The sequence below is a fragment of the Phocoena sinus genome, chromosome 17 (genome assembly GCF_008692025.1).
Source record: "Phocoena sinus isolate mPhoSin1 chromosome 17, mPhoSin1.pri, whole genome shotgun sequence".
Lineage (NCBI taxonomy): Eukaryota > Metazoa > Chordata > Mammalia > Artiodactyla > Phocoenidae > Phocoena > Phocoena sinus.
The window spans coordinates 7735613-8023279 of NC_045779.1; the positions used below are offsets into that span (position 1 = coordinate 7735613).

Sequence of the window (287667 nt, forward strand, 5' to 3'; positions counted from 1 at the left end):
CACTAAATCAAAACTACCAACCGATTAGGCTGTGCACTCCAAGAGGGCAGAAACATTGTTCTGTTTTGTTCATTACTGTATCTCCAGTACCTAGAACAAGGCCTGGAACTTCTTAGACACTCAATGTTGAATGAATGAATAACTCTCTAAATTTGTTAGTCCCAGCTATGTGTTGGGAGGAAAGCAACCCATTGAACTAATTTACACTCATCTGTGAATGACCAGGAGTCCCTTATCTCTCCCTAAGGAATTTGCATACTCAAAGGGAAAGCTTGTGAATTCAAATTATTCTCAATGGGAAAACTTCAATAGTGAAGCAAATGGAGAGAAAACATTGGAGGCTAAAGGGTAGGGAGGGGGGAGGGGCAGGGGGAGGGGAGTTATGACTCCAGCAGGCCAGAGCCGCCTAGGAGTTTGCCCCTGAGGCCTTCCGCTTTCCAAGGCCCCTCTAGCTCAGCACCGTTACCACTTCTGAAAGCTTAGAGACTCCTCCATCCTGTCGGACCCATGATGGGACGAGGAGGGAGATTAAACCAGGGAGGGGCTGCAGGGCTGTTGGTTTCCACCTTGAGCTTTGGCTGTACTATTTTACCATTTCTCATATGTTTCAAAGGGAGGTGTCCTCACTTTCTAGTTAAACAGACAAGGGCAAAGGGGACCTCCTCAGACTCAATACTATTTGTTAATTAAAGGTTAACTAATATATTTTCAATTTATGTAGATGTCATTTTTTTTTAAGCTCGTAAATTGACTTGAAATATATGCACATCTTACAATGAGCAGGGTATATTGTAAAGGATAGAGATAATCCCTTTTATGCCACTTTTATGGGCTCTAATATGATCTGTTGCTAGTGATTTCTTTGCAGACATGTGTCCTGTCTTTAACCCCTATGCACCCAGCACACCCCAAAGCATCCCCAACATGTTTTCACTGAGAGACATAAACTTAATGGAAATGTAAACCTAACCTCGGAATTCTGATTCTTGGTTTATGAAATGGACTATAAAAAAGGTAGAAGTTGATTTTAGTGTTTCTTGTTTTCTTAACGTCAGAATTTTCTGTAGTGTCAACCTTCTTTCTGCTGTTTATTTGTAAATCCCTTGAATGAAACATTTACCTCTTTCAAAAGACCATTCAAATGTATGATGAAAGAAAGCCCAAACCACGGCATTTCAATCAATGACAGTAAAATGTAACAAATATTTAGAAAATCATTGCTCATGTTAGGAAATAAATGTTTTAGTGATTAAGTCTAGGATAATCAAACTTAGGTATTGAAGAGTTGTAGTAGTAATATAACAAAATAGTTTTGATTAATCTTTGGTTCAAGTAGAAGTATCGTGATAGTCTTAGCACTACAGGCGCTGAATGAGGAGAAATTATATTTTGCATAGTTTTGCAATTTTCTGAGTTTATTTTGGAGTCCAATAAGAGCAATTCGCTTTCCTCTGTATCTATTATAGGTCTATGTTTGGTTGATCGACGTTCCTTCCTTGATTTAAAAATAAACGTAATCTTTTACCTAATAAAATCACCTTAAAGTGTACAACAGTTGACGGTTTAAAAGAATTATAACTGCTTGGTATCTACACATAAAAGGTGCTTGATAAATGTTTGTTAGATCCAGTTCCTAAAAGGAAAATTGGTAAAAGAGAAATTTCTCCAGGTTTCATATTAATTTTGTACCGGGAAGGGAAATAGAATAAGAGGCTTGGGTAATTGAGGCTAGGAGATCATACAAAAGTGCCATTTGGCCAAAGAATGATTAAAACACTCTAGTCGTGACATGTTTTAAAATGGTCACACAACCTATTTCTTTGTTTCATAACCATCGCGCTCCCTCTCCCTTTTTTGGCATGGCAACAAATTCAACAAAATCAACGCCATCTAGTTAAACTTTTTGATTTAGTGGTGGGTCCGGCGGTCCTGTCAACGAGGAGGTTAAGACAAGCAATGTGGAGAGGCAGGAGAAATCTATCTGAAATGGAACGTGCCCATTCTAAATAATTTCAGGTGGGAAAATCGTTCCAAGTTGACGGATAATTGCAGAAAGGACGTCCCAACCCCTCGAGCCGGGGCCGTCCGTCCGCGCAGCCTCGGAAGCCCCTCGCCGCGGCCGGGAGGACCGCCGCCGGCCGGGCCGCCGCTTCCTGCCCGCGGGCGGCGCACCCGGACCCCGGGAAGGTGCCGCTTGGGGAAACGTGGCACCGTCTCCAGCCCGCGTCCCGGGCGCTCCAGCGAGCCGGGTCGGGAAGGCGGCGCGGCGGCCGCGCACCGGCCCGCAGGGAGAGCCGCCCGCAGCGCCGGCGCCCGCCCGGGGACGGGAAGTGGCGCCCCGCCCGCCCTCGCGGCCCGCGGCCCCGCAGCCCCGCGCCGCCCCCTTTCTCTCGGCCTCTCCCTCGGCCTCCACACCCGGGCCGAATTCTTGCATAAATTATGCCAGGCGCGCCTGACGTCAGGTGGCGGCGCGCGGGCGCGGGCGCGGCGAGGAGGGAGCCGGCGGCGGGCGCGCGCGGCCCCGCGGCCTCGGGCGCGCGCAGGCGTGCCGGGCGCGCGCAAGCGCTGGCGTGCTGGGGCCGCGGCGGCGGCGGCGGCGGCGGCGGCGGCGGCGGCGGCGACGGCGGCGGCGGCGGCGGCGGCGGCGGCGACGGCGGCGGCGGCGGCGGCGGCGGCGCGGGGGTTGAGCCGTGGTAGTGCGGACGCGCTCGTGCTCGGGAACTATCGGATTAAACTTGAATCGAGTGCAATTACACAAAGGAGCGCCGCTGAGGAGGCGACCCGGGGACCCGGAGACCCTGAAACTCGCCAGAGCCGCGTTCGACCCCGGCCAACTCCGCGCCCGAGGACTCAACCCCCTGGCCGCGGCCGCCGAGCCAACTCCGGAGCCCGCTCTGCGTTTTGTTTCCCCCTCGGCACAGGGCAGCGGAGGAGCCCTCCCGCCCGCCCGACCCGGTAAGCGCGAGAGTTCGCCGGGCGCCCCCAGGAGGGGCGGCGGCGGCAGGAAATCGCTCCGGGCCGGGGCCGGGGCCGCGCGAGGAGTTGGGAGCGAGGAGTTGGGCGTGTGCGGGGCGAGGGGCTAGGGCGGGCGGGGGCCGGGGCCGGCGCTGGAGCGCAGCGCCGCCCGGGTCGTGTCGCCGGCGTCGCCGCCCGCGGGGCCCGAACCCGCGTCCGGAGCGCCGCCCGGCGACCCAACTTTTGCCTGCGTCCGCTGGGCCGGCGGCGGCGGCGGCGCGCGGTCCGGCCGAGGGTCACTTCCTCGCATGTAAATGGCTTTTTGTTGTGCTGCCGGCGTGGGGGGGGACGGGGGACAGGAGGGAGCGTGTCTGCGCGCGGGGGAGCGCGAGCGCGTTTCCTCCCGCCGGCGCCGAGCACGAGTTGCCGGCTCCATTCGAAAGAAAAAGGAAGGAGGAAAAGTTGGGCTGCAACTCCAGTGCGAGTGGGCGATGGGCGCGCGGGCGCGGGGCGGTTGAGCAGCGGAGGCGGCGGCTCGGGGACGGCGGCGACCCCCGCCTCCAGCCCCCGCCCCCCGCCCCGGACCGACCACGCCGCGCTCGCCGGGAGCGGCGGCCGCACCGGCGCGAACAAAGTGCGTCCCTCCTGGCGCGGCGGCGCCGGCCCGCGCGGGGACGGCCACCGGGCGAGGTGGGTCGGCGGCGAGGAAAGTGCGCGGGGCGCCGCGTGGGGCGGGGGCGGCGCGAACACGCGGCGCGGGGGGCGTCCCGAGCCCGGCCCGTGCTGGCCGCGGGCGCGGAGTTGCGAGCCCGGAGCCGGGGGCTCCCGGGGCTCCCCGGCGGCTCCCAAGTGCGCGAGGAGGAGAAGAAAGGGAGCGGGGTCGGGGCGAGCGCGGGGAGGCGCGGCGCGGAGGGGACCCCACCTTGCCGAGCTGGCCGGGCCAACGGCGGCGGCGGCTGCATAATAGCGACTTTAAGCCCCCGGAGGCAGCTCAGCTCCCCCATTCCCGAGTCCTCTGGGGGTCAACGCCGGGGGGGGGTGTCACCAGGTGGCCCCCGAGGTGGCCCGGGTGCGCTCTGCCCCCGCCGAGATCCGCCGTTCGGGGCGTGAACGGCCGAGGTGGCTGGAGGCCAGGCGGTCAGCGGGCAGAGGAAGGAGGGCGGTGGGGGACGCGTTGTTTGTTTGGTTGGCATCGGGGGTGCGGGGGCGCGGGCACCCGGAGGGCTGCGGTGCGGGGCGGTCGCGTCGGCGCGGGGTGAGCGCGGCCGGGGGGCGGGGGGAGGGCGGCGGATCCCGGGCCGGGGGGGGGGCGGGGGGTCGGGAGGCTCCGGGGAAGGAGCCGCCGGCCCCGAGCAGCCATCATTACCGAGCCGCCTTTCTCCGGATGGCTGTTCCTCGAGGAGCCCCGCGCCGTGGGAGCGCACCCCGAACTCGCGGCCGCCCGCCCGCCCGCCGGCTTTTGTGAGCGCCCCCGTCGAGCGGACGCGCGGGGAGTGCTTCTGCTACCCGGCGGCCGGTTTTCCTGGAGGTCACTTTTAGGGACTGTTCACGCCTCGTTTTTAAACTAGTTTTTTTCCCCCTCTTCCAAACAGACAATGGACAAAAGAAAAGTAGCAACCCACATGGAGAGTTTCCTTTTGAATTGCTAGAATTAGATACACTATCCAGCTCTCCACTTGCTAAGTATACTTTTTAGTTTCCCATTGTATATTATCTAGCCATCGATTTAAAGAACTTATCTTGAAATATGTCCATCCTCTGGGCTTGATTTTTGGGCTGCATTAAATATTTTAACTTATTTCTAAAGGATTATGTGAAGGCCCTGATTTTTATTTTCTGAAAATTCTCATTAAAGCCGTCTTTGCAGTGGGCAGTACCTTTCAAAGAGGTTGAGTGTGTTTTCCCCCCATTTCTCTCCCGATAAGGGGAGGGGGGAGTACTCACTAAAGGTAATAATCAAATAGAAAACAACAACAACAAACCACACAAAACTTATCCTTATTTCCTCACAGATCTAGTCTAACGATGGCCAAAAAAAAAAAATCGTAGTGACTATGATCTTAGCAGCATGGGAACCTGATTTATCCCAGTTATAATTCCGTTTAGATTGTAGCAATGTGTAAGTAGTAGGTAATTTCTTATTTCAGAAATAACTTGAGCAGTGATTCTGCGAAGTTGAATCCGCCTCCCAGCCCCCAGAGTACATCTGTCGCGGAGTGTTTTTGTCTTGCTGTTGCACAACAGAAGCCCTCCAGTCTTTACCCTAAAATGGCAGCTTTCATTTGACTGGGGCCCATTCATTGACAATGATAATAAAGAGGCTGAAAGCTAGATGCTTGGGGCACGGAGCAGGACTGGGTTTGCCTTTCTAGGTGATAGTAAGTGGGAGACATTTTATGTCTTCCAGATTTGCTCACAAAAAGTTTGTTTTCCCTGAAAAATCTGTTCTGTGGAAAAAAGTTACAAGGTAAACAGAATTTGGAAGTGGAAAGCTGACTTGCAGCAAATTTTAGAAACTAAGTTTTCTTGTTTTGCCAAATAGTGAAATTATGACATCCCCCCCCCCCCCCCCCCCCCCCCCCCGCCCTTTTGGTAACCAGCTAAAGGGACATGATGGATTTTTGTGAGGCTTGTAACAGGTGAATTTCATCACCATAACACTCAAGAATTGTTTTCTAGCACTATGGATTTTATTGTTTATAGTCTGTTGATATTTTCTATTTTTTTTCCTCCCTCTGTGCAAGCCAGTAAATTGAAGCTTGACGAATTCTGTTCTAGGTTTTTCAGGATTCAAATGAGTTTCTTGATAAGAAATGAATAATTATAATAAAGGGAGTGGTATGTGAATTCCAAACTCTAATTATATTGGTTTAATCAATGAAATTATTTTTACATCAATTAAAAAAATTGCTTCCTTTTCTATGTCTTAATTTGAAAGTCAGGATAGAGAAATGTAGGTCATTTATAGGTGACGGTGATGGTTAAAAACTCAAACATTATTTTCCTCTTTTGAGGAAAAAAAATAGCACTTTTGTTTTTTTTCCCCAAGTTGAGAATACCTAAGTTGAGTTTAAAATAGCAGGTCTAGTAACTTAATTTTGAAGCAGTACTTTCATAGATTCTCCTGTACTTGGTTTAGTTGTTAATCAGTTCGACTTATAGGACTATTTCCAAAACTTTTTTTCATGAGCGTCTTACTTTTATTGAGTTAAAATGAATACCATGGGGAGTACCTTTATAAAACTGTATCAAAGAAATGTGACAATTTTTTCTTCATACAGATGCAGTCAGTAATGTATTGCCTATTGTATAGTTTTTAGGCAGAAAGGTCAAAAGTAAAAGAATATTTTCGTCTATGAGAAAATACAGTCAGAGTGCTTCTACGTACATGCCGTGTAACCCGTAAGAGCAATTTCAGTGCCAAGTTTAGAGTAGTTATTTCAGACCTAGCCGAAGAGCATTTTATTCCCTGTGCTTAAGAAAGTGTCACCATCCATTTGGTTACTTTTGATTCAGCAATCACTGGCAAGCTTTCGGTGTGTAAAACGACAAATAAGAGGCGGTGCTTTCCCTCACAGAGTTTACCATCTACTAGGAGAGCGCGTTCTATAGGTAACCAAGTACTCATATTTTAACTTTTAAGATCGGCTTTGGACGTGTTGTTATTGTCCATCTTTTATTATCCGGACATGACCTTTCAGGTTTGATAGTAGTCGCCATGGCTGTCCTATAGACATCTGCTATAAATAAGGCATTGCAAGAATAAAAATGCTTAGTCAGGGCTGAGCAAAATGTGTGGCTGCAAAAAAATGACCCTTAAAATTTCAGCTTTGTAATCAAGTGATTTGCTTCCAGTATTCAGATGCTTTCTAGATGTAAACAAACCAGCACTTAGATAGATGTAGGTCACATAGCTAAATTCACTAAGGTAGATGGGGAAGGAACATCTGGGGTGATGATGGTGAGATGATGTCGGGAACGTGATGGAGCTGTGTGACTCTTTAATTGTCTTGTTCATTCACACGGACACTTTTGTATATCTTTAAGAGTATTCTTTTTTTTTTTTTTTTTTTGCAGTATGCGGGCTTCTCACTGTTGTGGCCTCTCCCCTTGCGGAGCAACAGGCTCCGGACGCGCAGGCTCAGCGGCCATGGCTCACGGGCCCAGCCGCTCCCCGGCATGTGGGATCTTCCCGGACCCGGGGCACGAACCCGTGTCCCCTGCATCGGCAGGCGGACTCTCAACCACTGCGCCACCAGGGAAGCCCAAGAGTATTCTTTTTATGCCCTTTTAGAAATTCAGAATTTTGTATTGTTACATCTTACCAGGTTACTAAAGCCATTATAGCTTTATCAGTTTGGGAGATAAAATTTTCCTTTTTCTCTGGAGATCTTTATTATTCTGTCCTAGTTTTTTTTTTTTTTTTTTTAAAGAAAACTTTGACATTCAAAGATGATGGATGATGTAAAAATATGAAAGAAATTGGGAGTAAATGATCACTTTTCTATTTCTATCACTTTTCTGTTTTTCTACAAAAAATATGAAGATGTAATGATTTATTTTAATTTGGGTATTACTCAGTTGCACTTATGGCAAAAGCCCATAGCTGATTATGGTGGTAGTTAAGAGCTGGGATGGTAATTAAAAACATTAGTACCGTTCTTTTTTATTTTACTTTTATCAAGATATTAAAATTCTTAAATGAAACCACACCTGTGTGATAAAAATAATAAATAGAAACAGGAAATCATAATGATATTGTCAAGTAGAAATTCATCTTACAGTCATTAGTAAATCTTTGGATATTTAGAGCATGAGGACCTTGGAGAGCTAGTTGAACTTTCTCATTTTACAGATTGAGGAGCTAAAGCCCAGAGGATTAATTAAAGGAGCCGTCTCTGGCTGCCCACCCAGTTACTGCTGGCAGAGCTGCCTTGGTCATGGTTGTCTTCCTGGTGCCTAGCTGGGTGCTCATGCAGGGGAGTGCCGGGTTGGTCTTTGTTGGATGACTGAGCTGCTTCGGGAAGAGACTAGCTCTTCCTCTTATGTTCTGACTCAAAAGTACCTTTTGGCTTAAGCATCCTATAGCCTATGCTCACATAGCTCCTAAGGGTGTTCTTAAGCCAACGGCATTGTATTTGCCTCTGTGTGGTGGTTTGGAGGTTTTTTTGGGGAGGCGGGGAGCGGGGAGGTATGATTATCCATCTAGAGAAATGAAGAGAAAATTATTCTGAGACTTGATTATTGTTTTCATTATAGAAGCACGTATTCATTATCGTAACTAGGTTCCAGTACCTTTAACTAATGTTAGGTGACTGCAAACATAATTGTTTTCTCAGGGCAATATTTTTGGAGGTTTTTGTTTTGTTTTTATTTTGAAAAGTAAAAACTATCTCTTTAAAAATAAAAATAAGGTAGAATAGTAATGAAAAGCATTACTTGGCAGTAAGAGGCCGATTGGTCCCTGAGCTTGCTTGTTTGTGGCCCTGTGGCATCAAAGACACTTTCTTCAGTGGTCCGTTTGACCTTACACCACTGCTGTAGGTGCCAGGCTTGGCTCTAGTGGCTAGTGACTGGGCTGTGATCAGTTTTCCTGTTTCACCTGTTTTCTTGTTCATTGGCTCTAGTGTCTGTTGGGTACCTGCTACCTCAGAGGCGCTGCGCTATGCCTGAGTTAGGAGTACAGTGGTGCCAGGAGAAGACATAAAAGACCCACGCGAAAAATAGAGCCACCGCAACGTCATAGGTGCTGGGCGGCGGACTGGGAGGAAGGGCGGTCACCTGTTAGGAGTGGCTTCAACGCTGTCGTCCAAGCGATGGTAGGAGAAAGAGGCAGTGCTAGCCCACCTGGAGGGAGGCAGCGTGTCTGAGGCCCACGGAGAGCAGCTAGATGACACGCAAGAGGCGGGCACAGGCCAGCTTGGGCGGGGCTTACAGGATATGGAATTTGGGATTTAAAAAAAAAGCAGCAGAGCCACCGGTGAGTGTTAAGCCGGGCTTGACATGAGCAGGCTTGTGTTTTGAAGACTGAATTGGTGGGTGGGGCAGAGGAGAGAGAATAGGCTGGGATCCTCGTCCTGCCCGCTATTGCTGTGGTCCCCGGGGTGGGGAAGGACCAGTGGTTTGGGCTAGACTGGTGGTCGTGGAGATGGAGAAGTGGACAGGTTGGAGAAATATTTAGGAGGCTCAATGAATTGTACTTGAAGACAGATTTGTTCTCAGGGAGAGGAAGGTGTCAGGGAGCGTAGGTTTCTAGTGTATTCGCTGCATGGCCGGCTGGCTGGGGATGCTGCTCTCCGAGGTAGGGAGCACCTGATCAGGACTTGGTCTGAGGAGGAAGTTCATGAGCTCTTGAAGCATGTGACTGAGGTGGCCGATAGCGGACCGTGAAACTGTTGCTTCAGCCTTCTTTCCATTGCTAGCGGCATTCTAAAACTTCCCAAAATAGTCTGCCAGCTTCCCCCCAAAGATGTCGGTGTATGGCAAGCCCACCAAGGATTGCTGGTGGTGTCAGTGGAAGGGGAGAAGAGGGAAGCTTTGTTGTCTACCTTGATATGTGGCACTTGCTTACTTGCTTAAGAGGAGTTTGCTTGCTCATACAAGGAAGAGGACCCTCCGGTGAGCAGACTTTGCCACATTTTGTTCTTGTGTCCCTCCACGTCCTGGAGGCCGCTTTCTGTTGCTAGTTATGTATTGGGACAAGGTCCTTGGACTCCCGGAAGATAGCTGGTGGGTCCCACTGTGCTCCCCATGGAGGAAACTGGTCGCATTTTAGGAGCCGGTTGTGGCCAAACATGGGTGTGGTAGAAATGAATACATTACTTAGGTAATTGTGGAGGGAAATACTGTCCTCGGTCAGAACACTTACCTGTTCTGGGAGGGGGAAGTATGTATAAACTAGCTTAATATATCTTAACAGTCACTTTGTTCAATTATTATAAAAAGTAGACGATAGAGCGTGACTGGTCGCAAGTGAGAGATGCTAATTGATAAATCCAGAAAAGCTTCCAAGTAGCTGACTTCAATATTATATGAGAAAAAGTATGGAAACCCTGAACATTTATCTTTTCCTGTTTGTTTTTTTGTTGTATTTTTAAGAATAAACGGTCAGTTTTATTGGGCTCAGACTAAGAACCCACGGGTCTTGAGGACCTCTGTGAATTTGTCAGATTTCTTCTCTATGTTCTTTTCGGCCTGCTTCCGTAGCCTCGTGAGCTGCTTCTTTTTCCGGTAGTGGATCTTGGCCTTCTCCTTTCTCTTCTCCTCCAGTGTAGCCGTTACTGCCTGGTACTTCCGCTAACCTCGTGAGCCAGGCGCCCTACGTAGGCAGACTGGGGGGGTGGGGGTAGAGGGAGAAACGAAGCTGTAAGAAAACGAGGCCAGGGTGACTAGGGGAGGGGCATTGACATCCCGTCCTAGAGGATCCCAGTCCAGCCATACAACTTTTCAGCAAGCCTGCACTCGAGAGATGCAGCCACCCCTGGCAGGGCTCTCTGCTCCTCCTGGCATCAGCTGAGCCATTGGGTTTATCGGCACTGCCCACAGTGGCATCTGCAGACCATCGTGAGAAAAAGCCATCATTTGCTGAACATTTATCTTGAAACAGTTTTTTTGTTTGTCTATTTTGTTTTTTGTATCTTTGTTTCTGCCAGTTTGTATAGTAACGGTGTTACCTGTTTATTTAATTTTAAATTTTTAAAAAAGTTTTATTTATTTTTGGCTGCGTTGGGTCTTCGTTGCTGCACGCGGGCTTTCTCTAGCTGCGGCGAGTGGGGGCTACTCTTCGTTGTGGTGCGCGGGCTTCTTGTTGTGGTGGCTTCTCTTGTTGCGGAGCACGGGCTCTAGGTGTGCGGGCTTCAGTAGTTGTGGTTCGCGGGCTCAGTAGTCGTGGCTCGGGGGCTCTAGAGCACGGGCTCAGTAGTTGTGGCGCGTGGGCTTAGTTGCTCCACAGCCTGTGGGATCTTCTCGGACCAGGGCTTGAACCCGTGTCCCCTGCATTGGCAGGCAGATTCTTAATCACTGCGCCACCAGGGAAGCCCTACCCGTTTATTTTTGTAGGTCAGACATTGATCTTCGTGTGCAGGGAGAACCTTCCTGGGACTCTCTGTCTTTGGTTGGGGCTCTATTTCAAAGGTGCTCTGTTTGACATTGGTCCTCATAGGCCTTTTTGGTGTCATTGTGACTTGATCAAGTGCACCAGGGCCCTCCCTGACTTCCTCAGGGTGGGCACGATTGTGTGGCTTTGCAGATTTTTCCGGAGCTTATGTTAGCTGTGGGGGCATGCTACATCTGAAAGTTTTACTCTCACTTATAGTGGTTTTGAGGGATTATTTGGATACGTCTAAAATTTAAGGGTAGTAATGTTCCCATGTGGTGACATAGTAGAAAAGCTGGGCTTTTCTGTCCACACTTTCTCTTTTTGTGCCTACTGTACTCATGGGGGGGGGCATACATCTTGGGATATCTTGACCCCTAAGACAATTGGGTTCCATGCCTTTCACCCCTAATGCCCTTCCTCTCCCACGGAGATGAGGAGAGCAGTTGTTCTTGTGGAGGTTTTATTCCGTGGTGGCCGAGAGCTTGAGTTGTGGCGTCAGAAGGATCAGCTAGTGAATCAGAAAAATAGGAACAATAATATTCTCAACCAGCCAGGGTTACTAACCGCAGAAGATTGCATGAGGTATTCCACCTAAAGCACTTGGTATAGCGTATGGCATATTTATTGATAGTTACTAGCTAACTGGTAGTCATTGAACTTATCAAACCATGTGTCTTGGTTTTAATTTAAAAAGTCTCCGGATCCTAAATCATGACTGGCCAAGCACGAGAGGCCTGCAGTGGATCCTGGCTGCACCGTTTTCACCTTTCCTCAGAAGTCGACATCAGAATTAACATGGGTGTGTGCCTGTATCCAGGCACAGAACTAGATGTTATTCACCTAGTCCTGTCATTGGCTACGCAGAGGTGGCTCAGATACTCCAGACACTAGAAATGGCACATCTGAAGGAGCAGTTGCTTTCTGGCTACAGAGCTACTCGTCTGCTGGCTGAGCTGTGGCTGTCTTACCAGGGAACCCGTCAGTCCTGTTTTCCCCAAACCTGCAGTTCTCCGAAGTCGGTGGGAGATGTTAGCCTGGGTAAACAGTGGTGGGCATATTCCATCCGTTCTGGAGCGTTAGAACCTTCCAGTATAGACTGGAGAGGTACACGGTGTTCTCAAAATCTGTAACTCTAGGTCCTCAAGTCTCTGAACGTTGGGGCCGGTCCTTTTCCCCCAAATTCTGTGCCTTGCTTAAGGAACAGACAAGAAGCTATCTAAAATGGGTAGATTTGGGGTGGGGTCTGGGATAGGAGTAGCAAGGAGAAAGCGAAAAGGTTCCCTGCCTCTGCAAAGGTGAGGCTGTGGGGCAGCTTCCTTGGAATCCCGCTGCTCTCCAGATTGGCATGACAGTGGGAGAGATGGAACGTAGACAGCTTTTGTTTTGTTTTATCCTATTTTATTTTCACTGAAAAGAGACTCTAAAGGGAAAATGAAATGGGGCAGAGTAGAAACCGTTGACAGACCTGAGCCTGTGGAAGTTCCCCGTATTCTTCCGTCCTTACTGCAAGGTTGAAAAATTGGAGAAGCTGCTGCTGCCTTTTTTTTTTTTTAAATAAATTTATTTATTTAATTTTACTTTTGGCCGCGTTGGGTCTTCGTTGCTGCGTGGGCTTTCTCTAGTTGCGGCGAGCGGGGGCTACTCATTATTGTGGTGCGTGGGCTTCTGTAGTTGTAGCACGCGGGCTCAGTAGTTGTGGCTTGTGGGTCCGCGGCATGTGGGATCTTCCCGGAACAGGGCTCGAACCCATTTCTTTTTTTTTTCTTTTTTTTTTTTTTTTTGCGGTACGCGGGCCTCTCACTGTTGTGCCTCTCCCGTTGCGGAGCACAGGCTCCGGAAGCGCAGGCTCAGCGGCCATGGCTCACGGGCCCAGCCGCTCCGCGGCATGTGGGATCTTCCCGAACCGGGGCACAAACCCGCGTCCCCTGCATCGGCAGGCGGACTCGCAACCACTGCGCCGCCAGGGAAGCCCTCGAACCCATTTCTTGAATAACAGTGACTCTAAGGGCTTGATCTCAGTAGCTGCCATGTGCGGAGCGTAGGCTTTATTTGAGTTTGCATTTTGCTAACCTGTTTACTTACGTGAACTGTTGGTCACTGACTACCAAAGTAGGATTAATCAAATCGCTGAGGTAGGAGCAACAATTGCCATTTTGTAGGTGAGGAAATGGAGTTTTAGAGATTGTTTAATAAATTTGCCCAAGAATACGGCTATTAATGGTGGAGTTGGGACTCAAATCAGGACAGGCTTACTTAAGACCATGTAGCATTAACCTCTCTGCAGAAATTGCCTTGGAGGCTCCCATCAGAATGACCTTGGCCTTAGAAGCATCTGTCAAGACTTACACACCTGTGCTTTCAAGGCCCACCTCTGGGAGTGACATTGAATGGCCCAGAGCTGCCCATGAATGCATTAGCGTCAGGGAGGCTTCTTTTCCTCACAAGTCATACCTTATCGATTGCAAACACTTTCTACCTAAAAGACACTCACTTATTATAAGACTTACTAGTATTCTACCCTGTTTTTGTTTATCAGTCGAAGATGTGGCCAACATCAGGGTATTCAGCTTGCTACAGAATTGGCTGTCCTCAAAGTTTCTTCCCAGTGTTTATCCAAGATGTATTAATTCATGGAGCATCTTTTTCTCACTGCAGAGGACTCGAGTTGCTCAGGAAAGAAGACAGGATGTTCCCTAAGCTCCCAGCCGTAGTACTCGCTCTTGGTAAATACTTAACCTAGTCAACAGCCAGCCTCAAGGAAGTACTTGCACACCGCTTCTGCTCACATGCAGGACGACGGGCCGTCCCCTGCAGCTGCACGCTGCCTGGTGTCAGTAGGTCTCAGATTCAGATGTATAAAGCAGTAGGTAGGCTCGTATGTTATGGGGTGGATGTGTGTTCCTTTTTCAGGGGATTTAAAAACAAAAAAACGATAGTATCCCAAATCCTAATACTCCTTTGCATCTTAGAACTATTCTGTGGTGACGTATCTAGATTCTGTATATGTTTATGGGTTTTATTCCTTCACAACTGAACAAATAGTTGTCCAGCTTAAGTACAGTAAATCTCTTGTTAAAACTTGAAGTTTTGCTATTTTTGGTGCACTTGAAATTTTAACTTTTTTCTGGTTGTGTTAAGTTTCAGAGAGCTAGGTTTATCACCAGAATTGGCATTTTAAGTTTTCCATTTTCCCCTCTCATTAAAAAACAAAAAATAAAAATCCAGGCTGGCGTTTGAAGCAGAGTTCAAGTTCATAGGGAACTTTGTGGCTGCTGTGGGCTGTTGAGAGCCGTTTCGTTCAGCTGCTGGGGTCGAGCAAGATAAGGAGAACCCTGTCTCATGTGCTCTCACATACTTGGTAGGGATGCAATAAAATGACGCAATCAGGTAATTTCCCACGTGGTTCAGCCCATGGGTGGTGACCCGGCTGTACCTGAATTGCGGGCAGGCAGGCGGTGTCACCGCGGAGTACCTGGGAAACGTGGTGTTTGTCTTGGTGTGAACGAAAGGTGATGTACTGCCCGAGGACCTGCACGGAAGCCCAGCTTTTGCTGGTGGATTGGTGACATAGGGGACCGACTGTCAGTCGCTTGTTGTAGCTCAGGCTCTTCAGAACTTGAAGAAATGCCCACATAGGGACTTGCCTGGTGGCGCAGTGGTTAAGAATCCACCTGTCAGTGCGGGGGACACAGGTTAAAGCCCTGGTCCTGGAAGATCCCACGTGCCGCGGAGCAACTAAGCCTGTGCACTACAACTACCGAGTCTGCGCTCTAGAGCCCGTGAGCCACAACTACTGAGCCCATGTGCCACAACTACTGAAGCCCACGTGCCTAGAGCCGTGCTCTGCAACAAGAGAAGCCACCGCAATGAGAAGCCCGTGCATCGCAAAGAATAGTAGCCCCTGCTTGCCGCAACTAGAGAAAGCCCGCACACAGCAACGAAGACCCAATGCAGCCAAAAATAAATAAATTTTTAAAAAAAAGAAAAAGAAAAAGAAATGCCCACATCATCAGCATGATCCTTTATGGATCACCACCACCATAATAACAACATTCGGAATAGTAATATCTTCACTTGGCAAACATGAAAATGACTCGACTACCTGTACCTCTTCTAAAAAAGACTGCTTGAGCCAGCTGTTGAATCTAGTAAGTGATCTGATTTGCTTTACCTGCCAGCTCCAGGCTAGAGGTAAGAAAATGGGTCTTTTTATTCAAAGCATTACAGCATTAATTTATATCCTTATGAAATTTTCTTGTGTTTATCTCTTACTTCCAATATTCTGTTTTGTGAAAGGAACCCCAGCTTTCTTTCCCTTTTCGCGCTGTTTTGAGATAGTTGCATAGAAAATGCTGGTCCTTCATTCCTGGGCAGAAAAGCTAACAGTATGTAGTGGTTTCTGGGGGAGGAGGGAGCAGCTGCTGCAAGCCTGGCCTCTGCCTCTGTCCTGTAGCTTTTCAGCAATTGTCTCCGCTCCCCGCCCTTCCACCCAACCAGGATTCAGAGGTACAAGGTGGTTTTGCAGAAATAATGCATCGATTGGTCTTTAAGGAAGAGTAGAATGGTGAGCTGGATGATGTAGCTTTTTCATCTGTTTTCTCCAAGGGACCTGTAAAACGGGTCTGTTTACGTGACTTTGAGGATCTTATATAATTATTTAAAAAGTCCATCTGGTAAAATTAGAATAACTAATAAATCAGATATTTATTGGGGCCTTAGAATGAACACCGTCACCTGAGGTGCTTGTTAAAAATGCATATTCTGGGATTTCCCTGGGGATCCAGTGATTAGAACTTGGTGCTCTCACTGCCAAGGCCACAGCTTCAATCCCCGGTCGGGGAACCGAGATCCCACAAGCCTCGCAGCACGGCCAAACAAATGCAGATTCCCTATGCCAGTTTTTTTCCTGAATTAAAATCTCTTTGATAAGAACCTGCTGTATAAAAAAATAAATAGAATAAAATTCAAAAGAAAAAAATCTCTGTGGGCCATCTAGAGTCTGAATTTTTATCTAGGTGCTTCTGATACATTCTAAAAGGCCATACGTTTAGACCAGTATGTTAGTTATACAGTGAACGTACCATGGAAATACAAAACAGTTCAGAAAAACGGTAACATATAATTTTACAATATGTTTTGGAATTTCGCAAGTAATGTTATTCTCTTACACGTAAATGAGTGAAATGTAGTTGCTATTTGAGATACCAGTTATATAAAAGGTAAAGATGGACACATGGTTGAGCTTGGAAGTATAGTCCACTTTAAAGGTGGGGGTGAACAGGTCAGAGAGCAGCATGGGTTGTATTTGTTAAATTTTATTTTCATTTCTGCCACAGAATAATGAAAAACTTGTCTTATGTGTGGTTCTAGTCTACGTGGTATGAAAAGTGAGTGGATTTAGGGGACTTCCCTGGCGATCCCGTGGTTAAGACTCCAGGCTTCCAGTGCAGGGCATGCGGGTTCGATTCCTGGCCGGGGAACTAAGACTCCCGGATGCTGCATGATGCGGCCAAAAAAAAATTAAATTAAAAAAAAATAATAAAAAAGAAGTGTTAGTGGATTTAATAGGCAGCAGTAACTGTTTAGGGGCACCCGTTCCAAGCGGCGTTGTCTCCAAGGGCGGGTCAGACACGTAAAGCGAGAGTGGCAGGGAGTTTGGTGGGTGGACTCGGCGGCGTCCTTCTCCCTGAGAGCCGGGTGTTCTGCGGAAGGTGATGGGAAGCGGCATCCGGGCTCTTTCCTCAGGTCTCCGTCTCCCTTCCTTTCCGATTCGTTCCTCACTGACTGTGCCGGCCTCTTGCCCCGTCGTCTCCCCGGCCTGGACCGTGGCTGGGAGGTGCTGTCCGCGTCCTGGGCCTGCTCCCCGGGGTCCTCATTCCTCTGCTGCCCCCTGAATACAGCCTGCGTCCTGCACCCAGAGTGCCCGTCTCTGCTTCTCTAGGGCCCAGTTCAGACTCACAGCTCCAGCTCCTGTTTCCAGGTGGTTAACTCCTAAGACTGTATTTTTATTTCCAGTATCGCCCCCAGACGTCTGTTCTTAATGTTCCCCACCTGTCTGAAACGGAAGTCTTTTCAACACCCCCCGGCCCCCCTTTTCCTGCCTGAAGCCCAGCCCCGCATCTGAGCATCTGAGTCCGAACGGCGTGCTCCGTGCCGCCCCGCGTCCTGGCCTTTGCTGGCCCACTGCAGGCTCCTCTGAGTTCAGGGGGGCACCTTCCACTGCGCTGCACCCTTGAGACCCCCGCCCACCCGTTAGAACACAGTCCCTGGCCTGCTGAGCCCTGGCTGTCGTCACCGTCGCCTGCCTGCGCTGGTCGGAGGAGACCCCCGCCCTCCCTCGCCGCTCCCGGCGTCCTCCTTGGGCGCCCTGCCGCCCTGACTGCGGGTCTGGAAGCACCCAGGCTCCCGCAGAGGCGTCCTGCTCCACGCCTCCGGGTGTAGCCGGGCTGACGGGTTTAAAGCGGAGGCTCCGTCTCAGTCGGGGCAGGGTTGCCCTGTGCCTGCGGCCTGGCCCCTCCCTGGCCTCCCCAGTGACAGGCTCCAGCCCTGCCTGGCTGTCCCCCAGCTGGTTCAGAATGTGTGTGGGGAGAGGAGGTGAGAGTCCCTCCTCAGGCCTCAGCCTGTGTCGTGTCCCCGACGTCCGGTCGGAAGGCCTTTCTTTATTCCTGGTCGAGGTGTCCTGATTAGGTGCTTAAGATGCCCTGTGGGTCGTCGGTCCAGGGGTATGCAGGCTAGCACAGTAATGTCCGTGTAATAATCTGGTGTCGGAGGGAAAGCTGTTCAACTAGCAGCTGAAGTCCTCTTGGGGGAAGTCGCTTGCTGCGGCGAGCGTGGCCTGAGGGACCGTGCCGGAGCAGGTGCCCTTTGCACCAGGGAACCATGTGGTGGCAGTGGCATCAGGGCAGACGGCTGCCTTCCGCAGTGGCTGCTCAGGAGGGGGCCTCAGAAACGGGCCTCCAAGGTCACGTCGGAGTGAGCTCTTACATAAGGGCCACACCCAAGTCAGCCGTAGGAAGGACTTCATGAATGCAAAGGCGGGGCCAGTAACGAGCAGGGAAAATTCAACAGTGTTTTCAGATTTCCGCCTCTAAAGGGTAAATGGTGATTTCTGGGTGAGGTTTACCGTGAAGTCTTTTTGGGTTTTGGAAACATGGATGTGTCTGGTGAAAGCTGTTCTCGTATTGACTCTTTTCGGAGATAGGTAAGAATTATGAGTGTGCAGATCTTAAGAATATTCTTGTGACTTTAACGTCTGTGAAGGGGTGCTTGAGTTCTGTGGGAGATACTAAACATGCTCACCGTGGCCGGGAACTGCAGGGTAGCACACTTGTGACGAGGTGGAACCGGACAGCGCAGCATGTAGTCAGGTGCCGAAGAGGGGTGGCGCTACGGGCAGGGACTTGGTAGTGGAGGAGGGAATCAGCAGGTGTGACCTGTGCCCTTTGATAGGTTGGAGGGACTGAGAAATGACATGAGCAGAAAACACAGAGATACTGTGAGGCCAGGGTCCCCAGACCAAGCCGCAGGGGCGGGGCCAGTGGCCCCAGGGAAAGGGGCGCCCTGCCATACACCTGCCCTCCTCCCGGCCTCCCGGGACTGCAGGGAGCCCCGTTCCTGGGCCCAGGAGGGTCAGAGGTGGCTGGGGGCAGAGGGGCAGGGGCTGGACAGACAGGGTTGGGGATAGGCCGTGGCGAAGTTGGAAGTTCAGACCCGGTGAGATCCTGACTTGGCATTAAGTGATGGAAATGGAGTTGAAAGGTTAGCCTGGCAACGCGTGGGGGATTGCGCTTGAAGAGGGACTAGAGGCAAAAAGTCAGAGGCTGTTGAAATAGCGTAGGCAGCTGCCGTGGGGCTGTACCAGGGCCAGGGGAATTGAGGAGCAGGGGAGACCTGGGAAGAGGGGGAGATCCAGGGGGGGACGGGGGGAGCGGGGTGAGTCCCGGTCCTTCCAGGGGCCGGCTCGGAGCTGAGAATGGCTTCACAGCCTCTTTTCAGGAGAACCAAGGTTTGATGATTTGAACTTAGATTAGATCCCCAAATAGGAAACGTTTGAGGAGGGTGAGATGTGTGAAAAGATAAAAGGTCACTTTAGAAAGCTTCCAGAATAAAGCTACATCACTCACGAAGCTGTGCGACCTGCAAGCCAAAAAATAGCGAAATAGTAAATCTTTTTTTTTTTTTAAGTAAAGTCAGTGTCTTATAAAAATGATTTTGGAACTGTTTTCACATGTAGTTTGACTTTATTTTTTTAAATGTCCTTACCACATGGGCATAGAATAACACGAACGAATTCTGCAGGATTGTTCCTATTGCTCTTTCAGAATCAAAACAGCACGATGGTAGTTTGGGAGTTTGTTAAGAGGCTATGCAGTTATTACACATGGAAGTTATTCCGTTCACCGTAGTTGAGCTTCCTTCTGAGCGTGTGTTCTGACGTTAGGACGAACCGTCTCGCCTTTTATGCTTCACCTGCTCCAATGTGTGCGTGTGGATCTATTAAAAAGACACATCAACAAATACAGTAGAGAAACAGCTGCAGCCCAGTAGAAGAGCAGTAGAGGATATAAGCAGGTCATGCATAGGAAGAAAATTTAATTGCCAAAAAACATGAAAATTTCCAAATTATGGAGTAATAACAAAATGCAAATTAAAGCGAGATACTTTTCCTCCTAATCACATTAGGAAAGATTTAAAAAACAGTTTTGATGCTGACGGAACATGGTGAGACTTGCATGATCACTGCCGTCTGAGGTTCAGACTAAGGTTCAGCAAGTACAAACATTTTGGAAAGTAATTGGAGATTATATGTGTCCAGGCCTTTATGAATGGCCATCCCAGTCATATCAGTCATCCATCCTAAGGAAGAATCTGAAATCCAATCAGCTGTTATGAATAAGAGGTCACAGCATTTTTTTCTGACAGTGAGAAACTGAGAATGGTTGAACGTGTGCTGTGCTCGTATGTTAAGAGTATGATGCAGGCGTTACACATCACGCTTTTGAACAACATAAAGCCTCAACGAGTAGAGCACAAAAGAATATATTAACTGTGGTCCCAATTTTATACAAATTAAATCACAAGCCTAGGAAAAGACTAGGGAAAATACATCAATTTTAAAAATGAGTAGTTTCGGGGATTGACAGTTTCACTTAGTTAAAAGCTCTGATTCCGGAGTTACACAGGTCTGGTTTGAATCCCTGCCCAACTACTTACTGGCTGTGTGACTTTGGACAACTGACTTAGTAGCTCTATGACCACAGGCAAGTTTGTTTTTTTTTTTTTTAATTTATTTTTGGCTGCGTTGGATCTTCGTTGCTGCGCATGGGCTTTCTCTAGTTGCGGCGAGCGGGCTTCTCATTGCGGTCTCTTCTCTTGTTGCGGAGCACGGGCTCTAGGTGCCTGGGCTTCAGTCGTTGTGGCACGTGGGCTCAGTAGCTGTGGCTTGCGGGCTCCAGAGCGCAGGCTCAGCAGTTGTGGCGCACGGGCTTAGCTGCCCTGCGGCATGTGGGATCTTCCTGGAACAGGGATTGAACCTGTGTCCCCTGCATTGGCAGGCGGACTCACAGCCAATGCGCCACCAGGGAACTCCCACAGGCAAATTTTTAAACTTATCTGAAACTCAGTTTCTTCAGCTGTGTGGCGGGGGGATGGTAACAGTGCTTAGCTCCTAGGCCTGTTGGGATTAATGCAGCGATGCTTCTGAAATACCTCACACGGTGCTTGCTGCATCGTTAGCCCTCCATAAATGTTAGTTATTTGGATTGTGGGTTATTTTTATCTTAATCTTTATATCCTTAAGTATTTTCTAAATTTTATACTGAAAGATACTTTTATAATCAAGAAAAACAACCATCACCACCCCAAGAAGCTATCTTATACCAGATATGGAAAAAAGAACTCCTGACAGGTTTTCAGTGTTTTGTGGTATAGACAGAGAAATCTTTTTTTTTTTTTTTTGCGGTACGCGGGCCTCTCACTGTTGTGGCCTCTCCCGTCGCGGAGCACAGGCTCCGGACGCGCAGGCTCAGCGGCCATGGCTCACGGGCCCAGCCTCTCCGCGGCATGTGGGATCTTCCCGGACCCGGGCACGAACCTGTGTCCCCTGCATCGGCAGGCGGACTCTCAACCACTGCGCCACCAGGGAAGCCCAACAGGGAAATCTTTATAATCTCAACTAGCTACATTTCTGAAATGAATACCCCAATGTTTGCCTTTTAGGGTTTTCCCTTTTTCTAGATCACTGAGCAGTATTTGGCTTATTTTTTCTATCTCACAGAAATTTTGTTCTGCAGTAAGTTGAATTTAGGAGACCCCTGCCTTCTTTTTTTATCTTAAGTTTTCTGAAATCAAAGAAAACAAGAATCGTCTTTTTAAAAACTTGTATAGATGAGATCTGAATTTGGTTAGTATTTACTAAACATTTAGCACTCAGATTTCAGTGCTAGTACATCTCACCTAATTGTTTAAATATGGGAGCATGATTTTGATACTGGGGAGGTGGAGCAGAAACCAACCCTTTGAGAGTTTTGAGCTTGAGTTTAAAGGCTTATTGTGTCTTGGAGCGAGTCGACTTAACGCTGGTGGGAAGACTTGAGCATCTGGAGCCCTTCCACCTTGGAATTGTGTCTTTCTCACAGAAGAAACCATTTGGGTCGCATGCAGCCTGGAGAAGCTTTCAGGCTCAATGTTCTTCATAGGAGGGTAACAGCTTTGCACTTAAAATAAAATAGCTTCAAAGCTTTTGTCTCCTTGAAGTTATGTGACCTTTCATATATCTCAAACATCCTTTATTGTATCTTCTATGGCAAACAGAGGAGGATAAGAAAAGGAAAAATAGAGACAAATCTTAACATCGTCTCCTAAATTAATTATGAATACATGGGTTGATGGTAATATAAAACTTAAACCATAGAATCCAGAATACATGCAACTTCATTTTATTGATGTATTTCATACACATCTAAGATGGTGTCAGTTGTAAGATAGATCCTATTTCTGACCTATGGGAATGTGAAAAAAAAAGCATGTCTTAGATTCAGTGAAATACAGTAACGAGTGAAAAATTAGAAAACCTTCAGTTGGCAGTCACTCGTGTTTTTCGGTTTCGTTTACTGAACAAAAAGGAAAATCACCTGACTGCATCTGAAATTGGAACTTAAGCCTCTAATCTTTAGCAAAAAGCTTTCACAGCTGCCTGTCACTTTAATCACACCTGGTGCCATCCCGTGCACACCTTGCTATCTCCATTGTGAACGGCGCGTAGAGCACAGCCTGGATGGGCTTATGAATCAGGCATTTCAGCATGAACCTGCTTGGCTACTGGACCTAATGTAAGCAGACAGTGGGCCACTCTTTATAGCGTTGATCTGCCAGACTGCTGTCAACACATTGGGTACCATAAAATGGTGTCACCAAGACTATTCCACAAGGGTGATGCCAAAATCTTTTAAAACCCACAATAAAACAAGAAACGTACTGCTAACCCTTAAAAGCCTGACTTGACAATAGAGTATTTGGGTATAGATTCTGAGCTTAGTGCTAGGCTGGTGCCCACGTTGTACAAATGCAGAATGAATGTTTTTTGTTTATAAGTTTAAAAATCTAATTATTCAGTGATACAAAGCAAGGAAAGGGCCCTTTTCTTTCTTTCTTTGTTTTTCGTGTTTTGTTTTTGTATCTAGGATAGTTTGAGAGGATTTTGCAGCAGATAGTGTGAAGCCAGGATGGAAAGAATACAGACCCAACTGTGGACCTAACGTAATGATGTCAGAGATCTCCTCCTCCGCCAGCCGTAAGGAAGAAAAATTTCCAATGAAATGATAGCAATGTAAAGATTCTCTGTATGTCTAGTTGGAGATCAGGTAGGTAGCATGGTGGAAGGCTTAACGCCAGCAAACAGCTCTGGAGTCAGATGGCCTGGGTTTAAAGCTAAATTCCAACACTTAACTACCTTTGGCACCTTGGGCAAGTTAATTAATCCCCCGCCTCAGTTTCCTCATTTACGAAGTGGGGTTAATAATAGTACCTTCTAAAAAAAAAAAAAAAATAATAATAGTACCTTCTTCAGTGTCTGTCATGTACCAGCCATTCATTAGAACGAGCAGCTATTCACGGTGTCACGGCTTGCTTTGTTTCTCAGTAAAGAGAATGTGAAAGTGAGAGATGTAAAGATCGGAGAGCCTTGGTGTCTATTAGTGTGACTGTAGAGGTTTCAGAGGAAGATGGTAGATAACGCCTTTCTTGGCACTGCAGTGCGCACCAGGCAACTTGAGAGCAATTAGTTATTAAGAAAAGACTGAGAGTATGATTGTGGTGACTCCCTGTAGAGCATTTTGCTGTGATACCTTGGTTAGGGTTTTCTGGATTTCCCCCGTGTCTTGTGGTTGAGTAAGGAGTGGTTTTAATGTGGCAGTGTGCACACGGGTTATCGTGAGGTGTGGGAGCTCTGCTTTGTGCAACAGGACAGGGGCGTCTCTGTCTTATCCCATAGCTTCTTCTATCTTAGGTGATATGAACTGATACTGTAATGTCACCGAAGAATTATATGACCAAGAAGAACTGAGATGATTTCAAAGTGGCCAAATGTTGATATTTAACTGTTCTGTTGCTAGTCACCCAGAGTGAGCCAGGGCTATGTGTGATAGGTCCTGTTTTATGTTTTATCACGTTATTTATTTCATTTTTTTTTTGCGGTACGCGGGCCTCTCACTGTTGTGGCCTCTCCCGTTGCGGAGCACAGGCTCCGGACGCGCAGGCTCAGAGGCCATGGCTCACGGGCCCAGTAGCTCCGCGGCATGTGGGATCCTCCCGGACCGGGGCACGAACCCGCATCCCCTGCATCGGCAGGCGGACTCTCAACCACTGCGCCACCAGGGAAGACCCTTCTTTCTCTTTTTTTTATTTAAAGCCTACGATAACCTGTTCTGCTGGAGCTGGCCCTGCGTATCCCCCATTGCTGTGAAGTATGGCCCAGTTTCTCTGCTTCCTTGCTGAGCGCCCTCCCTCTACTGTTGGATGGGGTGGAGGCAGGGGGGCATAGAAAGCTAGAATAAGCAGAGGGCAGGACTTGAAGGAGCTTATAGTTGAATTAACTTTTCACCTCCTCTTCAACCCCACGTGCCACCGACTTCTAGGGTCGCCCCTCATATTCTGCTCTCAGCCGCGTCATGGGTTAGATGAACTGGTTCCCCCCCCCCCGCCCCCGTTTATTGTTGTTATTGTTTCATAGCCAGAGGTTGTTTCTATGGAAATATTTTAGATTCCAAACAGCCAAGTTCAGAATATCATTAGGAGTAAAACTAAAGACTGAATTGATATTTGGTGATTGCTGGCCTTGGGCTCTTTCCAACCACACTGGAGCTTTCACCTTCACAACTGTGTCTAGGACGTTTCTAGAAGCTTACCACCTTACAGCAGTTACTGCAGCCCCTGGCCATGCTGTAGGAGGTCCATGGACCCTTTCATTGGATGCTCCCCTGAGACAGGGTCCTGACCTGACAGAAACCAGTGATCGTGTGTATCTCAGCCCATATGGACGAAGACAAGATGAAACCCAAGGGAATCGGGACCACAGAGTTAGGGGGTTACTGTGCGTGACCTAACGTGATGAGATGATGCCACGTCGGGTGGCGGAATAGTTGTAGAGACGTAAACACGTGCTGGCTCCGGGGCTAGTGACGAGGTCCTGCTTAGCCCAACCTGACGGTCTACAAACAAGGGGCGGTGCAGCCTCCAGCCCTGCTGCTGGTGACCATCACAGGTGGCGTCACCTCAGTCAGGAGTGTGGGTGGGTCCTGGCGTCAGAACCTGGTTCTCATTTAGAGGCCTCGCTGTGCCACGTGGCCCTGGGAAGGTGCCTTGACCTCTGCAAGCTCGGGTCCGCAGGGGGCCAGCACGCAGCGCCAAGCAGGTCCCGGGGCGGCAGGCCTGTCAGTGCCTCCTGGGAGGCAGGACCTTCCAGAAGCCGTGGGCTGAGCTCATGGGTTGGAACAGTGTGTCCATGTGAATTTGGAGCTGGGTGAGGTTTGTGAATAATGTCTCTTCGGGCCGGAAAATAACCGGATGGGAAGAGCACACACACGCACGCAGACGTCACCCCAAAGTGGTTCAGGGTGTCCCGCGTGATGGGACAGGAAGGCGGCTGCAGCTCGGCTGGGTCAGCAGACCTCGGGCCAGATGCAGAGTCGTGGTGCACACGTGTATATAAGCAGCAGCGGCAGCGGTGAGTCCCTGTCTTGTTGTGAGACAGCCCTTGTAAAGTGTCTGGTCCTGAGTGCTCTGTGGTAAAGGGTCATCGTGATGGACAAGATCACGGCCACATCTGCAGAAGGTCTTACGTTCCATTCTCAGCATCTTTATTTCCCCAAAGAAGTGTAAGTCCCTTAAGGTGAAGTAGGTTCTTTTTCCTTCCTCCCCATTTCTATGTGAACTTGGCCGTGTGTTTGGGAGTGGTTGGGGTTTACTAGTTGTAAAGGAGGGGGTGTTTCTCACCCAAAGGTGATATTGTGGCTTCTCCATATAGCTTGGACGGTCCGATTGTATGATGGTTCTTTCTTGCATAGATGTCTATACTATATAACGGGAGTGTTTCTTAACATGATGCTCTCTTGGAACAACTTTTTATCAGGTAATTACAATTTTTTTTTTTTTTTTGTCTGCGTTCGGTCTTTGTTGCTGCGCGCGGGCTTTCTCTGGTTGCGGCGAGTGGGGGCTACTCTTCATTGCGGTGGCTTCTCTTGTAGCGGAGCGTGGGCTCTAGGTGCGCGGGCTTCAGTAGTTGTGGCTCACGGGCTCTGTGGTTGTGGCTCGCAGGCTCTAGAGCACAGGCTCAGTAGTTGTGGCCCACAGGCTTAGTTGCTCCGCGGCATGTGGGATCTTCCCGGACCAGGGCTCGAACCCGTGTTCCCTGCATTGACCAGGCGGATTGTTAACCACTCTGCCACCAGGACAGTCCCAAGTAATTACAGTTTTTAAAGAGAGAATTTTATTAGGAAAGGTGGGTTTGGTGAGGGAAAAAAAACAAACTCTGCCCATTTGAAAGGTATTTTGTTAGGTAACAGCTGTATGTGAACTTAGAAGATATTTTTAACCTTCCTGGGGATTTTTACATGCTTCTCCGCCACTCTTTTTCGGGTGGGGGCACCCATCACCACTGTGGCTTGTTTGATTTCTCTGTAGAGGACGTTTACCCTGCTGCATAGCTGTTTCTGCCTCTTGTGCAAATCCTTCAGCCCCTGGTATCGGGCTCTGTGTAGGGTCGGTGGGGCAGGAGGCCTGTGCTTTCTCCTTTGCAATGTTGGGTTTTGGAGGCTGGACAAAATAAAGGGAAAAACAGCTCCCCCACTTACCAGTTTTGTGGTTTGGAGAGTTACTTGATTGCTTTAATACCACTTCCCTCATCTACAAGATATGGGCAGGTACTACTTCAGGGGTAGTTGTGGGGATTGTGTGTGTGTGTGTGTGTGTGTGTGTGTGTGTGTGTGTGTGTGTAAAGCACCAAGCCCAGCGCTCGGGCCGCAGTGCGCACTTACTAAAATGTCAGTTACTGCCCCCAGCCTGTTTCACTGTTAATTTTTTGTCTTTCTCTTTCTGACTTACCTCACTTAGTATGATCATCTCTAGTTGCATCCATGTTGCTGTAAATGGCATTATTTCTTTTTGTGGCTGAGTAATATTCCATTGTATATATGTACCACATTTTCTTTATCTGTTCATCTGTCGATGGACATTTAGGTTGTTTCCATGTCTTGGCTATTGTGAATAGTGCTGCTATGAACATAGGGGTGCGTGTATGTATGTTTTTGAATTAGAGTTTTGTCTAGATATATGCCCAGGAGTGGGATTGTTGGATCACGTGGTAATTCTATTTTCAGTTTCTGAGGAACCTCCATACTGTTTTCCACAGTGGCTGCACCACTTTACATTCCCACCAACAATATAGGTCTCCTGTGCTTTTTTTTTTTTTTTTTTTGCAGTACGCGGGCCTCTCACTGTTGTGGCCTCTCCCGTTGCGGAGCACAGGCTCCGGACGCGCAGGCTCAGCGGCCATGGCTCACGGGCCCAGCCGCTCCGCGGCATGTGGGATCTTCCCGGACCGGGGCACGAACCCGCGTCCCCTGCATCGGCAGGCGGACTCTCAACCACTGCGCCGCCAGGGAAGCCCCCACTGTGCTTTTTAAAACTTACTAAACCACTCACAGGAAAGTTTCTCCCTTGGTTGAGTTTCCTCAGTGTTCATGTGCTTGATCCATATATCTTATCTCACCCTCCCTAAGGTATTGGCCATAGAATTAGTTGTTTCACGTTTTATTTCCTGATCCAAAAGAGTAGTTATGCTGTTTGTGGGTTGGGCTCTGTGCTGAGTGTTGGGGATGCAGAGGTGGGCAAAACTGTACCAGGTGCCCGCAGCCAGTGGGATGGATGGATATTAAGCAGTCACACAAACATGTAAAAGTGCAAATGTAACAATTGTTAAAAAAAAAAAAAAAAAAAAAGAAGGAGCAGCATGTGCTATGGAGTGGGTGATAGGCTTTCGGCTCAGATGCAGGAAGACTGGCTTACCTGAAGAAGGTAAGCTTGAGCTGGGGTCCTCCTGCCTGAAGGCTGAGCGGCTGCACTCAGGAGAGCTTGGTCTGAACCCCAGGAATGAGGGGAACAGTTACTCTGTGTTGTGTGTATAGTTGGAGGGGGCTGGAGGTGGTGGAGAGAGCGCTGCCTAGTCAGTGAGAGGAAGTGGTGATTCCACGTAGTGTGGTGGACGTGGGTGTGGACAGAAGGTGGACGGGGCTGAGGATGGTTTCACAGGTACGGTTTGATGGTAGATCAGGTATGAGAGCCATCAGGGGAAGGTGTCCTGAGTGACTCCTGGGCTTCTGGTTCGCCTGCATGGCCAGCTGGGTGACTGATGTCCGTGGGGCCACCCAGGCACACAGGCTGCCTGTGAGGCTAACGAGATGCCCTTTCTCAAGGGCACGAGGCAGGGCTGGTGGAGTCCCGGCTGGATCTTCACACCCACTTGCTTCCCGCAGCCCTGGGGTAGTGAAATGTCGGACCGTCACACACCTGACCGTAGCAGGCCCTGCCAGACACCCAGCTGCAGGCTCCCCAGCTCTTCCTCCCCTCCCCTCCCCTCCCCTCTAAACCAGGTGAGGTTTGTCTCTCTCTCTCTCTCTCTCTCTCTCTTTTTTTAATCAGATGGCAGAGACTAACAGGTGGGAAAGATCCAATTGAGAAACGGATTATATAGGACTCTCCATGGGAGAGCAAAGGGCAACTGATGGAGTAAGATTCCTGAGAGTGGGGGAAGGGACTCAGCCCAGATCTGGAAGACCAGCCCGACCTCGGGTGGGCACATCTGTGCTGTGAGGACAGGAGGGCAGGAGCAGTGGATGGAGGTGGGGGTGTGTGTGTGAGGAGAGGTGCCTGTTCTCCCTGCAAAGTAGGAAGTGAGGTTACCTATTTATGCCTTGCCCATCCAACCAGAGCAAGAATTCACTGGGGACAAAGAGGTATTTATGTATCAACATGTTTATTTGTTTCCTTCATAGCACTAGACTGATAGTGACTGAGTTGTTGGGCTTCATTGAAAAATTGGACTCATTGAAAATTTAGACTTGTTACTTGGGCTTATGCATGAAATTATACGTGAAAGACAGCTCACTATTTTATCAAGTTTGCAAAAATATGAAATGCTGTCAACGTGAGCCATACTGCATTATTCCTGAGTTCCTGAGTGTTACCAACTTAATTTACGCCGAGGTATCTGTAAATAAACCTCATGGAGTGAAGATGGCAGGATTCTTGCTAATGGTTTGGTCCATGGGCTTTAGAGAAATATACCCCACCCACTCTTGGAGATTTAGATATGAAGTACAAAGATAATGGTGACATATGTAGAGGAGAAAACAGATGGAGAAAAGCCACGTGGTTCTTTACATCAACCCCTGTGCGTTGATCGACATTACGTAATGAAGTGAATTACATCGCACCGTGTTTTATTGCGTACTGGGCACCTTAACACACATTGGCACTGTAATCCTTGTGACCTTTTATAGATGAAGAAACTTAGGATTCACCCAGAGACACACACATAGTATAGGTGGATGCCACATACTTGATTTCAGTCCTCATGACTCCGAAACAGTCAAGTGCCTCACCACCATGGGCATTCTGAAAGGATGTATTACATTTTTTTAGTGGACCCCAGCTCTGCAGTTCCAAACAGCACGGGAGTATCTGATACAAACGCACAGACTTCTTTATACTGCGGTGATTATTATGCTCATTCCATCTGATGGCTGTTGGGTGATGTAGCAAGTTTTCTGATTAATATTTTATTTGTTTTCTAATTACATCTGTGCAGAATTATTTACAATGATTAAAATTTGAATTTGGATTAGGTAGTTGAGCCATTATGAATTGCTTAAGTTGGTGACATTAATGAGGTAGTGAGGCATAGTTTAGTATGGCACTTATCTTATAGTACGTTATATTTTTAAACACTTGATAAAATAGTGAATTTTATGAGACCAGGGAATATTTTTGTGCTTGACTAGAATTTCGCATGTAGTTAAATAGAAATAATTTAAACAATATGCTGAAACCTTGTCTGTGATCCTGGACCACTTGTTAGGTAATCACATGTTAACTGGCCTTGTTAATGGAGGATCTTGCTCTCATTGTTGAAGAACCATAATAAAAAGGAAGAATTAGAGTTGTAACATATAAAAAGATAAATTAGAGAGTAACACATTTATCTTCCAATTATGAGGACAGAAGTAGAGTAATTTAGCTATGATTTGCTGATTTAAGATGTCTTAAATCTGTCAGTTAAGATACTTTGTCATTAAAAGAAGTGAACATGCTGAAAGTTAATTTTCATACATTAAGAAGAGGGAAGTTCTTTTTGACATTGTTTACCATTAAAATCTTAAACGGCTGCAGTATTTGGCCAGTTAAGGTGTCGGGGAGAGTCCTGGAGGCATTAGCTTTCGTGCAGGATTTGAAGAGTGGCCGAGGGGAGGGGGGCAGGCAAAACAAAGCTTCGTATTTAGGAAACAGGAAGACCGTGGTGTGGGTGAGTTAGAGGAGGTATGAAGATTAGCTTCAGGGGGGCTTTTTGGAGGAGCCTGGGTTTATTTCATAGTTGGTGTGGAGGCCCTCGGAGGCTTCCACATGAGGGTGGAGACATCAGAGTCGTGCTTGGGGGCGTTAGGTGTTCCAAGTCACATGCAGCCTCCGTGCCACCCCCCAGCCCTTCTCCACATCCCCAGGGGATGCCGTCTCCACTTCATGCTCTTCCACTCACACTTTCCCTCTCCTTGTAACCCTCCACACTCAGAACATCGTCAAAGTTTGTACTTTTGTCGATGGTACCTCCCCGACATAGCCTCTCAGGTCCTGCCCACATTTCTGTGTGTGCTGGACTGTTGCAGAGACTTCTGGCTTGAATGCTCTGCTTGTGCATGTTCCAGAAGTGTCTAGAATGCCCTTGCCTGCCCATCTCACACTTGTGCACCCCCCTTCTTTGTGTTTTCCCCTTGAAAACCAAACTGACCGCCGCCTACTGGCCCTCAGGTCATTGATTCTTAATGCCAGCCTAACTTTGTAGCCATAGTATCTACTTCTTTAAACATCTCCCGTAATCAGGCTGACCTGGATCACTCATGGTCCCTGAGCACACAGCAGTTCCTGCCCTCCATGCCTCTGCTCTCGCTTGCGCTGCGTCCATTCAGACCCACCCTCGCCTGTCAAAATCCTATTTGTCTTCAGATTCTGTCTCAAATGCTACATCTCCGGTAAAGCCATTTCTAATTCTCAGCAGCGGAGTACAACTTCCTTACCTCATACTGTTTTCAGTTGTGTGGCGCGCATGTCGCCTTGTAGACGATTCAGTCGGTAAGCACACAGGTGAGATGCGGCACCATCTCGTCCTACTGTCGCTCGCATGTCCCCATGGTCCCCGTGGAGTCCTCGCTGCCTGGTCCTTCCCCAGGAGGATCACTGCTTCTCCTTGGTGCTGGGCTGTGCCTGCAGCACGCTGCTTTTGCAGAATTTCTAAGATGACATTGCCCTGAAGTATCTACACTCCTGTTTTCTTCTTTTACATGATAAGTTCTTTGAAGGCAGTCTGGGGCTATTTTAATATTTTTTTTAATTAGTATTTTCCTGATTATGCCTATTTAAGGGTTAGATCTGATTTCTAAAATAGGTAGTTACATTGTACATTCCCTAAGATGTAACCAAGGCGCTTTTGTATAGCTTGCGATATTTTGTTGAACTTGATGAAATGGTGGATTCCCTTGGGTGGGTGGGGGGTGGAATCCTGTGTCTGCTTGACTAGAAATCAGTGTGAAGTTAGAGAAAGGTGAGGAAGGTAAATACAGTGTAAAAATCTCGGGCACTCATTCATCTTATTTTTGTATCTGCATAGCAGCCAGCAATCAGCCTACAGGAGTAGGTTTACAGGTTTTGAATTTAATTGAAAAATAAATAAAAACTCTTCGGTAAAAGTTACTTTGTAACTAAGTTCTTAGAGTTCCAGATCACACTGCGTCCTGTTAGGGTTCCGCAGGAATTTCTTGTTTACTTTTTATTCCCAGGACCACAGTGTCTCTCACACCCATACATGGTTTCGTTTCTAAATGGAAATTGAAACTATATTTAAGGGTGAAAGGAAACTTTAGTTACAATTCTTACCTCTAATAACAAGGATAATAAAAATTGACATTTAAAGACAGGGATTCTCTTACAGAGGAGTTTAAAAGTGTCTTGTAATAATTTGTATAAATTCAAATACTTTAAATTTGTTATTAGCAGTGGGGTATTTAAGACTGGAGATTTCACACATAGGGAGGTTGGTAGGAATAGTTTTGGAGATTCTTTTCAAATCTCAGGTTTGAATTCCCTTAGTAGTGTTCATGCAAGTTGTTCTTGAAGTGATTACAAAAATTCACTCTTAGTTTTGGGGAAAGAATTCTCCAAATACCAGTTTCTTCTTTACATCTTGTTTACATGAAAAGTTCTCTTCTTCTTACTATTTTTTGGCCATGCTGCGTGGCATGTGGGATCTTAGTTCCCCAGCCAGGGTTCGAACCTGTGCCCCTTGCATTGGAAGTGCGGAGTCGTAACCACTGGACTGCCAGGGAAGTCCCTGAAAGGTTCTCTTATGGTCTCTCAAAATATGAAAGAAATTTTAGATATCAAAATACATAGGTTCTTAATTCATTATGATTCTTACGTAGGCTTTTTAGTCTAAAAACTTTTTGTCTTTATCTCACTGATGATGTTACTCCCAGGAGCAGTATTCTTTTCAGTAACAAAACAGTACTCACCCTGGAAGCAGTGCCCCGATGGAGAACAGATGCCACGACTGCTGTGTGGATGGTCCAGGGGTGAGTCCCTGGTACTGGGTACGCGCCGTTCAGCTTTCTCTCTGCCTTGTGGGAGATGACATCTTGTCTTTCTTTACTGGACCGACTGTGCTAACGTTGGTAAATTACCGTTCTAACCTACAGTCGATTTTGTCAAATTTAAAATCGAATTCTAATCAAGATTCAGAAATTCGGTGTCTTCTTTGGCTGAGAACACAGATACGTTTTTATCTGTCCTCTCCTCCTCTTGACATTGTTTTAGGAATCATATAATGCCATACCTGAGTCCTTAATCTTCAGGTATTTTAGATGTGAATATTTGTGTCATGGATCATTAACCTGACACTTTAAGGATTTAAAAACGGTGCATTTTTCTGAGACTAGAATGAAATGTGTACCCAAAGAGCAGCCTGGTTGGAAGGGGCGGCACCAGAACTTCACTCAGGAGTGGCTGCAGCTGGGATGTTGACAATGGCTCGGATGTTTACCTCCTAGATTCCTGCCTAAGAAAAGGTTGGAAAAATATGTGGTGTGTGCAGACACATCTCCGTGCTCTCACATAGGCAGGAAAGGATACATAAGAAACCGTTAAGATGATTACCTTTGGAGAATGAGATCAGGGTCGGCAGTGGGAGAGAGAAATAAAACTCATTTTTCCGTTTTTATTCTCTCTCGTTGGATTCTTTTCCTTGTTGTATCAGGTTATTTTCACACAAAATCAAGTAGAGCCAGTTAACATCTGGGGGAAATGATCGGTGTGATATCGCAGTGTTCCTTTCAGTTCTCCTCCACTTACTAGACCCCAAAGTCTTTTCCACGTGGAGCTGTGAGAAGGCACCGCTGCCCAGCTTTATGGAAAAGTGTAAAAGCGAATGCCATTTACTTGCATTTAGGACTTTTACTCATAGACTGGCATGCAGTCCCACATCCCAGTTCTAACGGAAAAAGTGGTAACCCCTGGGGAGAGCATCTCTGAAGGTTGCTGAATTACATTCAAATTCCTTTTTTTTTTTTTTTGCGGTACGGGGGCCTCTCACTGTTGTGGCCTCTCCCGTTGCGGAGCACAGGCTCCGGACGCGCAGGCTCAGCGGCCATGGCTCACGGGCCCAGCCGCTCCGCGGCATGTGGGATCTTCCCGGACCGGGGCACGAACCCGCGTCCCCTGCATCGGCAGGCGGACTCTGAACCACTGCGCCACCAGGGAAGCCCTCAAATTCCATTTTGAGATGAGAAGGTAATAATGGAGTCCAAAGCAGTTTCAAGGCAAAGTGTGGCAGCCTCATCAGATACAGCTTTGCGGCCTGGTGACCTATAATGAGGGTGGCATGTAATTAGAAATTGTCCCTGTCTTTTCTGAGTACTGATGAAAACCATGGCTCAGAGGTTAATTCAAATAATAATTAATATTGGTCTCTGTCAGTACAGGGTGGTAATGAAATCTTTCGTTATTTGATGACTTTGACTTTAAATGTTGAGCGAACTGCGGGGAAGCGCCGGCGACTCAGTGCACAATGGTGAAGTTTGCTTTTCGGAAAGCGTCGCACGTAAAATTTCGTTGCAGCCTGTGATTGTCTACGATAGAAGCTCCGACATGACATGGAGATATTAGTGTTATTTACTAAAGTGACAGTTATTTAGGGTGATATTAGGTAGGGCCTTCCCATTTCCTACTGTATGTAGTGCAACGTAGCACGCAGCGTCAGATTACCCACGAAATCCTGACAGGTTACGTATGCACGTCAATCTGGAGACAAAAACATCAAATGGCTGGCCGACTAGAGGACCTTCAGTGTCCTTCGCAACCTTGAAAGTCAACGATTCTGTAAGTTGGCGCGTCCCATTTCCTGAACGTGTTTCATATATGGGGTTGGGAGTTAACAGATGAAGTAGAACGTATATTGTGAATGTCAGGAGGTTGTTTGGAGATGCAGAAATACCTGTTAATACATATCGACTCCAGTTTTACTAGTCTGTCAGTGCTAAGTAGAATTGTTTGACTAAACTAGTCTTGGTGGAAGGAAGATGTTCAGGCAGGACTGTTTTTAGAAAGTAATTTCAAACGCATCCTTGAGCAACTTGCTCTAAAATCACAGTTTTCTTTTTTGAAACGTTTGTTGCTGCATCACTACAGTTTAACCTCTGAGGGTTGTGTTCAGTGTCAGTCTAAGCAGCCTCATCTTTTTTTTGTTTGTTTTGTTTTTTGGGGTTTTTTTTTTTTCGTGGTACGCGGGCCTCTCACTGTTGTGGCCTCTCCCGCCGCGGAGCACAGGCTCCAGATGCGCAGGCTCAGCGGCCATGGCTCACGGGCCCAGCCGCTCCGCGGCATGTGGGATCCTCCCGGACCGGGGCACGAACCCGTGTCCCCTGCACCGGCAGGCGGACTCTCAACCACTGCGCCACCAGGGAAGCCCACAGCCTCATCTTTTATAGGGAAAAGTAAAAGAACAAAAGAAGAGGAATTTTTATGAAGTCTGAGTACTTTGAGATGCTTCAGATACCCAAAGAGTAAAACCTTTCTAGCATAGGAGAGTAGACAGAAGACCAACGTCGGTCGTCACGGACCTTTTACCAGGTTCATTAACTCATGGCCAGTCTTATTTCATTCACACTCACCAGCTTCCCACGTGCTCTGTATTATTTAGAAGCAGGTACCAGGCAGCATATTTATTTTATTTTAAAATATTTCTCAATATGTATCACCAAAAGGAAAGACTTCTTTCTGAATTAAATTGCTGTAGGTGCTTGTGTGAACGTTTTAAGGAAGTCTTTCCCATTTTAATTTAAAGGCAGTGCTTCATTTGAGGAGCAGTTTGCAAGCACTTTTTTTTTTCTTTTGCTAGAATGTAGTGGGTGACGGGCATTTGTGCCACCGTTAGGATCAGTAGGTTTCGTCTGATTTCAGAAGTGATCGCAGTTCTGAAGTGAGAGCGACAGGAGCAAAACATTGTTTTATTTAGAAAGGTGACGTTCTCTATGTGGTGTGGCTGTCAAGACCGTTTGGAAGCCAGGGGCTTTGGGGGAGGTGGGCACAGCTGGTGAGGACCTTTTCTGGAGCGGTTGCTGTATGGGTTAAACCAGCAGAGATTCTAGGAGAAGAAATCAGGAGGAAGCCTCACACTGCGCTCGAAGTGACCTTTCCCCGAAAAGCCCGGTCTTGTCACTTCTCTGCTTAATACCCTCTGTTGGCTTCTCACTGCCTTCACACAGGCCAGGGGTTCTGGTGTGATTTATTCTTTTATTTTTATTTTTTTTGCGGTACGCGGGCCTCTCCCGTTGCGGAGCACAGGCTCCGGACGCGCAGGCTCAGCGGCCATGGCTCACGGGCCCAGCCGCTCCGCGGCATGTGGGATCTTCCCTGACCGGGGCACGAACCCGCGTCCCCTGCATCGGCAGGCGGACTCTCAACCACTGCACCACCAGGGCGATTTTTAAGGTTTTCTCGCCCCTAGCCCCTCTGGGACTCTCTGCCTCCACGCCCTCTGCGGGCCCTGCCCACCCGTCCTCCCTCACCTACCAGTTCTGCCCCTCCTTCGCTTCCGGTCATGGTCATCGCTCTGGGAGACCCTCTCCGGCTGTAGCCCTGCTTAGGGCCTCTTTCCTAGCCTCCATCCCGCTGTAATTACCTGCGGGGAGATGAAAATACCAGGGCCTAGAACGCCTTAATTCTCATCAGAGATGTGCTCACCGAGTGGATGAGCGAATGGACAGATGGACTTGACAGGCTGGCAAGGGCCGTGGTGGGGTGTCGAGGGTGCAGGTGACACAGGGAAGAGGAAGGACATTCTTCTGGCAGCCACAAGAGAGTCAGAAGGAGAAATATTCTGTCTAAAACATGTGTTTTTTGAGTTTACAGGATAGCTGAACGCATGTCTCCTGGGATCAGTGAGAAATGTGACTGGGGAAGGACATGAGGGTTTTACCGGTGACGTTACGAAACAGCAACATGGACACTATCTGCCTCTTAAGGGAGAGCAGGGAGAGCAGCGGACAGCCCAAGGCTCCGCTCTGGACCTCTGGGGCCGGATGGGCCCTTGCTCTCCTTCTAGCTGTGCGGATCCCTTGTAGAATCGCTCAGGCTCCCCTGAGTGAGGGACTCTGCAGCATACAGATGGCCTGCGTGTATCGGGCTTCTGCTTGGTAAAGGGAGCTTCCCGACCTCCAGCTGCAGGTGAGTTCAGGTGAGGCAGCTCGTGGGTCGAAGCCAGCTTTGGAAACACCTTAGAACAAGGCGTCTCCATTTTCTGTAGTACTCTGCCTTGAGAAAATAAACGGAAAACCAAAAAAAGCCACACGAGATAGTGGAAAAAAACCCTACACTTGGGAAGGAGATCCAGGCTCCTGTTTAGTTTTGTTTCCAACACTACTGTAGACAGACAAAACACTTGCTGGTTCAGGCTCCTTCCCTGCATTTGTAAAGGGTGGGAACCCCACCTTCACAGCCTGCTTCACGGGACTGTGCGTGCCGCGGCGTGAGATGGGATGCTCTAGGATGCAGTGCTTCCCGACATCCGCCTGGCCTCCGGAGCCTCCATCACGCGGCCGTCTGACGTGGAAGCTTGGGATGCTCTTTGACTTGCCCTGCCCACCAACTCACGCTGCATCACATTTGTCCTCGGAGGCTGTTGGCCCCACCTTCAGACTATGGGCAGGGTCCGACACCTGTCTCTACCTGTGCCGTCCGCCCACGTGGCCATTTTTCCTGCTGGAGCTCCTGCAGCGGCTCCCTGACTGGTCTCTGCATCCGCCCGCTGCCTTCAGACTGTTTCCTCGGTCCTGCGCCCTCTGCCCAGCGCCCCCCAGACCCTTGGTCCCAGACTTCCAGAGTCCTCTTCCTGAGAAGCTTCCCCACCTCCACTTTGAAATCTTACCCCTCCCTCCAAATTGCCTGTCTTCCTTCCGTGCTGTGGTTTTTCTCTCATTTTACCTTTTACTTATTGTACTGATAATTTACGTCCTGACTCTGTCCTCTCTAGACGGCAGTTTAGCTCCACGAAGGAGGGAGTTGCTGCCTGTGACGTTTACTGCCGCCTCCCCGGTGCCTGGAGCAGCCTTCCACCTGTGGCAGGTGCTCTGGAAACAGTTCTGCATCAGAGTCCACGGAAGTTCATCACCGGAGGGAAAGAGATCGTCAGTGTGCTTCTCTGTGGTACATGTTTTTGGCCTGCACAGCAGGTGGAACTTCATGGAAGGTAGCAGCTATCGTTATACTGTGGTGGCGTTCAGAAATTAGGCACCTCCTCTCCTTGTAGTGGTCCGCCTAGCAACCTAATGAGCAAATCAGACTTTCCCCCTCCTGTTTAGACTTAGGTTAAGCCTGTTTCGGTCAGAGTAGCACACGGGCGATGGTGTGTCTGTCTTCAGGGCATTGCGTCGGGAGACATGGTGTCTCTCCGTCCCGTTTACTGCTGATGTCTGGTTTGATCATTTGGTGAAGGGGGTATATTCCGTCTTGAAAAGGAGGTCATTAGAATTCCATGCATAACCTTAATTTATTGCCAATTAGAATTACAGTGACTGGTCTGCTGGAAAATGAAGGAAAGTGGGTCACTGTGGTGTTTCCATTTAGTTGTTACTTGTTGGTTGTAATAGAAACACTTTGGTTAGTTACTGGACTTGGCAATTGAAGCCTTCGTGTAGAACAGCTTCTCCAGGAGCTCCAAATAATTTTGCATTTGTTATTTCACCGTACATTTTGTTTATCTAGAGAGAGAGTGACTGAGGTCTTGACATGGATGAGGCCTTGGTAGTCGTACAGCAAGTGGCCGCAGTGTCTGCACTTGGCTCCTGGTCGCGCTGCCACTCGACTGGCTACACAGTTAAACCTTAGCCGCACAGGGGATGGGTGGGCGGGCCTGAAAAGTGTAAATGAACTAGCTGGAAGGGTTGACTCATGAAAGTCTGATCATAGGTTCATGGATAACGTCTCACGTTCTGGACCATCACTTGAGAAATGCACTCTTTGTATTTGGGAAAGAATTTGTCACCCAAGGGGTAAGAAGCTTTGGAGATGACAGACTTCCTTTTTTTTTTTTTTTTTTTTTTTTTTTGGGGTACGCGGGCCTCTCACTGTTGTGGCCTCTCCTGTTGCAGAGCACAGGCTCCGGATGCGCAGGCTCAGCGGCCACGGGCCCAGCTGCTCTGTGGCATGTGGGATCTTCCCGGACCGGGGCACGAACCTGCGTCCCCGGCATTGGTAGGCGGACTCTCAACCACTGCGCCACCAGGGAAGCTCCGACAGACTTCCTTTTTGATTCAAATACATCTGAGTTATGATTTCAGATGAGTACCCTGAAAATATTTTATTTATTTTTTTATTTATGGCTGTGTTGGGTCCTCGTTTCTGTGCGAGGGCTTTCTCCAGTTGTGGCAAGCGGGGGCCACCCTTCATCACAGTGCGCGGGCCTCTCACTATCGCGGCCTCCCCTGTTGCTGAGCACAGGCTCCAGACGTGCAGTCTCGGTAGTTGTGGCTCACGGGCCCCGTTCCTCCGCAGCACGTGGGATCCCCCCAGACCAGGGCTCGAACCCATGTCCCCTGCACTGGCAGGCAGACTCAACCACTGCGCCACCGGGGAAGCCCTGAAAATATTTTTTAAGCTTCCAACAGGAATGTGCAAAAATTTGGACATCTTTCATTTTGAACTTCCACAATTGTTAAGACATTTAGATAGGTGAGTCAGTTTTATACCTTTAGAATGTTTGGAGTGTGTGTGGCATTTCAAAGATTCATAAACCCTTTTTTCCAAGATTCCCTTTTGAGAGTGAAATGTATTTCAGCCTTGGACTGACACATTCTTCTATGGTTAGCATTGATTTCAGTATGCTAGCTCTAGGTCATCTTGTTCACGAATTATCATTTGGTCAACTTTTTGTACTAGGCAGTCAGGGGGCCCTGGCATAACAGGTGAACAGGGCACACAGGCCCGCTGTCTGGGGGCTCCCAGCCCACAGACCCTCGCCACCACGCCCAAGGTGTGAGCGCAATGAAGGGAAGCAGGGGGTACATTGAGAGCGGACCACAGGCGCCCCGTGTCCCCCAGCACTGTTCCTGCTGACTGGTGAGGAAGCCGGGGCTTTGTGAGATTTAATAACGCAGCCAGGGTTACCAGTTAGCGCAACTTGGATGGAAGCTAGATCAGCATGACATAGGAAAAAATAAATTGTAATAAATTATTTTTCTAACATCTGCCTAATTGTAAGTATGCTCATTCCCAAAGGTTCACCCCATAAAACATGTATAAAGTAGAAGGTGAAAGCCCCCATCCCCATAAACTCTGGTATATGAATTATTCCTCTAGGTTTTTAGCGGGAGAAAGGTTGTCACAGTGCAAACATACTGTACATATTGCAACTCCCTTTTTTCGTAGTACTGTGGCTGATTTTTCATATCTATACCCGGCGCCGTACTTCATCTTTTCCAATAGCTCAGACAGTAACATCCTATGCTGTGTCGCTTCATTTGCCCATCCTCCTTTAACGGGCATTTAGGTCATTTCCCGCGTTTCCCTGTTGAAATCAGTGAATCAGTGCTGCTGTGAAGATTCGCCCTTCTTGTCCATCTGCATGCACCTTTAGAGCACGTTCCTAGGAAGGGGTGTCCTGGGGTCCCAGGCTGTGTCCATCTTGTAGGGTGCCTGTCCTCTGAGTTCACCGTCCTTTCCGTGGTGTGGGCTTGCCCATTTGTTCTGCACTTGCCAACTTGGGACGTTATTGTCCTTTGCCAATTTGGTAGGTGCCCTTCTTTCATTGTCCGTGAAGTCGGGTGTTTTCCATGTGTGTTACGGTCTTCTGTGTTTCCTTAGCTTCCGTCCCCTGTGTCACGTGCTTTGTGGCCTCTGGCACCTGGAAGCGCTCTCTGGTTGAAGATCCCACGTGAGCCTGTGCCCTTTTCTCCCTTCTCGGAGAGAGTAGAGGTTAGGACCGCTGGCTCTGAGAGCAGCCTTGGGAATCTTCCTCTCACTGCTGGTGCGTCCAGCAGCGGCTCGTTGGCGGGCTGCTTAACCTTTAAATCCTCCATTTCCATTCCTGTAACAGGGGTGACAAGGATTACATGAGTGAGGGTATCTGGAGCCTGGCAGCTGAGTGAATGCCACCGCCAGCATGAGGCACCAGTGTGGGAGGTGGCTTTCCCTCCCTCGTCCCCTCCTGTGGGAGCCCCTGAGTTGCTCAGCTGCTCTGGGCCCTCGTCAGGGCTGGAATTCCCTTGACAGGTGCTGCTCTTCCAAGTGAACCCCTTTCTCCTTGTCCCGGCATCTCTCGGGCTCTGCAGGTGAGCTCCTGGACCAGCAGTGCCAGCCTTGGCATGGGGCCCAAGCATTCCTTCTGACGTTGGTTACGGACTGGACCGTGTCCCCCCAAATCCATGCGCTGAAGTCCCAATCCCAACGTGACTGTTTGGAGATAGGCCTTTACGGAGGCAGTTCAGGTTAGATGAGGTCACATGGGTGGGGCCTTCACCGAGTAGGATCGATGGCCTTATAAGAGGAAGAGAAAGAATCCTCTCCCATCTTTGGCACAAAGAGGTCATGTGGGACACAATGCAGTGATGCCATGTACACACCAAGGGCAGAGGCCCCAGGATGAAACCTACCTTGCCAGTTCCTTGAGCTTGGACTTCTAGCCTCCAGAGCTGTGAGACATGAAGTCCCGTAGTTTAAGCCCCCCAGCCTGTGGAAGCTCCAGCAACTGAGATAGTTGTCCTGACAGATGGGTGTCTGCCTAGGGTGTCATTGTTTGTAGGCCATCGCTCCAAACATCAAAAGCACCTGGAGGGCTTGTGAAACACAGATTGCTGGGCTCACCCCAAGAATTTCGAATTTAATAGGCTTGGATTGGTCTGAGAAGTCAAGTTGCTAACAAGTTCCCAGTGGCGTTGATGCTTCTCGTGCAGGACCACACTTGAGAACCACTAAGTAGTGTGTGGAAGGGCTTCAAACAGGAGCCCAGGAGACTTGGGGTCGGGATGTTGGTGCACCCACCCAGCTATGGAAGTCTTTTTAAACCCAGTTCCATCATTTGTGACATGGGGATAATGTTTATATTGTTCATCTCATAGGGTTATGGAAGCTACGATACATACATAAAATAAAAGCTTTGGGTCTTCCTACCCTTCAGACGAAGTGGCGGGAGCGGATGTGTCACATCCTTGAGGAAGAGAAGAACGAAGGGATGGAGGCCGGAGAGTTTTGCTAGTAAACTCAAAGCAAAGGGAACGCGCTCTGTTGCTTTTCCGCCCTGGACACTTCCCGGATATTTGACTTGCTGGCTGCAGGGACATTCTCTTTACCTTCTTCTCTTGTCTGCATCCCTCACCCAGCTTCTCTTGAAAGCCGGGCATCTTAGCCAGGCGGCCTGGGGAGTGTCAACTTCTCCCCTGTCAAGGGTGGCTGTGGCTCTTTTGGTGATTGTGGCGTCGGAAATTACCAAGTTTCTAGTTCTCCACGGGTAAGACTTGCTTTTCATGGCCAGGTATTGTGTTTGAAAGGTCTTTTTTTTGGTTTCGTTTTTTGTTTTGCCACGTTTAAAATGTTTTACGGTATACACGTTTTAAGTGTGTGTATAATTAATGGTAGGTGTGTTGCATTTTCAGCAATGTTGTTGACCAGTGATGAGCCTCTGAATCATTTGGAGCTGTGGTTCTCAAACTTTGTGGTCTCACGGCCACCTTATACTCTTATCGAGAACCCCAAAGAGCCGTTGCTGATGTGGGTTATATCTATTGAGATTTACTGTATTTGAAGTGTAAACTGTTTAATCATCTTATTTAGTTAATTTCAAATAACATTAAGTCCATTACATACTAATATAAACAACATAATTTTTATGAAAGATAATTATTTTCCCAAACAAAAGTTTAGTGAGAATGAAGGACGTTACTTTATATTTATTTAAAAATTTTTTAAATTGCAGTACGATATTGTATGTTACAGATGTATAATATAGTGATTCACAGTTTTTACAGGTTATATTCCATTTATAGTTATTATAAAATACTGGCTCTATTCCCTATGTTGTACAATGTATCCTTTTATAAAAAATATCCTTTATTTTATTTATTTTTAATTGAAATGTAATGATTTACAGTATTGTGTTAGGATGTTAGTTTCAGGTGTACAGCACGGTGATTCAGTTATATATATATATACACACACACACACACACACTTCTTCAGATTCTCTTCCTTTATAGGTTATTACAAAATATTGAGTATAGTTCCCTGTGCTATACAGTAGGTCCTTGTTGTTTATTTCATATGTAATACTGTGTATATGTTAATTGCATGCAACCTCCTAATTTATCCCTTCCCCCACCCCCTTCTCCCCCTTGGTAACCATAAGTTTGTTTCTCTGTTTTCTGTTTTTTTTTTTTTTTTTCGATTCCACTTTTAAGCAATACCATGTGATATTTATCTTTCTCTGTCTGGCTTACTTCACTTAGTGTGATAATCTCTAGGTCCATCCATGTTTCTGCAAGTGGCATTATTTCATTCTTTTTTATGGCTAAGTGTACAATATATCCTTGTAGCTTATTTTATACCTAATAGTTTGTACCTCTTAATCCCCTACCCGTATATTGCCCCTCCCCCCATTACTTTATATTTTTGTAAACCTCTTCAGTGTCTGGTTCAAGAGAAGACAGATTCTGATAGCTGCTGTACATTCCATCTGTTGTAATATGTTGTTTTGGTTGAAGAACATGAAGAAAATCTGGCATGCAGATTTGTAATTGAAAAGGGAGGAGTATTTGAAGAGCCTTTTCAGATAATTTGATATTACACTAAAACCATAAGGGGTAGTTTCCTAAAGGTTAGTTGCAATGTGGACTCTGAAATCCTATGAGTGAAATTTTTGTATTTGGTTTCATTAAAATTCGTTGGTGTGTTTTGCACTTTGAATGGGTCTTTTATCTGTGCATGGTTTTGTAACATCATGTGTTGGTAATTTGGAAAATATTGCTTCAGTGAATTACAGAAATGTTGACACATTTCATTATACAATATTAAAAAAAATCACATTTGTTAATATCACCACCCATATAATCAGAAAAGTCTTTAGGTATTGGGAAGCTGTCAAGTTCGTGATGATGGATAGAGATTTTCCAAAATTCTGATTTTTGCTTTGAAAACTCAAATTCTGTCATTGGCAACAAAACTGTCAATTGTTTTCCTTGAAGTGACAGACTTATTTTGTTCACTTTTGAGGAAAATGCCTGCCAAGTGCTCATGTCTGAATAACTATAGTTTTTCAGTTTTCTTCTCCCCCCCGCCCAAGTCGAAGTGGTGCTCTTTGAAAAAAGGTTGCAACTCAGTTGTACAACCTATTTCTGTATCTGCCTTGAATTGGATGGTTTCTGACATGCACCATCATCTAGAAGGATGCAGAGGTACAGGAATGGTGGTGTAGAGAGCAGATGTCTGTGTGTATAAAGGCTTCTCAGAGACATTTTGGGGAAGCAAGTATACTCTGCTGGTTAAAAGAAAAAATTCCTCATAACACAGTTGACTTAATACACCAGACATTATGCAAATGAATGTTGCTTCCTTCAGCGTAGTGACCTTGGAGACAGAATACCACGTTAGGACGTTTTAGAATGCTGCCTTATTTAGAACGGCTTCAAGTTATGACTAGAGCTCACTCCATAGATCGTGTTTGGATGTCCTGTTTTAAAACCGTATTGCCTCCACTGTCTGTTAACATTTTCCCGTTGATGCATAAATACAGTTGTCTAGTCTGAGAACAGGGGGCACGCTCTTCCGCAGTGTAGGGTGTTTATTACAGTAGCACTGGCCCTAGTCTTGGGGACCGAGCATGAGTCTTGGCTCTGTCCCTGACTAGCTGGGTGACCTTGAACAAAGCACGTGTCTCCTCAGCGCCTCTGTGTAAGGTCAAGTGATCGGATTAGAGCTTTGGTCTTTTAGTGCTCCCATTCTGGGGTTCCCAGGTTCCCGAGGCATGAAAGTAGGATTCCCCTGTAATCTGGGAGGGTGCCCTGCAGGGGACTTGTCTGCAGCCATCCTGTCCCTTCCTGCCAGCCCTGCGTCTGCCTCAAAAGGTGGCAGGTTAAGGTCGGTGCAGATGTGGGGAGGGCAGCTAGTGTTACTGTCTGCCTGCCGGGTGTGGTTTGTGAATAGCCACTTGCGACAGTGAAATGAGATCATGTCTAAGTATCCCTTTGGGGGAGGTGATGGAACACTTACTTTCATATTTTCGTGGTTGAGGAAGCTGAGGTCCACAGACCTGCTTTAATTTGCCTGAGGTAGAGAGAGTGTCAGAGCCAGATCCAGATCGAGCTGGTTTTCCCCAAATTTCTCCGTGCTGCTCTTCTGCCTCCCTCCCTGGCCCTGATGTTTCTTCTTCATTTCTGTCTCCAAGACGGTTACAGCCTTTTCTGAAGTGTTGAAGAGATGTCACGATTGGGCATCATTCATCTTTGATGAGAGGCGGTGATTTTATAAACTGTTTTTTTTTTTTTTTTTTTTTTTTTTTTGCTGTACGCGGGCCTCTCACTGCTGTGGCCTCTCCCGTTGCGGAGCACAGGCTCCGGACGCGCAGGCTCAGCGGCCATGGCTCACGGGTCCAGCCGCTCCGCGGCATGTGGGATCTTCCCGGACCGGGGCACGAACCCGTGTCCCCTGCATCGGCAGGCAGACTCTCAACCGCTCCGCCACCAGGGAAGCCCCTTATAAACTTTTAACATTTGTAAACTTAATGACAGCGGCCGCTAAAAGTTAAAGGATGATAAAATGCTGATCTGAACCCTTAAGCTTGTGTTGAACTGGGGTCTGCCCAGGGTGGTTAGACACAGAAAACCAAAGGGCAGGTAAGCCTGGGGGTGAGTACAGAAACTGGTGGCCGGATCCGCAAATAGAACATTTGGGTGTTTGCAGTGTGCCTTCCCGTATCAAGAACTAGAAAGTCCAGTCTTTGTGGATTACTTGTTGAGAAGAGCTCTTAGTTTTCTTACTCTTCCCACCAGCACGTCTGTACACCTGCTTATCCTGGCCACAGTGAGATGTGCACCATGACAAGAGCCTGGGGCTCTGGGGGCCGTGGTCGGGGTCCCCCAGCTCCTCGGGGTGAGGGGTCCAGGCAGGGACCCGTCTGGCAGAGGTGCCCTGCTCTGGACTCCAGACGCGGGGAAACACCCTGATCCTGGGTTGTTAGGGAAGACGATGTTCTAAAGAAATAGTGGAAGCCGAGGTCAAGGATGGTTTGAAGGTGAAATCTCTTGTGGCTTCTTGATGAGAGAGTCTTTCCATGTGCATTGTCAGGGCATCTCAGGGAAGAAGTGTCCCAACCTAGACCTTCGAGACTAATCGAAGTGGAGAATAAACATTTTTATATATTTTCTATCTTACTAAGCATATTTTCGGTAGGAATTTGAAGTAGTTAAGTCATACTCACAGCATCCCTGAAGATGACAGTTGACAGTAACCCGCTTTGTTAGTGGAAAAGGAAGTTAAAGAAGTTACTTCGTACTTAAGTTTGTTCAGCAAATAAATGGGAAATGGAAAGAATATATCCAGCACCCAGCTCTTAACTTCAGAGCTTTCTAGGGTGCCTTGTATATAGCTGTGTTCTGAACACTAATGTTGTTAATTTAATGGAGGAATCGCAGTTGTGTGGCCAAGGGCGTCCACTGTTGGTGCTCGGCGGGGAGGGTGTGCTGCCGGTTCTGCTGCGGAAAGGAAGCGTGAGGTTCCCCTCTTCTGGGAAATTCACTTCAGGTGGCTGCCTGGGCTCCAGACGTTCAGGAAAGGACCTGGGAGATGTCCGAGGCCTTTGTCCTAGAGGTGGTGCCAGCAGGTACCCTATGGCCCTGACCTCTCTTTCTCCAGGTGGGCTGAGGCCGAGGGATTTCCTATGACAGGTGAACGTGTTCTGAGAAGTGATGGCTTCATAGTCTTGCTGTGTAAACCAGGTGCTAATTTATGTGTAGGGAGCAACAGTTGCTTTAGAAATACTAGTGGGTCCGAGCAATTTTACATTTAAAACTGAAGCTTCACTGAATTATTTACATGATACGTATATGTGTGTGTAATTTATCTTTATAATCACTTTTCATCAATTATCTGTGCTTCTTGAAATTTTGATTATTTTCCTACCATTAAAAGTGTGAGTTTCAGGGCTTCCCTGGTGGTGCAGTGGTTGAGAGTCCACCTGCCGATGCAGGGGACGCAGGTTCGTGCCCCGGTCCGGGAGGATCCCACATGCCGCGGAGCGGCTGGGCCCGTGAGCCATGGCCGCTGAGCCTGCGCGTCCGGAGCCTGTGCTCCGCAACAGGAGAGGCCACAGCAGTGAGAGGCCCGCGTACCGCCAAAAAAAAAAAAAAAAAAAAAAGTGTGAGTTTCGGAAGATGACAGCTATACTTTGCATAAGTCTAATTGCACAGCTACTTAGGTTAGGGTCTTCTAGTGGAGGGATGTTTGCCATTTTGTTCAGCTACCTTTCCAGCTCCGCACCCTACAGGTGAGAAACCAGGAACTGAGAGGCTAAGTAACTGGGTCAAGACCACACAGCCTGGTCGACATACTTTGTGTATCTAAATTTCTCATGTTGAAGGGGAAAGGGATCATCTGCATTGTGTACTAAGTGTGTGCCAAGTGCTGTGTCAGGCGCTTTATGTATACACTCTCGTCTTCATGAATTAGAGGTTGGTGGTATTATTTGTACTTTACAGATGAGAAAAGGAAGTTCTAGGACAGGACGTCATTCACAGTTGGTCTCAGACCTTGGGTTCATAGTGCCCTTTGACTCTGCCACTTGGTTCAGTCGATTTCTTGGAGTCTTCTGTGGTTCCATACAAATTTTAGGATTGCTTGTTTCTTTGAAAAATGCCATTGGCATTTTGATAAGGATTGTAGATTTGTAGATTGCTTTGGGTAGGATGGACATTTTTTTTTTTTTTTTCGGTACGCGGGCCTCTCACTGTTGCGGCCTCTCCCGTCGCGGAGCACAGGCTCCGGACGCGCAGGCTCAGCAGCCATGGCTCATGGGCCCAGCCGCTCTGCGGCATGTGGGATCCTCCCGGACCGGGGCACGAACCCGCATCCCCTGCATCGGCAGGCAGACTGGATGGACATTTTAAGAATATTAATTCTTCCAACCCACGAGCATGGAATATCTTCCCATTTATTTGTGTCTTCTTCCATTTCTTTCTTTAAAATTCACACCTCACAACCAGCGCCTCCCTCTGAGTTCAAGCCAGTTGAAGCCATGGGGATGAGACCACGTTCTCTTGATTACTTCTTTGCCTCTGCACCCGCCCCCCCTTACTGTCCCAGTGCAAGAGGCGGGTCTCGTGTCCTGTGCTGTGGCTCTCACTCATCTCCCCTCTTCAGAGATGCGTGCGCTGGTTCTTCCCCTTCTTTGCGCCACTTCTCAGACTCTTGCCCTCCGTGCTCTCCTTCTGTTAGTGTTTGTATGTTTTACTAAGTGGCAGGCACTGTTCTAAGTGCTTTACGAATATGAATGCACTTAATTCTAATAACCCCATGAAATACATGCTCTTACCATCCCCATATTATATTGAAGCACACAGAGGCTAAGGAACCTGCCCAGGGTTACCCGGCCTGTGCGGGAACACAACCCAGTTTCTCTCACGCTGGGGAGAACAATACTAGTCCTTGATCTGTCCACGCCCATGACTCCCGGCCCTTCCCCTTCTCGGTCCACAGTCGGGAGCCTTCTGTACTGTTTCTCCCCACCCATCATCACCATAACTGAGCACTTCAGCTTCTGCCACCACTACTTTATAGAAACCCCTCTGAACAGTTACTAATCTCCTACTGGTGGAGTCTGATGGACACTTCTTTCTCTCTAGCATTTGAACTTTTTTTTTTAGCATTTGAACTTTTTGATCGCTTCTTCCTCACAGCCTCTTTGTGGTGTTTGTTTCTGTCTTACTGGCTGACTCTGCTGTTTGCTCTGTACGTGTTGGTATTCTGCAGGATTCTGTCCTTGTTTTCTTCTCTTGTCCCTTTAGGATATGTCTGACCGTGCTCTCTGGGTGATCTCATCTGCTCCTAGACTTTGCCCTGCTTCTGCCTGTTGTGACTTGAATAGTTGCGTCTTCAGCTCTGCTCTCTCCCTGGAGTGCTCTTCCCTCTTACATTGTGCTGCTAACTGGGTAGCTCCTCGCGGACTTTCTCTGCACCTCCCCCCTCCCCCCGTGTGAATTCTCCTCCTCTTCTGTTCCCTATGTTTCAGTGCACGGTATTGCCATCTGCTCAGTTACCCAAGCCAGAGTGCTGTCCTCCTAGACGCTTCTTCACCCTCCAGCATCCAATCAGAAACCGAGTCAGATGGCTGGTGTCCTGTCTCCAGTATCTCCATCCCCTTCTTTTCTGCACCATCATCTCTTACCTGAATTCCTGTAAGAGCCTTCAAACTGGTCTTCCTGGCCCTAGTCTTGTAATATTCCCCCCTCTCCCAATCTGTGATCCATATTTTAGTAAGGGAGATTTTGTCTAAAATGTACATCTTTCTGAATGGATAAAGAAGATGTGGTGTGTACACACCACACACACACACACACACACACACACACCAATGGAAAATTACTCAACCATAAAAAAGAATGAAACAATGCCATTTGCAGTAACATGGGTGGACCTAGAAATTATCATACTAAGTGAAGTCAGAGAAAGAGATATTAATATGATATCATTTATATGTGGAATCCAAAAAATAATACAGATGAATCTATTTAAGAAACAGACTCACAGACACAGGAAACAAACTTATAGTTACCAAAGGGGAAAGGGGGTGGGGGAGGGATAAGTTAGGAGTATGAGATTAATATAGATACACACTACTACATGTAAAATAGGTAAACAATAAGGGCCTACTATATAACACAGGGAACTATACTCAGTATCTTGTAATAACCTATAAGGGAAAAGAATCTGGAAAAGAACATATGTCTATTCATATAACTGAATCACTTTGCTGTACACCTGAAGCTAACACAATATTATAAATCATACTTCAGTTTAAAAAAAGATGTACGTCTTTCTAAACAGCATCGCTGAAAAACTTTAGACTGACTTCTCCATGAATTCAGAATGAATTATGAGGCCCTTCACGATCTGGCCTCTGCTTAAGATCCCTACACCTCGGAAATGGACTTTTCAGGCCCCTCTACCTCCCTCTTGCCCAGACCCTCTACTTGCCAATCTCCTGTTTGCCCTTGAGGTCTCAGCTTAGGCAGAGTCTTCTAGACCAGCGCTGCCTGTGAATTTCTTGTCATGATGACAAGTCAGCTGAGCTGTGTGTTTGCTGTGTCCCGTTCCGTAGCCACCCGAGTGGCTGTTGAGCGCTTGAACGTGGCTGGTGTGACAGAGGAACTGGATTTCAAATGTTTTGTAGTTGTAGTTAATTTAAATTTAAATAGCCACACGGGGCTCCTGGATCCTGTACTGGACAACACAGGGATTGTTGGGAGGGGCGCCTGTGTGCTGCTTGGCTTTCCGTGCTTATCTCCACCGAAACACTTCCCCAAGGGCAACACAATAGCTGATAGTGTTGGAGGGGTCAGAAAAAATTCACAGAAAACAAACTCAAGAACTCAAAGCATTTGTATGAACATGCAACCAATATTATAATGCAGAAAAATGATTTTACTAAAAATGATTTATCAAGAAGCAGGTATTTTCAGCATGTTCACGTGGTTACTTTTTAAATTTTTATCATTATTATTATTTATTTATTATTTATTTTTGGCTGCGTCGGGTCGTCGTTGCTGTGCGCGGGCTTCTCATTGCGGTGGCTTCTCGTTGTGAAGCACGGGCTCTAGGTGTGCGGGCTTCAGTAGTTGTGGCTCGTGGGCTCAGTAGTTGTGGCTCGCGGGCTCAGTAGTTGTGGCTCATGGGCTCTAGAGCTCAGGTTCAGTAGTTGTGGCGCACGGGCTTAGTTGCTCCGCGGCATGTGGGATCTTCCTGGACCAGGGATCGAACCCGTGTCCCCTGCATTGTCAGGCAGGTTCTTAACCACTGTGCCACGAGGGGAGCCCCACGTGGTTACTTTTTAAATACTAGATTTACATCTGAAATTTTAAAATAGAAGCTGCGGACCAAAGGGGCCAGGTGAAATTTATAGTCAAAATTTATTTCAAATGTTTTCTTTTTGAGTGCCAGATAACATTATAGTTTTTAATGGTACTTGAAATTGGATGGTTAGCAATTATTGATGGAACTTAAAATAGGTGAGAAAGCAGTGTATAGGGAACTTTGGACTTTTTGGAGGAAAGGTGTACAGCTGCAATAAGCAATAAATAGCATTTAATGCATTCCTTTCTTGGGTACACCAGAGGATAGGTAGAACATAAAGTGGGGAGAAGAGAGTGCCGGGTCCTTTGGACCCTGTTGATGGGATGTGCACCAGGTCACGTTGCTCTGGAAGGTTTAGTCTGAAGGCTGGAGCAGGTCATTACACAAACAAGGAGTTGTAAAGCTAGAAGATTGTCACCAGCATGCAGTTCTCCTTTTAAACGGCACAGCAGGACTTCCCTAGTGGCGCAGTGGTTAAGAATCCGCCTGCCAGTGCAGGGGGACATGGGTTCAAGCCCTGGTCCGGGAAGATCCCACATGCCACGGAGCAACTAAGCCCGTGCGCCTGGAGCCCGTGCTCCGCAACGGGAGAGGCCACCGTGGTGAGAAGCCCGCGCACCACAAAGAAGAGCAGTCCCCACTCTCCTCAACTAGAGAAAGCCCGCACGCAGCGGGGAAGACCCAACGCAGCCATAAATAAATAAAACTTTAAAAGTGGTACAGCAACTGTGGAGAGATGGAAGATGGCTAGTCGAGTAATTTTTAGGGGAAGTATGTGAGGCAGGTCATTACAGGAGGCTTTCAGTGATGCAGAAGAGTTTGGTGATACAGTCAGATATGTTACATATATGTACGTATGTTACATAAAAGAATGTGTTACAGACTGTACTGTAGCTTTTTGGGAAGCAGATTTAGGTTATGAATTAGTTTCCTTAGAAAAATGTAAAAGATATTTCATGAAGTTACTTTTCCCCACGGCACACAGCGCATTGGGGGAAAGGCTCAGAAGATTTCAGGGCAACGAGGAAAGGGGCCAGGTTAGGGTTGAGCCTTTGCTATGGATGCAGAAAAATATACACATAGTTTATGGATAAATCTTTTGTCTTTTGTTATATGCAAATATGAATGAAGACATTTAATTTAGCTAAGAGAGATCAGGCTTATTTAGTTGCATGAATTGGATAGTTTTAATACTAGTTATTTTATCGTAATAGTTTTTGATAATGGTTTTGATTGTCAGATAGTTTTGATTATGGTGGCGTTGTAGAACCAGCTTGCATTCATAAGTGTACGTATGGAAAAAAGTTTCCAACTTTGTTATATGTCAGGATGATTATGACATAATGAATGCAAACTGTTTACTGTATATTCCAGCCTTAATTCCATTTCCTTTCTCAAATATAACTTCTTGAAAGAGTAATATAATACTGTAGTCACAGAGTAAGTGAAATTTGTTTTCTTCCATTTTTTTGTCTATAGATTGAGCTTTTTGAGACCATGGTCAGTTTTCCAAAATAGTTTCTCTAATACTCTTCCAAAGGTGTCCTCGACCCTCCTTAACAGTTCTGTTTCCCTTTTTTCTTTCTTCTGGCCGCGCTGTGCAGATCTTAGTTTCCTCACCAGGGATGGAACCTGCGTCCCCTGCATTGGAAGCACGGAGTCCTAACCACTGGACCGCCAGGGAAGTCCCCTGTTTGACTTTTATATTGCTCACTTCCCTGATGGAAGTTTGGATTTATATAATTCCTGTGTATTTCTCTTTTGCATGAGATGTGGCATCTTAGAACACCCTCCAGGTTGCCGTGTGACTTCTGCCTTCGGTGTCCTGTGACACTGGCCTGGCTCTGAGCTCGGGTTTATTCGTGATGGATAAGGCTCCCTTGTCATCACATGCGCTCTGCTCTCGCAGGGAAAATAGATTATTTTCAGCTGTGGTGTTGCTGAAGGGGTTCCCACCCCGCCCCCCGAAGGAAAAGAACATTGGAGGTGTGTGTATCAGAGGAGACTGTTTAACCACACTCTCTCTCCCTTCATTTCAACCAAGCAGAATTGGGGTACAGTTTTAAACTCTTCCCAGACTATGAGGCGAGATCCCCCTTTCAGCTTTCCAGAACCTTTCAAAATGCAAAAGAATGCAGCCAGTTGCCAGGTCAGTTAGTTAACCAGTGACAACCGCAGTGAGTGTACAGAGAGCTTGGTCCTTACAGGAGCAGTTGGCTGCTCGCGGTGTTTGCATCCCCTCAGCATGTCGCCCTTGGCGTCCTCCAGTGACTCAGGGTCGCTGCCTAGGAGCTCAGGATCACCCAGGGCATCTCAGGATGGGGGTGGTCCCGGGCTGCACCTCCCGTCCCTCCTCCTGTCGTACGCTCACGCCTTGTAGGCTTGGCCTCACCCAGATGTTTGGCGTGCATGTGTGTGTCAAATCAGTAGCTTGAAATAGATCTAGAATGAGTGGGAAAGTATATTTTCAAATGACTTTTTTTTTTAGTGGCTTAGTAAACATGTGGTGTCATTTACCTTTATAGACCAGCCAGGTTTTGTCTAAACTATCGCAGGATGTTTTACAATGTTAAGCAAGATACACGAGTGATCACCACACTGTGTAAAATTTGTATTACTCTCCCCTTAGTCTGCACTATACACCCCCTGTCAAGTGGGTTGAAGTACATTTCCAAAGTTGAATTCTTCCCAGTCCCAAACAAATTACACACAGAATTTCCATTTTTTAATTTCTGGACCTGTCTCTCTTCATTTGCTTTCCCCTTCACCTACAATAAAATTAATTAGGGTAGCATTAAAAAGATAAGGGAGAGATACACATATGGATATGGTATGTGTGGCTCTGAATACAGATGATTTTCCTCATCCCTCTTCTGCCATATACTGTTGCTTATTTTAAGTGTTCCTGGAATGTGTACTGGTCTCCTGCTGGGCCACGCTGAGCTGCATATGGAAGGAAGATTGCCCCGGATCTTCTCCTGGTGTCTGTGGTGGGATGAGCAGGTCAGCTGTCTTCTCACTGGGCTTAGTCTTAGAAGGAGTTAATTTCAAAGAGTGATATTTCAGTGTTGAATTGCAGGGTGTAAAGGTTGTTCTCTGAAGGACATTGATCCTGGTGCTTTAGTGGCACAGCTTATGTATAGGACAGTATACGCCTTTCGACCAATTTAGGAAAAAAAAAAAAGTGCGGAGGCAGTGCGCTTGGAATAAACTGTTAGCTGAGTCCCATTTCATTAGTTGCCTTGAAAGAAAACATATTAGCCCCAGGACTCTTACGTAGGGAAAAAACCCATCTTTATCTGAAAGGCAGCTCAGAATATCCAGACTCCTCAAAGTTGTGTAGAAATAACTGAAGTATTTCTGCAAGAGACCTGTGAAATAGGGGGTTATGTAACGTAGCATTAGATATTAATATTAACTGCATTTTTTTTTTGTCTTGCAAAAATGATAGTCAAGCAGAGGGACAGATGAATCTTTGAAATTAAACCACTTTCAGATGTCCTCTCTTTGACGAGTTAAAACTTGTCACTAAGGGTTATTCCTAATTCTTTGGATGAGGTCAGTATTGTTTCTTTGTGGGTCAGGAATAACAAGACTCCCTTTCCTTAAATGTAAGATGACATACCTTTGTTTTACTTGCTTTGTAATTCTTTGGGACCTGTTGTTGATTATTTCTTCTCACGTTAATTGAGGGGAATCCCAGCTGTAGCTCCGGAGAAGCTCAGAGTCTGCCAGCAGGACTTGCTACACTTGCAGGTGTCCGGGCATCACCGGGGCGCCTTGTTAATAACACGCAGACTCCGGGGCGGGAGGTTGGGTTGGGCCCAGGACCCTGCATCTCTCACCAGCTCCCGGGGGGTGCCAGTGCTTCCAGGACCCTCCTTCAAATGGCAAGGCTGCGGTCTGCAGGGAGAGAGGCAGGGAAAGAAACAAGAACAAGGTGTGCTTGGTGCTTGTGTAGCTCCTGCCCCCAGCGTGGTTGGAATAACGGGGAGGGCTGAGGGTCAGGCTGCTTCCCGGGATGAGTGGTAACAAAGGAACCGAGCTCACGAGTGGGAGGTCAGACCACACAGCTCGGTGTGGGGGTGAGGAAGGTGTGAGGAGGTGAGTGGATGATGCGCAGGAAACTTCCCGTGCCTTGACGGACCCAGCCTGGGTGCTGGTGAAGGCTTCAGGGGCAGAGGGAAGGGAACTGGGGCGTAGAGAATGGAGTGGCTGACGGGTCTCTGAATACAAAGTGCCTTGCGACCTGCTGGAGCTTTGGGGCTCCATCCTGGGAGCTAGGGAACTGCTTTAAGGATGTTAATCAGGGTGGAGAGAGGACACATTTTGTGTCTTACAAAATCATTCAGTCAGCTGTGCGAGCGTATTGAGACCGGATTCAGGAGAACCAGTCAGCCTTTAAAGTTCTGTCCTTCACGAAACCATGACGCCTGATTACATCAGAGACTATGAACTGGAGGAGGACGAAGACTTGTGACATACTTGGGAGGAGAATCCACAGGTTGGTCAGTGGACTGAATATGCAGGATATCCTCACGTCTTTATTAGAACAGCAAGCTGCATGGAACAGGGGCCACGTCTGTTCGTTCAACTCTGTATACCCAGTGTCTATTAAATGCTTTATGCAGGGTTGGCCCTCATTAAATATTTTTTAAGTGAATGAATGCTGAGAAAGATTGAGGGTGGTTTTCCATCATCTGGCTGGGTGGAAGGGGTGGGTGGAGGGAGCTTAACTGCCATGGGGAATGCTGGCGGAAAGCACAGCATTGCTTTACACAACGAAAGATATATCTGTTCAACTAACACCAGCAAAACTGGAGGCTACCTAGTGGTATAAATCGAAGCTAACTGTAAATGCAATTCTTATTTCCTTTTTTTGGTTTTATTTTTCATGTGCTTGGGACTAACATAGACCTTCTGAAGGACTTCACATCCTTTTCTTCCAGTAAAACAGAGAATGAAAATAATGCACAAAGCCACTAAAAAAAGTAATGGCCTCACTATTGCTATGTAGATTTTTTTTGTGTTAAAATTAAGCTTGCAAATACTTCATTAAAGAGCAATGGTAATATGGCAACTATAAGTGAAAAGGATTCTGAAATTATTCCTAAGTGTCTGAATTTTGTGTAGTTGAGAATCATTCCTAACATAATAAAAATTATTTATTAAGAAATAGAGGGCTTCCCAGGTGGCGCAGTGGTTGAGAGTCCGCCCGCCGATGCAGGGGACACGGGTTCGTGCCCCGGTCCGGGAAGATCCCACATGCTGCGGAGCCTGCGCGTCCGGAGCCTGTCCTCCGCAACGGGAGAGGCCACAACAGTGAGAGGCCCGCGTACCGCAAAAAAAAAAAAAAAAAAAGAAATAGAGCCTTTTCAGCAACTGTGAAGCTGGGGAGGTCCCGGCTGGGAGAAGGACGTCGAATCTCATTGTCCTCCCGGCCTTTCGACCCTCCCCCGAAGCCCGTCAATAAAATGGCTTGATTCCAAAAAAACAAAACAAAACGAAACAAAAAGAAAAAAGAAATAGAAATATATGCTGGGAGACATTACAGAAAGGAGAAATTTTATAGGTTGAAAATATAGTTAATAACATAAAATATGATGTATGGAAAGAATACTATAAATTTCATCACAAGGGCTAGGTATGGACCTTTGAAAGAACACTAATCCCTGAGCAGGAGAAAAAATTTTTCATCAGAGAATTGCTACTATTTAATATGGTCTTCACCTAAGAATGTTACCTCTAGGAAGAAACCTGTAGCAGTGCTGTCCATAGAATTTTCCGCCCTGATGGAAGGGTTCCACGGGTGCACTGTCCACATGTGCACCACAGCCACCAGCTACACGGGTGTGCTGAGCACTTGAAATGCAGCTTGTTCAACTGAGCAACCGAAGTTAAAATTTTATTTAGTTTTAGTTAATTTAAACAGCAACACGTGGCCAGAGGCTGCCGTGTGGGACAGCACAGCCATAGCCCCGACACATGAGCGAGGAAGAAAATGTAGTCTAGCCCGGGCTGGGGGGGTCCGGGAGGGGCATCATTTGGTCCATGTGGCAAACCTGGAACTGACTGGTGATGAACTGATGCTGGTAACTTGGAGACGCTTCCTGCCTCTCTCTCTGGGTCGCTGTCCGTGGGATCAATGTCTGGGCAGACCCCCCGCCCCCTTCGGCGGCTGCTAGGGCCCATGGGTGGGGAGTACCGTCCATAGGCCTCGTGATCGAGCTGGAAGGACTCTCAGGGTGAGGAGAAGCCCAGCCATGCGGAGCCGTTTCTCTTCTGTCCATTCCCCTCTCAGCCGTGGGTCCTTCCCCCTCGCGATGTGATTTGTAGCCTTGAGGGTCTAGAGGCATCTCCCGGGCTGCTCTGAGGGTGGGAGGCGTGCTTTCCCGCTGCTCCACACTCCCTTGGAAATGCTGGCACAGGCTCCACCCGGTCCCGAGAACCCTGATCAAGTAATGTCACAAACCTTAGGCTCTTGGGAGGTGGAGGGGAGACGAGTAAAGAGAACAATGCAGGTCGAGCTACGGAACACTAAGGTGGTCTTAGCGTCTACAGGGCAGCTCCCTTTTACTTGCCCCATGTGTTGGATACTTTTGAAAAAATGGACAGCACCTGGATGGCGTTCTACTTCCACAACCGAATACAAAGTGGTTGAGCTGTAGGAAGTATTTTGCCCACGAAATGAAAGGTGTCCTGTGTTCACCCATCTCCTTTCTAGCTTTTCAGGTCACTGTGATACCAAATTAAAACTGGGCTACACAAATGCCGTCCTACTTTAAGCAGAGCACAGTAGTTAAGCATTGTTTATGTAACCTTTGGGAAGTCAGAACTTCACTTCAAAATCTTAATATGTATTTTTGCACGACTTATTTCTTTCACCTTGGTTTGTTGTACACCCCCTGCTTCTGTCCCCAGTTTTCTGGGTGCTGTTTACTTTTTGGGGCTGCCTACTTCGCATCCTGCTTACTTCCCAAAATATTAACCAGTAGCCTCAATGTGGTGCTAATATGTGCTTGCTTCCTTAAAGTTATCGATAGTATAAGTAAAAATTTTCTTAAAAGTTTCAGCAATTGTTCTAGTGACTTACCTCTGAATAAATAGGACCCCGTGTAGGCCTTTCATAGGACCCCGTCTAGGCTTCACTGGTGAGTTGCCATTTCATCTATACATTTCTCTTTCATCTCTGGGAGTTGTTCGTCATTAAAATATTTTGTTGGAGATGTTTACTGCTCTCAGTATATAAAAGGGTTTCTTCATCTGTACAATGAAGAGGGGCTTGAATTAGGAGGTCTTCAAAGTGTTAGCCGGCTCTAAATTTTCATCATTGGTTTCACAGTGAGTCTCCATGGTGTCCACGATGCTGTGAGTTAGGGTGTCTCATGGTGCCTCTCTTCACCCCTAAACACGCCCCCAAGCACCTTCTGAACTCAGAAGAGACTTGCCAGTAGGGTGCTGAGCAGAAGCACGTATTATGTCCTCGTTACAGGTGTCTATACTGTTTAGTATATAATATCACACACACAGCACTTGTCATCATGAATTACCAAGAAATATTTTGTAAAATGGTATCGTAAACTTGTATACCATAACCCATGAATCTTAATTTTTAATTAAAAGTTTCATCATTTACAGATGACTGTAACCTCCATGAGGAAGAAAGGGAACTTTGTTTTTATTCACCGATATATCTCTGGCAGCTGTGATCAGTGCCTGGCTCATAGTAGAGGCTCAGTAAATATATTTTGAATACATAAATGCTATTTGAGATTTAACGTGATTTTCATTTAAAGCCAAATCAAATGTAAATACAACTTGAATATTTATCTCCCAAGTGATAATGATGAGAATTATTTGGTAACACTGATAACTTGCATTTCTGCCTCTTCTTTTTAATAATCTATACCTGTGCCGTCCAGTATAGTAGCCATTGCCCCCATGTGCACCTTTTTGACTTGAAATGTGGCCAGTTGGAATTGATGTACTGTAAGTGTGAACTACCGGGTTTCAAAGACTCAGTACCAAAAAATGTAAACTGTCTCATCTCTATTGATTACATGTTGAAGTAATATGTAATTACTTACATATATTGGTTTTATTTAAATAAATAAAACCAATAAATAAATTGGTTTTATTGGTTAAATAAAATTTAACCAATAAATTGGTTTTATTCGTTAAATAAAAATGATGAAAATTAATTTCTCTCTTTTTGGGGCTACTTTTTAAACGTGGCTACTAGAAAATTTTAGACAAATATGGCTTTGATTTGATGGCTCATTGGACTGCTGATTTAGACACAGAAAATGTAGATAGTGAATGTAGACAAGGGGGCAAACTCCAAAAAGGAATTTTAAATGAATATCTTTGATAGGAACAAAATTAAATGTTGCAGCTGTGACTTGGGAAAGTGGGCATTCATATGGTCTTGATCAAATTAAAAAAGACAAAAATAAATTAATTAGATTAGCTCAGATCAGAAATATGAAATCCAGCTACCAGATGGATTCCTAGCATAGTCGCCAGCCAGAGTCTTGAGGTCAGAAAAGGGGCAGGAAGGCCGTGATGGCTGCCCCAGCAAGCGTAAGTGGTGACCGGTGACACACTAAAGCCATAGTTTTTGGACTTCTCTGCCCGAACTTCACGTGACTGGGGTCGCAGCTGTGGTGGGTGACACGTTTGCTGTACCAGGTAATGCTGCCATTTTTCCTGCTGCTGGGAAATGGCCTCTTGGTGGAAGGAGCCGGGAACTGGAGACCCAAGTGTCGGGTAGGATTACTCGCAGTGAGTGCTCTGTTTTGTCCCTCCCCTGGGCCTGTAGTCAAGTTCTTTTTCCCTTTCTGCTCAGCCTTATAAAGTGAGTGCCAACTCCATGCTGCCCCTCCAGGCAGTGGACCGAGCCATCTCCTCCCCCTGGGCTCCTTTCCCTCTGGAGCTGGCTGGGAACACATCCAGTCCGTAGCAGTTCCTCCCGTGACACATGCTGGGCCCTGGAGGATGAAGCCACCATTATCCTGTAAAGGCCACCCAGGACAGGCAACTAGACGTTACCTTCCTTCAGCTAATTTGAAAGGTTATTTTGGTAAGTGGTTAGTCTGCACGGCTGGTTTTAAGTTCTTATCAAGTCCATTCCCGTATTTATTTCCTTGAAAGCTAGAATGAGCCTTGAATAAATGAGGACTGACCGCGTAGGCTTTTTAGGATTAAATTCAATTTATAAATATTTGTTTCATTTGGCACTGGAGATCTCGACTTCTCTTTGGTTTGGGTTTTAAAGCAGCATGTCTGTAAATAAAATGGTTTTCGTGCTCACCTTACTTCCACCCGCCTGACCTCTGTTTCTGGAGAAAGTAGATCAGAAAATTCACGGCACTTAGCGGCAGAGTGAGGAGACCTTTGGCTTCGGCTGACAGCTGTCGCCTGAGTACTGCCGACCTGGAGACCCTCTCAGGTGTGCTGTCTGTGGTTCTGACAGCGAGCAGGAATGTTGTTTACATACATTTCCTGTAGGCGAAGTTCTCCCCTTGCTGGGTGCGTGGGTTCTTGGTGGGGCTGGCTGCCTCCACCCCACTCCTACCCCAGCCGTCCCCAGTCCCGCCCCAGCCGTCCCCAGTCCCGCCCCAGCCGTCCCCATTCCCGCCCCAGCCGTCCCCAGTCCCGCCCCAGCCGTCCCCATTCCAGTGCTCCTGTGGACGCGTGTCAGTAGGATTTATGGCGGGGCCTGTTTGTAATATCCCTTTTGAAATTCTTCAACGAGATACTGTTTTTTTCAAGTTGGGCAGTATCACACAATGCTTCATGTGCTTATGAAAGAGGGAAAAAAATGAGTTAAATTCCAGAGATGTTTAAGATTTTGGACATTTTTCCTATGTGAATTAGTTCTTTATTAGGTCGTTGATTTAATTAGCATTCAACAAAAACACTTTCCTGTCTTGATTGTGGAAACATTCTTTAAGTTGGTTATTTTCATCTGACACGGAAGCCGTTAGCAAGTGTTTGCATGAAGCGCAGAGCAGGAGTAGTTAGTCTACAAGGTGTGCTGTAAACGGGATGCTTACGGGCAGGCCTGCCCACCTTTCCGCCTACCTGCTCCGGTCTGCCTTGTCCCAGAAGAGGTCAAGGCGAGGGTGAGGGCTGCATGGACATTTTGAACTTCATTCTGTTAAAAGTTTCAGTTTTGACCAGTTTGGGGGAAAGGTTTCTGTCTCTGCTGATGAGAATGGTCATCGTCTAGAAACTGTCCGTCCAGCTAGAGTTTGTCCGCGTGGTCGCATGGCTCCTGGTCCATCCCCAGAGCCTGGGGCCCTCGGGTGGATGAGGGACCCGTGATGGGACTTGCTCTGGCAGGGGGGAGGGGGGGCGGGCGTGTGTTGCTGGAGAACGAAAGCCTGGCGTGTTCCTGCCGTCAGACGGACGTAAGGAAATGATGAGTTACCGCTCCGCTCGCCAGCGTGCCTGCCAGCATCCTTGCCTCGGCCGCTTTCTCCTTCGACGCCTCTGTTTGCCGTTCTGTAGTTGGTTGTATGTGGGCCGTAAATATCCAATTTGTACGAAATGACTGATTTTGGTATTTGTATAATCCTCTAGTCAATTTAACTAAGTTGAGCTTTTCACAGCCCTCGGTGCTGTGGCTGCTCATCTGATTACACCGCTCAGGGGAATAAGGTGAAGGGCGGGCTGTTGGTAACCAGAGCATTTCCAGGGCTTTCGTGCAGCAGATGGGCTGCTTGGCGACATTCGTACATCTGCTGGCCTGCTGTGGCAGCTGCTGCCGCTTCATGTTGTGTTCTTTTGTTCTGTTCCATCCAAGAATGGAACGTGAGGAAGTGGAGTGAATGGATTAATTTAAGGTTAAGGTTAGTGTTTTGCTTGCTTTCTAAGTAACCGATCATAATAACGCTTCTGGTAGAAGCTAATGAGTTTCTCTTAAAGTGAACTAGATTTATAAAATACAGCTCAGTGAGGGGGCTAGACCAGTATTGTCGATGGAGACCAAATTCAAATGCGTGCGATGCCGGCAGTTTTTATCATTGGTTCCTAATTCTTTGTTTTCTTCCTCCCTCTTCCCCACCTCCCGCTCCCCTCCTAGGACCTCTATCCAGATTTGCCTGACACTGCAGGGTCCAAGAGAATTAGAGAAATATGGAGTGACATGAAGAAGATTAGTCAAGGATTATAGGCTCTGAGGACAAACCCTCAGTGAAGTGAAGCACAGACAAGCTCCTGAGCGCTGGTCTGGAGGAGCCGTGTGTTGGGAGAAGATGGCGGATCCAGGAATGATGAGTCTTTTCGGCGAGGACGGGAATATTTTCAGCGAAGGCCTCGAAAGCCTGGGAGAATGTGGTTACCCTGAAAATCCCGTGAATCCCATGGGTCAGCAGATGCCGATAGACCAAGGCTTTGCCTCCTTACAGCCGTCCCTCCACCATCCCTCCGCGAATCAGAATCAAACCAAGTTGACCCACTTCGATCACTATAATCAGTACGAGCAGCAAAAGATGCATCTGATGGACCAGCCGAACAGAATGATGAGCAATGCCCCTGGGAACGGACTGGCGTCTCCCCACTCGCAGTACCACACCCCGCCCGTCCCCCAGGTCCCCCACGGGGCGGGCGGCGGCGGCGGCGGTGGCGGCGGCGGCGGCGGCGGCAGCGGCGGCGGCGGCGGCGGCGGCCAGATGGGTGTCTACCCCGGCCTGCCGAACGAGCGGCACGGGGGGCAGTCTTTCGTGGACGGAGGCTCCATGTGGGCTCCCCGGGCCGTGCAGGTGCCGGACCAGATCCGAGCCCCCTACCAGCCGCCACCGCCACAGCCCCAGGCGGCCCCGTCGGGGCCCCCCGCGCAGGGTCACCCCCCGCACCTGCAGCAGCTGGGCGGCTACCTGGCGCGCGGGGACTTCTCCATGCAGCAGCACGGGCCACCGCAGCCGAGGATGGGCCAGTTTCCCCCGGGCCAGGAGGGCCTCGGTCAGGGAAGCCCCTTCATCGCCGGCCCCGGCCACCTGTCGCACGTGCCCCCGCAGAGCCCCGGGGTGGCGCCGAGCCTGCGCCACGCGGTGCAGCCCTTCCACCACCATCCCCCCGCCGCTCTCCACGGGGAGCCCGTAGCCCACAGCCCCCGGTTCTCCCCCAACCCTCCCCCGCAAGGGGCCGTGAGGCCGCAGACCCTCACCTTTAGTTCTCGGAGCCAGACCGTCCCCTCACCTACTATAAACAACTCAGGGCAGTATTCTCGCTATCCTTACAGTAACCTAAATCAGGGATTAGTTAACAATACAGGGATGAATCAGAATCTAGGCCTTACAAATAATACTCCAATGAACCAGTCCGTCCCAAGATACCCCAACGCTGTAGGATTCCCATCGAACAGTGGCCAAGGACTCATGCACCAGCAGCCTATCCACCCTAGCGGCTCCCTTAACCAAATGAACACGCAAACTATGCACCCTTCGCAGCCTCAGGGAACTTACGCCTCTCCGCCTCCCATGTCACCCATGAAAGCAATGAGTAACCCGGCGGGCACCCCTCCTCCGCAAGTCCGGCCCGGAAGTGCCGGGATCCCGATGGAAGTCGGCAGTTACCCAAATATGCCTCACCCGCAGCCGTCTCACCAGCCCCCTGGCGCCATGGGGATCGGACAGAGGAACATGGGCCCCAGGAACATGCAACCGTCCCGTCCGTTTATGGGCATGTCCCCGGCGCCGAGGGAGCTGGCCGGGCACCTGAGAGCCAACGGTTGTCCCGGCGTCGGCCTCACAGACCCGCAGGCGATCCAGGACCGGCTGCTCCCTGGCCAGCAGCACCCCGGGCAGCCGCCGGCCTTCCAGCAGTTGCCAAGCTGCCCTCCGCTGCAGCCCCATCCGGGCCTGCACCACCAGGCTTCGCCCCCGCCCTCGCATCACCAGCCTTGGGCACAGCTCCACCCCTCGCCCCAGAGCGCCCCGCAGAAAGTGCCTGTGCCGCAGGTAAGGGGGCGTGGCCCTGCCCGCCCTGCCGCGTGGGGCGCAGGCGCGAGGAGCCTGACGCGCAGGGCTCCCTCTCAGCCTCGCCAGACGTTGCTTCGTCCCGAGGTCCTTGAGTTCTGCCGTGTAAGCTGCTCCAGCACCTCTCTTGTTTTCTGTTTCTCTCTCTCTCTCTCTCTCTTATTTTATTTATTTTTTTTACTCCCTCACTGTTGGCTTGTGTATTTATTCACTTTTTCAAAAAGTCGTGACTCCTCCCGTCCCGGGGTTGTGCTGGAGCTGAGGGTGCGTAGAAAACTAAGCCTGGGTCCTGCCTGCAAGGAGCTCTGTTCTCACTGCCAGCAGTGAGACGGACATTGGATCTAAACTGTTTTTTCCTTCCCTTTATTCTTCTATGCTGTGCTCTCTCTCTCTCCCTCCCTCTCGCTCTTTTTCTCTCTCTCTGATTTAGAAACACACAGAAACTTGGTTTCCAGCAACGTTTTATATTTTTGTGATGGTCCCTCCCACCTCTTTTAGAAAATTATTATTATTTTTCCCTTGGGAAGCTACAAAATACGTTCTTCTGTAATACTTATCGGACCAGTTGTTAAATGTTAGCGTTAACTTGCACACTTAGAAAATCACAGTGAATGATAGGCCACACGAAGCGGTCTCTGAGAGATCTGGATGCCTAGTACTAAAAGCAGAAGTCTTCCTTTTCGTTTGCTGGGATTGTATCCGACAGAATTTATAAGCAGACAGATTTAGGTTTTAAGCTCTAGTACTCCCGTACACATCTTTCCATTATAAATGTTGGCGTTTGTGCTCTAGCTCTAGGAAAAATAATGTCTGTATGTCTAGATTATTCAGAGTGCTATTCAGAAATGTGCACTGATCTTCCACTGCGATGGCAGCCCTGAATGTGGATGGTACAGTGTGATCTTTAGAGCTGTAAGGCGCAATGCTTGTTCTTAATGAACCTGTAATCAGTTTGGGGAAACGTGACCAATCCGTGAAAGTATAAAGTATAGTAAAAGACCACGCATGGTTACGTGACAGGTGTTCAGAGAGAGGCAGCACCTGTGGTGCTTGGAATCTGGCTAGGACGTAGCCAGGGATGTGAACCGAGGATGGTATTTCAGGTTGGGGGATGGTTCCTTAGAGGGGGCATGGCACGCTGAATTCGCTGCAGGGCAGGGCCAGGTGGTAGAGGTCTGATCTTCTGTTGTAAAGGATTTGGACTTCACTGGGGAGCCAGTGATATCAAACTAGACAGTGCACGGGGATAGCCGGGGAACCAGAAGATGAACTGTGAGCCTGTGGTCCAGCCCTGTGAGGACAGTTTGGTCCAGGGACCAGGGATTGGGGAATGGGAACAGAAGGGAATGAAGCTACGTGCAAGTAAAAGGGTTGGGTCAGGAAACAAAGCCCTCCGGGGCATCCCGGGTGGAGAGGCATTTAGGTTGGAGATCAGAAGCTTCAGCCTTGGTGGGACTGGGGAAGTGGAGGCCAGGAAGGTCTCCTGGGGAACCTCAGGACACAGGACTCGTTGGGGTCTCGGGAAGGCTGCCCTCACAGGTCCAGCGGACTTGGAGATTCTCAGGAGGAGCCCCGAGGTCAGCGGGGACCACATGGGCCTCAGCCACCGGACCTGCGCTGCCCAGGAGAGAGCCGCTTCCCTCCTGGGGAGCCTCATCTGCAGTGATGGGAGCGGGCTCCTGAGACCGTGGACAGCGTGGAGGGGGGTGAGAAAGGGCGTCTACCAGCTGCTGGGGCCTCAGCCCACCTGGATGGCTCCTAGGGCAGAAATGAACATGACTTAGTTTCCAGGGATTATTCTTTTCTTGCTCCTTGGGAGTTTCTTACTAAACATGGGATCTTTTCAGAGCAGTGGTCCTCAGACTTCTCCTGGTCCCAGCATCTTCAATTCTCCCTGGAGGACAAAGCACAGTTTGAAGGAGACCCCCTGTGACTATAATCCCATCCCTGGTTGGGAATCGTTGGTCTCCTCCAGCGTTTCTTAGTTTTAAGAGCACAGATTTCTCAAGGGGTGTTTCAGAGGACGAGTGTGAGTAGGTGGACTCTGGGTCCCTGAGCGCTGGGGGACACCAAGTGTATTTCCCTTTTTCTCCAGCTCCATTTTCTCGAGCGTGCCATCATAGACACACTTGGAACGGTTTAAGGGGTGCAAACAAGTACACTTGAGGTATCTTTATTATATAAGTTCAGTTGCATGTTTTAAACATTTCGCACGGTATTTGCTTTCTTATTTCTGCTCACCTTTGCATCCACTTCAGCTTTTGAAGCACTCAGTTCTGCACGTCATGCTAGGGAGGTATAAAGTCTTGAGAAGAGCACAGACTTTGAAATCAGCAAAGTGTTTGAAGTCCAGGTCTGCTGCTTACTAGCTTGGTGGCTTCAGGCAGCTTGACCCCTCTGAACTTCAGATTCGTCATCAGTACAACAGGAAAAATAGTACCCATCTCAAAAGGTGTTGAGATTAATTAGGGTAATACACTCACATCAAGTGAGTGTGATCTCTAGCCAGTGGTGCATACTTAAGTGTGAATTCTCCTCTAGGTTTTAGTTTCTGATCTCCTGCAATGCGAACCTTACTTTATAATTCATGTCATTTCAGATGTACTAAATACAATGTAAAATTACTTTTATTTTTAAGGAACAGGTTACATATTATGAAATGTAGCCTTAGTTGTGACACATGAAATTTGACTTTTGGAAATATTACCCGCCTTTGTGCCTGTGTTGCTGGGTGTGGTGAGGATAATGAGGTAGGTTCAAAATGCTGTTACAGAATCCGAAACACCTCGCTCTCCCTGGGACTGACTCACATTCTACTCTAGCAAATAATCTATTATTATTGTTTTGCTTTAGAACTACTAAAATTATTTTGCATTTCGTGTATGACCGGATGGTGGTTTGAAACCATGCTGTGTAGCAGGGAAATCACCAGATTAAGTTGAAATATTGATGTAATTTGCTGAATTATCACATTCAGAGAGGCTTATTGACTCTTTTGTTTTTTGTTTTTTGGTTTTTTTTTTGCGGTACGCGGGCCTCTCACTGTTGTGGCCTCTCCCGTTGTGGAGCACAGGCTCCGGACGCGCAGGCTCAGCGGCCATGGCTCACGGGCCCAGCTGCTCCGCGGCATGTGGGATCTTCCCGGACCGGGGCACGAACCCGTGTCCCCTGCATCGGCAGGCGGACTCTCAACCACTGCGCCACCAGGGAAGCCCGCTTGTTGACTTTTCTATCTTGAGATTTTACTTTGAAAAAAATAGAAGTTACGCTTTTTAGATGTTTCATGGGTAGTGAACAGATATTTTCTAAATTCTATCACATGTTAAAGTATCTTTGAAGATAAGTCTAACTTTATATTAAAGAGTCAGCAAAGAAAAATATTAGAACTGAGGCCAGAGTTCCTCATGCCATATGTTCATTGTCTGGACACAGTCTTTAATGGAAGCTCCAGACTAGCCTGATGATTTGATAAAAATGTACAAGGAAGGAGAAAACCTAGCTTCCGTTTCAACAGCTGATTAGGAGAGTGGTTTTCCTTCTCATTCTCAGACCTGTTTTTCTATCCATCCATCCATCCATCCATCATTAAATAATTTATTATATTTTAAGTTTTTCTTCCAGTTTTACTGAGATATCGTCGATCTGTAGCCCCGTATAGAGTGTATAAGGGCCACAGCATGATTTGATTTACATACGTCATGAAGTGATTGTCACAGTAACTTCAGTGAGCACCCATCATCTAAGCACACAATGAAAGAAATAGAAAAAAACATTTCTTGTGATGAGAACTTTTAGGATCTCCTCTCGTAACAGCTTCTGTATGTAACATACAGCAGTGTTCGTTATCCTTCCGATGCTGTACGCTCCACCCCTGGTACTTACTTATCTTACAACTGGAAGTCTGTACCTTTGGACCACCTTCCTCCAGTTCGCCCTCGGCCAGCCCCTGCCTCTGGTAATCACAGATCTCATCTCTTTTTCTGTGAATTTTTGGTTTGTACTTGAAGTATAGTTGACCTACAACACTGTGTTAGTTCCTGTTACACAACACAGTGCTTCGATATTTCTTTACCTTTCAAACTGGTCACCACACTGAGTCTAGTTACGATATGTCACCATACAAAGATATTACGTAATTGTGGACGCTATTCCCCACGCTGTACATTTCACACCTGTGACTCATTTGTCTTGTAACTGAAAGTTTGTACCTCTTAACCTCCCTCACCTATTTCTCTTCCCCTCAACCCCCTCCCCTCCAGCAGACACCTGTTTGTTCTCTGTATCTGTGACCATGTTTCTGTTTAGTTATGTTTGTTCACTTGTTTTGCTTTTCCAGGTCCCACATGTAAGTGGAGTCATACACTGTTTGTCTTTCTCTGCATCTCAGACCCTTTTATGCTCCTAAAAATTACTGGTGACTCCAAAGATCCTTTGTTTATGTGGACTTTATGTGTTGGTATTTGTTGTCTTAGAAATTTAGACTGAGGACAGTTTGAAATATTCGTTATTCATTTTTAAAATCAGTAAAAATAATAAACCATTATGCGTTAACATACATCACATTTTTAACTGAAAAGCAGCTGTTTTCTAAGACAACAGAACATTAACGGCATTGTTTTACGTTTTCCGAAGTGTTGGATTCTAATAGCCGCTTCTGCGTGCAGTCTGCGGGAGCCTCTGGCCAAGCCCGTGCATGCCTGGAGAGAAGGCGAGTGAGAGGCGGAGAACATCTCAGGGTCCTTACGAAAAACGGTCCTGACCTCGCAGGCCCCGCACCCTGAGAGCCACCGGTGTGGGGGCAGGAGCGTAGGTCTCGGAGCCTGCAGTTCCTGAGCCGGAGAATCAGCAGCTGATTTCTCACCCCACGACCTCGGGCAGGTTCCTTAACCTCAGGGCCCTGGCTGCATTCTCTCCAAAATGAGGGACGATACACCTTCCTGGTTAGAGCCATAGAGAGATTAGCAGTAACGTCTCTCAGAATTTAACATGGTGTCAGACACGCGGTGGGCACTCACAAATGATCCGTTATCATCGGGCAGATGTTTACAGTTGCTTGTCGCGGAGTTTAGGAAGTAATCTCAAGCACTTGTTCCAGTGTTAAGTACGGTCAGAGTTGTTGCACTTCCTTCCCTTGGCTTCTGGGAGCAGTTAGCAGACCTTGAGGCTTCACCTCCTGCTCCCTGGGAGAGAGGAAGGGCCGGTCGGGGCAGAGGTGGTGCAGGAAGCCCCTGGAAGGCGCAACACGGAGGCGAGCTCGCGTGCTTGGGGGCAGCGCCTGGTCCAGCGTGGGCGGGCGTGCCGGGGCAGGCGACAGCTCTGCTGAGCTGTGGAGCATCAGTTGAGTTGAGAGGAGGACACACAAGCGTGGAGGAGGAGAGAGTTTAAGGCTTGGCAACCGTGAGGGTGAAGAGAGTGCGCCTGTGTCCCTGGCATGTGGGGCCGGGGCCTGGGGGTCCCCTCTGCAGGACGCTCCTACCAGGCCCCGGGTCCACGGGTGCACTGGGAGGACGTGGCGGGAGCCGGCACCGTCCTCGGCAGCAGGAAGCGAGCAGAGAACGGAGCCAGGTGGACGCCAGCGAGGACTGCGTGGAAGGAGAGCTCAGCACGTCGTTTTGTTTGTTTGAAGAGCTTGTCTAAGGAAGACTTAGTTACGTGGGTTGTCCTTCGAGGTTCCAGGGGAGTTTCTGAATCACTCATCCTGCTTTAGGCCTACACAGGTGTAGGTAGAGTCACAGATTACGCTCACAGGCGGGCAGATCCTGGTGGGATTTTTAGGATCTGCAATATTGTGTCCTTGGATTAAGTGTATGTTGGGTGTATTTATGTGTGCTCCCCTCATTAATTGGGTCCTGAAATACAGTCATGGTGAAGCAGGACGGAAGCAGAAAGCATTTTCAAAGGACCACTAAGATTGAGGTGGTGGGTAGTAATTTCTGTGTCCTGATTTTCCCCTGGAGATTAAAATAAAACAGATCCAGAAGAATCAGTGGTGTAGCTTCTCCAGTCCTCTGTCTTTCCGTGATGTGTTACGAATATCGTTAAAAAATAGCCTTTCTGGGAAAACCTTTTCCTGGTAAATCTCAAGTAGAGAAATCCTCTCGGTTCACCCGGTAAATACAGAATTGCAGACACGAGCAGAGTAACTGCAACTACTAAATACATTTTTATGGAAAAAATAGGCACGCATCTTACGCCTCATTTATGCAAACTGTGCTCAGAAGTAGAGGAAAGGGCCTTTTGAATCGTGTCTCTCTGAATACTACTCCGGACAGACTTATACTTTCACACCCCTAAAGACGTCTGGTGGAGATGGGGAAACGGACCATCTCTGAAGAAAACCCAGTTTGGACCTAAGTGGCTCCCAGGGGCTGTGGTGAGTGTGCCCACGTTCCGGGACAGGCACCCGTGGTTAGACCTGCTTGGAGCAGCTGCCCTGCAGCACTGTTAGGGGGAGCCCTGCTCTCCCACATGCCGGCCTTCAGGACATCGTGGGTTAAGGCCGCCTGCCCCTCCCCGATTGCTCTCGACTTCCCTGGTCCATGAGGCGCTCCCAGAGCCTCCTGTTGTTCACGAAGACTGAAGATGTCTCTTCTGACCACCTCTGTTCGTATATGTTACCGCTCAGTGAGCACTGCCCGGCATTTCCCTCGAGCATAGCTGGTTTATCCAGAGGGCAGCGTTTTGGTGGGTTAAAATGGAAAACGCCAAGTGTAGACTTAGAGCAAAGAAAAGCAGTCTACTCCATCTGTCCTTTCACCCCACAGTCTGAAAGCATGAAATGAGCCGAATACTAAATGTTAGCCTTGCGTATTTAGTGGCTTTTATTTTGTAAAAGGGTATTGCTTCCTGTGACTGTCAAAAAATGTTGTAGGTAATAAGAAGTTCGTTTTTAAATTACTTTCTAAGCCTGCATGTTAACCATCTGCTAGGTGTCCCAAGTAGCCAGTGGGTTTTCTTAACTTTTAAGAAGCCACTTTTAGATACTGCTTTTTAATCTTGTAACTTGGTTGCCTTCATTCAGCTCCATTAAAGAAACATTTATCGAGTGCCTGTTGTGTGCTGTGCACTGTGTTAAGGACAGAGATTGGCGGTGTGCTGGAAGCTGGGGAGGAGGTCAAGGCCTTCACTGAGACGGACAGGGAATTTTGTTATTTAGGTAGGACCTGACCTTCATTTCTTTGTGTACCTACTATGTTGTAGACCAGTGCTGTCCAACTGAAATATGATGGGAGCAGTGAATGCAAGGCACATGTGTTACTTTAAATTTTCTAGTAGCCACATTAAAAAAAAAGAAACCACGCGTTAGTATTGTATATTTAATTAACCAAATATATCCAGGATATTCCACCACATAATCAGAATAAAAAGACATTTTACACAGCTGTTTGAGATCCGATGTGTACTTACAGGCAGAGCCCTTCTGCATTTGTATCTGCATAAGGCAAGCCAGTAGCCCCATGTGGCTGGTGGCTGCCATATTGGACAGTGCAGAGCTACACTCTTTCCATAGCCGTTGCTTCTAATTCTTTTGGAAAACAAGTCAGAGTGTAAGCAAGGCTAATGCACATATAAATAAATTTAAAATTGTTTAATGGCAACAGTCAACCTCCAGCACAGGTGTTAGCACCCTCATTGTAAGGTTGGAAACTTAGTAGCATTGTTTAATATATGAACAATGCAGGTATTGTTGGAGGGGTGTGTGTGTGTGTGTGTGTGTGTGTGTGTGTGTGTGTGTGTGTATAGTATCAGTATCAGTTCCTGAAAAGATAGATTTTCAAAGTGAAATTTCATTTGTTTAGATTTCAAAGAAGGCTGTCTTTCTATTTTCTTGTGGGGAAAAAAATAACATTTTTCTCAGAAAGGTGGATTACAGCCATTTAGTTTCAAGTGGTTTTTGGATACTTTTAGTAGTTATTCACACACACACACACACACACACACACACACACACACACACACACACACACACACACCCCAGCTCAACCTTTCTTTGCCCCTCTGTCTCTGATGCTTGTTTCTTTATGAGACTGGTCCTCCAAGGATGAGGGAGAAAGCCTTCATTTTCACTCTTACACATGCACTGCCACGTGCCCCTGCCGGCCCCCTCCACTCTTTTTCCTTTCACCTGTTTATTCTCTGCTGCTTTTTCTTCTTCGTTTTATCAGTTGTTCAGAAAGGCAGTCTCTGGCACTGCAGAGCGATAATTGGCTGGGAGAGGAGAATTGGGAAAAGGCTCAGGGGGACAGTTAAGGGAAAAGCATCGCTGGACCTAACTTGGAGAATTTATCTTAATCTTGCTATCTAATAGTAGTCTCCGTTCTCTGTAGTTACAGCTGTCAGTCTGTAGATAATCTCTAAGTAACCACGGGGAGATGGCCTTCATTCTTCCTTTGTTACTGAATACAGCTCTTTATCAGCGAAGGAAGTCAGTAGCAAACTTTTACTTGTGTTTTTTTTTTTTTTTTTTTTTTTGCAGTGCGCAGGCCTCTCACTGTTGTGGCCTCTCCCGTTGTGGAGCACAGGCTCCGGACGTGCAGCCTCAGCGGCCATGGCTGACGGGCCCAGCTGCTCCGCGGCATGTGGGATCTTCCCAGACCGGGGCACGAACCCGTGTCCCCTGCATCGGCAGGCGGACTCTCAATCACTGTGCCACCAGGGAAGCCCTACTTGTGCTTTTGCCTTGCAAAACCTTAGTAGGTGATGATGTGTCACCACGAGTGAGGTTTCGATTTTTCTTCACTTAGTGTAAAAAACATAGACCTTCTAGGGGCTGGGCCATGGCACTGGGTCAGGGTACTAGTGGAGAACTTAAACGAAGTTGGCAAAAGGCCAAGAGATTGGCACCATTTTAAAAAGTCAACATAGATACAGAGGCGCTTGTGATTCTGCTTGCTTGTGTCTTGGTCTGGATTGAATGATGAGAGAGATGGTCTGGGAAGACTGGGTGGGATTTCCTTAATTCTTCATTTAATGATTGAATCAAAATCAGCACCCAGGAAGTTATTTGAAGGAAACACGCCATTTTGATGCCCATTCGTGAAGAGCATGGTATTTCTCATCTGCTTTATATAGCGTTTCTGGTCTGTTCTCTGCTGCCTTCTGTGTTTAGTTTAACTCCAGATAATTCTGTACCACAGATCTCAGGAGAATTCTTAGACTTGAACGCTAACTGGGTGAAAGTAAAAACAGTTGTTTTAAGTTGTAAGTAAAGAGGTCTTAATCTCAAGAGCATTTTTGCTTTGTTTGTTTGCTTTGGCTGTGGGCGTAAAGAGTTGGAGAATGTCGAAGGCAGTGCAAGTGGTGACGTTGGAAAAACCTGGTTAAGAGTTTCTCCAATGATGTTAACTTGTGCTCTCCTGCCTTGTCATGGGCTGGCTGGACAGGTGTGCAGCCTTAGCATAAGAATCCCACCCTCGCCCTTTGGTGGGCTGTGAAGTCCCTGCCTCTTGTTTATCGTAGGGGGTCAGGAGCATCTCAGGGTGGATTTCCCTGAGATGCTAGTGAATAGGCAAGGACTTTCAGATCATCCTTTTTCCAAAACTTTAATTAAGTTATATTTCTGGATGTACTTTTAAATGAAGGGACATGGGAACCCTCTTGCACTGTTGGTGGGAATGTAAATTGATACAGCCACTATGGAGAACAGTATGGAGGTTACTTAAAAAACGAAAAATAGAATTACCATCTGACCCAGCAGTCCCACTACTGGGCATATACCCAGAGAAAACCATAATTCAGAAAGACACATGCACCCCAATGTTCATTGCAGCACTATTTACAATAGCCAGGTCATGGAAGCAACCTAAATGCCCATCGACAGACGAATGGGTAAAGAAGATGTGGTACATATATACAATGGAATATTACTCAGCCATAAAAAGGAACAAAATTGGGTCATTTGTAGAGATGTGGTTGGATCTAAAGACTGTTGTACAGAGTGAAGTAACTCAGAAAGAGAAAAACAAATACCGTATATTAACGCATATATGTGGAATCCAGAAAAATGGTACAGATAACTGGTTTGCAGGGCAGAAATAGAGACACAGACGTAGAGAACAAACATATGGACACTAAGGCGGGAGAGCCGGGGGGGCAGGGTGGTGGTGGGATGAATTGGGAGATTGGGATTGACATATGTACACTAATATGTATAAAGTAGATGACTAATAAGAACCTGCTACATAAATAAATAAAATAAAATAAATGAAGGGGCAGTATATCGACTTAAAGTTCTCTTTTTTTAAATATTTATTTTATTTTACTTATATATTTGGTTGCAACGGATCTTAATTGCGGCAGGTGGGCTCCTTAGTTGTGGCACGTGAACTCTTAGTTGCGGCATGCATGTGAGACCTAGTTCCCTGACCAGGGATTGAACCCAGGCCCCCTGCATTGGGAGTGTGGAGTCTTAGCCACTGTGCCACCAGGGAAGTCCTAGACTTAGAGTTCTTACTGAATATGGTAATACTTGAAATTAGGGTTCAATTTTTAGGTTACGCCTCTAGATAGACTCTTATAGTCTGAACATTCTCTTTAACTTAGAAAAACATCATATACAATTGTGGGATTATTCAGAGTTGTGATGTGTTTGTTTTTACTGTTAATGTTGGAAACACTTCAAAATGTCAGCATGAAGCGATGGTCAAACTTTAATACCACCATGGAGGTGGCTAGAAATAGACAGTGGGGACTTATGGAGAATTTACCTTAACCTTGACATTTCGCTGTTACTCTCCCTTCTCTGGAGTTGCAGCTGTAAATCTCCAGGTGATCTGTGAGTAGCCATGGAACGCCGTGGCACTGGGGCAGTGACCTAGCGTGATGCGCTAGCATTGCTTTAACTCGGCCCACTCACTACTAAGCTAACTCCGCTTCTGGCGGCTCTAACACTGCAAGGACATTTTCACAAAGGAAAGCTGATGAAACACATGGAGGCACACCATGGATTAAAGGAGATAAGTGAGAGTTCTTCAGGGAAGAAGTTGATGATTTGGTGAAAAGTTAGGTAGTATTTTATTTTTACAGTTCTCTGAATATCTGATATCCTTTTCACTTTAACCGTTGTCCCCCAAACTCTGGGGATGTTAACGGAGCATCCCCATCCTTCACGCTGGGGTCAGAGGCCACAGTGGCTCGTGTGCTCAGTGCCTTCAATCACTCAACTTCTGACTCACAGGCGTCCCTCTTACTTTGAAACTTAGCTTAAGGCAGGAAATATTCCAGGGTCTGATTTTGGAAAAGGTCTAGTCCTTAGAGCCGAGTTTAAAGCTCACAGCTTTAGTTTTTGCAAGGAAGTTAAAAAATCAATATTTTCATATAAGGTCTCTAAGCTAGGGTGTCATTGGTGAAGGGAAAAAAAAAGGAAGAAACTAGTCACTTATAGAGTAAAAATGAGCCAGATTATAAGATCGGTTTTAACGTTTCCCTCGTTGCAGACTTGAGTGGAAATCCTTTCAATGCTGTGCTGCGTTAGATGCTAGCATAATAATTCATATTAAATATAAATATAGTTCCAAGAATAAGGTAATGGGAAGAGGTGTCCATTTACTTGTTTTATTTAGAGTTTCTCTCCTCATAGTTTAGACGCCTCACGCCTGCTCTTGGGTCCAGTGGCCTCACTGGGCTCTGTGTGTCCCTGCTGGCAGGAGGTAGCTGAGGGGACACGGGCGCATGCAGAGCCGTGGAGACCATGGGTTTTAGGGCACAGGAACTGCATTGGAGTCTCGCTCTTCCAGTGTTTTGCTTGGCAAAAATTTTGACTTGGTAAAAAAACTGGATACGTCCCTAAACCTTAGTTTGCTGAGGATAATAGTTGTACCAATTGCACAAGACTCTTGCAAGGATTAAAGGAGGTGAAGTTTGGCTGTGAAGTTTTAGCACAGTGCAGGACACTCAGTGAGTCCTCAGGGAGTCTTAACTGTTTTATTATAACTTTTGTAAATGTGGTTGTTGAAATGAGCTCTTGGAATTTTTCTCCCCTTTTCTACTCTTCATCATAAAATAGAAAAAGTTTCCCTTGTTGTGTAAAATAGAACATCATTATCTCAGCGCCCTAAAAACCGATGTGTCAGATTCTCCATTGGGCAAACACAAATTCATAATAGTTTTAAGGGGGGAGGGCAAAAATTGCTATCATGCTGCTGTATTTCTTTTTAATTGAATCTCTAGGAAATGGGATACTATAGATAAAATACTAATTTCTTTCTCGGTGTTTAATTTCTTCCCAATTTTGACCAAGGCGAAAACCATCTCTTCAGCGTTCAGCAACTTGAGGCTGCAGGGGTGAAGCCAGCATCCTGTTTTGTATTGCGAGGGAAGTTGGCTGGCGTTCCCCCCAGCATCCAAGAGGTTAACCCGCGAACTCCGGTTAACCCGCGAACTCCGTTTACACCTATATATAGTCAGTCTTGACTTGGTTAAATATAAATCTAAAGTTACAGCTGGTAACCACAAATGCAGCGATCCACTTCATCCGGTCGTCCTGGCTGGCATCTTGCTGTGTCTTCACCGTGGGTTCTCACACACCTTGAGCTGAAATTGCAATGTTGGATTTGTTTGGTGAGCGGGTTCCTGGGAAGTAGCACTGCCCGCAGTTCTGAACTCACTTGGTTTGTGAGGGTCGTACCACTTTATTGTTTCCTTTCCTAATCTTTTTTTTTTTTTTCTTTAAAAAGTGACTTCATGTTTTAAAGTGAGACAGTCAAAAAAGAAAATAGTTTGTTGTAGTTTGATTCAGTAGCTAAATTTTAAAACCATTGCCAAAGAAAAGGTGATTGACATTTTTGAGTATGTGAGGTCTACAGCTTTGGAAACGATTTTTATGCAACTCATAGCACTGTTGCCCCTCTTTGAAGTTTGCTGCTTGGAGCTCTGGCGCTTTAGAGCTGGCAGAGGCTGGAGCCCGAGTGTTGTTCTGTAGGAAAGGTCACGGTTGCGTCTTTGCTCCTGTTTGCAGATGAGGGACGGGGCCTGTTGGCTTATCATCTTCAAACTTTATGTACCGTGGGTTTTTGCGTTTTATAACAATATTGGTTGAAAAGCAAGATCAGAAAAAAGTAAGTGGAAAACCTCTTATTTGTTGTCTAATGTCCAGATATAAAGTGTTTCTCAAATACCATGTGTGGGGTTTGTACATACTACTTTTTTGAACCGCAGTCTACAATCTGTGTGTAAAATGAAGCGCTCCTTTCACATTATGGAAATACTAGAGAGTGGCTGCAATCCAGGCCTGTCATATACTTTCATTTAATTCAGTGTTTAGGGGGAAAAAAACGCCTCTAAATATACTTAGCTGTGTACTGAAGTTTGTCAGAAAGTATCTAGTGTTTTCCAAATTATTTTTTTAAAGAAAGTTTGCCATGTTTTTGGATGTCACACGGTAATGTGCTTGTAGGAAATGTATAGCCTAGTGCTGTCTGTGAACTTGCTGTGATGGTGAGAATGGCCCTTGTTTGCTCTGTCTGGTATGGAAGCCACCAGCCACATGGGGCTCCTGAGCATCTGAAATGAGGCGAGTGAAACTGAGGAATTGAAATTTTAATTTAATTTAATTGTAGTTAATTTAAGTTTAAATAGCCATATGTGGCTAGTGACATACATGTTGGACAGCTCAGTGTGTATAACCAAATAAGACAAATTATTTAAATCACAGGAATATAAGATGTAACGAGTAGACCTAGAAAAAGACAGTGTTTTGTTGAGTGCGTAGCCAGTGTAAGCTTTGTATTTCTACCGTTATTCGCTCACCTCTTAACCGCATGGGCCCTGCTAGATAGTGAGAGGATATAGTGAATGATCCACACGTGGTAATGCCGACACAGTTCACCTCATTATTTCTGGAGTAAATCTTTGCTGGGTACCAGCCAGTTGTCGCTTAACACAGCGCACTCTCTTTAGTAATGTGAAGAGAGTGTCTTGTTTGAAAATATAAGTGATCTTTCAGAAAGTCGTTGTTTAAATTTCTTTCCCAAAGTCATCCCGGTCACACATACTTCATATAAAATGTTTGATAGTACTTGGTTTTGTAAGTTGGAAAGCTGTTATTACAGGTGGTAAAAATCGATTTTTTTCTCCTCGAAAAAGATTTTTCACAATTTGATATTAAATTCGGTCTCCTCATTCCTGGAAGAAAAAATTTCAAAACGCTTTCTCCAGTGGGTGCCAGCCGTGTCCTGCCCAATGGCCTCCCAGGCTGTACTTTGCACGTCTCCAGGTCGGCGTGGGAACCTGTGTGGATCTCTCGATCAGAAGGTGCTTGGCCTTCATTTGGCATTAAAGACAAGCAGAGAAACTTCAGTTGTTGTAAGATGTTATTTTAGGGTGAATTAGTCCTGTATTAAGATTGATGTTGTTCCCAAATTTTCTAATGTATGATTAGTGGCAGAGGGTAAATGGAATTAATAGAAATTTAGGTTATAGTCCTTAGCCGATATTTGTCCAAAAAGGATTTGAGACATTTTGACAAAAGTGTGTGCGTGCGTGTGTGTGTGTGTGTGTGTGTGTGTGTGTGTGTGTGTGAGTGAAATAGAAACAGGAAATCAGGTTCTGAAATGGAGAGCGAGGAAATATGCTAATTGCGGCCCTGGCTGCTGGGCTGAGTGCCCTGGTGAGTTTGCAGAGGGAAGCAGGGAGGATATATCTTTCTCTTCATCAGAAAGAAGGAAACTTTTTTTCTCCCCCTCAGAGATATTTTTTTTTCCCTGGCATGAAATCCTAAGAGAAATCGTGCTTGGTGTATTTTATACGTAGGAGGTGTCGACAGGCATCACAAATTCTTTTCTTGACAAGAGTAGTTTTACAGCACATGTAGAAGTAGTTCTGGGTTTTTTGTTTGTTTTTCATCTGCTAGTTCCTTCCTTGACCCTGGATGATACTGTCCGAGGGAGTGTAGCACTCAGGGCTACGAGGCGAAAGCTGTCCTGTGAGGGCTGCCTTGACCTGGCCCAAGTGATGTATCCCAGAGAGCCTGCTCGGTGAAGTCTGTGGGCTGAGGACGTCCGAGGTGACGGGTTGCACGTCGTAGGCAATCTCCCCGAGACTTCTGGTCTATTAATTAGGTCATGGATAGGCTCTTGACAGAAGATAATTTGACAGTTCTTTAGGTCATCAAGAGTCTAAATTATTGTGAGTATATTTAATGCCACTGAATTATTCACTTTAAAATGGTTAATTTTATATCTGTGAATCTCAACTCAATTAAAAAAAAAAGAGTCTAAAATACTAATTTTGTATATTACTGGTGGAGAGCCAGAGCCCTGTTCTTTGGCAACTAGATTATCGGGTTATCGGGTGAACATTCCGTTTTGAAAGTTGGGTTCCCAGTAGGCATGGTCACGTGGATGGCAATCTCTCACCTGCTGTTGGCATTTGGGGCCGTAAAAATGCTTGTGGGTAAAATCCAGGATTTCCTCTAGAAACAAAGTCAGTCCTTTATTAAGCAGTTGATCAAGACCCCAGAGCCGGCCCTGCCTTGTGAATTTTCTGGAGGATGAAAGTGTCTTCTGCACTGTCCATTCCGGTAGCCTGTAGCCACGTGTGGTTATGAACATTTGAACTGTGGCTGGTGAGACTGAGCAACTAAATTTTAAATTTTATTGAATTTTAAGCAATTTAAATGCCACATGTGGCTGGTGACTCCTGTATCCAACAGCACAATTCTAGAGTCATAATTGATAGAGCAGAGGTATTCAATGTTTTTTGGTCCCCTAAAAGCATTTTGAAACAAAAAAACTTTAAAAATTTTATTTTTCAGTTCAAACAAATACGTTAACTTGTGTCGGGTCTGCATGACCGTCACCACTAAACAGGCATTTGCCCCCTGGCGCTGCCCCCTTTTGATGTTTCTTACTTAAACTCTTTGCTGCTGAGGAGACGTCTCCTTGGGAGCTGACACTGAGCAGAAAACCTGAATAAAGTGAAGGGAGCAAGTCTTGTGAACATCTGGCGGAAGAGGGTATAGCCTGTGCAAAGGCCCTGAGGCAAGAATGTGCTTGGGATGTTTGAGGGGCACAAAGAGACCAGTGTGTTTGGAGTGGAGGGAGGGAGAGAGTGAGGGAGTGATAGGCGCTTCGGTTAGGAGCGTGAAAGGGGGTCAGATCAGGTAGGGTGTTGTGGGCTCTGGTAAGGAGTTTGAATTTTACTGTGAGTGAGATGGAAAGCTGTCGCAGGGTTTTGAGCATGCGAGTGGCGCCATGTGTTGTGTATTTTAGCAGGCTCACTCTGCTCTATGAGGACTAGATAGGAGGGCATGTGTGGTCCCACAAGGGGACTGTTGATCAGGCAGGATGCAGTGGTGGCCTGGACTAGGGGCTGGTAGTAGAAAGTGACAGTTTTGCTGACAGATTGGAAATGGGGTTTGAGAGAGAGAGAGCCCTCGAGGTTTTGACTCGAGCAGTCGGGAGATATGGAGATGGCTTTGGTTTGGACATGTTAATGTGGAGATGCTTCTAGACTCCAGTGGAGGTTTCAGATAGGTAGTCGGATATGGAAATCTGGGGAGGAGTTTAAGAGTTACCATTGCATAGGTGGTATATGCTGCCATAGGCCTCGACGAGGTCATTTAGAGCAGATGGTTAGAAGAGAAGAGTGAGGCTAGGTCTCTTGTGCAGCCCATTGTTAATACTCTAGACTAGAGCAGAGGATCCGGGAAGGTACAATGAGGAGGAGAGACCACCGCCAGGTGCACGTCCTGGATTCCAGGCGGGGAGAGGGTTGCCAGGAGGGAGCCATGCGTGGTGTCAAATGCGCTTCACTGTGAGGTCCAGTGAGACGAGGACTGAATCTTACCAGTTTTCAGTCTTAAAGGTCAACCCTTTTCATTACCCTTATATGCTTCTCGCCAACATCACTCTTTTTTTGGTTGTTAAATTTTAGCAGAATTCTGAATTTGAGGTAGCAGTTCACCTAGAGATGGTTGTAAGAACACTTGGCAGCTACCATGTACCAGCTTGCGTTGGCTCCTGAGGTGCAAAGGTGAATAAGAGAGGCCCTTGTAAACTTCCCAGACTTGTAATCTTAAGAGAGAAGGTATGTAAAAATTTTAGTTCAACGCTTGCCATGATAAATAGGTGGAGATCGATTGAGCGCCGCAGAGGAGCTAATGATAGATGACTCGCAGGGAGGTGGTGCTGAGAGCAGCATCAGAACCAGGACTCACCTGACATTCAGTCGCTACTCACCTTCCTCCAGCCGGTGCCATCTTTACACCGTAAAAAATAACCAGTCTTAAAGTTCATGAAGATGTTTACGGGAGGATGTCCACTTGAAAAACAAAATCACTGTACTTCCCAGGTGCCAGTAGAAATCTTTGCGTGTTGTTTGTCCCACTTTCCTACCATGTGCTGTCACTAAAATAAAAGAAAGAATGAACCTGTGTGTGTGTGTGTGTGTGTGTGTGTGTGTGTGTGTGTGTGTTGGGGGCTAGGGGGTGTCCTGTGGTGTTGCTTGAATTGACTGACAAGATAAGCATTTCTTCTAAATCTCACGTTTCATCTTTACAATGAAAGTGAAGTTTGCAGTCCACTCAGATGTGTCATGTTTGCTTAGCTATTTGATCATTTAACTCCCCCTTCACCCCAAGGCCTTAAGCAAAAATTCTGATGCTTAAGGAAGATGTGCTTTGGGGGTTACTTTGAATCCCTGTTGGCTGCTTTGGGGGAAATGCTTAAGCTGGTGGTTTTGTCACATTTCTACTCCGTAACCTTGTGATCAGAAATTTCGGTAACGTCTAGGTGTATGTCTCCGTTGGATAAAATTAGTACAATCTTCAGAAGCCCTTAGGCAGGGCCACTAGAATTCCTCACGAGGACTGGGTTTCCCACTGGTCAAGACGGGAAGTTCTGGCTCGCGCATCGGACAGGGAGTGAGCGCTGCAGGGCCCCCTCCTCTTATATCAGGGAGCCATGCGAGGGGCCCATCTCCCCGGTTTTTGGTTTGTCCTTCGCCAGGCTTCTGGGTCGGCCTGTCTCATGGCTTCACAGACCCTGCAGGCTCTTTAGAAAAGCTCCTTCTGCAACCACAGATGAGCAAAGCCCTGTCTTCCTCTACCTGCTGCCCTTTCTCTCCCCCTCAGACACAGTGAACTGATTCTAGTTCCTCCAGACCTTGTCACCCCAGGACTTCTGGTTCAGAACATTCACCTGTAGTGTAGAGATCGCTTGCTCTGTAATGTCTTTTCTCACCCCACCTATTGTGGGGTCCGGGCTGCCCCTCTGTGTCCATAGCAGCTGTGTGATCACTCATCTTGGGAGTGGGCGCAGCGTGGAAGAGCAGTGTCCCGGTTCCATCACTTACGAGCTGTGTGACCTCGGGCGAACTGCGTAGCTTCTCTGGGCCTCTGTTTTCTCACCTCTACAGTAGGAATCATACGAGTACCTGTCTGATACTGTCGTTAGGAGGATTAAGTGAGACCATACACGTGGTTTGCTTAGAATTGTGCCCGGCGCATGGTCTGGTGTCTGTAAGTGACTACTGCTGTTAATGCCTCATTATTATGTCATAACTACTCCTGTGACTCTATTTTTGCTAGAGTATTTGACAGGGTATTTTCTCTGTCGCCCCCGCTGTGTTCTAAGTTAGGTGAGGGCTCCTGTCCATCACCTTCTGTGTCGTATTCCCAGTGCAGGGCATGTCCAATGTGCGACACCGCACGGCAGAGCCTGGGAGAGAGGAGGCCCTGTAGGGGGGGAAGGGGGTGTGGGGAGAATGGTATTGAGGGACCCCCCTGCTGGAGGAGGTGCCTTCTGGGCTGAGTTGCCCCTGCTGGTGGAAGGCAGGCAGATCGGAGGGTCACGGGGCAGCCGCCTGGAGGACTCTGGGGAGGGTGGGCGGGGAAGACAGACGACAGGGGGAGGCCGGCAAAGAAACTGAGGGCTGCCCTGGGCAGCGCTGTCCCCTGGGAACCAGATGTGAGCCCCAGGTGTGGAGTAAAATCGCCTCATTGTCACATTAAAAAAGCAAAAAGAAGCAGTGGAGTTCATTTAGATATATTTAATGTAATGTACTATATCCAAAGTATGGTTTCAGCATATAATAATTGAATATCCTTTCAACAAACAGTATCTAATACAAAAACATTAACGGGGTAGTTCACACGTTTTCCCCTAATTCTTTGAGCTCTAGTGTGATTTACACTTGGAGCCCCTCTTAGGTCAGGCCTGCCACATTTCCAGTGCCCTGAGGCCACACGTGTCTGGTGGCCGCCGCCTTGGACGTCACAGGCCTTGGGAAAAGGTGGGCGGGAGGTATCGGGTCTGGAAGAAGGCAGCGGCGGTGTGTGTAGGGGTCGGGGAGGGAGAATCGGGCCACCACGTTGCTCGCTTGCTTAACCAGGTGAGTGGTGGCCTCACAGGTAGGTGGAAGACATCAGCAAAAAGAGCACAAGGTCTTCGGGTGTTTGTTTCAGCAGTAGAGGGGCAGGAGGTAAGACGGTGAGTGAGGTTCTGGAGTTTGAGGTCCACGTAGGTCATCGGGCTTCATGGTGATGGAGCCTAGTCTAGGGTCTTTATGACCTTGGGGCCTAGGAACTGGGACTAGAGCTCCTTAAACCCAGCGCAGACCCCTGGGCCATCCATCCCTCCAGCAGGCTCCAGGCCTCTCTTCTTGGGCTTCAGCAGAAGACAGGTGATCTTCCCCCCACCCTCTCGAGAGATGGGCTGTGGTCAGAGCCAAAAAGAGAAGCAAGCGGGGCTTCCCTGGCGGCACAGTGGTTGAGAGTCCGCCTGCCGATGCAGGGGACACGGGTTCGTGCCCCAGTCTGGGAAGATCCCATATGCCGCGGAGCGGCTGGGCCCATGAGCCATGGCCTCTGAGCCTGCGCGTCCAGAGCCTGTGCTCCGCAACTGGAGAGGCCACAGCAGTGAGAGGCCCGCGTACCGCAAAAAAAAAAAAAAAAAAAAAAAAAAGAAGCAAGCGTGTGGCAGAATTCGCAAACGTGCCTTAACCTTCCATCTAAAGCAGCTGAAATATTTCACAGTTCAAAGTCATTCGAATTTTAATAATTTACATACAGAGAAATTAAAAGCCATCTTAGATAAAAATATATGATCACTGTAGTTTGGCAACTACAGGAAAATGTCTGTACCTTTTTATTTTTGGAGGTCAAATTCTGAGAACTCTTTCTAGATGTCTTCCCCAGGAGCGCTTTTGTTGGGAATGAGATATGGGATGGTAATCAGTTCATAGCAGAGGGACAACGTTTGGTGCCTGTCAGGCCTTATTTAAGGATATTTAAAGATGAGGTGAGAACCTCACCCATCTGTCCACCCATCCGTTCATTCTCCATTTATTCATCCGTCGGCAGTTTTGAGCATTTATAACGTGCCAGTCGCTATGTGAGGTCGTGGAGATATATAAAAGAAGCTATTCTCCCCTTTAAAAAATTCCAGTTAAACAGTGATGTAACTGCAATGAAAAGAGAGAAGTGCAGACTTGTATGGGAGTAGATACACAACTTAGCTATTTGCAGGGCCAGGAAGAAAGGTGATACTTGAGTCAGGGAAAGAGGAATAATGAAGACGTTTGTGCAGACAAAAGGCGCAGAATATGGTTCTTTCAATGGACAGCGAATGTTTCAACATTGCCTTGGACCGGTCAGTAAAATGTGTGCCCACTTATGTATGCATTTATTAGTTCCACAACGGCTTAAGGCACCCTTCTGGGCACCTTGGGGGTACAGCTGCTGCAAGGATGCAAGGAGCTCCCAAAGGGTGTGCACGTGATCAGGACAGAGGCTGGAGGTGTGACATCTGTTTTAACGTTTGAAGGAGACTTGGGGAGGGTTTGATATTCAGTCGGTAAACACTAGGCCTACGGTATGTATCAGCTCTTGCTTTAGGTGTTGGAGAGATAAGACAGACAGACACATATTCTTGTGTCTATATGCTCCCGTATACAGTTGACCCTTGAACAACTCGGGGGTTTGGGGCACCGACCTTCTGCAGGTCAAAAATCGGAGTATGAGTTGCAGTTGGTCCTCCGTGTGTCCATGGTTCCTCTGTATCCACAGTCCTGCATCTGTAGGCTCAGCCAGCCTCGACTGTGTAGTATCATCGCATTTGCTGTTGGAAAAAAGTCCTTGTTCAAGGGTCACCTGTACATACGAAAACAGTCTCTCAGAGGCTTACAAGTCCCGGGGTCTAGAAGGATCTAATGGTAAAGAGCCAAGTGATGTGGTGTTACTAGCCTGGTGAGACTGTTTGACTCTACCTGGAGGGATCAGGGAAGGCCTCAGGAAGAGGTTACGTTTGGGTTGAGTTTTGAGGATGGAGTAGGATTTAACTGGGAGGAGAGAGTAGCAACAGGCATTCCAGGCGGGGGAGTGACTTGTCCACAGGCCCAAGTTGGGAAAGAGCAAAGTACATGGGTGTGACCGCAGCTGTTGGCCTGGGGGGGCGGTGTGTGTGGTGGGGAGAGGTGGACCCAGGGCCGGGAGGGGGTGGGGGGAGGGCCCTGACCAGCTATCCCCAGCGGCTCCGTTTTAGATGTAATTGATGGGGAATTGCCGACAAATGGTACAAAGAAAAGCAGCAGAGGCGCTTTGCGTTTTAGAATGGTCTCCACTATGATTCAGGTAGTCCAGTGAAGAAGGCGAGCCCAGCGGGAGAAGGATGGGCACGGAGAGGAGAATGGGGCCGGAGGAGAGGCAGGTCTTATCCACCGGTGGGCTGGGGCCAGTGAGTGTGAGGGGGAAACAAGAGTGGGTGACCGGGAATCATGGCGACTTTAACCAAGGTGGGGGAGCAAGGCTGTTGGCAGGGGAGAGTGATTCTGGTTTCGGCTGACCCTGTGGTGCTGGGGCAACATCCAGGCTCAGCGCACTGAGCAGCCGGGCCTGCTGGACTGTGTCACTTGGAGACTGGAGTCCTGGGGACGCCCAGACCTGGGGGAAACCACAGAGGAAGGAGGAGGGTCAGGAAAGGGCAGATGAGGGAAGAATGGTCAGAAACAAGGTACAAGAGGGAGTAATTATGTGGAAGCAAGGAGGTTTTCCCCCTCCAAGTTTGAGTTTTGAAAATTTTTGAATCTACAGAAAACTTCAAGGATTAATGCAATGAATACTTGTTTATCCTTTACCTGAAATCACCAGTTAACATTTTGTTATATTTGTGTTAATCTGTTGCTGCCTCAGCCCTTTTGACGGAAGCAAGGGAGGTAGCCATGGAGAAGCTTGGGTGAAGAGCTCTGAGGACAGAGACAGCCTGTGCAAATGTCCTGAGGTGGAAGGGCTTTTGGCCTTTGTTGTTTGACAATAAGCAAGTGGTCAAAACAGTTGGAGTGGAAGGCCTCAATTTTTTTTTTTTGGTAGGATAATGCTGTTTATTAAAAATATATTCAGGGAGAAGGAAGTCAGTGCATTTATGCAATTTTACATACACATCTGTAGTTTGAGGCCAGGGTGGGGCTGGGGGAGGATTGTAGGAGATGAGGTTAGGGAGGTGGCCAGAGTCCATGCCATTTGAGGCCTTGTAGGCCATGCTGAGGACTTTTTTTTTTTTTTTTTGCAGTACGCGGGCCTCTCACTGTTGTGGCCTCTCCCGTTGCGGAGCACAGGCTCCGGACGCGCAGGCTCAGGACTTGATTTTACCGTGAATGAAATGAGAAGGTACTAGAGGTTTCGAATAGAGGTGTGACATGGTCTGATTTGCCTGTTTGAAGGATCACTCGGCCTGTGTAGCACACAGACTGGGGCCGAGGGCAGACCTGGGAACCAGGGGTCAGCTATCGAGGCTGTGGCAGAGGTCCAGGCAGGCCTCCTGGTGTGTGGAGAGGGCATCAGAGGCCATTTCCTGTCTGCTGAAGGCGGAGCCAACAGGACTCCCATAGTGGATAGAAAGCGTTAGGTGAGACCAAGTGGAGAGTTGGGGTGACTCCATGCATCTGGCTTCTGCTGCTGGCGGAGTGACAGTTCATGGGGCTGGAGTTTGGTAGAGAAATCAAGAGTTTGGTTTGGAATTCATTAAGTGTGAGATGCCTCTTGGGGCGTGCAGGTTGCCATGTCAGGTAGACAGTCGCATAGGGAAGCATGGAGCTCAGGGGAGGGGTCTGGGCTCCGGGAGGGACCCTGGGAGCCATCATCCGTGGGTGGGCGGTATTTAGAGCAGTGGCACCCCCGGAGGGAGGAAGCGTAGATCTGAGATCCAAACGTGAAGGCGCAGGGCACCTCGGGGGATGTAGTGGAGAGGTTGAGGTCGGAGCGGGCAGGGCTGTGTCAGCTCCTGCGGACAGAGGGGCCAGGAGCAGCGAGGGAGGGAGGGGCCTGGGGTCCCCGCAAGGGGGAGGGCCGGCCGCCCGGGTGGAGTGTGAGTGTGAACTCTGTCTACCGGGAGGAGGGCAGCAAACGCTCACTCTCTGGAGGATTCTGTTCTAAAGGAGTGCAGAGACAGGTGACCGGCTGCAGGAGGATGTGGGCTCAGGAAAGGCCCCGTTGGTCGCTGAGAATCCGAGCGAGGGGCGGAGGGGGTTGAAGGTGGAGAGAAATGAGGTACCTTTGGAGGCTGTCGCTATTTACATCATCCCGAGGCCGACTTCTGTAAATGACCGTTCTTAAAGCCTGTTGCTACCAGGCTGTCCCGTGGGGAGCCCGCGCACGGCTGCGGGACTGGTGTTGCGTGGCCCCCGGGTGATGGGCATCTGTGCTGCTGCGGCCCACACTGAGCTGTGTCGTGAGGAATTTGGGGCCCCCAGGAATTCCCTGTGCCTGCCTGCCTGCCTGAAGTCAACCGTGCCTCGCTCCAAAGGTCTCAGCACACCTTTCAGGGCTGGGAGACGGCCGCTGTGCAGTGGCCCTCGTGTGCGCCTTCTCTCTGCTTCCTGTCCCTCCTGCCCCACCTTTGTCCTTCCCCTTCCGTGTCACCTCCCCATGGTTTATGTGGTGTGGATCCAGGACTTCAGGGGTTCACAGACATGAGTGGATTTTTATACCTTAGTAGTATTTGGCGTGTACTGCGATGTTTGATAAATATTGTGACACATTATATTGAGCAGAGACTAAACTTACTGGGAGAAAACCTTGTAGAGGTTAGGTATCGATGAAATGAGATTATGAATTATTGCAATGCAGTTATAAAAGTTCTCCTTTTTATAAATGGGAAAAGTAAATTGTATATTTTAAGATTTCATTTATATTTCTAATTCTGGTGTATCTCATTTAATTTGGGCTTTCTTTTGTAGATTTTCAAATCAGTTTTATTTATTTTCTTGTGTTTAAGAAACTTCCTTCATAGTTCCCTCTGAAATTATCTTCACTTCCCATTTCACTTTACAAATGCTCATTTCTTTTTGGACGTGTGGGCGAGTTATTTAAGCAGGGCTGAAGCCAGATCTATCCATCTATCTATCTATCTATCTATTTTTGGCTGTGTTGGGTCTTCGTTGCTGCGCGCGGGCTTTCTCTAGTTGCGGCGAGCGGGGGGCTACTCTTCGTTGCGGTGCGCGGGCTTCTCATTGCAGTGGCTTCTCTTGTTGCGGAGCACGGGGTCTAGGCGTGCGGGCTTCAGTAGTTGAGGCTCGTGGGCTCAGTAGTTGTGGCTCGCAGGCTCTAGAGCACAGGCTCAGTAGTTTTGGCGCACGGGCTTAGTTGCTCCGCGGCATGTGGGATCTTCCCAGACCAGGGCTCGAACCCGTGTCCCCTGCATCGGCAGACGGATTCTTAACCACTGCGCCACCAGGGAAGCCCTGAAGCCAGATCTTAGCAGTAGAGAATATCCAACTGTAGAGTCTTAGAGTTAGAAGGCTTTACAGATCAGCTCATCCACTTCTTCATCTTTCAGACAGGAAGTTGAGGCATCCTCAGAAGAGTGTCTTCACACTTGATTGTTAAAGCCCCCCAGAGAAAATCCCCAAAGCCAGACCTAATAGCGAATCCTCTAGTCCATCCTCCTGTTCTTCCTTCAGCTGACTTACATCGCAAGAGCTGCCAGGGGCTTCCCTGGTGGCGCGGTGCTTGAGAGTCCGCCTGCCGATGCAGGGGACACGGGTTCGTGCCCCGGTCTGGGAAGATCCCACATGCCGCGGAGCAGCTGGGCCCGTGAGCCATGGCCACTGAGCCTGTGCGTCCGGAGCCTGTGCTCCACAACGGGAGAGGCTGCAACAGTGAGAGGCCCGCATATAGCAAAAAAAAAAAAAGAGCTGCCAGCACACAGAGGAACGTGCCCAGGTGAGTGCCCGGCTGGTGCTGGGTGTGGGTGCAGACCCACTGCAGCCGCGAGAGACCTCGACTGCCGTCAGGCGCCCTGGGCCAGGGCCGCTCCGTGGTGGCCTCATCCCTGTTGGCTGGGTCCTTCCTGGTTGGAGGTAAATCCTTTCTGCATGTTGTTTCCTGTTTGTCAGCTCTTCCTGGGGTCGGGATGGTAACAGATAGAAACAGTTGTGAGATTGTCCCCAAGATAATTTCTGTTTCTAGTTCTGATTTGCTGTAATAGAAGCAAAGGAGAAAACCTTTAGGGTTCCTGAATTAGAGAAGTGTTTAATGTTGGACTGGATGTTAGATGATTATTAAATTTTGCAACTGGAGAGTTGATCATCCTAATACTTTTGAATAACTATGTTAAACGGCCATTGAAAACCTCCTCCGCTCCTTTGTTTGCTGATGTCCATAGGTAAATATTGCTCAAACACACCATCTCATTGTGAATAAATACATTCTTATTCATCCCCCTAAATTACATTTTAAAAGGGAATATCAAAATACAAATATTTGGGCTTCCCTGGTGGCGCAGTGGTTGAGAGTCCGGCTGCCGATGCAGGGGACGCGGGTTCGTGCTCCAGTCCGGGAAGATCCCACATGCCGCGGAGCGGCTGGGCCCCTGAGCCATGGCCGCTGAGCCTGCGCGTCGGGAGCCTGTGCTCCGCAACGGGAGAGGCCACAACAGTGAGAGGCCCGCGTGCCGCAAAAAACAAAAACAAACAAAAAATACAAATATTATTTTAGGCATAAGTGATATTGTCAGGAGTCATCTGAAGTTACACATTTTCAAGAAAGTGATGAATTTTTAAATATAAATAAGTTAAAATAGAAACAGATTACTCAAAATATACATCATTACATAACAGCGTCTTCAAATTGTTCCAGTAGTTTCAGATAGACACAGGTATCTGAGGACCATGAAGAAGGCTGCTTGAACGGAGGGTGACATTAGGCGCGGGGTAAGTCACGCAGCGGTTTAAACTAAAACAGCTTAGTTCAGAGGGCACTGCTGTTTTATCACCATATTTAAAAATCTGTTCCTCCTTTACTCCCTCAAACTGAGCTCAGGGATATAATGGATCCCATTATAGGTAAAAGGTCTGTGACTCAGCCATCGAGCTACTCAAACTCTTGGCTGTTTTAATTGCCGCCATTAAAGCTTTAGTACTTTTATCTCATAAAAATAGATATCATTGATGTAAAATGTGTGCCTGTCGAAGATACATTGGTACTTCTGCCCTGATGGTTAGCTAATCATCCTTTCGTGTTTGAAGTTAGGTTTTAGGCAGACGGGAACTTGACATGGATCACAAATTTGTTCGGATTTAGTCACTTAATTAAGAAGAGAATTCATGGAGTCATAAGGATAATATCCAGCTAGAATATCATATGAAAAGAAACTTGTTTTGGTTTGTATTTTAACTACATTTAATTGACGGAAGGACGGTGGATTTTTACCAAGCTCGTTCGTGAGCCCCAGAGAATAACGATGTCTCTCTGATTCTAATGCCACAACTTCAGCAGTTCAAGGGAAATATACTAGTCACTCTTCCGTCCCTGTCAGGCACATCTGTGTAAACTTACATGTGGTAATTGGCGGTGTTTCTCTGCCTATCTTCTGCAAAGGGGAAAATACCAAGGTGGGAAGGAAACTCCAAGAACACAGTGGGAGCTGAATGTTAAAATGTGAAAAGCAACTTTGTTCTGGGCTCTCCCTCCAGTATGTGCCCCAGTCATGGTCATTCATTATTCATATCACCGTGCACAAACAAGATAAAATGTCTCTGGAAGAGATCTGAAATGAGTGCATCGCAAGGAAGTTTCACCTCCTCACCGCTCTGTACACACTTATTCTTCCGTAGTACAAATGACAGCAAATAATTGGTGGGGCAGTTCATTAAGTTTTCTCTTCTGCAGTTGTAATTGTGGAATTGTATTCGGTTGAGAGAAAAAAAATCTGACTGTTAAAGGGTCTCAAATCTGAACCAGTGCTAAAACGAAAACCTACCCACACAAAGCATTTGTGAGCTGATAGACATAACCAGGCTTCTATTCTTGCCCAGCTGTGTAGATTCAATTATAATAATTTTCTCAGTTGCATAACATTGCTGTTTGTTTATTACTGCATTATTAGTCAGTGAATGAACCTCCCTCTTTTTGACCCCTCAGCAGTGTTTATACAATACTTAATTGCTTTGGTATCTTCTGTTTCATGTGTAATTCCAGCTGGAAGGAGTCATGGGGACACAGTCCCCTTTAAGTGTTAAACTGACTGTTTCAAAGGTGCAGTACATTTTCTGTTAAAGTACATTATCAGGGACCTTTGATGTCGCTTGTAGCGCAGTTTCTTTTCCTTTTCTTCTTTGTCCCTTCCTTCCTTCCTCCCTTCCTTCCTTTACTGGAAGGAAGCGATTTTCTTTTAAAATCTTCTGCCTGTGATGGTTTCAATGTTAGTTAACTGTCTCACGGTGTCAGGCTCCAGCCTGCCTGTAACAGCTACACACCCTTTATGTCATCCGGGTTCTTCCTGTCAGAGAGGGTCCCACCTCTGTCCAGCTGTTACCTCGCACCCAGCTCTCGGTGTCAGCACGTCTTCCTCCTCTTTGAAGACACGGCGGCAGGAATGGGTGAGCTGTGTAACAGCTGAGATGTGGGCTCTGCAGACAGGTGGCCTGGGTTGAGTCCTGACTCTTACAACCAGCTTTTTGTGACTTTGGACAGATGCGTAACCTCTTTGTGAGCCTGGAACAGTGCCTGGCACAGAAGGGCTCAGTGTGACCCTCAGCAGAGCAGCGTCGCAAAGGGATAAGGAAGTCCTGCTGTGCTGTCCGTCCTCCTGCGGACAGAGACATGTCTAGCATGGAAGGGGGATCCTGGATGGGAAAAAAAGACTGAAAAAAATTCCTTTTTGAGTGGCAGAGGATTTTAAGGTATGCATTGTTTATCGCTGCATAACGAATTGCCACAGATTTCGTGGCTTGAAACAACATTGCCTTCTTATCCCTCACCTCCGGCAGTCAGGATTTGAGCGCAGCTTAGCTGGCCCCTCCGCTTGGGGTCTCTCCAGGCTACAGTCAGGTGTCAGGACTGCGTTCACATCTGGAGCCTTGGCTGGGCAACGATCAGCTTCCGGGTCCACTGAGGTTGTGGGCAGAATTCATCCCGGGCAGCTGTGAGACTTGGGACCTCAGCTTGCACTGCCTGTTGCCTGGGGCTGCCCTTGACCCCTGGAGGCTGCCCTTGACCCTTGGAGGCTGCCCTTGGCTCCTGACCGTGGGGGCTGCCTCCTAGCAGGCAACAGGGAGTGTCTGGCCCTCAAGGGGGGCCCACACCCTCTTCACAAGCCCCCTGATTAAGTCAGGCCCGCCGACGGTAATCTCCCCTTTGAGTAACTCAGAACCAACTGACTTGGGCCCCTTGATCACAACCTGCGAGACCCTCTCAGCTTTGCCATGTTCCGCTGGCTTGCAGCACAGGTGCCTCCACAGCCAGGATGCGGAGGTCATGGGGTCACCTTAGAATTCGGCCTCCTACAAGATGTGAACGAGTTTTTTTTTTTATAGGACCAAAGTAGTCCATCATTAAGCATTTATTGCCAACTAGATTTGCTGTACTCAAAGGCTCTGAATCCCAGAGAACTTGCCGAGTGTAAATTAGCTTTATCGCCAAGCTCTTTATAAATGGATTTTTTTTTCCCCTGAAAGATTGTTCTATTCCCATTTCTACACAAACCCTTGGGATTGTTCAATGCTAGGTAAAAAGGCACATTTTCCTTCCAGTCTATTGAGGTTTGACTTTCTAAATTCATAGGAATAGCATCGTAAGTTACCTTTATTTTTATTTATTTATTTATTTTTAACATCTTTATTGGCGTATAATTGCTTTACAATGGTGTGTTAGTTTCTGCTTTATAGTAAGTTACCTTTAACATTGACCTTTTTTTTTTTTTTTTGCGGTACGCGGGCTTCTCACTGTTGTGCCCTCTCCTGTTGCGAGGACGCGCAGGCTCAGCGGCCATGGCTCACGGGCCCAGCCGCTCCGCGGTATGTGGGATCTTCCCGGACTGGGGCACGAACCCGTGTCCCCTGCATTGGCAGGCGGACTCTCAACCACTGCGCCACCAGGGAAGCCCAACATTGACCTTTTTTAGGCCAGTGCAAACTTGGAATAAATTGCTTCTCCAGAGCCAAACTCCATACAGTTCACCTTTCTGTCTTGAGGATCAAACTTACAATTTAGGTACACCAGTGATAGCTAAAAACAATGGAAGTGTACGGTTAAAAAAAAAAAAAGAAAAGATTGAATTGAACGAAATGATTTTTAGTACGTAAATTTGGTCTTTGTCCTTAGTGCCTTGAATAGGATTTATTTATGTTAAAACATGTCGACCAGCCCAGAAGCCCTGCTGTCTTGTGTTTTTGCCGAGTTTTATCCCTGGTAAGCTGGGTGGCTTCACTTCTGGGTATCTGCTGCCAAAGTCCAGCCTCCAGACACTCCTTTGAGAACATTATGGACCTTAGAGATAACTTGAAATAAGGAAGAGACACGCCCGCGAACTGGGATTGGTTCTCTAGACCCTCATTCCCTGCTGTTTGTGGAGTGGAGCCTATTAAGGGTAGGGCACCATATGCACCGTGGTGAAGGAAGAAAAAATGAGGGACGGGAGAGACAATACCGATGACTCTGCTAAGGACCCTGAGCACATACGTTATCTTTTCTGTTTTTACTTCTAGCGGGCAATGTCTGGTAAAAGACAGCACTTGATGATTTACCGCCTTTAGGAACCAAGACGTGCAGAGCAAGAGGGTGAAAGTATGACTGTGTCTCGGATTCCCCGAGTGGGCTCAGAGTTTGGTTTGCTTATTGTAAGTCAGAGGCACCATGATGCCACAGTTGCAGGCCCTGTTTCTTCTTGGGGGGCTGCTGTTGGAGGAGAATGGGTGTCATCTTTATGGGTGGGTGGCCCTGCTGCGTGCAGGGCCTGCTCCCCTGTGTGCGGTCCAGGAGGCCTAGGAAGTTATTCATCGTTCCAGCGCGTGGCTTTGAATTGTGTCGAGTTTGTGCTGGTGTTTGTTTCTCCCCTGCCCAGAGGAGTGATGCTCCTCTCGGCCCCTCTGCGTTTCCCTTCCTTCTATTAAAAGTGCTGGGATGGGAGATTCTCAAGGTCAGGGGCTTGGTCTGATGACTCGCGTACGCTTTCTGGAAAACTAACACATGTTAAAACGACATTCAACTCTTGTCCAGACGATTAAGCTACTTTTCCCAGGCCCTTGTGGAGAAACATCAAAAAAACAAAAACAAAAAAACAAATTTCAGAACTTTAACATCACTTCAATTCTATGCCCTTGGGGTGTGTGTGTGTCTGTGTGTGTGTGTGTGTGGCAGACAAACGTTATTTCACTGCATGGTTTTTAAGTGCAAGCCTGTTACTTGGCCTGGTGCTTTTTCTGAGAAGTAGAATTGACCTGTTACCCAACTGGAATGGTGGCCACAGAGCCGCACCCTTGGGCCAGCACCTCCTGAGCCTGGTGTCACAGACACAGTGGGCGGTGGCGAGAGTGAGGGGCGGCGGCCAGACGCCCTCTTCTCCTCCACTGAGAGGGAGTCCGCACCACTTAGAGCTTCTCAGACACTCAGGAAGGAGGTTTGCATTGCTGGAGCCTCACCGCTGGGCTGTTCTGGTCCAGCTGACCATAGAAACACCTCAGCACAGTGTGTCACACGTTACAGAGGCCATGGGACCCTTCCTGTGGCGTCGTTCCACCCTGAAGACTGGAAGGTGGTCAGTATTCAATATGGGATGGGAAGCTATTTAACATTAAATTTAACATGGCCAGTTGGTTCAGTATTTCTCATTATTTTGGACTCTAGTGATTCAAAATGCATTTATAATGTAGGTGCTGTCACAGTGGCTCACGTTAATTTGTAGCTGTTCAAGATTCTGTGCATATATGGCAGATCTATTCTAAGGACAAAATGTAAGCAGAAAACCAAAGGTTCAAAAATGCCTTCAGATGATTTTTAGACGAGATACTTCACAGTAATTAAAAAATTTTTTTTTCAATTCTAAAATTTAATGATTCTTCTGAGGGACCCACTAAGATAAGTTATTAAATTTCGAAGTTCATTTTATTTAACTTAGTAATTATCTTCACTGCATATATATTATAATGGAAATTGTACAAGTCAGAAGATTATATGATTATCCTAATATTCCTGTTTTATTCCTACATCTGTGCATAATTGAGTAAGCTGTTTCAGTGCGTTTATATAAAATTGTATTTATTCGTAGAGTCATATACTATCTTTTGAAACATTTGATAACCACTGCTTTGAGACTGGCGCGTGCCGTCTCTCTTGTTCTCTCTCACACTCTCATATCCCTGCCACAGAGGTGATGGATTAACTGTATCAGTGTAATCCAGAGTGTATTTTGAAGAGCATTTTTATTCAGGATATTCTTGGAAGAAGAATATCTTTTTCCTGTATGGCACACTGTGTCCTGTTCCCCCTCAGAGCGTAGTAAGGGCTTGGAGAGCTTTACCGTAAAGAAAAATGCTTAACTTTGTTTAACCCAGAATTCTCAAAACTCCCGTGACCCGAGTCTTCTTTTCTTGGAACACGTCTTAAAATCCTAAACTTAGAAAATGTTCTCTACTTTCTGCCTTCTCAAGTCACATGACCAACAAGCGTGATGATGTTCCATCTTTGTGTTTGTGTCCGTAAAAGTATTCACTCGATATTTTTTTCCCTAGAAATTGTCTTTAAAAATGAGCTGAATAAAACTAACTGACAGATGAAAGGCTTGAACTTGAGGCCGTGACTCTGATACCAAATTTAGTCAAGCAGAAAATATTCTAATCCTTGATTCTTTTCTTAAGATTATTTCTGTACGTATTATTTTGTATCAAAGAACCAAAGGTAAAAGTTATTTCAGTTGACCCTTCAAACTAATATCTGTTCTTCTTGATCTCCTCCCCACAAAGAAGGTTTTAAAAGCCGCTTGTGATGCATTTTTGTGCCTTCTGTCACCCCATCCTGGACGTGGTCTGTTGCTTGGGCTGGTCCATTGGGGAAGGAGCCCCTGGCCAGCACGTGTCTCCCCTTCAGTCCCAGCCTGGCTGCCTTTTTTCCAAGAACCCTCCTTGGCATCAGCCTGGGTTAGGCGCTCTGTTCTGCCCCGGCAGGTACCAGGGCTGCTTGGTTTACTGTTACGTCCTCAGCTGTCTGTTGGATGAATAAATGAATTGGGCACCGAGTATTACCGAGTGCTCTTCTTTTTATCAGTGTCACTGACGAGAAAAAGATGTGAAAATCTCAGTGGGACTTGCTGAACATTGGCTGAATGATCTTTTGAACCCTGCGTTCACTCCTTTGGCTGGAGATTGAGCTTCAGGGCTCATATTGGAATTCCTTTTGAGAAGAGTGCGGAGGGACTGAGAACCTGTGGGATCCTGGAAGAGTAAACAGAAGTGAAGAAGGCCGGTAGTAGGAATGTGTCTCCAAAGCGATTAAAAAAAAAAAAATACCCCAAAACTGAATTGTACTTTTCAGTCTTAAATGACTACTTAATATTTGTATTTTTACAAGCCACTTAAATCCTAGTGTAGCGTTTTAAGATTGTATTTGTTGTCACGTGGGTTGTAGTTGGCCTGCCGCTTCTCCCCCAGAACCTGCGTTTCTCTGAGCTCGCAAGTGCCTGTCTCCCTTCGGCCTGATTTGTGGGGCGGGGCGTGCGTGTCTCCTGGAAGTGCCAGGTTACTCTCATCCGGTTGGTAGTATCTTCTCCTTATTATAAAAGTAGTGTTTTGATTTTAGATGTGTTCGTGTCACCCAGTAAGTAGAATGTTTGCCCAGAGACGTCCTGTATTACAGAATGGTGCGGCTTTGCAGGGATTGTCCATACTGGAGACATTGCACACTGCTTGCTCATTCATGGTGCTTGACGCTGAAAGCACGTTGAGGCTTCAAGACTATAATTAAGACAAAATATGGTTAAATAAGATAGCCTTTAAAGTCAGAAAATGCTGGGTGAGGTTGGAGGGAAAACACAGTGGAGATGGATGAAAAGTGTCTTCTTACACATTGTATTTATGTTGTTCTGACGAAGGCTCCCGAGCGTTTTGGGTCATGTTTGCTTAAAGGTAACGGAGGGGTAGGCCCCGCCTCCCCGGCCCCTCTCCTTTGGTTAAATTTACATCCTGCCTACTCTGCTGTTTTATGTGAGGCAACTTGTTTATGTGTTTGTCTAATTTATATGTGACGAAAAGTGAAGTTAAGGCTAAAAACGACTATCTTTAGTTTATGGTAATTTTTTGGACAACACGCACCTTGGATCGTTTTAATTTATTGTTCAACTGTCCGTCATTCTGTTTCAGTTTCAGAAGTCCACGCGTAGTCCTTATATATTCCATAATGCTCCAAAAGGCATATGGAATTATGATAGCAAATATGTCAAGCAGGAAGTCCTAAAGGGTGTATTTAAAAATACCTTTGGTATCTAACATTCTCTGCTTTTGCCCTAGTAAATGAGAGGTTTGAGGAATGCCCTATATGGTGATATCAGATGTTAATGGCATTGATTACCTGTCAGGCAGTGGGAATTGATGGGAAAATGTCCGCTGTAAAATTAAATAGCATTAGAGAAGACTGTACCATGCGCGGGGGTGTTGGGAGGGAAACGGCGGGCCTGGGAGACTTTGTCAGGGTATTACTGTGAGCTCCAGGTTTTTTCCCCACATGATTAAGGCAGGCCATCTGTTCTTTGTTAAATGTTTACAAAAACAGCTTTTCTCTAAAAGATTTAAGGAGATGTGGGCCTGGTAAACACTATAATATTTCCGAGCACCTTTCCACCCTATTTCAAACAGTACCAAAACATAATTCTGCCGCGTATCAAACAGGACTACTATCTTTTTTGTGTTTGGTCTTTACATTTTTTTCCTTCTTATGGAAGATTAAATTTTTAAGGGATACTAATTTATGGCTTCATGTATTACTGAAAGGAGCATCCAGAATGATTTGTGTGCTCAAGTGCAGATAAATTTTCAGTCGTCTGGTATCACGTGTTACACGCCTTTTCTGATTCACAAATGTGGACCAGGTATCTCTCATCAGAGGCTGGCATTTGGTAACCGGAGTTAATACCATGCAGATTAAAGAAAGGTACACATGCAGAAAAATGGTACAGATGAACTGGTTTGCAGGGCAGAAGTAGAGACACAGATGTAGAGAACAAACGTATGGACACCAAGGGGGGAAAATGGCAGGTGGTGGTGGTGGTGGTGGTGGTGGTGGTGGGATGAATTGGGAGATTGGGATTGACATGTATACACTGATGTATATAAAATAGATAACTAGTGAGAACCTGCTGTATAAAAAAATAAATAAAATAAAATTCAAAAATTAAAACAAAAAAAAGAAAGGTACACATACCTGGAATTAATTCACCGTTCTAAGCTGTAAGCATTGTTTACTGGTAGACTTTCCTCTTTCCTTCCCTTTCCAGGAAATGTTTTTTCTTCCATCTCCTGAGAAATAGCTTGTCCCAAATAAGTTTGACCTCTGTGTCTCTTATGAAAAGAATTGGCTTTTTCCTTTTTCCTTACATTAGGAAATAATATGTAACAATTAATTCTACTTCAGTAACTTAGGTATAGTAAAACCATTAAATCAGATCCCTTTATTTCTCAGCGAATATAATTTGGAGAGCTCCTTGGTTGATGTTTGTTAAGCGTGTTTGTGAGGGAAAAACCGGGGGCAGGTGAGTGGCTTTTCTCAGGATCTGGTCGGTTGTGTTACCCCTGGATGGACACTGCATCCATGTTGTGTTCATTCTCACTCCTCTGCCCTGGCTTCTCTCCCCTCCTGTCTGTCCTTACTCTCCTTCAGCATCTTTCTCTCTCAGCTCTGACCAAGAAAGGGCAATGTGTATTTTAAGATTTTCTCATACCGTAGGATTTTGGAAGAGACTTTGGAAATCGGCTGAACCAAACGCTTCATTTTGCAGATGAAGAAGAAGTGAAATGATTTTCCCCAGATCACAAAGCTCATGGCAGGGCCCGGGCTAGAATTTTCTCTCTCAGCTCACGGTTCTGGGCTCATTCCCTCACGCTAGTGCAGGTGGAGAACTGAATGTAGGTTTTTTTCAGTGACCGTAGTAGGTTGTACTGGGAACAGGAAAACCAGTTTCTTTTCTGGCAGTGATTTCGTTTTTTAAACGTTTCTTTGGGTCACTGAGCACTTTGGAAATAAAGTGAATCCTGTGGCACCTTTCCTAGGAGGACGCCCGTGTGTGAGGTTTTAGGAGCCGGACAGAGTCAGAAGAGCACTGGATTTAGGAAACCTAGATTCAGATGTCACCTCTGTCCCCCATGGTGTGGCCTTGGGTAGCCACGTGGCCTCCTCAAATTTTACTTCTTTTCTGAAAAATGGGGGTAAATTATCACATTTTGGTGTGAGGTTCGGGTGCACAAACTCCTGCAAGCACCTTGCTTAGTGTATAACATGAAGTAGATGCTCAGTGGATGTGAGTCGTACCGGAATCTGATTTGTAGCCCTTTGTGGGTGGTGAGTAGCAACTCCTGGGCGCCTCAGCGGACCTGGGCCTGGGCTTCCCTGTGGCTCCTCTTTTGAGGGTCATGTGTGAGGGGCCCAGTTCTCAGTTCTGTCACTTGCATCCCTAACTCCTTGGGTGCGTTCTTCATCTTAGCAAGTCTGTGTCTCCATGGAGCTCTCCGGGCTGGCGTGGGGATCGGATGGTGTCCGGGCGTAAAGTGCTCACTGAGCACATGCCCAGCACGTGGTAAGACTGTCGCGTACACGCTTGTGGCTGTTGCTGTTTATATTACAGTTACTATTTCGTGTCTGGAGAAGCATATGAAAAAGGCAGATACAGCATTTTCAAGTCTTGCGTTCAAATGTAAAGGCTCATTAGATGTCATAGTTTACAGTGGAGACAGATGGTCCCCTACCTCTGCCCTGATTTGTATCATGACCACTCAGCGTCCCATCCCAGGTGTTGGTATTCTCCACCATGTTTAAGACCATTTCTGGGTATGGTCTTAGTGGATGCTGAAAATCTCCTGCAAGGCATGTCAAATTGACTATGTGGGGGCGCTTTCCCTCTCTCTCTCTCTCTCTCTCTCTCGCTCTCTCTCTCGCTCTCTCTCTCGCTCTCTCTCTCGCTCTCTTGCTCTCTCTCGCTCTCTCTCGCTCTCTCTCACTCGCTCTCTCAGTGAGATTTGGAAATGTAAAGCTTTAATAACTTAAGAAAAACATTGTCTGCGTTTTCTATCAGTATGAGAAATCTAACCAACCCAGAGTCGTTAAGCTTGTATATGTGCTTTTAATTTGACATTTGAATGTCATTTAAATCAGAAATGACCTGTACTGTGTAAGATTTATGTGTTTACACTCGGATTTCAAACTTTCATGGTATCTGATTCTTACAATGCTCAGTACGCTTGTTCTTTTTAAAAGTGACTTGATTATGTATCTTTAATTGGAGCTCCCGTTCCTGCATGGGGAAAATTCCACTTGAATTCCATCTGTGTGTCTTAGCTTTTGCTGCTGTTTTGTTCTTCCCCATTTCCTACATGGGTGCTAAGGACATGGAAAGTGTCTTCAGCTGAATGAGAAATTTTCTTCCACCCGAACAGAAGTTTTTCCTGTATTACTAAATTGCCCTCTTTATTTATTTAAAAGCTTTCCTGTTGAAGAAACCTGTTTTTTTTTCTGGATGAGAGAAAATGATAGGTTTCACAAATGCGTAGTTGGTTAAGTTTACTACCTTGAGTGTAGTGTAAGTTTCAGAAGCATCAGCCACTTAACTTTCAGTTCCTTTCTTCACTATGAAGAACAATAAACTAACTTCAATTCCTATTTGTGTCTCTTAGCATTCTCCATCGGAGCCCTTTCTAGAGAAACCAGTGCCGGATATGACTCAGGTTAGTGGACCGAACGCTCAGCTAGTGAACAGTGATGATTACCTGCTGTCCGTAGAACAGCAGCCGCAGCAGAAGAAGAAGAAAAAGAAAAACAACCACATTGTTGCAGAGGATCCCAGTAAAAGTTTCGGTAAAGATGACTTCCCTGGTGGGGTTGATAACCAAGAACTAAACAGGAACTCGCTAGATGGGTCCCAAGAAGAGAAAAAGAAAAAGAAAAGGCCGAAGGCAAAAAAAGATCCCAAGGAACCGAAAGAACCCAAGGAGAAGAAAGAGCCCAAGGAACCCAAGACCCCGAAAGCCCCTAAGATTCCCAAAGAGCCAAAGGAAAAGAAAGCAAAAACTGCCACGCCAAAACCCAAATCCAGCAAAAAGTCAAGGTAGGCTGTGGGCAGAAACAACCACCACCAAACACAGTAGAGACAAGCACAACAGTCACAGCCTGTGGAATGGGGGTGGGGACACGGGGTGGGCGCGGGACGCTCTGACACTTGTCCTCATTGCTGAGCTGCCTTTTCTCATACCTGAACTGAAAAGTTAAGGTGTTTATGCGTTCTAAGTAAGATTTAGGACTCAATTATTATGAACTGTTGATTCGGTTGGTAGATTCTTTAGAAACGTTACTGGATAAAAATTGTTTATTATTTTAAAATCACTTTCTTGTATTTTTGTGAAAGCCTGTCATTTTAACAAATACAACCAAGTTACCAGCAGAATCATTTGTGAGCTTAGACCACCAACCTCATTTTCAGCGACAGTGCCAAACTGGGTAAGAAGGATTCTAGAAGGCAAGGCGAGTCACTGCATTTCACTAGGCTTTTTCAGTCCTGCTTCCCAGAAGTTGAAACGGGAGAATGCATTCTCTCCACTTGGCAGGTGGAGTAAGCCTTCCAGGGGCAGCGTTGGAATCCTAGTGGGCAACGTGGGAGAAATCAAATAGCAGTTACCCATTAGATATGCACTGGAGAGTAGCATGCATTTTAGGTCCTAGGAAATAGCCGCCTCCACATCGTGCTTCCCCTCTGGTACTTCCCCACCAACTCTCTGACCCCCCAGGAGGCATATTTATTCAGTAAGAAAAGCTGAGAGGAGAAGACATTGAAGACTAATTTTTTTCATTTGTACCGAACATTTCTTACAACTGTTCTGAACCAGTTCCAAACATCTGAATCTGTTTTTCAGAATGTGGCTCATGTTAGAAAATATAGTTTCCAGATGGAAGTACGGTCAGACTTGGTTACTCTGAACCTGTTTGCGGACGCAGGAGAAAACACGCTCCACCGCTTCCCGCCACGAGCGAATGCCCGCTTGTGCAGGGCGCGTGGCATTCCACCCCGAGATTGACATGCTCCACGCGGGCTTTGCGAGCTCGCCGGCCTGGCAGCCCTGGGCTTGTGAGCTTGCTTGTGTGTCAGGAGCAGGTACACAAAGAAGGGTGGTTTCTGTAACTAGAAAGATGCCGCAAAGTGAGAGAACAAACTTGGATTTTCAGCTTCCTGCTAAAAATATCTAAACAACCCAATACATTATTCTGTAGTGTTTTGAAAGTTTGAATCATAGACATTAACAAAACTTTTGTCACCAGTACTTTTTATGGTACCCAGATAACTGAATTACAGTTGGCCCTCCACAAAGGGCTTGAGCATCTGCAGATTTGGGTATCCGCCGGGGTCCTAAAACCGATTCCTTGCAGATACTGAGGGACCACCGTATATTCAGTAACTCAGTCTTATAGGTAACTTAATATTTGCATTCACTTATAGTGTCCTTTGATGCCTCAGTATGTGGTCTCTTAATTGAAAGCCATTAGGTTTTTCTCCCTGTGAACACTCCTCTGACCTCAGAATTTATTATAAATTCTGTTTTCATTTACTTAAGCAATACTTTATTAAGGACTTATTGTTTGTAGGTACTGTGTAGGTACTGTCTTAGGGATGTGAGGCCAGAGGACAGTTATACTTTCAGTCTGATTTATGAGGGGGTTTTAAAAAATACATAGTTGCTTAAGTCTGAGTATTGCGCTTTTAGTAGGAGGAAGCATGTGCTTTATTTCTCCTAAGGAGAAAGAAATGAAAGCAAAATCTTAAAAGAATGTATTTTTTTAAAACAAACTTACAATGTAAGAGTGTGTGTTCTAAAGAAGTTTTCTGGAACTCAGAACATATATCACCAAAACTAACTGTAGCCTCAAAATACATCTGTCTTAAGTTTTTATCTTAAGTTTTTGAATTTATTACCAAATGGTAAAAATTGATATAAAAAACCCCACTGTATCTTGGATACTTGTCGTAAATTTCCAAATATATTCTTTCAAGCTCTCAGTCTACCTCAGACTGACCCTATCTTTATTTTTTTTCTTTTCTTTTTTTATAAATTTATTTACTTTTTTATTTTTGGCTGCGTTGGGTCTTCGTTGCTGCGCATGGGCTTTTCTCTAGTTGCGGCGAGCGGGGGCTACTCTTCGTTGTGGTGCGCCGGCCTCTCATTGCGGTGGCTTCTCTCGCTGCAGAGCACGGGCTCTAGGCGCGCGGGCTTCAGTAGTTGTGGCTCATGGGCTCTGGAGCACAGGCTCAGTAGTTGTGGCGTACGGGCTCAGTTGCTCCGCGGCATGTGGGATCTTCCCGGACTGGGGCTTGAACCCGTGTCCCCTGCGTCGGCAGGCGGACTCGCAACCACTGCACCACCAGGGAAGCCCGTCTAGTACTTTTTTTTTTTCTCTTTATTTTTGCTTTTGACTAGTAGTCTCAGTTGATGGCTGCTGTAGGTGACAGTCATTTTTCTCCGAGTGGTGTGAAAGTAATTGAGGGGAACCCTTCTTTAGAGCTTGGAGAAGTGCAAGTGGGAAGGGGTTGCGTCCAGGAGGGTCACTGAGGGCATTTGCAGCACCTCTGCTGGCCCTGGCGACTTGCCCTTGGAGGGCCACTTGCTGATTTAGGATGAAGTGGGGTGAGGACAATGCCTGAGAGGTTTTCCTGTCGTTGATGTTCAAGTGGGGGTGGCTGTCCAAGAATTTGGTAACTGAATAGAGATTGTCATTGAATTAACCAGCCAACGCATTATTGTGTTGAGCTACAGTGTTTCAGGTGGTCAGGGGAGTGGAGTATCTCAAGTTGTGGTCTCGTTGTTCCTCTAAGTCTGGGAAGGAAAAAGCATCCCTGAAGCAAGGATAAGTAGATTGCACACAGCTACCTGTAAATTCTGAATAGCATAGCAGAATAATTATGTAAATTGAATATGCAGTCATGAAGGTAATAGGAGGTTTGGGTTATGTCAGTGCTGGGGCTGAATTGCTGGAGCAGGTTGCTTTAGGCGCTGGAATACTGCAGTGGCAATTTTGTTTTGCAGAACGTTATGTGATACCAGTTATTTCCATCCTTGAATAAGTTAACTTGATGAATTTGTTTATACAGAAAATAATTCTCCTACAGAGGGCTGAAGCAGAGGGGATAAACAGAAATGGAAGGAAACATTACTGTAGAACTACTCACATCTTTCTTGTTTGGCCCTCTATGCCTTATCGCTGGTGAGATTCTCCTAACAGACGAGCGGCCCTTTGAGCGGCTGGTGACGGCATTGACCTGCTGGGGGTCTGCATTATGTCCACACAGGAGAGAGCTGGTTTCGCGTCATTCACATACTGTCATAAATGACGTGAGAAAGGTGGCTGTCATTGGTGGGGCTGAGTTTCTCTGTGTGCCTTCACCGTGTCCTTCTCACTGCCTGTCATCCCTGAAAGCCACCGAGGCTTGAATCTGTGGCCATTCCCAGCACACTCGCCCTTTTGGCAACCGAGATATAATTGGGTCTGTCTTGCCTCTGCAGGAGAACCTAAAAGAATCTGCCCAGAAGCTGTTATATAGAATGGTAGTGAAACAGAAAAAGGTGTCAGCATTTCAGAAAGAGACATTTATTTATTTATTTGTTTGTTTGTTTATTTTTGGCTGCCTTGGGTCTGCGCGCGGGCTTTCTCTAGTTATGGCAAGCAGGGGCTACTCTTCGTTGCGGTGCGCAGGCTTCTCATTGTGGTGGCTTCTCTTGTTGCGGAGCACGGGCTCTAGGCTCATGGGCTTCAGTAGTTGCGGTGCATGGGCTCAGTAGTTGTGGCTCGTGGGCTTCCGTAGTTGTGGCACGTGGGCTCTAGAGTGCAGGCTCAGTAGTTGTGGCATGCGGGCTCAGTAGTTGTGGCTCGCGGGCTCTAGAGCGCAGGCTCAGTAGTTGTGGCGCACAGGTTTAGCTGCTCCGTGGCCGTGTGGGGTCTTCCTGGACCAGGGCTCGAACCCGTGTCCCTTGCGTTGGCAGGTGGATTCTTAACCACTGCACCACCAGGGAAGTCCCCAAAAAGAGACATTTAAAATCTTGGTGGAAAAAATGGACCACATGCCTCTTTTCTAATTAGGACCATATCTTTCTTCCCCTCTTCCCATTTTACATTAAATATATATTTTTCTACCTGTCTAGTGCTTTCCCCAGGTGTCTTTATAGCCTTTAAATATTGACGGTTAGTATTGAAAATAAAGGCTAAGACAGTTGTGTCCTGGAGAGGATGCCATTTTGCATATGGAAGGATTCACAGAGCTGAAATATGAGGATTCGTGGTCTTCTCTTCAATGCGTTTTCTGTTGTGTATGCTTGGGTCTTGTGAAATGAGAGAGAATTTGGAGGAAGTGCTTCCTTTGAATGACTCTTGGAGGATTTAGTGGTCCATTTAGCTATATAAAGATTCTTTGAATGTACATAAAGAAGGGAACTTAGCCAAAGGTTGTGACTTGATTACTGAAGCTTCATTTAAATGAAGCTGTGGAGATTTGCTTCTAATGCAGTTTCTAGGAACTCATCTGGTCCTTGCCCCCCCTCTCCATCCACCCCCAGTATTAAAGTTAATAGGAAGCTAAAATGCTGCTTCTCAATTAAGAGTGAAGAGATATATTTTTTAAACTGTGAAAAGTAAACATACCACTCTTACTTCAAAAGACATATAAAGTACCCAAAACACGTTAAGTGTATTTTTTGCATACCACACTGTCCTTAATATTTATGTTGCTACTTTCTTCTGAGGAACTTGGTTAACTTTTCAGATATTGTTTTCTCAATCATGATCTAAAAGAGTAGCAGCATTTACCTGAGAAATATTTTTATTCAGCCAGCAAGCCCAATAGTGGTGTATTTTGAGTAACTAATACATATTTTCTAATGTGCTCTTATATATGTAAAATTTCTCGGACACAAAAGCAAACCGTTAAACTTGTTTTGCTAATGAGTGCAGAAAACCTAGATAGTCAGGTATCTCCCCATCAGGTAATAAAGTAAATGAAACCAGCAGCTTTTCTTCTTCTATTTTCTTGTTCTTTCTTTTATTCACGTGCCGTGACTTAGCTTTGACCCAAGACATTGGATAGTTGAACAGACTGAACTAGGTATTTTGGATACTGTACCAGCAGAAGAGAGTGTAGGTTTCTTTGGCATGTGGTTACAAAGGACTTTTGAGCCCTTTAGGTGTTGGCGAGGAACAAGGAAGACGTGTCCGTGAGCATCAGGCGTCTGCCCACCGGCCTGCCCTGTCCGCTCCTGGTCACTACGTCCAAGCTCCGGGCCAGGGGTGCAACCAGGTGCCCCCTTCCCCTTCCGAAGATTGCCTTCTCTTTGACAAAGGCGCCGGGCCGTGAGGTCTTCTTAATCCCCGTGGGGATTCCTTTCCTTCGAGAAAGGAAGGATAACCATCTCAGAGCCTTCCTTGTACGTGTAAAAGGCCAGTGACAGGCCACCTTGTGACCCTGCCTCTATCTGATTTGTCTTAAATCAGGATGAGCGGTGAGGGAGCTGTCAGCCGCCTTCAGTTCAGACCCTGCCGTCTCTGATAGCCCGTGGTTCCCTTTACGCTCCCTGGCGGGGACGGATGCCCAACGTCACTGACCCTAAACAGCAAGTTCAGCTGATTCATGCTCTGTGCCGGATGCAGGAATGGGCCGCAGTGGGCCTGGTGGGAATTTGTTCCTGCCCGTCCAGGGAGCTGCAGTAGACTTCAGAGCGGTGGCCTGCTGGCCTTGTGGTTGTGTGGCAGAGGTGAGGTAGGTCCCACTGCACCCGTCGGAGGAGAGGTGAGGAGGCCCTGGGCAGCAGGAGGATGTTAAAGAGGCATTTTTCTGGAGACACCTTCCTTTGAAGTCTTCTTAAGTGGAATTTTAGGGTGTCGCACGTGTTGCCGTAGGAGATGTGTTGGGGATGTCAGAGTCGGAAGATAAAGAGCAGGAGGCGTCACAGGCTGATTTTTTAAATTATCGTTAAAAATGTCTATGGATATGAATGTGCTTTTGAAAAGTATGAAGTTCTGTGCAGATGCAAAACTTGTCACGTGGCACATAAAGATCTTTTTGCTAGTTGTCTTCTGCCCAGCCAGAGCCCCCGCTGTGGGGTGTTGGATGCAAAGCCACTGTGAGAGCATCAGTCACGTGAGAGGCCGGCCTCTGCTTCAGCCACCTTTCCGTGGAAGTCCGTGTGACTGAGCTCTAAAATGTTAAACAGGGAGCTGGAGCGTTTGAATTAAGAAAAACGACACTGTGGGACGTCCCCGGCGGTCCAGCGGTTAAGACTCCGCGCTTCCACTGCAGGGGGCGCGGGTTCGATCCCTAGTCGGGGAACTAAGATCCCACAAGCCGAGCGCTGTGGCGAAAGAAAGAAAGAAGACACTGTTCTCTCTCTCTCTCTCTCTCTCTCTCTCTCTCTCTCTCTCTCTCTTAATTTTAGAAAGGCAACACCCTTGAACTTCCATTAGATTACTAATTTTATGTGTAGCCCAATTCCTGTAGGAATGATGTAACTTCATGCTTCTTCTGTTGGGGTAGGTGGTGAGGTTTTCTCCTCGTAGGCCTTGCCATTTGCTCTGCCTGATTCTCCACCTGCATACCTCATACCTCACCTGATTAAACCGAGGGTGGGCTGCACGTCTCACCGGTTGTCATAGCCACCTTGGCGGATCAGAGAAGATACTTATGAATCCAGGAAGTGGGCTTCTGGCTGCTAACGCCGTCCTCACTCTCCGCGTCCTGGGTCATGGGAACGCTGGGCGTGAGTAAGGCTGGCGTCTTAGGACTTGGCACAGACAGCCAAGTATTGGCCCTTGGAAGAATGTCCCATAGTAAAAGGGCACTGAAAGGCATGCTTTCTGCACAGGTCGTGTGATGTCTGGCTTGCCCGATCCTTTCTGCCGTGTTGCAGTGCCAGGTGGTGCTGCAGAGCTGGGGGGCTGATGTTCATGTTTGTTGAGCTTCTGGGATCGGACAACACATCAGCTCACCAGACTTTGCTTCCATCTTACTTCTGGTGGATCTTAATCCATTCCATAAAACTCAATAACCTTTAGATTTTCAATGATAATTCGTGGCTTGGTGATTTTTTTTTTTTCCCCCATCTACAGTATATTCAACATTAAAAATGGGTTTAGCTCTTTCAGGAGAACTATCTACTGTACTTTCTCTTTCATTTTTAAAAAACATTCTTCTTTATAAAATGGTCAACTGGAGCTTTCCTCAGGACAGGGTTCTGATGTTATTGGAAGGCCACCCAGGGATGAGCCGGAGTAACAGAGGCGTTCACCAGGGAAGGTTTCCAAGGCCTGGAGGGTCCCGCAAAAGGCCAGGCCAGTGCTGGACGCATAGTACGTCTCCACGAGGAGGTGAGACCTTCAGGCCGGTCCCAGGACGGAGACGGGGGCTCTGGAGCCGGGCAGGTTCTGGCCCAGTCCTGGGACGGCTGCTTCCTGGGCCGAGCGTGTAACCTCTTCGACCCTGTTTCCTTATCCTTGCACAGTTTGATTGTAAGATGGGAAGGCGAGGCCTGTTGAGTTTGAAATATACATTTTAAATGAAAGCAAGTTGGGTTTCTGTGTCTTTCCTAACTGTGCTATTCCCTTCCTAGAAATTTAGCACAGTTAATGTACCTCAGGAGTACTTGATCGTGTAAGAGCTACCTAAGGTAACAATTTAAATTATTCGTCTTTGAGGCAGAGAACTTAAAAACTGGATTGATAATTTGTCTTTGCAATTTGTTGTTCAGAAATAAAATAGAGCCCCCTCCCCCAACCCCCTCTCTCTTCCACTTCTCAGCTCTCCTTTCTCTTTCTCAAGCAGAAGCATAGGGTGAAGAATTTGTGGGTGGCATTTAGGAGTCGGGGGCCGGCTCAGCACCCGAGGGCTGACTGCCTTGGCGGACGGGGGCTCCTGTCCCCCGATCCTGCCCAGATGCTCTCTGCCCTGCGCTGCCTTGTAGGGAGTCTCAAGCATTCGGACCGTCTGCTGACCGCTCCTGGGCCCTTGGCCTAGGGAGCTCCAAGGGCCTTCGTGTGAAGGTGGTGTTGACTTCTGCGTTTCTTGTCTGTCGTGCAGAATTTGTCTTGACTCTTATTTCATTAGTTTATTCTGTCACCTGCATTTTATCACATCCCAGTTTAGCTGTTAAATAAAACTTTGGTCTTGGGACTTTTAACATTTTATTTTGTTGGGTTATTTTACTTTATGATGTATCACATTTTATATTGCCTTCATTGATCCTTTTAGTCCTTGATCTTGTCGCTTTTTTAGTTTGCCTCTTTATCTTTTAATTTTCTTTTTCATTGTTTAAAAACTTAGAGGAAAATCTGAAGTTGAGAGGCCAGACGCTTTTCTCCTACCAGCCTTGAGACCTCGACCCTAGCGACTCATGTATTTTATCATACGTGATCTTTCTGAATCACGACAAGCCATACACTTCCTGTGCCACAGACATCCCTCACTTCTCATCCATGACATTCAGTTTTTTATTAAAAGGGCTTTATGTATGTAAAATATAAGGATATGTTTCAATACTCTCTACTCTCCTAAAAGATGGTAGTGTGACACTTCGGCTTGATTTCCTGAAAACGGACCTGTTTGATCTTCACGAGCCTCCAGGTTGATTTTCCCCGGTGTGAGGGGGCCCATCACTGACGTGTCCTGTCTCGAGGGTCTGTGTGGTGGAGAATCCGCTGCCCCCGCTCCGCCCAACCCCGCCACTGTCCGCACAGCTTCACCCGCTGACTCGACTCCTCTCGTTATGTTTGGCTCCACGATACGGTTCCTTTTCAAACTGTCTCTCCTTCGAGGACTTAGACCCTTAGGCTGGTGCTATCCATGTTTCACGGCACTCTGTAATAAATCAGGGCAGCTAGCTGACTTTCCAGTAAGTTCTAGCCCTTTGCATAAAGTCGTGTATAAAAAACCTGTACTCGTTTCTCACCGAAAAGACTTCATTATTTACATGCTCTATCTTAGCTTGGATTTATGTGTCCAGCCCCACTTCAGGTACTGTCACTGGGCCCATCGTTGTGGACTCTTACAGCCATACACTGAATATGTCCTTCCAGAGGGATGACTCCCTCCATGTGGATTCCTCCTCTCTGAACCCAGCATTTGTTTCTTGGAGTTTTCATCAGGATGGTGTAGATTTTGATCACTTGGGGTTGGGGGAGGCAACCACAGAACTTCAGAGCTCGGTCTGGCAGGGTGACCTAAGTGTTACTTAGCCATGGACCCTGAGAATATCCCGCTGCCCGCCACTGGGACCTCCCTCTCATGGTGAAATGTGACATGTAAGTAAAGCTGGTGGAGGGATGGTGGCCCTACGGTGGTCAGCAGCATCCCCAGAAAGATATAACCCTTTCCAAGAGTACAACGGCCTGCCTAGCTTCACGAGGGGGTGGCCCTGCATCTTGGCCTCACCAGTAATGGTGGGCAATAAGGGTCAGGAAATGAAAGAACTCTGTGAGTCCGGAGGAGAGGTATACAGATGTATGGGGTTTGAAAACTTGCTAGGTTTCACTCTACTTTGATAGTAGTTTAGCCCCATTTTACTGAGCTTCGTAAAGATAGAATCTACGTGGGGTTTTCGTAAATGAATTAAGGAGAAGGGCGCTTTAGCTGCACGTAGTCAGGGCTGTGTATGTGTTTGTTGATTTCACGGTTACTTGTACTGTTTAATTGGTCAGCTAAAGTTTATAAGTAGCCCACCTGACCAGGTACAAGGAATACAGAGATAAATAAGACACATTTCCTTCTTGAGCTAACAGGATAGTTGGAGAAAGACATATACACACACACACCTGGCGCTTTGGTTTTACTGCATTGCAGTAATGTTACCACCCAGTACTGTGTGTTTTAAACATCCCTTGTGTGGGGGTACATCACGTGGCATGCAGCGTGTGTGAGATCTTACTAATCCAGACTTTGGTGGCCAGAAAATGGTTCTCTGACTGAGTGATGTCCAGCTGAGCCTTGCAGAGGAGTGCGCAAGGGGCAGTGGAGGGAGGAGAGATGCGCGTACGCTTCTGGGAGCGGTCCTGTATATCTGCAGGGTGGAGGGTGGAGAGTTTGGGGTGTGGGAAAGGTAGAAAAATAAAGTTCATGTTGCCGATGATAAAAACCGCGCACTGAGAATCTCAGACGTCAGTACACGTGGGGCTGCGGATTTGGGCGGAATGATTCGGTCGGGTCTGTGTGTGAGCGGGGCCGCTCTGCTGGTGCCTGGAGCTGGGTTCGCAGGGCATGTTCGGGCGTCAGGACTGAGCCACAGAGCTTGGGGACGCGGCGGGCAGGGACGGTCCAGGGGGCGTGTGGAGGCAGCCGGGGCTTCTCCGGGCCACGGCCAGTCGGGGCTGGACCCCGCACAGCTGGCTCTTCTGGCCGTCCTGGCTGGCGGGGCGTCGGGCCGGGGCCAGCCCTGCAGCTGTTGGCGGCGCCCTGAGGGTCTGGATTTGCGCCAGGCAGCCCGTGGCTTCGTCCCGGGCCTCGTAGTGTCGGGTTGAGGGGTTGTCCATGTGAATAAGTACCGCTTCCTTCTCCCCAACCGGAAGAGCTGCCCTCTTCGTGCGTTCAGGCTTCCCAGATTCTAGCCGGGGAGAGGAATGTGTACGGCCGTGTTTTGGCTCAGACATTACGAAAGACCAGCCTTGAACCTTACAGATTTGGGTCGCGGCTGTGGCCGTGGGATACGTGTCCTCTCGCCAGCAGTCTGATGGCGGGTGGCCCTGCCCCTGGCTGGTGACGGGGACGAGGCGGGGAGGCCGTTGTGACGGTCGGGGTGGGACATGATACGCGTCTGAACTAAAGCAGGGGCCAGGGGTATAGAGGCGAGTGGCCTCTGGGCGGGTGTTGAGACTGTTGATAAAGGCCGTTCCTTCTCTTCACGTGGCCTAGGTGATGTGGTCACGACGCAGAGGGTCCCGTCCCTAAGTCTCCGCAGTTGATTCCGCCCGTGGGTCTGAGCCGCAGTCAGAGAACAGCTCCCAGTCGAGTGTGCCAGGTGCTTGGAAAGGTCGAAGCTTGGAGCAAAACGTAATTACTCACCTCATTTTATGGATGAGAAAACTGAGACTCAGGGAAAAGAAATGACGTATCCAGAGTCACAGACAGGCAGGTTATAAATGACAGAGTTGGAACTTGAACTGAGGGCTGTCTGAAATCAGTGCTCCTCGTTGGCTAAAAAAAAAAAAAAAAATTCTGGCTTTAGCTCTTTTGGGGCAAAGCAGTTTTAATATAACAGTTGAAAATCCAAATGAGCTTATTGCAAAATAGTGGCAAAGGCAATCTGATGTAAATAACTTCATCTTGTCTTTGATTGTAATGTCTTGGGGTGAACATTGAAGACTTTGTAGCTTTTTTGACTGCTTGGTGTGTTTTTGATTTGTACGTTGATGTCACGAGAAGATGTTAGCAAGGAAATGCTTCGATGTCTCGGGGCAGCATGAATAGCTCAAGGTCCACTGAGTTTAGAAATCCTCCAGTCATCAGAACTGGGGTGGTTGCTTCCCTTGGCTACAGGCATTTTGTCCGGGCATTTGGAGAGGTCCTGTCTGACTTTGCACGTTCTTGGAGGTTCCACAGAGTGCATCCTTGGGACAGACGGAACATCATTAGCACTTCTCTCCTCCAGCAGATTGACGTCTCCTCAGACCTGGGCTCTGGCGGGCTCCGAGGCAGTAAGCCTTTTTCTCCCGTAGGACAGTTTACCCCTGGTGCAGGAACCCCACTAAATCAAATTGTGTCCTTCACTGTGGCGTGGAGAGGGCACTGGGGAAGGACCTGCTGCCAGCTTTCTTTACCTGGCAGTGGTTCAGCTCCGTGACAGGCCTACCTCTGATTTAAACAAATTTGAGAAATATGTAAAGTTTTGGAAGCAGTTTTGCACTGATTTGATAAAAGAAACCACAAAACACTGCAGCGCAGGTGTTGAGAATGTTTGAAAGCTGATTGAGGGAAGCAGATGGCTTTAGTCAGTGGCATCCAGCCAAAAGAGCAGGTGCTGGTCATGTGACCGCTGGTTACCAGGGTAATCTGATTGCTCTTGGCGTGCAGATGAAAGGAAAGGGGCCCAGCGTTCAGCTGTAGTATTGTATAATTTGTGGCAGTTAGAGCGGAAATAAATGCTGGAAATGGAGCCTCATAGTAGGGGAGACTTCTGTCCATGTGTAGCGTAAACACTAGGACAGTTGGATGAAGAACTGTTGTATGGATTTTTTTTTTTAATTTAAAAAATATGCTTTCTGTGGATCTTTTGGGGGCTTAAAGTTTTTAGGACACTCCTTTTATTTATTTATTTGTAAATTAAAAAGAACTCTTTAAACCTAACTGCTGCTTGCTGTAATCTGAATTGTCGTAAGTTTTTTCCTTATGTGGCCATTTACTAGGCTCAGATATTAACAGAACAAAATAAAAACAAGCTCTGAGTATTTGAAAATGACTAGTTTATCAAATATTGTATTTATTCATTACAAAAATGCCTTTTAGGTGTGTAATTATACTAAGTACTTTTGAAACATTTTACATGACATGCTTTACTTAAATAAAAGCATATCGGTATCTTGGCCTCTTTTCCTTTTGTAGTTGTTGGGATTGAAAAAAAATACTGTTTAATGCATTCTGACAGCATACTTTTCTAGGAATTTACAAACTTAAATAAACTTTTCAAAGCTTTTCGAAATGTATCTTTTGTTTTCAAAATTTATTAGAATTTTAGGCTTTCTTGAAATAGTAAAAATAATTATTACTGAGGTTGGATTATTTGAAATGTTGGATAGTAAATGGTAATAATCAATATTAGAAAACCCTTGGGGCTGGGTTTTGGAAATTGGTATGGAAGGCAGCACCAAGTGTGCATTCTAAAAGAATGGCAAATAAAGGTTCTAAAGGTGATAGTAAACTTAAATTAAAAAAATTTTTTCTTACAGTTCACTTGTCTTTTGACTTACGTAACATTCAAATCCTGTTAACGTTTGATGGAAACATACTGTGGAACGCGCACTTGAATTGCTGGGGTCACTTTGCTATATTTCTGTATTTTGGAGACCCAGCTTTTGAAAAAAAGACCATCGTGACTACCTAAAAAAAAAAAAATTTCTAGCACCAAAATAAAGCTGATTTTTACTTAAGGATACAGCGTTAAATAAATTTATGTAGAAGAGGAATTGCTATATATCTTCTTATGTTTTGAAAGGTTATAAATTGGATAAAAATGTATCAGTGTTATAAAAGAGGACACCTGGTAGTGGTGTCAAGAAAAGGACTTAAACAGGAGTATTTAAAACTATCTGCAAGAGACAGAAGAAATGATCATTGTGTTCTAGTTTTCCTTGACAGTTTTAAAAACCATCTTCTGGTACCTTAAAAAGTTGATAGCAAAATGATTTCTTAATTCAATTTTTCATTATGGCTTGGTGTATTGGCAGGGATCGTGCGTTGTCTAGATGAACAGATGTATTCTGTGTGGTATTAGGAGTTTTTGCATGCAGTTTTTCATTAGGTCAGATATCTGCTGAAGGTCATCAGTATGGGGTTTTGCTGTAAAAACTTAATTGAGAGTACTATTTAACTCTCGATGGCCCACATGCATTGATTTATCAATTGTTATCGATACTTTAGGGATATTGACGTGGGAAATATAAGGCGTGGGGCGTACGAGAAACCTTGTTAAAAAGTGAACACTAAGTGATCCACTTTGAATTCTAGTAATAAGAAACCTGATTCAGAAGCAAGTGCTTTGAAGAAAAAGGCCAACAAGGGAAAAACAGAAGGTTCTGAGAATTCAGACTTAGACAAAACACCCCCATCATCTCCTCCTCCTGAAGAAGACGAGGACCCAGGTGTTCAGGTAATACCATTATTCTGATCCCGAGCTGTGGTTGTTTAGCGTGGGTAACTTTAGCTGCATATCGAGTGCACTGGACCTCCCTGGCTTTGTTATAGAGCTGCCGTAGAGATGGCTTTATTGTCGCCTGGAACATTATATCCATAGTGATGAGAGCTGGGGGGCCAACCCAGAATTAAATAAACTCCTGACTTCTTGGTTTTGCCATCTTTGACTCTGTGATAAATAAAACTGAGACTCTTCATTTATTTCTGTACATGTATCTTTTGATGTTTATGTTAGTGTTAACATAGCCTTAATATGTTGGTCCATTTAAAGCTTCACCCACATTTCTGATTTTCTGCTAAGTTTGGTTCCTTGTCAATTCTTTTATTTTGCAGAACAGAAAGTCCCAGTGTAATCTGTAGCTCGTCTTCAGGTTTCTGACATCTGACGGTCAGAGTCGAGATGTATTTGTGTAACACTAAAGTTTCTGAACAAGTTAGTGACTTTCTGGACAGCAGCCCCGCACAAATTTCCAGTGTTAGAGTCTCCTGGCTTTCGGAGACTTTTATAGGAATCAGTCAAAAAAACTGGCCCTGAAATAAACATCAGGAATTTAGGTTCTTGTGCGTAAAGCACACTGCCTTCGCTGATTGGACAGTAAGTAAGGGACCCCTACACGTGACCGTTAAACATTATTTCCTTGTTACGTTCCCTGGAAGCATGCCAGCTTGGTCCTCTGGGATGGCTGGGAATGTGGCTTCTGTGAATGACATCTAAGTTATCAAGGAGCAGTTACTGAGGATCCTGCTAGAAAAGCAAGCAGCCCCTGGAAGCGGGCTTGACCTTTTCTAATAGTTTGGTGCACTCTCAGTACTTCTCCCTGTACCTACTGATTTGCTTAAAAGTTAGAAACAGAGTACTTGCAATATACAGCTCTGTGCTAAAGAATTTCAGATAGATTTTGTGTGTGTGCGTGCGTGTGTGTGTGTGTGTGTGTGTGTGTGTGTGTGTGTTTAACTAGAACTCCCTGATATCTATAACTTCACAGAACGACGTAACCTTAGAGGACCTGAAAGGGCGGGGGGAGAGAGAGAGAGAGAGAGAGAGAGAGAGAGAGAGAGAGAGAGAGAGAGAGTGTGTGTGTGTGTGTGTGTGTGTGTGTGTGTGTGTATGTGTGTGTAAATGAATGTGTTTCAGTTTGGTTTGGTTCTATAACTAACATAGTGATAAACTCTGGCAGTTAGAGTTAATCTTGTAATTTCCTCTAACTTTCCATATCAGTGAAAAGATATTGGGAAGGTAAGTAGCTATCTTTTAAAAAATTGTTCAGGGGGTTTTAAACTGAAGTATTTTTAATTATTTTGAATTTATTCCTTATGCCCACAGGTGTTTTTTTTTTCCCCTGAATTGCTTTTGCTTAAACTAAGACCTTTGTGCAGTAGTATTTGGACAATACTAAGAAGACTGTCACACAAGTCAAGAAAATTCTGTTGTTCTTTCACAAACACTGCTGTTTTTTACAAGTCTGTTTGCATTAACACAGACTCAAATGGACTTTATGAAATACTAGTGGTGTTTTTTTTTCCTTCTGCATCTCAGTTATAGAAAAATGCTAATCAATGCAAATGAACATCCGTGCATCCTTTCTAATTGGCTGGTGCCGAACTGTCACGGGTCAGACAGCTAATATCAGTAAACACACAGGTCCATGTTTCTCAGTGTCTCTTCTGTATCACAGCAACACAGGAAGTGACGCTGACTGCTTGTTTGTTGTATTTCTTCCTGTAGCACACGCGTAAAGGGCTTAAAGTTCTTGAGTTTTATGATCAACTTGTTTAAACTTTAGTAAATGCCATGTCTTTTTTTTTTTTCTTTTTTCTTTTAACAAACTGAAAAGTTTGTGTCACAAAGTACTACAACAGTGAGATTGTGGTAACGCATTTAAATTTGTTCTTCAGCCTACCTGTTTTAACTATATGAAACTTTTCGAAAACAATCCAAGTTTAACAAGTTGACCTGTTATTGTAGTGTTAATTCAAAAGTTTTGAGCTTTCAATGCAGTTGGTTTCAGTACAGTTCTTATATTTCATTTTGATTCCCCCAAATGTTTCAAATAACAATAGTTTTAACAGACCATAAAGAAGCCTATTATGTGATAAATAATTTTATCTTATGTTGGGAAATTGGGAAAGGAACCTTGATATCCAAAATAAATGAACTTAAGATCAATTATTATTTAGAAGGCAGAAAAGCCATATAACATTTAAAACTTTCAGCAAGTTGAGTTCTAATTGTATTTTGGGGTTTCTTTTACTCTTATGAAGTGACCTTGTGTCCACTATTACTAACCCTATCACTGTTGCATAGATTTATAACACAAAGTTGATATGAGGGGAAACTTCCGTTATAAACATTATATTCACCAATATGCACATTTCTATTAGAAAAATAAACAGAAGTCTCTGCTTTTATTGTACTGGAACATTTCTTTAATATCAGAGTGGGATTTAGTGTAAAGTAGATTTGTCTTAGACTCTGTCCAAGCTTAGACTCTGTCCAAGGATGTTTAGTTACTTGTGCTGGAAGAATACTAGGGCAGTGTGGCCCCAACCATGGAAACCTGATGAAACATCACAGATGTGTCATTAGTAGCACATTTTCCTTAAAGTAATGACAGAAAGGTGAAACTGTAGATTCATCCATTTCCATTTAGCTAAATTGATATATCAAAAGAAATACAGATACGATACTACATTTCACCAAATTAAAATGTTGTTCCTGATAATAGGCTTTTATATCTTAAAGAAACTGACAGCCAGAAGCAGGCGATGCTGAAGTAAGCAGAAGAGGCGGAGCTATTCCAGATCAGCTTTGGGAAAAGAGGAGGGAAGCCGTATGACGTAGCCCGGCTTCAGAGCCTCATTGCTTTCTGATTTTCCCTTGGAAAGGTGGAGCTAATTACTGATGACTGTAATCCTACTAATTGCATTTGGCATTAACATGTCCCTTTAAGTGCGCTGTTTTAAGTGCTTTCAATGAATTCTCATAGATCTTCACAGTATACAGATGAGGCAGCTACTATCATTACCCCTAGTCTACAGACCAGGAAGCTGAGGTCCCTAAAGGAACTCGTCCAGGGTCACGCAGTGAGAGCCTGGCCTCATTCTAACGTGGGCACTCAGCTCCTGGACCCCCGAGGTCAAACTGCCCCTGGTGACGTGGGGCAAGATGGACGGTGGTAGGACCCCCGCAGGCCTGGGTGTCACCTCCACGTGGAACTGGTTATTCTGTGCGGGGCTGGAGAAGAGAGAAGGGTCAGAGGTGGAGCCTTTGGCCCACATCACCGCTCCCTCTCGTCTGAGCCGCTAGGAATTCTGTTAATAAGATGTTACCCGCCCCCCACACACACCAGATACCTCCCGGCAGAGGGGTACATCGCGCCTCTGCAGCCCTGGCTGTAGGGCTGAGTTCACAGCCTCGAATGACCCATCTGACGGTCCTATTATACACAGTCGTAACGTGAGCTGTCTCACATCCCCTTTGAGAGCAGGGCGAGCACAAACTTAATACAGTAAAATTGAGTGGTTCCCATTCTTTGAGACATGGTACGGGGGCTTGTTGGTCCTGACTTGTGCCCCGTAGGTCCCATGCCCGTCCCTCCTGAGGTCTGCACGGCAGGGTGATTTGCCTCTCTCTGCCCTACTATCCCAACTTTAAAATTCGAAAGGCTCTTCAGAAGGGTTTATTTCATAATTCTTAGAGAACAGTTAGTATCAGTGTTACTTTTCTCAGTATTCTTTTTATTTCTTCCATGTGCTTTGCCAACTCACCCGTGAGTTGTAATTGAACAGGGTTTTAAAATTTACACGTGTCATTTTAGAGTTATCTGAGATGTCATCACATACACATATTAATGAGAAGGTTATTTCTGTCTGTTTTTAATTAACTGACAAAACTATTTCTATATCAAAAAGGTCAAGCCATCTAGAATTGTTTTGAACAAAAAGTACAAAATCCTTTTTTCTGCTCCATTCATTTCACTCTCCAGAATTAATAGCTATTAACAGTTTGTTGTGTCTTTTCAGATTTTTTTTCTGTTATTGAAAACATTCATTTTTTCGCAAGTATTCACTGCGTGTAGGGAAGTAAACAGGATTTACAGTATGTTTCTCTGGAGTTTATATATTTATCGCCCACGCATACAAATAGATACACAAGGTATTTTTGTAATCTTAGAATTATAAGCTAGCTATTGTCACTTGACTTGCTTTTCTTTTTACTTAACCATTTATCTGCTAGATGTTATCCAGATGCGTCATGTAGCTTACTAGACGTGTGCTTGCTGGGAAGGGGGATGGGCGTGTTTTACGTTTTGACCACACTGTCCTGCAAAGGTGTACTGCGTTCTATTTTGACCACTGGGTGGGAGAGGGCCCATTTTGCCAATAATCCTATTAATACTAGCTAGTAACAGTCCTTCACATTTTCATCAGTGCAGTAAAAAAAATTGTTTTAATTCCTTTTCCTAGTCACTCATTATAAATTCTGCCGTTCAATCCTTCAGCTCTTTAAAAATGTTCAGACTCTTTCTTTCAGGACCAAGATGAAAATACAAACTTTCTATTTAACTGGGTCTCTGAGATAGTTTTAGAACCTTGGATACTACTGTAACAATAGTTATCTAGAACTTTATTATTCACAAATTATCTTCTCATGCCTTCACTTTTTTTGACTTTTTCTTGTGGGGAAAATTTTTAAAACCTACAGAACTAGAATAGTATAACGAACCCCTACATATCCATCACCCGGCTTCAGTATTGCCTTCACGTTTGAGCAACTCACCGGCTGAACGAGGAGGAAGATGTATCGTTACTTCCATGTCCCAGTTAAAGGTCACGTACCTGGGAGTGGCAGGGCCATCGCTGGCCGAGGCGCCTGGCTTCAGATTGCCCCCATTTCCATTATATTTGTTGCCACTGTGATATCTTCTGTGATTTGCAGGGTTAAAGTCACCAGCTTTTCTTTACGATTATTATTATTTTATAAATGTACCGTGCCATTCTGAGAAGGGGGAGAGCAGCAGCTTTCTAAACCCAGGCTGTGGGTTTTCGTTTTAGAAGAGACGGTCCAGCAGGCAGGTGAAGAGAAAGCGGTACACCGAGGACTTGGAGTTCAAGATCTCCGACGAGGAGGCCGATGACGCAGACGCTGCTGGGAGAGACTCGCCCTCCACAACCTCGCAGTCGGAGCCGCAGGTGAGTGGCCTGTGCAGTTCTCGTGTGCATTTCAAAAGATGGGCTGGAGGGCTTCCCTGGTGGCGCAGTGGTTGAGAGTCCGCCTGCCGATACGGGGGACGCGGGTTCGTGCCCCGGTCCGGGAGGATCCCACATGCCGCGGAGCGGCTGGGCCCGTGAGCCATGGCCGCTGAGCCTGCGCGTCCGGAGCCTGTGCTCCACAACGGGAGAGGCCACCACAGTGAGAGGCCCACGTACCGCAAAAAAAAAATAAAAATTAAAAAAAAAATCAAAAGATGGGCTGGAAATTTTATAGCTGGAATCTGAGAAGTTCAGTAGAAGCGTCGGACTTTGAGCTGGGAACATTCATCTCGTGTTGGTGAACACACTATGGGAAATTAGTCCTTTAGGAGTGTCTTTTAAAAAGCCCCGTTCACTGGGATTTATTTTTGTACAAGCCTGTGATATGTAATTTGACACAATTTTGGAGAATTAATGGTCTTCGTTGAGGATGAGGCAGACCTAGGATGCAAGGAGGCTGAATTTACCTCCGAGAGTTCAGTGCTGTAGCTTCTGGGACTTTAATAAACCACTCAAGCTTGTCTCCTGCTGCTTGGCACTGTAAGAGCCCCTTTATGAAATTATTGCCTTGTAGTACCCAGCAGGGCCTACTTTATTCTCTGTGCCATGTAAGTGATGGATAAAAGAGTTTGTATAAAGTATGGGTAGTAATGGAGGATTGATTATTGTGAAGATCTTCCCCGCCCCCCAACAAAAGCCCTCTTCTTACTGTTGCTGTGCTTTAGTTAACAAACTGGTAACCCATTGAAAGATATATTAAACACAGTTTTGTATTTTATTTGGTAATTTGCGCTCTGTTGTTATATAGCGTTTTATGTGACCTCCATAGATAAAAAGTTGCCTACAATAACAGAATGGTGAGTATATTAACCCCATGGGTCCAGACGAGGAAAAGTTAGGTTTTTGCTGTCACGCAGAGATCATTTTCTCTTGGCGGCTGGAATTTCTGAACACTCCTTGGCTTTAGGGACCCGTGCTAGTCCACGCAATTAAACCACATAATCAGGAAGTAATAAACACAGCTCTTCCTTTTGCCTTTCTGCAAGGGAGATTTTTGTTCTTTTCAGTCATATTCCCCACTGGTGATCGTACCCAGTGATTTAAAGGGTATGAATTTAAAGGGTATGGAAGGAGGTGCAAAAGGGAATGATTTCTTGCTTTTACAGCTTAGAATGAAATACTTTCTGTTTGGATTCATTCATTCCACTTTATGTTTTAGGAATCTGTTGATGCAGACGGTCCAGTGGTAGAAAAAATTATGAGTAGTCGTTCAGTAAAAAAACAGGTAAGCACCGTGTAGAGCTATCAAAACCTGTGGTGTGTGTGTGACTCTTAAATTATTTTTTTGCTTTATAATTTCCTTTAAAAATGTCACTGTTGGGCTTCCCTGGTGGCGCAGTGGTTGAGAGTCCGCCTGCCGGTGCAGGGGACCCGGGTTCGTGCCCCGGTCTGGGAAGATCCCACATGCTGTGGAGCAGCTGGGCCCGTGAGCCATGGCCGCTGAGCCTGCACGTCCGGAGCCTGTGCTCTGCAACGGGAGAGGCCACAATAGTGAGAGGCCCGCGTACCGCAAAAAAAAAAAAAAAAAAAAAAAAAAATTTCACTGTTGAAAATGAAACTTCTGGTGATGTTTCTAATCCTGTCTGATTTATTAGTCCAATATCAATCTTTGGGATGTTCAGCCCAAAATGAAATTAAAATGTAGCAAACAATCAGTGCTTTATTACCCCGTTTAGAGTAGGCAAGAACTCAAACGTCTCAAAAGAAATACATTAGGACTCCTAGAGTTGTAGGCTGCCTTTTTCATAAATATTATTTCCGAAAAATCATGACCATGAATCTATCTCTCATCTCTCTTAGGGAGGTCCCTACCCCAGCCCCCCACCCCCCGGAAGATCTCTTTATCATGTTAGCAAGTAGGTGTTTTCTCATACTTTTCATATGCATTTGAAATATTAGTATTCTTTTGTTAGTGCAGAAGTGAAATACAGAACTATTTTCAGTGTAATTTTTGAAGATAATGTGACTTATCCTTCCAAATTATTTGGAATTCATGTTGATCCGCGAAGGTAAGCCCTAAGTACCTGTCACTAGCCTGGTGCCCATGTCACTGAGGGGCACATACACTCTGTGACGACAAATTCCAGGAACACTGCATCTTCTTTTACTGATGGAGACTCCCCATTTCATCCCCCCCATTTCCCTTCTTGCCCAGTTTGAGAAAACACTTGAAGAAGCACATAGGCATCCAGATGCATTCACGTATTCCAGCAAACCGTGTTTGGTGTCTCTAGAAAATGGTCTCCTTTAGACATAGGTGTCTGTCTTCTAGCTTGAATCATTGTCAAAGGCAGAGTTGTTACTTTTTATTGCTTTCAAGGTGTGTGGAAGACAACCTCATTGTTTTGACATGTAAAATAAGCTTTTTTTTTAAAAGATGTAAAGTGTATACGAAGTGTAATTTCCAGGGAGAGAGATGAGGAATGTAGGAATTATGAGATTTAAAGTGAGCTTCTGGGTTTATCAAACAGGAAATGTTTACTATTCAGATACTATCTAGAGATCCTTGAAAATGGTATTGCACCAGCCGTAAACTTCTCTTTACCTTTGCTCCAATACTCTCTGCTTTTTGTGTTGTGTTATTCAAAGTATAGATTTTTATCAGAAGATAAAACTCTGGTTCAAACAAAAATAATCAAGAACAACATGTCAAGGTATTTTCATAATGAGTGGAGGTAGTGGGAGTGTATGGGGTGTCTATCTGGTAGCTCTTTGAACCTGAGGATTTCCTCTCTGATGAACATAAAATCTCAACCAAATTTCCCACCCGTTCAAGCAGAAATGAGCACTATTTAACTAATTGGAAAGGTTGCATTTGTGTCCTTCTAATGACTCTAGAACTGTTCACTTGTGAATTGTAGATATATGGCAGAATTTGAAGGCTTGATGTCCTTTAAAGAATAATCCCCTTCAGCGGATTGAAGTGGCTTGTTTGAATAAATCGCACGTGGTTCGGATGGGATATAATAATTTTCATTCAAGCGATACTGCTTCAGCAGGCATACCCAGCAGGTTTGGGGGTTGCAGATTATAATTAGCTCTGTTATTCAGAGCTGCTTAGGCTATGCATGATGTAGGGCATCACTTTTTCTTTCTGTTTTGCCCACCGGAGGGCATTTTTTTGTTTTTTCTTTCCAGCCCTTTAAAGATAGGTACCCGCAGTTGAGGAGTAGGTATTGCTGCCATTTACAGACGACCAGGCTTCTCTTAACACAGGAGATTAAAAATCACGGTAACTGTACTTGAGGGTAGAGTATTTGTTGAGTAGGTGAATTTTAGGATGGAGAAAATTACTGGGAAATTTCCTCTGGAAGGAGAGCTATGCCTTGAGGTATGATTTGAAACAAGAAAGAGGTTATGGAGCCCATTGAATTGCTTGTAGATTAGTGGCATTTCATAAAGGGCCAAAGAAAACCATTAGAAGGTTGTAAACGTTAGCAGGTGCTAACTTTTTAAACTGCTCATGTTCTCCAAATAGTTACTTTAGTTATCAGCTTCAGTAATATTGGAGGAAAGTGTAGCAGATAGAAGCAAAAGGAAATTTGAGATTTTTTCCCCCGGATTCTAGCTATGCCTGCTGGTCTGTTTCCTATTACCATGAATAATGGAAGACATGGCTGTGAGACGGTGCCTTTGTCTCCCCCTGGCAGCACTGTGGAAACCGGTTAAGGGCTCAGAGCCTCCCCAGCATGGTGCCGACACGTAGTGGGGACAGTTAACGGGTTTTGCAATCAGCTGACCTCATCACTGTAGCCTGAGAAGCATCAGCCATTATGGTGGAGTCGTGCAAACTCACAGAACTCATCCGGCAGAACCTCCCTAACTCCGCACCTCGTGTTATATAGGGATGGCTCAGGCACTTATGTTGTTCTAAACCCAAATCAATGTGCGTGAGACCCAGTGCAAGGGACATAGGTGGTACTTGTATTTGAATTTCGAGGTAGATTTAAGAATGGACTTTTGGGTTGTATAAAGGTTAATTTTCTTCTTTTCCACATTTGGTCATCATGTAGCCCCTTCTGCTTTGAGCCATCTGTCTTTGGGGGAAAACAGTTCAAATCCTTTTTGTACCAGAAGGTCAAAAATAGTTTTGAAAGTGGATTCTGTATTATTATGTCCTATTTTCTTTCTAAATGAACTATGATTTGGCATCTCTGGTAGAATATACAGCAGGTTGGGCCAGAAGTAGGAATGGATTCATACCTTTGCTTTATTGTTACCTTTCTCAAGGTGCTTTCTCATTCTTTTGTGCATTGTTTAACAAAATTTCTGCCTTTTCACACTACGGTTTAGCTTCGTTTCCCCAGTGTGACTGCTTAATTTAGTAGTAGGATGCTTGGGAAAGGTCACTCGTTCTTTCAGGTATGATAGGATTATCATTTGCTGAACGGCTGTTTTAGAATCCAGGTGACCAGAAGAGTTGATTTAGTGCCCGGTCAAGGTTTCTGTTTCATGTGAACAGTGGAACAAGTATGGCTCAATGTGTTTGGAACTTTCTATTTCATGTGAATAGTAAGGATTTTGACAGACTGCTTTAGGAGTCTAATGAATGAAACGATATACACATTTCTCAAAACTAGTCTATCGAGCACATAAAATTACTTTAGAGGACTCTCAAATTTAACGGTAACTGTCCTAGAAATAAATCTGAGTGGTGTGTGTGTGTGTGTGTGTGTGTGTGTGCGCACGCACGCACGCACACACACACCTGCAGAAATAGTGCCTTGACTCAGTTATGCATCGGACATGCCCGTTATGGAAAGGCTTCGGAACACTGGGGCATGGGCGGTAGAGGCTGGGGCTGTTTTCAACTGTCAAGAGAGTCTGGTCAAACCGACTGCCGTTCAGTGTGTAATTAAAATGATGCTCCTGAGAGCTTATGAATGCACACACTTTTGTTAATTGTTTTGCCCTAAGTAAAGCAGAAGAGGCCAGCATGATAATATTTATATGAAATGAAGGGCAAAACGGCTCTATTACAGCTCTCTACTTACAGCTCTGGGAGCAAGAAGCTGATCCAGTATGTGTGGTCAGTTAAACAAAGCACAGGGTTCTAATTTGGGACATCCAAGAGAAATAGGTCCTGGGACAGTTCCCTACAAGCTCCAGGTGCTACTAAATGAGGTCTCAGAACCTGATCACCTCCTCCCAGACAGCCTGAGACTCTCTTGTTGAGATCTCCACAGCACACCCCCAGAGGCATAGCTGATCGTGATGAGAAAATGGGTGTTCACGAGAGTCAGGGACAGGCAGCTGATGGCGTTAAGAGTCGGAACTTTCTGGAGCAGAATCGAGACAGAATGAAAACTGCCCCTTTGTTCAAGAGTTGATCTGTGTGCTTTGAGGCCCACTTAGAAGTTACAGACAGTGAGGCCACTTGGAACGAGATGGAAAGGGGACAGTACGGGAGGAAAGATCCGGAAGAAGGAAATCAGGAGATAACAGAACATAGAAAGGATAAAGCGTGTCTTTTTACTACCTCAAAGATAAGTAATTTTGAAAAACTCTTTCAGAACTGAAAGAAATATAGTTAACATCAAAAAAGCAAAAACAGTAGACCAGACGTTTGAATTCCACTCGAGGTTTGAATTTCACGATACGCTATGAGAAGCATCACAAGATCTAGCCTCACCCTGGTTCCCCATTCTCCTTGGCTGACCACAGTCTTATCTTTGCCTTTCTACTGTGATCTCCAGTTCTGTGCAAAGATACTGTGTCTTGAAATGGTTGCTGAAATGTGGGAGTGGAACGGAGTAATGTTAAGGGCTAGAAAAATGTAAGGCGAGTTCGGGATGGATTGTTACTTGAATCGACCAGAATTTACCTATACAGTAATTGCAGGCTTATATCCCTGCTCTTGAGGGCACCCAGCAAACATTTCTTTTCATTTTGGACACCTGAAAGTCTGGGACATGCCACAACACTGTAAATCAACTATACTCTAATAAAAATTAATTTAAAAAAAGAAAATCTGGGGATACAGATGGTTTTCTGAACACGTTGATTTAAGAAGCTGCTTTAGGGTGATGACCGTTTATAGATCCATTAGGGCAGGATCAGATATTAATGGGTCTCGACCCCTCTCCTGAATATCCTGTCTTCTTACTGGTGATCTCTAGGCAGATGGAAAAACTGCTTAGAATTTAGGTTTAACTGATAACGTGGGATAGTTTTGAAGACAAGTTTTAAGTTCACAGTCTTTGACAGTAGTTCGAAGATTGGGGATTGAGGCTGATCCTAGGCTCTTTGAGCAGATCTGGTGCCAGTCTGTCACCCAGTGAGAAGTCTCTGCTCCTTTGTTCGCCCTCTGCTGCGTTCTGACTTGCCTTAATTTTCTTTGCGGCACCTCTGAGGCAGTTTAGCAGCCAAATGTGACCCTCAAGGCAGGTACTCTTGTAAGAGTGTAAAAGCAATCTCTAGACATCTGTAAGTGGTGTTGATTTTTTTACATCCCTGATTTATCTGATCAAATGTTCCAAAAGAACATTACCTATTACAACTTGTTTAACAGCCTACAACCAAGAGGAAAAAAAATATTGAAAGAGATGCTTAAAATATTATATGTGCAGTGTCTTCTGCAGACATTACAATAGGCAGGATCAGGGGAGACGTTCGAGATAATCCCGCCACTGCACCCTTGACTTGGCTGATGGGTCACGATTTTAACCTCACCTCGGTGTCGTATTTGGAGTGTTAATTTTATTTGGCTGCTGTGCGTATGTGACATCTTGTCTGAGAGATTTTAATTGTACCATTGAGTCAAACTGAAACTGTGAATAGTGATGCACTGAAATTACAGCCTCGGAACAAGGTTTAGTTTTAGATGGTTTCTTGTTTAGCGTTATTAACTATATGGAGGAATAAATGTCTTTTAAATATTTTAAAACATTACAAAACCCACCATGTAAAGTTGCCATGAGGCGGCCAAAAATAATCCATATGGCATTCAGGAGAGCAGTGGCTAATTGGCTGCTGCCTGAGAAAATGGTACACTTGGCGTCTACTTAGCACTGTGGGTTTGGCAGAAAGCCACATTTGGGGTCAGGCTGTTGTGAATGAAGCTGCATGTGGTTAGGGACGAGCTAAAGCCATGCACGTCTGAGAAGCCGGAGCCCATCGGGTAGCGCGCGTGGTCCGCCCTCATCCCTCTGGCCTCCCAGCAGCTCACCAGATGCTCATCCTTCCAGGAGCGAGCGCCCTGTGCCGCTTCCGCGATGCCTGTTTGTGCCCACACGGGAGTAAATCATGCCTTTGGAACATTCTAGTAGATGGTTTCAAGTGCATGCCTGAAATTTTCCTCTGTTGCAGAAGGAATCTGGAGAAGAGGTAGAAGTTGAGGAGTTCTACGTGAAATACAAAAACTTGTAAGTACATTGTGATTTCTTTTTTTTTTTCCATGGAGGAATATATTTTCAATGTACCAAATTTTAAAAGGTAATCAGGAAGTTTTTTTTAAAAAATTGGCAACGGGGAAATTCTGGTGTGGTTTATTCAGTGCCATCTAGGCCGTTGCCTACTAACTTTTCTATCTTTGATAGTTTACGAACTTTATTTTTCTGCAAAATGTGTAATTGGTGTACAGGCTGACTAGCTTTTGTGTATAACCAAGACGTTCTTTTTAGAGGGGATGAAAGCTCATGCAGTAACAGAAAAGTGAGGAAAGTATTATAATACCTGCCTGACTCTGAGAATGAATTTTGCTCTGCGGGGCTCCCTGCCTTCGTATTTCATCGGGATGCTTGGCACCCGAGATGAGAACTCTGCTCTCAGGCAGAGGCTCTGGGAAATCGTGACATCACTCGTGTTCTGAAATGCAGTGAGCGATGATTTTGTTGCTCCGTTTTCATTTCTAATTTTTGTCTAGTGAATTTGAATTGCATAACTCTTAAGAAAACTGCATGAAAAACCACCGTGAGTTGTTCTGATTGTAGATGGAAGCTGGATACTAGGGCCAGGCACACTCTGACGAGGCAACCTCGTTGGAAGCATCAATAGTCACCCTGCTGAGGAGGTCAAATAACAATCACAGAACAAGGACAAAAGTATTTATTGATAACATACAAGTGAAATGTGCTGTAAACTTTTTAAATGTACTTTAAGCTTTTTGAGGCAAGGAACTCAAGTACCATATTAATAAATTCTAGGGTTAAAGAGAGGCTTTGGGGAGCTGTCAGAACAGCTTAAGAAAATTTACCCTACCCTCGAAAATAAAAGCATCAGGCCTCGTGGTTTCCGTCATTCCCCCCTGTTGCAGTTGGCACTGGGTTAATTAGCGGATGCATTTCTGACGTTTGCGGGCAAAACCTTTTACCAGGTAAAAAGATGGTAAGAGAAGGAGTCTCTTACCAGTGTTATTGTAAGAATTCAGTGAAATGAAAAATGCTCAGTAAACATTAGACGCTGTCATCGTTCTATATACTCAGAGCACGATGAGTTTACACACGTGCAAGTTATGCACATGGCGTGGTTTCAGATAGTCTTATAAGGAGAGTGGAAAGACCAGATAAGGAGGAGAAAACGAAGTAAGCTGGAGAGACGGAGAGGTCTCTGGCCGGTTGATCAAATCACACTCAAAGCACAGGAGTTTTAAGTATCGATTGCCAGGAAGTGGCACCGCGAGACAGGCACCCGTCCCGGTCAGCGTGTGGCTGTGGGAGGTGAGGCGCTCGGTCTGTGGGAACCATCTCAAGTCGCCTGCGCACAGCCCCAGAGCTGGGCCCGGGCTCCCTGCCCGGGTGCCACTGCCGCCAGCCAGGGGAGGCGAGCCACCTGTCTGCCATCGGTCACGTGAGATGAGGCAAAGCAGTGCTCAGAAGTAGCTTTCCTCTCTGATGTTATCGAGATCTAAGGGAAGTTAACGTTTCCATAAAATTAAAAGTTTTTCTTAACCTTTCATTTTGACATGATCTGAGATTTACAGAAAAATTGCAAAACCAGTGCAAAGAATTCCTGGTTTTCTTCTTATAATTAAAGAGTATCCTGTGGAAAGATGCTTTGAGACTATTACACACGACAGTCGCTAAGTGGTGATTTAACAATTCCATTGTTCCTGCTGAATTTACGGGTCGGGCGTCTGCTGTTAGGAAGAGCTTTACCTTCTTACCTATCTGCTTATTTATAGCTGTGTGGACTTGCGGAGTCTTCTTTCATGCAGTGCGTCATAGTTCCTTACCGTCCTACCGTTACTTACTTTGCTCACATTATCCCAGATCTGGCCGGTGGGAGCCCCTGCAGGCTGTCTCCTCCCTTCCTTTTGTCTTGTCCCCATCCTTCTTCGAGCTCTTCCTTACTTTCTGGCACCAGAGGATGTTCCTAACCCATTTGCAGCTTCCCTATTTAAGTCCTGGAACCGATCGTTTCTCTAAGGAGCCTTGGTTGTTTTTTACTGGAGAAGGGCATTTAGAAACCAAGATTTGGGTACTAGATGTGCTCATTGCTGCTGGGGGGTCATTGCTTCCAGACCTCTCAGTGGATGGGGCTTGGAAGGGCATGCACGTGCATGTGTATATTTGATATGTATGTATGTATGTATGACATGTATACCTACATATGTTCCACAGACATATATGTTTGTTATATATACACACATGCACGTCTCTCTACCTACCTCCCTACCAACAAGGAGAACCAGTGCCTTTATAGTGATACTTCCAATTTTATTTCAATACCACAGGGTTCATTCTATTCTTTCCCCTTCCAATATTAATAACTCCATTTTTTCGACTATGAGAAACCTGGCTCCTATTTTCCATAATATATTTTCTTATTTGTTAATCCTAGGGTATATCAGAAGTGCTTTCAGAATTACTAGACCATATTTCTGTGAAAAAGAAGCCTGCTAACTAGCGTTCATTCTGTATTGGTTTAGAGTTCTTCTGTCTTTAGCCTGATGCTGTAGAGGCTAAATGCTTTTTCCAGTATTTCCTCAGGTTAGTTCTCCTCCCCGACCCCCTTCAGTGCAATGTTATTTGCTACTCAGTTTGGTTCATTAGCTTCTGTGTTTGTATTCCATTGTAGGCCGCCCCCACCCCCATCCTTGTTGATTTTCTTTTTTTCTTTTTGCTTTTTTCCAAGTTCGTGAAATATTAACACGGCTCAGTAGTCATAACTGTACACAAAATGATGCCCAAAGAAGAGGCGCCATCCTCCCTTCCTTCCCACCTCATTCCTACTTACCTTTTCATTAATCCCAGATTTATCCTTCCTATAAGTTTTGGCATGAATGTGCGGATAGATAACTATTATTTCCTCTTCTTCCTTAAACACAGAGGAATAGCATCAGTACACACTTGCACTTTGCTGTTTTCACAATACTGTGTATACTAAGTTACTCAACAGCAGTTCAGAGCATCTTCCTCATTCTTTGTTACGACTGCCTAGTACTCCTTTGCATGGCTGTGTCGTTAACTTATCCAGCCAGTCTCCTGGGTATGCCGGCATGTAAGTGGCTTCTCATATTTCACAGTTACAGATAATGCTGCAATATATATTCTCATGCCTGTGTATTTGCGAATTGTTGGAGGCATAGCTTCAGGGTGAATTTTTAGAATAGGGATTGCTAGATCGAAAGGCATAACATAAATGTAGTTCTGTTAGACATTGCAAAATTCCCTTCCAGAAGTGTTGTGTCAGTTTGCATTCCTACCAGCAATGTAGGAGAGCACCTATTTCCCCACAACCTTTCTCCCGTGTAGTGTGGTGTGTTTTTTGTTGTTCTGTTTTTTGTTATTTTTACTTTTTGTGGGAAGTCGTATTTCAGTGTGGTTTTAATTAGCATTTTCTTTCATTGTGAGTGATTTAGAACATCTTTTCATAAATGTAACGGCCACTTTTGTATCTTGTTCTGTCAATTACGTGTTCCTGTCTCTTGCCCATTTTTCTGTTGTGCTTCCCTCAGTTTTTAACGGTTCTCTGTATATGTGGGACATTAGTCCTTAATCTGCGTTATATGTTGCAGCTATCTTTTCCCAGTTTCCGTGGTCATTTGGCTTTATTTATTGTTGGTTATAGCATTGTAAGTGTTAAAAAGTGTTTTGTATATTGAGATTTATTAATCTTTCCTTTTATAGGATCTAACATTTGAAGCATAGTTAGAAAGCCTTTTCCTACCCCCTGGTTAAAGGGGAATTTGCCATGTTTTCCTCTAGTACTTGAATGGTTTCATTTTCTCTGTTTATTAGGTGCTTGATCCACTGGTGTTTACTCTTGTAAATGGGGTAAAGCGTGACTCTAATTTTTTATTGTTTTCCAAATATTGTTGTCCCAGCACCATTATTAAAAAGCCCATCTTTGCCCGGGTGATTTGAGATGCAATCTTTATCCTGAACTGAAGATACATATTTATGGTATCCATATCTGTTATTTATTCTAATCCTTCGCTCTGTCTCTTCACGAGTCAGTAGCACACTGTTTTTACTTGTAGAGGATTTATAGTGTATTTTAATATCTGATTTATCTAGTTTCTCCTAAGACATTTCCTTTTTAGTGTTTTCCTGGATGTTTTGCGTGTCTGTTTTTATATATAAATCTAGCATTCACTTGTCTAACTCCATTGAAATGGTTGTTTATATTTTTATTTACATTGTGTTAAATCACAAATTTATGATTTATGATGTTGAGTCATGCTATCTAAAAACAAGGATGTCTTTCCAGTTGGTTCAACTTGATTTTCTTATCTTTTAGGAGGGTTTTAAATGCTTCCTCATGCAAGTTTCACACACTTCTTGTTAAATATATTACTAAGGATTTTATCTTTGTTGATACCGTAAAAGAGGTTTTCCCTGATGCTATTTTCTCTAAGTGGCTATTATTTGTGTGAATGGAGACATTTGACTTCTGTCTGTTAATTTTATATCCTGCTGCATAACGGAATTATTTTATTTTATTATTTGAATTACCTTCCTAATTGATTCTCTAGGGTTTTCCAGTTATACAGTCATGGCATCTGCAAATAAAGATAGTTTTACTTCTTATTTTCCAATTATCACTCCTCTTGTTGTCTTCTCTCATGTAATAGCATTGGCTAATGCCTGGAATATGATATTGAATAGTAGTGGAGATATGGGCGCCCTTGCCTTGTTTCTGATCCTAGAGCAAAAGCCTGTGGTTTTTCTCCATTGAGTTAAAGCAGAGTCACTGCCAGAAAGTTTCAGCCCAGTTTACAAGAGGGAGAGCAGAGCTGGACCCACCTGCTCAAGTGCCTGTGTCTCCCTTGTGGTCACCCTGGCAGTGCTTTATGGCAGGTTCACCTCAGCCGAGACAAGGGTGCTGACTGCACACATGCCTTTTTCTGTCCAATAATTAGGAGACTAGACTAGGTGATTTTTATAATATTTGGTTTCGGTTGTAGCAGTATTGCAAATAATTTATTGAAAATTTGGAAATTACAAGTTGAAAGTAGAAGATAGAATATTTACCATCTTACCACCCACAATGATCATTACTAACATTTTGATGCATTTTCGTCTAGTCTGTTTTCTCTCTCTCTCTCTCTCTCCCTCTGTGCGCAGGGTTTCTATCAATTCATATCTGTACAAGGTATATGTATTTAAAGTCCTTATCTCCCTTGGTCAATTGCAGAAGGACTAAATCAGTCCTACCTATGAAAATGCATATTAGACGTTACATAAATACAAATGATGTGATATTTAATGTCAGAAGCTTTTTCCATATCGTTCATTATTTTTTGAGAGATTTTATAGTGGCTGCATAATTTCTAAGAGTAGTAGTACCTTGATTGTGAAAGCACCTCATTTCTTTTTAATGTCATCACCAGAAAGAGAAACAAGAGACAGTCGAGGCCATGGAGGGGGGTGGGGGGGTGGCAGAGAGAGGATGATAGTACAGAAGAATATTGAAATACCAAACGAAAGAATGTCAGAGGTACCATAAAACAGTAACTATATACCAGTGAGTCTTGGGGATGGACAAGGAAAGGTGGGGAGTATTCAAGTTCAGGTCAGAGAAGACACAGCAAATGCTCAGCACAGGCCTGTGGCAGGTCTGAACGGGAGGAGACTAGCCAGTGCAAGGAGAGGGTAGACAGTAGGGAGTGAAAGATTCACAAGGGACCCCAAGGGGCATCAGTCCTCTCAGAGCTGGGAGACGGGAACTGACCAGGAGCTGGTTGGGGACAAGGGAGTTCCAGAGCTGGTGGTGGCCCTTTGCTGCCCAGCAGCTGTAGAAGGAGGGAGTTAGGTTTACCTTCGCTCTTTTAAATTTGAATTCTTTTACCTTGACAGAAACCTTTTATTTCTCAATTAATGATAAAAGGCTCAAAACGAATTCATAATTAAGGCCACCCTGTAGTGCTAATTGTTTTGTATTGAAGTGTAATCCATTCACTTATGAAAACAGCTTGTTACTAGGTCATTTCCTTTTCTTTCTTTCTTTTTTTTTTTTTAAATGGGAGGTGGGTAAGAGAACTGCAGGCCCAGGACAGAAGGCAAATTTTAGGCATTATTATTGATTTTCTTTTCTTATTCTCAAACATTAGTAGTTATATTGAACGTGGCTTGGCAACCTCTGTGAGTAATTAAACAGGTTATTATGTTAATTATCTGTTTAGTTCATTTTGGGGGGGAATGATAATGAACATGTATAATAAAATAGATTAATTATCTTCTACCTGTTTCAAGGATATTATTTTGTTCTTTTAGCTCTTATCTTCATTGTCAATGGGCATCTGTAGAAGATCTGGAAAAAGATAAGAGAATTCAGCAAAAGATTAAACGATTTAAGGCAAAGCAGGGCCAGAACAAATTCCTTTCAGAGGTATGGAAAACCTGGTTAATTTTCTAAAGTGTTTACATTTTTAAAATGTTCTGAATTTTGAATTTTAGGTCAGTATATTGTTAAGAAAAACTAGTTTGCCTCATTTGGTGCTGTTACTTGCATATCGGTAACTGGTTATTGCTAAAATAATTTGTAAACAGGAAATTTCTCATTCTTCCTGTTGCTTAGTTCTAGAAGATACTGGTCCTTATGATATTATGTGGAAATATGATGGTGTGATTAAATCTTGTAATGAAAATACAGTTAGTAGACAGTGAAAAAAGTAAGTAGACAAAAGTCCTGTTAAGATTTTAGCAGGGTAAAAACGCTACAGTGAGTATTAAGTATAAGTTCTAGGATATAAAAGTTTCTTTCTGTTGGGGGAGGTGTGTGACAAATTTCTTCTGTTCAAGTCAGTGCCTAATTACAGAGAGTTTTCACTGAACTCCTTTTCACAGATTATGCGCTGTGGTACAGGAGTTGATATAATATTCTAATACCTTTGCCTGCCCCCCTTTATCCTAGGTTATCAATTATGATGAGAAGGTACCCATACCTAGGGCAGGGAAGAAGTCCTGGCGTATTTTACGAAGTGCCAGGTTCCCCTCCAGTGTAGTCAATTACATTGACAAAATGCTCTCACAGAGTGCTTCCTGGGGTCCCTGGGCTTGTGACCACCAATTTGCTTTCACTTTACAGCCTAAAGCAGATAAAAGAGAAACCTTCACATTGAAAGGCTAAATTGGCTGACTTATTAGTTTTTCCTCTCCATAAGGGAATTAACAGAATGCAAACTGTAAAGAAGTGTGAAATTTGATGGAAAATAATACCTGCTTCACGACCAACTTCACACACACCGACCCCTTGTTGGAGACGGGGGAACGGGGGACCGAAGAAAGTTCCGTAGTTTTATGTCCTAGAGTCAATCCTTATACCCTCAGGTGACAGGTCTGGGTTCTCCTGGAATCTGATTTCCACGCCCCCAAAGGCATATTGTAAAATCTGCACTGGATGGGAAATGAGGTGGAGGGGATTCCGCTAGACAGATGTGTCCATGTCACCGAGCCCCAGCCTCCTTGCCTGCAGTGGTCAGCACCAAGGGGTGCAGGTGCTTGGATGGGACTCACTCCCTCATGTCCTGGGGAATATGTAGGTGATTCTTTCTTTGAAAGGACAGGTTCTGAGAAAATACTAGGAAGTTCTGTTTTTCATGCCCCTTAATGAAACTAAAGTTTAAAATGTTTGTGATATTGGGCAAGTTGAAATCCTTAGCTTCCTCCTAGAAAGAGACACTGTACGTTCTACTGATGTTTTTGTGCATCCGTGTTAGGAAAAGGAAAGAGTACTGTGGTTACCCCCACCCTGCTCCTTAAATCATGGTTCTGCTCATTAAGTTTATTTGTGCTTCTTGGAGTCAGATGCCCTTCAGGGACGTGGGCCCGGCCCGAGGTGTGTAGTCTACCTTTTTGAGTCTATCTCTGGGAATCACCTGTACCAAGGCTGAAATACATTATCTTGCTGGTAACTTGGCAGCTAGAGATCTCAAGTTTTGTCCTGAATGGAAGTAGCATAAACTTGAGTCTGAAAAGGTGATCTGAAGGTTAACAGAGAAGGATACCAATTCTCTGCCCCTCTTTCTTTCTTACATACACACACGCACCCCCCGACCCCCACCCCCCGCTCACCACACACACTGTTTGTCATGTCCCGTAGATGGTCCTGGCTTCAGGTGCCCGAGGGTTCTGCTTCTTTGGGAGTTTTAGTTATGACCACCTTTGCATTCTCTGTTTCACCTTAGGCTTCCTTTTAAGTCACTGCAACTCAAATCTCTACTCAAAAGGATTATCAGAACTGGACATTATGTCACACGCGTGGTGGCATAGATTGCCCGCTTGAAGGATAAACGTGTTTAGGAGTCAGGTTAAGGATTTTACTTCAGTAATGAAAGATTCTGTTTAAGAACAAGTTGTCTTAGAGCTTTTATCAGAAGAGCCTAGTTTATGGACAGCTCTAGTGCTTATGCTTTATCTTGTGTGCCTAAGTCTAGAAGCTTTGACAAAGCCAATGCATTTAATATATGAACATTTTAAATTAACGGAACGTTTCAAGGGTTTCTTTGCCTTCGTCGTGAACTCTGTGTAAAGGCCTGAGGCAGTTGAAACACATTCTGGTATTTCTGGCTTTTGTTTTATAATTCACAGTTCAAAGCATCCAGACTGGGTGCTGTAAGTGGGCCCAGGGGCCCAGGGAGTGTTTGTTATCCTCAAGCCAACTGTGACCAAACGGCCCTTCAACCTGCAACTCAGGGGATACAAAGAGTATCTAAGCGGCTTGTAATATGTCTTTGCCAAGCATTTGAATGAAGTTACATTACTGATGAATTAATCTCTAGAAACACGTAATAATGTGTCTTTTCTAACTTGTCTGACTCTGACTTCTTTAAAGTATGGCCGCATTCAGTTCTTTTACATGAGATAATTTTGCAGGCACGCAGCCTTACTTTAGTTTTGTAAAGATTGTTAATATATTGGCTAAAGAACCCAAATTTTTAAGCCTCATTTCTTTATCCTTAAGAGTTTTAGCCAAATGCTCTGTGTTCAGTACAAATAAATCATTAGAACACTTAGATGAACGCCAAGACTGTGTTCAAATGAGGTACTAATACTGATTGGCAAAGACGACCAACCATCACAAGCTCTGTTCACACCAAAATATGGAATTCACTGGTCTCAGCGTTTTTAGCTTTTGAATAACATTCTGCAAATGATGCTGTGAGGCATCAGACAACTCCAATAGTTGTGAGACTCCAACAGCACTTACTGTGCATGGCTCTGAGTCTTCATTGCAAGCTGTGGCTTCAAGAATGTCAAACGCATTGTGTGCCGTAAGCCTTTTGGATTGCTCATTAGTGAATTATAATTTCACACTTCATTTAAAATATTCTTAAACATTTTCTCACAGTAAAAAGGTTTCACACAGTAATTAAAAGACCCAGTTAACAAAGTCTGAGAAGTCTGATTTCCTCATGGGGAGTGATTTTGCTAAATTGTAGCATTTCACTTAATATAGTAGAACTTGCCAAATATAAATTTTGTATTGCTGTGACCCAAAATATTATTGCCTGATGAAGAGTGAAATACTGTCTACTCTGAGGAGTTAAATAAACATTTTAACTTTTTTTCCTTTGGTGTAGATTGAAGATGAGCTTTTTAATCCAGATTACGTGGAGGTTGACCGGATAATGGACTTTGCACGTAGCACAGATGACCGGGGAGAGGTAACAGAAGATCATTTGTATTAGAAGCCAGTGACTCAGAGAGCTTACGTGTGCTTATGGAGGATGATTGTGGACTCCTAGATCTGGTTCTGGTCGGGGCCTTGGGTTATGACACACTTGCTCTAAACTTAACTGAAATTTATTGACTTACTATTATTAGTTTTAGGACTTAATAATCACTGTAAATGTGTTGTTTTGTTTAGTCTGAGAGCTTTTTAAAAGAAATCAGTTTTCAGTGTGAAGCAAATAGACTTTTTGCACGGTTCCAGATACGATCAATAAAGGATTCAATATATTTTGGTATAAATCTATTACGTAGCATGAATTTCCCTTATAAACTAAGAGTGCTCTTAGAGCAGAATGCAGTGCAACGATATTTAACATTGGACGTCCTTAGTGAAGCTGACGGACCTCATTTAATGTGGTGCACAGAAAATACTATAAAATCTTTCTCTTTATGAGATCCCAGTCTAGGCATGCCCAGGTTGCTTTGCAGAACCCTACGAGGCTGTTAAGGACAGTCGGTAGGGCACAAGAGTAAAGACCAAGTCTAGTGACTTCTGAGCATTGTGTCTTAGTAAGTCTATGCCCGCCCGCCATGAGGTATGTCATTCCTAGCTTCTTCTTGTAAATTAAACTTTGTAAAGGTTTGTATCTTGCTTGTCTAGTGAGTCTGCAGTGAACTCCCATTTTACTCCAAACTCTGTATCACGAGGTCCACGATGTTTCAGAGATCGTGTCTGTGACATGATGTTTACCTTTCTAGTTTTGCTAAGTTGCACTTAAAAAAAAATTTTTTTTTCCCCATCGTATATTTACCTAGTACAGCAAATGTTTGTAACATCACAACCAGGTCAGTGTACCTTGGTCCTGAGATGAAGATCAACAAACCAAAATATTTTCAAGAAGAAAGACAAAGGAAGTCCTATTGATCTGCGTTATCCAAACTGTTTTGCTCTGCAGTCTTTCTAGAGCTCAAGCACATTATTTTAAAGTGATAGCATGCAAATAGTATCTCTTTAAGAAGAAGGCAGAAATCCTCATAAATTGAAGTCTGTTTCTCATTCCTTAAGAAAGTAGCCAGTTAGGCAAATATGTGAACACACCAAGATGGGTTACCGCGTAAGTCTGAATCAGACGCCTGATGATTTGCACAGATCAGAATAAGGCTCAGATTCGGCTTTGTTATTTGCTAGCTATGTCTGTGTACTTTTTTGGCTTTTGAACATGACTTACCGGTGGCTTAGATAAAAGTCAGTTTGTTCTGATAATATTCAGTAATATTACTTCCAGTTTAGACTTGAGACTCTGTAACTAAGGACTCCTCGTTCAGTGGTCATAGTTCTAAAACTTCTCCCAGCTCCATCTCACTGTGTCTGGGGTAGTGTCTGTCGGTAAGTGCAGTAGAGCATGAACCCAACTGTGCTGTGTTTAAACCCGGCCCAGCCTGTGACTCACTACCTGGTGAAGTGGTGCTCACTGCCTTATGAAGACAGCACGTGGGAGCTGAGGCAGGACATAGACCAAGCCAAGATCGAAGAGTTTGAGAAGCTGCTGTCCCGGGAGCCGGAAACAGAGCGCGTGGTAAGGAGGGCGAGTGGCGGTGGCTTTAATGTATGTGGTCTCTGAGAAACCACTAATGGGACTTTTACTATATTTGAAACAGGAGCGACCTCCTGCTGATGACTGGAAGAAATCGGAGAGTTCCAGGGAGTATAAAAACAATAACAAACTCAGGGAATACCAGTTGGAGGGAGTAAACTGGCTACTTTTCAATTGGTACAACATGTACGTAAAATGTGGGGGTTTTCACTTAAAAAAAAAAAAAGCCTACAGTAGCTCTTTTGTCGTTATCTAAAGTATTGATCAAATATAACTTAACATTTTAACTCGCTAATAGAAATTATTTTGAAAAAAAGCAGACACTGGAAGTATGTATGCTTAATATTTGTTTACTTAACACATATTAATATAGAGATTGCTAGAAGTGTGTAGCAATAATTTTTATGTCTTAGAGCATTTTGTTTGAAACTGTTATTTTGTTGCATGTAAGGGAACGTCTAAGGCATGCATTTATGAGTATGAAAGCACTGTCTTGTGTGTATACTTACTAAAGTTTCCTTGTTTTATTTCCCTCCCAAAGGCGAAACTGCATTTTAGCAGATGAAATGGGTTTGGGAAAAACTATCCAGTCCATTACATTTCTCTATGAGATATATTTGAAAGGAATCCATGGCCCTTTTTTAGTAATTGCCCCATTGTCCACAATCCCCAACTGGGAAAGGGAATTCCGGACCTGGACAGAGTTGAACGTGGTTGTGTATCATGGGAGTCAAGCTAGTCGTCGGACCATTCAGTTGTATGAAATGTACTTCAAAGATCCCCAGGTAAAGCATCACAGGCGGGCGGTCCTTAGGCTTATAGACGTTTTAAGGCGTTGGCTGTTAAAATGGTCTTAGACCTTTGGCACGGGAGGTCTAGATTTTGCAGATAGAGAATTTTGCTTTAGATTTCTTACCCAATTTGTGTTTGTCTTATAATTCCACATCTTTTGCTTGCAGCTCTTTATTTTTATAGCCTTGGTCATTCTAATTATTAGCATGAATGAAATTTCGTTTTACCTTGGATGACTGCTAAAAATCATTTCATGCGTTGATATGCTCATTTGGTTTATTTTGCAAGCCCTAGAAGAAAGCGAGACAGAAAATGGAGTTTTTTAATGTGAATGGAAAGAATATTGTGTTATTTATTGTTGCTAGAAGTGAAAAATATTAGGTATGTGGTATTAACTGGTACATTGAATGAAGTATACCCAAAGGGGAGAGTTTATACTTTGGGTCTTAGTAGCAGCTGCTATGATTTTTAACTAATTTTAGTTACCTGTCTGCAATTATCCTATGATATTGACAGTGAAGCATTATAAATGACAAAGAAAGAAGAATAAATAGTATATGCGAAAATAGTTTTAAGCAATAGGTGGTAAATGGAAGTCCTAGAGCTGGAAATGGGACAGAGTTTTGTTGTCTGTGTTTGTTTAGCTTGAGTGTAAAATCTGCCCTACAATTAAATACTTAAAGGAGAAAAAACCTAAAATCTATTTTGGTGTTGATCTTTAGATTTGGGAAATTGTTATAAGTCCTGTCCTGAGTTGAATGTTCTTTTCGTGTTAGCACGTTAAAAGTAAAAAGCAAGTTTTACAAAAGTTTAGATACATAAATAAAAAGTTTTAAAAAGTAAAAGTGGTTTTAAAAAGTTGTCTTAGTACATAATCTCTTTGGCCTTTCACCTTTTGGAGTCTGTAGGATGTAACTAGAATGGGCCCACTTAGTGACTCTTTACTGCGTGTGATCTGTAAGGAAATTGGGTTGGAAATTTTACTAACAATTTTCGGACTTCCTTGAAAAAGGTAAGGTTTTAAAACTCTGTGGTACCATAAGAGCTTAAAACCTCCAAAACACCTGGAAAACAAAGTATAAGTGTTATGTAGAATAAAGATGTCCCCAAGGGGATCAGTACGTATATTTGACTGCCGTTTATTCATCCTTAAAGTTATGAACGTAACCTTTAATGCTAAGTAATAATCCAGAGTTGTTCTTGTAGGGTCGAGTGATAAAGGGGTCCTATAAGTTTCATGCCATCATCACTACGTTTGAGATGATTCTGACCGATTGTCCTGAGCTGCGGAATATTCCCTGGCGCTGCGTGGTCATTGATGAAGCCCACAGGCTGAAGAATCGGAACTGCAAGCTGTTGGAGGGACTCAAGCTGATGGACTTGGTCAGTGGTCATGTTGGCGATTCCCTTGACCCCGGATAGAGTTGTCACTGTCTCAGTATTCCCGTTGCTCTGAATCTGAATGGTACCTTTGAAGGGTGTTTGCAAAACCAGTCAAACGCTGTGAGGTACGCTCCTGCGCTTCCAGTGACTTAGAAGTCGCTGCTGTCTTCCTCATTCTCACGCTGTTGGCTGGTGTCTTTGCACGGTTGTATCACAGCAGAGGATAGTCATGGTATTTTTCACTGAAATGAGTTTCCAGTATTTGCTTTTCCCTTTTGTATGTAAATACTGCCATTTCGTAAGCTGTTGGGCCAAATGTTAGCTCCGTGACGACCATCCAGTTATATTCCAGGGCTCGTAGGTTTTGGCGTCCAGGGGCCAGGAGGACTTGACTTGTAGGTGCAAGTTCTCAGTAAGTTGAACGGATATCTGGAATTGGTTCAGTTCATGCAGACACTTAGAAGTTTGGGGCATTGCAAGACCTTGCGTTTGATCTGGAATTTTAGACATGTCTATCCCATACTCTTCCAGCTTCCTAAGGGCTAGTCAGGGCTTCCTGATTTTCTAGATTTTTTTTCAGTAGGAGTATCATAGGAAAACATACTGTAGAAGTGGTGGAATTTGACTGATTTTCCTTTCCACACTGTTGTATGATTTTCTAGCAGAAATTACTACATGACTCAGTCATCCTCAGGTTTCTTTTCACTCTATAGTTTACAAGGTGGGTTTTGATCACTTGTTTTTATTTTTAATGTACATTTAAGAAGCAAAGCTATTGTTATTTAGCATGTCTTGGATGTTTTGATGAGCTTTTCAAAAATACAGAAAGATTTTTTAAATCCCTTTAGTGTTGACTTCTATAGATTAATTTGACCTCCTGTTAATCGAGAGTCTGAGATGGGAAGGAATATGCTGTATGTTCACGGCTTGTAAATTTCTTACTGAAGACTGGTACCACCGAAAAGAACACTTAAAAGCTTTCTGTTGCAGCTGGTTCTTTGAAGCAGCTTCTTTTATTCCTAAATTATGGGGATTGGATTAGCCAGCTATTCTTTTAATTAACAACAAACAAAAATCTAGTTTTGTTTAAAGGAAAAGGTCTGACTGAATTATCCTATTTAGGATGGGATTTCCCATCCTTAAGACCTTTCTCAGAGCAGTTTTGTATTATTTGGTGTTCAGTCCACAGAACGAATTAGAACACTTGTAAATGGTGAACAGTCTTGAAGACATGAGTAAGCATGTGGAAAAGAGAAGCTCTGTGGCTGTATTTGGTCTCTCTAGGTGATATTTTCGTCTTACATTGAAGTAAGCCTGTTAATGGTTAGGTGAACATTAATTCTCGTGAAATATCTAACTACGTCTTCTGAGTAGGGACCCATCTTCACAGTGGTCCATATAAGACACGGTTACGGCACCATTTCCTGAAGGCTTAGATAGTCATCTCAGTTTATTTCAGTTGTTTTCTGTTATTAGTGTCTGTGCTCCCAGGTAGTAGATTCTTAACGGCAAAACAGCCCTTCATTGGTGAGCACAGTTCGTTTAACTGTCAACATCAAACAACCTTATTGTCGCTGGGAGATTTCAAAGGATTTTCTGTTGTTTATAGTAACACTTCATTGGTGGATTAGAATTTGCTACCCAGACAATTTTTCTGTTACACATTGCAGTGTTCCCAAACCACTTTCACATAATGGCACACATAGAAAATGATATTTGTATATCATACCGGGGTAAGCTGAGAAGGGCTGGCCACTACTGCAGGTGACCGGCCCTGGGGTCCTGACTGTCACAGCCGTGCCGGCTGCCCCAAGGACTTGGCGTACCTGTAACTCATTCATGTCTCACCATGGGAAGCTCTGATTAACAAATGAACAAAATCATTCTTTTTTCTGATGATCAAGAATCTTTACTTTCACAAGAATTGTTTTCTAGATGGAGCACATTATTATTGTTCAGAGTTAGAATATAATTATATTTGTCCAATTCTGAACGGCTCATTGCCTGGTCTTTAAGTCCTTCCTTAAAATATCCATCATGAGAACTTATACACTGGCCACTTTTTGTTCATCGTTTCTAGAATAAGGCACGGCGCAAATAATAACTATATCCAGCTGTGGAGCAGGTCACAGGGAACTGCTGTTACCTGCCCTAGACGCAGTTACGATGGAGGTGATTCGGGTTGTCTTTAAGTGCGTTCTGAGAAAGGGAGGACCAGTGAATGTTTTCAGCTCTCCCATCGCAAAGGAAATTCTTGTGAAGATGCTGGGATGAGGGACATTTACGGTCCCCACTGTCCTCCACGGGAGCCTTGGAAGCAGGGCCATCTCCTTGTCCCTTCTTGACAAGGAGGGGACTCTCTGGAGGTGGCAGTAGTTCTTCGTGGATTCTGTTACCTCATCTTTCATTGTCAGGAGGCCTCACACAAATTAAAGACTGCTGAAATGAAGTCAAATGGACGCCACTCCATCAGAGCTAAAAAGAATGGTAACGTTTTCAAGCCAAAAGCCCAGCTGCTGACATGGTTGAGCTTGGAGATGATAAGCTTGGTAGCCCGTCTCTCACGTGACATTCTGTGACACCTGTATATTAATTGTATGTTACATAATAGTTACTTTCAAAGGGAAACCTGGTTTTTTTTTTTGCTACCCATGCAGCCTTACCAAAGGGTCATATGTGTAATCATTCAGTGAAACTGGTTTTAAACAGCCCTTGAGGGGAAGCAGCATAAAAAAGAAGTTCTTTTTTTTCCCCCCCCAAATAAGTTAATTTTGAAATTAATAACTTACAAGGCTTTTTCTGAAGTACTGATATTTGGTTAGCGGCTCAGCATTTCACTTGGTCACAAAGGATATAAAAAAAACCAGGAGACAATCTTTAGTACCCACACAGCTCTCCCACAGCAATAACTCTTTTCCTGAATCTATGGCAATATTTTAAACAATTCTTGGATGAAGTAATTTTGGACTTGAATATGTCAGGGACCGTGGCCCAGGTTACTCACCAGTATGGTTATACGTTAGAAAATCCTGAATTGATTTGCAAGCTTCTTACTCTTTATGAATATAATGAGTTGGAAGATGATGATGGTCTGTGTATCTTCCTGAATCAGAGACCTCTTATTCAAAAGGGAGCAAAGGAAGAATAAAAGCAAATTGAACTGCTTCACCTCGCTTTCAAAGTACTCCATTGACAGATAAGACACGGTAGGTACTGAGAAAAAGAGCATGCCCTTAGGTGTATCAGCATCCAGGGTTTACTGAGCACATACTCTCTGCTCGGCAACCAAGCCTTATCGGACTTCCAGTTGAGTCAGAATATTGCTTTTGAACCTCCTAGAAGGTGTAGCCACTTTTTGAAATAGCTTTAGTAACTGGACTGTGTACCAGATGGCCAAAGTAGAAAATAATAAGGCCCTTCAGATTAATAAATTCACCGTCGTTAAGACTGGTCACCATGTCGGATACGTGGAAGTGTGAGGACAAGGGTACAAACGCATAAGGAAAGCTGGAGAAAGAGCTCGTAAACAGGAAGAATTGCCTTAAAGAAATACGTACCTTGGTTCAAGGAGACAAAGTTAGAAGTAGCATCTATTTACAAAAAAAAACAAAAAAGTGATTGTGGTATTTAAGACCAAGCTGACCTCTTTGCTAGTTTGAAATGTTTGCAGAAAAAAATAGCTTTTCATGTGCTGTTGCCTGTGGAAGACCTTCTTTTGTCTCTGAAGTGAGTCATGCAGGAAGTAGACGGGGAGGGGAGAGCCCTGTCGGTGTGGAGAGCAGAGAGAAGCATGCGAGCTTTGTCTGAGCCTAGGGATTTGAGGGAAAAGCTTAAACTTTGGTGGGGAGAGAAGCCTCAAGATGTAGGGGACCTGCGAAGCCACAGCACCAGAATGTTTCCTGGGACCTAAAAATCCCAGGAAAAAACAAAATGGCAAGACACGTTTACGGGGTCCGGGAGTCTGTCTGAAGCAGAGACCACATTTCTCGCATCTCCGCCTTCGGATCTAACTCCTGTATTTTATGCAGGGTGGGTGCTGAATTTCAGCGTTCCTGAGTGGAAGTCGGAAAATGCCTGTGTCGAGAGAGGCTTTGGTGTTAAGAGATGCGCTTTGTTATGATCTGCTCAGTTGCTCTCCTCGCACCCCTGTAGGAACACAAAGTGCTGCTGACAGGGACCCCGCTCCAGAACACCGTGGAAGAGCTCTTCAGCTTGCTTCACTTCTTGGAACCAGGTCGATTCCCTTCGGAAACCACCTTTATGCAAGAATTCGGTGATCTGAAAACCGAAGAACAGGTACTGACCAAGCCTCCTTTGTATTTCAGTCACGTAATTGAAGATGAACCCCCCGAAAGGGCAGAGCGTTAAGATTCAACCATTTAAAAATGTAAATTATATCCATTCCCCGCCCCCAGCCAACCTCAGTAGACCGGTGAGCTTTACACCCCCTTTCCTTGGACATTCTGAGTCTTCGTTAAGGTGGTGTTCTGATTGGTTTGTTTGTCCCTTTGCCCTCCGGAAGGGCTGTCGAGACTCATAGAGAGGTTCCATAACTGTTCATGTACTTTTCAGCCGCTGTGCTTTTGAGTTTGGTGGTTTTGCCATGTATGCTTTTGGGTGTAGTGTCAGAAGCTGCTGAAATTTGTCGAGCCGTTTCCCTCCTGGAGTTCTGAGGTTCTAGTCTTATTTCTTACTTGGTCACATTGCTTACTTTTCTTGAGTCTACATATGTTCATTTAGAAACGTGGGTCCTAACTACCTTGCAGGATTTCTGTGAGAAATAAATATGGTATTGCATATGAAAAGTGGTCGGTTATTTCATACATCGTGAGAGTTATGTTGGTGTTGGTTATTAGGCTGTATTTGAGATAAACATGGAGATACGCTTGAAATCTTGGTCTTCATGTGCCCCCTTCCCTAACTTACTGTCTAAAACCTCTTAGCTTAGTTCAAAGTGGAGTCTGTTTTGTTTTGTTTTGCTTTTCTTTAAGTAAGAGCTGTCGGGTGTGCAGTATCCTATTGCCAGTCAACAGAAAAGAACAGAGGGGGACGTCCCTGCATGCTCATTGGTGCAGGGACCGGACAGCTCCTTGGCTTCCTCACGCTTTCTATCAGCTCTCTCTAGAAAGGAAGAGAATTGAAGTGTGGCACTCCCATGGCATTGTCTCTTCCTTCCTCATCATCACAAAGGCTTAAGACAAACAGAAGGGAAAACTAACAGAATAAGTGGGGTTCTTTTCTGCTGTGTTGTACCGTTCAAGCCTCCTGGCTGTTCAGGACTCCTGGGCAAGCGAAGTAGCCCATCGGAAATTGGCCACGCAGCCTTTATGCACTTCTGTTATGACATCTGTAATGTAAGATCAGTGCTTCCATACCCTTCCTGGGCTTCGACAAATGAAAATGAATGGTAAATAAATAGGAGAATTGTGGTTTTTCATGTTAGTATATGTTATACCATGCAAGCAAGTCATGATACCGGTATTTACTTGAGGTCCTTTTTTAGGTGCAAAAACTCCAGGCTATTCTAAAGCCAATGATGTTGAGACGTCTCAAAGAGGACGTGGAAAAGAACTTGGCCCCCAAGGAAGAAACGATCATCGAAGTCGAGCTAACAAACATTCAGAAGAAATATTACCGAGCCATCCTTGAGAAGAATTTTACGTTTCTTTCCAAAGGTGGTGGTCAAGCTAACGTACCCAACCTTTTAAACACTATGATGGAATTACGGAAGTGCTGCAATCATCCCTACCTTATTAACGGTAAGCTGCCCGCCTGGCACCTTGTTTCAGTAGTTGTCCAAACCCCAGAAATCCTTTTCTCCCTCCAGACTGATGATTTTACGGTTCGTGATCATCCCAGTGTGGGTTTCATCACCTTCCTATTCTTCACAAAGCCTCCTTCTCTGTAGCCGAGGGTGCAGAACTGTTGTCCCCGCCGATCCCTGAAGCAGGACCTCCACGCACCTTTCCTGTGTCTGCATCTCACCCCTTGAAGGGAGGTGTTGCTGCTTGGTGGCTAGAAGTCATCAAACATGGTAACAGTTAAAGAGAAATTAGCCCCTGATTGAGGTTTCCCTGCTCTGTATGTGTGTGTGTTTAGGTCAGAGAAGTTAAAGAGCAGCTTTGGAGTGAGAGGCAGCTGTCAGCTGTCTCAAGACTTTGATGGGAGAAAAGTTCTTGCAGTCTTGAGGCCTCTAGCATCCTTTCTCTAAGAGTGAGAGGTTATCTCGAGTGTTGATAATAGTTGGTTCCTGGTGCTGACGGATGGTTTTCCTGTTTTCTTAACTAAACTGATAGTGTTATGAACTGATATGAGTAAAAACCTGTATCGTACCCTTCCAAAAATCATTAGAGGAATAAAGCTTTCGTGCCTATGATGTGTAAGATACTCTGGGGAATACAAGAACCTTCAGTTTGTGAGGGATTGAGATTAGGAAAGCTGCTAGAAAGCGATGGCATTGAGACAAGGATTTTGCCAGTCAGGGTTAGAAAAAGAAAGCGCATTTAGGCTGATGTAATCACATGAACAAAGAGAAAGAGGCAAGAGAACAAAGGGGGGAACCTGCCTGCCCAAAGTATAAAGGACGCGTAAGAAACGGTGGGACAGTGAACCTTAGACACAGTGGGACCTTGTGGGAAGCCCAGATGCTGGCTCGTGGAATTCGGGTGAAGCTTGGAAATGATGAGAGATGTGATTCAGGATGATTGATCTGGCAACATGGTATAAAATGGACGGGAGTAGGGAAAGACATACAAGCAGAAAGCCCCGCTAGGAGGCGACTGCTGTAGTCCAGGCCGGAGTTAATATGGGTTAAAGAAAAGTGATGGCCGGCTAAATCAGGGTGCTGTGTGCAATTATAATTGGCCAGCAATTCAGTTAGCTTCCTTTCCAGGCGAGAAGGAACAAAGCCAGGTTTGTCATTACCACACTCCATGAGGTTCAAGCACAGCTAAATTAAAGAGTTCCTCATCTCTCCCCGTTGCGTAACTACACACGTACCGACCACCTCACATCCAGAAGCTGCAGTTACTAAACCACAGAGTAGTCCCCACCTGGGACTGTCTCCACGTAGCACACGAGGTCGTGGCTGTGGTGTGACATCAGTGGATGTCTTGTTCAAACTTTGCGCTTGTAGCTTGGTCTTTAAAGAGAGTATCACGTGTGATCATTGCCTCTTTAATGCTGCCAGCCTGCTAATTGCCATGTGTTTAAGAGCCTGTGAGGCCACTGTGGCGAGTGTCACCAGCCTGGTCCTGAGCTGGGGAGATGGAGTTGGGGCTGAAGGTGGTTGATGGTATGAATAAAACTCTGGTGCATGGACACACGCACGTGAGAGAGACACACACACACGTTTTCATTTAATGTCTGTAAAAATAAAAAATAAAAAAACGAGGCACGGTAGCTTCCAAGGGGAAAGAAAAGGCACTAACAAAAGCTGAAATGCTGTAGCAGGACGTGTGGGAAAGGAATGTCTCCCCAGTGGTTGGTAGAAATCCACCCTAGTCCCATCAGTTTACCTTGTCGGTTTACACGCTAATCACGTGCCTTGAGCACTCTGAAGGGGGCAGCCCACCCCAAACCACCGCCCGGAGGTCTCCTCCCTGGCTGACAGCTCTCCAGGGTCATCCTGTGTCATTCCCTGTTGGCAGAGGTTCTGAGGACTTCCCAGGTGTGGATCCGTGGCTGTTGTTCTGAGTGGTCACACCTCGAGGTCAGCTTTTCTGTCCTGACAGCAAGTTACAAGGTGTCTCTTAAGCAGGCATCCTTACATGCCTTCACGTTGGGAAATTATAGTAAAAAAAAAATACACACATGGACGCACCGGGTGTTACAGCTGCCCAGATGACCTATGTAAAGGTTGTGTTTCAGAGGTTGACCCAGGGCCAGGACTGTCTGTTCTCATCCACGACCTGGAGAAGGAAGGACAGAAGTACTGACCCAATGCCAGCTCCACGCTCATTTATCGAGCGGTTACAGGAGGCTTTCAGTTTTGAAAATTAAACTGACATTTGGGTTGGTTGTGAAAGAGCAAAGCATCCCCAGTCAAACGAAAGTTCAGTTCAACAAAGCACAACATTTCTGTGATCGTGGACAAGAGAAGCAACTGTTTGTGTAGGTTGAGAGCGATAACATCAGCAAAGCGGAAAAAACATTAGAAGTGATTGTAGAACACAAACTGTACATACATGAGAAATGTTTCTAATATGTACTGAGACTTTTAAGAGCATCGAACAGTGTTAGGCAACCATAACAAACGTTTGGTAAGTGTTGCTAGTTGTTTTTCTTGCTAAAAGTTGAGCAGGTAACTGTATGTTACCGTATGTGAGAGTGAAAATGATGTTGAAGACTTGGTAGGGGCCCCGATGTTTCAGGGCGACTTACGCATCCTCTGTTGGTGGTGGGGCGAGGGCGGTGGAGAGCCGTGGGCAGAAAGAAGACAAGACTGAGCTCACGTGATGGAATGAATTTCAGAGAGAAAATGGTAATCTGCAAAAGAAAATAGTTTCTTGGGCTTCCCTGGTGGCTCAGTGGTTAAGAATCCGCCTGCCAATGCAGGGGACACGGGTTCGAGCCCTGGTTCGGGAAGATCCCACATGCCATGGAGCAACTAAGCCCGTGCGCCACAACTACTGAGCCCGCGAGCCACAACTACTGAAGCCCGCGCGCCTAGAGCCCGTGCTCCGCAACAAGAGAAGCCACCGCAATGAGAAGCCCGCGCACCGCAACGAGAGTAGCCCCTGCTTGCTGCTGCTAGAGAAAGCCAGCACGCAGCAATGAAGACCCATAAATAAGTAAAATTTAAAAAGAAAAGAATTTCTTGTTTGTTTGCGGCTAATATAGCCAGGTGACATTGCAGCTCCTGCCCTCACAGTGACCATCTGTTTAAGGGAACAGACTTCCACACTTCTTCAAGTTATCTCTGACACACACACACACACACACACACACACACACACACACACTTTTAAATGTAAATGCAGGACTTTAGGGCAGTGCCAATGGTGTATTTGGGCTTACCATAACCTATTTCCAGTTCATTTTCTGATTTGATATTTACAAATCTAGCGTCAAGGTAGATCTTTAACTGGTGAACTTGAAAATTCGGCCTTGTAATGACTTAGAAGGTAGGTGCTGCTTCCCTGCCCTCTTGTCTTCAGCTCTTCTGGGCATAATACGGTGCTACAGGAAGCACATAGGAACTATGTTCGCTGATAGCTCTAAGTGAAGTGTTCTTGGTGTCAACTGGCTGCCACTCTAAGAACCTGAATTCACGGCAAAGAGCGGAATTGATCAATTCAGGAGGAACTTCTGTCAGATAAGAAAGAGTGTATTTTAATTCTGGCTACTTTTGATGACATGAGAAATCATTGGTAGTATTGAAAAAGCAGGCAAGTTATTTTTGTCATATAAATAAATTTAAAATGAAAAGATTAAATTTCTCTACTAATTAGACTGAACTTATATTTTCAAATTTTTTACTAAAATAACTCAAACATGTTTATTTTGTCAAAACGATTATTTCATTTTTAAAAGCTGATTCACCGACCGTTAGCTTAAGCTAAAATGCTGTATTTTGATTATGGACTGTAATCCTAATATGAGCAAAAAGTAACTGCCCAGATATTATGAGTAAAATCTGTTTCTGACTTGCAGAGCTTGTAGTATATTATCCAACAAGAACAAACTTTTTGAAAAGACCTAATGTAATATATGGATGTAAACCTGTTTTTCCTGTCTCCTGAGGGCCTTCTTGTCCTGAATCCGGAACCTAGATTTCTAAATTTCTTGCCTTGAAAAACATTATTCAACTTTACGCAAGAGTATTTATTCAAGAATATTCTTTATTCAAGAATATTCCTGCCGATTCTCTGCAACAGCATTTTGGTTTTTACCTTTTCCTAGTAAAACCTTTGCCATTTGTTTCACTTAGATTAACATCCTGAACGTTAGCGTTTTATCATGTGGAAGGGGGAGGGAGAGACAGCAGTTTGGACCCAGCCGGCATTTTCTGCCAGGCCCTTCCTGAGAAGCAGCGATGCACTTTGCGTGGACCTCAGTGCCCGGTCCAGGCATTAGTGACTTTAATCTGGTCTCAGGAAGATCCTTTGTTGATTAATAATGAACAAGCTGTGTTTCAGTGTGTGACCGTGTCATGACTTAACTTGCCCGAGTGCCCTGAAAACGGGAATGGAGGGCACTTCTGTCCCACCCACTGCTGTGTGCCACCGTTCTGTCCTCACGGCTCTGGTGGCCCAGCTCACGTGACCTTTACACCCTGTGAGGGTCCCGTATCCCCATCCTGTGCATAGTTCGTTCACGTTTAAAACCAGTGGTAAGAAGAGTAGTTTAAAGTTCCTGGTACGGTTTAAGGCTGAGGACAAATCCCATTAGATGGTTTTGTTTGTATTTTCCAAAGGATAGGTGACCATCCCTCTGTGCCCAGGGGAGAGGGGCTGGCTGAGCACAGCTGCCGGCCCTGATCGACCCCCCCGCCCCTGGCCAGCGCGGCCGAGCCCCTGCTGCCTAATTCTAGTTAAGCCACCTAAGCGACTGCAGGAAGCTCAGCCTGCTGCTCCCTGAGCCAGCACGTCTGGGGTCAGGGGAGGAGGTGGAAGGGCTTCCATCCCTGGGAAGGTCCCTCTCTCTCCAGGCTTCTCTCTGATGCACCCAGGTCCTGGAGCAAAGCAGAGGTCTCTTGTGGGGCGATGAGAAAAAGAGGGTTAGGTATAGAAGTCTTTCATGAAACAGAGGTCAGGTTTTGTTTTTTTAAAGCTTTGGATAATTCAGGGTAGAATTTTTGTAACTCACCAGTTGAGAATGACCGTGGAGGGAGCTGCAGAGACCGCAGTAAAGATATGCTCGGGCACCCTGAGAAATCCCTAAAATGACCCTGGAAAATGGGCTTCCTGTTGTCGCAGCCCTTTTGGCTGTACTGATGTGCGGTTGGATACACAGACGTCTGCCCTTGCACCGTAACTGTTAGAACCCTGTTCCCTCGTCTCTTCGTTTCAGAACAGATTCTGTCATTTGTGTTTATATTCAGCTAGTAAACAGTTCTTCCTTTCTTTAGCATTTTAGGTTCCAGGTTTTCTGTAGGTATCTGGCCCTTGGCTTGTTTCTGCCACTTCTGGCGTGACAGTCTGTTGTTGAAATTCAGTTTCTACAGACAGCAAACGTTTGTTTGTTGGAAAATGTGGGGTTTTTTTTTCCCCCCACAAACGCCTAAATGTGCTGCGCTTAAAACTTTGATCCCTTCTGTACTTCCACGGTTCTGTGTAGACCCTCCTTGGAGCCAGTGGACGGATGTGTGTTCATAAACACGAGTGCGGCCTCCCGGCCCTTACAGTTTGCAGTGGGTTTCGAAAGCAGGTTCACTGTTCTTACTCCTAAAAACAGTATTCCGTACCGCAAGAGAATATTCCAGTGTTCCCGTTACGCCCTCCAATCTCTGCAGGTGCTGAAGAGAAGATTTTGGAAGAGTTTAAGGAAACACACAATGCCGACTCTCCAGATTTCCAGCTCCAGGCGATGATCCAGGCTGCTGGGAAGCTCGTGCTGATTGACAAGCTGCTGCCGAAGCTGAAGGCCGGCGGCCACAGGGTGCTCATCTTCTCCCAGATGGTGCGCTGCCTGGACATCCTGGAAGACTACCTCATTCAGAGACGGTGAGGGCCGCGCACCGGGGTGGCGAGCTGGGGTCAGAAGACGGGGCTCCACGCGCTTCACCTCCAAGTGGCGTGGTGGGGTGGGGGTTGGTTTTTTTTTTTTTTTTTTATAATTTTTTTGGCTCTATGGCACGGCGTGCGGGATCTTAGCCCCCTGACTAGGGATTGAACCCGTGCCCCCCTGCAGTGGAAGCTCAGAGTCTTAACCACCGGACCGCCAGGGAAGTCCCTTGAAGTGGCGTTTATAGTAAAGGGGACGGAGTAGGGGACATGTCACACCTCTTTTTAAAAGCTCTAGATGGGCATGACGGCTATTCCATGCGACACGTGCTTTTGGGCAGTTCTGCTTTCCAGTTCTTTCCTTCGGCTAGGCGAGAACAGTTCTTACCGAAAATTGAAATTGATTGTTGTTTCACTGTTGGAGGTGTCAGCCCTTTTCAGACACTGGAGAGGAAGTAGCAGGAACTTTAATCTTTGGGGCATTCGACCAGTTGTATGAAAAACTACAACAACACCTATTTGCTCTGAAATTATTTTGATAAATAATACCATCCTGTTAATACATATCCCATATCCATTTGGTTCTTTAAAACACCAAAAAAGGAAGAATGTAGTCTGGCCGTTCGTCAGGCCTCCTTGTTAACACTGACATTTTCTAGGTACCCGTACGAAAGGATCGACGGCCGGGTCAGAGGGAACCTCCGCCAGGCAGCTATCGACAGGTTCTCCAAACCTGACTCTGATAGGTTTGTTTTCCTCCTGTGTACAAGGGCAGGAGGTTTAGGCATTAATCTTACTGCTGCTGATACCTGCATCATCTTTGATTCCGACTGGAATCCCCAAAATGATCTCCAGGTAAACATGCAAGAAAATCTCCCCGATGCCTCCCTCTCCCACTTTTGAAAGTCGTTCTGCTATGTCAGACCAACAAATTAAAATCGTGTAGTCGCTCAGGCAGCGTCCCGTGATTGGGGCAAATGAACCAACTAGTAATCGATTTATTAATAATGTGACAGTAATTTCTTAGTGTGTCAACCCTCTTCTGTTAAACTGCACCCCTGTTTATTGGAACAGATGCTCTTATAACTTGACAGTCGAGTCTTTTCTTTCTTTGGTAGCCATTCATTTCCTTTTTCTTCCAGGCTCAGGCTAGATGTCACAGAATAGGACAGAGCAAATCTGTGAAAATCTACAGGCTGATTACAAGGAATTCTTACGAGAGGGAGATGTTTGACAAAGCTAGCTTGAAGCTCGGTCTGGATAAAGCTGTCCTGCAGTCCATGAGCGGAAGAGAAAACGCTCCCAACGGGGTAAAGCGCGCCGCCCACACCGTGCATTCACTCTCGCTCCGTCATTTAGCTTACACTGAGAAATTTTCCGGCATCTGATTATCTTTTGGCCTCGATATCTTAAGCATATCTTGTCACACTTTCCTTTCTTGTCATTAGGGTTTACCCTCTTTGAGAAAGATGAATCATTTGTTCAGTCTACAGACAATTCTAAAAATATTTCTCTAAAACAGGTACAGCAGCTTTCCAAGAAAGAAATAGAGGATCTTCTCCGGAAAGGGGCCTATGGTGCCCTCATGGATGAGGAGGACGAAGGGTCTAAATTCTGCGAAGAAGATATCGACCAGATTCTCCTCCGGCGAACCCACACCATCACCATCGAGTCTGAGGGAAAGGGCTCCACGTTTGCTAAGGTGCGGATCGATCCCAAGCGGCGGGTGTTCTGTGGCAGCGGAACAGAGTTTGTGTCACGCGCTCCCGGGAAGCACACGTAATGTCTGCTTTATGTTGCACGTTACGAGATGCGTGATTAACTCCCGCTCGGTGGACTCCCCCGATGCACGAAGCACTCGTTGTGTTTTGGGTTCTCTTCTCTGTACCGGGCCTCGGGGTCACCCTCGCCTTGTCCCGGCCACGCTTCCCGCCTCGCCAGGCTCGTCCTTTACCTGTGTTCTGGCCCCGCCCTCTCTGCTTCTTGAGCCTCTGCTCCGTCACCCTCTCCCCCGTTTCCTGTGATCCTGACCCCTGACAGCCTTCAGACCAGTCAGCTCACCCCTATCTGAAGAAGACCCCATCTGTTTTCCGCTCTGGCTATAAGCCCGCAGCTCTTCTTTCGCAGCGAAGAGCCACGCAAGTGTTATCTACGCAGCTCTCTCCCCTGCCTCCCTTTCTGCTAATTTCCCACCTGCCAGCTTCCACCCCTCCCTCACCTCTCCACTCCATCCCCTCCGCCCAGGACCCCTTCTGAGGCTTCCCCCATCCACACCCAGGCCCAGTGCCACGCTTTCATTTTTAACAACTCTATTGAAATGGAATTTACTTACCGCAGAATTCCCCTACTTTAAGTGTACCGTTGAGTGCATTTCCCGTATTCACAGACTTGTACAAGTATCCCCACATCTAAGTTTAGAACGTCTCCATCACCCCAGTAACAATCCCCCCACCCCGCCTCCCGTCCCCTCCCCCTCTGAGTCCTGGCAACCCTTCAACTGCTTTCTGTCTCTCGAGGTTTGCCTACTCCGGACATTTCATATAAGTGGAATCATACAACGTGTGGTCTTCTGTGCCTGGCCTCGCTCACTCAGCATGTTTTTGAGGTTCATCCACGTTGTAGCACGCATCAGACATTCCTTTTTATTGCTGACCAATATCCCATTCTATGGTTATACCTCACTTACCACTTGATAATGGACATTGATTGTTGATCCGTTCACTAGCTGATAATGAAATTTGGATTGTTTCCATTCTTTGGTTATTATGGATACTGTTGTTACAGACATCTGTGAACAAGTTTTTTTGTGGACATATGTTTTCATTTCTCTTGCATATATACCGGGAGTGGCATTACTGGGTCGTATGTTAACTCTGTGTTTAATCGTTTGAGGAACTGCCAGACTGTTCTCTAAAGTGACTATGCCATTTTCCCTTCCTACTAGCAGTGTTTAGGGTTCTAATCTCTCTGCATCCTCACCAACGCTTTTCGTTGTCTGACTTTTTGATTATCGTCCTGTTACTGGGTGTGAAGTGGTAGCCCACTCTGGTCTGGTCTGCGTTTCTCTGCTGCTGTTTAGCATCTATTCATGTTCTTATTGGCTATATATATATATATCACATCTTTGGAGAAATGTCTATTCAAATCTTTTGAACAACTCTGAACTCTTTTGAGTGAGTTGTCTTTTTTAATTGAACTTTAAGAATTCCAGATAAAAGTTTCTCATCAGATAATACAATTTGCAAATATTTCCCCTAGTCTTTTCCTAATGGTGTTTAATTTTAAGAAGCCCACCCATTTTCTCTTTTATTGTTTGTGCTTTTGGTTCATTGTTTAACCTTAGGTCACAGAGATTTGCTCCTGTGTTTTCTTCTAAGAGCTTTATAGTTTTCACTCTTAACTTTATGTCTCTGATCCCTGTTGAGTGAATTTTTGTGTGTGATGTGAGACAGAGGTCCAGCTCCCTCCTTTTGCCTGTAGATTTCCAGTTACTTCAGCTACTTCAGTTGTCCCAGCTACTCTACTTGTCCCAGCTACTCCACTTGTCCCAGCTACTCCAGTCTTGAAAGGCTCTCCTCCTCTGGGCTCTGTGACCCAACACCTTCTCGCTCACATCTTTCAGCCTCTTTTCAGGTTCTTTCCTCCATCCTCACAGGCACCTCAGATTCAGTAGGTACCAAAGCAGATTAATCATCCCTGTCCCTCCACCCTCTGTTTGCACGCGTGTGCGTGTGTGTGTACACACACACACGCACACGCCCCTGTTTTTACACCTGAGCCACACCTTTCAGATGCCAGAGTTGGGTGCTGAGGTTTTCCTGGCTTACTCGTCCTTCAGGCTTCACATCCACTCAGATTCCAACGCCTTTAATTTTACCTCTTAAAGACTGCCTTCTAGGCTGTATCCTTTTCTTCATTTCTGCCGGTCTTCACTATTCCTCCCTAAACTATGGCCGCAGCCTGTCCTCTTTGTTCTGCCCTCCCTGCTCCAGGACACCGCTGTGGTCCCTCTGGCAGGTGACTTTGGATATGGTCGCATACCTCTTGAGATTATTCCCATCTTCAAAGAGTTCCCCACTACCTCAGGATGGAGTTCAGACTCTGTTAACAGGACATGCAAGGCCCTGCTTGACCCGGCTTCTGCCTCCTCACCAGCTTGACCTTGGGCTACACTCCCCTGACCACCCAAATCCCCAGCCGTACGACGTGATCACCTTTCTTCTCGGTGCCTTGGCACATGCCCCGCACTGAGCGTTTCCACATGCTTTGCTGTTCTGTGGGCTTTTAACACTCTGGTCCAGGCAGACGTATTCTGGAGGGCCTGTTCTCTCCGCCCAGCAGTGCCCTCCCTGTACCCGCACCCAACCTGAGCCTGGTTAGGTCTCCTCTCTGTATATCGGCTATACCTGTAAGTACCTTTGTTGCCTGTCATTTACTATGCTGTGCTGTCATCTTTTATTTTATCATCTTTTATCAACCCCTGGACAGTGAGCTGCCTGAGGGACAGTCCTTCATCCCAGTCCCATGGGCCACAGCCTCTGGCTCACGGTAGAAGGATGGGTCCATGTTCGAGTGAATGAATATGTGAAAACTGCTTTGCATTTTGCCACAGAGAAAAGCATCTCAAAGTAATGCGTGCGTTTTTCCCTTTCAGGCCAGTTTTGTTGCATCTGGAAACAGGACAGATATTTCCTTGGATGATCCAAATTTCTGGCAAAAGTGGGCTAAGAAGGCGGAATTGGATATTGATGCCTTAAATGGGAGGGTGAGTGAGAGGCCCCTTCACAGTCTGCCTGATCTCCCCCAGGGGTTGCTTTTTCAGAAGTTTCCAATGTATCTGCTGTCTTTCAGAACAACCTGGTTATTGACACTCCAAGAGTGAGGAAGCAAACCAGGCTGTACAGTGCAGTGAAGGAGGACGAGCTGATGGAATTTTCAGACCTGGAGAGCGATTCTGAAGAGAAGCCCTGCACGAAGCCACGGCGGCCGCAGGACAGGTCCCAGGGCTATGCCAGGAGCGAGTGCTTCAGAGTAGAGAAGAACCTGCTTGTCTATGGGTGAGTCAGGCTCATGTGAGAGATGGACTTTTATTCGAAAAATGGTTAGAATTCCAAGTGGCGGAGGAAAACCCTATTTGTGTTTGGATTTCTGTGACTCCCCGTAGCAAATGCCTTTGACGCAACCCGGGCAGGCCTGGGGCCTCTTGGTTAAAGAGCTAAAAGCGGTGCAGATCGTCACGGATTCGAAGGGGGATTTTGCCCCTTAAGGAATTATGTCAGATCCAAATTGACTTGCTAATCATTAATAACCCAGAACAAAGTCTCAGAATAACAACCTCTTTTCCTAGTGTACCTTCACATAAAGTTTACCACTATGGTAATCTTTCATTATTTTTCCATTACAAAAACTTGTTAAAGGCAATCATCTCAACTTGTATAGCTCTTCCAAGTCATCTGAAACATAAATGGCGGTCATTTCAACTCTCTGAATGGGTCGTGTTTCTCCTTCTGGACCACAAGATCCACATCTGACCCATGTCTGACCCTCCGGCACCCACACAGGGCTCCGAAAGGCAGGTGCTCGGTGCGCATCTGGATCCGTAAATACGCCTGCTCTGGCACATGGCGGGACTGCAGGCGAATGCCGCTCAAGTGAAAAAACTGCCGCCGAAACGATATTTCTATAGATCTGGCGACATCTGCTCTGTGATTTTTTTTCTTCCGGTGGATCAGCATTAGTTTCAGAAGAAACACAAACATTCTGCCAACGTGGCAGACAGGGCTCCTACCTGGCCCTTGTCTGTCTCGTGGGTCCTTTCCGCGGGCACCCCGGGCTGCTGTTGGGACAGAGGCTTCTTCTCCTGCGGTGTGCGCTGCTCCCTCTGTTTCCACACGCAGCCCTGCCCGCCCACCATCTCCTGCCCTTGACCTCTGAGCAGGCATCACCTCAGCACCTGCCCCAGAGGGTCTCCCTGCACTTGCTGTCACACTCGGCATGTCAGGTGATAGCCTCTCCTGCTGGAGCCCTGGTGAAGGGCTCCGTGAGGACCAGGGCTCCCTCTTCGTGTCCTCGGGGCAGAGTGCGGGGCCCGTGGGCACGGTGAGTGCTGGGTCAGTGGCTGCTTATGCAGTAAAGGAGGTTCCGCTGCAGCCGGTCCTGTGTCTCGGCAGCTGTGTCACCTCTCATCATCATCTCTGCAAGCCGGGCGTTCTTTCCTGGCCACCCCTAGCCACCGAGCCCTTTGCTGCTTCCCCTACTTCCATGTTTCACCCTAATGATCAAAGTTGAGAACGTTGCTGCTGCCTTTAGAAGCGGAACGTTAGTAACTGCTGAAGCTAAGCAGTATGCTTCCAGTGACGCCCTTCCCGCCTCCCACGGGCCTCAGGTGTGTTGGACACCTACCACCTGCAGGGCACGGTGCTAGGACAGGGCTGTGAGCAGGTTACCCGGGGGGCAGGTGGGCAGGCAGGTGAACCAGCAGAAAGGGCAGTAAACTGGTAAAGCTGCACAGGTGCTCACATGCCAGTGGGGCAGAGGCACGTCCTCTCTAAGATGCAGCTCGGGGCTGTCTGCCCACTGTGGGGGGGGGGGCGGGAATCAAAGGAGGCGCGTGAATGGATATCATGAATTAGCTGGGGTAAGAGGGAGGGTGGGACGTCGTCGGGCAGGGAGGAGGAGACAGTTCCCAGCAGAAGGAGCCGTGTGTCCGAAGGCGATTTGAGGAACTGGGGAAACTTCTCTGAAGCTGGGAGGACCAGGCGGGGCCGCGGGGCGAACTGTGCCCCTCGCGTGGAGGCTGGTTCCTGCCCTGAGCGCCTGGAACCCGGGGAGGGCACGCTCACGCAGCGTCTGCCTGTGCACTGCACGCGTAGGTCTGTCCACGGTCCTCTCTCCCCCCGTTTCACACAAGGACTTAGGAGCACTCTTATACTTGGCACCTAGCACCCCTGTCTCAAAGGGAGACCTTTCATGGCCTCTCACTAATTATCAGGGCGTCCCTTGGAGGTGAATAGGTGCAGCTGCACCTTTACCCGCGTGCACCCCTGACTGGGGGGAGTCATTCCCGTCACTTTCCATCTCAAACGGTGGGTCAGCTGCGGAAGGTACGAACCATGCCCACGTGAAGGGGAGCAGGGGGTTTCCAGGTCTCAGCTGGGAAGGCCTGTGTCAGCCCCTGCCCGACAGCGCAGTGAACAGGCGGCCGGGTGCTAACAGCGCCCTGGATTGCCTCACGATAACCTGATGTCACATGTCGCTAGTTTTGACCCAGGCTCTCCTAACACTGCCACCTGACCATGAAACCAAAGCCGCACGTCTAAACCCAGAGGCACCGTCTGCATGTGAATGTTTGCTTTGCAGCTGGGGGCGCTGGACAGACATCCTTTCCCATGGCCGCTACAAGCGTCCGCTCAGCGAGCAGGACGTGGAAACCATCTGCAGGACTATCCTCGTGTACTGCCTCAACCACTACCGGGGGGACGAGAACATCAAGAGCTTCATCTGGGATCTGATCACACCCACGGCCGACGGCCAGACGCGAGCCCTGGTCAACCATTCCGGTGGGTCGGCGTCGCGCCTCGTGCGGTGGGGTCCCAGGGAGCTGTCGGGGACGCTCGGGACGTGTCCCAGACCCCGTGTGTCCCTGCCTTGCACGGAGATTCCTGACCCTGACGCCGTAACCGGGGTCGTGGAGAGCTTCTGTTGCTATGGTTATCGTGACTACTCTGCTTGTAGGTTTATCAGCCCCGGTGCCCAGGGGGCGGAAGGGCAAAAAGGTGAAAGCCCAGAGCTCGCATCCAGTGGTGCAGGACGCTGACTGGCTGGCCGGCTGCAACCCAGATGCCCTGTTCCAGGAGGACAGCTACAAGAAGCACCTGAAGCACCACTGCAACAAGTACGTCAGGGAGGGCGGTCGTGGGGAGCTGGCGACCCTTCTTTTCCTTAGACATGTGTGTGTTTAAGTAGATGCATATACTAGATGTGTATCAGTAAGGCTATTATACCATATTTACTGTGTTGGTACAACCTTGCTGTTTTTCTTGAAACATGATGCCAAGTCACGTGGCAGCCTGCCTTTAGGCAACTGATTTTTTTTGGGGGGGGTGGGGGTGGTGGTAAAAGATGCGTGACACAGTTTTACTATCTTAACTATTTGTAAGTGAACAACTCACTGGGAATGATTATACTCAGATTGCTGCGTCCTCATCACCACTGTCTATACCCAAAATCTTTTTGTTGACCTTCATATGAACTCTGTACCCATTAAATGATCTCCCCCCTGAAGCCCCCGGCAACCACGCCATTCTACCTTCTGTCTCTCTGAATTTGCCTATTCTAGGCACCTCATAAGTGGACTCATATAATACTTGCCTTGCTGTATCTGGTTTATTTTACTTAGCCCAGTTTCCAAGGTTCATCCGTGTTGTAGCTTGTGCCAGATTTTCGTTCCTTTTTATGGCTGAGCCATATTCCATTGTACGTGTAGACCACATTTGTTTATCCATCCATCCATCGGTGGGCACTTGGGTTGGCTGATACCTTTTGACGGTTGTGAAGGATGCTGCTGTGGACGTCGTGGATAACTGAGTTTTCACCGACGTGTATTAGAGGATTATGGTTAACTTTATGTGATCCCGCCTTCAACTGACTGCTTTCAGTCGAGCAACGGCGGAGTTCACATGGTGTTTTTTGCTTCATAATGCCTCAGTTACTGGGTCCTTTCTTCTTACCTCTGAGCTTAGAATCATATGCCTTATCTTTACTTCCAGAACCTGATTATATATAATTGAAGGATACTAGGTCTGAATTCCTTTCATCGCTTGGAGCTCTGTGAGCTGCCGACACATTACACCAGCATCCACATGTGTTGATTCCTTCCGTCCTCTGAGCGTGCATGTTCGGTATCCGGGCTCAGGCAGCACTACCGCTGCACAGCGCTCCCCTTCCTGGCTTTGGGCGACCTGGGGCAAGCTCCTTGACCTCTCAAAGACCCACTTTCTGTATTCGTCAAATAGAGCTTAAATAAATGTCTATCTCTCTAAGAAATCGTAGCAGCAAAAGTCTGAGCACCTAATACTGGCAGCACGCCAAGCGCTTCCTATGGATTATGTGTTTTGAGTTGTCTAAGATAAGTCGTGCTCTTTCATCCCCATTTACCTGGCAAGGAGACCAAGTCTCGGGTGCTTAAGGTCCCTCAGCTAGTTAAGGGGCAGCGAGCACCTTTGCTTCCGAGCAGCCCTGCCCATCTCGGAACCCTGCCTCCCCTCAGGGTTGTCGAAAACCTCAGTGAAATAATTCCTGGAGAACATCTGCTACTCCTGGGTCGCACTGACTTGTGGTTCTCGTCCCTTTTTAAATGCAGTGGTGCCTTCAGGGACTTGCTTTGATCATCATTGCTGGATTTTGACCGACAAAATTTTTCCCTTTTGAGTCTTCAAAACCTATTACCTCAAACCCTTTTGGCACCTCAGAAACTGCTGTTACTGCCATAGCATAATGGTTCTCCCTAAAGTCCTGCCCTGCCTAGAGCTATTAGAAAACTTCTGTTTCTTTGTGGTTTATGTGAACTTGGGGTCCATAACCTTCCGAACTCTGGATTCAGACAAACTGTAAGTGAAGGGGTTTAGTGTGGGAACAACGGCTCCTCTTCCTGGACCCCAGTGTCATGGTAGCGGTTTTTAATTCCCCACTCTGATGTCAGTAACAGACTTCTGCAGGGTACGCGGCCCAGTTAGTACGTGAGATGTAACTAGTGTTCTTCACATCTTCCCCTGGGTCTCAGGAGAAGAACTGGCAGTGCCTCTTCCATCTCCTCTCTGGGATGAGCAGTCAGAGAGAAAATGAGACCCAAATTGAGGGACCTCCTGGAAAATAGCTGGCCAGTCCTCTTCAAAAGTTTCAAGAGACAGGGCTTCCCTGCTGGCGCAGTGGTTGAGAGTCCGCCTGCCGATGCAGGGGACGCGGGTTCGTGCCCCGGTCCGGGAAGATCCCACATGCCGCGGAGCGGCTGGGCCCGTGAACCATGGCCGCTGAGCCTGTGCATCTGGAGCCTGTGCTCCGCAGCGGGAGAGGCCGCACAGTGAGAGGCCTGCGTACCGCAAAAAAAAAAAAAAAAAAAAAAAAGTTGCAAGAGACAAAGACAGGAACTGTCTCAAGTTGAAGGAGACGAAAAGGGGGTAGGACAGTTCGGTGCACACGTGCTCCCGGTCCGGATGCTGGTCCAGAAAACGGGCACCAGTGGGATAGCCGCTGAAATGAGAGTGAGGTCTGGAGACTTGTTAGGAGTCCTGTCTCTCTGACTCACCACGTGCAAGCTCCTTAGGGTCAGAGGCCACCTCCCATCACCCCGTTATCCTGCCACTCCACTCAGCTTGCCAGTGCATTGGTTTGAATTTTTTCCTCTAGAAGAAAGGTGACATTCACAGTTCGTTCGTAAAAGTCTCCACAAAACTAAAATTCCTCATGAGGTAGAAAACTTTGTCTTCTACCGAAGGGAGGGAAACCGTCAGGATCACTGCTGCCGCACTGAGTTTTGGTGAATAAAAGAGGATCCAGCTAAAGGTGGAGGGCATCCCCTTGCCAAGCATCCTCTGTAAGGAGATCTGGTGTGCAGGTTCTTCTTGTGCCAGCCATGGGGGCCTGCACTGTCACTTTTCTTCTGCTGGTTCAGTGTGGCACAGCCAATTTTTAATCTTATCAAAAGAAAGAAATCTTAAAAAATAAAAACGAAATATCCAGAAAGGTCGCTTACTTTGGAGTGCATTCAGGTATTTACAGCCTCACGCTTTGCCCGCTAAGAACCCAGGTTGGCCAGGAGCAGCCTGTTGGTGGAGAAGAAGGCGGGTCACGGGGTATCTGTGTATGATTGGGAGTGGCCTGTCGTGGTGAAGCTGCCCCTAGTTGTCATTTTGATATTTTCAATGACAAGTGCCACGTCCCTAGAGACATTAAGAAGTGATGGAGTCAGAAGGCCTAATTCTGAGTGGTCCATGCTCAAGGTGACCCTGTGACCTTGGATATGTCATTTGCCCTCTGTTGGCCTCAGTTTTCACGTTTGTGAAAATGGAAATTGTAACTTGCTCCACTTTGTCATAGAGTTATTGTAAAGATCAAATGAGCTAGTGTTAGTCAGTGTGATACATGGGTTGTAAAGTGTTCTGCAAGTGTATGATGGGATTATCTAGCTGGGGGAGTAGCACTTGGTGTTATCTACTCATGGCCAAGGAGGTAGTCTTCAGATTATGAGTCCTGAATGCACAGTGGGGGCTGTCCAGCAGGAGATGCTAGGCTTGGAGTAGACAGGCCTTGGGGATTTACCAGGTGGGCATTATTGAAAGAATTAGGTGTACGCCATTGAGGAAATCCAAGTGAGATCAAAAGTCTGGTTCCTAGAATTCCATGAGTTTTTAAAAACTGATTCCTTGAAAATGACTAGGAACTTCAGTGAACTGGACACATTTTAATCTCCTTTGTGATGTTTTATTATTACTTGTTAAGCTATAACTTAGGCTTCCAGGTAATATAAGCTAGAAGGAATAAAAAACGGTTACTGTTCCTTAAGGGGGAAACGTAAGGATCCACTGCCACCACCATCTTCCTTTCTCGGAAGCAAAGTTGTATAATCTGAAAAACCTGACATTCCATATTGAGGGTTTATTGTAAGGTAGTAAAACCAGATTTTGTATCTCGTTTATTCCTACAACTTCTGATGTGCTTCCAAAAATGGTATTAAGGCAGCAGCTGAGGAAGTTTTATGAGATAATGAAGCAGAACAGTTACTGAAAGCCATCTGCTCCGTTGTTTACAAACTCGCTTCGATACTTCAGAGGCAGCGGTGGACTACGTGTCTAAACTTCACAAGCTGCGCTAGGTAGACTCCACGAAGTGTGCCCGGGCCGGGCTGAGCTCCGGCCCTCTCTGTGCAGGGGGAAGCGGTTGCCAGGCAGGCCTGCTGGAAGCTAGCAGAAAGCACCACGCAGAGGTGATTATGTGCCACCATCTGTCACGCTTCAAGCCTACCATACAGCATGGCTAATCAGCCTTGGCAGGATGATGGATGAACACCAGCAGCTGCCAGGAGCCGCTGTTGGCAAACAGTCCAGAAGTTGAGAACTTCTCCCCCCGCCCCCGTCTTCCTCTCCAGGGTCCTGCTGCGTGTCCGCATGCTGTACTACCTGAGACAAGAAGTGATAGGAGACCAGGCGGAGAAGATCCTAGAGGGCGCCGACTCAAGGTTGGTGTGAGCCCACGTTCACCCCGTTCCTCTCGGCGATGATCCGGGCGGTCAGAACAGAGCACGGAGCGCGCCCCGAACCTCCGTCAGCCGTCAGTGGCGCCTCTCCCTTTTTGCATCTCAAGAGCAGTTGTTTGCCCTACCAGCCTGGGGACGTGATGAGAATCGGGAAAAGCCTGTTCGTATGTATGTGTGGATGTACGAAAAGGTGTGCACTAAACGACCGGTGTTCCGAGCTGACCTTTAAAAAATGGGGCCCTGCGTGGTAAAGTTCACCTCTGGTCCTGCTAGGACGTGGCCGACTTCTGCCCTTTCTTTTAACCTTTGCTTACGCCGCCCCCAGCCCCACCTCACGATGCTCAGGTGCTTGTGGGAAGGGGGCGCGGGTTGCGTTCGTCCCTTGGCGTTCCTTTTTAATACTGGGATTTGTTTTAAATATCATGTAAACGGTTGTCTTTGTAGTGAAGCTGATGTGTGGATACCTGAGCCTTTCCACGCGGAAGTCCCCACAGATTGGTGGGATAAGGAAGCTGATAAGTCCCTCCTGATTGGAGTGTTCAAGCACGGTAAGGGGCGTCTCTGTTGGACCACATCTTGACCGTGTGGCTTTGTCTTTATTTAGAGCTCTGTGCATTCTCTTTCCAAAGTCATAATATTAATGAGGATAGTTCCAGAGGACTCTTGGCGTCTACCATTTCCTGTACTAAAAATCTAATATGAACTGTAAATATCAGATGCTGTTTTTGAATGTTTGTTGAGTATTTGAGAAGAAAACATTTCTTTCTTGGCTGTAAATAAAACCCAAGCCATATTTGTTTTAATAATAGCCAAGTTGTCCTATAGCTCTCCCTAAACTTTGCTTCCAGCATGGCTCCCCTTGCGAGCTCTGCCAGCCCGTGTCAAAGTGGACGGTGGGCTTAACCTCTGCTATTAATCTGTACAAGTGCCTCCTGGGCTTTGTTCCAAGCAATATTTCACAAATGTCAGTGCCGAGAACTCGTGGCTCCCCTGAGTGGGATGCAGCCTTGTTAACTTTGAAAGGCTGGGGATGCAGAACTGGCATGATATATACAGTGAACGATTCCTGATTATAATCCCGAGTCTCTGGAGGTCGTGGAGGTATTCTCAGCAGCCCGGCCTGACTAAAGGGGAGAATGATGGCTTATAAAACCTTTCATGATCACAGTTTGGCTTGCGGCTCTAGAGCAGTTAGGAGCGGGGTGTGGTAGTACACGTCCTAATTGAATTGTGCTGTTCTGCCTCTGTACCACAGCCGTGTTTTGTGAGCTCAGCCTAAAAATCATCTTCCCGCAGCGCACTGTTGGGATCTGCCATCTTCCATCTAGTCAACGTGGGCAGTCAAAAAGCAAATTGCAGTCTGAAAACCATAGAGGGAACAGTGTCATCTTACTGACACGCATCACCCTAAACCTAATAAGACAGGTTCGCTGGCCTGACGTAGACAGGGATGTTTCAGCCGGCGGTGCACGTTCCTGCAGGACTGAAGCCGTTCCCGGGGAAGGTGGGGTGGACCACTGCAGAGGTCACAGAAGAACATTACGAAGCCTTTTAATGCCAAGCAAAATTAGATCCTGGGGACAGTCGGGTCAGACACCTTCCCAGGCATCTTGCAGTTATTCTGAACCCGTTTTTCCGTTAGTATTTGCAGTCATTCTGATAACATCCCTGAAATGTAACCTGGCCCCCTCCTCCCCCTCCAAATCTGCCTGGGGATAGGTGTTCCGTAGAATAGGCTACTGCAGCCTGGTTCGTTTAAAGCCAACATAAAATGATCATCTCAGTCGAGAGCCACGGGTGAGGTGGCCCTGCTCGTGATTCTGTGAGTGACGGGCCTTCGTTGTTTCCGTGTGTGTCCTCCGTGGGCCGGTGGGACGGCACAGGGTACGAGAAGTACAATTCCATGCGAGCTGACCCCGCGCTGTGCTTCCTGGAACGAGTTGGTATGCCCGATGCCAAGGCCATCGCTGCCGAGCAGAGAGGAACAGACATGCTAGCAGATGGCGGTGATGGGTAAGAAGGACAGTTTAAAATTTTAATAAACTTTATGTCAGTGTCACATCTACTGGCAGGGTTCAGTTCTTACACGGCACTGTGCATTACATTGCATCTGATTTGGACTTAAGTGATGTTTACCAGTGTAGTCTGTTTATATATCATAATGACTATTTAAACACAATATATGATCTAGATAATCTGCAACTTGTCTGTCTTTTCCAAATGATGACAACCCCCCGCCCCCCAATGCGCGCGCACACACACACACACACACACACACACACACACACACACACACACCCTACCCCTCATGGCTGCACGCTTTGAATACCGACAGAGTCGCTTTGGATGTCAGACTCAGAATTCAAAGTAGCATCAGGCGGGGTGTTACTCTTTCCCAGGCTCCCTTCAGTCTCTTGCTAATCAGTGTGATTTAAACATTTTTTAAAATTTTATATAGGGGAGAGTTTGATAGAGAAGATGAAGACCCAGAATATAAACCAACCAGAACACCGTTCAAGGATGAAATAGATGTAAGAACTTGAGTACATTGACTTTTACGGCACCAGTAAAATATTGTATGCTCATATAAGACTTGTTAAACTTTATAGATAACGGCCTTTTCTTTAAAAGATAAAAGCAAAATAAAACCACAACTTAAAATAATTTCTCTTTCTCGCTTTGCTTTTGAGGAATTTGCAAATTCTCCTCCAGAAGATAAGGAAGAACCCATGGAAATACGCGGCCCAGGTATGACTCCCTGAAAGCCAGGGGGAGCAGGGCTGAAGAGTGGGGTGCAGGCCTTGCCTTGCAGCTGGACTGCTGCCGCTTCACCACGGCGGTGTCTTCAAGTGCCGCTTCATCTACGCTGACTCACCTCTTTTGTGAAGAATTCTAATGCCTGTTTATTCTCGGTTTTTCATTCTGTTGAATTTCTTTGATAAAGTAGCTATTTTTTGGATTAAGATAATTTACATATTTATGTTTCAAATCAGGTGGTGAAAACTTTTAAGCATCTTTAGAAATACAGCTCTTACAAACAGGGCATTTGTTAAGCATCTGCCAGTTTATTGAGACACTACTACCCTTTTTTCCTAATGTAAGATCATTAGCTAACAATCATGTGATTGTTTTTTACGTTCAAGATTATCACATTACAGGAGAGCACCCTTATCACGTAGTCTGTGGCACAAAGTATGTTTCTTTATGTAGGATTGACGTACGACCTTGGTTTTTTCCCCCTAAGGAGCTGAGAAAGAAACGGTTTACAAGTTCCACACTAACATCACTCCTTATTTATATTTTAAAAACGAGAGCACTGCGATGCCCTTTCCCATGCTGCCATTTGAATGTTGGCGAGTCATCTCGTTTTGCTGGGAAACCCTGTGTATGGCGAGGTTATGGCTACGCATTCAGAAATCTTCTCTTCGATTCCCCAGGCAAGCACAGCGAGGGCAGCGCTGAGTTAGGCCAGCTGTACTGGCCCAATACCTCGACCCTGACCACCCGTCTGCGCAGGCTCATTACCGCCTATCAGCGCAGCTATAAAAGGCAGCAGATGAGGCAGGAGGCCCTGATGAAGACCGACCGGCGGAGACGTCGGCCCCGGGAGGAAGTGCGGGCCCTGGAAGCTGAAAGGGAGGCTATAATATCGGAGAAACGGCAGAAGTGAGTTTCCGAGGGTCTACCAGCGCCTGATACCTTGCCCTCTCCTCTGTTCTTCTGCACCCGCGGGAGGCAGACATCGCAGGCAAGATAACCGCCGTCAGAGGGCCCCGCCGCGCCCCCCCCCCCCCCCCAGAAAGAGACAAGCCCTGTGAATTAAGTTCAGGGCAAACGAGGAAAAGCAGTAATAAACGTGAAGCCTTTTTACGCAGCCCAAGTCCGGCTAACGTCTCCTTTCTGACAGGTGGACGAGACGGGAAGAGGCGGACTTTTACCGCGTGGTGTCCACGTTTGGGGTTATTTTTGACCCAGCGAAACAGCAGTTCGACTGGAACCAATTCCGAGCCTTTGCCAGGCTTGACAAGAAGTCCGATGAGAGTCTGGAGAAGTACTTCAGCTGCTTCGTGGCCATGTGCCGGCGGGTGTGTCGCGTGCCCGCCAAGCCAGATGGCGGTAGGTTCGCCGGGCACGGAACAGTGGGGCGGGGGAGGGGCGGGCGCCCTCGGGTGACACGCGCTCCCCCTGCCGCAGAGCCGCCCGACCTGCCCTCGGCGATCGAGCCCATCACGGAGGAGCGCGCCTCGCGCACCCTGTACCGCATCGAGCTGCTGCGGAAGATCCGCGAGCAGGTGCTGCGCCACCCGCAGCTGGCCGAGCGGCTCCGGCTCTGCCAGCCCAGCCTGGACCTGCCCGAGTGGTGGGAGTGCGGCAGGCACGACCGGGACCTGCTGGTGGGCGCCGCCAAGCACGGGGTCAGTCGCACGGACTACCACATCCTCAACGACCCCGAGCTCTCCTTCCTGGACGCGCACAAAACCTTCGCCCAGACCCGAGGGGCGGCCGGCGCCCCGGCCCTGAGCGCTCTGGCCCTGGGCTTTGGCCAGACGCCCGCCGCCGCCGCCGCCGTCGCCGCCGCCGCCGCCGCCACCGCCGCCCCGGGCCAGGAGGAGAAGGCGGGAGGGGCGGAGGCCAAGGCCGGGGAGGCGGGGGAGGCCGAGGCAGAGGAGGAGGAGGTCGAGGGCGGCGGGAAGGACCGGAAGCAGGACCGCGAGGCCGAGGCCGAGCCCGGCGCTGGGAAGAGCGATCCGAGAGGGGCGGAGGTCGGTGCGGACATGGGGCCCAAGTCCATTTCAGAAAAGGGTTCCGAGGAGGATGAAGAGGAAAAGCTGGAGGACGATGACAAGTCGGAAGAGTCTTCCCAGCCCGAAGGTAACTCCTGGCCCTTCAGGCCTCTCCTAACCCCATCCACGCAGGTGTCTTCCTGTCATGTGACCGGTGCTCTTTTTTTTCTAACCCCCCCCCCCCCCCCCCGGTCGTTTTAAAGGTAATGAGCGTACATTTCTTTCTGTGAAGGAATAGTGTCAGGTTATGCCTAGATGTACGTTTTGCTCTGATATGATGTGTAAGCATGCTATTTCGAACGACTTAACTTCCCAGAAGGAGGGTTTTACAGACACTAACAATTTTAAAACAAATGATGCTTTATTTTTCATTCCGAAGTAACGGGTGGGAGTAGAATCTGGGAAGAACCAGTTCTCTTCCTAAGTCCCAGGTGGGTTGCCGTACCTGCCACGAAGGAAAAGTGAAGCGCCGCGTTGTACTTTTCCTGGTGGAGGAACAGAGGCTCTGCTGGGTCAGAGGTTTGGCTGTCGATTCAGCCGCCTGTGAGACTTGTTCGCAGGATGCCTGACGACTAGTGAGACGTAAGGTCCCTAAGCCTCTACTTCCTCATCTGTAAAACAGGAATGACACCATCTACGTGAAAGGGCCCTTGCAAGCTTTAAGCGACAAGACTTGTAACATGCCTAATACCATTGTAGCCACAGTAGGTACTCGATAAAATGGAGCTCATCAGCATTCAGATATTAAATCATGTCTTTTCTACACTCCCTTTCCAGCGATATGCTGGTCGTGAGCGATGCACATTAACTCATTTCTCAGCAGGAACTGTCTCGAGAGGGAAGAATTTTGATGAAGAGAGCAATGCTTCCATGAGCACTGCTAGGGATGAGACCCGAGACGGATTCTACATGGAGGATGGAGATCCGTCCGTAGCTCAGCTCCTTCATGAAAGAACGTTTGCCTTCTCATTTTGGCCTAAGGTCGGTGGGGTTTTGTTGTTGTTTTGGTGACCAAAAAAGAATAGGGTGGAGGAGATCATTCTAGCTTGATTTTTCAACTAATTTTAAGGTAAACTCTGACACAGTGTATGAAGATTGTAGATTTTTCTTGTGTTTTTAAAAGAATGATCTGGGAAAGCCCAAAGAAAAAATTCTGTGGAATAACTTTTTTAATAGGATAGGAAAGGTGCCAGGAAGCAAAGCGAGTAAGAAAAAAGAACTGTTCGTAAGGATCTTTGCTTCCTCGCGGTGTTTTAGATTATTTGTCTAGTACCGTCTACGGATTATTGTTTCAAAAGACTCACCCCTCTGACAAAATAAAATGTGTGAATCTTTTTTAAAAAGAATTTTTTATTGTGGTAAAAAACACATACCATGAAATTTACAATCTTGACTCTTTTTAAGTGTGTAGTTGGGTAGAGTTAAATATTTTCAGGTTGTTGTAAAAGAGACCCCCAGGACTTTTTTTTATCTTGCAGGACTGAAACTCCTTCCCGGTAGATCAACTCCCCTGCCCCACTGCCCCTAGACAGCTACTATTCTACTTTCTGTTTCTGTGAACTTGACTGCTTTAGCTTAGATGTGCCTCATACAAGTGGAACCATACAATACTAGTTCTTTTATGACTGGTTTACTTCGCTTAGTGTAATGTCCTCAAGGTCCATCTGTGTCAAAGCATGTACCAGGGTTTCCTTCTGTTTTAAGGCTGAATAATATTCTATCGTGTGTATATACCACATTTTCTTTATCCGTTCATCCATCATTGGGACCTTTGGGTACCTTCCTCCTCTTGGCTTATTATGGTGCTACAGTAAATGTGAATGGACTAATGTCTCTTTGAGACCCTGCTTTCATTTCTTTGGGAAACATACCCATAAGTGGTATTGCTGGATCATGTGATGGTTCTATTTTTAATTTGGGGGGGAACCTCTATACTGTTTTCCATAGCCATTGTACCATTTTGTAATCCCAACAACAATGCCCGATGGAACCTGTGTGTACTTTAAAAACTGTGTGTTTTGGGTTTCTTTTAAATCCTGAAGCAGAACTTTCAGATTTAAGACAACTTCATACATTTGGAACCCTGTAATCTTCTGAACTGGGGAGAGGGTGGGCGTTGGCCCATTTGCTCGCATACATTATGAGATAATTCCAAATGTAGTTACCTATAACCCAAGAACAAAGTAGAAATTACTTTTTTGGCTAACTGGCATAATTTGATAATAAATCCCTGTGTAATTTGGGTCTGTTTCTCAGGGTGGAGAGAGAATCATCCTAATCACCATGACAGGGCTGTCTGGTTTAAAACAAACACAGAAAAGGCTTCCTTCGACTCATCCCCAGGCTGCTCTCCCATAGTATTAATTGTGAAGGAAACAATGTGAAATTTTTAACTGAAGAGTGTACTATCGGAGACATTTTTTTTTTCCTCTGTATGCTCCCTTATTTCCCCTGTTTTGCTAGTCTGCCTTATTGAGTTGAGAAGGCAGCTTCCCAGGTAAGCCGAAAGGTCTATAGTAGCAGGCTTTTAATCTATGGAAACTGGGTCTAAGAGCTGTAATTAGACATTTTTAAAGGACACGCTTCAATGAAACTTGAAGTGATAATAGGTGGGAGATGCAAATTGACGCTCATTAGGTGTTCCTAGGTTGGTGCCCATTCGTAATGCTGAACTTTATTAATAGTGACGCTAATGATGTCCCACTTCCTGGGACAGGCTGCAGTCCAGCCTGGGGACTGAAGCGCCAGAGCGTCGAGAAGCTGACTGCAGGCTTCCACTGTCACCTGCTGACGTGCACCAACAATCTTTAGCCTACACAACAGTTACTTGTAAAACATGGGGACATTTTAGAGGTGGTGGTTAGGTAACGTTCTCTCGTTTGTGTGATTCATTGTTCATAATTGAAAAATGCTGTCTTATGTGTTGCGGTCACCTTCAGGCCTCGCACCAGAGTAAAGTGGTTCTGGTGGGTTTGGTTTATTTCCATGCTTGTTTGCTTTTTGTTTACTTTTGCTTTTCGCTCGCCCGTCTGCTTTTAAGCCTTTTCTGCTCTTCAGCGTCTCAGTGGATGTATTCATCCCGTAATTTTCACCAGGTCTTTGTTACAGTTTCGTGTGGCTTTTCTTCTCCCTCCAGGATCGAGTAATGATAAACCGATTAGACAACATCTGTGAAGCAGTGTTGAAAGGCAAATGGCCGGTAAATAGGCGCCAGATGTTTGATTTCCAGGGCCTCATCCCCGGCTACACGCCCCCCACTGCCGACAGCCCCCTGCAGAAGAGGAGCCTGGCCGAGCTCTCCATGGTGGGCCAGGCGAGCATCAGCGGCAGCGAGGACCTCACCGCTTCCCCTCAGTTGTCCAAGGTCAGTTAGAGCGCTTTGCTGGTGCCGCTTAAACATAAGCTCCCTTGACTCGGTTTGGAAGCTCGTGTTCGCTGGTCCTGCTGAGAACTAAGGAGGTGGCTGTTTCCTCAGCTCCATTCAGCAGCCTCGGATGTTTAATTCCTTAAGCTTCTCGTTCCCGCTTTCCGCGAGCCGGCCCGTGCAGCAGGTGCAGTTTTGGCTCACTCTTGTGTTGGGATTTCTCAACAGGAAGACGCCCTCAACCTCTCCGTCCCTCGCCAGAGGAGGAGGAGGAGGAGAAAGATCGAAATCGAGGCCGAAAGAGCTGCCAAGCGGCGAAACCTCATGGAGATGGTTGCCCAGCTGCGGGAGAATCAGGTGGTCTCGGAAAACGGACAAGAGAAAGTTGTCGATTTATCAAAGGCCTCGAGAGAGGCAGCAAGCTCTACCTCAAATTTTTCATCTCTTACTTCAAAGTTTATCTTGCCTAATGTCTCGGCGCCCATGTCTGATGCCTTTAAGACTCAAATGGAGCTGCTCCAGGCAGGCCTGTCCCGCACGCCCGCCAGGCATCTGCTCAACGGCTCCCTTGTGGACGGAGAGCCTCCCATGAAGAGGAGGCGGGGAAGGAGGAAAAACGTGGAGGGCCTCGACCTGCTGTTCATGAGCCACAAACGGACGTCATTGAGTGCAGTAAGTCCAGGGGCTGGCTCCTCCCCGCGTGCCCGCGCCGGCGGCCCGGGTCCCGGCTCTGCTGCCCACTCCGGGGCACGCGCCCCTCGGTGACGCGGCGCGAAAGCCGGCCCCTTCCGCTAAAGAAGCAGTCGCGATGGACAGAGTCGTGGTTCTGAGCCGGAAAACTGTGTTGAGCGTTGACGCAGATCACTCGGCCTGAACCGTGGGTAGCTTGAGGATTTATTCTGCCCAAGATCCTAATGTATTGATCACTCTCGGAAGAGTAGCCCAAAACAAAAACATGTTCTTCTGAGCCTGTAATCGTTAGCTCTGAACCCTCGAGGTGGAAAAAGCTTCTGCTCTTAAAAGTATCCATCTGTTTGGGGCCTGGCGTTTATTAGATTCGTTCCGTTTCAGACTTAAGATTTTTGTTCGCATGCAAAGCTAGGGATTGCAAATTCTCTTGCCTCCAGAAGCAGATATTTAAAAAATCTCAACTGAATTGAGACCTGTGCTAGTTTAGGTTTGCAAGAAATATGTCGTTTTCTTCTTCAATTCAAAGGAAATGAGTGCAGTGTAGTCAAAATAACTGTCTTCCTTAACCCGCTTCAACCACTCGCCTCAAAAGTGCCGCCCAGCTAACGATGAGGTTTCACCCCAGAGAACCTGATTACACGAGGTCTTTTTAAAGCGCTGAAACTGGTACAAGGTACTGTAAGCCTTTGGATTTGAAACCCGAATCAGCACAGAGGTGCTGGAGCTCCTGCCCGAGGAGATGGGATGCCGGCGGCCGGCCCATCCCCTGGGCGGCGGGACACAGTTTGGGAAACGCCGAGGGGAGACGTTTGTTTCAATATGTTTTTCCTTATTTCATTCCTATTATTATTTCCCCAGTTTTTTTTTTTTTTTTTTTGCGGTACACGGGCCTCTCACTGCTGCGGCCTCTCCCGTTGCGGAGCACAGGCCCCGGACGCGCAGGCTCAGCGGCCATGGCTCACGGGCCCAGCCGCTCCGCGGCATGTGGGATCTTCCCGGACCGGGGCACGAACCCGTGTCCCCTGCCTCGGCAGGCGGATGCTCAACCACTGCGCCACCAGGGAAGCCCTTTCCCCAGTTTTTATTTCTTGAATTTAGAGGAAACTTAATAAAAGAGTAGGGAAGGCGTGGTCAAGTTAGAGTCTCGAAGTGACAAAATAGCCTTCACTGAAACTTGCCCCCTAGCGGGGTCTGATTAAACCAGAAGCATCCGGGTGGTTAAAAGGTAATTTTCAAAACTCATTACAAATGTACCAGTGGTAGTAATGGTCATTTTTGTCGATCATCTGACTACTTCTAGAATCTTGAAAAATACACCTCACAGTGGATCAGCTGTGATTGTTTTTTCCCTAAGTTAAAACGCCATTTCTAGGTGTGTGGTCCCCAAAGTGGCATCGCCAGCCATTAGCTTCCTGCTGGGAACCACGCTGATGCTTTGATAGGTTTTGTTCACTGAACAAACATCAACAAATCGGGGAGTTCCTGCAGCTCACACACGGCTTCATTTACTGTCTTTCAATTTGAATGTCACGTTTGTCTGTGGACCCAGCGTCAGGGATTAACAGTCAGCGCGACCAAGTGCTTCTTCCTATTGTAGTTACACACCCTATGTTAAATAGTCACGGCTGACTTCATTCATTCACGTATTTTAAGCTGTCCCTAGGAATTTGTTTTTTTCCCTGAAGGCATATTTAGCAACCTGGCTCAAATCTCCTAACAGATGTTAAGAGAATGTATTTTTATATATATATATATTTTTTTAACTCTTAACTGTTGGAATTTGGGGATTCCTCATTTGGTGTTATAGAGGGTTATGTACATGCACATTAAATACTAGGAGAATGCTGATTGGTCTGTAAATACACTGAGTAGTGAAGAGGTATAGAGGTCGGCAAGGTTACTTGTGTGGAACAAGACAGATCCCAAAATCTTGTGTTAGCATTCAAACTGGAGCCCACTGAGCAGCCGTGAAAAGTAAGTAAGTTGTGAGAGCCAACCCCGCCCTGTGCCAGGCACGGGGGACGCGAAGAATAAAGGCCCGACGGGTGCTTGCACCAGAGAACTCAGTGTATAAGATGGGTGACAGATAAATAACAACATACCACTGTTGTGAGAAGTCCCTGGGGTACTTTGAAAACCCAAAGGAAGGATGGGACTGGAGGAGGTGGATATGGGGAGAAACAGGTGGGGCAGTTTCCCTGGAGTTGGTCATACCTTGGTGAAAGTTTGAAGGTTGTATGGGGGTAAGTCATTTGAAAAGAGGGGGCGGGGAGAGCGTGTGCAAAGGGACTGAGGCCAGAGAGAGCCTGTCGTGTCTGGTGAACTGAAAGTTACTGGCCAGGGAATTTGGTGAGGAGGCAGCTTCGGCAGAGATGACCTTGCCGACGCGGTAGGCTGCAAATCACGGAGGGCTGTGATTCTTATGCTAAAGAACTTGGATTTTATCCTGAAGGTGATGTGGGTTCACTTATCAAAAAGGCTTAAACAGGGGAATGATGTAACATGATTTTGGAGCAGAGTGGAGGTTGGATTAAAGAAGGGTGGAACTAGAATCAGGTGGACCGTTCAGGAGTAATGCAGTGATACAGGTGGTCAGTGACGGAGACCTGAACCAAAGCGGGAACGGTAGGGATGGACAGATGGGCCTCACTGAAGATGTCTGCAGGTTGAAATAACAGAGTTTGAGGACCAGTGGCTGGGCGATGGTAGAGTCTCAGCTCTAACTCAACTCCAGTTAGCATTGATCTTTCCATGTTGCCACACACGCCTCACATGAGCTATTGTACTACTGACAAAAGTGTGCTGACCACAGAGTGCCACAGAGCTAGGTATAAACTGGCTTTGGGAACATTCCTTTAATTATAATTTCTTTAATGATGCTATCCAGGGATCCCCAAAGGAGATTGAGAGGCTACCTTTCATACGTATCGGGCTCAGGCTCCACTGCCTGTGTCATGCTCCTAGCGGCTTGCTTAAGATCTCAAGCATGGAGCGGCGATGGACTGTGAATTTTCTACCCCATTACTAATTCTACAGTGTGAAGAAGGATACACGTTCCATCTTCTCATTTCATAGCTGTTCCCAAACCGCCGTTGTTTCAAGTAACTTTCTTCCCTTTATGATCAGAGATCCATTATGCTAGGCTGGCGTCTCCTGGGGCTAGGATGTTGTCAGGATCTCTCTCTTCATGTGAGAATTCCGACCATTGTCAACTTTCTGCAGGAGGATGCTGAGGTGACCAAAGCTTTTGAAGAAGATATAGAGACCCCACCTACAAGAAACATTCCTTCTCCTGGACAGCTGGACCCAGACACGCGGATCCCTGTTATAAATCTCGAAGATGGGACTAGGCTGGTGGGGGAAGAAGCTCCTAAAAATAAGGACTTAGTCGAATGGCTGAAGCTGCATCCCGCTTACACTGTTGATATGCCAAGTTACGTACCAGTGAGTATCACAGAGTGTAGAGTTGGGAGGATCCTTGCTCAGTCAGTCCATTTCCTTCTCCCGTGCGACGGAGCAATCCCTGGTCCCTCTGCCTTTCACTTGACTGTCTCGTCATCTCGGACGTTTCCCAGCTTTTGTCATTGTATATTCTACATTAGAGAAACTAGCTTCAGGTCTGTCGTACGTGAAGGGCAGCCTTGTACTTCTTTGAAGACGCCTAGTATGCATTTCCTTGCTTTTTCCTTCTCCCACCAAATAGATGTGGGTTTTCTTCTGTTACTCTTCACATGGCGTGGTTTCCAGGGGGGTCTCGTTATTGGGAAGACACTCCCCAACGTGCTCTAATTGGTCTCTGGACTGGGTCTGCCTAGCACAGAATATTAGGAAGCTGTTACTGCAGAGATCTGAGCCGCTAACACAGCCCAAGACTTTTTAGCTTCTTTCTTAAACAGCTAACACTCAATGCCGTTTATTAAACATGAGACAGGATCTCCAGATGATTTGTCACTTAAACTGCTTGCGAGCTAGTTCTGCACATGTCTTATGTCCTATAACTTATGTGTTTGAATTTCTTTTTTTTTTTTGCGGTACACGGGCCTCTCACTGCTGTGGTCTCTCCCGTTGCGGAGCACAGGCTCAGCGGCCATGGCTCACGGGCCCAGCCGCTCCGCGGCATGTGGGATCTTCCCGGACCGGGGCACGAGCCCGTGTCCCCTGCATCGGCAGGCGGACTCTCAGCCACTGCGCCACCAGGGAAGCCCTGAATTTTTGAAAACTTAAGTGTAGGAGTTTACATTTTATCTTGTTGAGTTCCTGCCACTCAGAATGCACCCTCCTGCAAAGGCTCTTTTATCCCTTGGGTTGTTTCTCCTCATGTACAGTCGCATGTCGTAGATGTGAGATCACCTCTGTATCCACTCAAGTCTCTCTGAGTAGAGATCAGCAAAGGTACCAGAGAAAGTTTCCTTTTCAAATACCATGACTTGGTTAAACATGTGAAGAAAAGATTTTAAGCAAGTTATTGAGAGATAAAAGGAAAAGCATGCTCTCCGCTTCTAAGTTTGTTCCTTAAGTAAAGGAAAAAGAGAATAGTCTTTCCTTTCAAAGGAAACTACGGTTTCTAATAATTAAAATGATTCTTGAAACTTCCATAGTAATTGAAAATGGCTTGACTGTTCTGTTTGTCATTTATATAGGAAAGAATAAGTACCAAGTACAATTTTACTAAATATGTTTTTTGTTTTTTTTGCAGAAGAATGCAGATGTGCTGTTTTCCTCATTTCAGAAACCGAAACAGAAACGACACAGGTGTCGAAACCCTAATAAATTGGATATAAACACTTTGACAGGAGAAGAAAGGGTGCCTGTTGTCAATAAACGAAATGGGAAGAAGGTAAACATTGGGAAAGGGAATTGATCTCTATGTGATTTCTTTTCCCAGAAAGAAGTGTTTTATTCTGACATCTTTTATAGGGGAAAAGAATCCTGTTTCTTCCAGAATACATGTATATTTATATGGTCTGTGTATGTATATGTGTAGATATACAGACGGGAGGGGGAGAGGGAAGAATTTGTCTGTTTTCTAAATCATTTTCCGAACGCCTCTCCCTAGATGGGTGGAGCTATGGCGCCTCCGATGAAGGATCTACCCCGGTGGCTGGAAGAAAACCCCGAGTTTGCAGTTGCCCCAGACTGGACCGATATAGTCAAGCAGTCTGTAAGTACAGACTCTGCCTTTCTGTCCAGAAAAGTATCTGTACAAAACTGTTTTCCTGAATTTTTCTTTATTTTCTGTGGGCCATTAATTATTCAATGATAACTTATTCTTGGCTTAAAGGAGTTGACATAATGCATCATTTTCATACATCATTAATACATCATCATTCCTTGTATCAATATGTCATTAATCCACCAAGGTGGATTAATTTGACAGCTCTGATTTAAAGGGATTGTATAGAAATATACATTCACAGTCTTAGAGGCAGACTTGCTCCAGGGAGGAATGCCCCGGGTAAACGTGGCTAACAGCATCTGTGGAACGGAATTTATGGTGGTTGAGATCCTTAAGATTAACTGTGATTTCTGATTTTAAAATAAACAAATGAAAAAATACAGCCGTTCCACCTAAGCATTAATTTCACTGTTTCTTTTTTAAACTAATGTGTTTAAACGTCTTGGTTTCTTTTTGTCTGTCTGTTTAAAGTATACAGTAAAAGTGCTTATTTTTCTTTTGGTATACAGTTCTATCAGTCTTCACACACGGATGGTTTCTTGACTGGCCACCATAATCAGAATACAGACAGTTCTGTGCCTCCCCCGAATTCCTTTGTGTTATCCTCTGTCCCCACCCCTAGCCCAGGGCAACCACTCCCTGATCTGTTCTCCATCCCTAGAGGTTTTGTCTCTTTGAGGATGTCACCTAAACAGAAGCATAAATTACGTACCCTTTTTGAGACGGGCGTCCTTCACTCATCACACTGAGATTCATCCAAGTGGTTACCTGTGTCACAGGTTTCGCTGCTGCTCAGGCTCCTGTGTGTGGATGTACCCCTGGGTGTGGTTACCCATCACCCATGGAAGGACATCTGGGCTATTTTCAGACTTTGACAATTATGAGTAGAACTGCTATAAACATTCATGTACAGGTTTTTGTGTGAACATGAGTTTTTGTTTCTCCAGGGTAGATACTAAAATATAACTTTAAATTTTCCATAGTTTTCCACTTCCTTCTGATGTGCCATTTCTCGAGTTAGCTATGGATGCAGATATCTTGACATTCACCTCACCGATAGAGCAGCCTTTAACATTTTTTTCTGCAATTCAGCGTAATTCGGTGAGCTGTGTAATGCTAAAAAAGAGAAGTTTTGCTTTCTGAGGTCTGCTCCTTGAGCTTCTAGAATGGAAATAATTGCTTGTGTATTTCCATTACGAATGTCAGTGTTCAGTCCATCACAGAGGCCCGCGTGGAAATGAGGTTTTCTTCCGAAGCTTCTGATAGCCCCTGTTTGCCTCTCCCTTCACTTTCAGGGTTTCGTTCCTGAGTCGATGTTTGACCGTCTTCTCACCGGACCCGTGGTGCGGGGAGAAGGGGCGAGCCGGCGGGGACGGAGGCCCAAAAGTGAAATCGCCCGCGCCGCCGCCGCCGCCGCCGCCGCCGCCGTGGCCTCCACGTCGGGCATCAACCCCCTGCTGGTGAACAGCCTGTTCGCTGGGATGGACCTGACGAGCCTGCAGAGCCTCCAGAACCTCCAGTCTCTGCAGCTGGCCGGCCTCATGGGCTTCCCTCCGGGACTGGCCACGGCCACAGCCGCTGCCGCCGCCGCCGGAGGCGACACCAAGAACCCGGCCGCCGTGCTGCCCCTGGTGCTGCCGGGCGTGGCCGGCCTGCCCAGCATGTTCGGGCTGGGCGGGCTGCTCAACACCCCGCTGTCCGCCGCCGCCGCCGCAGCTGCAGCCGCCGCCGCCGGCAACACCGCGGCCGCGGCCGGCCCCGCGGAGCCGGAAGATGGCGCGTGCAAAGCGGAGGAGAAGGGCAACGAGAACGAGGACGAGAACAAGGACTCGGAGAAAAGCACAGACGCCGTTCCGGGCCCGGACTCTGCGAATGGATCTGTTGGTGCTGCTACTGCCCCGGCCGGCCTGCCCTCCAACCCGCTCGCCTTCAACCCCTTCCTCCTGTCCACCATGGCCCCGGGCCTCTTCTACCCGTCCATGTTTCTACCTCCGGGACTGGGGGGATTGACGCTGCCGGGCTTCCCCGCCTTGGCGGGACTGCAGAACGCCGTGGGCTCCGGCGACGACAAGGCTCCCGACAAGGCCGAGGGGGGCGCCTTTCAGGAAGAGGAGACCCTCGAGGGCAGCGACGCCGAGGAGAGCCTGGACAAGACGGCGGAGTCCTCAGTCTTAGAAGACGAGATAGCACAGGGCGAAGAGCTAGACTCACTCGACGGGGGGGACGAAATAGAAAACAATGAAAATGATGGATAACCAGTACCAGTTTTCAGTTAAAGTGTTTAAAACTTTTGACAAGTGGTAGTCCTACTGTTTACACTCACAGTTAATGTTCATACCTAGTTTTATAAGCTGTTCTGTAACATAGTGTAGCAAAAGAAAAAAAAAGTCCAAGTCATGTTATACAGGTGTGTCAAAAGGTATCTTGGTCATTAAGTATTGTGCAGTGCATTATTTATTATCCCTAGGAGAGATGAAATTTGAGAGATGATCGTGTCTTTTTAAGGAAACTTACATAATGCTCTGCTTTTTTTTTTTTTTTTTTTTTTTCTTTTCCTTTTCTTTTGGTACCATTGGTATTATAATAAAGAGCAATTTGTAACCAAGTGGCACGAATGGAAGGAAGTGCTGCTCAAAGGAAGTATGAAGTTATATATTTAATTTTTTAATTTTAATTTTTTTGCTGTGAAGGTCAAGATGAAATTTACCATACATATCATCCTTGCTCATTTGTTTCCCTTTTTGACTACACGGGGGTTCCCGCACTTGCGCATCACACATATCCACACACTCTGACAATCTCCACCTTAGTGTGAACGTCTCTGTCCCGAGGCGCAGCAATAATAAGGCAGCTGTTGAATGTGAAGGGTCCCTTTGGAAATTAACCTACTGGGAGGGTTCTTGCCAGACAGAACTGCAGTTCCATTGTCTCGTGGTCTTGTAATGCACTGGTATAAACAAAATAAATAGATGAATAAATAAAGAGTGAGAGAAGAGAGAATCAGGTACCTTTTTTAAATTAAAGGACTTCGTTACTTTAGCCACAAGCTAAAACAGCATTACCTCAGCTCTAAACTAGCCTTGAAGTTTACAGACATGACTTTGTAAATGTCTTGTTTTTCTTTGTTGTGATGTCCTTTTATTTTTTTTTCCTTTGAAAACTGCTATCATGTAAGATAAAATGTAAATTGCTGCCAACTGTAGTAATGATGCTTTTAATAAAAGTGACCCATGATATGCAGAGATGTCATCATAGAATGTAGTAGGGGAGGGGAACTGGTTTCACTCTTATTTTTTGTATTCGCAATAGATGCAAATACAGCATTCTGGCCTTTGTACCGTTTCTTGATATATCCTCCTATACCAGATTAGCTGTTGGTAATACGCTCAGCTGATTGTCTTCCGCCTAGACTGGAAGAAAAACCTCACATTACCTTGACATAATTCCACTCCAGATATCTCAACAGAACCACACGCAGAAACCTCCCATTACTCCCTCAAAAGGTCACCCGAGGCCGAGACTACTTAAAAAACGTGTGCAGCGTCTGATAATGTGGTACACCGAGGAACAAAGGGTCAAAAGAAAAATGAGGCTTTAATAGGCACAATATCTGGGTCATTTATCCTCGGTTAATGGGTAGAAAAACACAATGCCGTGGTGTCAGCAAGGGACGCGAAGGCACTCTGGTGTCCTGAGGACCCGGGCTCGGTGCCAGCGTCACGGAGCCCCGCGTAGAACAAGCAAGGGACCCGCTGCAGCAAGCGCAGGCGAGCGCGAGGACGCACGCACGCACGCAATGCAGGTACGCGCACGCACACGCACACGTGCAGGTACGCGCACGCACGGGCTGGGAGCCGCTGGTTCGTGCACTCCTTCATGACCTCTGATGTTCAAGGTAAGCTAGAGTTTGAGCTGCTCTGTTTTCACCTTGTAATGTCACCTGACCAAACATAAAGCCCCGTGTCCCTGCAGTTAAAAAGGAGGGGAAGAGAGGGTGAGGGTGGTCTGTGGTGGCTCCCTGCACGCCGCCCCCGGGACGCCCCCCGCCCGACGTGGCACGAGACGGGCTGTCCGAGTCCCTTTTAGATAACGAGGTTCCGTGAATTAGCATCGCAAGATGAAAATATACCCGTGATGATTCTGGAAAAAGAGCTCCGTGAAGCCTCCACCTTAGACGCCCCGTGGTGGCTTCACCTGTCACGTCACCGTGACTCTTCTTTCTTGAAGAGCGCCTGGGTAGTGCGCGGGCAGGAGAGTGCCTTTTGTAAATCAACTATACTTCAATAAAAACAATAATAAAATTAAATTTAAAAAGAATTTTTTTAAAAGAATAGCTTCGGGAACAGAATTCTTCAAACGTGGAAAATAAGACTAGACTTCCACAAAGTATAAAGAACTTAAATATTTAAATAACTGAAAGACTTTTTAAGCCTTAAAATAGGACCTTAGGTAGGGGGAATATGTTTCACAAAGTGAGTCTTAAAGGGGCTTCTTCTGAAATTCTTTATAGCGTTGGAAGTTTTCCTATGACCTTCTGTAAATAGGGCACACGATGTGACTCTGTCCCGGTTAAAGGAAGATGCTGAGAACAATGACGATCTTCAAAGCAGAGGCATCAATTGCTTGTGGCCAGAAGGAACCCTGATGTGATAGGTAGGTCAGCAGCTGGCCCTGAGTCGTCTGGGATTTACCTGTGAAGGTGGCCTTGAAGTCATGCAAGTTCCCAAACGCAAAAAATGCATTTGTTTGTGGTTTTTTTTCCTAATGGAATTAATTCTCGACGTGAGATCTCGAATTTGCCTAAGTAAGAAATATTTTAAATTCAGTCTGATTCTTCATAACCGGTGTTGGTCACGTGCTTGTATAAATTAAGCACTGAGGTGCTCAGTGCTTTCCATGGCGTTTCTGTTTCACCGTCACTTCTCTTCTGTGAGGGAAGTGCTGCTTTCCAGGGGGAAGCAGAGACTTGGAGACTTTAAGTAACTGGCTAGCAGTAAGTACAGGAGCTGGATCTGAACCCAGGCTGTCTAACAGTAGAGCTTCCTTACAGTTTCTTGAAATACTGCACTCTGGTCTCTGAAATAAAATAGTTATTTAGTGATGTTTTGAAGTGTCTAGGGCTTTTGTATTTTTACGTTTCCCCCACACACACACACACCTTACCCCTCCATAAGGGACCTTAAATCTCAGATTGGGGATTAAGAGGCAGTCTATATGAAGCAGAACCTGGAAGAAGAGTGTGATCTCTGACCAGGCAAACTTGAGTCCCAGTTACCTCATTTAAATTTGGATTCATCTTGCCCCATGAATGTTTCTATTTTATGAAGAAGTCAAGTCTTTGGAAAAGATTAACTTCAGCCTCAGAGCTAGCAAATAGCAAACCTGGTATTTCAACTCAGATTGATCTAACTTCTGGGGTATTTCAACCCTAGGCACTTAATCACTGCGCTGGGGTGATTAGCATTCATCAACAAACATTTACGGGGTGCTATGTGCTAGGTACTGTTTTAGTGGCAAGAATATAGCGAAAACCAAGGGCCCTGCTGTCATTGGGCTTATATGCTAATAGGAAGAGACAGGTGATACACAGATACAAATACAATTTTTGTAGATGGAGGAATACTATTAAATAAGGTGATGGGGTGCTCAGGTCTGTGGAGGGGACAACTCTGCTTACACCTGAGTGATGAGAAGCAGTGGCCAGACAGAGCTGGTTGGAGAATGTTCCAGGCAAATGGAAGAGCCAGTGCAAACGTCCTGTGTTGACAGTGAGCTTGGAGGAAGCAGGGGCAGGGAGCCTGTTTGCCTAGAAGATTTGGGGTCTAGGGACCAAACCGGTACTGGTGGAGGATTTGGATTTCTTTTCTAAGTGCCATAGAAAGTTCCTTGGAAGGTTTTACGCAGAGAAGTGATATCATATTCATGTTTCTAAAAAAATAATCACTACGGCTGCAATGTGAAAAAAATGACTTGTGAAGAGGAATCAGGAGCCCCATTTAGGAGACTGTTGCAGCAGCCTTGGATCAAGGCAGTAGGTAGCAATGGAGACGGAAAGCAGTAAATGGACTTGGGCTATGTTTTAAAGAAATAGAGCCTCCAATTTACATTAAGTGAATAACTTGAATTAACTTTTCAGGATTAGCCCGAAGGTAAAACCAACAGATGAAGAACATACACTTTTTTTTTTTTTAATTCCATGATTAGTGTTCATAGAAAAGGTGCTAGGAACAGAAATCTTTCCATCCATGCCCTGTTACAAAGTTATCTTTTCAGTTCAATGAAAATTCTTTGTTAATTATCTCTGGGAAGAGTTTTCCGCGATTGTCTCCAGCAGGTAGCGGAGGTAAGAAGGCGTGTGCATCGTTGAAGTGATGCGTGTGCAGTGAGCATCAGTGCGCCTCCAGAGCCAGCAATAATTTAAATTAGGAAGCAAAGCAATGTAAATGACCTCTACTAACAAGCACTTAAAAGTTAGAATATACCTTATTCATTCAACTTGGCTCTCTAATGAGCAATTTTATGTATTTTCTTAGCACAGGTAAGATTTACCATCGTTTTATAGACATTTTATAGTAAAGTAAACTACATTTGGCAAAATAGATGTATAAATTACCATCCGGAATATTTAATCTAACGTAAGACTCCTTCAGTGAAAGTATTTCATCATTGAATTTTTTGTTGGGAGACTCACCTAATTTGGAGATTTTTTTTCTTGTAGGAGTTAGAATGGTGATTTTCAAAGTAGTTTGAGCTGTATAAATCATTTCTATGTCTAAGGTTTTTGCTGAACTTTCCTAATGCTGTAGACCAAAACTAAAAAACTCCCTGTGTATATGTGTTGGCAGTGTAGGTCCAGCGTCCTAATGGGCCTGTTGGTCTGTAGATCTTATTTTGGATCTACCAATGTAGAGTCGATTTTTAATTTGCATCTCCTTGATGAATGTTTACCATGTAATTTAAATGAAATTGAAGAAAAGGGTAATGACAATTAAAATTTCAAATATTTTTTCATCTGACATCTTTAGCTCCAGAACGGTTGACTCTTATCATTTGTGTAGCTCCTAAACTGGTTGAAATTTTCATCAACTGAACAAGATGGCAGAACCCATCTCCAAACGCAATACAGACATGTTATTTAAGTGTAGTGCCGTCTCCCAGTATGTTTCTTCCTGTGAACCTTTCTCACTCGTGAGGTCTTTACTGGGCTCCAAGATAAATCTGTCATGGTGAATCTGAGTTACAGCTGAAGGACAGCATAATACGATTTATTTCTAAGGTATAATAAAGAGAAACACTAAGTCAAAATATTGTTTAGGAATCACTTAAGACTCTACTCTTGGTGGTTTCCTCCATCGTCCCTTGCCTGCCTCTGCATTTTGATCTGAAAATTACAGGAATTTTGATTGATTTCAAAATTACAAATGAGAGGAACCCGATTCTTTTCCGTGACTCAAGCCAGGTACTGCAGTAGCTTCACATCCTTTGCAGCCCCAAACCATCTCCTAATTGTCAGCTGCAGTTAACGCGACTTCAACTTGAATGTAGGCTGGGTGACTGAAACCTAAGCGGGCTGTAAATTTAATAGTTTGGGGAGCACGCATCACGTCTTGGAACGGAAAATTCATCGTGTTCAACATGTTTCACCATGTTTCCTTGGGAGTCGGGAAGCTCTTAACATTTTAGAATTCAGCATTTGTGTTTGGTAATAGGCACTTGTGAGTTAACCCACAGCACAGCCTGGCGAGTTAGCTCAGAGTTCTTGCCACCAGCCGTTTACCTGGTGAGGCAGGATCTCTTGCCCAAGTCTGAGTGCTGAGACAGGTGTGGTGGCGAAAACTAGTATTTAGACTCCTCCAGTGTAAGCCGTGTCCAGCAGTGGGCTGTCTGTGTGAAGTATAAACCTGCCGTTCTTGTTAATTCAAGTCCGTGAGCTTAAATAAAAACTCCCAACCTAAAATAGAATAAGCTACACACTCTATTAATAACAGCTGATGTTGTGATCTGGAGAACAAGCCAGAAGGTTGCAGTCTCTCATGTTGCAAGACCAAAGTACGCCAGGACGGGATGACTGAAAGATGTCCAAGTTAAAAAAAAAAAGTGTATACAATTACGAGCTTGCTTTATTTACATCCATGCTGATTTTATGATAGAACCTGCGCAACTGATAGTCTAAATGTCTTTGCACGTTCTTGAAGCTTATTCCTTAGAATTTTTGGATAGTGAATCGCGTATCTGAAAGGCCCTAGCAGGCAGCCCCAGCTAAGTCTGGGACTTGAAGTCCCTGCAGGGATGGGACGCGGCCTTGGCAGCCTCCACCCCTACAGGGCTTTTCTGGGCAGTTGTGGCTCTCAGGACGGATTTGCATATCTGTAGCTGCAGAGCTCCTGTTCTCTCACGAGGCTGGAAGCCCTGCGAGGCGCCTCTGGGATCCTTTCCATCTGATTGTAAGTGTCCCTGGAAAATGAGAGCAGCCACCGTGTCTGACTGCGGAGGCATTGTTCTTGCTGGACGAAGCTGGCCTGCTTCTCAGCCGCTGGGTTTCTGCTGCCTCAGCCTGGCCTGCTCTGGGGAGCCGCTGGACTGACTCAGTGGCCTGAAGGGTTACATGAAACCGTTTAAAATTCTCCCTTTCCCCCTCACTCCCCAAAACGTAAAGTTACAAACAAACCCCGAACCCCCTTTTCTTTCGAGCCTCATCTTGTGCAGAGCCTGTGTGTTCTGAGAGGAAACAGAGAGAGTAACACAGCAATGGCAACTCAAGGACAAGGGGCTCAGCTCTGCCCCTCAGCCTCCAGACGGCTCTTGAGAAAAAAAACACCATTGGCCATCAGGACAGCCTGCGGGGGGGGGAGGACAGGATGCAATTAAAGCTGAAAGTGTCCCTTTACGTTTCAACCAGAAAGCTGTCCATTGCTAGGAGATTCTCGGGTATCAAATGTTTATTACCATTAAAATCCTCCCGTGGGGGACAGTCACCGCGAAAACCTAAATACCGTTTGTAATGTCAGAGAAACAAAAGCTTTTGTGTTTATGTTGTTGTTGTTGTTGTTTTATTTTTGGCTGTGTTGGGTCTTCGTTTCTGTGCGAGGGCTTTCTCCAGCTGTGGCGAGCGGGGGCCACTCTTCATCGCGGTGCCCGGGCCTCTCACTATCGCGACCTCTCTTGTTGCGGAGCACAGGCTCCAGACGTGCAGGCTCAGTAGTTGTGTCTCACAGGCTCAGTAGTTGTGGCTCTTGGGCTCTAGAGCGCAGGCTCAGTAGTTGTGGCTCACAGGCCTAGTTGCTCCGCGGCATGTGGGATCTTCCTGGACCAGCGCTCGAACCCGTGCCCCCTGCATTGGCAGGCAGATTCTCAACCACTGCACCACCAGGGAAGCCCCTGTTGTTCTTTTTAATGTGGTTTGGGAGCACTACAGCTCTGACCTGTGAAAGGTGAGAGGGGACTGGGCGACCAAGGTGGAAAATAGACGCAGGAAGAAAAGCAGTTTTGCAAATCATCTGGCGTTCCTCCTTGTATTTGGAGCTCAAATGACTAAATGGCCAAAAACTCATCTCCAGTCCACACGTTCCCAACATGCTTGAACTTATTTCTCTGTGTACGTCCGTGTGCACCAGACAGCTCATGATTTTACCTTGCAGGTGGTGTATAGCATTAAGGCACAGGGAAAAGGGAGAACTGGTCGCAGCGCTCCCGTTGTCTGAAGTGCTGCTGACGCGGCACATGTATCCTCATGGGTGACGGGAGTCTGGTGCCTCTCCCTGCCCTCAAGGAAACACAGAAATCCACCGTAACTGGAGGGTTTAGACAGACTTACGGTTTTAATAGCCGTTCCAGGTACACAATATCCTGGCCAGTTGATTGTCAGCTGTGTGTAAATGTATTGAATACTTCAGGAGGGCCTGAGCCCACAGATCCTGGAGGAGGGGGGGGACAACGATGGGTTGTCCTCGGCTCCAGGTAATTTTAGCTCCCTGCACCTGACAGCCTCATTTCCAGAGCACCAGCAGCTTGAATTGATCTCGATTAACTCGAAGGCGAGGCCATCTGGGCTTCTGAATCATTGCCACCACCACCACCCCCCCAAAAAAAGTTTAGAAATGTCAGCTGCACGGCTCACACGTCAGCCCCTCCTGCGTGAACGTGGTAGTGATGCCTCTTTTCTTGTTGGTGCACCAGCGGTGATCTGAAAATGGCGGCGGCGGGGCCGAGGACAGGATCCCCGCGGCCCGTGCCCACGGCCGATTTCCTCCTGGACCTGGACACCCTTGCTTGGTGGATTCAGGCAGCCATTCTGTGCTCCGGGCTTCCTACAAGAAGCCTCCTCTTCTCTCAAGGACAAACGTCATGGAGTCTTTTTGTGTACGAAGGACACTTTTGTTCAAGCTCGCTAGGGAGAGGGAATACTAGGCATCATTCTTGTTCTTAAGCAGCCACCATCAGTTGGCAAATACTTAATGTGCAGCTAGAGGGTGTGCCGGGGTGGGGGCGACGCGGGACAAAGGGTGTAGTCGGGCTCCTTGCTCTCTGGGCCCTTCGCGTGTTGCTGACGCAGTGCGTGTAAATAGTATATACCTGCCTGCGATTTCGAGATTTCAGAGCACGAATGCAGGCGTTATCTCAGCTGATAGAACTTTGAAACCGCAAGTTAGTCGTGAGTTTAGAGATGGAAGATATTAAGGCTCAGCCATCCCAGAGTAGCATGCAGGCAGGTGTTTGGACTGTAAACCCAGAGGACTTTCTACCATGTTATGACAGCCGGCAGGCAACGCCACTATGCACAGCGGGGCAGCCCTGCACGGCCAGAGTTCCGTTCTCCTCTGAGTCTCACCGCTGTCGTTTGTAAACTTGGAATAAAAATAAAAATAACACCAAACATGCCTTCCTTGTAGTGCTGTGGGAAGATTAGAAATTGTGACTGTGCAAAGTCCTTAGCGCCTGGCACTGAATTGACACGCAGTAAAGGATGACTTTAAAATCATCCTGAAACTAACACAGCATTGTAAAGCGGTTGTACTCCAATAAAAAAAAGTCTTAACAAAAGTAAATGAAACCATCCTCATCTATCGAGTTAGCCAAGCAGAACAGGAGGTGCAGTTGAAAAGCACTGAGGGAAGGGCTGGGGTGACGGCTCTGCAAGGAACGTCCCACAGAAATGAGACTGATGCCCGTCCTGAAAACGCTGGTGGGTAAGAGCACTGCAGAGCCTGGAGGAGGGAGTCTGGGTGGCGGCGAGGCTTCCAGGGCGCTGGCCCTCAAACACCAGAGAGAAATACGAGTGGCACTGGGACCTGGTACATATTCACATTTGGATATGAATTTTTTTCAAAACTTCATACAGTATAACATATCCTAACTTCCTCTAACGCACTCTTCTCTGTTGTATCCTATTCCATTAAAAAAAAACAAATGTTCACGCCCCTCTAAATTGATTTTAGGATACAATAATGGATGGTTATTGGAAAATTATTTGAGTAAATTGATAAATTGAAATCTATAATTGCCTGCTTTGGGGAAAATTGTGCTTTAAAACAAGGAGTTTTGGGCTTCCCTGGTGGCGCAGTGGTTGAGAGTCCGCCTGCCGATGCAGGGGACGCGGGTTCGTGCCCCGGCCCGGGAAGATCCCACATGCCGCAAAGTGGCTGGGCCCGTGAGCCATGGCTGCTGAGCCTGCGCGTCCGGAGCCTGTGCTCCGCAACGGGAGAGGCCACAACAGTGAGAGGCCCGCGTACCACCAAAAAAAAAAAAAAACAAAAAACAAAAAAAAAAAACAAGGACTTTTAACTTGGGCCTGTGGGTGGGCTTTGTGGGAGGGACGTGAAGGTGGCCTCAGATATCCTGGAGTTGGACGCACAATTGTGTGTGTGCGTTTTTCTGGAAAGAGTGTCCCTAAGTTTCATCTGGTTTTCAAAGCATCTGACTCCCTCTTTGAGAGGGTGGTGAGAAAGAGAACCAGAAAATTAAGTTTGCGTTGACTGGGAATTGCTTTTAATGCCACTTAGAAATGGAGAACCGATGAAAGACCAGTCCCTGAAGAGGAAAACCCAGTTCACAGTTAAACTGAGCGTCCTCCACGCGTCTCCTGGATAGAGGATGCCTCTCTCCATTGTGTAACAGCCAGCGATCATGACTGCCCCCCTTTTCAACTGCAACAAGTCGGGATGGAAAGAGCACCCACCGTATAGGCCTGTTTTGAAGACTGGATGAGATAACGCGTATAGAACAATGAGCAGGATGGGCACAAGATAAACACGTTCACAATGTCAACCATTGTGCACACGGACCCTGCGTGACGGTGGTACCACAGGGAAGGTTGTCCCATTGTATCTGCTCCATTCTTGTATGAGTGTGTGTGTTTGTTTTTAGTAGAATGAATTATTTCCCTCATTCATCAGGATGGAGGCTGATAGATAGAAATTCAGGGCAATCAAGTATATGTCTGGGCCTGGCCGCACGGTCCTCGTACAAAGCTAGAGGATAGAAACAAGTCCTTTCCTCCCTCTCTGGCTTCTGGAAGCCGGCCCCAGGGCCGGAATGGCATGCCTGCCAGGCTACCCCGGGTTCCTGGGCGCCCGTGTGCCTTGCTTTCCAGATGGCAGACAACACCCAGGACCTGTACTCGGGCGCCTACTCACCCTTCCGTATAAAAATCAAATCAGAAGGAAACAAAACAGGCCCGAGAGAGTTGCCCTCCACTTTCCATCCTTATGAAGGAGAATGTGAGTTGAGAAGGAAGATGCCTCTGTGTGTGCGTTGCTTGCCTTTGGGGGAGGCTGGATTTCTGCCTTCTTATCTGCGAAGCCCACCACATTGTCTGCTGTCAGGCGGCTCAGTCGTGACGCCTGGCTCCACACAGCAGCGGCTCTGCTGGACACAGCGGTAGGCAGTGCGGCAGCTCAGGCTGTGCTGGACACAGATGGACCGTGAGGTCAGGTCCTGCTCCCAGGAGGGGCTGAAATGCAAGCAAACAAGTCCTCTGCCAGAACCAGCTCTTCTTTTCTGGAGCTTGGCTTAAAAGGACACAGAGAAAAGGTTTCTCTGGTTTTAACAGCTCGTACCTGGTAACGAATGAAGATGTATATACCTACAAGAATTAGGCCTATTTGTTTTATTTATTTTTTTATAAATTTGTTTATTTTTGGCTGTGTTGCGTCTTCGTTACTGCGCGCAGGCTTTCTCTAGTTGTGGCGAGCGGGGGCCACTCTGTTGCGGTGCGCAGGCTTCTCATTGCGCTGGCTTATCTTGTTGTGGAGCACGGGCTCTAGGCACACGGGCTTCAGTAGTTGTGGCACGTGGGCTCAGTAGTTGTGGCTCGTGGGCTCTAGAGGGCAGGCTCAATAGTTGTGGCACGCGGGCTCAGTAGTTGTGGCACATGGGCTTAGTTGCTTCGCGGCATGTGGGATCTTCCTGGACCAGGACTCAAACCCGTGTTCCCTGCATTGGCAGGCGGACTCTTAACCACTGCGCCACCAGGGAAGCCCTAGGCCTATTTGTTTTAAATCAGGTGTTTTCCACTGGGAAAAGGCATGCTGTGCTATAGGCTGACTTGAGTTCCCACCACACAGTTGATACGCTGAAGCCCTGACTGACCCCGCTCCCCCCGCCAGTGATTCAGCATGTGACTGTATTTGGAGACAGGGTCTTTCAAGAGGTAATTAAGATAAAATAAGGTCCTATCAGTTGGCCCTAATCCAGTGTGGCTGGTATCCTTATAGAAAGGGGAGATCAGGACACAGACCAAGGGAAGGCCATGTGAAGACACGGAGAGAAGACGACCGTCCACAAGCCAGGGAGAGAGGCCTCAGAAGGAACCAACACTGCGGACGTCTTGATCTTAGTCTTCTGGCCTCTAGAACAGTGAGAGAATAAATTTGTTGTTTCGGCCACCCCATTCGTGGTACTTTGTTACAGCGGCTCCAGCAAACTAACACCCTGTGTGCTTTATGAATTCATATAGTAACAGGTTACAAGTCTGGCCAGCCACATGAGAAAAGGAAAAAATAAGAAACCATCACAGAGAAGTAAAAAACAGTGGCGAGGAATATGGACTTGGGTTGGAGTGAGTCTGCTTGAGTCTTACCCAGCCAATTACAAGTCCATGCCCAGAGCAAGCTGCTCTATCTCTCTGGGGCTGTTTGCTTAAATGTGATGGTGATGGTGGTGGTGGTGGTGGTGGTAGTGCCCACTTCACAAGCCTGCCGGAAGGATTCAGCCGTTTACCATGTGTCCAGCACTTAGCTCTGAACCTGTACCTAGACGTACTATCGGAGTGATTATTTTGTTACTATTGCAAACCTGACACTCGGCTCCAAGTCTGGAACCTCCTCCTTCCCAGATGTGTGACCTTGAGGAGGTCACCGCCCCCTGGGGATACTTCATCTACACAGTGAAGGCCCGGGCGACACTTGAGGACTCTTTCAGCACTAACGTTTTATTATTCTAATAAATGTTGATATGAACCGTTCTGCAGGAGCAGTGAAAAAGCTTAGCGAGTTGAGTTGAGAGAAGCGTAACAATTTGGGGGGTTTCTATACTCTGTGTGTTCATGGTTGAGAAACCGAAGTAAATGTGGTGCCTTTAAGGAATGACCTTCCAAATGATTCCCTTAAAAAATAACTGTACCCTTGGATTCTGTAGGCATTAACACAGAAAGGAGGGGAAAAAAAAACTTCTACTTTGAAGCAGTGCAAAGTGACTGCAGTAAATCTGTTTCGGTATCATCGTGTTTGACTTTAAGAAAATGGCTGAGCTATGGACAAGGTAATTCAAGAAGATATAAATGGCTGCGTTATAATAAGCAGACACCTATTTTAAGCATGATCTATGTTTTTGAGAAAATTCATTACAATGAGTCTTACAATACCAACCTCTTCAATGAATTTTTCATGTCTGCATACCAAGACGTATATAAAACGATCGTAATCATGTACCTTTGGGGCAATGCTGAGCGCCAGCTGTTTCGGGGATGATTTATAGGTTGCCACGCTCAAGGTTAATAATAAGGCGAAACAGGTTACAGTGTGCAGTGTATTTATGTCAGGTTAGAAGTTCAGTTAGTGGAGATAGCGTGTTCTAAGGAAGCACACACTTTTAATTATTTTCTAACCACCCTCCCCCTACCTCATTTCTCTGCAATAAACTAAAAATAAATGATGTTTTACATAGGGAACCCTTTCTGCCAAGTGTATCTTCTGGTTACTGTTGGCCTTATTTAAAGGGAAACGACTGCTAGGAGTTATTAGCTGTACATATGAAAACACAGCTTGAAGGTACTTGAACATCTGTGCAATGGGCCCACGTAAAGGGTATGATGGAGTTTTGTAAACATCAAGGTAATTACGCCCTTTGGAATGGCAGCATTTTGCTGCTGGCAGGATTTCTAGCAGGATTTTCAGAGATGTGACACATACCAGCCACAAGTCCATATCCAGAAGCACTAAAATGTGACTTGTCTCCCTTTGGAGACAAAATTATTGCATCAGTTTCATAAAAATCTCAAAAATATTCCCATTTTGAATTGAGACAAAAATTTTTATCTTATCCTAGGAAGCTTTTTTTTTATAATAAATAATGAGAAAAAAATTTTTTCTGCAGAGAGTTGAGTTCACTGTGTTCCTCATTAGTCATCTTTGGTCTATAAAAGTCTCTCTCTTCTTTCATTTCTTTTTTTATTCTCTTTTACCCCAGTTCTGGTCTCTCAGCTCCCACTCACCTAGGAGACACTTTCTAATGTGTTTATCACAGATATATGCTTTAGTTTTGCTTATATTTTTTTCGAAATGTGTGTTGTTTTGTGTGCACACATATTTAATTATGTAAATGGCAGTTTGTGTATCTCATTCTACTTTTTAATCTTGTGAGTTTATCTTATTTTTAACAGCTTTATTGAGATATCATTGGCAGACGTTATACTGAACATGTTGAGATAAGTTTGGACACCTGTGAAACCATCACCAAAATCCAGATAACGACAGGTCCAGCATCCCTCAGGTTCCCTCTTGTTTCTTTGTAACCCCTCTATTCCTGCCCCTTCCCACCCGTCATCTCCAGGCAACCACTGATCTGCTTTCTATCACTATAGATTAGCTTGCATTTTCTAGAATTTTCTATAAATGGGATTCTATGGTGTGTACTCTTCTTTTTTTTTTTGTCTGCCCTCTTTTGCAAAGCATGACTGTTTTTTTGTGTTTTTGCGGTATGCGGGCCTCTCACTGTTGTGGCCTCTCCCGTTGTGGAGCACAGGCTCCGGACGCGCAGGCTCAGTGGCCGTGGCTCACGGGCCCAGCCGCTCCGCGGCATGTGGGATCTTCCCGGACCGGGGCACAAACCCATGTCCCCTGCATCGGCAGGCGGACTCTCAACCACTGCGCCACCAGGGAATCCCAGCATGACTGTTTTTGAGATTCATTCGTGTTGTGTGTATCAATAGTTCATTTCTTCCTGTGGTAGCGTAAGTAGTATTCCATTATATGGATATATCAATCTATGTACCTAGTCACCTGCTGATGGACATTTTGGTTTTTTCCAATTTCTGGCTGTTACAAGTAAAGCTGCTATGAGTTTTTTAATAGAGAGACACTTCTGTTACTTTTGGATAAATGCATAGAAATGGAACACCTGTATTATGTGGTAGGTATAAGTTTAACTTTTTATAACTGCCAAACTTCTTTCCAAAGCAGTTGCAGTGTTTCATTTTCCAGCCAGAAGTGTTCCAGTTCCTCCACACACTTTGCCAACACTTGGTGTAGACAGTCCTCTTAATTTTAGACATTCTAATAGGTGCATAGACATTCTAATAGGTGCATAGTAGTGTATCATGATGGTTTTAATTTGCATTTCCCTAGTGACTAATGATATTAAGGACCATTTATGTGCTTATGTGCCATCTGGGTATTTCCTTTGCAGCGGTGTCTGTTCACATCTTCTGCCCGTTTGTGGAGGAGGTTGTTTTCTTATTATTGAGTTTTGAAAGTTATTTTTATAATCTGGATACACTTGTATAATTTGTGAATATGTTCTCCTGGTCTGTGGCTTTTTTTTCATTCTCTTAATAGAGCCTTTGGAAGAGCAGAAATGTTTAGTTTGGACGAAGTTCAGTGTATCAGTTTGTTTCCCTCCTGGGTCATGCTTTTGGGGTTGTATGTGGACTCTATATTCTGTCCCAGTAATCTGTTTGTCTATCTTGATGCCAAAACCACACTGTCTTGATTACTGTAGCTCTTTAATAATTCTTGAAGTCAAGTAATCTAAGTCCTCCAACTTGATTCTTCTTTTTCTAAGTTGTTTTAGCTATTCTAGTTCCCTTGTATTTCCATAACAATTTTAGTATTCACTTGTCAATTTTTAGGAAAAAACCCCACAAAAACCTGCTGGGAATTTGATTAGGGTTGCATTGAGTCTACCTACCAATCTGAGCAAAAACATCTTAACGGTATTGAATTTTCCAATCCATGAACATGATATTTTTTAAAAACCCTTTTCTCTTAACATTGAAAATTTAAGCTTAATTTATGTTCCTATGTGTATAGTTACTGCATTGCTTCTAACTCTTGCTTAATTTCAGCAAGAGTATTAGTTTGCTTTGACAGCTGTAACAAGTTACACACACCTAAAGGCTTATAACATCCCCAAAGTATTCTCTTACAGTGCTGGGGGTCAGAAGTCTGAAGTCAGTTTCACTGGGCTAAGGTCAAGGCGCTGGCCACACTGGTCCCTTCTGGAGCCTATTTCGCTGCCTCTTCTTCAGATTCTAATGGCTGCTTGTATCCTTTGGCTGTGGTCCTTCCTCTGTCTTCAGAGTGCATCACTCCAGCCTCTGCTTTGTCCTCGCGTCTCTTTCTCTCATTCTGACCCTCCTGCCTTCCTCTTACAAGGATGTTGTGATCACATCAGGCCCACCCAGATAATCCAGGATAATCTCCTCACCTCGAGATCCTTAACTTTATCACATCTGCAAAGTAATAGTCACAGGTTCCAGGGGTTGGGACAGGGACACCTTTGGGAGCATCATCCAGCCTCCACGTGCCACGTGCATCCACCACATTGTAGGTACACACTCTCCCAGTGCCAGACACCAGGTTGGCCCCTACTCTCCATCACTCCAGAGAATGCTGCAGAGAGCATCTGCATTCATGTCTTGTATGGACTTCCATGCAAACTTCCTTACGATGTGCACTCAGAAATGAGGTTGCAGGGTCACCGATGCGTGCCTGCACTCGCTGTCCTGAGCAGTGATGGGCTGCTCGCCAGAAGTGCTGCACCAGTCTGCCCTCCACCAGCCCAGAACCAAGGTTGCCCTACCTCCACATCCACCCTAGCCTGTGCCATTGTCTATCTTTCTGTTGCCAGATGTAAATTTATGTCCTGTGGTTTTATTTTCATTTCTCTATTTACGAATGAGTTTGAGCAACTCTTCATGTTTATTAGCGTTTTTGGTTTCATTTTGTAAATTGCCTGTTTAGCTTCTTTGCCTATTTTTCTATTGGGATTGCTTTTTTTTCTGGTGAATTTAATTTTACTTAGAAAGTCAGTCTCCAAACCTATATCAGAAAGATCTTATCCTAGGCTTTCTTGACTTGGTAGTTTTACATTTCACACTGAGAATTTTATCTATCCGGATGTCATCTTTGTAAGTGCTGTTATGTAAGGGTGCAGTGGTACGTTTCTCCTTAGAGTGAACCAGTTTCCCCATTACCAGCTACTAAAAATTCTGTACTCTCTCCATTGGTTTATAGTGCCACCATGATCATATATTAACTTCGTGTGTTTGTGTGTGTGTATGTGTGTAATATTCCATTAGCCTCTTTGTTCTTGTACCAATATCACATTTTCCCCCCCGTGGCTTTATAATATACTTTATTATCTAGTGTGGAAAATCCTGGATTTAGATGTTTTATTCTTCCATATACATGTTAATATAAGTTTAAGTTCCTCAAAAATTCAATTTCTAGTCATGATCATGATTGCATTGCAATCACGGGTTAATTTTAGAGACACTGACACAAACTATTAAATCATCCAAGAGCGTGGACCATTTCCCTGTTGTTTTTCAGGTCATCTTCTGGGTTCCTCCTCAAATTTAGTTTTCTCCGCAGAAGACTTCAGGATTCTTAGACACTTCATAGATTTTGTTGCTATTATGAATGAAGGATTTTGTTTTATTTTTCATTAAAATTTCTGGTTGGTTGGTTTCCGCTATTTAGTAGGTTGATCACACTGACTAACCTGGCGAAGCTCTTGGTTAGCTCTAACGGTCGGTTGTTGATGCGTTCAGCACCGGCGCCCCAGGTGGGTGACCCTATTATCTGCAAACAATGCCAACTTATCACTCTAGAAAACATTTCCCTCCAGAATCCTATGAAAGCTTCCTTGCCTAAATCAGGGAGTCCTCTTGCACGACATCTGTCCTTTTCTTACTTAGTCTAATAACATTTGAAGTATACTTAACGACCACTCTCCTACTGTCATTTCAGTGTACCTGTGAGCAACACAAGAATGGAAGAGTTGTCGTTTACAAACACGTAATTACTCAACATTATTAAATATACGCTGCCTGCTGGCCTTTCTCTTTAGGATTCTTTCTTTAGTCAACACTTTGAAATTTAGTTAAGAAATAAAATGAGAAGACTAAAATTCAGAAAACTTTCAGAACTAAAGATGAAACACCGTAATGACATCACATCCCCATGAATTATCCCTCTTTCAACCTTCTGGGGATTACTAAATCTTTTCCTTGCTTTTCAAGTTTTTTGTTTAATATAGTCAGTAGACTACTCAAATCTAACCTGTTCTACAAAGGTTGGGTCCGTTTTTCTGAGTCAATTTCACATTATATTTTTTACAGGGAACAAATAACTTGGAACATTTTTTACACTCCACACATCTAGGAAGTGTGTGGTATCGTGGTTTATACTTGCATGGTTGTCCCAAAGTTATTCTAAGTATTTGTTATGTCTTAGCTCATTTGAAAGTTCTGATTCCTTTGACTGAAATATTTGAGGGGAACTTGTCATTAGGTCCGGTGCTGGGAAAAATTGGAACGAGAATGAATTTCTATTTTATGCAACACCTATCTAACACTCCATTGCGAGACATACCCCAGAGACAGGAGTTCCAGGAGAAGTGTAGCCTGTGGCCCTTCCCCTAACATCCTGAGCTTGTCCGAGCTGGATCCAACTGGAGGAAATCAAGCCCAAGCCTCTCAAGTTACAGATGAGGAAACCGTCTCCAGCCCCCACAGCGAGAGGCGGGTATCAACACTCAGGTGCACGAACTCTCACCCCAGGACTCCTTCCAGCAGCGCCCAAAATGCTCCGCCTTATACCTTATACAAGTGGTTACCGCGGACGACACAGAGGGAGAAGGAAAGGGCAGATATATCCTAAATAATAACTAACACTCTATAATTTTAGGTAATTTTCTTTAAGAGTCATATCAATAATAGATAATGATAGTTAACATCATGACTCCTTGCTATATGCATTTTATGCAAATTATCTCATTGAATCCCTACAAAAGCCCTAAGATACAGGTGCTTCAATTGTCATTTCTTTTTTTTTTTTTTTGGCAGTACGCGGGCCTCTCAGTGTTGTGGCCTCTCCCGTTGTGGAGCACAGGCTCCGGACACGCAGGCTCAGCGGCCATGGCTCACGGGCCCAGCCGCCCCGAGGCATGTGGGATCTTCCCGGACCGGGGCACGAACCCGCGTCCCCTGCATCGGCAGGCGGACTCTCAACCACTGCGCCACCAGGGAAGCCCATCATTTCTACTTTATAGATGAGAAAACAGGACAGTAACGTCATGTAACTTGCCTAAGAGGCCACAACTGGAAAGTGGCAGAGCAAGGACTTGAATTAAGGGATCATAAGTCTGTGTGCTTAACCATTACCCGACAGTGAGCAGTTTTCTTACCTCCACTTTACAGCTATGGACCTGAGGTCCAGCCCAGTGTGGCAGAGTTCTTGGTTACAGCTCACAGTAACCGATTTTGGCTCATTTAAGTAGGAAGAGAAAACTTATCAAAACGCATGACTCCAGGTTCCAAGAACACTGCATCCAGAGGCTCTCCAGGGAGCTTCCTGGAGCCTATCCATTGCCCCCTCTGTCCCACTGTGGAGCAGCAACTCCATTTCCTCTTTATAAGCAGATTAATTACTTCAGCCCCAATCCCTAACACCCCCATCACCACACACACACACACACACACTTTTTTTTTTTTTCTCTCTTCATCCAATGGAGGAGGGTCATAAAATGTCCAGGTGTGAGTCTCAGCTTCAAGTACAGTGGAACCAGTGCCACCCCACCTGGAGGAAGCATGCTCTCCTTGTTTATTAAGACCTCTAAACAAAGCCCAGTGCTGTGAGATCAGAAAACAGAAGGGTTCCAAGTGATCGTGAGGTCATACCATTCCCACAATCCACCGTATTCACAGGTGGAGGCACCACGTGTTGATTGCTGGCTCAACACATTCTGTGTACCCTAAATCATTAGGTTGAATGGCCTAAACGCACCATTTTTGTAGGTCAAAAATGGTCGTGTAATGGCAAGATCATTTGGTTCAATTTAAGGGCAAGATTTCTTTTTTCTACTTTTCCTGTCACTAGAACCAAGTCTTCAGTAGGTTATTCTGCTGTTCTATAAGGGCATCTGCTTCTGAGAAATGGGCTACAGGGTAAAATCAGTGAGTCCCATGGACACCAGCCCATTGTCTGTCTTCTCTCCCTCAGAAGTAAGTGCTTTGGCGAGACGTAATTGTGTGTGAATGTGAGATACCATCAGTAATCATTAATAAGATACCATCATTAATAAGACATCCAGGGCTTCCCTGGTGGTGCAGTGGTTGAGAGTCCGCCTGCCGATTCAGGGGACGCGGGTTTGTGCCCCAGCCCGGGAAGATCCCACATGCCGCAGAGCGGCTGGGCCCGTGAGCCATGGCCGCTGAGCCTGCGCGTCCGGAGCCTGTGCTCCGTGGCGGGAGAGGCCACAACAGTGAGAGGCCCACGTACTGCAAAAAAAAAAAAAAAAAAAAGACATCCATAAGACTGTGCAGGTCATGGAGGAAGAAGCATGGTAGGAAGAAAGGCAGATGCACTCCAAATCCAGAATAAGTGTTTATCCCAGTAAGGATGAATCGCTACCTCTTTAATTATGGAAAAGATCCAGTGTAATTAACTAGCCACCAGGAAGCTGGCTGCTCCTCCTGGGGATGGCACCGTATTGACACTTAGGGTTAATCACTGCTGCTGACAAGCTGGATACTCAGCCAGGTGAGGACATGCCCATGTTTTTGAGCCCTTGCTTAGCTTCGCTGGCACCCTGCATGGCCACTTACTTCATGAACCTATTGAGTGAGCCCAGATGTTGACTGATAAAATAGGTCATCACATCCACCTTAGTAAAGAAAGCCTCCTCCATCACAAGGGACTTTTGGTGAGTGTTTATTACATGGCATTCTCTGTGCCTGTTCTTAGAGGCCAGTCCATATTCTTTCCCTAACCTGGTCACCAGCTCTTAAATTTTACTCTTTCCCATTCCCTTACCGTATGGCTAAACAATTAACCACTGCCTGTATAGACTGATCAGCTCCAATCTCCTTCCAGGTGAGATAGAGGATGAAAAAAAGTCAAAGTTATAGTGACTGGGAAGATTTCTTAGCCATCCTTCAAGGCCACCTCTGAGTCAGGTGTAACTCTTCAGCACTGTGTCTCTGGCTGACAGCAGCATATAGTGAGGAGAATTCTCCAGGAGGCCCAGGTGTAGGTTGAGGGAAGGGTCATAATACAGGAGGAGGGTTCAGACCGGGAGCGTGAGTCATCTGCTCATACAATTTCCTTGTGCCTTTGGGATCTGTTCAGCTTGAATAATGGGTGCGTCTGGGAATGCCTGAATTTATGGCCAGGAGGATGAGATAAAACCCACTTCGTGATGTGCCTTTCAGGTTTACCTGGTGTTCTAGGCTGAGATTTTTCAACACCCTTCAGAGTCCAGTAGCAATGCCTGTTTCTCAGAATAAGAATCATTCCTGCCAAACGATTGTGGCTCTGCTTCTCAAACCTGGAGGCTCTGCCGTGAGACAAGGTGGAGCCTGGCTGAGTAGACCAGTGTGATGCCTTCTGGGAAAGAGAGATGATCAGTGGCCCTTTGGCACAGAGCCTTGGAGCCAGGTGATGAAGTGTTCTGTTGGCCGACCAGGCAAAACAAAACTTCTGATGTTCTCTACTTATTGAAGTAGAGAAAAAAGCATTGTGTTTTTTTGTTTTTGTTTTTAGATTATTACCCGCGGCTCTGTTGACTTATTTCAGTAGAGAGAGACCACTTCTGGAAGAGTCGTGGCAATTAGAACAACCACTTTATTAACCTTATGATAACCCACTGTCATTCATTCTCCAAAACCTGCCTATCTTCAGCATCGCCCTGAGGTCTGTAACCACTTCTGGTTCCATTTCCTTTACCCATGATCATCCTCAGTCAGAAGCAACAGAAACTGACTCTGGCTGATGTATGTACTTTACAACCCCCTACATCTTTGGTGAAAGAACTTATCTCTGCAATTCTCCCAGAGGTAAAGCATAGTTTGGGATTTACTGTTTACCAGGGGCAGTCAGTATGCTTCAGGGATTTCCATCCAATTCATTGACCATCGTAGCCTTTGCTCCTTTTCTAAGAGAGAGCCAAAGTGAGGATTCTATGAATTGTTGAGATGACACACTTAGTAAAGGGTGGGGTGGGGGAGGGGGACGGGGGCGGGGAGCGGGGGTGGGGGGGGTAGGAAAAACTTTTACTGAATCTCCTGGGAGAGGACTTTGGTCAAAGGTCAAAACACTATTTCTTACCTCACTCTCCCAAATCTCCCTCTCTGACTGGAGGACTAGAGTGGTGTTGTGGGTCTCCAGAAGTGGGTGTTTTCTAAGACCACCAGCAGCCCAGCCTAAAGAAAATGGCAACCCTAGTGCCATACAGATACAGTGGCCTTCACTTAACCCATGCGTTTCTCATTGCTTTGACAAAGGGAGTGTTTTCTTGGGGCCTACTTTGGAGACACGGTACATTTGGCGGAATATATTCCACTTATTCACTTACGATAAATCTGCTTGTAACAGTCCTGTCCCTCCAAACTTGAAGTCTTTGGATTGATTTTTTCAACTACATCAACTAATTTTGGGTATCGCCGTCTCATTCAGCAGGGACTCTCGATGAGTCAGACTTCAGTTGACTAAACAAATAAATAACTGAAACTGTTCCCAGCCGCCTGAGCTAACTCAGTGAACCCAGACTCTCCTCTATCAACTGAATTCAGTTTGATCTACAAATATGTACGTATCTCCTTGGTGTGGATCTTTGTGGAAGGTTCACAGGGGGCCAGAGGATTCTAGTGGATCCTCCCCAGATCCCCATTTCAACTCCCAGGCTTTTACTCTTTCCTGATCAATGCCCTAAATTTTGCATAAAATACCTACTAAGGCTGTGAATTCAACTGGCAACGGAGTTCTTCGGCCTTCAGGACCCAGCTTTGAGTCTCGCTGTTGTCTCCCTCAGGCCTATCTGCAAGAAATGAGTTCATCCTAACTGTCATACAAGTCCCATGTTTTTCTGACTATGGTTTGCGCCAAGAGTTTACATATTTGAGCTCCACCCTTAGATCTTTAGTTCCTTGTGGCCTTTGTACCATTGTTGGCAGGAGTCACCTGTCCCCCTGAAGCCTGCCCTGAATGGGCACTTAATTCGGAGGACCACAGCTCACGAATAACCATTTTGCCACCATGCACTGGACCTTAAAGAATCAGATTCTTACCTGAACTTTTTTTCTGCTATCTGCCCCAACTCGGTCTGATAACCAATCCCAGATTTCCCTCATTACCTCGAGGTCTGTTTCCTATAACCACCTCTGGTTCCAATTTCTCCATCCGTGAGCATTCTTAGAGGTAAGCAGCAGAAACTTATTGGGAAAAGAAACTCATTAAAAAAGATATTGGGAATCCCAGAGAATCTAGCGGGGTGAGAGAAGGAATAACACCACCAGATTACATCACAGGATCTATCGAATGAAGACCCTGTGGTTCTCATCTCCTAGTACCATCTGTCATGGCTCCCGCCCCTGACACCACTGGGCACAGTCATGAGACAGAAGAACCAGCACTGCTGGATCTGCTTTCTCCAAGTGTAGGAACTTCACTCACTACAATTGTCCCCGTGCCAGAGAGCAGTCTGTACCTCCTGATACGAGGCACCACGGAGGACACGTTACCTCTGAAGATTCCTTCCCAGTGATGCGGGACCTCAGTCTAGTCATGAGGAAACATCAGGCAGAGCCAGATTGAGGACCATTCTACAAAATAACTGACCAGCACTCTTCAAAAATGTCAAGGTCATGGAGGACAAGAAAAGACTGAGGAACTGCCACCAATCGGAGGAGGTGAGGAGATGTGACAACTAAATGCAGCGTGGGGTGCTGGACTGGGTCGCTGAACAGAAAAAGGACATCAGTGAAAAAACTGGTGGAATCCGAATAAAATCTGCTACCTGGAAACGAGTTCCTCCATTACATGAGCCACATTTCAAGTGTTCCATGGCCACACGTGGCTAGTGGCAACAGTATAGGACAGCACAGATACAGAACATTAGCTGTATTAGCTAGTAGAATTAGCTAGTAGAATTATACTGACATTGGTTTCTCAGTTTTGATCATTGTATTATGATTATGTAAGGTGTTAACATGAGGAAGCTGTATGAGGAGCATACAGGAGCTCTCTATTATTTTGACAACTCACCTGTAGGCCATCTAAAATCATCTCAACATCAAAAGTTAAAACCCAGAAACAAACAGTATTATGCCCTGTAATCAATGGCATGTTTGAATGGAGGGAAAATGCTCTGTTTTCTCCTCTTTAGCTGCTGTTTCCCTGGGTTATTACATCAGGGTTACTAGACACCAGGGATCAGCAGAGAGAGGAGGAAGTTGGCAGGGGTGGGAGGGAGGGAGAAGTGGGCAAGAGTGGGTGGGGAAACCCCACGACAAACTCGTGGGGAAGGTTTTTTTTTTTTTTTTTTGTGGTACGCGGGCCTCCCACTGTCGTGGCCTCTCCCGCTGCGGAGCACAGGCTCTGGATGCACAGGCTCAGCGGCCATGGCTCACGGGCCCAGCTGTTCCACAGCATGCGGGATCCTCCCGGACCGGGGCACGAACCCGTGTCCCCTGCATCGGCAGGCGGACTCCCAACCACTGCACCACCAGGGAAGCCCGGGGAAGGTATTTTTAAGCAGACATTTGAGATGCCTTAAATTCTGCCAAAAAATGACTATTGGTTTATGGGACTGGCATTGGAGGTCATGATTTATCAATCTGGGATTAGGAGGAAGAATACGCCTTGGAAGATAGTAACCAGTCTTGGGCACCCAAGCTAGTGTCTTATTATTATTTTTTTAATACATTTATTAATTTGTTTTTGGCTGCACTGGGTCCTTGTTGCTGCGCGCCGGCTTTCTCTAGTTGCGGCGAGCGGGGGCTACTCTTCATTGCGGTGCGCGGGCTTCTCAGTGCGGTGGCTTCTCTTGTTGCGGAGCACAGGCTCTAGGTGCACGGGCTTCAGTAGTTGTGGCACGCGGGCTCAGTAGTTGTGGCTCGCGGGCTCTAGAACGCAGGCTCAGTAGTTGTGGCACACAGGCTTAGTTGCTCCGCGGCATGTGGGATCTTCCTGGACCAGGGCTCGAACCTATGTCCCCTGCATGGTCAGGCGGATTCTTAATCACTGCGCCACCAGGGAAGTCCCTAGTCTCTTATTTAGAAACAATTTTCCTTCTAATGACAGCTCTGGTCCAATAGAAATTTCAGTGATGGTGGAAATGTTCTGTATCTGTGCTGTCCTATACTGTTGCCACTAGCCACGTGTGGCCATGGAACACTTGAAATGTGGCTCATGTAATGGAGGAACTCGTTTCCAGGTAGACAGCCACGGCGACTAATGGCTCCCGTGTTGGATGGGGCAGCTCTAGTAACGAACTAGCTTAAGTCTTTTTTTTCGGTTGATCATGATATGGCTCAATACAGGCAAAGAGATATAATTTTAAAGATGTGTTTGTATGTGTGTAATCAACTACCGGAACCCTGAAATAAGGACTAGCTGAATGCACAGTTTTACAATTGGTAAGTTGCTAAATCATGGAATTTCATAGCTAGAAGAGACCTTAGAGCTTGTCTGTTCCAACAGCCTCATCTTACTGCTGACAAAAGTGGAGACCACAGGGATCTATGTGACTTTTCTAGGATCAAGGGTGAGATAAGGGCAAAGGCAGGATCAGAACCAGGTCCCCCCAGACCCGTTCTGGGGCTGTGCACGCTCGCAGGCGGCCTCACGCACCTAGAACTAAAGATGACATTTGCCACCGATTCACGCTAAAGCTGCATCCACACCAGTGAGCTATGGGTGCCCCACTCCACTCCACTCCTCCCTTCCCACCTTGCCCCTCCCCAGCCCCTACTGTTGAGCCTCATCAAAATATCCCAAATGGGATGTTTGAAGAATAATTTATTGTTACAAAAAGTGTCAAAGCCACTGTCTTTCAGCCACATGGGCTGTCTTCTGGCCCCCAGGGAGGAGGAGAACTAACTAATAAATCCTCCAGAGGATCCAGAATCAAGGACACCAGAGAGCTCTCTCATAAATTGCTTCTCCATTACAGTTTGAATATCTACACAATGGAGGACTCTAAATAAGATGAGGGAGAGCCTAATTCATTTTATAAACATCGCTTTAAATCTCTTCGTGTACCTGAGCCACAAAATTAATTTTGACTATGATGAAATGGAAAAAAAAAAAAAGAGTCATTTAAAACTGCAATGAATATTACCAGAGCTACTTTCATAACCAGTTTACTTTCCAAAGATGAGTAGAGGATTTCTCGAATCTCAAGCCTTACGAAAAGGCAGAAGATGGCAAACCACAATAAATTGGGTAATTCAGCAGAAAGTGCAGAAAATGTATGTGAGAGTCTCATTGTCAAGGATGTCTCTTTGTCCTAAAATGACCAACACAGTTTAAGTCCCCTGTTGGGGCAAACATTGGGAAAACCACCCTCAAGTGGAAACATGAAATTGCAAAGATAAGTAACGTCTTCTCAACAAGTTTGTGTGTGGCGGAGTCTGGTACGGAGATATTCCAGATTTTTTTTTTTTTTTTTTCTGGTGTGAATTTGGGGGTTTTGAGAGGCCCGTTTCTTACAACTTTGCTTTTGGAATGTAAAGACCAAAGCTTCCACCTGATTATCAAGGGAGACCATTCTGAGAACTTTCACGCTTTATGTGACTTCATTTGAGTAAGAGCCCGCTTTGGTGAAGTTCCAAATTCCCTTACTGACATTGAATGTTTCTTTCTTTTGTCCAAGGTCTTTCCTAAGTGGGACCTGAAGCCTATGGCAACTGACAAATCTAGTGTGTGGATTAGTTTCTGCTGACTGTAAACGCACACGAGATCAAAGTGACATCCCCAGCGTCCTCTCCGGCCTCGGGATGCCCAGAGGAGGATGGCACTTCGTCAATAATCTATACACACATCAGTTATCACAGGCGCTGCATAAGTAGTGAAGGATGGGGGAGAAGATGCTATAGTAGCAACTAATATTTACGGAACATTTTCTATGTGCTGGGCACCTTTCAACCATCATCTCTTACAGTCCTTTGAGATAGATAGTATTATTATCATCTTCATTGATGAGGGAATTGAGGTAAAAAGAAGTAACTTGCTCCAGGGCAGAAAGCAACCAAGTGATGGTCAACGTATGAATCTATCAATAGATTTATCTGGCTCAGACCCTGGACTCTTTTTTTTTTTTTTTTTTTTTTGCGGTACGCGGGCCTCTCACTGCCGTGGCCTCTCCTGCCGCGGAGCACAGGCTCCGGACGCGCAGGCCCAGCAGCCATGGCTCACGGGCCCAGCTGCTCCGCGGCACGTGGGATCTTCCCGGAACCGGGCACGAACCCGTGTCCCCTGCATCGGCAGGCGGACTCTCAACCACTGCGCCACCAGGGAAGCCCCAGACCCTGGACTCTTAACCCTTCTATTAGTCTGCTCTCTTTTGAAGGAAAGACGAGTAGAGAGAGACCCAGAACCAATAGTTAATGGGGTCCCCTGCCTTGTGACAGATTGTTTCTGATCTTGGTTCCACTCACCACCGCACCCCCTAATCTCTCAGGTGGCGGGGGTGGTGGTGGAAAGTTGATGGAATATTTGCCTTCCGTGACTCTCACTCCTTAGTCCATGCTCCTTCCTTCCACCCCCATCCCCTGCCCCTACTCTCTGGTCTCAGTGTTTCTAGGTCCTTCTGTGTCCTCTCAAATTGCATCAAGTCTCCGTTCCATCTCTGTCCAGTGTATAAAGTGAGTGCTAACTGAATCAAGTTTCCTCCTTTAAGGTTATTGTAGCCCTCTGAGGACAGGAGACCTTTACTTCCCCCCGCGTGTCTTGGTGGTGGGCATTGTGGCTGCACTGCTTTCCCCCGGGGAAGGGCTCCCACAGAAGCGCTCACTCTGTGAGATCAGTGTCAGGGAGGAAATGGGGCTTGTGCTGCTCTGAGCATCCATGATTACAGCTTTCTTGGGAAAGCCAAACCTTTGCGTTGCTAACCTCTGACCCTGGGAAGTATCCGAGAACGATTTTGTTTTAGTTTTCTTCCAGTTTTATCGAGATATAATTGACATGCAGCCCTGTGTAAGTTTAAGGTGTACAGTGTAATGATTTAACTTACATACATCATGAAAGATTGACCACAGTAGGTTTAGGGAACATCCATCATGTCAGATAGATACAACATGGAAGAAATAGGAAAACACATATTTTTCTCCCTTGTGATGAGAGCTCTTGGGATCGACTGTCTTAGCAACTTTCATCTGTAACCTACAGCGTGCCGTTATCTTCATCATGTTGTACCTTCCATCGCTAGAACTTACCTTGTGACTGGGAGTCTGTACCTTTTGACAGGCTTCATCCAGTGTTCCCTCCCCCACCTCTGCTAACCACGAATCTGATCTCTTTTCCTATGAGTTTGTTTCTTTGTTGTTGTTTTTTTTTGCGGTACGCGGGCCTCTCACTGCTGTGGCCTCTCCCGTTGCGGAGCTCGGACGCGCAGGCTCAGCGGCCATGGCTCACGGGCCCGGCCGCTCCGCGGCACGCGGGATCCTCCCGGACCGGGGCACGAACCCGCGTCCCCTGCATCGGCAGGCGGACTCTCAACCACCGCGCCACCACGGAAGCCCCTCTTTGTTTGTTTCTGAAGTGTACTTGACCTGCAACACGTTACTTCCTGGTGCACAACATAGTGATCCAATATTTCTCTGCATTTCAAAACGAGCCCCATGATAAGTCCAGCTGTTATGTCACCATACAAAGATATTATATAATTACTGACTAATTCCCCATACTGTACATTTCATACCCATACTCATTTATTTTGTAACTGAACGTTTGTACCTCTTAATATCCCTTACCTTCTTCTCTCCTACACTCACCTCCCCGCCTCCCGCCCCTGGCAATCACCTGTTTGTTGTCTGTATCTATAACTCTGTTTCTGTTTAGCTATGTTTTTTTTCATTTGCTTTTTTTTTTTGAGATTCCACATATAAGTGAAATCATACAGTATTTGTCTTTCTCTGTCTGACTTATTTCACTTAGCATAATACCCTCTAGGTCCATCCATGTTGTGCACAAATGACAAGATTTCATTCTTTTTTATGGCTGAGTAATATTCCATTTTATATACGTATATATATATATATAGACACATATACGTACACACATATATGTATACCACATCGTCTATCGATGGGCACTTAGGCTGTATCCATATCTTGGCTCTTGTAAATAAGGCTGCAATGAAAATAGGGTTGCAGATATCTTTTCCAATTAGTGTTTTCTTTTTCTTTGGATAAATACCCAGGAGTGAAATTACTGGATCATATGATAGTTCTGTTTTTAATCTTTTGAGGAATCTCCGTACTGTTTTCCAAGGACTATTTTAGAATTACCACAAAGTTTGCTTTCCAGAAATGCCCCCTTCAGCTCTGGGCGCATGCTGGGGAAAAGAGAATCTACACGTCAAAGTGTTTTCCAGGTAGACTGACCTGGCAGCTGATATTTGGGTGCTGATCTACATAGTATGATTGGATGGTGATAACTTAGCCGGGAACAGGCCATAATATTAGAGCATAATTGCCACATGCGTATTTGCCTTTAGTGGATTTGGCAGTAAAGGTCAAAAAGAAGAAAACGAAGGTGGTGTGGGGAGTGCAGAGTAACAGTACGACAGTGCGGGCCTCAGTGAGCTAAACCCCTCGCAGGCTGAGGTGGGCGTCAGAAGCCTGTCCTTCATCTAGGGGGCCTCAGCTGCCACACGCCTTTGTGGCCTGATCTCTGTCACTCTGGCATTTAAAAAGATGGATTCTCCACAAGTGCTCACATGTAAACGCTGAGGAAGCAATGATCTGTCCTGAAGTGAGGAGAATCTGGACGTATTGGACCTTGGAGAAATTCTCTCCAATGTGGCAGCTTCGTAAGGGACTTTCAAGGGTCCTTTTGAAAATTTGTGACTTTGCCCTGAGAGTCAGAGACGGGATCCCACTGGCTGATAAGCGTGTGTCATGTCCTGGTAATGATAACTATCACCGGCTAAGAAGCCATTGTGTTCTGAGCTTCTTTCTTTCAGCAAGTATGGTGTTAGGTTTATATGGTACATACTAGAGAGAATGAGGGCCGGTCCTTCCAAGCTGGCCCAGCTATGCCACTGTCCCCTGAAGCAAGCACCTGGCCCCATCACGGTGCCTCCTTCTGTGTCAGAGAGAGGTAGGCCTCACCTTCATGGCCCAGGCTTTCCCCCTCAACCCCTTGGGTCTGCCTTTCTCTGGGCTGACTTCACATTGGGGCCGACATCCTCCATGTGGTGGCTCGGGGCGAGATTAGCTTCACAACCGCAGCAAAAAGAACTTCTCTTTGCAGCTTCAGTAATACTGCTGGAAGCCAGTTCCGTTGGCTTCGCTCGCCTGGTTTGGGTCACAGGCCCATCCTCACACCAGTCCCTGCAGCCAGGTGAATGGGATGCTCTGACTGGCCAGTCCTGGAGCTGGAGCTGGAGCTGGGGTGCGTCTGCGCCCTGAAAACAAAGCCCTGGAACGGGGGTTGGGGAGGTGCCCCAGGGATGGTCATGCCCCTGCCGCGTGAAGAAAGGACAAGGGATGCTCGCCGCAAGCATAGCCCAGGCCAGCGTCTCTCCTGTGTGCCTCTGCTGTCACTACCGCTGGCCTCCCTCCCCCTCCTCCCCTCTGCCTCCCGGACTCCCATGACTCATGGCCTTGCGGCCTTCCAGCTTTCCCGCCTTCATGCCTCCTGCTTACGTCCTTCTCTGATTCCTTTTCCATCCCTTCTCACTCCACTGTAGCTGCGTCTCCTTTAACAACTCACACTGCAGTTCCCTGAAAGGTACCTGCTTGGGTTTGTTAGCATCTGGTCCAGAGCGTCTGTATGAAGCAGTGTGGTCATGTCAGGACACCTCACAGCCACCAACCAGCCTATAGCTCGTTTCCTTCGGGTCAGACCCCTTTCCCTGGAATAATCAGCCAGGATGATAGAGCTGTGCTGTGTTGTAGATCAAGGGACCTATGGAGAAGCTACAGTCTGGCTTTTTTTTTTTTTTTAATGTGGGATCCTCCCGGTCCGTGGCACGAACCCGTGTCCCCTGCATCGGCAGGCAGACTCTCAACCACTGCGCCACCAGGGAAGCCCCAGTCTGGCTTTTTTGCTCGGCACGGCGATCAGCAATCTTTGTGGCCTAGAGATTACGTTCAGTATTTTCTCCCACCATTATTTCTAGTATACGCTGTACAAACCTAAAACGACATTGGCTGAAAGAAAGATCTTTGTAGAGAGTGTGTTTTTTTTTTGGAAACCCTAGGTGGTACCACTAGAGTATATGTGACTAAATGGAAACTGGAAACCTAGCACCTCAATGACTAAAGGAAAATGGGTTTGATAAGAAAAGGTGAAAGGGGTTGAGAGGGGCTAAAAGGTGATGTTTTTAAGAAAATAAAGGTTAAAAAAGACATTGCTCAGCTCTTCCACATGTACAGGGAGCGCAGAGCTTGGTGGACAGGTTTCAATAGCAGCAAGAAACAACCTTATTAAACCAGAGTGCCGTCCTGAGAAAAGCTTCTAAAAGCATGTTCTTAGATGAGGTGATGGAGTCAGGGGGATTATAGTTTAGAGTTTTGTAGTTTGAGTTCTATAATATAATAGAAATGGGAAGCCCAGTACTTCTCTGATTTTATTTTAGTAAAAGAGGCTTCATGCTTTCTACCGTTCTCTCTTCCTTCCACCCCACTGTAATTCCTAGTGGGCCAGAGCCAGAGGGAGGCACAAGCCCCCAGTTTAAGGAGGCCCTCCCTCTCCCTCTCAGGTGCCAGCCCTGCACTTGCATGCACTTGCCGGACAGTAAGTGCCTTCTTAAATTTTGTGCCCTGGGCTCCTGCCTGTCTTATAAGAGTCCCGGCCCTCTTCAAGGAAGTATGGTGGTTTCATTTTCCTAAAAGCAATTTTTTTTGGTGGTTGAGATGAGATTAATCACTTTATCCTGCTCTTTCTGACCCAGGTTAGCATCCTCAAACTAAAAAATGAAGAATTTTGTTTGTAAGTGTGTGAGATAAAGAAAGTAAAAATGCAGATTCTACTACGTGTAGAAAAAGAATCTTGATTTTATGTTGGCTCACTTTTTTTTTTTAAATCCCTGTGGACGATCAAAACACCTCCTCTCCTGGCTGGATCCATCCGCAGGGCTGCTAGGTGACCGCTCCGAGCATGTTCACACCGGTAATCTGTTTCCTGTGGTCCAAGCACATCCCCAGACAGCTCATGTTCACCTGTCTTATTAATAATTGGCTGCAACCTTTTCAATTTTCCCCTCTAATAGGCTCGCAGAATTGTGTTACTTATCACGTTATGAGCTCAATTCTTCTAGATTTTTACATTATTCCTCTAATGCCTTCAAGTAAATTGAAGGACCACCTGAGTAACCTGAGGCTGATGAGGAAGGCTTTGAGGCCAGCACAGACCCACCTACATACGGGGCCAGGATGTTCTCTGGAAACCTGGCTTAATTGTCTCTAGGCTGCTCCCCAGAAACACATCATGTGTGGCTTTCCTCCAGCAGTTAAAAAAAAAAAAAAAAGCCCTGTGAACAAGTAAGTGTTTCCCCCAGAAAACAGTGAGACTGCATTACCCCTCATTTTCTCACTGAGTGGTACCATATTCATTCATTTATTCATTCATTCACTCTTCTACTTCCTGAGAGGCCTTACTTTCTGAGTTGAGCGTACCTCATAATTGTAAGCATGATTCCTTCTCATTTTCTAGGGAAAATCCCTAGAAACTCTGACTTTGGGGTGTCTATTTTCAAGATTGTTGACAAATAACTGCTTTTTGATTAATAGTTGTGAATCGTGTGAAAAGTATCAAATGTCGGGATTGCAGCTGCGGGCTGAGGTGTTGTGAAGAGATGGGGCACTTTCCCTCTCAGGGTTTCTCCAGGCCCTGGGGTTTTGCCACAGTTAGGGAGTTGCTGGATGCGCCACCAGGGGGCTAGCTGGCTGGGAGGCTGGGTTCCCAGAGGGCACTGCCTGGCGAAGTCCCCAGTCTGGTCCCAGGCTTCTCAGGTCAAGAAATGATTAGTTAGGTCACCTGGAGTGGTTGGCTTGGAACTGCTTCTTGCTTAACCAAAACCCACAGGAAACTGACATGTCAGCCCTAAGTCCAGCTAATTCATATGTAATGCAAAATCTACCAACCACATGGTCAAGAATACCTACAACACGAGGCCGCCGACGTCTGTCCTTCTTGCCTCCATCTCTGGGGTCAGGAGTCTGTCCCAGAGTGCATAATATTACTCATCGGTCAAGTCATCCTCTTCCCCCTTCCCCCCGACAATTCTGGGGAGACAGTGACAATTTCTGGATCTAAAAATCCCCGTGCTGATCATTTCAAGTTGAGACTGGGTCCCTTCACTCCCTCACTGTGATGGGCCCAAGGTCTTCTTTGGTGACACGATGTTACCTTCCTGAGAATGTGGGTTCGTCCCTCCGTGACACCAGGCCTCTTAATTTTCTGCAAGCCGCACATTCCCTGGCTACCCCTGAGAGCCTGTCATTTCTACAGACAGCTGATCATACCTCATACACCAAGGTTCCCCATGTCACAGAAGGCCTTCCTGAAGGGCTGAATGAGCCCCGATGTTGCTTTCACGAAAAGACAATTTTCACATCCAACACACAAGAGAAATCACTGATGAAACCAGAGCAAACTGAAGGTTCCCTTTGCCTGCCTCAGCTGAACTTCAGCGTCATTTAAGTATAACAGCAAATGCACGTTATACAGAAGCTCAAGATTCGAAAACTCCCCCCTCAACACACACACACACACGCACGCACGCACGCACACACAAAGTGAACCGGTGAAACCAAAATTGTGTACTAAAAGACACAAAAAGAGTGCATATAATCTCTCTCGCCTATGTTTTCACGATCAAGTTTGGATGTTACAAAATGCTCCTAAAAATCTCAATTTGGTCTGAATATTTATATTTTAAAAACCCATCTGATAGAAAGTTAGATGATGTCTCACTTATGCTCTAAGTAACATGCCGAAATACACATCAGTGCCGGTCTGTGTGGGTAGGTTTTTCTTGTTCAAACTCTGACAACAGGCAGAGATGATTGATAATAAGACCAACTCTAGGTTGTTTCTCTGCATCCCACCTTCTCATCCCCTCCCCCTGCAAGTACAGGTCGGCTTTCTTTCACAAACATGAAGACTCAAAGTTAAAAAAAAAACAGCACTGGTTAGTCAGAACGCTCTCCTCACTGGAAAACCACCATTGGAGGGGCCAGGAAATGACAATTTTCAGCCTCCTGTGGTACGTGAATTATAAACCATACACAGTGTCACGTGAAACCAGGGAAATTCATATATTTCAGGAAAATCTCTCCCTCCCCCTGGGCTTGTGTTTTGTTCCATGTGAATCGAATTCCTGTATTTTCCTGTGGAGCATCTATGGTTCCTGCCGGAAGGAAACAGAAAACTTCAGTTCTCTGAAGGGAAGCTACACCTACAGGGCTTTGCTGGAACCCGGCCGCGCTTCCTCAGTAGGACTTGCACAAGGTTTATCTCAGCTGTGAAAGCAACAAAAAGGCTAAGGACATTTTCCTCATTACAGAAAAGCTGTTTGCTTACTGTCTGGAGAAACAGCAAATCCTTAATTTTAAAGGCACTCCAGCAATTTAGGGATAAATCAGCCCCTCCTCTTTTTGAATTTTGCCTTTCTCTTGGGTGAGGGCTTCTTCTGATTTATTCAAAGATTTAGAAGTACAGTTGTCCCTCGGTATCCAAGGGGGATTGGTCACAGGGTATCTGCAGATCTTCAAGTCCTTTATATAAAATGGCACATCCTCCTTTAAACTTTAAATCATCTCTAGATTAGTTATAATATCTAATACAATGTAAATGCTATGTAAATAGTTCCCTGCCTGGAACAAATTCAAGTTTTGCTTTTGGGGACTTTCTGGAATTCTTTTTTTCCCCTAATATTTTTGATTTGAGGTTGGTTGAATCTGAGGACGCAGAACCCGTACATAGGGAGGGCCAACTGTACTAGAAGAATAGGTCACCGGGTTTGTGGCTACATCTGGCTCCTACTGTAGTGAAATAAAACCATGTTCTGCTGGTTTCCTTAGGTAAGAGCAGAAATGACTGGATGGTACGCCCATCAGCCCGTGCTATTTGAAGAGACATAGTCTGAATCCTCAAATACTTTGAAACCTTAAAAAAAAAGTCAGAAATAGTAGGAAACATTGCATCTGAAGCCACAGAATACTTAATGTTAACCTGTATGGCTGGAATAAGTGTGCAAGATGATGTATTCATCTTTGATGATGTATTTGGAAATAGCACCCTTCTGAAAATTCAAATTGTTCAGAGTCCCTTTTCTATAGAATCCAGTTGGGTCTTAACATTTCTTCATGATCACGTGTGTTTGTCATTTTGTTTTTGGCTTCAGTCAAAGCTAGCGACCTGAAACAGTCATTGCCCCATTTCAGCTGTAGGACTTCTGGCAAGTTATTCAGCACCCCTGCGCCTCAGTTTCTTCATTTATAAAGTGAGGGTAATAATAGTATCCTCCTGTGAGAGTGCTTCTCTGTTGATTAACAGATACCACTGCGTGTCCCCAAAACACCAGGTGTGGAGGACGCATCAGAGAGCAACACTGAATGTGTGTTCCTGTCCTTCTGGCTTTTGTTGCTCAGGGAGGGAAATGAACAAGTAAACAAACAAAAAATAAGCAATTTTACATGATGTTAAGTGTTATGAAGGAAAACAGCGTGATTTGATTGGTTTGAAGGAAGATCTCCATGAGGTGGAGACATTTAAATTGAAGAATGAACAAAATTAGCCAGGCAAAGGCTGGATATTTCAGGCAGAAGGAGAAGCATGTGCAAAGGCCCTGAGGTGCAAGAGTCTTTGAAGGCTGAAGAAACGGAACACTGGACTCTTGGTTGGAGAACAGTGCTGTGGGCTGCGAGGGGAAATAGGCAACAGGCGGGTCCAGGTGGTGCCGGCTTGTGGGCCAAGGGAAGCAGTTGGAGCTCAGTTCCTGAGCACTTTGGGGGGCCGTTGGAAGACTTCACTCAAGAGCAGCGCTTGACCTCATTTACATTTTACAAAGCGCTCTCTCGCTACTGCTGTGTGGAGTGGAGACTGGGAAGGGAGTGGAAGTCAGGGTTTTCTTTGTAAGGATTAAACGAGATAATGAATGTTTAGCAGTTGGTGCAATACTTGACACACAACAACTGCCCAGTTTACATGATTGCTGTTATTCATTACTATCAGTATTAATAGTAATAATGCTTCAGTTTGGCATCATAATCTGATGCTATAAACTCAACATGTGCGCCTGAAATTAAATGTCTTCTCTGATTTCAAGTCACCACAACGTCAAAAAAAGTTAGGTCAGGAGTTGGGCGGCGAGTTTACTAGCCTAGCTGGGTCTCGAACGTAAAGCCGATTTTGATCCCTAAACAGTTTACTGTTGTCCATATAATGAGTTGCATGTGTTGAGGGCAAACTTTTTTTTTAAAATAATTTATTTATATTTTATTTTTGGCTGCATTGGGTCTTCGCCGCTGCGTGCAGGCTTCCTCTAGTTGTGGCGAGCAGGAGCTACTTTTTTTTTTTTTTTTTAATTAATTAATTTATTTATTTATATTTTATTTTTGGCTGCGTTGGGTCTTTGTTTCTGTGCGAGGGCTTTCTCCAGTTGCGGCGAGCGGGGGCCACTCTTCATCGCGGTGCGCGGGCCTCTCACTATCGTGGCCTCTCTTGTTGCGGAGCACAGGCTCCAGACGCGCAGGCTCAGTACTTGTGGCTCACGGGCCTAGTTGCTCCGCGGCATGTGGGATCTTCCCAGACCAGGGCTCGAACCCGCGTCCCCCGCATTGGCAGGCAGATTCTCAACCACTGCGCCACCAGGGAAGCCCGAAGGCAGACTTTTTAAGAAGGAAGTTTGTAAAACATGTTTCACTAATTAAATTACTATACCAACCTATAAAAGAAGACACTCCTTGAAAACAGTTGGTTTTCCAGAAACCCTAACATTAACTTCTGTGAGGTTTACTTCTGACCCGAACCAGGACATGTTTGGAGAGAATGTCTTTGGAGAATGAGCGTTTCTGTGCTAGATCTCAAGCTTTGAGAAAGGGTCTTTGATGGCTACAGAAAATCAGAATATACGTTCTCATTCCGCCTGCTGTCTGGTGGGCTTTTAGCTCCTACTGCCATCTCACCTTCCCGGCAGTGTGACAGGACTGCTGGGCGCTGAGTAACTCCGTGTACCCCCCAGGGCTTCACTAAGCCTCAGTCTTCTCATCTGTCAAATGGTGGTGATAAGTGCTTCCAGAGTGTCTGACACAGGAAAAGAGCTCAGCAATTAGCTGTCGAGGTGATTCTTGTTATTTGAAGACCAAAGTACCCACTCCCCCTTATTTGACCTATTTAATTCCAGATAAAAAGGATAGTGCTGGTATTCCAGGTAGAACTGCTTTGGTTATTAGCAAATTTTAGAGTGATGACCTTTGACATTTTATCTCTGACCCTAATTTGACCTTTGAGCTAGGAGGAGAGCTGGAAAGAAGCCCCCGGGGAACTGGTTCCAGCTGTCGAATCTAGAGTCACAGACTGGCAGCTTTGCGAGAGGTGGTGGCCTCCAAACCCTGCTGGAAATTACACGTGTAAACTGGGAGTTTCATAAGCCAAGGGGTCTGGGGTTTCAAGTCCCCCGTCCTCCTTTTTTCTAACTGTGAGTAATTATCTTTGCAGTGCTCTAATGCTCAATAATGATGCTGCTAATGCACGCGGCATTCTCGGGCACAGGTGCCAGCTGGTACCTCGCCGGGCAGCTGACCGCCTGGGCGCTCTCAGGCGAGTTCCCCGGGGCCCAGACCCTGCCGGCCCGAGCCAAACAAAGGCAGCCCGACCTCCCCCCCGTCCACCCCGCCCTCCTCGCGCGGCCTTAAGGAGGCCCGGTCCCTCCTCGCAGCCCTCTCCCCTCCCCGCCCCTCTTTCGCCCTTCCCCTCGCTGCCCTCCCTCCCACTGGTGGTTTCTTCCTGCAGCAGAAATCCAGGAAGCCGTCCCCCACGTTTCCTCTCCGCACAATTTTCTCCAGGGCCTAACTCACACCCGACTCAGCTTGATTTGGAGTTCCCTTTTCTCTGCCCCAGGAGAACCCCCAACTCTGCCATTCATTTCTGGGAGTAGGGGCTTGCTAGAGAAGGTTGCTTATTTTTGAGTCTCATAGTTGACCTTTCATCATCATCATCAAAAAAAAAAACTTACTGAAGACAAATTACCGAAGAACAAATGTGAGGCTTCTCCCTCCCTCCCTCCTTGTCTCCCTCTCTCTCTCTCTCCCCCCCCCCTCTCTCTCCCCCCCCCTCTCTCTCTCCTCTCTCACACACACACACACACACACACACACACACACACACACACACACACACAAAGCCCCTTTACACATTCGTCAATAGAGCAGCCTTCCGCAGGCAACATCTGCAGGATGAGTCGTTTTTCGGTGACTTTAATCTCCTCATTCACTGTGTCTGCGGTGCGGGTTGCAGTGCTGAAAGGCTGTAACAGCAGGCCGATTTGGCACACAAACAAATTTAAATATGAACCGGGGGGTGGGCTTGCCCACCTTATGAAGAGTGGTTGAAATGCTGCCAAAAAACAAAACAATAGGTGGGGTTGGTGAGGGTTGGGGGACCCGGCTTGCAGTTCCTACGCAGGGCGGAGGCTCCTTTAATCCCGCCAGCCCGGAGGCTGCCGGGGTCACGGCACAGCTGCCCCGCAGGAAGGCCGAAGGGCGAGCAGGGGCGCACGCGGCCTGGCGGCGGGGCGCTGGGCGCGGCGCGGGCCCAGGGGCCGGGGCTCTGCGCCCACCGAGGCCCCGCCGCCGCCGCCGCCGCCGCTGACCTTGACTTCTCCCCTCGCCGCCGCGGGCGCTGGAGGAAGGCCGGGCCAGATGGGCGTCCGGCGCGTGACGCCGCCCTCCCGGCCCCGCACCTGCCCCGTGCGCCCCTGCGGTCCCCCGGCCCGGCCAGCGCTCCGGGGGTCCCGGCGAACAAAGGCGAGCCTGGCCTCGGCCGGCTCGGGGGGCTCCTTCCCCCCAGGGCCCCGCGGGGCATCGCAGGCCCCGGCGACCCGCGCGCCCGGACCACGGTGTCGCCCGCGCCCGGCGGGTCCCTGGAGACGGACCGCGCGGTGACAGGCCGGAGGCGGCTCGAGGGATCCATAATTTATGATGTTGCTCTTACCAATCCGGTTTGGGGTTTCACAAGCGTTGCCTGTTTTCTTTCCCATTTGTTGCTTCCGTCCGTCCTTTCCGAGAAAATGCCTCCCCCCTCCCCTCCCCAAGACTAGTTACCTTACAGACTTAATGTGATAAGAAAGCAAAAAGTGAGTGTCTCCCTGAGGGATTGCTCAGAGGGGGTGAGAGGAACGCAGGTAAGGGGGCGGGGCTGAAGGAGACGGCTGAGTCCACCGCGGACCTTCGACTACTTTTACCCCAACTATGTAGGAAAAAACTTTATTTCCAGAGAGGTGGGGTGAGGCGTTTGTGCTGAGAGGCAGTGAGAACAGATGCTTTCCCTCCCCTACCACCAATCATTTTCCTCATTTATAACTATACCTTTTCGCCCTGATTTTTTTTTTTTTTTTTTTTTTTTAGCACTGCAGGCCTGCAAAAAATGATGTGGGGTGGCAGGAAGGGAAGTGGTTAATTGTTCCCTCCCTGCACCCGGACCAGACTGATCCCTGACCCTGCCGGGGGCCAGCATTACAGCAAAGCAACCTCAGGTGCTCCTAACTTAGGATACATTGGGGGACCCTTTGGCAAAGGATGCTTCTGTCCTGAAAATTCCTTAAATTGCTGTAGTGATTGGGGAAAGATGTATGGATTTTATCACATTTTAAGTGCAACAAATGAGTAAAGATAGGGACAACAAAGGACCCCAAACTAAGTTGGGAGAAGTCTTTTTTCTTTCTTGAAAAGAAATTTATTCTGGGTCCCTTCTTTTCCTCATTTGGACTCGGTGTGGCTAAGTGGACTTGGGACCAGAGAGCAGCTGTTGCCAATGCTTTTGCTGAGGCTGGAGCCTGCAAAGACTTGAGTGAGAGGAAGTCTGAGCAGGTCAGATCCACCCGTCTGGATTGCTGCACATGCCCAGAGGCCCCAAGCCCAGGGCCACTCCCATCCCTTACGCGGCTGAGGAAGGAACGGGCCTAGGAAGAGCTGTAAGCTCCAGAGCCTGCAGATGGCTGGGTCATTTTGCGGTTTACAAACAACCAAGTCAGGTTGAAGCCACAGTCACTGTGGTTCCAGGCAACCACGATTAGTCACACACAGTGAGTGACCCAGTTACGGCACACCCTCTTTTAAAAGGACATCAGTCCATGTCTTGCTAGCTTGATGGCAGAAACGGTCCATGGATACAAGGAGGATGAAGACTGCAAGGGATGGGGAATTGAAACCTAGGGTGTAGGTTCCTCCTACAGGCCAGGAGTTGGGTTTTCTAAAAAGCAGCAGATCTGGGGTGTGACTTTTAGGGCAAGTAGAATTTCACTGAACTTTGACGACAGAGTGCTTTCCAGGTCAGGTATGGCCTTCTGTGAAGGGAGGCAGGGAGAGAAAAGTGCCTCTGAGTTAGCTCCTGAGTGCTGACTTGCCTTATAGGTTCCTGACCACCTGTCAGATGAAGGTGGGGAGACAGGAAGAGGAAGAAAAGCCCTGCATATGGAGGCTTGTGTGGGGTTTTGCTTTTTAAAAATAGCATTTCTTTTTACCGCAACGGCATAGGAACTTGTAAACACAAATCCCCGACAACAGTAAACAAATTAGTCTAGGTTCTTCCATCTGAAAAGTAAATAGAGCAAGTGTCTCTCTGTCTCTGTCTCTCCTCTCTCTCTCTCTCTCTCTCTTTTTTTTTTTTACAAAGGGAAAATGCAAAACAAAAATTCCCCCTCCTCCTAAAGGCTTGGTGAGTGTCCAGGAACAAACAGTCTTTTATTCGAATGGTCTCCAAAAGTTCATAAGCAAAAAACAGTGTCCGATGTCTGGTTACCCACAATACAGTCTCTGGCTGCATAGTGAAGCTTTTCTGTCCTGAATTTGTGATCTGCTATCAGAGTCCTTTAATTTCTCTGAACAGAAGGCTCTTTGGGAGAAGAAAGCTTGGGGCTGGGGAGCAACGTTGGAATCAGTCTTTTTTTTTCCGTTTGCTCTTTTCTTGCAGTCAGCGAGTAGTGCTCGAATTCTTTTGATCTTCCCCAGCATCTTAGTGAGCTGAGGGCCAGGGAAGGGTTAAACCAGGCCACAGGCAGGTTTCCCTGCTGCCCTATTTTACCGGGGTGGAGCAGCTGGCCCTGCACCACCTAGGAACTCTTCATAAAAAGGCGCCGCCCTACTCCTGACGCCCTTTATCTCCTTGGGAGATTTTCCTTTTACAGCGTGTTTCATACCAACTTCAGTGATGACTGTCTTTTTAAAGTCATAGGTTCCCTTTAACCAAGGGGAGTTTATAGATGTTCCCAACATTCCGAATGTAGTATCTGATGAGATGAAAGAGGCAAAGGAGGAGGGAGAAGATGGACCATCCTTTTGAGGGATGGGCAAAAATAATTATTTGTAGCTAAAGTGTAATTGCTTAGAAACAAATCATGTGTAACATTTGGCCACTTGTTGTGGGTGGAAGCTTCAGTTCAATGAATTCAGTTTGATATCCTTTTACTGAGCAGCCTTGATCCCAGCCACGTGCTTTCCTAGGTGCTGAGGGTACGGAAGGGCAAGGCAGGCCAAGGCCACGCTCTCACGGAACTTACATGCTACGGGGGAGCGAGAGCTAACAGGTAAATTTTTAAATGACTTTTGGATGGGGATGAGAGCTTTGAAAATGATACCACCGGACAGAGAGACGGCCTCTCTGAGGAGCTGATATTTGAGCCGAGATCAAGAAACAAAAGGGAGGCAGCCATGGTGCCACTTGGGAGAAACAGTCCAGGCAGAGAGATGCAGGAAGTCTGGGAGGAGCTGCTTCAGTCGCAGACAGGGAAGGCGCAGGTCACAGGGCTGGGGAGAAGCAGGAGGGCGGCGGGCGGGGGCGCGGAGGCCCAGGGTTCCTTCACTTGCCGCGTACACAACTCCAGGGGGCGCTGTCCTGACCTGCAGCCTGCCTGTAACCGGCGTCTGCCCTGAGTCACTTCCACACGCAAACCAGCAGGCCTGCTGAGCTCAGACGATGCCTCTTTACCTGTGAATCTTCTTTGCTTTGCCTTGAAAGCCGGCAATATTGATTGAAAGCAGAAGACACAGCTATTGCAGAGCAAAAATCCATTGTCTGCAGTGGGGGGGGGGGGGGCGGGGAGGTGTCAGAGGGTACATCTTGGCCAACTGGTGGGGACGGGCTTGGGTTACGCAGTTCTGAGGGGAGAGACCCGTGACGCGTGTACCAGGACCAGTGTTTCCCCTTGGGAGAGACTCGTGCCCCCAGAAGCAGCCCCCTCAGACCTGGGTGTGGGCCTCCTATCTCAGGCGCCTGCCATCCAGCCCCCCAGGTCTGCTTCCCACTTCTTCCAGAGGCCTGGGGTGTCCCTCATCACTCACAGGTCTGTCCCAGCAGCCAAGGGCAGATTTGGTTCTTTTCTCCCATGAAAGCATCAAGTCACCTCTGAGTTCCCTGGAAAAAGGGCCCATCTCTTTCCTTCCTTTCCTGCTTTTCTCATTCCTAAATTTAGATTTCTGAATGGTGAGCAAGGCTTTTCCAGTTCTTGGGTGGAATGTGGAGGAGAGGGAAAGATAAAAGAATATTAAGTGAGGCAGCAGGAAGCACCCGGCTGAGGAATGAGGCAGGACAGCCCCTCTGCCTCACCCCTAGGGCTCTCAATTCACTTGTAAGCAAGCTCGGAGGCTCCTACAATTGACATTTCCTTTTTTTATGGTCACCTCCCTCCCTCACCCCCAGCCGCTGGCCTCAGGCGAGTCCCTCTCAGGGCCTCCACCTCGCTCCTGGGTTGTAGGGCCTTTTGCCACCAGGGCTCTGGCAAGTGGATGAGCTGTTCCCCGTCTCTGCCCTCACTGGCTCTGTGGCCATTGGAAAGCACCCATCCTGGCGACCCTGGGGCTGCATTTCCAGTAGGGGAGGGGGAGGGAAGGAGGCTCCAGAGAAGCCTCCAGGCAGAGGCAGCAGCCAGCCCAGCAGACGCCGGCCACTGTCTCAGGCCTGTGGCCCTTTCTCAAACCTCTCTGGTTCCCTCCCTGTCCTAGCCTCACTTAATCAGAAGAGTGTCTAGACTTCTGTCTCTTTCAGCTTCAATGCCCACGCAGAATAGAGACTTCTGTTTTGTTCTGTCAAGTGACTTAGCATCACAGAACACTGGCATGTCCTCTGTTCCATATTTCCCTTCCTCTTTCAAGATCCAGCTCTGGGTTCCATGGCGATGGGTTTGAATCTTACCACCTGACCTTGATGCGTTGTGCGATTGCTGGGCGTCTCAGCTCACTTGTGAAATGAGGATAATGATTGCACCCCTCCCAGAGAGCTGTTGCAAGAATTCAACGAGCCCATGGGTGAAGACCTCCTGGGAAAGGCCTAGCCCGTGGCCGGGCTCAGATACGCGGACCGGCTCCTTAAAGCCTCTCCTCCCTTGGCTTTGTAACCTCGCACTACGTTTGGGACGCCTCTGATCTTGGCCTGCTCTGTCTCCTTGAAGTCCTTCTCCCAGTCTCCCCGGTTGTCTTGATGTCACCTGGGGAGGACCTGCTGGCCCTGTATTTGTCTCACACTGTTGAATCTCCCGCATCCATCCTGCAACTACCGACTCTACACTGGTCACCTCCGAACTGGCATCCCCAGCCCTCTCTGCAGATGACTTCCCGTGACTCCAAGTTCCACTTGGACTGCTTGTGGCATCACAGACCCAATCTGCCTAAAACCCAAGTGATCACCTTCCCTCTCCAACAGAAATCCTCTCCCAGCCTCGGGATGTATGACTCCACCCTTGGAACCATGCTGGTTCCACCTTCTCCTGAACACCCTTCCTCCCGGCTGCTGTCTACTTCTCTGAGGTTCTGAGTCTGAGGCATCTTCATCCACAGTGACTCCGCCTGATAAGCTCTCTTGTTTCCTTTCCAAGACCACCACACATATCTAGTTCCTGAGCCCTTCGTGTCTGTGATGTTTTGGTTGCTACCTCCCTGCCCCCAGCCTCCAAGCTCTACTGTCTCATCTATCCTTCCACAGACTGTTTGGTCCCCAAGGCAGCCTGTGGGAGAGAAAGAACAGTCTGATCTGTTACATCAGCCGTCTCTGTGCGAGGACTCAGTTTCCTCATCTAAATGATACGCTCCTGCATACGTGTAGTGGAGATGTCTTGGTTTATGTCCACCGTAAGTGTGATATTAGGAGGAGAGACTTCTGGAAAGGGCTGTGAGGTTGATTTGCATGAAGATCCAAGAGGGTCCTGGGTAAGGACTCACCATAAGGGCAAAGAGAGTCAAAGTGTGATCAGAGGAATGAGACTATAATCTACAGCCTAGTGCAAAAAGGGAGGAGAAATTTCAGGTGCGTTAATACTCGTAACAGTAATCATTATTATTAATGTTCTTCTCTGGCCTCATCTTGCACCTTCCCTTTCAGGACTTGTATCAGATCCTTAAAAGGTGTAAGCTATAACAAAAATGAGTAGAAGGGCTGGTTCACTAAAATATCTAACAATATGTTGTTACGAACCTAATCCATTCATTCCTCCAGTCCTTCCTAAGCACGCACTGTGGGTTCAGCATTCGGGATACACCTGCATGGAGCTTACGGTCAAGCAGGGGAGACAGGTAATACAAATGAGGAACAACCAAGAAGGTTGCTAAGTGGTCAGAAGGTCTCAGGACCACATGTTGGGGTTCCTTCGCCTTGAGTTTAGAGTCAAATGAGGCTTTGCGGAGGACACGGAGTCTAAGCTGAGATGCCACGGGAGAGTCGGAGGCAGCCAGGTAGAGGAAGAGTTCTGTGCAAAGGGGAACGGGGTGCACGAAAGTCCCTCGGGCAGAGAAGCACAGCATTTTTGAGGAACTGAAAGAGGTTCAGCCTGGGCAGAGCGTGGGCGGGATGCTGAGAGGCCCGACAGGAGAGGGTGCACGGCCAGGGCATCGTAGGCTGAGCTCGGGAGTATTGATTTTACCCTACAAGGGAAAGGAAAGCCACGAGAGTGTTTTAAATGCTCGTGTGTGTGTGTGTGTGTGCGTGCGCGCGTGCCCGCGCCCGTGCGCAGCAATCAGGCTTCAGCATTAGACGTATGGGTATAGGAGGTTGCTGCAGATACCAGCAGGCGATGGAGCCTGGACTAGGGCAGGGCAGTGGAGGGGCAGAGAAATGGGTGGATCTGAGCGATATTTGAGAGGACTGGTAGTAGGGTGAATACGGGAGGCGAAGGAGAGGGGAAGGTCGAGCTAACGCCTAGGTTTCTGCTTGAACAACTGGGAGGGTCTGGGAACACATGGGGAAATGCAGGCAGGAAGTGGATGTGTTTGCTTGTGTACATGCTGGGTTTGAGATTCCTGAGAGACATCCACAGGGATCTGAGACTGGGTACACTGGTCATCGTTGGCAAATTGAGACAATCATTTGGATAATTTGTGTGTTTATTTCTGTTGTAGTCTGAGACCTTTTGGTTGTAAGGAAAGAAATTTAGTCAAGCTAGCTCAAATAAAACGTGGAACTGTTAGCATACAACAAGCTTCCTGGGACACGTTGCTCACGGGACAGCTGTGAGGATGGGCATAGCTCTGCTGGGCAGCACAGGGCGGCGTGGCCACTGGTGCCTTCGTTTCTGCCTCGCTTCCCACTGGCGGACCAGCCTGTCCCACTCATCTGAGAGGCCTCCGTCCTCCACATCTGTGCTCTCGATGGAGCTGACGCCTGTTCTTGCCTCACAGGCCAGCATCTGAACTGAAAAGCTTATTATCGTGACGCTTTACCGTAATTTATACATCTCTTCTATTCAGATTCTTGAGAAGAGAGGATCTGATTGGCACTAAGAAGTTAATGGCGTGGTGGCTTTGGGTCAGGTGACCATCCTTGGTGCAGGCAGTGACAGCAACGTGAGTGTGTGTGAATCCTGATTGGCGTCTCATCCTGATTTCCTCTGTTTGGCCCAGAACAGGTCGCAGATGGGGCAGTGTTTAGTTAGAACCATATTTATTTGTACCAAGTTACAAATATACTCCAGGCAAGAGCTATGTCCATTCAACTGTACTCTGAGATGCTAATGAGGCCAAGCCACAGGTTTCATCCTCACAAGAGCCAATTAGCCTTACTAACTACTGTGGCCACAAATTTCACCCCACTCTTGGTTTCCCACCTTGAAAATGAATGGCAGGGGTCACCAGGGAGAATCCATTACTAGACAGCCAACCTAAAGGATTCTTTTTTGAACCATTAGATGAACTTGGCAGGGGGTAATGCTTAATAGGCACAATTAGAGTATTTCATGTTGGACAGTTGTTGGATTCTAGAATGAAAGTTCCAGATCCAGCTAGAATAAAACCAGTCCAGATCCATCTCTTTTCAAGGACGGTACGTGAAAAAAATCTCTGTAGTTTCAAATGAAATGGCAGTCAGCAGCTTCAAACAATGACGGAAACCAGAGAATTCCTTCAGCAGGTTCTTCTTCTTTAGTACCACCCCACTGGTTATTAGAGTCAGTAATTTTGAGAAAAGAAAAGTGTAGTTACTGGTTGGAGAAATTTGAAAATATGCCCATCAACCTGTTTACCTGAGGTCATCTGAGAGCAGACACACAAATTTCAAAAATTCCATTTGAGAATACCGCCTCATGCAATTGGGGAATGTTCTACAGTGACGCTAAGTATACGTCACTGAGCGTCTGCATGGAGTTTTACCAGCCTTACCTCTACCACGATGCACTCTCTGTGCACTGCCTGTGCTTTCTTTTCAAGATGACTTGTACCCACACCCGCATTCCCTGCAACTCCATGGAGGAGAAGCAGGCTGTCGAGAAATTCATGCGTGGGCTCTGGTGACCTCTTCCCCCCGGGTGACAGGAGTTTGTGCCATGTTGATATGACACCCCGCCCTTTGTGTTTCAGTTGCAAGCCTGGAGAGGGCAAGGATCTTAGTTCTTCTGTGTGATGGCTTTTCATCCACACTCACACGTCTGCCACGTGGGCTTAGTCACACAGGAGAGGAGAAGATTTCAACCACCGAAGCTCTTGGGCTGCTTTTGTAGCATCTGAATTTTTTTCCTCCAGAGGCTTCTCTTCTCCTCTTTGCAAGCCAACCACAGAGTTTGCGCTCAGAGCTTGTGTTGGAGGCCTAGTCGAGCCGCTGTTCGATATCGTGCTTGCTTGTTACCGCATCGCTGGCATCAAATGTCCTTACTGATCTGTTCCCGATTGGTCCAACCTGGAACAGGACTGGCTTCGTAGATGGGACATCTTGTGGTTTGAAACAGGAGATTTGTTTTAACAAACTGCTCTGAACCATCATCTGTCCCAGGGAACGAAGCAAAGGCAAGTTGTGAGTTTCTTCTCGGTGGCCTCTCTGGGTGCTCTTCTCACTTCTCCTGGTGTCCCCTGCCTAGCATTCTCTTGCCTCTTTCTCCCACTGCCTGCAAACAAAAACCCCCAAACAATACTCACTGAACTCTCAAATCATTCCCTGGGCCCCTGAGTCCGACAGAACTGTGTCATTCTGGCTGCTAATGGAGTGGAGGGTGTTGGAAAAAAGTACCATTGTGCAAGTTAAGGAAAGGGTCAGAGAACTGAAAAGATGGCAGCTGTATTAAAGGGCTGTTCTGGGTTGGGATTCTCCTTTTAAGCTATCCAAAGGCATAAATTAAAGACCACAAACTAGAAGATGTGGCAAACGAACAGAATACTAGGGTTGTTTTTTTAAGTGAAATTCCACTGTTTCCCAGGAATTCCAACATGAAGCATTACATATTTTTCATGTCAGCTCTGTTCCCAGCCACCTTTGTTTCCCAGCCTGCATGCGTGCCTCCCCTTAACAGCTGGACACATCACCATTCCATTTTTCTATTGGTTGTGACTGAAGTAGCTTGAGGTCAATTATTTCCCCAGCAATTGACAAAGAATCTTGACGAAGAGGAAAGTGACATTGTCCCTTGAACAACACTGCCCCCTCCTCCCCCTGCCCTCCCGGTTGAGCGGCAGGCAGACTCTTTTTGCAAGGAGCCCAGCGGGGCAGTGGCAGTGGGGTCTGTGGAAGTGCGTGGGTAACATATGGCAAGTGGAGAAAATATTTATATTCATGGGGAAAGAGCAGGGGAAGATCCAAAGAAGGTCACTGCACAGAGATTTCAAGCAGGAGACGCACAGACTTGATATTCTGTCTCTAGCTGGACACAACAGAGAATTGAAAGAAAGAGTTTCGTTGCTTTCTCTGCCACCTTTGCTCCTCTCAACAATCTGCATTGTTGGCAATTTGAAAAAGGGAATATCCCTCGCCCGCGAAGCTCCAAGAAAGTATCACACTGGACCTTCCCAGGGCCCTGGTCCCGCCCCCCTCTCCCTCGCCTCCTCTCCCCCTGCCTCTGCCCCCAAGACCAGAATTCAAAGCCAACTTTCTCTGGTCCTATGCCTCGGGCCTGTCGGAGTTTCTTGCCTCGTTTTGATTGGGAGGCCGGCACAAAGTGGGCATTTGGGCAAATGATTCTCGGGGGAAGATATAATTAATCGGTGTTAGACTGCGCTCTGATGAGACACCAGAAACCTCTAGGGTCCTCTCCAGGGCTCTCCAGCCGGCGTTTTGCGCCACAGCTTCCTTAAGAGAGGTAAAGGGCTGACTGCTAGGCCCGCAGTGGAAACACTTTTGCAGCCCGAAGCGCCACCTTCCATCGCGGGCGGTGGCGCGGGTGTAGGGGGGAGCGGTGGCCGTCTGAGCGCCCGGGCTGGGGAATGGGGCCGGGCGCACACGCTCCGCGGGTTGCGGCGACCGACCGACACGCGGACCGACGGGCACACGTGCGCATCTTGCCGCGCCCGCCCTCCCGCCCGCGTTCAGCCGCCCGCGTTCAGCACTCGAGGGGCGGCGCGCAGACTTGCGTGGAGAGTCGAAGACCGCGAGGGGCTCAATTCCCATCTCGCCGTCGCACGTGTGCCCCCTCCCCCGGCGTGCAGGAAGGTGTGAACCGGGAGCTCCAATGCTCGGAACTCTGGTTTGGTTTGGGGGCTTCTTGCTCTCCACTCCCCCCCTCCCGAGTTCCAGTTCCTGGCGGGGGAGGGGTGGTGGCGGTGAGATGGGGTACAGGTGCGCCTGCGTCCTGGCTGGGGAGAGGTCCTCCTAGGGTGCCCTAGTGAAGCTGCCCGTAAACAGCGGCCCGCGGCTCCGAGGCCAAGCTTAATGGATTCTTGCAGATAAAAGAGCCCGGCTACCTTTCTTTCCCATAATGGCCCCTGAGGCTAACAGCTTAAAGAGGAAACCCTGGGATTGTTTTACAGCACGTGGGGGGGGGGGGGGAGGGGGGCCGGCTGGCCAGGAGGGGAAGGTGGCCCCGGCCTGTTAACCCTTTCCCTCCCGCGGCCACTCAGGCCTCCCCGGCCTCGCCTGTGCTGCCAGCAGCAGAAACAGGAGGGAGGAGAGGATGATGCTGGAGGGGGCGGCCCCTTGACCCGGCCCCGACTTCCGTCACTCCCTTCTCGGTCTTCTTTCTAAAGAACTTCCTAAAGGGAGAACGGAGATCAAGGGGCTGCAGTTTTGAGAGGCAGGCCAGGGGAACGTTTCTTGGGAGCTTCGGCTGACCCCCAGGATCAGCGGGTGGCAGTTTCTCTGGGCCCCGGACTCCTGTAGGGTGACCCCTGGAAGGCGTCTCCTCGCCCGGCATCTCGCCCCGCTGCGGGGGGCTGGGGTGAGAGCTGTTCCTGGGCCCCTTTGGAGACCCAGTTCTTCAGGTGTGAGTGCTGTGTACCCGGCCTGGGCGTCTCTTACAGGAAGTTTACATTTGCAAACTGCGGAGGGAGGGGAGGGAGAGAGGGGTAGTCGCCTCTGCTTCCTGGCTTTTAGTTCTGGCTCCAGGAAAAGATCAAAACAATAGTTAAATGGCAATTGAAGACAAGTGATGTAAGAAATAAACAACTCAACAGCAAAAATGCCCATAGGGTTGGTTTTTTTTTTTTTTTAAAGCCTTTATTATGGAAATAATTGCACAAACACTGATGGAGAAAGAAAATAGTATATAACGCAGCGGGTCTCAAATTTGAGCAAACATCAGAATCACGGGAGCAGCAACCTTGGGAGGTTTGGTGAAAACTCCAGATTGCTGGGCCCACCCCCAGAGGTTTTTATTTAGTAGATCTGGGGTCTCCTGCAGCCGCCTGAGAATTTGCAAGTTTCCAGGTGATTGTGCTGCTGGTCTCCAAAGGGCTCTATGAGAGCCACTGGTATAGTAAACTCCCTTGTAACCCTCACCCAGCTTCAGTATGTAAACTGTATAACATTTTGCCCATCAGGTTTCTTCCATTCCCTTCCCCATCTTTCAGGTGGCTGGAAACTTTTATTTTATTTTATTTCATTTCATTTATTTTTTGGCTGTGCCATGTGGCATGCGGGATCTTAGTTCCCCAACCAGGGATCGAACCCGTGTCCCCTGCATCGGGAGTGCGGAGTCTTAACCGCAGGAATGCTAGGGATGTCCCCTGGAGACTTTTTAAAGCAAATCCCAGGCATCATGTCATTTCACCCATATGGATGATTTTTAATTCGGTAGTTACTCCAGCCAAGAGTAGTAAACACTCTGAGAGGTACTTGGAAAAGCCTTTACTTGATTCCAGGAAGTTCACCCTCCCTTCTGGTCATTTCGCCCTGGGGCCTACTCCAGGGCCTCTCTGTAAAACCCATGCCTGCATCTTGGTTCTGAGACCACTCTTCAGGAGTTCCTTGCCAGCAAAAGTTGTCAGGTTCCCGGAACGCTGCTGGATTTTTCCAGCAAGCTGGCCTGGTCTGGGGTGTCACCTGGTCCCCAGCTCTCAGTTTCGGGTCATTATCCCGTCTGCCCTCATGTGCTCCCCTGCCCATCATTTACCCTTGTTAGGTGTTTTCCTAACAAGGCACCTTCCCCCAGCACCAAGCTCTGAACCTCAGGGGGTTGAGGTGGTACCCATAACAGTGCAGGCCCACGATGATTTTTTTTTTTTTTTTTTTTGGTACTCGGGCCTCTCACTGCCATGGCCTCTCCCGTTGCGGAGCACAGGCTCCGGATGCGCAGGCTCAGTGGCCATGGCTCACGGGCCCAGCCGCTCCGCGGCACGTGGGATCCTCCCGGACCGGGGCACGAACCCGCGTCCCCTGCATCGGCAGGCGGACTCTCAACCACTGCGCCACCAGGGAAGCCCCACGATGATATTTTGAATCCGTTGCCTCCTCCTTTAAGAATCCTGGGCTCATCCCCCAAGGGAAGCCACTATGTCTGCCGCTTCTTATAATCACTGGTGTTGGACAGGGGGAGATTCTAGCCTGAAGTTTCTGGAAATGTCCATCATTGAAGCCCAGTGTAACCTCCCTTCATTGGTGGGTCCTGTACAGTCGGGCTGTGCAGGTTGGTTTTGTTCAGAGGTGCTGAGCTCCCCCTTATGTTCCACCTGGCTCATTCTCAATGTGAAGCTTTTCGACCCCCTCTAGGCCACTCCGAGAGAACCCCCCAATTTAGGATCCCTCCTCCCCCACCACGACTTTCTCACCCCCATGGCAGTCCTACCCGATCGCTCCTACCGGATCGCAGCCCTGAGGGCTTCCTTAAGCTGTTCGCAAAGTTCACTCTCTTACATATTGGTTGTTCTTTCTTTTTCTCTTCTCCTGACTCTCCAGGAGGCTGTATGAATTTTTCCTTTCTCCATCTGCTGCTAAAGAAAGCCCCAGGGATGGAGGAGGCTTCTCCACCCCAAGCTCTGTTTCTGTTTTCATTTTGCCTTATCTTCCTATGTTTTTCTTCTTTTGCCCGCCTGGAATCAGCTGTCACTTTTCTGTTGTCTCCCGGGTCCTTCGACTTGCCTTTGGTTTTCTAGCCTTTCTCAAAGAAAATGCGAACAGCATGTGTTTGCTCCCCTTTGGGTCCTATTGTGCCTCGTTTTGTCTGGTCGTCCATCTCCCAGGCCGCAGCTGATGTAGCGGTTTTAGCCGTTCTCCCAGGAAGGGAGTCCTGGTGCTGGGGCAGGATTTGAGATCCAGTACTGGTTCTGCCTTTTAATAGCTTGTATTGCTGGGTTCAACTTCGGAACTTCAGTTGCCTTATTCATTCATTCATTCATTCAATAGACATGAATGAGCCTGCACTGTGTGAGCGCTGTGCTGGGTGCTGGGGATACAGCTGTGAACAGAAAAGACGTGGTCCTGCCCTAATGGAGCTTTTATAATACATGATTATATAGAAATTATATATTTGAGTCGGGGAGACCGACATTAAATAGGAGACATAAGTAAACTAGCATGTTAGAGAGTGATAAAGTCGTACGGTGAAAAAGCAAAGCAGGAAGAGGCACCAGAAATGTTCCAGGAGGGGCTGGTGTTGATATTTCAGGGAACGTGGCCAGGAAAGGCTTCACTGAGAAGCTGGCATAAACCAAGGCCTGAAGGAAGGCGGGTCATCTGCAGAACGGGGGTATGAATATTTCACAGACTCGTGAGGAGTAGGTGGGGTGATGTGTGTGGAACGCATCGCCCACAGAGACACAGCCCTTGCCTTTGTCCGGTCAATGCCTTCTCCTAAAATTGCGGTCCTTAAAACCTACTCTGAACCAGTCCAAGGTTAGAGCCCCTTTGATGGCTTTGGTGACCGTCTCCCCTGTTAGCTACTTCCTTAGGGCAGCGCTGGCCCAGAGCGGCGCCTCTGTGGGAAGCCTGGCTATAGTCCTTTCATCAATTCCCTGCAAAAAATGACATCCCTGGGGAGGCTGGAGGAAGCACCCAAGGGCAGGGCCACATGGGTGTCACTCTCTCCCTTAGCTTTCGTGGCCTCGGTGACAACGCAAAGGAAGCGATAATGCAGAGGCTGATCTTTAACGAGAGGAGGTGACAGTAGTCATGGGAGAGCTCCCCATGAGAAAGAAGACGAACCGTCTGGTTGAGGCAAAAGCTGAACGTAGGTTGTAACTGCAGCGTGGGTACTGATGCGCCTTCAGGCTGCCTGTGCTTTTAGCAGTTTCTTGGTGCCGTTCCTGGTCGTGTGATAGATGAGACATTCTCAGGGATGTGCGGGCCCCGTCCTCTTCTGTGCATAATAGGTGCTTTTCTGCACCTCGATGTCTAACGTTTATTCACTCTTCCTACCCCTTGAGGTCATCCGGGTGCTGGGCTGCAGCTGTTTTCAGAAACTCATGCAGTTTGGTGCAGAGATAACTGTGTCCCTTTTGACCTTCACTGTCTCTTTAGAATGTTGCAGGAATGAGGAAAGGGTGGATTGTTTACCGATTCAACTCTTGGTGGTTCCCAGTCATACCGACTCAAAATTGCAGGGCCATGCGGCCTGCTCCCCTGAAGAAAAACAGCCCAACCCTCTGTTCTCTTTGGTGGTGTTGTTTATAGCGGTACTGGTGACAACGTAAACGGGTCTCTGTGTGGCTGCCATCGCCACGATCAGGTCTGGACAGGAGAAGCCGAAGCTTTCCACCCCAAAGCAAACAGTAGTGCCGCTGGGAAGCCGGTCGCACAGGCCAAGGGAGCTGCTCTCCCTGCCGCTGGTGAGTCACTGGAGGCTTGATCGGTGGTCTGAGCCCGGGAGAAGGCTTCCCGCTCACAGCCACTCTGAAGGCACTGCGGGCTCGCGGCGTATGGGGGCTGTCTCTCGTCTCCCTTTTGCCAGAATGAACAGGCTGTTCACCAGACCTTCTCGGAAAGGACTGGAGAGGCAGGCCAGGATAGAGGGAGATCTCCCACCCAACCCCTTGTGCTGGGCTCACTCTCAAAGCACCTATGTGAGTGGAGCTGGCTGGCAGGAAGGGAGAAGCAGCTGGGGGAGAGGATGTGGTTACTTTGCAAGACCCTGTTCTGCTCCAGGATCAAAACAAAACAAATTGTTGCAAAACACACTCATGTTACAGTGTAACAGACCTGTAGCTATTAAAATAGTGTGTGTGTGTGTGTGTGTGTGTGTGTGTGTGTGTGTGTGTGTGTTTTCCTGGGTATTATTATGTGGACCTTGTGGTCAATGACCATTTAGTGTGATCAGTAGTTTACCAAGAAAGAGTCATATCTCATTGTATTGCTTTGTTAGGGCTAGAACAAATCACCACAGTCTCTGGGGCTTAAACAACAGACATTTATTTTCTCACAGTTCTGGAGGCTGGAAGTTTGAGATCAAGATGTCTGCAGGGTTGGGTCCTTTTGAGGGCTCCCTCCTTTGTCTGCAGATGGCCGTCTTCTCGCTGTGTCCTCATCCGGTCTTCCCTCTGTGCGTGTCTGTCCAAATCGCCTCTTCTTATAAAGTCACCCACCATTAGATCCCAACCTAATGACCTCATTTAAAACTTAATTACCTCTTTGGGAATTGACATATATACACTACTGTGTATAAAATAGATAACTAATGAGAACCTACTGTATAGCACAGGGAACTCCACTCAGTGCTCTGTGGTGACCTCAATGGGAAGGAAATCCAAAAAAGAGGAGATATATATATAGGTATAGCTGATTCACTTTGCTGTACAGCAGAAACTAACACAATATTGTAAAGCAACTATACTCCAATATAAAGTAATAAAAAAAAAACGTAATTACCTCTTTTAAAAACTCTTCCTCAAATATACTCAGTTTTCTGAGGTATTGGAAATGAGTACTTCAGCATATGACTTGTGGAGGACACAAGAGTCATCATGACACAGAACAGGGCCTTGGAGTTTAGAAAGTATAAGGGCTTAACCATGAAAAAAAAAATCAAATGTACTAATAAGATTTTTTGTCCTGAAAAAACAGCTAAAACATTTTAGTGTTTTCCAGAACCAGTTATAACTATAAAACTAAGCGACCTTTGTTAGGACAATAGGATTAGAGGTAGTTAACTTTGTCTCCATTTCATAAATTTTATTGTCCTTATATATTACCTTTCTCATTAAAAATTATAAATGCAAAATGAGTGGCGACATGGCACATATATCACCCTTGGAAAGCACCTATTTCAGTGTCTCCTGTTTGGAGCAAGGAAGCTTGGGCACAGAGAGGGAGCCGCTGCCAACTTCCCAGCGCGCACGGTCCAAAGGCCCGCGCGCAGGTAAAGCTTTGCACCGAGGTAGCTGGGCGGTTCTGAGATTTCCGCAGCTCCACGGAAGTGGACTGGAGGTATTAAATGAGCCTCTGATCCTGAGTTGGGGCTTTTGCTACGTTTTCAGAGAATACTTTCCTTTGCTTGTGTTTCTGATAAATCTTGAAACCAGTGCCGGCTCTTCCTCAGCACCCGCGCTCCCCAGATGAGACAGGCCGGGTCTCGTCGGCCTCCTCGTCTCCGCCCACGACACCCACGCAAATAGGAGCCCAGAAGGGTGAGCCCCAGAGTCCTTCCAGATTCTTCTCAACGGGGGTCTTGATTCCCTTCTCTGTAAGAACAGCGTGCAAGCATCCCATCGGGGTGCGGCTTGTTTCAACAGGAGGCAGGCGCGCGTCCAGAGAGACCGGGAGCGGGGCCTCAGCCTCGCTGCGGGGGACAGAGCTTCTCGGAGCCCCCGGGAAAGCCTGTCCGCCGGCCCCCTGGCAGGAAGCACGCGTCAGAGCACATTTATCAGGGGCTGCGCAGCACTCTGTAATCCAGGCCCTGGGGATCTGATGTGAGGAAACACTTTAGATCCCTCCAACGTCCCCTGAAGGCCGAGAAGCGACTTCATAAGTCGACTGCTTCCTTCTTGCAGTGAAAATTAGGGTGCACGGATGTCATTTACAGGTTCCAGGAAGGATACAGTATTGTCTGATATGTGAGAAGGCGGGCGTGTGACCAGAGGAGGATGGTTTATTTCTCAGTGACGTGAGATCCCTCGCTGTTCCTTGCTGGCGTGGCAGCACTTCCCACCTGCTCCGGGATGCTCTGGGTGTGTGTGCGCCCGGCGTCGCCTGGCAGAACCCACACCCTCTGCCTGTGCATCTTCCCCTCCCAGGCGTGCCCCTTTCCCCTCTCTCCCTCGCTGCTGCTCCCGACACACTGTGGGAACGAGGTTCGTCCCTTCTCGCTGAACACAGGTCTCAAGAGTTTTCCTGCTCTGGATTTGGGGTAGCATGCTTAGTCACCAATACATTTCCTTGGTGATTTTAAAAAATGGTGATAGAGTTTACACCACATAAAACCTACCATTTTAAAGTGTGCAGTTCGGGGGCATTAAGTACATTCACAGCGTCGGGCAACCGGCTACACAACGCATCACCAGGACTTCCCCATCATCCCAAACAGAAGGTCTGTGCCCGGTCCAGTCACTCCCCACCCTCCCGTCCCTCCAGCCCGAGCTAATCTCGATTCTATTTTCTGGATTTGTGAACGTGCCTATTCTAGGTGCCTCACATACGTGGAATCATACAGTATTTGTCTGGCTTATTTCACTTAGAGCGTCCAAGATTCATTCATGTTGTAGCATATATTCAAACGGCATTCCTTTTTAAGGCTGAAAAATATTCCTTTATATATATCGTATATGACACACACATATCACATTTTGTTTAAGCATTTCTCTGTTGGTGGATAGTTGGCTCGCCTCCGTCTTTCTGGCTTTTGTGAATAATGCTGCTAACATTACTGTACAAACGTCTGAGTCCCTTCTTTCAGTTCTTTTGGGTGTATACTTAGCAGTGGATTTGCTGGATGATATGGTCATTCTATGTTCAACTTCCAGAGGAACCGTCAACCCCAAATCACTAAGCATAGTGCCATTGTGTACTTATTTGTAAAAGCAGGACCACTGCCTCTTAGGGACAGGACCTCAGAGGTCATCCTGTCTACTTCCTTTGACCATGGGGCTGAATGGCCCAGGGGTTCTGTGCTCTCCAGGGCCAGCCAGGCAGAGTTGAATTCCAGTTCTGACACTTGCTAGATCTGTAAGGTTGGGTGAGTAACTTAAGCGCCCTAAGCAACAGTTTCTAGTGAGGAAAATGCTGTCTACTTTGGGGGGCTGTTGTGAGAAAATAAATAAGACAACATGGTAAAATGCTTGGCGTAGACCCAGTGATGGGCAGCTTCTTGATGAGTGGTAGATGCCATCGTCACTGTGACCGTGTTTACAAGACTGAGAGACCCAGGGAAGGTAACAGTCCTCTGGTTGCTTCTTGCCACGGCTGGTTCTAAATTTCTGTGTACATGGCTCTCTTGATATGTCCGTACATCACAGTATAGTGTAAGTTGAAATCCTCCTGTGAACCTTGTTCATCTCCCCTGCACTGTTCATGGCTGTGGTTGGTTGACGATTCTGATCCAGCTCGAATATTCCAGGAAGCAGGGTGACTCGGAATCATCCCGCCCTGCTGTTTATGCACCGGGTGACCTCAAGCAGGTCACTGAATCTGGCCGCTCCTCAAGTTGCCTTATAATATGGGGCATCGCATCGAGCGTTCAGGGCTGTGGTTAGACCCATGGAAAACATTTACATAAAGTCCTGGCGCTGAGGTACTCAGTGAAGAACAATTTCCATAGTTCATGCAAACAAAGACACTGATTGTCAGATGGGCAATTTACTACACAAAGCTAAGGTGCCGTGGACTGTAAAATGCATCTCCATTTCCCAGATGTTGAATGTGAGGGAAATGTGCATCATAGGACTGATGAAATATGGTAACTGCCTTTCGGTGAGTCCCTAAGTAAAAGGTCGTAAAGGAAAAAAAGGAAGAAAAAACACAAACCAGAAGCTCAGAAAAACCTCACCTTTTGGAAAAGGAACAAAGGGACTGGAGTAGTTCTGCTGTTCCTGTGATTAATTTGGGACTCACACCTGGATCGTGCTCAAGGAATTCAAGGAGAAGAAACGTCGTTGGAAATGCAGGCTCAGCTCTGGCACACAGGGTGGGAGAAGGAATGCTTTGGGGGAAGAATGCTCTCCCTTTTTCCGTTGTATGAGATGGAAGCAGTGTCCTTGACCTGTGGCCGCGGCTAGTGGCCGGTGGTCTGGGTGGGGAGAAGAGTCACCTTGGACTCCACAGGTTAACCAGGTCCAGCTCCCTTCCCCCCCCTCCCCCTGGGTTTCTTACACAATGGATCCATCTGAAGGTGCCAACTGTAGGCGAGTGACTCACTTCTGAGCCTCTGAAACACCAACTTGTTGGGTCTTGATGGAACTTCAGAGATGACCTTAACAGTGGCCTTGCCTCCGAAACACTCACGTTCCCACAGCTGGGTGTGGCTGAGGCCGCAGCAGAACCCAGGACTTCTGAATCGCTCTCCCGTGTGCACACTGGCTCTCAGAGTTTTACAAACAAGGTGGAGCGTCTGTTAGAGGTTGAGCAGGGTCGCTGATGACGTTCTGCAGATCACCTGGACCCGCAGCCCACTGGGTTCACCAGGGTTTTACTTCTTTGGTAGAAGCTAAACTTTAATAGCTGTGACCTCTTAGCAGTTCCACGGTTAAGTCTCTACTTCATTCCTCAAGACCCTCACTCACACGAAGCAGACGCTCGCTGAGCATTTGCTACATTTCGGGCCCAGTTCTAGGCACCTTTACCTTGAGGAAGGTCCCGTCACTATCCCCGTTTTATAGATGTTGGTCAAGCCCTGGAGTCCTCCGCCCGGTGTTATGCAGCAGGTTTGAACTCTGACTTTGGAGACTGAATTCTCGACCCAGTGCTTTAGGGCCTCCCTTGACTGACGTTGTCTCCTCCTCGGAGCAAATCGAAGCCATCAGAAGGGAAGACGCTCAGTTTCCCTTCACTGAACTCACAAACATCCCTACATCTGCACCGTCTTCCTTGCTGGTGCCCGTCTGTTTGTGCTTCTCTGCAGCCACTTGTCCCCTGTGCGCTCGGGGTCCCTCCCTGGCCTGCCTCCTTAAGGACTTCACTCCATGACCATTCTCTTCCACCTTTACTTTCAGCCTCTTGTCATTCACGGACTCCTTTCCTCACTTAAGTATCTCCCGTGGGAAGACAGAAGTGTGATGCCCTGGCCCCTTGCTCCCTCCCCTCCCCTCCCCACCCCACAGGTCCGTATGGCTCTGCATGTTTGTGTCAGTTCCTGCAGCGATTGTCCCACCTGGCCTCACCATCCCTCTGTATTCCGGCTCCACCACCAGCACCCGTTTACAGGAGGTCTGTCCAAGGTCACAGTGGCCTCCATGCTGCTAAATCTGGCAGGATCCCCTTAGTCCTTACCTCCTTGACCCATCTGAGCATCTGACAGCGCTTCCCACTCCTTTTTTGTCGAAATGCTTCCTTCAGCTTCTCTGGTACATCTCCAAAGTAGACTTTGTTTTGGGGCTACTTACCTTCTGATCCTCCACCTTTGGAAAAAGAACCCCCTCTTTTCCTCTTGGAAGATCCCCTGTCTTCCCGTGGGGCTGTCCGCGGAAAGGCTGGTCTCCCTCAGCGACCCCACCACCTGCCTCGAGCTGCTCAAACAGCTGGTTAGGAGTGAAGCCTTGTCTCCTGCCCCTTGTTTCCACGTGGAGGGGTTTTCACAAGTAGCGGTTCCTGAAGTGTGGCCCCTGGACCAGGGGTATCAGCATCCCTTGGGAACATGTTAAGAATGCAGGTTCTCATTCCCCACCCCAGACTCACTGAATCAGAAACTCTGGGTGGGATGTAAAACACAGATTGTGTTTTACAATCTCTCCAAACGATTCTGACACACGTTAAAATTTGAGAACTAGCATAACACCCCTGTTTTTTGTTGTTTATTCTTGTTCTGTTTTAGGTTAGGTTTGTTGGCGTTTAATTTACATGCAGTAGTAGTCACTCTTTTTACACACACAGTTCGAGAAATTAAAAAAAACAATGTATATAGTCATGTAATCACTATCATTAACAAGGTATTGAATAATTCCATCACACCAGAAACTTCCCTTTTCCCCATTTGTATTTAATCCCTCCCTTCACCCCCTGCACCTGGCAACAAGTGATCTTATTTTTGTTCCTATAATTTTTCCATTTTCAGAATATCACGTCGATGAAATACTACTAGCTTCTTTCACTCAGTGCAATGCCTTTGAGATTTTTCCACCTTGCTGTGTGTTATCAGCAGCATGGTCTTTTTAATTGCTGAATAGTATCTATTGTGCAGATACTAGAGTTTGTGCAATCATTCACCAGTTGATGGGACATTTGGATGGTCTCAAGTTTCTGGTGACTATGAGTAAAACTTCTATAAACATTCATGTACAGATCTTCATGTGGACGTACATTTTCCTTTCTCTTGGCTAAATGTTTGGGAGTAGGATTGCTGGGTCATGTGGTAAAAGTTCATTTAGCTGCATAAGAAACTGTCTTCAATGTGGCTGTACTATTCTGCACTCTCATCGGTAATGGACGATTCTTCCAGTTGCTCTGTGTCCTCATCAGCACTTGGTTTTGTCAGGTTTCTAAATTTTAGCCATTCTGATAGGTCTGTGCTTGAATTTCTTTTTCCTTTTCCATTATTCCCTGCTGGACGGAGAGATGGGCAGGTGGGTGGAGAGGTGAATTATCTGACAGGTGAGTTTGGGAGAGGGCCTGCGAGATTCAGCTCCCTTCTCTCCTATGCCTGAGAGAAGGTGCACGATGGTGCACGTGGCCGGCCTGGCTGCACAGGCTGTGGTCCCAGGCTCTGCCCCTGCTGGGACATCTCCCACTGGTCCAGTTTTGCCTACGCCTGGTGGTAACTTTTTTCTTAGGTGCAATATTAGAAAAGCCCATTTTTTGCCAAATACCTAGGTCATGTCTCTATCCTCCCCATGCCACTGTCCCCCCAACTCCCCAGCTTTAAATCTGACATGTGGATTCTATTTGTCTGGCTCTTGCATTCATCTCTCAATTGATTCTAAATTTGGAGGGGGAACTCATCGCCCTGGACCCTGTAATTGGTTCAGGGTTGGCAAGTGATGGCAGAAAAACTGTTCTGTGGAGATTAACATCAGTCAGGATCTGCCTGGAGCTCTCTTTGCCATGGAGTCAGTAGAGTGTGTCTGAGAATAAAGCCAACACAGGGGAAGCTGCGCTGAGAGACAGAGAGAGAAAGAAAGGGGTGGAAGGGAGGAGGGAGAGAGAGAGAGAGAGAGAGAAAGGGAGGCGAGAGAGCGAGAGAGAGAGAGAGAGAGAGAGAGAGAGAAAGGGAGGAGAGAGAGAGAGAGAGAGAGAGAGAGAGAGAAGTGACGACATTGCCTCTGTCCCCTCAGGTGTGCCTGAAATATGTCCCGCGTTCTACCCCTCATCGTTTTAGTTACGGTGAACTGGTAAATCCCATGGTTAAGTCAGTTTGTGTTCAGTTTCTGTTCCTCAGAACAGGAAGAGTCAATTTGGCGTAAGAGGGAGGACAGAGAACGTGGTCTCTGGGGGCATCCACCTGAGTTAGAACCCTTGTTCTGCAGTGTGACCTTGGGCAAGCTCCTTCTTCTTTCTGTACCTCAGTTGCCTCATCTGTAATATAAGGGTACTAACGTGATAATGCCTCATACAGGGTTGTAAGAATTAAATGGATTAATACTTGCTATCCACTGAGAACAGTACCCGGCATGTGGTAAGTTCTTAATAAATGTTAGCTGTGATTCATACGGCCGTATTCTTAGTTTTTCTCCTGCCGTGCTGGGCACCCTTTCTCAGAACCCTTTGAGACCCCTGCTCAGCTGCTTATCGTCTGCATTGGTGGATCCTCAAGTTTCTGTCCTGGACTTTCTCCTCGTCACTGCACACTCTCCCATGGCTTTGGCTGCTATCTATACGTTAACAATTGCCAAATGTGTATCTCCAGGCTTGACCTCAGTCTCGTGGTCCAGATCCAAACATCCAAGTGCTTGTTCGCTGTCTCCAGTTACATACTGTGTTATTTTCCAATTAGTGCCTTCAACTGACACACATTTATTGTCTCGTGGTTTTCATGGGCCAGGAGTCCAGGCATGGCTTAACTGGGTCCTTTACTCAGCGTCTTACAAGGCTGAAATCAAAGTGTTGGTTGGGCTATGATCTCATCTGGAGGCTTAGCTGAGGAAAGAATCTGGTTTCAGGCTCACTCAGGTGTTGGCAGAATTACTTTCCATGGGGGCCCCCAGCCTCAGTGTCTACAGCCTGTTCCTCAGCACCTGGGCTTTCCCAACATGGCGGCTCATTGCGTCAAGCCCACGGGACAGTCTCTAGTTCCGGATGGCTGAGCCAGAGTCTTCTGTAACGTAACGTTATGTAGTCACAGCAGTGATGTCCCATCCCCTTTGCCATAGTCTGTTGGCTGGAAGGAAGTCACAGGTCCTGCCCACACTCAAGGGGAAGGGGTCACCCAAGGGCATGAACTCCAGGAGTTGGATCGTGGGTCACCGTAGGGTCTGAGCGCCAGACGTTTCATAAGCATCGTCAGCATGGCCACACCGAACATCATCTCCTGACCACTCTGCTCTTCCTCCATCTTCCCGGAGGTAGGACAGGGTGCCACTCTTCACACCACAGGCCGAGAGGTCCTCCTTGATCCCTTCTCCTAACAGCCTCTCAGACAATCAGCCATCAAGCCCCGTTGATTTGCCTCCTAAATGCCACTTGATTCCTTCATGCTGTCCGGTGTCTCACTACAGCTGTCTCCTGCTGCCAAGGTTCTTCTCTTGCTACCAGAGTCAGAGCAATGCGTCCGAAGTGCAATTCACTTAAAACCCTTTAATAACTTCCCATTGACCTGAGGATGAGACCCAGATTCCTTAACGGGCCCATCAGACCCGTTGTCATCTGGCTTCCCCCCCGTCTCCAGATTCTCTCCCTTCTGACCTTGGCGCTGTCTGTCCCTTTCACCTGGAACCCTTCATCCTTCCCTCTGCCGTTAACTCTACTGATGCGTCAGGACTCAGCTTCTGTGCCATGTCCTTTGGGAGGCCTTTCCTGCTCAACTCTGGTCCCTCCCCGGCCCCCACTTACTTTCCATGTTCATACCCTGGACTCACGTGTCCGCGACACTCCACATACAACGTGGGTGCTTCTTGATCACTTGTCCTTATTCTCCTCTGAACTGTAAGCTCCGTGAGGCTGGGGGACAACCTCTGAAAGCTGGCACCATGCTTTCCACACTGTGAGCCCTCAGATAATTGTCAAATGCATCAAATGATAGATGAAGACTTGGATCTCAGCTTACCCTTAAAAATATTCCCACCTTCCCTCATGGTGACATCCAGCTTTCCCTCTCGATGGGCTCTGTTCCAGTTGGCAGACCATTTTAAATCACAAGTAATATATTAATAGAGGCACCTTTGTTTTGGGTCATATTTCTTTCCTATTACGGCCAGTCCAGCCTCAAGACATTTCCTTGCCGCTGACATACTCCGGTGACATGAGTGCCGGAATGTCACCTATCTCCTCCTTATGTGATTTTTGTCCTTTAGCTATGTAATTGGAATTTTGTAAAAAGAGCTGACCAACTGCAGTACATACAGTCCTGTGAACTCACTGGGAACTGGCCCCTGCATCCACGCTATGGAGGGGCCCACACCTGCTCCTGGGACACTCCAGGAGATGCTCTCACCCACGGAGAGCACGAGGAGCATTTGTTCCCCGGGCTCACTTCGGAGGGACAGCCGAGGCTAGGCCTGAGCCAGCCAGGTTCCTGTTCCTGGGCACCGGGCTATCTTCACACAATAGGCGATTGAGCTTAATTGACAGGTGTGAAGTATGTCCTTTCTCACCATCTCTGTTCACTTCTGCCTGTATGAGTGAGGCAGACTCTCCTGGGAGCCCAGCTAGAATGTCATGGGGTGTGTGTGTGTGTGTGTGAGTGAGAGAGAGAGAGAGAGAGGGAGGGAGAGAAAAAGAGAAAGGAGAAGCAAAACTCAAACGGGGAAAGAGAGGTGGAGAGAGAGAAGCTCAGAGAGACAGAGAAATAGAAGGAAACAAGGAAAAAGAGAAGCAGAGAGCTGGAAGTAGAGAGCTGGGTGGCTAAGAGGGCTTGGGAGCGTGTGCAGGCGGCACCGCTGGGGGCCTTTTAGTTGGGTTAAGTGCGCACAAATATGTGCGCATATGGTGTCCACCAGTATGGTGTAGAGTGTCAGGCCCATCTGGAGGCGCATGTGTGAAGCCAGGGCAAAGTGAGCATCTGTATGGCCATTAGTTTCTTCCTAATGGACTGGATTCTCACAGGGCGGTGGCTGGGGGCAGATTAGACCAGGAGACTGTCTCCCTGGCAGGAGGCTGTCTCGTACACACATGAGGCTGCGGAGATGCTAGAGTGCCCACCACGCCATTATACCGGGCTTCAGATGTGAGGGCCTGTTCCGTGTGGAGAGAAATCATTCTTTTGAAGGTTTAGAAGTGGTTCTAGCACACAGAGATCCTGGAAGCCAAGCAAAGCCGTTTGGAACCATCCATTGGCTTCAGAGCCCCACCGAGAGGGGCAGGGCGCCATTCCTCCTGTTCTTCATATATTAACTAACTTAATCCTCACAACACTCTTAAGGGGTGATGCTTTTGCAGCCCCATTGTACAGATGGAGATAGAAGACACAGGGGAAATAACCAGCTTGCCCAATGCCACACTCCTGGGAAGTGGTGGAGCTAGACTTTGAACCCAGGATTTCTGGTTCCAGAATCAGTGCTTTTAACCATTATCCTGCTAATCAGATTCAGCTTTCAAACTTTGTTCAGTTCTTTTTTTTTTTTTTGTCGCCAGAGTCCTTTCCAGAGGAGAGAAGGGGCAGTAGGGTGTAGTGGGAGAACTGAGACATTTGTAGCTCTGAGTTTTCCTGACGACCTCTCTAAGCTTCAGGTGGGGCTAGTGACGAAGTGCCTGGACTCTGGAGCCAGACCAACCCCAGCTCTGCCACTTCCCAGCTGGGTGCCCTTGGTCCTTTACTGGGCCAACATAGGCCACAGGCTCTTCCTCTGTAAAATGAGGACAAAAATAGGGCTGTCCTCATGGGGTTGTGAGGGTTCAACAAAGTCATGTATTTAACATGCCTGGCCTGAAGTAAGCTCTCAATAAATATTACCCATTATTATCTTTCAAATGATGGTCCTTTCTATTTTGTATCCTTATTGCAGGGATAAAATGAGATAATAAATGTGAAAGTGCTTTGTACAATTTTCTGCACTGTTCCAGAGTTAGATATTATTATTGTTGTTAAACAGTGAGTATAAGGCCCATGGAAGGCATGTGGATGAATACTTCAACAGATAAGTCAGCAAGACATGGAGACCACCATGGAGGGACTGGAGGGAGGGGCTGGGGGATGAGGGGCAGGCAAGTGACTGTGATACCAGATACAGCATGGGAAGTCCCACAAGAGAATTCCAACACCGAACTCTGGGGTCCAGTAGACAAAGGGATAGGAAAAACTTAATTAAAACACCAATTTTTGAAATGGATGTGAAATCCATTCATTCAATGTACATTGAGTCTTTACCCCTTGCCAAGTCATTGGGTGCTGGGGATACAGTGATGACTACGACATAGTCAAGGTATCCAGGAAATGATCCTTGGCGTGAGTTTTCAACTAGAATTGGTTGGGAAGGGCATTTCCAGAGGAGGGAATAGGGTGAGCAACGACAGAGAGGTAAAAAAATGGAAGCGAGCTTTGTGAAGCTCCAAGGAGTCATCTGTGGCTGCTATGGATTTTGTAGAGTAATGCAGGGTGAATCCAGAAAAGATGTTTGGGGCCGTATTTGGGCAGGTTTGAATTAATGACTGTGTGTAATTAATTTGAAAGGCAATGGAGGAGCCATCTAAGGGCAGCAATATGACTGCAGCCGCATAAAGGCCACCCTCAAGTACAAATTCACATCAGCACCACTTATTTTGGCTAGTTTAGAGATTACATCCTAAATATAGACGATAGCATATCCCAGAAAAGACTAACCCAAAACTTTTTCAGGGCATGAACATGTATATTCAAAGTCCTTGAGGGTGATTCGAAGTGAACTTCAATAAACAAGCCATTCTTTTAACTTTTCACAGATTTACTGTAGCGCACACACACACACACACACACACACACACACACACACTCACGCAGATTAGTAGACTACATTGTAAAGTCGGCTCTGTATTTGGGTGTATTTACGTGTGTCATTTTCTCTTTCAACTCCAAAATTTAATGTGTCAGTATATAACATTCAAGAATAAATGTATATGGCAGGGTAATTGTTCAAGAATTAAAATATATGCCAACAGAACATCGGCAGGTTTTATTTCGTGACATTTGGGGCTCCTTTCTTTGCAGTGTTTCTTTGTGGTAAAAGAGGTAGATTAAAGATCATTGCAAATCAAAGCGATGCTTTCAACTTTTGAAATGAACGCTAGCTTGTCTTTTCCCACTTTTCACACATTTGCTTGGATGTCAACCGAATTCTGAATTCTTTTAAGAGTAATGTTTTATACAAAATTAGGAACACCCGGGTGCCACAAAATTGCTTTGCCCCTCTCTCCTTCACCTCACACCCCCTCTGCCCTTTCCTTCACCCTCTCTAGAGCCTGGTTCTACCAGAAGATTTCACAGGAGCTTAAAGAGGTGGAATCAGAGCCTTAAAAACAAACCAATAGCCACCAAACAGAACCTGCAAGTAGAAACTGACCCCTCCCCACCACTGACCCTCCCATGTGATGTTCTGTGTTTGATTGCAATTCTGCTGACAGTCGGAGAAATGTGTTTTCAGATGTTCCCCAGTGAAATGCCTCAAGTATCTCCTGGCGGGATCCAGGTAGTCAGGTGTGATTCTCCTAGGGTAAAAGATCTGTTGGCTTGGGCAGGGTTAAAAGGCCTCCGTGAGAGAGCCTCTGGCAGTGTGGGAGGATGGAAACCCTACGCGCTCCTTCAACTTCATTTATGGGTAGCCACGTTGGTGCAGGGGTGCGTTTGATTCCAATTGGCTGCCAGCTGCCAGACACCATTCAGGTTTGCAGCCATCTCTGCTGGCAGTGGGTTACTAACCACAACTGTCACGGCCTTGGAAAGAAACAAAACCCCAGGGCAGGGCAGGGCCTTGGCTGGGTCTGTGTTTTGTTGTCTGTTATTTTTAATTCCAGATTAACAGCATAGATCAAGCCCACAGTTAAATCACACATCTGCCTGGGGGTTGGGTAGTGATTCGCAATATGTTTTTATTCATTTTTGCTTTAATTATGGCCCATACTTCTTTTGAATCTCTCCCAAGTAACAGGTGGTTTTCTGACCATAATAAATGCTAAATGCTGCTGAGGGTAAGGCAGTTAGGCATTGTTTGCCTAGAGCTGCGGTTACACCTAGGCCCCAGGCAGCCTCTGAATTAGCGGCCTGCAACAGATTGGAATTCCTAGGGGACTTCACTTAACCCTTAGTTCTCCCAAGCTTGTTTTCAATGCACTGTGGGGTGAGGGCTCCCCAGTACACCCAGCAGCGCTGCAGATGTACTTTTTGTATCCTGGGAGGTAGCGGGAGGGTTCAAGACAGGTCAAAAAGTTAATATGTCAATGTTCTGAAGGCTGATGGGAGTAAGAACTTGGTGTGATATTAAAGATGATTTGAATTTAGATTTTTTTTTTAGAATAAAAGCATTCTTTTATATATCTGCAATAGATGATAACAATTAAATAAGTCACACATGAATCATAGAAATTAGAGCAAGGGCAAAGACCTATTAGATCATCGAGCCAATTCCCCAGCTGACACAGAATTATTCCCCACAGTATTTTCAGGAGAACTTTGTACAGTCTCTTTTGAAAGAGTTGAGCAATTGGGGCCTTCAGTTATTTCCTTGGGGAGACACTTCCCCTTATAAAAGGCCGCAGTGTTTTTCTCCTTAGCCTGATTCAAGCTAAAAAAAAAAAAGTCTCTGTTGCATGCAAAATCGTCTGCACAATGAGACTGATCAGAGGTAGAAATTATGCCCAAGTCTTCCAGAAAACTGTGCATATACTTGGCATTCTTCTGTGTCCTCTCATTTCTGGGTTTTATGCTGGAATTTGCGTACCCCGTGGGGAGCAGCACAGAAATATCCTTTGGAAGCCTCCATGTTTCCCGTATCACTATCACAAACCCGTCAGAGGTGACGTGGAACCCCCTCCTTAGTCTGAAACAAGGGGAGAAGATGTTTTTGAATAAATCTGTTCAGACCATCCATGTTTCCAGTGTAAAGAGTACTCCATCATCCAGGAGAGAGCCACTGCTCAGAATTCCTCTCTCTTTGGAACAAACTGGTATTGTCTTCCAGGACTGTTTGTACTGGAGAGGTATGATTGTATGCACACGTGGCCTGGGGCTGCAGGGCAGGCACCCGGCACCAGATTCTCTGTGATCCCAGGCTGGGAGCCTCTGACCCAGCACCAGCAGAGCAACACCCACGAAGCTGCCCGCTGAGTGGCCGTGGTTTGTGTCCCAGGGCCCTTAGAGGGCAGCGTTCAGTCTAAGAGGTAAGATTTTGTGTTTGGAGAGTTATAAACACGAAAAGGGAGACATTGCATAGATTTCCAGAAGTTGGGATGCTGCGATTTGAACGGCTCTCCTGTCCCCTTCCCCTTACCTTGCATTAGAGTCAGCCAACGGGCTAGGAAATGGGGAACAAAGGATCGAGCTTCCCGCCCTGAAAAACCTATGGACTGCTGACAGGTGACCCGGATTAATCTCCAGGCCCTGAGGAAAGGGTATGAAAGAGGCAGGGAGGGGAGGCCATGGGCACAGGGAGGGCACCCGAGCAAGCCTGGAGGCAGGAAAGAGTTCCCGGGGAAGCTGAACTTACAGGACAGATGTGGGGAAAGTTGGGGGGCGGGGGGGAGATGCAAACAGGCAGAGAAGAGCAGAGGCGCTGGGGGGGTGGGGAGCGGGGCAGCCTGTTGTGGGGTGCCTGCTGCCACGCCAGCTTCACGTTTCTACCCGGGCCTGTGGTCCTCATTCTGCAGAGGAGGGCGCTATGGTCCAGAGAAGCCAGGTGCCTCTTCCAAGGTCACACAGCCCAGAGGCAGAGCTAGGATGCTCACCTGCTGACCGTGCGGGCTCAGGAAGGCAGGGCAGCTGGAGTACACATTCGGGGTGGGCAGATTTGCAGCCTCCTGTGGGGAGCAGGTGGCCATAGGAGCTGCAGCCCTGGGAGCGCCAAAAGTGGCCGGGACCTTTTGGTGTCCGCCTGGAAGGGACAGAGGCAAGGAGAGGAGAAAGAGGTTCTTGTGGGGTTCGTCAGCTCCTGTTATTACTCAGAATGACTCACGTCGAGGCAGAACAAGTCCCTTCTGCAGACCGGCCACCCTGACCAGGGCTGAGTCAGCGGGGCTGGCGACAGCCACACTGAGCCTGTGGCCGTGGCCAAAGCAAACGTGTAGCTTTGTGGTGGTGGCCTTCCAACAGGCATGTGATACGTGGGGAAGCCGTGGGGAGCCATCCCGACTCAGATCTGGGGGGAGGAGGCGAAAAGACGAAGAAGCCGCAGCAGCAGCTGGAGAGCCGTAGGTGTGTCATCAAGTGCGGGGGTCCTTCTGCTGGAGCGACCCTCCCGGCCTCTTCCTCGTGCTTCCTCTGCCCTTCCTCAGCCCGGGTGAGGGCGTGTTTGGGTCTGATGGTTGAGGTTGTGAGAAGCGAGTGTGGCATCTTAGCCCTCCTCCTCTCTCAGAGATTCGCCAGCTCACAAATATTATGGGTTCCAGGAGCTGCGAAGCTGGGTCTGCTGCTTGCTGTGTGCTTGATGTAACTCAGAGGGTACGACGAGGCAGTGGTTTGGGCTGTCTTTTGGTTCAGATGTGGTGTTCCTTTAGGAAGAGCCAATAGTGGCCATATCTAAACTGTGGTATCCGCTACAGTCTTCTTGTAATAAAGTTGCCATGTTGAACAACTGTGTCTACTTTGCATTGATTCTGAGCTCAAAGATGGAGCAAAGAGCTGTGATGATCATTGCTATAACACTATAAATTTAATATTAGCTTCTGAGACATTGATCAAGTGACGACTAGGATTGGAGCTGGGGGGAATTGCTTACTGAGAATAAGATAGACACATTAGATTATAAATTAGAAACCAGGACAAGCTCGGTTGTCCAACAGTAAGATTTTGGTTAAATAACTTACAGCATATCAATACAATAAAACATGACTTTAAAAATGATTATATGTGGGCTTCCCTGGTGGCGCAGTGGTTGAGAGTCCGCCTGCCGATGCACGGGACACGGGTTCGTGCCCCGGTCCGGGAGGATCCCACGTGCCGCGGAACGGCTGGGCCCGTGAGCCATGGCCGCTGAGCCTGCGCGTCCGGAGCCTGTGCTCCACAACAGGAGAGGCCGCAACAGTGAGAGGCCTGCGTACCGCCAAAAAAAAAAAAAAAAAAAAGATTATATGTGTATGTAGGGTGTCATAAATATTCACACTCTATGAGAGGCCAAAGCAGATTATAAAACAGCATAATGTGTTTTTGGTTAAAACATGCACGCCCAAGAAAAAATCTGGAAAAATATAACCTAGAATATTAATAGATAATTTCTGGGAGAGGGATCATGTGAAATTTTTTTCTAATTTGTTATGTTAATTTTTTCCTAAAATGGATATGGATTTCTTGAGTAACTAGAGAAAGTGGAAGACTGTAGACATCTTGTCATACAAAAGAGAAAGTATGGCAAAAGGAAACAGTACTGGGTCTAGAACAGGAAAGAACTGGTTCTGAATCCCAGCTTTGCTCCTACTGGCGAGATGGCCTTGGCACTTGGGTCTTTTGTTTCTTAGTCTGACTGCTGTGGGTTCACAGCAATGCACAGTGACACAGGCTGTCATCAGGTGGGGCCCTAAAGGTCGACAGGTGCTGATGTGTGAACGGGGCTTGGTCCCCACAGCTTTGCAGGCTAAAAATCTTGATTCTGTTATCACGCAAGAGTAGATCAGTGATTGACTTCCACTAACCAGCTTCATAAATGACTCACGCATATGTTAACTCCATTTTTATTTGACTTGATAGACGTAGAGTGAGCTGGCAAGAGGCAGGAGCCTTGAGTTCTCAATTTGATGTAGTTTTTCCATGCAGGCAACTTCCTAGGAAGCCAGACTATAATAAAAACCTTGCTGGGTGAGCATAGAGTCTTTTATTTGCTCAATAAACAATTTCTAATTACCTAAGATGCTCTAGGCTTTGGGCTAGATGCTGCAGAGGCAGTAGTGACCAAATTGACAGTGTCTTAGTGGGTATAATATTAGAATATTAATAACTGTATAGGTTAGTGTTTAGGAGCTTTGGAGTCAGATGGTCCAAGATTCCAACTCGTCCACTTACTTACTACATAGCCTTGGGAAAGCCACTTACCCTCTCTGAACTTCATATTTTTTCTACCACTAAAGTAGAAATAACACCCACCACACTCATAGTCTTGTTCTGAGTATTACGTTAAATAATGTATATGAGGTACGAAGCACAATGTCTGGCACATAGCCTTGCTTGATAAGTGGTGTTATAGCAGCTACTGATACACAATTTTAGCTCAGTGCATCATTTTGCAACAGGCCCTACCAGGTCTGCTAACCCAGGGCCTTTGTCAGGCTAACCTCACAAGTTAGTACTTGCCTGGGAACATCTGGCTTTCATTTTCTTGACTTTTTTTCCTTTGAAACACCCACTGACCTTTCTGATTATTACATTTTTTCTTTAAATATGTTAATACTATCAATTAGGCCAGGGGTTGGCAAACACTTCCTGTAAAGAATCTGATGACAAATATTTTGGGCAAAAGGAAAAAGGAGCTAAAGCTACAGGAGGAGGTGAGGCACATGTATCAAGTGGGGGTGTGGGGGACCCTTGTTGCTACACAGGCATTATTTCCTCTGAAGTAACAGTCCCAGCCACCTTCCTTGCACTTTACTCAGCCCTTACACTGTTATCTCTGTTGCAACCACTGAGCTCTGCCGTGATGGGACAGAAGAAGCCGTAGACTAGATGTAAATGAACAAGCATGGCTGTGTGCCAATAAAATTGTATGGATACTGAAATTTGAGTTTCATCTAGTTTTCACTTGTCACGAAATGTTTTCCTTTCTTTCTTTCTTTTTTTCCTTCAATCATTAAAAAATGTAAAAATCAATCAGGAAGTAGGCTGGATTTGGTTAGGGTGCTGCCCTAACTTTTCATTTGAAGGGCTCTTACTCCTATCTTGAGAAGTAAATTTGGCTCCACAAAGCACTTGAGAGAAATGTATACTTTACTGAAGATATTGTGGGAATACAGGAAGAAGAATTCACAATCCATCCCACACTGCAAAAACATAATAAAACATCTATTAGACATTCCTTCTAACTCCCACAAAGTGTTGCTGTTTTTGCCAGCTTTCTTGTCTCCCTTTCTTCTCTTGCCTCAAAATCCTCTCTACTTTCCTCAACACCCCCATTTCTACTAAGATCAGGTCTCAGTGTTGATGGTAGGTTCCAAGCACAACCTCTGGGGAAAAGGGAAATCAAGAAATGACATTTACTGAGCACTCCTGTGACAGGCACCGTGCACTGCAGTTCAGCTCAGAATTTCTTGTTCTGTTCCAGAGCATCCTTTTAGGAACATTTTGTTCTTTTAGATGTTCATCCTTTAGAAGTTTCTTTGATAAGAATCTATTAATGGTAAAGTGTCTCAGATTTTGTTTTGCCAAAATGTTTTTATTTTCATATCATTTTTGAAAGATAATATTTCTGAGAACACAATTCTAGATTGACAGTTATTTTCTTTCAGCCTCTGGAGATGTGGTTCCACTGTCTTTTGGCTTCATTGTTTCTGCTGGAAGTTCGCTGTCAGACCACGGTCATTCTTTGTTAGGTGATCTGTTTTTCCTTTCTTGTTGTTTTCAAGATTTTCTCTTTGGCTTTGCTGTTTTACAGTTTCACAGGATGTGCCAAACGTGTGTGATAATTTAAAGAATTTTTACTCTCCCTGGGATATATTATGCTTCCTGTCTCTGCAGATCCATGTCTTTCATTAGTTCTGGCATTTTCTTAGCTATTAGTTCTTCAAACAGGGTCTCTCTCTCTCTCTCTCTCTCTCTCTCTTTCATTCTTTCTGTTCTCTTTTGTGTAACTCTGTTTGGCTGTATATTAAAACTTCTCATTTATTCCTCCCTTTCTCTTTTCTATTTGTTTTTTTGTGCTGCATTCTGAATGATTCCTTCATATCTGTCTTCAGTTCACTAATCTTCTCTTCATCCATGTTTATTTTGTTGTTTCACCTATTCATTAGTGTATACAAACACACCCATACACATATATGTATGAATGTATCTATCTCATTATAATTATTATATGTAATATATGTATAGTTTTAATTATGTATAGTTCTATTTTTATTTCCATAAGTTCTATTTGGTTCTTTGTCAGATCTGTTTGGTCACTTTGGTGGTACCTTTTTCAAAACTTGTTCATTTTTCTATCTTTCATTTCTTTTAACATTTCATGTGTAGTTATTTTTATGTCCTATATCTGATAATTCTAATATTTGAAGTTCTTGGGAGTTTAAATCATGCTTGTTATTTCTGTTGATTCTCACTTATGATGGTAGTTACCTTGTGGTTTGGTAAATTTTTTCTCTTTTCAAAAACTTATATGTAATCAAACTTAAACTGTGGCAATCCTCATGTGACTGAGTTAGGAAGGCTTTGCACTGGAGAGGATTTGCATTTCTCTCTGCCAAGTGTTGTCAAACTGGGACCACTTTATTTTTTTGTATGGGGTTTTCAAAGTTAGGTGGGTAGCAAAAATTTGAATCTGAGGTTCATATGAAGCAGGTTCGTAGTTACAAATCCCCAAGGGAGATCATCATTATTATTTAAAAATTTTTATTATTATCACTATTATTAATAACATTGTTGTGGTGAAAACAGAAAGATTTACCTCTGACTTGTTTTGCCAGCAGGTGTGTTTTTCTAGCCCACCCTTTTCCTGGAGAGTAAGCCCCTTTGAAGGTTCAAGCTTTAATGACTCTCGGGTTCCTCTCCCAACCTTGTATAGGTCCAAAGACCCCATTTCCCTGAACAACCATTAAGGGCTTTCTTAAAGGATCAGAGTAAATATTTTAAAAGCTTGCAGGCCATATAGTCTCTGCTGCAACTACTCAGCTCTGCTGTTGTAGCACAGAAGCAGCCATGGGCGACACATAAATGAATGGGCATGGCCATCTGCCAATAAAATTTATTTACAAAAACAGGTGGTTGGCCCATGTGGTATGGTTTGTTAATCCCTGCTGTAGAATCCTGGCATTGGCATTTGTTTCCTGAGCAGACCCGGCTCCTGAGTTTTCTTACTTTTTTGCTCATGGCTTATTTTGGTTTTTTTTATCTTACTTTATGTTTCTGGGCATTTCCCTTATTAATCAACTCATTTAATATTGCAGTCTCTGTGCTTCACAGTGAAAGAATATTTGAAGTATCCAGTCTTCTGTATTTCTAACAGCAGAACTTAACAAGTTCTCTCTTTTAGCTCACATACCATTTCAATTAGGCAAAGCGTGGTAAATTAGCTAAAGGAAAATCATCTATTTTTCCTTAAGCATCTCCCTCAGTTCTTTAGCATCTTGTTGTACCAATTTATAGCTCCTCTTCCATATGAGAGCTTTTCGTCACAGGCTAGCAAGATTTCAGAAGAGATATCCTAAGAGACTGACCCCTCTTCTGTCGTGTCAGAGGATAGAGTAGAAGAAATTTGGGTGTTCAGTATGAATGTGGCCTTCTGAAATCTCTTTCAGCCTGTTTCCTGGGCTTCTCCTACACTTCTCTCACTGCTCTAGGGGCTAGGGTTTACAGGTAGAAAAGACAGAAAAAACTCCTGCTCTCTTGGGCCCGACATTTTAATGGGGAAGAAAAGAAAATAAGTCAGTGAATAAAACTAGAAGATATCAGGAAATGAGAGTGCTATGCTGAAAGTAAAAGAAGTTGTTTCACTAGCGAGTGACTGGGAGGTTGTTTTTGTCTGTTTATTTTTTTGACGGTATGGTAGCAGAGGGATGCTCGGTGAGGAGGGCAACATTTGAAGCTGACTTAAATCAGATAAAGGACCGAGTTTTGTAAGGATCTGAGGTAGGGGAGGGAGCATTAGACACAGAGCAAGAGCCAGGGCAGAGACTGTAAAATAGGAACCTTTCTGGTATTTTCGGCAGTCAGAGAGAATGCTAGTGTGGCTGAGACAGAGTAATACAAGACTGAGACAAAAAAGTCTCCAAGAGAAAAATGGGAATCTGAGAAACAGTGGAACAAACCCAGGAGCATAATGAAAAAGAATCCCGGATGACAGCTGTGCGGCAGTCTTAGAAAGCAGTTGATCCAAATGAGTATAGGACAGCAGAGGGCCCAATAAAGAAGGCCTTTAATACGATAGGTACTTACATTACACACATTATGTGATTAAGAACCTGGAAGATTTTCATGATAAGACGGGTGCCTTTGTCTTCCGTGAACCCGAAAAAAGAAAGATAATAGAAATTGTGAGAAAAATATGTGTGTATATATATATGTATATATATATATATAATTTTCTTTATTCATCTATTGATAGACAAGTTGCTTCCATATCTTGGCTATTGTAAATAATCCTGCAATGAACATGGGGTGCAGATATCTTTTTGAATTAGCGTTTTCGTTTTCTTCAGGTAAACACTCAGAAGTGAAGTTGTTGGATCATATAGTAGTTCTATTTGAGGCACCTTTTTTTTTTTTTTTTTTTTTTTTTTTTTTTTTTTTATGCGTTACGCGGGCCTCTCACTGTTGTGGCCTCTCCCGTTGCGGAGGACAGGCTCCGGACGCGCAGGCTCAGCGGCCATGGCTCACGGGCCCAGCCGCTCCGCGGCATGCGGGATCTTCCCAGACCGGGGCACGAACCCGTGTCCCCTGCATCGGCAGGCGGACTCTCAACCACTGCGCCACCAGGGAAGCCCTGAGGCACCTTTTTGAGGCACCTCCATACTGTTTTCCACAGTGGCTGCACCAATTTACATTCCCACCAACAGTGCATGGCGGTTCCCTTTCTCCACATCTGCCTTTCATCTTGACGTGGGGCACACTCTCCTCTGGGCAGTATGAACTCAGTGACAGACAGTCCAATGGCTGCACTGACTTTTCTACGAGCACAGTCACATCCCCCGCTGTTGCAGTGGGCGATATTTTTACAGTAACAGTAGTATACTTGATGTTGTTTTGAAATTTAGAGTTAACCTAAATTGACAAAGCAAGAAGGACCCAAACGTAGTTAAAGACAGAAGGTAAATATAAACCTTGATGCTGTAGGAGGGTGCATGGCAGCTGACGAAAACTGGGGTCACGATGGACTCTCCGTACGCTCATTTCCTGCTCTTAACATAGCACGTTTGAGGGGTGAGGGTGGAAGGAGAATTTAAATTTAAAGTTATTTTGTGTGCTTTAAAACTTTAAAAACTGCCTGCCTGTATTATTTTTAGAACCTTATATTAGAAAGGGTTATCCTTCAGTTCTTTTATTCCACAATATTTATGGAACATTGCCTACATTTCAGATGCCACGTACTGTGGAACAAGTGGAGAACAAGACAATAAAATGTCCCTGCCCTCATGTAGCTTCTGTTCCAGTGGGGGAGGATGGGCCTTTCTACAAGAACCCAAAAGAGCCAAGGTAAAGAAATGGGGTGTCAGTAACATCTCGGCCACGCTCGCCAGCTCCCCAGGTTCAGTTGCTGTGTGCGTATCGACGGCTCCTCGCTCTGTATCTTCAGACGAGATCTTGGTCCTGAGCTTGCAATCTGTGTGTCTACGTGCCTAGTGAGCACCTCTAAACCTGATCTTCCTCCACAACCTGCAGCTCCATCAGAAGACATCTTCCCCCCCTTCCTCCATCCTTCCCTGCACTCACGCACACACCTCCCCGTGGCCAGTCAGTTACCAAGCTCTGCTGATTCTGCTTCCTGTGCAGAAGTCACCTCCCTCCTATGCCCACGGCTCCCTCTCAGACCTGGCCATCATTTCTCACTTGGATTATCCCAACATGCCCTTCACTGCTCTCCAATCCATATCCCACACTGCGGCCAGGGCAACATTTCAAACAAACAGATCTGATCATCTCATTAATCTGCCTATAGTCTTTCAATGACTTCCCATGGCCCTTAGGAAAAAGTTCCGATTCTTTAGTATGGCTTGCAAAGTCCCTCTCTCTCTTTCACGTATGTGCGCATGTGTGCGCACACACACACACACACAGACACACACACACGGGCCTATACATTTGCTGCTTTTTCTTTCCAGAATGTTCTCTCCATCACCTAGCTCTCTTCTCCCAGGGTCTTCCCACCCTTCCTGTGAGCCCAGCTGCTTGTGCTGCTGGCAGGGCACCAACCTCATGCTTGGCTCTGAGGCTCTTCCTGTCCTGGTGTCCCAGTGACTGTCTGGTGTAGAGCGATTATGCAGTGCAGGCTCTGGGGTCCCAGCCCTTGGTTCAAATCCTGATTCTACCACTTCCTTGGGCAAGTTACTTAACTTCTCTTAAGCTGTGTGAGCATCTGTAAGATGGGGATCACAGTGAATTTACCTCCCAGGTGGTTGTAAGATGTGTGACCGGTCCCACAGTACATCTTGGCTGCCACCGTGAATTTTATTGGGACTCACAGGTCTGGTCCCAGCTCAGTGAGGCTCTCAGGGTGGCCTTCCGTGACGTGCCCTCTGTTTTCCTGCACCCCACATTTCCCCTCCCTGCACGCATCCCTCTTTACTGCCATCACTCGTGGATACCGCTAGTGTGATAGCAGGAATTGTCTGCCGGCGTGTGAGCTTCATCCTTGTGGAGACCAAACCTTTGGTCCTACAACACTCCCAGGGTTCAGTGGAGAGCTCGGTACATGGTCGGGCTCCGTAAAAAAGGAATAAATGCAGAACTGGGGTAGATGCGGAATTTAGTTCATCTGACTTGACCTTGGAAAGAACTTTCTGACCTTGAGAGCCGAGGGGCCCTGAAACACCTAAGCAGCACAGCTCCACATCTGGAAATGCATTCTGTCCTTCCATAGAAGAGCTTAAAAATGTATTTCTTTATTGGCTTTTACAAAAATACTTGTTTTCCAGCCATGTTTCTAACTTTGAGATGATTAGGAGGTGCCCAAATGCTGGGGCCACCTCTCCCGGCCGAGGGCAGAGAGGTTTAGAGACCACGCCCCCTCAGACCCCTGTGCCTCTTTGCCTTGGGTGTCCTCTTTCAAGAGGCAGTATTATTCATTCAGCGCCCCCACCATGCACACGTGTCACAGGACCAGCCAGCGCTCCAACCTCGAGGATGCCGCTCTGCCCTGAGGCTGGGGGACCAGTGTTCAAGGCGAGTGTGACACAAGCTCAGGCAGCGATTTGGCTCCTTTAAGAGCTCTGACAAGCTCCATGAGTCCGGCAGCTCCCACCGCTTGGCAGGGCAGCCAGCAGCAGAGCCAGCTGTCGTGGGCCCCGCGGGGACCTCGCTGTGTTTACGTGAATGGTCACGTGGTAACCTCTCCCAGCTCGCGGGCGGCTGCCTAGTTACCTCATCTGCAGCCCGGTGACCTCATGCACATAAAATGTGGCCAATGCGAGACAGGAGCAGGACGGCCCAGCCTCTCCCTCGGAGCCCAGGAGAAGCTCAGGAAATCAGCTGGAGAGCTGTCCACTCAGTAATCCCTCCCATCCAGGAGCCGATTCCTAAGTCAAGTGGACGTGGCTTCCAGCGGGTAGGGCTGGGAGGTGCCTGTGCAGAAATGTCCACGCCCACCCTGGGAGCTGCTCCCCTCAGGGGATTTGCATCTCCCCTCCTCCACCCCAGGAAGGACCCTGACCTCAGGCCAGGCAGAGCCACCACCACTCCGCCTCCTCCCAGACCCCAGCCCTGAAGCGCTTTGAAGAAGTTGAGGCACAAACAGGATGAGAAATACACCACAAAAGCAGAGAAGGGCCATGTTCTCTTGACTTAGGGGTGGAAGCATCACTAGATAATGTGGTTTTTTTTTTTTTTATTGTTTATCACTTTCTTTGAATTATATTTGCTCTCCCCCTCCAAAAAATATTGCATGTGATGACTAAGAATATAAAATAAATTACCTTTGCCATAGGCTGCTGGGTTTATTAGCCCCTTTCAAGCTCTTTCACAATGTAAAGGACAGGCTGACCTAGAGTGAGCTTCCTCCAGTCACCTCCCTCTCCTGCTAGCTCGGTAACAGGAGCTCTGCTATTTGTGCATTTCACAGCTTAACCCTTTGGGTTACCCAGAGCTCTGCATCCTTTCTGGGCTTGCTTTTGGGAGAGTGTCCGGCTTTGGGTTGGCACTCTAAATTTTAAGGCAGCTGATTTATGTTATCCATATCATGTGTATATTAAAAAAATAAAATAAAACAGATTTAAAACCAAGCCTAGGAAGTAAAAATGGAAGAAACAACACAAAAGTTAAATAGCTTCAGAGGTCAAGAATTTGTTTGGATGAGGTCTGCACGATGAAGGTCTTGTCAAGGGGGGCGGTTTACTCATTTTAAAGAGTAAATGTCAGTAAACATATAGAGCCATTGCCCCCACCCCATTACATGGAGATCAACTAGCCATATAGGAGCCATTGCACGTTTTCTTTAAACGCCTGACCAAACCAGTTATTAAAGGTGAGATCTAAGTCTTCCGGGGTGAAGCAAACCCTTGGCTGTAATGATCAAAGGAGCAGAGGTCATTGTTTTGATGGGGTGTTTGCTATTTACTTGCAGTCAGGCCCTTGACGTATTCTTCCTTATTAGCAAGCTCGGAGCCGCCCTGGAGAGTGTGCAAATCATTCCCCCCAAATCTGGATTCCACAACACTCCCCCTCCACACAGATGAATGCCCCAGCAAGCGAACTGCACCCTTTCCCACCCCCCAGCCTGTCCAGCGTCACCGAGGCTGCTGGCAAATGGGTTTTCAGAGCAAGGTAAGCACCACGGAGAACCGGAGGCTGTATATTTAAACAGTTACGGCCCGTGTGTGTCTCTGCGTCTTCTGCCCGGTCTCAGCAAGATGGTGTCCTGTGTGCATTTTACATATCAATAGCAGAGGAGCCTGTCTCCAGATGGCTGTACCTATTTCAAAGCCACCTTTTTATGCAGAGGGAAGACTGTGTGACCTCCCTCCAAGTAAATGTGTTTTGTAAGCCCTGGGAATGACTGCTTTAAAAAATGGTCCTGGGCTATATTTCACGTCCAGTCCAACGTGTGGTGTGTGCACAGCTGTTCCGGGCTGGCATGTGAGAGCATATTAAAAGGAAGATTACCATTTCCCATTTTTTCCCCCTTCTGAAGGCTCGATATGCATATATGAAACTTGTGGAAAAAAAAAAAATAGGCATAATGAAACAAGGAAGCCGGGTCTCCAGGCACTCGGCGGGGCACATCTGGAGTTTGTAGCATTCTAGAGATAGTTGCTTATTCCCAGGAGCCGCCACCGGGGTGGGAATGGGAGCCCGGTCTCCATGGTAGCCTCCCTATCGCTCCGCGCCAGGTGTGAGCGTGTGTTATTTCTTGGAAGGGCTGTCCTCTGAGGGAGTGGGGAGGGGAGAGGACCAGAGAGGAGAGGAAGGAGAAAACAGAAGGGAGGTAATTAGGCGCCCCCTTGCCCAGCGGAGCGAGCTCAGAAGCGGGTATTGGGAGGGCGCTGGCGGAGTCAGATGGTGCGCAGCGCCTTCTCCGCGCCCGCCAGCTCCTGGCTTGTTTCTATGGGGATGAGACCAGGGAGGAGAGGCCCTGGGGTCAGCAGAGACGCACAGATAACAACGCCAAGCAGGAGGGGCTGGGAAGGCCCTGGCTACTTGCCTCCTAGGCAGTGTGATATTGGTCTTGAACTGACACCCTGAATTCTTGCTGGTATTTTTCCCAGTTAAGAAATCCGAAGTGTTTCAAACCTCGTTGGCTGTTATGCAGGAAAGGGCTTCCTGGGGTAGCATTTTTACTGGGCAGGAGAAAGTGGGGAGTTAGGAGCTTTAGGGACCTGCGTTACAATAGGAGACCAATCAGGACCGAGTCTGGGACATTTTCCCAGGAAGAGAGTTCGTTATAGTTTCATGGCTTCATGAGATTCATGGATTTTTTTTTTTTTTTTTTTTTTTTTTTTTTGAGCTGCAGGACTGTGAGGTTTGCAAATGCCCCGTGTAAAACAATGCCCCCCAGGGGAGAGCCAGGGACAGGAAGTGCGAGGTCCAGCTCGAGGCCACCCTAAAACAGGCTGTAAACAGCAGCTGCTTCTGTTGTGCGTGCCAAGTGCTGCCTATTAGTTGAGGTCTCCTAACTCCTCGTTTCTTTCTCTTAAACCAGATGTGACCAACAGGAGTTTTGTCAGTTCCTAGGTGGATCCCAGATGGTGGGAATCAGGGCAAGGAAGCTGACGGGCACACGCAGGGGTGCGGGGGCCCAGGCGGGAGAGGGCTGTCTGCCCTTTCTTGGGTGCTTGGTCTTTCTCCGTCTCCACATCTGATCTGCTGTCCTGCCGCCCAGCTCTCTGGATGCAGCAGCTGAGGCCAAGTGGGGAAGTGATGCCTGGCGTGTCTGATCTTCAAGCTCAAGTGCGGGCACGTGGGGGGCACAGGGCACACTTGTGGAGGGTAGATGACGGCTGAGGAGGTCTCAGAGGGGCCGCGATTAGGGAGCCCCAGGTGGAAGGCAGGACGAGGGTAAACAAAAGGACTCCAGGCCGCTGGGACTCTGCAGACCGTGGGAGATGAAACACAAGGGCGCGGGTGGGAAAAGACAGAGTCCATTTCGCTCAGCCACACCTGGCACTGGGGTTCATCAGTCCCCAGGCCGGTAGGGAGGAGCCGTCAACTTCAGAGCCCTAGTCCGTCTAGTTAATTGTGTGTGTGTGTGTGTTTACCCTTTAAGAAACTGTGGGTTACAGAACCTTTTGAGCTACGAATCAAAAGCACTGTCTGAAATAAGTTGACCCCTAAGGAGCACAGGTGAGTCAGCAGCAAGGAATGGGGGGATCAGGGAAGCAGAGGTCTCCCAGAGCTCATCCTCGACCCTACATTAAAGCCCTGTGGCCGGGGAAAAGACCCAAAAGAGCAGCCTCCGTCTTTCTGTCCTCTCCTTTTCGTGGAGATGCCGAGAGTCACTGTGAGACTTATCTCCTGAGGTGCTCAGCTGTCCCACTGTGTCTGACAGCTCTTTCTGTGTTACACAGCAGTGAGTTCTCATCTACAACTGGTAGAAGTGAGGTGGGTGTAGCCATTCTGGACAGCAACTAAAAAATTGTATATTATGTATTTTATATGCCATGCCATGGCCATCCCAGCGTACGCCAGAGAAACTGTTGCGTACATCCATATGGAAACGCACAGGGGTAAGGGTACTCCTCATAGCGTTACTTCGGGTCCCAGGGAGCTGGAGGTGACGTAAGTCTCCATAAGTTGGGGAATGGATAGGTGAGATGTAGCAGAAGTGGTAAACACCGTGCAGCCATGAAGCAACAGATAAACATAGTTCCTTAGAAAGAGTGTTGAATGGGAAAGGAAGATGTAGAACGGTATCTTTAGCGAGATATCATTTTAATAGAGTTAGGAAAAGCATACACACACTAGCGACACTCTATCTTTAAGATCGTATGTTTCCAAGGGCAAATTCCTAACACTTTAGATGGGTGTCTATCGGGTGGGGAGAGAGGAAGGAAACAGGTCATGGGGTCAAGGATACAGGGAAAAAATAGAAATAAAATTAAAGAAGGGAGGGGGTTTTTTATTGACTAATTATAATAACGTGCCATGAAATGAAGAAACAATGAACTGAACCCTGTACCTGGTTCCTATGCATAAAAATTCTCTCTCTCTCATCCATCCACCTACCTATCTAATACCATCGTTTCTGTGATAAGAGCTACTGTAGAAATGCATGAATGCATATATAATATCCTCAACAATCAATCATCAAACACTCTTTAAACCGATACTATATGCTGAGTACCGAGGGGCCTGCGGCAGTATATGGGATTGTCCTTGTTCTTTTCATGCAGCTTGGAATTAACAGTGTACAATTCAAAACAGTTTATAATAAAGGCCCAAACTCTGTGAGACATACCGCATGAGTTGCATGAGATTGGAAAAAAAAACAGAAAAAGATTGTTGGTGAGGACAGTAGAAGTCAGGAAAAATTAATGTGGAAAGAAGCTCCGTCCTGGGCCATGAAGGATGGTGGGCTTGGCTTGGAGGAGGGGAGGTGGTCTTGGCGCTGCCCTTGGAGCTGCCAGGCCTCGCAGATGGGCAGGTTTGAGATGTGGAGAAAGCGCACGCCTCCCCTGTGGCCTGGGCAGCACTCACCCCTGAAAACTCTGCTGTTCTGTGTAACCTCTTAGGAGCCTGCTCTGGGCGTGGGCACTTGAGTAAGAGTGCGATTTGGGATTTGGCCAGGAGGATACATCTGCCACCTCTGAGCTCCCTTCCACTTTATTTTCCTCCTATACTAGGTGCTGCCTCCCCTGCTTTCTCCTTCCATAAAGCGATGAGAAAGAGGCACATTTTAAAGTGACAGTCCTACACTGGCAGAATCACATAGAAAATTCTCACTCCGCACACCTTCCCAAGATCATTTTTCAAAATCATATATGCATGAGTTGAAAGAGTCAGCCAGTCCCCTGAGGTCTGTTAGAAAAAACACAAAACACAAGACCCCAGGAGTCCCAAGCCCCTTCCCGCTCCATTTCTCCTTCCTCGGGGGCAGTTACTTGGAGCCAGGGTGAGAGGGTCCTTCTGTATCTATTTCTGTGTTTCTATTCAGTAGGACTATGTTGCTTCTTCTTAATTTTTCAGTTTTAGGCATTTGAGATCTAGCTTTCTTTCCTCTTCCTCCTTTGACACACTGAACATTTCCCATCCCCACCTTCCCAGTGGAGTTCATATTATAATTCTGATTAAATGAATATTCAGAGTATGTTACTCAAAGCTGAGCCATGTCGTAACTACAATGATTTTTCCTTTTCCACGTAACTTTTTGATCACTCTGGATCTTAACTGTCCAATACAGTAGCAACTAGCCACATGGAACTTTTGAGTGCTTGAAATGTGGCTACCGTGACCAAGGAATTAAGTTTTAATATTATTAAAATGTTATAATAATAATTATTATTATTTAATTATTAATTCGTTTACATCTAAATTGAAAACGGATGGCTTTTGGAAAAAAATTAAGTATGTATGGAGCACTTTTGGTATGTGAATCACTTTTTCAACTGCAGATTTAATGAAAACTAAATACAGCCGAAATCAAGTATTTCTGAGAAATTTCAGTGTGCAAACTGAGATGAGCTATAAATGCAAAATACATACGGGACCTCAAAGATTTAATACGAAAAAGAATATAAAAATCTCAATAATTTTATATTGATTTTATGTTGAAATAAGATTTTGGATAAATTGGATTAAATAAAATATACTATTGAAATTAATTTCAGCTCTTTCCTTTTTTAATATGATTGTTAAAAAGTGTAAAATTACATATGGGACTATTGAGGGTGCTGCTCTGAATTGTAATTGTTTTGTTTATTTATTTGTCAATCCCTGATTCTATGCCAGTGTTTTAGATGTCTCTTGAGATAAGCATTCACAAAGGACATCCTGTGTCTTACTCTTCTGGAGGAGTCTGTCCGGGAGTCCTCTGACGAGCTCTTGTGCCGAGTGGCTACTGTCATTCGGAGGTCCCCCTTCACTAACGGCCTGGGAAGTCCCTTTATTGTTCTACTGTGTTGAAGCGGAGCCCTGCAACTCATATCTTCTTCCTCCTTGGTTCATTCCTTTGTTTTATGGAACACACGCTCCCACAGTTTTTTAAGAAAAACTGTAGGAGGAGGTTAATTTTTCATATGTCTGAAAATGTCTTCCTTCTACACACACCTTTGACTCATAGTTTGTCTGGGTAGATGAGTCCAGTATGGAGGTCATTTTAGAAGGCATTGCACCGTTGTCTTTTAGCTCTCTGTGTTGCTTTTGAGAAATTCTAAGTCATTCAATTTCTTATCATTTGTGCGTGACATTTCTCTCAATCTCTCTTTCGATCCTCTCTCTCTCTCCTTGCAGAATCTTCTTTTTCTCACTACTGCTGTGATGTTTCATGGTAAGGTGACTTGGTGGGGGTCATGCCCTTCAATTTGGGGAAATTCTCTTGACTTACTTCATGGGTGATTTCCTCCTCTCCATTTTCTCTGTTCTTTCTCTCCGGAACTCTTTGTTATTTGGATATACAGACGATTGTTGGTCTGTTTGAGTCCTCTAATTTTCATGTCTTTTTATTTTCCAAAACCCACCTGTTCCTGGAAGGCACTGCAGGCCGCTATTGGCTGCCTCTGCCTGTTATCTGTTGCCGTTTCACGACTACCTCAAAACTTTGTGGCTTGGAAGAACCCTTTTATTTTGCTCACGATACGTAGGGTGAGGAGTAGCTCGGCTTTGGTAGCTCGGCTGGGTGGTGTGTCTCTGAAAACGCGGCCTCGGCTGGTGCAGCTTGGGTGGAGGGTCCACTTACATGCTGGCTTCTACTCCTGTGGCATGGCGGCCCTGCCCCGCCACCATGGTATCTCACTCTCCAGGGCCTTTCTGTGGCTTGGGCTTTTCACAGTGTGGTGGTCTCAGGGCGGTCGTACCTTTTACATGACTGATGACTTCCAACTGGCAAGAAGCAGGAGCTGCTAGGCCAGTGGGGAGCTGTGCCCAGCGCTGGCACAGCATCGCTTCCCGCACATTCTACCGCTCAGAAGTTTTAGTCTGTCTGCCACCCATGACCGCTTCAAGGATGTGAAGAAATAGACTCCTCCTCCTGGAAGAAGAAGTCCACATTGCAAATGAATATGGGAGTTGGGAGATTTGCCATCTTTGGAAAATTCACAACTACCCAGCTTGAAGCTGATTAAAAAAGAAAAATTTGGGACTTCCCTGGTGGCGCAGTGGTTAAGAATCCGCCTGACAATGCAGGGGACATGGGTTCAATCCCTGGTCCAGGAAGATCCCACATGCCACGGAGCAATGAAGCCTGTGTGCCGCAACTACTGAGCATGCGTGCCACAACTACTGAGCCTGCGTGCCACAACTACTGAAGCCCGTGCACCTAGAGCCCGTGCTGCACAACAAGAGAGGCCACCGCAATGAAAAGCCCGCACGCCGCAACGAAGTGTAGCCCCCGCTGGCCGCAGCTAGAGAAAGCCTGCAGGCAGCAATGAAGATCCAACACAGCCAAAAGTAAATAAATAATTTTTTTAAGAAAGAAAAATTCTAGTGAGCATGATTTTCACTGATAGGAATATTTATCAGTTGTTTCCTCTTTATAGCTATTCTCCATAATGTCCTTCCAACATTGTTGAAAATATAAATGAAAGATTGTGTTAAACTTATCCCCTGCTTTGGAATAAGTTTATTTCATAGATAAACATTTGCTCTGCGTCTTCAAAAATGTCTTCTTTCTCTTTTCATATGCTCCGTGATTTTTATTGTATTCTATTTTTTTGATTTGTTTTTCCCTTTGGAAGGAGATCTATATTTATTCATTTTGGAGATTTGAAATGGTTTTGTCAGCAATTGTACTGGTTCTTTTTCTCTTAGTCCCAAAGGGGGAATTTTAAATTTATTTGGTAGTTTTATTTTCCTTGCTTGGGGAATCTATTCAGCTGGGAAAAGTTGGTAGCAAACTACTGAGGAGGCATCTTTGCCTCAGGAAGTCACTGCTTTTTCAAACAGCTTCTTTGAAGCTTCTTGTGTTGGAGGTGTGGATGAGGGTCCCTCCTTCCCCAGGTGCCTCCTGGGCGGCCAGCAGTTCCGTGTCAGGCACTGGTGTTGTTGCCAAACTGCTCTCATTTTCTACCCACCAACTGTCCCACAGTCCCATCTGCTTCCAGATCAAGTCTGAGAATTTCCCAGGTCTTTGAGGGGGAATTTTATCCCCTTGCTTCCCACCTGGCCTTTCTTTGTCCGTGTTGAATAGTGCTTGTCGGTATTTGGTGCGTCATTTTCACCTGCACCAAATCATGCCAACTTCTTCAAAGTTTCTAGCCCCTTGATACCATTCTTCTTCTTCTTTTTTTAAAATTAATTAATTGATTTTATTTATTTATTTTTGGCTGCGTTGGATCTTCGTTTCTGTGCATGGGTTTTCTCTAGTTGCAGCGAGCAGGGGCTGCTCTTCGTTGCAGTGCCCGGGCTTCTCATTGCAGTGGCTTCTCTTGTTGCGGAGCATGGGCTCTACGTGCGCGGGCTTCAGTAGTTGTGGCACGCAGGCTCCGTAGTTGTGGCTCACGGACTTAGTTGCTCCGCGGCATGTGGGATCTTCCCGGACCAGGGCTCAAACCCGTGTCCCCTGCACCGGCAGGCGGACTCCTAACCACTGCCCCACCAGGGAAGCCCCATTCTTCTTTATTTTACATTAATGTCTTACACTTTTCTCCCTGCTTAGCATAATTCTGTGATCTTTTAGTGAGATTTAGGAAGGGAGGGGGCATTAAGCATGTCGGCTCAAATTGCCATCTGCAAGTCTCATTGGTCAGTTTGTTCTTGGTTTTCGTCAACCAGGTTTACAGAGATGCGCTCCAAAGATTGGATTACGCTTGAAAGAGTGAATATTTTCTTTTCTAGGGTTAAGAAGAGATCTTATCTGTCTCTTGATACATTGGGATGTTATTCTCAATCCTGCACTTTAAGATCATCTGGCAGGGGTGGGGAGGGCTTTTGACAAAATGTTGGTGTCCAGGCCACACCTCCAGAAGTTATGATTTGATTGGCCTGGGATGGGGTCAGTCATCAGCTTTCATAAAAGCTCCCTGGGTAGTTTTGGTACTGAGAGTGCTGAGAACAATCGCTCTTAAAATAATGGGTGGGTGCATGTCCTAGGTCTGTGAGTGCCTTTGGAATAAGGAAAAAGGAGGAAAAGGAAATAGAAATAGAAAAGGAAATAGCAGAAAGGAAGACACGATAGAGCTGAGGAAAAACAGTGGGATTTAGTGCTGATTGCCGGCTCCACAACTGAATGTCTGCGTAACCTCACGTTACCTCTTTGGGGCCTCATTTCATTCTTTATAAAATAGCAGTAATGACACCTACCTTGTGGCATTGATGCAAGAGAAATTGCATGTCTGTGAAAGCAAATGTTTGTTATTATTATTTTTTTTTACAAGGAAAGAAAGAGAGAAAATGTCATGTTAGAAAAGGGAGAGAAATGACACAAAAGAAAGTAAAAATCATAAGATTGAGAATAATGATATGCCTTTTGTTGGCTACCTGACCTTGGCATGAATTTAATCAGTTATTTTTTCATGGTGAGAAACTGCAGGGGACAATCCAGGAAGGGGGTCCAAAGGGGCCTTAATCTGGGTCTCAGAGCTTTGCGTGCTTCCTTAGCTCTAGGGGCAGTGACAATTCCAGCGATCAACTCACAGATTTCACTCTCATTAAATGTAACTCATATTTCCTGTGATTCATATTTCCTGCAGTGTAAGCTCAGGATCGGTGAGCAGGTGGTGTGAGTCCTGAAAAGAATCTTTTTTATAAAGTTTGTACAAAGACCTCATTACTAAAGGCAAAAGAGATCCCTAGCAGGAAGCACCCATTGACCTCTGTACTTTGCCTTCTTAGGTTGATTCCATAAATAAGACATTCATAGATTTAATTAACGTGTGCTCAGTACTATTAGATTTTGTGAGAAAACAAGGATCCTGCTTCTTCTTTCCCTTCCTCTTTGTAGTGAGTTGAATTATGCACCCCTAAAATATATATCCAAATCCTAACCCTAGTGGGGTATTTTCTCTGACACCAACTAATTCTCTAATTCTAAACACCAAAACTGGGTGTTCAGCAGTTCAGTTCAATTCTGACACTAATTGTGCAGAATTAGTACAGACCCCACAGGTTAAGGGCCTGGAGCCACCAGAAGCTAGAAAGGGTAAGGAGGGATTTGGAGTATTTGGAGGGAGCACAGTTCTGATGACACCTTGACTTTGGACTTCTGGTCTCCAGAACTGTGAGAGAACGAATGTTTTTGTTTTGAGGCACCAAGTTTGTGGTAATTTGTTATAGCAGCCCGAGGAAAGGAATACACCCTTTATTATACCCCTCTCCTTCTTCTCCTCCTTCAGCTTAATCATAATGTTTAAGAAATTATTCTTAATAATTTCTCAAAAGAGATCTAAATATGCTGAAGGAAAGGACACCTATCCCAGTGGAAGTTAAATGGTATGCAATTTAAGTGACCAAATAGGACCACAAGATGGGGATGCCACAAGCCACCAGGTGACCAAGGGCTAAGAGTGCATACAATAAGTACAGGGAGGTCAGGGACTTTTTTGGACTCAGAGTCAATGTTTCTCTTGCTCAAACTTTCCTTGATCTGAGGACAAGCTTTCTTCATGCTCTGGAAGATGTACCTCATTTAGCAACATCACTTTGGTCTCCCAGTTCTGACCCTCCTGCTAGACTCTTCTAGGTCTAAGGTTTTTTTCGGATCATGTTTCCAGCATGTTTTATACTTGCCTGCCTCCTAAAGTGATTTTTAGAATGTATGTGACTTAAAGATGGCAGATAAAAATCACTGGGTTGTTTAATCTCTTCTGAGAGACCATGAGAAAGTTAAGACCCACATTTATGAAATGTTTTTTCATGTTTGGAAAAAACGTGTACTTTGAATTTTACGTTAACAATTATTTTCTCTTTTTTCTAAATAAGAATCGGTCAGTCACTACTGCGTGTCTTCATGGGGAGAAAGCAGAGTAGAAAGCTCCAGGAATCTACCCATCCACCAAAACAGTGACTGAGCTAGCAGGAACTGTCAGCCCTTCCATGTGTTGAAGAGGCTTTTGAGGGGATTTAAAGAGACAGGACCCATTTTTTTTCCTCCCCTGCAGGCAGACATTTAAGGAAATCTGGCTTCAGAGATAACAGAAACACACAAAATAGCAAGGAATACACCTGTTGCTAAAATAGTTTGGAAAAGTTCAGCAAGCAAGATTCAGCAATCCCTGAGGTGTGGGAGAACTAGATCTCTAGAGTTGAGTTAACACACTTCTCAGAATATCCAGTTCTCAACAATAATAACAAAAATACAAAATATACAAGGAAACAGGAAAACATGACCCATTCACAAGAAAAAAAGAGTTTGACAGAAATCAGTCCTGAGGAATTCCAGACATTGGAATTATTAGACAGAGATGTTAAATCTGTCTTAAATATGTTCAGTGGGCTAAAAGAAACCATGGGCAAAGAACTAAAGGAAATCAAGAAAACAATACATGAACATCGTTGGTATGAGAATGCCAGCAAAGAGACAGAAATTATAAAAAGGAACCAAAAAATTCCGGAGGTGAAAAGTATAATAACCAAAGTGAAAAACTTACCAGAGGGGTTAAATGTCAGATCTGAGCAGGCAAAAGAAAGGGTCAATAAATCGAAGATAAGACAACTGGACTTATCCAGTCTGAAGAACAGAAAGAAAGAGGAGTGAAGAAAAATGAACAAGAGCATGAGGGATGTGAGGGGTATCATCAAACATACTCACGTACACATTATAGGAGTCCTAGAAGGGGGAGAGAGAGAGGAAGGGGGAGAGTGTGAGAAAGGGGAAGAAAAAAATTTTGAATAAGTAATGGTCAGAAACTTCCCAAATCTGGAAGTACATGAATATACATGTCCAAGAATCTCAATGAACTCCATGCAGGATAAACTCAAAGAGATTCACACCAAGACACATTATGGTCAAACTGTCAAAACTCACAAAGAGAGGATTTTGAAAGCAGCAAGAGAGAAGTAACTCACGATGTTCAAGGGATCCTCAATAAGATTAACAGCTGCTTTCTCTTCGAAAAGCATAGAGGCCAAAGGCAATGGGATAACATTTAAAGGCCTGAAGGAAAAAAAAATGTCAACCAAGAATTCTACATCTCGCAAAACTATCTTTCAAGACTGAAGGAGAAATTAAGACATTTCCAGATAAACGAAAGCCAAGGGAGTTCATTAGCCATAGACTTGCTGTAAAATAAATGTTAAAAGCAGTCCTTTAGGCTCAGATGAAAGGACAGTAGACTGTAAATCTCACCCATAAGAAAAAATAAGGAACATTGGTAAGGATAGCTACATAGTTAAATATAAAATCTAGTATCTGGATTTAAAAGTGCATAATACTGCACTTTGGTAATGATTTGTAACTTCTCTCTTTTTCCCATATGATTTAATAGGAAAATTCATACAACAATGATTATAAGTCTATGTTAACGGGCACACAATATGCAAAGGTATAATCTGTGACAATAACAATATAAAGGGGGAGAGATGGAGATGTATAGGTGTGGAATGTTTGATACTATGGAAAATAAGTTGGTATTATTCGAACCAGGTTGTTATAAATGTAAGATGTTAATTGTAACCCCCCAGGTAACCACCAAGAAAATAACTAAAGAAAAACAAAAACAAAAACACAGAGAAGACAAGAAGAGGGAATCAAAATGATATACTACAAAATCGAGTCCTACCGAAACATTCTACACTTTCTGAGTACCTTGCAATGTTTTTTATTTATGGGTTCTTACGACCCAGGCTGTGTGAGAGGAATCGGTAACATACTCAACCCTTTGATAGTTTGGAGCACTTAGCTGTGAGGTAGTGTGCTGGGCCAGTTCTACCAGGCCAAGCTAAGACCTTGGGTCAAAGAAGGAGTGTAATAGCGTGGAGAAAACACCAGGCCAGAAGACAGCAGCAGTGGGTCCTAGCTCCCTGGGTTCTTTGCTGCCAACCAGCCATGTGACATTGGACAGCTGTCAGCTTTCTTAGCTGTAAAGGGAGGGTGTTGAACTAGATAATTCAAAGGTCTCTCCAGCCTGCCTATGGGCACCAGGGTTTGTGCACAGTCTCCCACTGACAGCGCATGCCCTCTGAATTGAAGAGCACGGGTATAACAGAGACCTCTTTCTACTCATTTCCAGGACAGATGCTCATTCTGTGAGGCTAAATTTAAGAGGGATGAAAGTGTCATGTGGCTGGAAGGGACCTTGCAAAGTGAGTTAGTGCAAGAACAACGACATCTGCAGCAATACTGATGCCGTCTGTCCGTGCAGAGTTTTGGAATTATCCTCAGAGGCAGCACGCCTGGCGTGACTTTGAGACTGTGAGTCAGGTAAGACAGGCATCCGGTTCAGATAAGTGGATATATATATTTTTTAATGTAAATCATTTTTTAAAAAAATTTATTTATTTATTTTTGGCTGTGTTGGGTCTTCGTTTCTGTGCGAGGGCTTTCTCCAGTTGCGGTGAACGGGGGCCACTCTTCATCGCGGTGCGCGGGCCTCTCACTGTCGCGGCCTCTCCCGCTGCGGAGCGCAGGCTCCAGACGCGCAGGCTCAGTAGTTGTGGCGCATGGGCTTAGCTGCTCCGCGGCATGTGGGACCTTCCCAGACCAGGGCTCGAACCCGTGTCCCCTGCATTGGCAGGCAGATTCTCAACCACTGCGCCACCAGGGAAGCCCCAGATAAGTGGATATTGATTGAGGGTCCTCTGTGTGCCAAGGCCATGTGCTCAAAGCTTCACACAGGGAATGAAGAGTGAGTCCTGCCTTTAAGGAGCCCACGCAGGACATCAGGCCCCGTTGAAGAAACCGGCACTTGGAGAGGTCGGGTTTTGTGAATGAAATCACATGAGTTAAAGAGGCATAACTGGGGCAGGGAGACAGAGGAGGGGATCCGGCTGCTGCTGGGTCTGCCAGGCACCATTTTCACGATGTTCAGAAGAGGCGGCTGTAGAGCTCCTTTTGGATAAACTCTGGGCTGGCGCACCTGACTGCAGGGATTTTGTTCTCATCGGTAGCCTGAACAGCTCAAGTCAAAGTTAACACTTCCTTCCTCTTGTTCTATTTAATTGAAAAACACACAGTCCCTGCCCTTTTTCACTTCTGGTCAGTGGCATAAGTTCCTCATTCAGCACTTTGCCAGAGCACACAAATACAGCCCCCTCTGGGCAGGACAAGGTGGAGGAGGGAAAAGCAGAACTGCCAGCCTGGGCCCCGTGAGATCTCAGGGCCCAAGAACCGCACACGTTCTAGTAGCAAGGCTTGCAAAGCTTGTACTTGCTTCATCTGGAGGTGAAGAAACAGGCCTGTTTCTTCTCCTGGGCCATGGTAAACAATTTTTTAAAAGTCTTGCTGTCTCTTTAACCATCACATGAACTCTTATCTAATTATTGCAATGGGCTTTGCATGGACATCTATTTTAACTTGCTACCGATTTTGTCACATTTTGGAAATCATTTTATGTCCCTTCCTCAAGGACAGAATTGTATGGTCAATAAAGAATTAAGCGTAGGGACTATAGCAGACTGAATTGTGGCCCCCAAAATATCAGGACCTAATCCCTGGAACCTGTAAATGTTACCTTATTTGGAAAAAGAGCCTTTGAAGATGTGACTCAGTTAAAGAACTTGAAATGGGGAGAGTTTCCAGCATTATCCAGTTGGGCCCTAAATGCCATCAAAACTGTCCTTATAAGAGAGAGGCAGAGGGAGATCACGCACACAGAAGAGGAGAAAGCGACGTGAATATGGAGGCAAAGATTGCAGTGATGCAGCCACGAGCAAAAGAATGCTAGTGGCCCCTAGAAGCTGGAAGAGGCAAGGCAAGGATTCTCCACTGGAGCCTCTGGAGCGGGCATGGCCCCAGGACACCTTGATTTCTGCCCAGTGAGACTGAGGTTGAACTTCTAGTCTCCAGAACTATAGGACAATAAATTTCTGTTGTTTGAAGCCACCAAAGTTGTAATTTGTTACAGTAGCCACAGGAAACTAACAAAGAGACCAAAAAAAAAAAAAACCGCTTAGGCCTCTGTTGTTAGAGCAGTCTAGCAAAGCATATAGAATCCCTTCTCAGGAGAATGGATTCAGATCATAAAATAAAACACGTAAGATGGTGCAGAAAGCCAAATATATTGACACACTGTTGTTAGAACATAAGAAAACAACTCTGCACAGCTTTGAGCACAGTAATCAAGATGACACATTTCAAATATAGCCAAGCTAGAGCTGATCTCATTTCTGCAAAACACCACTGTGACGGCCACTGTGGTCCAGCTTGAATCACACGCGGCATCGTGGACTGGCCTGCAGGGGAGAAAGGTTGAGTTCACGTGTGATCTACTGGGGGGTCAAATACCCACTGCTGTTTCGAAGTGGTGAGGAAAGTAAGGGGTTCCAAGATACCGACAGTAGCCGTAATGTAACCATGGAGGTGTCTGGTGTGCTCTGGTGACTCAGTCCCAGGGATTGCTAGGCACTGTGGTTTGTTGCCTCCTTTTGCAATCAGAGGAAATACTGAATTTCAGACAGTAAAGCTCAGCTCAGAGGGAGAAGAAGCAGGAAGGGCAGCTTGAACAGCCACAGTGAGTGTGAAGCTGGGGCCTGGGGAGGCCAAGGAGGGCCGTCCAGGCCTTTTTAGGGGTGCCAGCCTGTGCAGGAGCTGGACCCCTCACTCGGGCGCCCAGAGAAGCAGCAGGCGTGGCTAATTGGACAAGGTGTCAGGTTGACTATGAAATATGATGGATTAACAGCCTAGGCTGGCGGTGTGACCTGCTTTCAGACACTTATTTAGAAGTTATATTGCTGGATGCTTCCTATAATTTGTGATGATGTTGATTGTGATAAATCATGAGTTTCTGGCAGACTCCCCCGGCCTGCTCCAATGGCTGAACAGAGAAAATGTGTAATTCTGTGGGAACATTCATGCCACGAATGAAAGCGAGGATCTGCCTGTAACAACAGAATGCTCAGTCAGTGAACAAAGTAATTAAATCGAGCTAATTAAATCACAATAAAAATAATTTTAATTTAATTAATTTCTCTGCACTGATTGAACATTATGTTGCAACCAGGAGGCTTTCTGAACACTAATAGAATTTAGGGGCTGGGGCACCGAAGTTGTGGTCACTGGTGTGGTATGTGGGTCACTGTTGAGGGAATGAAATTAAACACATTTAATGAGATGCTGAAATGTTGCCTGAGCCACAAATAGAAAATGCTTTTGGAATTAAGATAATGGGGTCTTTTCCTCTCCCAGTTAGGTTTCTGTACTAACCGGGGCCATACATTTGGTAATCATTTTTAAGGGTCTAGATAAATGAGATGGTGCACAATTGCTTTACTTGTTGGAGCTGGTGGGAAACCTCAGTAGTGCAGAAGTACCAGGGACACTTACCTGTTGTCACCCCTCTCCCCAAGTCCCTGGTAGCTAAGAAAGGCTCTAGAAGCATTTGAACTGGAATCCTGTGGGGTCCTCAGTCAAGGACTAAACAGGTGGCAATGGGTTTTTAACAGCAGCATGAAAGATTTAGGTGAGGCATATAGAAGGACTTTCTATCTGCCAATAACCAGTTACTTCTTGAAAACCAGAACCATGGATCCCTCCCATCCCTCATCCCCTTATCCCCAGTGCTAAGCAGAGAGAGCCTCAGCCTAGCTGGTACTCCAGTATTTATTATGAAATTAAATTATTGAGTTCTCAAGGAATTTCTTTCCTTAGCACCTGAAAATCAGGATGGATACTCTTCTTCCGGGGTTGCTTAGACGTTGTTCAGTTTATGAACAGGAGGATACCACACAAGGCGACCTCTCAAGGTCACCTCCCCAAGACTGATTTTGTCATGGAAGCAACCCTGGAATTCTGAGTATGTGTTAGCAGGCGCTCAAGTAATTGCCAACTGTGACTTTCCAGGAGTCCTACGCTTTGGATTCCAATATTATTTATCATGCACGTTATTTTAATTAATATTTTGTGTGCGTGCCAACACTTGAACCAGACCTCATTATGGCTAGTCGGGGCACTGCATTGTTTGCGGAGTGGAATTGTTTTCGGGATGCAGCTGGTTTCCCTCCCCAGCAGCCAGGAGGGCAAAAAGGGCAGCAAAAGCCTCTACCGTCACCAGTGTGAGCCCGGGTCCTAGAGGCTCATCAGCAAGGAGCTCCTTCTCCATCCAAAGGAGGGGGGTGTGGAGATGCCCCTTGGGAGGGCTCTGGGCCCTGAATGAGGTACCAAAGGGGGAAGGATGCGGGAATCAGCGGTGCCTGCATGCTGCAACCAGCCTCAGGAGCGAGGGGTGTTCATGTGCCTTTGAAGAGAGAATTGGCACCTTTTCTGTTGTCTGTTGTTCTGTAATTGTGCAAACAGTGTGAAATCCAGGCTAGCACAACGCCCAAGAGCTCCAGCTGGCCATTCAGCTCAGCTCAAACAACGACGGAAGACCCCCTGCTCCCCCAAACGTCTGCCCGCAGGACGTGTGGGCAGGTGCCCTTCTTCCCGGCAGAGCTGTCCCCGAGATTAGCACCTGACATTTTCCAGGAGATGTTTGTTGTTCCGAAAGGAGAACTTCACCTCCATTGTGACCCCTCCCCTTGCCAGCACTTCCTGGGTGCCTCCCTCCCTCCCTCCCATCCTCCCTCACAGGTGCAAACGGCCACCTTCACCAGCAGGAAGGGACTGATGGTGCAGATGGTGAGGTGGACTCCTCCCTCTTTCTAGAATATCTTTCCTTTTCTAGTACCTGATTTTAGAAAGATGCTACCCGCCAACGTGAAGCTTCGTGTCCCAGTTTTGCTAATGAGAATTAAAACCCTCAGATTGGCTTTAACCCCTTTCCCTCACTCTTATAGACTCCTAAGATCTAGTTCTATTCATCTCATATGTTATTATGCTTCAAATAATACTATCTAACCTTCCTTTGAGGTCAAAGAGGTACCCAGCAATTTCCTAAGCTCTTATCCGCACCTTTAGTTCTCACAGAAACTCTCTCACATAGGTGCTATTTGAATTTCCTTCTTATAGATGGGGAAATGGTAGCTTGTAGAAGTTCAATAACTTACCCCCCATCACATCTAGTAAGTAGCAAAGCTGCTATTGGAATCAAGGTCCCTCTCTTTTCAGAATCCCTCCTCTTAACCATCAACTGCCATGGAAATGAATCCACGAGTGAGATATATTTTTTCCCTGTCCTTCTCCTTTCCTGCCCAACACACAGCTGCTGAGAATACACAAGTCGTTTGTCTGCGCCCAACTCCACAATCTTCCCCCAAATCCTCTTTCCCAGCTCGGAAGGTTCTTTTACTGAACGAAGATCTTGGACCAACTAAGAATGTTAAGACATTTTTTTTCTCTTGTAAATTAACGAACACTTGCATCTGTATTGGTCCAAGGATTCTGTCACAGGAAGAAGTCTCTTTAAAGGATTTGACTCTCAGACCCTAAGGTGTCTTGCACGCAGGTCTTGAAAGCCGGCTCAGGTTCTGCACATGCCCGGCGGCCGTGGGGCTCAGCGGGCGGGGCTGGACCCGGTTTCCGAGATGACTGTCCCACGCCAGCCGCGGGCCCTGGACCAGCCCGTTCAGCTCCATCTAGCCGCCTGGAGAGTTCCTCCTTGATCTCCCTCTCTTTGATCTCTCTCTTTCCCCCTGTTCGTTTTCTCTCTTTTTCTCTCCAAATCGACTTTGTCAACTCTCACTCCCGTTGCTGTGCCAGCCCCTCACTTCCTGTCATCTTGACTGCGCCGTGGGTGCCCTTCTCCGTTGTGGCCTCTGCCTGCTTCGTGATTCTCTGCTGAGAACGAATAATAACAGAAAATCCAAGAAGAAGGAATATTTACCAGTTCTGAAATGGCTTGAATTAATGAAATAACGTTCGGGGCCATTTAGGTTGAACGGGTGTAATTGTAGTTTGCAAAGTAGAAGAGTAGCTCATGCAGGGATAGCATTTTGTGCTATCTTACTTTCAGGTTTTTGTTAATCCGGTAGGTTTGTTGGAATTAGAGGGCTGCTGTGAAAGAAAAAAAAAAAAAAGAAGCCTAAGCAACCTGCTGGCTTGAGAACAGCCTTGTCAGACTAACAGGTAGCTGCACGTTTTAGCCTTTATCCAGCACACAATCAGGGCAATCTCCAGGGCCTGTAGAAAGAGTATTGAACTGTCGACACAGGACATTTTTGTTGAACGTAGTCCTTTTGATTTCATCTTCCCAGGCTAATGTAATAAAAACAGACATTAGGGAATGCATTCATCTCAGTTTGATAGGGACCATCGTGAATCCCCAGCAACGTGTTCAGTCATAAAGGTTATCCAACTGCTGGAAGTGACCGGAAAGATGATTGTAGATCCAGAGGTTGTGAGCACCTCCCCAGATGGGGGCGGGTAGCTGTCACTGGAGCAGGCCTATGTGAGACAGAGTAGAGACACGCTCTTGCTACTAGGAGGATACTTAACTTCTCAAACATTTCAAATTTCATCCGCAAGCCCATTTTCTCGAATTAGCAAAACTTTGAGGGGTTATCTCAAAGGAAGAAGAAAGGATAACAAAGTGAAAGAATCTTGAACTTATTTTTGCCGAGCCAATGGTCATTTCTATGGAAACAGAAATGGAGGCAGGAAGCGGCACTGGTCAGAGGCCTGGTCCCTGTCGGCTTCTCGGACTTTCCACATGCTCGGATTCCATACTCTGACTCTGCAAGTTTCTGACCTCAATGGCGACCAAATGCAAAGAACAGAGCTTCATGTAACTTGAGAATTTAGGAGTTTTCTCCCAAACAAGAAGCTCACAGAAGTTGGGCCGATTCTGGCATTTGAGAGCATTCAAACTTACTAAACCTAATTTCTTTAACTGATTGTAGCATTCCAAGTTTGCTGTGACACGGTAAACATTACCCCCAATATTTATTTGTGTGGTTGCTATGGTGATCTTTTCCATGCACTCGCTGAAGGCCACTGAAAAGGACTGCTTATCCTCCATTCATTTTGGTCTGCCTTGAGTTTATAGGTAGCATGTTGCTGGGTGTTTGAGAACAGGTGAGTAACTGCGGATTGAATTTGAAATGTAGTATATAAATATAATGCCTCAAACTAAATAAAGCATGACCTGAAATTTCTTTGAGGTTGAAGAGGCTTATGTCTCATTGTTCTGATAATCACTGTTGAATTCATTGTATTTTATCCTTTTTGTTTACTTGTGTATTCGCTCAGCAAGCTGTCACTGAGCGCTCACTGTGAACTGGGATTCACGTAGCAGATTCTGGGAGCTTACACACAAAGGACACAGTCCCTGCCCTCAGGCCGGTTACAGTCCAGAAGTGCTTCCAAGACCAGGGGGATGGTTACGATGTAGTATGATAAACACCAAGATAGGCAGATGCCCAGGGTACAGGAGGAGCCAGGAGGAAGCCAGAGATCCAGCCGTGTGTGTACACGCGTGTGCTCATGGTGTTTGGAAATGCATAGTTTAAAAGTAGACTTCCTCCTAAATGGGAAGGAAATCCAAAAAAGAGGGGATATGTGTATACGTATAGCTGATTCACTCTGTTATAAAGCAGAAACTAACACACCATTGTAAAGCAACTACACTCCAATTAAAAAAAAAAAAAGTATCCTTCCTGGTGATGATGTCTAAAACAAATCTGGAAGGATAATAGGACTTGAGATAGTGAAAGGGAAAGGGATTTCATTCTAGATAAGAGCAAATGGCATTCCAAGAACTACAGGTTACTTTGTTAATGAGTGCTGCCCTCACTTAGGGCTGCGGTGATGGATGAGTCTGGAGAAATTGGCAGTGCTGTTGTGTTTAATTCCAAGGGGTTTATTTATTGAAGGAAGGGAGGGAAGGAGGGAGGGAGGGAAGAAGGAAGGAAGGAAGGAAAGAAGGAAGGAAGGGAGGAAGGAAGAAATGACAATAGGAGTATTAAAGAATAAAAAAGGACCTAAGCCTCACACTGGTCAGAATGGCCATCATCAAAAAATCTATAAACAGTAAATGCTGGAGGGGGTGTGGAGAAAAGGGAACCCCCTTGCACTGTTGGTGGGAATGTAAATTGATACAGCCACTATGGAGAACAGTATGGAGGTTCCTTAAAAAGCTAAAAATAGGGCTTCCCTGGTGGCGCAGCAGTTGAGAGTCCGCCTGCCAATGCAGGGGACACGGGTTTGTGCCCCGGTCCGGGAAGATCCCACATGCCACGGAGTGGCTGGGCCCGTGAGCCATGGCCGCTGAGCCTGTGTGTCCGGAGCCTGTGCTCCACAATGGGAGAGGCCACAACAGTGAGAGGCCTGCGTACCACACACACACAAAAAAACTAAAAATAGAACTACCATATGACCCAGCAATCCCACTACTGGGCATACACCCTGAGAAAACCATAATTCAAAAACGAGTCATGAACTACAATGCTCATTGCAGCACTATTTACAATAGCCGGGACATGGAAGCAACGTAAGTGTCCATTGACAGATGAATGGATAAAGAAGATGCGGCACATATATACAATGGAATATTACTCAGCCATAAAAAGAAACGAAATTGAGTTATCTGTAGTGAGGTGAATGGACCTAGAGTCTGTCATACAGAGTGAAGTAAGTCAGAAAGAGGAAAGCAAATACCATATGCTAACACATATATATGGAATCTAAAAAAAAATAAATGGTACTGATGAACCTAGGGGCAGACCAGGAATAAAGTTGCAGACATAGAGAATGGACTTGAGGACATGGGGAGGGGGAAGGGTAAGCTGGGACGAAGTGAGAGAGTGGCATGGACATATATACACTACCAAATGTAAAATAGATGGCTAGTGGGAAGCAGCCGCATAGCACAGGGAGGTCAGCTGGGTGCTTTGTGACCACCTAGAGGGGTGGGATAGGGAGGGTGGGAGGGAGGCACAAGAGGGAAGAGATATGGGGATATATGTATATGTATAGCTGATTCACTTTGTTATAAAGCAGAAACTAACACACCATTGTAAAGCAATTATACTCCAATAAAGATGTTTAAAACAAAAAAAACCAAATATTTATTTTCTGCTTATGCCTGGTGATTTTCATTGTCTATTATGTCTTTTAATGTTTAACCTCTGAACCGAGTTTCCTCATTTATGAAAAAGAGATGTCCCTCCACCATGGGGAAGTCGTGAGGGTCAGATGAGATGCGGATATAAGGTGCTGAGCACGGTCCCCGGCACGTTACTGATGCTCAATAAAAGTGGTTATTATGATGGTGAGCGTGGAGGATGGGCTGCAAGGTGCGGGATCCGAAACAGTAAAGACGCTGTGAGAAATGATGGCAGCCTGAGATGGGGTGGAGAGACAGCAACTGATGTGAAAGATACTTGGGGAGGCAGAATCGGCAGGGCTGGTGGCTGATGATGTGCCGTGGTGAGAGAGGAGAGTCAGCAGCTTCTAGGCTGCTGCTGGCCAGGAGCGTGGGGGTCCCTCCACTGAGATGGATACGGAGGGAGCCGTGGGCAGTGTCCACGAAGTGAAAGACCATTCAATACCAAAACCTAAATGGTCTGTAGAGCTTGTTTTCAAAACTAGACTCAAATCGGGAGCATGTGAAGCAGTGCGTGTGCTAGTGGGTGGGATGCAAAGACATCTCAGTGGGGGGGGGATTCGCAGCAGTCCCTCCCAGATGACCCTCCTGCTGGCCATGTGGACCACCTGCATCTCCTACTCAGAGACACTGGGCCTGTGGCTCTCCAGCTCCCTGGCCACCTGTAAGAGTCAAGCCTCTCTCTACTTTCTCCCATCAGCTCAGGTTTATCACCTTGTCACGTGATCTTTGATGCTGGTGACCTTTGATCCTCCCTACACACCAGATCCAGCGTCATTTCATATAAACCTGTTGCTGGGGAGAAGAAAGTTAGGGGTCCTGCTTCTTTGTGTTCTAGCCAGAGCAATAAAATATATTCCCAATACTAATACCACAATTTAAATTTATTATCTTTGTGCTTTACAGTATCCATAGCAATAAAATCTATTCCCAAGAGTATCATTACAATTTCGAACTACTTAAGGAATTATTTTTGTTTACATTTTAAAGCCACAGCAATAAAATTTAATACCAACAATAATACTACAACTTTGCATGCCCTTAAAATTTGTCATAAATGATTATTGTGAGGGGATTGTCGGAAAACATGTAAATGTTTCCAGGGGAAGCAGACTTTTCCGTTTGTCTCATGGTGAGGCCCAGATTCTTCACAGAGCGTCAAGAAGCATACTCCTTCCCAATTAGCCAGCAGTCTGGTTGAGCATATCTCCTAAGTTTTTCTTGAATCATCCCGCTTCTCTGTCCTCGCACCCCTGGAGCTATGTGCCACCGTGGTCATGTAGGGAACCCCTCGCTCCTGCCCGGGGGACAGCATGGCCTTTCACTGTCCACTCTCCCACCTCCAATCAGTTCTCCTCACAGCAGCTTGGATTACATTTTCCGAACACAGATCTGGCCAGTTTCCAGGAAAATATGGGGGACAGAAAATAAGTTATATGACCGCAAAGAAGCAATCAGCCAAATGCAGAATGTGGGGCACTGAGCAGGACAGATGACCTGGTTTCTCTAACAAATCAATGGCACGCAAGAGAGAGAAGAGGGAAGAGAGGGGATTGTGATGGAATCAAAGAGGTGTAAGAACTGACCAAGTATTATCTGTGGGCTGAGTGTGACTCCAGATTTCAACAAGCCAAGTGTATACAGACCTTCTGGAGAAAATCAGGGAAATCTGACCACGGCATGGATATTAGCTGAAGAGCTACTGTTAATTTTGCCTGCACACCCTTCTGTTCGCGAAGCGAAGGCTCTATCGGTTAGAGGTGAATTCTCGGGTATTTACAGAGGAAGTGACATGATGTCTTTGTTTTAAAATACTTCAGCCCTCTCCTTCCCCAGAGTGGATGGGTGGTGTGCATAGATGAGAATCAAGCTCGTCAAAATGTTGGTAACTGTTGAAGCTGGGGCATGGCGAAGTGGGTTCATTATGTATTCTGTCTACCTTTGTGACTCTTGGGAAAGTAGCCTAAGTAAAAGTAAAAATTCAAGTGAATAGGCCAGATGAAGCATTTGTTTTTTTCAATAGTAACTGATTTATTTGACAAAGATACTCTTTCTTCACCTACTTCAATTCAACAGATTTTTTTTTAACGAACGCCTACCTCATACAAAATTGAATAAGACTCAGCTTCTGCCTCTCAGAACCATCTGGTCAGAGAGGAGAAACTTACATTTGTGAAAAGATAACTGATACTAATACTAATATTAACACTCGTACTCATACTCATACTAACACTAAGAGCTAAATCGACAATATGCAAAACAGTCAAGAGCTATCACAGAAAATTCAAGGTACAGAACACAGCGCATGGTATGCTACTTCTTTTTTTTTTTTTTTTTTTTTTGCGGTACGCGAGCCTCTCACTGTTGTGGCCTCTCCCGTTGCGGAGCACAGGCTCCGGACGCGCAGGCTCAGTGGCCATGGCTCACGGGCCCAGCCGCTCCGCGGCATGTGGGATCCTCCTGGACCGGGGCACGAACCCGTGTCCCCTGCATCGGCAGGCAGACTCTCAACCACTGTGCCACCAGGGAAGCCCTACTTTTTGAATATGTAAGGAGAAAAATAAGAATTGCTAGTTTTGTTTGATTATGAGTGAATATAGAAAAAGTCAGGAAGGACACATAAGAGACTATAAAAAATCGATACCTGTTTAGGAGAGAAGCAAATGAGGGACAAGGGAGGAGCTTTTACTGAACGCCTTCTCATGCTTTCTGGTGTTTGAAAATATGTGAACGTATTATTGCGTATCAAAAATTTTAAATAAAAAGTAAAATAAGCTCTCAGCTCCTCCTCCATATCAGACCAAGTTTTTCCTCTATTAAAAACCCTTTGGCGGGGGGGGGGGACTTCCCTGGTGGCACAGTGGTTGAGAGTCCGCCTGCCGATGCAGGGGACGCGGGTTCGTGCCCCCGTCCGGGAAGATCCCACATGCCGCGGAGCGGCTGGGCCCGTGAGCCATGGCCGCTGAGCCTGCGTGTCCGGAGCCTGTGCTCCGCAACGGGAGGGGCCACAACAGTGAGAGGCCCGTACCACACACAAAAAAACAAACAAACGAAAAACAAACAAACAAAAAAAACCCTTTGGGAATTCCCTGGCGGTCCAGTGCTCAGGACTCGGTGCTTTCACTGCCGAGGTCTGGGTTCAATCCCTGACCGGGGAACTAAGATCCTTCAAGCCGCACAGCGTGGCCAAAGAAGAAGAAGAAGAAAAAAAAAAGTTAAACAAACAAAGAAAACTTTGTGTGGTCCTGTTATCCTTGGTGTATAGTGCACAGTCCTTGTGGAGGCTTCTCAGGATGGACACAATGTGGCTTCTGCGTCCTCTCACCTCATTCATGCCCATCACACGGATTGTGCAGGCTCCCAGCTCAGCCAAGCCTGCTCTCATGCGAAAAGCCAACAAGCTCTTTGTTCTGCCTGGTTCATCCTCGCTCCCGCATGGCCTCACCAAGCCCTGACCATTCAGGTTTCCCTGAGATGCCACGTTCTCGGGCAGCTCATTCGGTAACTTGCTTTAGTCCCATATGTCTCTATTTTGGTAAGGAAATGCGTCTGATTTGTAAGTAATTGTCTGCTTTCATCTTTTATACTCACCTGTAAACTCTACGAGAGCCAACTAGTCTCATTGTCTCCTGTGTTCCATCACCTATTTCCAAGCCTCCTGTCTAGTGGGAGTTGAATATAGAATATTTAATTTCAGGGGCCACGGTTGTAGAAAATAAAGACACGGTCAGCTTGCGTGTATATGATGTGTAGCGTGCAAGAGAAGATAGCATTTCTGTGAGAAAGGAAGATGGAGAGAAAGTGCTAGAAGGAGCAGACAAGGAGTGGCATAAAACAGCACCACAAGAAGTGACCCAAAGAATACTTTCTGAAGCAGAGGTCTTCTTTGAATCAATGTAATGGAGGGCACCCAAGAGAGGAAAGCTATGGGGGGAAAATGGACGAAAAGACTTATTAGAGAAGGAGAAGGGAACACCTAGGGCAGGGGGTGTTGGCCAGGTGTTTTTGGAGGTTTGCAAACCTCTAGCAACTGCACAAAAACTTTCATGGAGATCTTTATGTACATATTTTTTTTGAGTGAACTTACTTTTTCTGAAAATTCTGAAAGTCTAGAGATGTAAGACAGACTAAAGATCTTATTAGCCTTAGATGGACCAGATGAATTGAGAAGAGAAAGCCATGGCGCCAAGAGCTCAGGCCCACAACCTTAGAGAACCAGGAGGTGGACGTGGGGAGTGGTTCACAGAAACTGCAGCAGCCGATGGGAGGTGTGGGGGTGGAGTTAGGGAAGGTCATGGAAGGTCCTTGAAACCCCATGGAGGAGTCCGGTCACCGCTGGGATTGTGAGCACGTCATTTTCTTCATTGAGCCTCATTTTCACCCTTGGGAGAAGGAGAGATGGGTGAGCATTACAAAAATACCTTCCCATCTCCCTCACAAGGGTGTCATGAGGGGCTAAGAAAGACTCCTAACATCTGGAAAGCTATGGGGATTTTTCTTTATTTAAGCAATTTCCCTTAAATTTCATGTAAAAATAACAACAGTCCCACTGAATTGTGGGTAGGGGGAAGCCCAAAGCACTGTTTGGTCCTTAGCCCCTTACGGACCTTCTGGAATTAGGAAGAGGGATTTACAGCATCTCCCCAAACTACAGAATCTTTTCCCATTTAGTTAATATACAGTCAGTTTGGAATGGCCTTTGCTTCATTTCTATATAGTTCCAAGCATGGACGTCTACCCCTGGACCCGAGGCTCCAGAGCGGTTCTGTACAGTGACAGCCTGGGCAAAATTTCGTTCAGCAGTGCCCACTGGCCGGGCACTCTGGGCCATTACTTCACCCTGCACCCCGGGCTTCTCAGGTATAAAATGGCAGTGACAGTCGTCTCGAGCTCATGGGATGCAGTGGGGATCACCTGGTGTGACACATATGGAGCCCTGGGGAGGGACCTGCCCGTGAAGCTGCTCAGGGCTTCACTCCTCCGAGTGGCAGGAGACAGGCCAGCCTCACTGCAGCCCCTCATGGACCTCCACGTCAATGATTTTTCTAGAGCTGCCCAGGGTGGGCGGTTACGGGTTTAATCCCTGGGTTCACTCCGGAGGACGGAATGTTCTTGCCCAGCGCCTCTCCTGTCTTTAGGAGCTGGAAACTGCACTGTCTGTTCAAGGCTCCTGAGTTGAGGACAGAGGATGCCTTTTCATGCCTGCTTTACCCCCTCACAATTCTGATTCTGAGCAAGTTACTTTCTATCACTGAGCTTTTATATCCTCGCTTCTGTTCTGAGTGTACAGGCTGTTGAGAAGGTGCACTCGTCTGCTCGGGCTGCAGAATACCACAGACTGGGGGCGGAAACAACAGAAACCTGTTCTCTCACAGTTCTGAAGGCTGGAAGTCCGAGATCAAGGTGTCTGCAGGGTTGGTTTCTCCTGAGGCCTCTCTCCCTGGCTTGTGGGTGGCCGTCTTCTCCCTGTGTCTAAACAGTTGTTCCTTGATCTGTACCCTGATCTCTTCTTCTTATAAGGACACCAGTCAGATTGGATTAGGATCCACCACCTTATTTTACCTTAACTACCTCTTTAATGACCCAGTCTCCAAATAGAGTCCCATTTTGAGGAACTGGGGGGTTAGGACTTCAACACGTGAATTTTTGGGGGGTGAGGGGCACAGTTCAGCCCATAACAGAAAAGCTAAATGAAAAACTGTACATTAAAACTTGGATGAAGCAGGCACTTGATCAGTGCTGGTTCAACTTGTTGACGTTTTCAGAATGGCTATTGTCAAAAAGAACACAAATAACAAATGTTGGCAAGGATGTGGAGTAAAGGGAACCTTGTGCACTGCTGGTGGGACTGTAAATTGGTGCAGCTACTGTGGAAAATAGTATAGAGGTTTCTCAGAAAATGAAAAAACGAAAAATGGAACTACCATATGACCCAGCAATTCCACTCCTGGATATATCTGAAAAAAACAAAAACACTAATTTGAATAGATACATAGACCCCAATGTTCATGACAGCATTATTTACAACTGCCAAGATATGGAAGCAACCTAAGCGTCCATCAACAGATAAATGGATAAAGAAGATGTGGTATTTATATACATATATAATGGAATAGTACTCGGCCATAAAAAAGAACAAAATTTTGCCATCTGCAGCAACATGGACGGACTTGGAGGGCGTTATGCTAAGTGAAATAAGACAGAGAAAGACAAATACTGTATGATATCACGTATATGTGGAACCTAAAAAATACAACAAACTAGTGAGTGTAACAAAAAAGAAGCAGACTCACAGATATAGAGAACATACTAGTGGTTACCAGTGGGGAGAGGGAAGGGGGAGGGGCAAGATAGGGGTGGGGATTAAGAGGTGCAAACTATTAGGTATAAA

At 46.5% G+C, this 287667-nt stretch overlaps 1 protein-coding gene and 1 non-coding gene across 4 annotated transcripts; one reads left to right on the plus strand and one right to left on the minus strand.

The window, feature by feature from the left end:
• Positions 1-2614: 2614 nt before the first annotated feature.
• CHD7 (chromodomain helicase DNA binding protein 7) lies at positions 2615-182087 on the plus strand. 3 transcript variants are annotated; one of them, XM_032609357.1, is made up of 38 exons: positions 2615-2955; positions 61562-63437; positions 100536-100966; positions 114596-114737; positions 119837-119974; positions 121254-121319; positions 127403-127458; positions 133753-133867; positions 137061-137144; positions 138591-138728; positions 138811-138932; positions 139288-139531; positions 140745-140921; positions 145074-145217; positions 146425-146680; positions 152377-152587; positions 153247-153442; positions 153730-153897; positions 154110-154289; positions 157242-157352; positions 157439-157644; positions 159947-160146; positions 160322-160481; positions 164730-164819; positions 165282-165385; positions 166721-166850; positions 167296-167368; positions 167528-167585; positions 168275-168503; positions 168745-168953; positions 169032-169709; positions 170442-170602; positions 172758-172985; positions 173214-173657; positions 176898-177119; positions 178372-178512; positions 178732-178836; positions 180147-182087. In XM_032609357.1, the coding sequence occupies exons 2-38, from the start codon at positions 61734-61736 to the stop codon at positions 181104-181106; spliced, it is 9081 nt and encodes a 3026-aa protein (XP_032465248.1). In that variant the 5' UTR covers positions 2615-2955; positions 61562-61733; the 3' UTR covers positions 181107-182087. The 3 variants fall into 3 exon arrangements, with proteins under 3 accessions (XP_032465248.1, XP_032465249.1, XP_032465250.1); XM_032609358.1 differs by having other exon boundaries at positions 170445-170602; XM_032609359.1 differs by lacking the exons at positions 2615-2955; positions 61562-63437; positions 100536-100966; ... (2 more) ...; positions 121254-121319; positions 127403-127458 and adding an exon at positions 130457-130534.
• LOC116742826 lies at positions 10455-10541 on the minus strand. The gene has a single exon (XR_004346599.1). It is a non-coding gene; the product is annotated as a small nucleolar RNA SNORD35 (small nucleolar RNA).
• Positions 182088-287667: the final 105580 nt, after the last annotated feature.

What these genes read in the sequence shown, in the direction of transcription:
- CHD7 (XM_032609357.1), top strand. Translation starts at nt 61,734, where the DNA reads ATGGCGGATCCAGGAATGATGAGTCTTTTCGGCGAGGACGGGAATATT. An exon ending in AGCCGGAAACAGAGCGCGTG is followed by an intron (nt 138,729 to 138,810) that starts GTAAGGAGGGCG and finishes TATTTGAAACAG; the next exon opens with GAGCGACCTCCTGCTGATGA. An exon ending in GCCCGCCAAGCCAGATGGCG is followed by an intron (nt 168,954 to 169,031) that starts GTAGGTTCGCCG and finishes CCCCTGCCGCAG; the next exon opens with AGCCGCCCGACCTGCCCTCG.